The following is a 288,358-nucleotide window of genomic DNA, read 5'->3' as shown; positions in this document are numbered from 1 at the left end:
ATTAATTGAGATATCTTTGAGTAATCCCTGCACCATTGGTTCAGCATACAGAGCTGAAGAGGTCGCATGTGAAAACGAGCAAAGGAGATTGCATCTGATGCGGCAGTCCTAAGACCTAAAATTTCCATGCATAAGGCTACCAAAGGGAATGATTGTGACTGAAGGTTTTGACAAGCTGATATCAATGTTAAACTTCTCTTGTCTGACAAGGACAGTCATAGACACTGAATCTATCTAGAAACCTAAAAAGGTTACCCTTGTCTGAGGAATCAATGAACTGATTGGTAAATTGAACCTCCAACCATGAACTTGAAGAAACAACACAAGTCGATTCGTATGAGATTCTTCGAAAATGAGAAGACTGAGCAAATACCAAGATATCGTCCAAATAAGGAAATACCAAAACCCTGTTCTCTGATTACAGAAAGAAGGGCACCGAGAACCTTTGAAAAAAATTCTTGGAACTGAGGCTAGGCCAAACGGTAGAGCCAAAAAAACTGGTAATGCTTGTCTAAAAAGAGAATCTCAGACACTAAAAGTGATCTGGATGAATCGGAATATGCAGATACACATCCTGTAAATCTATTGTAGACATAATAATGCCCTTGCTAAACAAAAAGCAGGATAGTCCTACAGTAACCATCTTGAATGTTGGTATCCTTACATAACGATTCAATATTAATAGATCCGGAACTGGTCTGAAGGAATTGACCTTCTTTGGTACAATGAAGAGATAAAATAAAACCCCAGCCCCTGTTCCAGAACTGGAACTGGCATAATTACTCCAACCAACTCTAGATCTGAAACACATTTCAGAAATGCTGAGCCTTTGCTGTGTTAACTGGGACACGGGAAAGAAAAAAATCTCTTAGCAGGAGGCCTTAACTGAAGCCAATTCTGTACCTTTCTGAAACAATGTTCTGAAACCAGAGATTGAGAACGGAATTGATCCAAATTTCTTTGAAGAAAACGTAATCTGCCCCATACCAGCTGAGCTGGAATAAGGGCCGCACCTTCATGGGTACTTAGGAGCTGGCTATAGATTTCTATAAGGCTTGGATATATTCCAAACTGGAAATAGTTTCCAAACTGATACCGCTCCTGAGGATAAAGGATCAGGCTTTTGTTCCTTGTTGAGAGGAAAGGAACGAAAAAGATTCTTAGACCTAAATTTACCTTAGATTTTTTTATCCTTTGGTAAAAAAGTTCCCTTCCTTCCAGAAACAATTGAGATAATAATTTAATACCCTGGAAAGAAAGGGAAAGCAAAGTTGACTTAGAAGACATATCAGCATTCCAAGTTTAATCCATAAAGCTTTTCTAGCTAAAATAGCTAGAGACATATACCTGACATCAACTCTAATGATATCAAAAGATGGTATCACCAATAAAATTATTAGCATGTTATAGAATAATAATAATGCTATAAAATTATGATCTGTTACTTGTTGCGCTAAAGCTTCTAACCAAAAAGTTGAAGCTGCAGCAACATCCGCTAAAAATATAGCAGGTCTAAGAAGATTACCTGAACATAAGTAAGCTTTTCTTAGAAAGAATTCAATTTTCCTTAAATAAAGTACTATCTGCCGTAGGAATAGTAGTACATTAAGCAGGAGTAGAGACAGCCCCATAACCTTAGGGATTTTGTCCCAAAAAAACTCTAATCTGTCAGATGGCACAGGATATAATTGCTTAAACGTTTAGAAGGAGTAAAAGAATTACCCAAATTATTCCATTCCCTGGAAATTACTTCAGAAATAGCATCAGGGAGATTAAACACTTCTGGAATAACTACAGGAGATTTAAAAACCTTATTTAAACGTTTAGATTTAGTATCAAGAGGACCAGAATCCTCTATTTCTAATGCAATTAATACTTCTTTAAATAAAGAACGAATAAATTCCATCTTGAACAAATACAAAGATTTATCAGTATCAGAATGATGATGTTCATTTAAAAATTCATCTGAAAAAAGAGAAGTTTTAAAAGACTTTTATGTAAACTAGAAGGAGAAATAACAGACATAGCCTTCTTAATGGATTTAAAAAAATAAAATCTCTTATGTTTATCAGGAACACTCTGAAAATTAGATGTTGACGGAACAGCAACAGGTAATGTAACAGTACTAAAGGAAATTTTATCTGCATTAATAAGTTTGTCATGACATGCAATACAAACAACAGCTGGAGAAACAGATACCAAAAATTATAGCAGATACACTTAGCTTGGTAGCTCCAGCACTAGACAGCGATTTTCCTGTAGTATCTTCTGACTCAGATGCAACGTGAGACATCTTGCAATATGTAAGACAAAAAAACAACATATAAAGCAAAATTGATCAAATTCCTTAAATGACAGTTTCAGGAATGGGAAAAAAATGCCAAAGAACAAGCTTCTAGCAACCAGAAGCAATGAAAAAATAAGACTAAAATAATGTGGAGACAAAAGCGACGCCCATATTTTTGTAGCTCCAAATCAGACGCCCACATTATTTGGCGCCTAAAATGCTTTTGGAGCCAAAAATGACGCCACATCCGGAACGCCAACATTTTTGGCGCAAAATAACGTCAAAAAATGACGCAACTTCCGGTGACACGCATGCACATTCACTTTAAAACAAACACACCAAAAAGAATGGGATCAGGCACTAAAAGAGACTTCACTAAAACTGATTGAAATTATAAAAAAAATCACGTAATGAAACTTTAGAGGAAATTAACACTAAAATTACAGATCTCAAAAACCAATTAGAAAATAAGAGAGAACATCCTAACTTTAAAGAAAGGCAGAATATTCTAGTAAATAAATTGATAGAACTAAAACATGGCCTACTAGACACTAAATGGAAGAAATTAGAAAGAGATAGGAATGATTTATTGGAACAAACTAAAGAATTAAAAGACAGAATTGAGAATGCTAATAAAGTAAATACAGAATCAGATGATTGGGATAAACATAAACATATTAACAGACAACACTCTAGAGGCCACATACCACCTAATATACCTAGAAATAAACATTTTGAGATATATGGGAATAGAAACACACAAAGTGGCCAGCTTGAGAATGTATATGACACACAATATCCTGAACAATATCAATCCAATACCAACTGGAGGGACCGTTCTAATTATGGGACACATAGAGATAAGGTTCCTTTCCAACAATATCGCCACAACCCTAATTATCCCAATAGAACATACCATGAAAATTCTGCAAATTATTATGGCAATAGAATACCACAAAACTTTAGGGATACATATAGGAATGGGTACAGATCCCAATATTATGAGAATAGAAATCACAATAACCATAATTTTTGGCAAAACACAAGACAACAAAGAAATTCATACTATGACTCAAATGATGAATATTATGACAATAGGAGAAATAGATCGAGGATGGATAGTTGGCATTTAGAAACCAGCAATAGATTTGCAACCTTAGACAATGAATGTGAGATCGGGATAATCAATAATGAGAAAGATTTTTTAGGCAACAGCCCTCCGAGGGAGGGCACCTCAAAGAACCTTGCAGCTCTAGAAAAAAGAGAGAAACTTTACACCCCATCAAATTTTAAAAAAAGGCAATTAGAGGACAAAGAGGAGGAAAGAATAGAAGGAGAGGCAAAGAGAGTGAGATAAATACTGGTAACACAGGTATTTTTAACCTGAGTAATAAAGAATTGAATAATGATGAAAAAAGGATATTATCATTAGGTTTATCATTTGCTCCAACCACTACTCTGAACAAATTTAATACCCATATTCATGTAAAACAATTTATCAGAAAGTTAACACTAAAACGTTATTTTATGAAAAATCCTATAGAAAGACAGGTAAATCCATCCAAATTCCCCAAAATTGTAACAGATAATGATGATAAAAGAACTCATACCAACCTTAGACCCATATCCAAATTCTATCCTTCATACGCTAAAGGATCTAACATAGAAACCTTTGAAAAGATGGTCTTAAAAGATTTAAAAGAATTTAACCCGAAAAAATCGAGGCCCAATTTTAATTTATCAAAAAAAGATAAAGAAATTATAGATAAACTACAGAAAGATAAAGACGTAATTATAAAGCCAGCTGATAAGGGTGGGGGAGTTGTTATTATGAACAAAACTAATTATATAACAGAAGCAAACAGAATTTTGAGTGACCCCAAAACATGCAAAATATTAGAACTGAACCCGATCAATAAGATTAAGAAAAATTTACTTTGCATTCTGGAGGAGGGAAAGGATGGGGGTACCATTAATTATAATGAATTCAATTACTTGTATCCTGAATTCCCAAGAACCCCCATCTTTTACTTCCTCCCGAAAATACAGGACCTTACAAATCCTCCGGGGAGACCCATCATATCTGGAATAGGCTCTATAACATCTAACCTTTCCAGATATGTGGATATATTTCTTCAGAAATACGTTAAAAATCTCAATACCTATTTAAAAGATTCCACCCAAGTACTACAACTAGTTGAAAAAATTAAATGGGAAGAGAACTACTTCCTTGCAACCAGTGACGTTACATCCCTTTACACGATCATTGATCATGAACAGGGCCTAAGGGCCATCGAAAACACTCTGGAATTAGATAAAGATATGGATAATCATCTTAGAAAGTTCATTCTAAAAGGAATAAAATTTATATTAGAAAACAATTATTTCGAATTCAATGGTAGATATTATCTTCAATTAGAGGGTACCGCGATGGGCACGAGGTTCGCGCCAAGTTACGCTAACATATTCATGGGAGACTGGGAGAATCAATTCCTTATGTCACATGAATTTGGCGCGGACCTCGTGCTCTTCAAGAGGTATATAGACGATATACTAATAATATGGAAAGGCTCGGAAGAAAACTTGAAATTGTTCTTTCAAGCGATGAATACCAATGATAAGGGTCTTCATTTCACCTACCAATACAGTAAAACTTCCATTTCTTTTTTAGATTTAGAATTATTCGTTGATGATGGTAGTCTAGCTTCTAAAACATTCTTCAAACAAGTAGACTGTAATGGGTATGTACATAAGAAGAGTTGCCACCATGAAAGATGGAAAGGCAATATACCCATAGGTCAATACCTTAGAATTTAGAAAAATTGCTCTAGGTATACAGACTTTGAGACCCAGGTGAATGTCCTCCAACAGAGATTCTACGAAAGAGGGTACAGTGAGCAAGAACTAGAAGGAGCCATGATTAGAGCTAAAACAACGGAGAGAAGTTCTCTCTTACAATATAAAGAGAAAAACACATCAGCCATCAGGGATAAAAATGAGTATGATGTAGCATTAATAACTAATTATAATGACGATCATTAAACATTACTTAAAATAATTACAAAACACTGGCACATAGTTAAAAAAGATCCCTTGATAGGAGATCTTCTAGCATACAAACCTAAAATTATTTTTAGAAAAGGCATAAACCTAAAGCAAATTCTAGCTCCCAGTGTCCTAAAGAAAGACATTGTCTCTATGGTAGATCCAGATCTCAGAGGGAATAATCTAAAGGGTTTCTTTCCCTGCATTTCATGTAGGGCTTGTAGGTATATTAGCAAAATTAGCTCCATTCAGATAACAGGGACAAATATAGATTTTAAAATCAAAGATACCATAAGATGTTCTCACAAAGGCATTATATACCTTTTAAAATGTTCGTGTGATTTATTTTATATTGGAGAGACCACCAGATTTTTACGTGACAGGATCAGGGAACATCTCTGTAATATTGAAAAAGGGAATCTAGACACCCACTTATATAAACATTTTAGAGAGATCCACAAAAATAATTTACAACATCTAAAATATTGGGGAATATGTAAGGTCAGAGGAGATTGGAGAGGAGGGGACTTCGAAAACAAATTACTTAAAAAAGAAGCCGAACTAATCTATAAATTTGATACCCTTTTCCCCCGAGGTCTCAATTCAGAGATAGACCTATCCCCTTTTTTAGGAATTAAGATATAATATATTTACAAAGAAAATATCCTAAATCCTATATGAAGAACCGGCTCTATAATGAATTTTTTTAAAAATGTATAAAAGATAAATAATTCTTTAGAATTTTAGAATTTTAAAAAAAAGAAGAATTTTATAACAGTTAGTAATTAACAAAAGGTTTCATAGTTTGATGAATTTATTACAAGGCTGTATACAATAAAAATCATTCTTTATTCTCTAGTACCATTTAATGCCCAACGATGATAAGCTGATGTCTAAAGAATTTTAATAGATCATTTCTATGACCATTTCTATTCTTTATGTACTAGATGATCAAACTGTCCATTCCAATAAATATGAAACTCACTAATTTTTTATAAAATACCACCTTTGGATTTACCACCTTAATCGAATTTTACCACCTTAACTGAACATTCAAACATTTGTTATGATATCTTCAAGTTTGAGCACGATAAATTTCTATAAATATTATGTGTATCAGCTTTTATTGAATGAACGGATGACCTAATTTAAACGAAGATAATATACCACCTTAAGTATAAATAAGCTTGGTCATAATTCCACCTTTAATTGGAAAAACTCACAACCAATGAACACAATCCAATGATTATTTAAACCTTGCCCCGGGAACTAACCAGTATCTTGAAAAAGCCCTATCGGGTGAAACGCATAGACTTACTTGTGTTGTTCCCAACAAAAGACTTTACTCTATTTTCAAATCTAGGTACCTAGTTTTACTCTGGAGCCCGCGCGTGATTCACGCTAAGTGCGGGTCTGTGGACTGTCATTATCCTCCTGGAATCCTGAAATATTGGACACCTAGAGGTCTGAAAAAACAAGCTGTCTCCAATCACGCTGACCGGGTTCAGCCGATCCAAACATAGGAATTTTGGAGCAAAGAAAGCAGTTTCCAATCACGCTGACCTGGCTCAGCCGACTCAAGCAAGTAAGAAAAGTTACTAACACTTTGGAGATACTGTTCATTTCTGATAATCTCCAAAAGTGTAAACTATCAAGCCGTTATTAGAGTCATTTGGAAGAGTGTGAGTATAACCTGATAATAAGGTGTTCAACATGATCGCTTAACTCTGATGAAAAATCCTATTATATTAACTCCACGCTGACATTATTTGCTGAACTGTAACATTTTTTTCGATCAGTTAACACAAGAAACTATGTTACAAATACTGTGAAGATCTTACTCTAGAACGATATTAACATTGTAACAATCCTGCTGCATCTTTCAAACGCTCAAACATTTTAACGTTAAATAATCCTCTTTCCACATTTTTTACATTTTTTAAGGTGGTAATCCAATTTTATAAGGGAGACGTCCCTTCTATCTTATTATTCAATTTTTATGTGTAATGTTGTAATTGTATTTACTGTGAGTAAAGGTAATCATTTTCAATTTTTATTCGCATTCCTTGTTATTTGACTAAGTGTGGTGAGAACTTAGCTTTTAGCGCCCTCTTTTTTCTCCTAAATTTTGTCAGATGCAACGTGAGACATCTTGCAATATGTAAGACAAAAAAACAACATATAAAGCAAAATTGATCAAATTCCTTAAATGACAGTTTCAGGAATGGGAAAAAAATGCCAAAGAACAAGCTTCTAGCAACCAGAAGCAATGAAAAAATAAGACTAAAATAATGTGGAGACAAAAGCGACGCCCATATTTTTTTAGCGCCAAATCAGACGCCCACATTATTTGGCGCCTAAAATGCTTTTGGCGCCAAAAATGACGCCACATCCGGAACGCCGACATTTTTGGCGCAAAATAATGTCAAAAAATGACGCAACTTCCGGCGACACGTATGACGCCGGAAACGGAAAAGAATTTTTGCGCCAAAAAAGTCCGCGCCAAGAATGACGCAATAAAATGAAGCATTTTCAGCCCCCGCGAGCCTAACAGCCCACAGGGAAAAAAGAGTCAAATTTTTGAAGGTAAGAAAAAAATGATTAATTCAAATGCATTATCCAAAATATGAAACTGACTGTCTGAAAAATAAGGAAAGTTGAACATTCTGAGTCAAGGCAAATAAATGTTTGAATACATATATTTAGAACTTTATAAACAAAGTGCCCAACCATAGCTTAGAGTGTCACAGAAAATAAGATTTACTTACCCCAGGACACTCATCTACATGTTTGTAGAAAGCCAAACCAGTACTGAAACGAGAATCAGCAGAGGTAATGGTATATATAAGAGTATATCGTCGATCTGAAAAGGGAGGTAAGAGATGAATCTCTACGACCGATAACAGAGAACCTATGAAATAGACCCCGTAGAAGGAGATCACTGCATTCAAATAGGCAATACTCTCCTCACATCCCTCTGACATTCACTGCACGCTGAGAGGAAAACCGGGCTCGAACTTGCTGCGGAGCGCATATCAACGTAGAATCTAGCACAAACTTACTTCACCACCTCCATCGGAGGCAAAGTTTGTAAAACTGAATTGTGGGTGTGGTGAGGGGTGTATTTATAGGCATTTTAAGGTTTGGGAAACTTTGCCCCTCCTGGTAGGAATGTATATCCCATACGTCACTAGCTCATGGACTCTTGCTAATTACATGAAAGAAATTCATCTGTATAAAGAGAAGTTTTAAAAGATTTTTTATGTTTACTAGAAGGAGGAATAACAGACATAGCCTTCTTGATGGATTCAGAAACAAAATCTCTTATGTTATCAGGAATATTCTGAACATTAGATGTTGATGGAACTGCAACAGGTAATGGTACATTACTAAAGGAAATATTATCTGCATTAACAAGTTTGTCATGACAATTAATACAAACAACAGCTGGAGGAACAGCTACCAAAAGTTTACAGCAGATACACTTAGCTTTGGTAGTTCCAGCACCAGACAGCGATTTTCCTGAAGTATCTTCTGACTCAGATGCAACGTGAGACATCTTGCAATATGTAAGAGAAAAAACAACATATAAAGCAAAATTGATCAAATTCCTTAAATGACAGTTTCAGGAATGGGAAAAAAATGCCAAGGAACAAGCTTCTAGCAACCAGAAAAATGAGACTTAAATAATGTGGAGACAAAAGCGACGCCCATATTTTTTTAGCGCCAAATAAGACGCCCACATTATTTGGCGCCTAAATGCTTTTGGCGCCAAAAATGACGCCACGTCCGGAACGCCGACATTTTTGGCGCAAAAGAACGTCAAAAATGACGCAACTTCCGGCGACACGTATGACGCCGTAAACAGAAAAGATTTTTTGAGCCAAAAAAGTCCGCGCCAAGAATGACGCAATAAAATGAAGCATTTTCAGCCCCCGCGAGCCTAACAGCCCACAGGGAAAAAAGTCAAATTTTTAAGGTAAGAAAAATAATTGATTCAAGTGCATTATCCCAAATATGAAACTGACTGTCTGAAAATAAGGAATGTTGAACATCCTGAGTCAAGGCAAATAAATGTTTGAATACATATATTTAGAACTTTATTAAAAAAGTGCCCAACCATAGCTTAGAGTGTCACAGAAAATAAGACTTACTTACCCCAGGACACTCATCTACATGTTTGTAGAAAGCCAAACCAGTACTGAAACGAAAATCAGCAGAGGTAATGGTATATATATAAGAGTATATCGTCGATCTGAAAAGGGAGGTAAGAGATGAATCTCTACGACCGATAACAGAGAACCTATGAAATAGACCCCGTAGAAGGAAATCACTGCATTCAAAATAGGCAATACTCTCCTCACATCCCTCTGACATTCACTGCACGCTGAGAGGAAAACCGGGCTCCAACCTGCTGCGGAGCGCATATCAACGTAGAATCTAGCACAAACTTACTTCACCACCTCCATAGGAGGCAAAGTTTGTAAAAACTGATTTGTGGGTGTGGTGAGGGGTGTATTTGTAGGCATTTTGAGGTTTGTGAAACTTTGCCCCTCCTGGTAGGAATGTATATCCCATACGTCACTAGCTCATGGACTCTTGCTAATTACATGAAATAAATCCAAAATTTCCTCAGCAGAACCACAAAATGACCTGTAATACAACAAGCAGATTTAATGACAGAAATCCTGATCGGGGACTAAGCAACTATTCGAAGTAAACAAAAAATTGTACATAAAAATAAACACCAGTGTAAAAAGAACAATAGTGTAAAAAGAAGTATCTCAATGGCCTAATAAGTAAAGCTTGGATACAGGCTGAAGGGCCAACATTTTTAAACAGGCCTGGCTAGTGGCCTCAATCAATCAAGACCTAATGACAGACCGTAAGCACACAAGGACTAATGCAGGTTGCAACACGTAAGGCCTAAATGTAGTCCGCAAACAACCATTAGGCCCAATTATAGTCCATCAACTTGCAGGAGCCAAAATAGGCCTGTCAATCGGCCTCACATATACAAGGCCCAGACACCCAGCCCGTACAAGCACACCACCTAAAGCTACTGTCACACCACCGCTTGATGCTGAGCAGAGATGCGGCACGAGAGGGCAAACAGAGCTACATCACTGGACAGGTGGTGTCTGAATGGAGATCTCTGTTCAGTATTGGCCTACCTCGTAGAAACGGCATGCGGAGAGGATTAGAGAGGCCGCAGCAGAAAGAATACATTTAATTAGAAAAACAAAGATGACTGTAGGCTTAGATGGGAAAAATATCCCTACGAAAGAGATATGATAAGGAAAAGCACAAAAGCAATAAAGGAAGACTACTAGAAAAATATAAGATAATATGGTATACATGACTTGATGTCTTGAAGGCAGTAAGGAAAAGAGGTAATCTTAGAGGAAGTTTATTGTGCTGCTGCTTTCTGATTGGTTCATACTTGTAACAAAGTTATTTTTTTTTCTCTGTATGTTTTTCTTTGCTGCTGTTTGGAATCAGTAAAGAATTGATGCAAAATATGAAGCCTCCTGTCTTGTAGTACAATCTATAGCATATTACCCCATTACAAAAAACTAATTATCCAACTAACTTCACACCACTACCAAAATTAAAATAAAGTTATGATGGACCAACACTGAAAAAAAAAATGCTTTTGGCAACATTGCAATAACCTACACTTTAAACCTTTATGTTTTTGAATATGAGATCTCTTTGCTCTAAATAAACGTAAAAACTCTACCTAGTTAGATCTATCTCAAAGTCAAATGCCATAAAAATTGTTGCAGTATTTTTGGAAGTACACTTGGCCAAAAATGATCATATTGCTCTAAGGGATGCATAATTTATTCACATACCAATAACTCCTAAGATACTGAATACATTTGATTAAATTCCCCAAGCCATATGCATTTAGACTTCACCATGTCACAAAATACAGAATTTTAAGAGGAGTGCAATCATAATAATGTTGCAGGATATTTAAAATGTACTGAATTATTTACTCAGATTTGGGGAATTAAAAAAAAATGACCATAATAAATAAATCCTCAACAACACAAGTGATATTCTGAAATATGGGAGACCATCAGTTGAACTCTTCTTAACTGTAATACATTTTCTAAAGGCATCTCCAGCTCAAGTGCCAGATTAACATAGGGGCTGAGGGAGCTGCAGCTCCAGGCCCATGCCTCTAAGTAGGAACAGGGAGCTGCCGGTGTTAATATTGTTGCATGAACGGAAATGGACACAGGCTCACGCAGTTAAACGATCATTGCGCCCCTCTATGGGAACTACATTATAAAATACTGGCCAGATGGCACCTAGTACGCACCACTCTGAACAAGATTTTCGGCACTCAGTCCCCCGTGTGCAGGAGAGAGTGTGAACATCTGGGCATGGCTCTGCATATATGTGGTCCTGCCCCAAAATACAACCGATCTGAAGAAAGGTACACAGCATAATTTCCGGACTACACATTACTCCTCTATTCTCCCCAGAGGTTAGTCTACTACATATGCAAATCACAAACTTAAGCCCGGCCAACGCAGCGCAGATGACATACCACTTTATGGCCACTAAACTAGCAATAGCACAACCCTGGAAACTCAAGGATCCCCCTTCCTTCACACACATCACATCCATCATATGATATATTAGACTGATGGAGCTCTACTCTTACAGAGTCCTAGACAAAGTAGGTTTCAACCTAGAGATCGGGTCACCCTGGTTAGCTAAATATCTGGACTAAGAACATCTGCATTTGCTTTGTGATCTAGTCCTTGGGTGGAGCTGGATAGGGTTATTTTTTTTTCCAACCCCAATCTCCCCCCCCCCCCATCCCCTTATACACGCTCTCCCTACCCTTGACCTTCCTGAAGTGATATTTCCATACTCAACTACTAACTTGAAACACAGAATCTTATATAGTAACTATCCTCTACTACATTCCTAAGTAAACAATAAAAATAAAAATGAGGTCCAACTTGATATATTCACAAGGTTGTCACCTCAAGACTCTATCTGTTCACACAGTACACATTGCACTAGCCTGGTACTAGTTCTTTATTGTAGGACATTTGTTTCCTTCTTTTGTTCTTTTTTTGTTTTTGTTCTAAAAACCCCCCCAAAAAACTGTACCTAAATATGTTCTGTCCACGAATTTATGGTTAAGTGTCACGTGACAATGTGAATGTAAACATTACTATCTCTTTGTTTGATACCTCAATAAAAAAATTTATAAAAAAAATATATATATATTGTTGCCTGATGCATGGCCAGCCCTGCCTCACACTGCTGAGTGGGTGACATCAGTGTTGTGTGTAGGAGATGTTGAAAACTAGGATACAGACCCAGAGGCCAGTTCCGATCTCAGGGTACATCTCACACAGACCTCCCAACTGTCCCTATTTGAGCTTGAAAGTCCCTAATTCTGAGCTCTGTCCCCCTGAAACAGACATATGTCCCTATTTGCAGAATTTCCTTTAGCCCCACCCACAGACCATCCAGGCAAGGCCACCAACCGCTCAGACACGACCATGAACCCACCCACATGGCCCAACCCTCAAAATGGCAATGCCCCTCTCCTCAACCCCTTTAGTCCCTATTACCTAGTCACAAATGTTGGGAGATATGCTCACATCACAGGTACTATAAGACTGTGGGAGGAGAATCTGTCATGACAACTCAGCTCCCAGGTAACAGGGGTAATTGAAAGCTTTAAGGGAGGCATGGAGGGGTAGGCCAGTGCAGCATTCTAAATGTAAAGTTGTATATGTTTAGTTTTAGATTCTTACTCTGAAGAATAAAATCAAGTACACTCTGTTGTATCACAGACAGCCAAATCAGAGTTTTTGTAATGTGTCAATGTGTGTGTTTCTCTGTGTGTTTCATGCAATTTTGAAAATAGGCCCACCAAAATCTTTAGCTACAGGCCCATAATGCGGCACTGTTCAGCCCTTTACTACCGAAATATTTTTTAGAGATGTCTAATGTCCATAGTAGATAAATTGTATCAGAATAAATATTTTATATGTATTAAATGGATAGTAAACTCCTTGAGATTGTAATATAAAATGTGTAATAATGCAGTAAACCAACAAAGCAATAGACGTTCATTATTCATGTTGCCCCTTTTCATGTCATTTAACAGTTTTCCAGTTCTCAGGACTGGAAGTGCACAATGGATACTTCAGAAGGCTAACTCTTCTCCATATTTATCCTCAGAAAATGATGCAAAGCAATGTAGGTTTTTCTAACATAATTACAGTGGCTAGCCTTGTCTACTCCAGATTGGCTTCTCCAAATAAGGGAAATGGTGGGTGGACCTTGGCTATTGAAAAACAATTGCAGCAAACATGATGTTAACTAGTTTTGAGAATATTTACATTTATAACTAAAAGTTGTTTTGTGCCCCTTTAAGAAGTTTGCTTTTAGCAGATCACTGTGTTAGCCAGTAGTATATAAATAGTTTTACATACTTGTTTGTTTGACATTTTGGGTTGTAAATTTAGATTAGATCTTTTTGTCCAATTTTTAGTAATTTCCGAATAACATTTTTAACCCAGTTTAAGTTGTCCAGGTGCTATTTCTTCCTTTAATTGTGTCTGTTATGATTGACAGACACATAAAATAACTGGCATCAAAGCAATGCAGTTTTTCATAAATAGAAGCCGGAAAGCTTAGAGAGGTAGGAAAGAAAACCGACACTTAATTATGCTAAAAATGTAAATGATAACACTGGAATGACATATTAAAGAACATTAATGTTTATGTAGGTTGTTAAACAAACAAAAATACATAAACTGCTTGCATACTGTAAAATAGTTGGGTTTTACAAACTTTATGTATAGGTATACTATTTTTAATTATATTGATGTAGATTCAAGTTTTCTAAATATTGATTGCAGTTAACCATAGTAGTAACCCCAAAGCTTGGAAAGTCCCCAGAACAAGTATCTAATGATAGGCCAATCATTACTCAACAGGGATATAAAAATGGTCTCTTAAGATCTTGGCCAATAGAATTAGTTCTAATCTTTCCACTCTGATTCATATGGATCAAAATTGTACAGATTTTACACCTAGTTCAATATACTCTTGACAAAAATACACAAATGGTTGTGGTTTCAATGGTAATGCAATTGGATCCCATATTTGGGGGTTTATTAAGGGGATATGAAACCCAAAAAACATAATTTATGTAAGAACTTACCTGATAAATTCATTTCTTTCATATTAGCAAGAGTCCATGAGCTAGTGACGTATGGGATATACATTCCTACCAGGAGGGGCAAAGTTTCCCAAACCTTAAAATGCCTATAAATACACCCCTCACCACACCCACAATTCAGTTTAACGAATAGCCAAGAAGTGGGGTGATAAGAAAAAAGTGCGAAAGCATATAAAATAAGGAATTGGAATAATTGTGCTTTATACAAAAAAATCAAAACCACCACAAAAAAGGGCGGGCCTCATGGACTCTTGCTAATATGAAAGAAATGAATTTATCAGGTAAGTTCTTACATAAATTATGTTTTCTTTCATGTAATTAGCAAGAGTCCATGAGCTAGTGACGTATGGGATAATGATTACCCAAGATGTGGATCTTTCCACGCAAGAGTCACTAGAGAGGGAGGGATAAAATAAAGACAGCCAATTCCTGCTGAAAATAATCCACACCCAGAATAAAATTTTAATGAAAAAACATAAGCAGAAGATTCAAACTGAAACCACTGCCTGAAGTACGTTTCTACCAAAAACTGCTTCAGAAGAAGAAAACACATCAAAATGGTAGAATTTAGTAAAAGCATGCAAAGAGGACCAAGTTGCTGCTTTGCAAGTTACCCGACTCAACATAGGCATGATGAAATAAAGATTTCAACCAAGATGCCAAAGAAATGGCAGAAGCTTTCTGGCCTTTTCTAGAACCGGAAAAGATGACAAATAGACTAGAAGTCTTTCGGAAAGACTTAGTAGCTTCAACATAATATTACAAAGCTCTAACAGCATCCAAAGAATGCAATGATTTCTCCTTAGAATTCATAGGATTAGGACATAATGAAGGAACCACAATTTCTCTACTAATGTTGTTAGAATTCACAACCTTAGGTAAAAAATTCAAAAGAAGTTTGCAGCACCGCCTTATCCTGATGCAAAATCAGAAAAGGAGACTCACAAAAAAGAGTAGATAATTCGGAGACTCTTCTGGCAGAAGAGATGACCAAAAGAAACAAAACTTTCCAAGAAAGTAATATAACGACCAAAGAATGCATGGGTTCAAAAGGAGGAGCTTGAAGAGCCCCCAGAACCAAATTCATTGACTTAATGACAGGTTTTATACGAACCACAGGTTGTACAAAACAATGAATATCAGGAAGATTAGCAATCCTTCTGTGAAAAAGAACAGAAAGAGCAGAGATTTGTCTTTCAAGGAACTTGCGGACAAACCTTTATCTAAACCATCCTGAAGAAACTGTAAAATTCTCGGTATTCAAAAAGAATGCCAAGAAAAAAGATGAGAAAGACACTAAGAAATATAAGTCTTCCAGACTCTATAATATATCTCTCTAGATAAAGATTTACGAGCCTGTCACATAGTATCAATCATAGAGTCAGAGAAACCTCTTTGACCAAGAATCAAGCGTTCAAACTCCATACCTTAAAATTAAGGTTTTGAGATCCTGATGGAAAAAAGAACCTTGAGACAGAAAGACTGGTCTTAACGGAAGAGTCCACAGCTGGCAAGAGGCCATCCGGACAAGATCCGCATACCAAAACCTGTGAGGCCATGCTGGAGCTACCAGCAGGACAAACGAGCATTCCTTTAGAATATTGGAGAATACCCTTGGAAGAAGAACTAGAGGCGGAAAGATATAGGCAGGATGACACTTGTAAGGAAGAGATAATGCATCCACTGCCTCCGCCCGAGGATCCCGGGATCCGGACAGATACCAGGGAAGTTTCTTGTTTAGATGAGAAGCCATCAGATCTATTTCTGGGAGTTCCCACATTTGAACAATCTGAGGAAATACCTCTGGGTGAAGAGACCATTCGCCCAGGTGCAACGTTTAGCGACTGAGATAATCCGCTTTCCAATTGTCCATACCTGGGATATGGACCGCAGAGATTAGACAGGAGCTGGATTCCGCCCAAACCAAAATTGATTGATGTATGCCACAGTTGTGACATTGTCTATCTGAAAACAAATGAACAACTCTCTCTTCAGAAGAGGCCAAGACTGAAGAGCTCTGAAAATTGCACGGAGTTCCAAAATATTGATCGGAAATCTCACCTCCTGAGATTCCCAAACCCCTTGTGCCGTCAGATACCCCCACACAGCTCCCCAACCTGTAAGACTTGCATCTGTTGAGATTATAGTCCAGGTCGGAAGAACAAAGAAGCCCCCTGAACTAAACGATGGTGATCTGTCCACCATGTCAGAGAGTGTTGTATAATCGGTTTAAAGATATTAATTGAGATATCTTTGAGTAATCCCTGCACCATTGGTTCAGCATACAGAGCTGAAGAGGTCGCATGTGAAAACGAGCAAAGGAGATCGCATCTGATGCGGCAGTCCTAAGACCTAAAATTTCCATGCATAAGGCTACCAAAGGGAATGATTGTGACTGAAGGTTTTGACAAGCTGATCAATGTTAAACTTCTCTTGTCTGACAAGGACAGAGTCATAGACACTGAATCTATCTAGAAACCTAAAAAGGTTACCCTTGTCTGAGGAATCAATGAACTGATTGGTAAATTGATCCTCCAACCATGAACTTGAAGAAACAACACAAGTCGATTCGTATGAGATTCTTCGAAAATGAGAAGACTGAGCAAGTACCAAGATATTGTCCAAATAAGGAAATACCAAAACCCTGTTCTCTGATTACAGAAAGAAGGGCACCGAGAACCTTTGAAAAAAATTCTTGGAACTGAGGCTAGGCCAAACGGTAGAGCCACAAAACTGGTAATGCTTGTCTAAAAAGAGAATCTCAGACACTAAAAGTGATCTGTATGAATTGGAATATGCAGATACACATCCTGTAAATCTATTGTAGACCTATAATGCCCTTGCTAAACAAAAGGCAGGATAGTCCTACAGTTACCATCTTGAATGTTGGTATCCTTACATAACGATTCAATATTGATAGATCCGAAACTGGTCTGAAGGAATTGACCTTCTTTGGTACAATGAAGAGATAAAATAAAACCCCAGCCCCTGTTCCAGAACTGGAACTGGCATAATTACTCCAGCCAACTCTAGATCTGAAACACATTTCAGAAATGCTGAGCCTTTGCTGTGTTAACTGGGACACGGGAAAGAAAAAAATCTCTTAGCAGGAGGCCTTAACTTGAAGCCAATTCTGTACCTTTCTGAAACAATGTTCTGAAACCAGAGATTGAGAACGGAATTGATCCAAATTTCTTTGAAGAAAACATAATCTGCCCCATACCAGCTGAGCTGGAATAAGGGCCGCACCTTCATGGGTACTTAGGAGCTGGCTATAGGTTTCTATAAGGCTTGGATATATTCCAAACTGGAAATAGTTTCCAAACTGATACCGCTCCTGAGGATGAAGGATCAGGCTTTTGTTCCTTGTTGTGAGGAAAGGAACGAAAAAGATTATTAGACCTAAATTTACCTTAGATTTTTTATCCTTTGGTAAAAAAGTTCCCTTTCTTCCAGAAACAGTTGAGATAATAATTTATTACCCTGGAAAGAAAGGGAAAGCAAAGTTGACTTAGAAGACATATCAGCATTCCAAGTTTAATCCATAAAGCTTTTCTAGCTAAAATAGCTAGAGACATATACCTGACATCAACTCTAATGATATCAAAAGATGGTATCACCAATAAAATTATTAGCATGTTATAGAATAATAATAATGCTATAAAATTATGATCTGTTACTTGTTGCGCTAAAGCTTCTAACCAAAAAGTTGAAGCTGCAGCAACATCCGCTAAAAATATAGCAGTCTAAGAAGATTACCTGAACATAAGTAAGCTTTTCTTAGAAAGGATTCAATTTTCCTATCTAAAGGATCCTTAAATGAAGTACTATCTGCCGTAGGAATAGTAGTACATTTAGCAGGAGTAGAGACAGCCCCATAACCTTAGGGATTTTGTCCCAAAAAACTCTAATCTGTCAGATGGCACAGGATATAATTGCTTAAACGTTTAGAAGGAGTAAAAAAATTACCCAAATTATTCCATTCCCTGGAAATTACTTCAGAAATAGCATCAGGGAGATTAAACACTTCTGGAATAACTACAGGAGATTTAAAAACCTTATTTAAACGTTTAGATTTAGTATCAAGAGGACCAGAATCCTCTATTTCTAATGCAATTAATACTTCTTTAAATAAAGAACGAATAAATTCCATCTTGAACAAATACAAAGATTTATCAGCATCAACCTCTGAGACAGAAACTTCTGAACCAGAAGAACCATTTATCAGTATCAGAATGGTGATGTTCATTTAAAAATTCATCTGAAAAAAGAGAAGTTTTAAAAGACTTTTATGTAAACTAGAAGGAGAAATAACAGACATAGCCTTCTTAATGGATTTAAAAAAAAAAATCTCTTATGTTATCAGGAACACTCTGAAAATTAGATGTTGACGGAACAGCAACAGGTAATGTAACAGTACTAAAGGAAATTTTATCTGCATTAATAAGTTTGTCATGACATGCAATACAAACAACAGCTGGAGAAACAGATACCAAAAGTTTATAGCAGATACACTTAGCTTGGTAGCACCAGCACCGGGCAGTGATTTTCCTGAAGTATCTTCTGACTCAGTTGCAACGTGGAACATCTTGCAATATGTAATAGAAAAAACAACATATAAAGCAAAATTGATCAAATTCCTTAAATGACAGTTTCAGGAATGGGAAAAAAATGCCAGTGAACAAGCTTCTAGCAACCAGAAGCAATAAATAATGAGACTTAAATAATGTGGAGACAAAAGCGACGCCCATATTTTTTTTAGCGCCAAATAAGACGCCCACATTATTTGGCGCCTAAATACTTTTGGCGCCAAAAATGACGCCACATCCGGAACGCCGACATTTTTGGCGCAAAAGAACGTCAAAAAAATGACACAACTTCCGGCGACACGTATGACGCCGGAAACAGAAAAGATTTTTTGCGCCAAAAAAGTCAGCGCCAAGAATGACGCAATAAAATGAAGCATTTTCAGCCCCCGCGAGCCTAACAGCCCACAGGGAAAAAGTCAAATTTTTTAAGGTAAGAAAAAATGATTGATTCAAATGCATTATCCCAAATATGAAACTGACTGTCTGAAAATAAGGAATGTTGAACATCCTGAGTCAAGGCAAATAAATGTTTGAATACATATATTTAGAACTTTATAAAAAAGTGCCCAACCATAGCTTTAGAGTGTCACAGAAAATAAGACTTACTTACCCCAGGACACTCATCTACATGTTTGTAGAAAGCCAAACCAGTACTGAAACGAAAATCAGCAGAGGTAATGGTATATATATAAGAGTATATCGTCGATCTGAAAAGGGAGGTAAGAGATGAATCTCTACGACCGATAACAGAGAACCTATGAAATAGACCCCGTAGAAGGAGATCATTGAATTCAAATAGGCAATACTCTCCTCACATCCCTCTGACATTCACTGCACGCTGAGAGGAAAACCGGGCCCCAACTTGCTGCGGAGCGCATATCAACGTAGAATCTAGCACAAACTTACTTCACCACCTCCATAGGAGGCAAAGTTTGTAAAACTGATTTGTGGGTGTGGTGAGGGGTGTATTTATAGGCATTTTAAGGTTTGGGAAACTTTGCCCCTCCTGGTAGGAATGTATATCCCATACGTCACTAGCTCATGGACTCTTGCTAATTACATGAAAGAAAAATTATTTTGTGACTCGGAGAAGCATCCAGTTTTTAAAAAGTTTCCAATTTACTTCTATTATCCAAATTGCTATGTTCTTACAGTAATCGTTTTTTGAAGAGATACTTTATCTAGGTAGGTGTCTGGATCACTACATGGCAGGAAACAGTGCTGCCATCTAGTGCTCTTGCAAATGGATAACATACTTGCAAATTTGCTGCCATAAAGTGCTCCAGAGAAGTGCATGCTCCTGAGCTTATGTCTCTGCTTTTCAACAAAAGATACAAAGAGTACAAAGAAAATTTGATAATAGAAGTAAATAAGAGTTATTTAAAACTGAATGCTTAATCTGAATCTTAAAAGAGAAAATTTGGGTTTAATTTCCTTTAAAAGGGACATGAAACCCCAATTTTTTTCTTTCATGATTCAGACAGAGAATACAATTTTAAACAACTTTCCAGTTTACTTATATTATTTAATGTGCTTCCTTCTCTTGTAATCCTTTGCTGAAAGCTTTATCTAGGAAAGCTCAGGAGCAGTGGAGAATCTAGGTTGATTGGTAGCTGCATATATATATCGATTGTGATTGGCTCACCCATGAGTTCAGTTAGAAACCAGTAGTGCACTGCTGCTACTTCAACAAATGATACCAAGTGAATGAAACAAATTAGATAATAGAAGTAAATTAGAAAGTTGTTTAAAATTGTATTCTCTATCTGAATCACAAAAGAAAAAAATTGGGTTTCATGTCCCTTTATGCAAACCCCATGATTCTTCTTCCTAAATTAAAATATGGTAATGTTAAAGGAAACATATTAGTGGATTCATTATTGTTGAAATCTAAAAAAAAAGTTGTGGGTGGATAAAATTAATAATAAAAAAAATGTGGTGCATTCAATAATACTATTTTAACTATAGACTTCCCCTGTCCTGTTTTCTAGACTAAATCTTAAATTACTTCAAATATGATCACTGAATTTATTTTGCATACCCTAGAATTAAAGGGACAATCAACACCAGATTTTTTGTTGTTTAAAAAGATAGATAATCCCTTTACTACCCATTCCCCAGTTTTGCATAACCAACACAGTTATATTAATTAACACTTTTTACCTCTGTGATTATCTTATATCTAAGCCTCTGCAGACTATCCCCTTATTTCAGTGCTTTTGACAGACTTGCTTTTAGCCAATCAGTGCTGACTCCAGGGTAAATTCACATGCATGAGCTCAATGTTATCTATATGAAACACAGGAACTAATGCCCTCTAGTGGTTAAAATGCATTCAGATTAGAGGCAGTCTTCAAGGTCTAAGAAATTAGCATATGAACCTCCTAGAATTAGCTTTCAACTAAGAATACCAAGAGAACAAAGTAAAATTGGTGATAAAAGTAGATATATAAATTATGAACTTTTTTTTGTACTTGACTGTCCCTTTAATAACAAAAAAGTTATTTATCTTCACAAACCACACAGGGTTACAAGGTCTGGAGAAATGCTATATTTTAGAGAGGATAATGGACTGATGTAGCATTAATCTCAAGGTGTAAAATAAGAAGATATTTTATTCCAGGGAAATCTATTTTAAAGGACTAGTCAGCACAGTAGATTTGCATAATCAACAAATGCAAGATAACAAGATAATGTAATAGCACTTAGTCTGAACTTGAAATGAGTAGTAGATTTTTTTTCTGACAGTTTTAAAACTTATGTCTATTTCCACTCCCCCTGTACCATGTGACAGCCATCAGCCAGTCACAAATTCATACACGTACCATGTGATAGCCATCAGCCAATAACAAATGCATACACACTTATTCTTGCACATGCTCAGTAGGAGCTGTTGACTAAAAAAGTTTAAATATAAAAAGACTGTGCACATTTTGTTAATGGAAGCAAATTGGAAAGTTGTTTAAAACTGCATGCTCTATCTGAATAATGAAAGTATAATTTTGACTTGAGTGTCCCTTTAAGAGTCCATTGCTGATCTTTACAGTGCTGTAACAGTTTTCTCAGTTAATTGTGAGTTAATCTATGATCGCAACAGGAACTTTTTTAAATAGAGGGCTGAATTTGAAAAATGTTTTATCTGCTTGCAACTAAAGACTTATACCTGTATTTGAAAGCATTATGAATAAAGAGGAACCCCCTGTACTTGGGCTTCTCCTGATTTTTGAGAGCAATATCTTTTTATTTCAATTGTGTGAGTACCGCAACTACACAGATACATATTGAAACAGTATTGCACTGTGTTACGATTTCTCATTTTCTTTTGAGGTTACCAACTTATATGAAGATTGAAAATTTTATATGTAAGTTTCTACATTTCTTAAAGCGAACAGTCATATACTTTAGTTTTTTCTCTTTGTAAGCATCACTGAGGTTTAAATAGGAGAAATAATTGTCTGTCATTTACCAGGTGTTCCTTATTCTTGGTGGTTATAAGCCTAGACCAGTGTTTCTTAACTACGGTCCTCAGGTTTTAATTATAGCTGAACTAGAGCACAGGTGAAATAATCAAATGATGGGTGAGAGCAGATGTTACTATGGTTACTGATCAGCCGATTATTTCACCTGTCTTCTAGTTCAGCTATAAAGAAAACCTGGCCTGTTGGGGGTACTTGAGGACTGCGGTTGAGAAACACTGCCCTAGACAACCTAAAAGACATAGCTGGACGATTTATTAACCCTTTGAGTGCTAAGTATTTTTCCACCTGGGTGCTAAGCTGGATTTTAGTTTTTTTTATTTTTTAAATATTTTTTTTAATCTTTTTTTTTTCTTTCAGATCCCCAAGACTTGTACCGTTGGAAAGCTTAGGCAGTGGGTCTTGGGAGTCTGTAGCTGCTTAGATGCCTGAGATACAGGCATCTAAGCAGCATGCCCCATTTCCCTATACTGTCTATTGTGAATTTTAAATAGAGTTGTGCAGTGACGTCATCATGCGTGACGTCACCGCGCAAAACGTGAAGCCCCGGGGTAGGAGTGGGTGGGAGCCCCCAGATCGCCCTCAAGGTGGGAGAGTGCAAGTGACGGCTCTGTGCCGTCGTTAGCTCCTGACTGAGACAATTTGTGACGGCTCAGAGCCATCGTTAGCGCTAAAGAGGTTAAGCTGCGAATGCAGCTGTTTCCACGTGAGCCTTCGGTCTAAGACCGCTGCTCCTTAACTCATCCACCACCTCTGAGGTGGCGGACAGCAATCATCCGTATCAGATACGATCGGGATGATTGACACCCCCTGCTTTTGGCCGATTGGCTGCAAATGTGCAGGGGGTGGCATTGCACAAGCATTTCACTAGAAATGTTTGTGCAATGTTAAATGCCGACAGCGTATGCTGTTGGCATTTAGCGAAGTCGGGCGGACATGATCCGCTACAGCGGATCATGTCCGTTCGACATTTAATAAATCTAGCCCATAGGGTATTGTACAATGTTCTTCCCTTTAATGTATTTCCAATTATTCATTTTACCTACTGGAGTGAATTAAATGATTTACATTTAACTCTTTTACCATTATTTTGTCATTTAAAATAGCTGTTTTTCCTATTGAAACTTCCACCTGTATTGACAATTTTAACACGTCATTAAAGGGACATTCCAGCAAAAATGGGAAACCACATAAATTAATTTCTGTTTTGAATAGAAGCATTTTTGTAATATACACGTATTAGCAAAAATGCTTCTAATAAAAGCTATAGCTGTTTTAAAAGAGTATTTAAGTATGCACCGTGCCCCAGCATTTTAAACACAGCACTTGCTCAGAGAGCCTAAGGTGCTTGAACCATCTGGTAATGACTCAATTTGTTAATTGCTGACATGATACAAACCCCACTAGTGCTATGAGCAGCTGCAGTATTTCAAATGCTGGTGCACTGAGAATATCTAGCTATGCTTCAAGTGCAGAGAAAAATGTTATCATTAAAACAGTAATAACTTTTATTAGAACCTTTTTTGCAAATACATATATACTGTATTGCAAATATGTTTTTATTTAACCCCTTAAGGACCGACGACGTATGCCCTAACAAAAATACACTTAACGACCGATGACGTATGGCGTGGGTCTTGGAAAGTTGTGGAAGAGATCCTGATCGCTTCCAGCCTCTTTCCGATTATTGCAGTGATGCCTCAATGTCGAGGCATCCTGCAATAACATTTTTTACCCCTCTGATGCAGAGAGAGCCACTCTGTGGCCCTCTTTGCACCGGACATCGATGGCGCAATCGTTGGTGGGCGGGAGCCGATGTGGGAGGCAGGTAGGTGGGCGGCCATCGATGGCTTCTTTCAGTGAGAGGGGGCGGGATCGGAGGCGGGGGCGCCGGGGGGGGCGCACGGATGCGCGCGTGCATAGAGGGCGGCGAGTGGGCGCGTGCACGGGGAGGGAGCGGGTGGGAACCTCTACACTACAGAAAAAAATGATGTTAATAAGTGGGAGAAAAGGGGGATGGAATGAATAAAAAAAGGATCTAAGGGATCTGGAGGGGGTTGGTCTTTGGGGGGGAAGCTACACTACAGAAAAAAATAAAATAAATGTATTTTATCCTAAACTGGGTACTGGCAGACAGCTGCCAGTACCCAAGATGGCTCCCAATAAGGTAGAGAGGGAGGGTTAGAGAGCTGTTGGGGGGGGGTCAGGGAGGTTGGGGGCTAAGGGGGGTCCTACACAGCAGCATATGTAAATATGCTTTTTTTTTAAAAAAAGATACCTTTTATTTTACAGTACATAAGATGGCGGGGACAATTGTGGGGGAGGGAAGCGAGCTGTTTGAGAGGGATCAGGGGGTGGGATGTGTCAGGTGGGAGGTTGATCTCTACACTAAAGCTAAAATTAACCCTACAAGCTACCTAGTTAACCCCTTAACTGCTAGCCATAATACACGTGTGATGCGCAGCGGCATTTAGCGGCCTTCTAATTACCAAAAAGCAACGCCAAAGCCATAAATGTCTGCTATTTCTGAACAAAGGGGATCCCAGAGAAGCATTTACAACCATTTGTGCCATAATTGCACAAGCTGTTTGTAAATAATTTCAGTGAGAAACCTAAAGTTTGTGAAAAAAGGGAACAATTTTTTTTTTATTTGATCGCATTTGGCGGTGAAATGGTGGCATGAAATATACCAAAATGGGCCTAGATCAATACTTTGGGTTGTCTACTACACTACACTAAAGCTAAAATTAACCCTACAAGCTCCCCAATTAACCCCTTCACTGCTGGGCATAATACATGTGTGGTGCGCAGTGTCATTTAGCGACCAAAAAAACAACGTCAAAGCCATATATGTCTGCTATTTCTAAACAAAGGGGATCCCAGAGAAGCATTTACAACCATTTATGCCATAATTGCACAAGCTGTTGGTAAATAATTTCAGTGAGAAACCTAAAGTTTATGAAAAAATTTGTGAAAAAGTGAACAATTTTTTTTATTTGATTGTATTTGACGGTGAAATGGTGGCATGAAATATACCAAAATTGGCCTTGATCAATACTTTGTGATGTCTTCGAAAAAAAAATATATACATGTCAAGGGATATTCAGGGATTCCTGAAAGATATCAGTGTTCCAATGTAACTAGCGCTAATTTTGAAAAAAAATGGTTTGGAAATAGCAAAGTGCTACTTGTATTTATTGCCCTATAACTTGCAAAAAAAAAAAGCAAAGAACATGTAAACATTGGGTATTTCTAAACTCAGGACAAAATTTAGAAACTATTTAGCATGGGTGTTTTTTGGTGGTTGTAGATGTGTAACAGATTTTTATTACGCAGAACTTGAGCATACATAGTATCACATTCAGAGTAATAAACATATTAACATTTTTCAATTTTCCCCCTCTCCCCCTCCCCCATACATTTTAACACGTCTGTGTTCCTATGATACAGTTTCTTTAACATTGTTCAGGAGAAAAAAAAAAAAAAAGAAACACGAAAAAGAAAACAGACAAAAAGAGGAGGGTGGAGAGCAAGCATAAGAGTCCTCTCTTCGCCCGCGCCGCTCACCAATCTATGTAGAGGCTACCATCTTATGTTTTAAACTTTATACACTGAGGACCATTCACCTCTCAGCTGAGCATTTATTATATATTCTGTTTATAGAAAGGGGAATAATATCTGTTTTTGTTTTGGCATGTCTAGAGTTTTTATGTAACATTCCCATTTTTTAAAAAAACATCGACAAGCGTTGTGTTGTGTCGAATTGTGTATCATGTTTTTTCCTCATATTTTATAAAAAGTTTTATAATAAATTATAAGATATGATGAAAATAATGGTATCTTTAGAAAGTCCATTTAATGGCGAGAAAAACGGTATATAATATGTGTGGGTACAGTAAATGAGTAAGAGGAAAATTACAGCTAAACACAAACACTGCAAAAATGTAAAAATAGACTTGGTCCCAAACGGACAGAAAATGGAAAAGTGTTGTGGTCATTAAGGGGTTAAAGATGTGATTTATTTATGTGCATTTAAATTTTGACCGGAATGTTCCTTTAATGAATACAGAAAAGCTATTTAAACAAAAGGCATCAGAAGAAACTAAGCTCCTAATAGGGGTTGAGACCAGATATTTTTAAAGGATGTTTGTTCCTGAATCAACCTTAATTACAATGTACTTGTATCTTCTTCTTGCCTGAGTACACTGTCCTTTTAAAGGGAAATGCAAGTCAAAATCAAACTTTTATATTTCAAATATAGCACACAATGTTAAGAAATTTGACATAATTATCTTACTATCCTTTGTTAATGAGCATATCTAGATAAGGAGTGTGTACAATTCTTGAATACTATATGGCAGCTGTATTCATAACAATATATAAAACATTACACTTTACAACTTTATCACACCTCAGTTGTTTGTTTAGTTGTTGGGAGCATAACAGAAGCCTTGGTCTCTAAAAGAGCTAGTGCAAATAAACAATTGTAAAAGGACAGCTACTCATTCTTGGAAGAGTGTGCACACTTGTTGAGGCACCAGTAACTACTGTGAATGTGCAAGAATTACAGTATATGTATAGGAGTATGTGATAGGCTGATGGCTGTCATGTGATACATGGAAATGAGAACAAAACTATTGCTTGTTTGAAATTTTAAAGTAAGATATTACATTGCCTTTTTATTATGTATTTGTTGAATGTGCAATTCTACTGTATGTAATGGTCCTTTAATTCAATACAGAGGGGACTAGAATAAAGTTCATCCAAAATAAATAAGATTAGAGATTTGGGGTAACAATGGAAACAGTACGTTCAAACATAGGAGAATAATGAGTAGAGATTACCAGGATATTTAACAAACTTTCTGATTGATCAATTTTGCTTCTTTCTATTTGTATCATTTGCTGAAAAGTAAGCTTAGGTGAGCTCATAGGAGTTCTGGAGAGTGGACATCTGAAAATGTTTCTAGCAATACCACAGAGTGCAACAAAAAAAATAATGTGCACACTCCTGACCTCCTATGAGTCTACCTAGCTTTACTCTTCAACCAAGGATACCAAGACAATAAAGCAAAATTGATCATAGAAATAAATTGGGAAGTACTAACATTAAATATTCTATTTAAATCATGAAGATTTTATTCTGACTTTAGTGTCCCTGTAAACTCTAGTTTTAAAACATATTTTTGTCCCACAAAGTTTTTTTCTGTATCAAATCCCCTCAAATATCTTTTAAAAATGTGGCAAACTTCAAAGTAAATTTGCTTAGCAAAAAGGGTTATACCCTGAGGAAACACTGACATTTAAAATTACATTGATAAATGTTGTCTTGAGCAACTAGTGTTTCTAATTCTGCTAACATTATGATGTAAAAAATGTAATTTAAACAATGACAGCCACAAATGAATGCATAGTAAAACACATTTATTTCTGTGAGCATAACATCCATGGCTTGACATAGAAACACTAATTACAAAAAAATAAAATGAGAAGAACAAGTGGAAATGAATACCTTGAGTCTAACTTACTTAGCTTACACAATCCCTAATACTTTCCAGTTATTTCTGTCAGTCAGGCCTATTGTCCATGTTTTATGACTTAAAGGGACAGTGAAAACCTTGCAATTCACTATAGTGCTTGAGTTGTAAATGTTTTGAAAGCAATAAGATTGTATTTGCTACAAATGTTTTTTTAATACCCAATCTACAACCACCACAAGCGTTATTTGGAGGAGCCAATCCAAACTTTTTACTGTAGTACACAAGGCTACCCACAATCATTATGTTAGCACAATAACCAATATTTTTCCATTTCTTACATGATAATCTCTGCTGAAACAAATTAGATACACATATGTGGCATGGTTAGGCTTGCATAGTCTGCCATGTGCCCTTCCATAATTTGACTTTGAACATTTTTAGTTTTCTCAATTCAACTGACTTTCTAAGTAATGGCACCACCACCAATATGGAACCTACGTTTTCTTAAAGGGATAGTAAAGTCCAAATTAAACTTTCAGGATTCAGATAGGGCATGTCATTTTAAACAACTTTCTAATTTACTTTTATCATCAAATGCGCTTTTTTCTTTTATTATTCTTAGTTGAAGGCTAATACAAGGTAGACTCATATGCTAATTTTAATGCATTTGACAGTTTTTCCACAGCTAGAGGGCATTAGTTCATGTGTTTCATATAGATAACACTGTGCTCACACACGTGAAGTTATTTAAGAGTCAGCACTAATTGCCTGAAATGCAAGTCTGTCAAAAGATCTGTGATAAGGAGGCAGTCAGCAGAAGCTTAGATACAAGGTAATTACAGCGGTAAAAAGTTTATCAATGATTTTAGTAGGACTGTATTATGGTAGACCACTTACCTTAGCTAATATTTATGCCCCAATACGTCCCCCGCCTTCATTTTTCCGTAAAGTTAGTAATCACATCATAGATATCTCTAAAGGACCCATAATACTAGGAGGGGACTTCAATTTTCCTATTAACCCAACTATAGATACATCTTCAGGCAAATCATACCTCCGAAATACCCTTATCAAAGCCAATTGGCAGGCATTACGAACCATTCCCTTCTTCGACACATGGAGAGTTAGACATCCAACACTTAGAGACTTTACTTTTTTTTCGAACCCCCAGCGCTCCTACACACGCCTGGACTATATCCTATGTGATCAAAACATGTTGACAGTTCTTTCTGACTCCCGTCTACATCACACCCCCTGGTCAGACCATAGCATGGTCCTCTCCACTTTCAAATGGTCAGCTAGGCCTCAACAGCAGCAACACTGGAGACTTAACGACCAGATATTAACAGATCCCCTGATAACTACTGATATAATAGAGAAAACTACTGAATTCTTTAATTTCAACAATCCAGCTGAGACCTCAATAACTAATAATTGGGAGGCATACAAATGCTACATCAGAGGCGTTATATTAACCCATACACACAAATTGCGTAAACAAAGAGCAACACTCTACACAGCACTAACCTCTGATTTTCAGGAAAAAGAACGTAGGCTAAAACAAAACCCCAAATCCCCACAGCTTTTATTACAGTCACAACAGGCTAGGGAAGCACTTACCCAATATCTGATTAAAAATGCCCACCTCAGGGCACTTACGACCAAGTCCAAATTCTTTATTGAAAGTAATAAAGCAGGACGCCTTTTAGCCAGATCCCTTAAGAAGAAAAACTATAAATCTTTTATTCCCAAAATAGTGGATGCCTCTGGTTCCTCTCACACTTCTAACCCCGATATAGTTAACCAATTTGCAAAGTACTACACTTCCCTATATAACCTCCCATCCTTAGATACCCCATCTAAAAACAGACTCATTGATAATTTTCTAGCTCAGGCGCAACTACCCACTCTAACTAAAGAGCAATGTGAGTCTTTGGACTCACAATTCACTTTACAGGAACTCCTCATGGCAGTTAAGAATCTCCCCCAAGGAAAAGCCCCAGGCCCAGACGGCTTTACCCCTAAATTTTACCATCATCTTAAGTCTCAATTATGCCCTCACCTCCTTCAACTATACAATTCCATCGACAATACAAACCCCTTACCACAGTCTTTATTGGGAGCTACAATTACTGTCATACCTAAACCCGGCAAACCCACAGACCGAGTTACCAATTACCGCCCTATTTCCCTAATAAACATAGACATGAAGCTATATGCCAAGTTATTAGCAACGAGAATAAATAAAATCCTCCCTCTACTTATACACACTGACCAAGTGGGATTTATCCCAGGTAGGGAGGCTAAGGATAACTCAATTCGGGTCCTACAAACCCTGACTACATCTATTTCCTCCAAATCCCCCTTGGTTTTATTGTCCACGGATGCGGAGAAGGCCTTTGACAGGGTGGACTGGGATTTCCTCTGGGCCACTCTGTCAAAGTTTGGTTTTTCGGAAGCGTTAGTATCACGAATAAAGGCACTATATCATAACCCCTCAGCCAGAATCTCTGCTAACAACACACTATCCACTCAAATCCCCATAAAAAATGGCACACGTCAGGGATGCCCCTTATCCCCTCTGCTGTTCGCCTTAGTGGTGGAAACAGCAGCGTCCAGGATTAGAACCAACACCAACATACAGGGGGTCTCTTTTGAGGGTAGTCAGCAAAAGTGCCTTCTTTACGCAGACGACATTATCTTTACGATTCGCTCCCCACTCTCCTCTATACCATCCCTTCTCAACGAACTGGAGGAGTTCAAACAAGTCTCCAATTTTTCCATTAACATGGGAAAATCAATGTTGATGCCCCTACACATATCTGAGGAAGAACACGCCTTTCTCACTAACCAAACTAACTTTCAGATTACAAATAAAATACGCTATTTGGGAATTGATGTATCCGCCAATCCGACGGATCTTTATGACCTTAACTATTCTCCCTTACAAAAAGAGACCTTGACTTCCCTTAACGCCTGGCACAAACAGGGCCACCTCTCTTGGATGGGCCGCATCAATGCTATAAAAATGAACCTTCTCCCCAAATTCCTATATTTGTTTCAAGTTCTCCCACTGGACCTCCCCACACATTATCTAATTCAACAGCAGAGATGGTTTGAACAATTTATCTGGGCACACAAAAGACCAAGAGTGGCTAGGAATACATTATACCTTAGTAGGGAAGATGGGGGCCTGGGGGTTCCAAACCTCATAGACTATTATAAAGCAGCCCACTTAGCACGAATTACTGCCTGGAAACACTCACTTCCGAACAAACCCTGGGTCCAGCTTGAGTGCAGTCTAATAGGAGGTCACCCTTTAGGTGAAGTATGCTGGATCCCCCCTAAGGAGAGGCCCTTGGGGGTCAGAACAAATTACTTCGTAGCAGCCTCCTTAAGAGTCTGGAATAAAATTTTGTCCCAAGACGCTAAACTCTCAAGCCATATGTCCCCCTTAACCCCCATCCTGAACAATTCGAGTATGCTTGACTCCACTGCTATACAGACTCCATGTGTTGATGGCGTGCCCACAAACATTCCGGTTCATACAGTGTTAGATAAGGGTACTTTACGTCCACAGTCCGAGCTTTCTCAAATATTGGGACCCCCTTTTCACCTCTGGTTCCCGTACTTTCAGATCAGACACGCTATACTAACTAGCCCCCACAAACCAGACCTTGTTAGACCCCTTACCACCTTTGAAACATTATGCACTACCCCCTCGATCACCAGGTCACATATTTCCATCATCTACAAAATACTACGAGGCTCCTTTCCCAGTAAAAAACCTTCTTATATCTCTAAATGGGAGGTAGAACTACACGAAACCTTGACAGAACCTAAATGGAGCCATGTATTTAGAGAGACCAAAAAATCGTCTATTTCTATAATTATAGCTGAAATGAATTACAAATTGCTCTCTAGGTGGTATCTGACCCCACACCGTCTTCATAGTATCTACCCAAGTTCCTCCCCTCTGTGTTGGAGGCACTGTGGTGGGATGGGCACCCTGTCCCACATCTGGTGGTCCTGTCCACTGCTAAGTGCATTCTGGTCAGGTGTATCAGACAACATTAATACCAAACTAGGGACCTCCATAAAACTTAAACCCAACATCATTTTATTGAATGATACTCCAAAAATCCCCTGTCAATATAGGAAGCGATTATTCCAATGCATGATTAATTGTGCAAAACGTCTGATTCCTCGGTTTTGGAAGAAATGTGCGCTTCCAACCGTCACTATGTGGTCACATGAGGTAGATCATGTCCTAGAGTTAGAGAAGATACATTATGTGTTCAATGGCAAACAGGATTTTATTGCTGATGTTATTTTTTTGTGGGAGCAATGAGATCCGTGATCATTTCATAAAGTGAGCTAATAATTCTGTAATATTGTATGCCCTATTCCTGTATTTTATGTTTATAATTTCTCAAGTGGTGATGTCTCATTAAGCAATGTGATGGGTTGATATCCCTAAGTGGAGTGTACAGATTATCCTGTGTATACTTTTCTCTGCTTTTCATTGTACCTCCGTTGATGCTTATATACTCTATGTTAGAGCACAAGTGTTTACATGTGATGTTATTTGGTTTGAAAATCAATAAAACATTTAATTGAAAAAAAAAAGTTTATCAATATAACAGTGTTGGTTATACAAACCTGTGGAATGGTAAATAAAGGGATTATCTATCTTTTTTAAACAATAACATTTTTGGTGTTTACTATCCCTTTAATTTCTCATTTTTCTGCTGTGGACAATTAGAAACAAATATAAAGCAGGGAATAAAAAAGTGTGCAAACAAGGGCATGTGAACAGCCTTGTTTAAACATTCTCTTTTTATTATCTGCTTTATATTTGTCCCTAAGTGTCTTCCACAGAGATAGAGAAGGAAAAACCTAGGTTTCAGCACGGCAGTGCAAATTACTTTATACAAACAAAAGCACATTATGGAAACTAAACATTTACACTTATATCTTCAATATTTAAACTGTTATCTACATATTACTTCCCAGGCTAATCTTTTTAAATATATTATATATATAATTTATTTACTTTAAAGGGACAGGCAACACTAGAAATATACTTATATAATTGTAATCCTTGCTCGGTTCTTATAGAGACTAACAGTGTCCCCATGAGGTTTTTTTCTCCTTGCAGGCAAAAACTATATTGTTTTGAAATACTGGCCTTTTTGTAATGGCCGCCTAATCCCTCCTACCGGTGACGTCACTATTTCCCTGGAGTTGTGGATATGGTTCTGGCTCGTGAACGGCATTTTGTGCATGCGCAGTGTGCGAATTGAGGGCTCATTTCTAACTCCGGTGTTGTGACAGAGCACATTGCAGATTGCCTGGCACTGTTTGTCCGAGATCTCCCCAAACATGTTGCCTAAAAGTAAGAAATGCTAACTTTGGTTGTCACCAGCAGTGGCGTAGCGTGGGGGGGGGGCCACAGGGGCGGTTGCCCCGGGCGCAAAATTATGGGGGGCGCAAAAGCCTCCACCAGACAGTAGACTGTTGTGACAGTCCCAGACTCCAGCGGCGATTTTAGCAACCCTGCTGTTCTGTCTTGAGTCACTCTCAGTCTCAATCAATGCAAGTGTGAACTTCCATTGTTTGTCACTTTGTCAGTGTCATCTGAGTCGTCACGGTCTGTGAGTCTCAGTCTGTGCCGCCGGCGCCTCCTGTAAGTGTGTGTAAATGTAATCTACTGTTTATCCGACTCTACAGTTTACACCACTAGCACGGCGCAGGCGGGTCCTAACTTCTCCCACTCCCAGCGCGCAGGTCAGGAGGGACTGAGGGAGCAATAAGTGGGGGAAGAGCCTGAGCCTGAGGACTGTCTCTAGCGCGTCGTGCCTGGTGCCTGCCCTGCCCGTGACTGTATATTGAAGCCTGGACCGGTAAGTAATTTGGGGAGGAGAGGAAAGGGATGTCGGTTGTGGCAGTGGCTTAGCCTTAGTGGCTATATATTTCTTGACTACAAATTGTCAGGACTCAGAGGACTGAGAGGAATGTTAACTGTTGGGAGGCTGGGGTGTAAAGGTGAGCTCAGTGTTCTCTTGGGCCTGGGTAGGAATAATCTGTCTGTAATCCTGTGCTGCTGAGCTCTGCTCCTGCTCCTCTCATCAGTCTGGATGCAGTTTGGCTGCAGTTACGTCTCAGGCTGGCCGCTGTGAGTTTCCATAAAAGTCCTGCTCTCAGGTCATCTACCGCCTGCTACCCCCTGCATGAGAAACCACTTCATTCCTGGGCTCTAGATTGTGTGTGAGAAGGGGGTGGTACACTTGTGCATTTGCATTAGAGAGGAAATACAGATACATGGCTTACAGCAATGTCTATCTGCAGCAATATATCAATAAGTTAGAAATACTCAGCAGTGAAAGATAAAGGAGCCAATGACTTAACAAAAGGTAACATTTTCTGAACTTTTGGGATTTTTTCAAAAACAGACAGCATCTTGCTTCAAATAGGATGTACATAATGCCAGCAAAGTTAGTTGTACATCATCAAATGTCATTTACAACTGTATTTTATACCAAGGTAGCAATAAAAGGGGTATGGAACCATTAATGTTTTTTGCATATAAAATATTTTTACAAATAATTGCAGTTTAAAAAAAAAAAAGTTAGCTTAAAGGGACATAACAGTGCTATATCATTTCATTACACTATTTCATGTTTCTGTGTTTAAGCCCTACAAAGGGGTTAAACACATGGTTAACTATGAGCTCAACCCCTGTATGAACAATAATAGTTATATGGAATGTGCACAAAAAATATCCTTTACCATCTATAAAGTTTTACTTTTGTATGAAAAATCTTAGCACTGTATCTTTACTACTCTTCTTTGATATTGACCTTTAAATTTCCTGCAGATCAGTTGGAACCCTCAGGAAAAAAAAAAGTTTAATGAATATTGGAAATTGTAACAAGTTTAATTTGTTTTATATGTAATTAAAACAAAAAACTGTCTCCTAAGTTGTTGAGCTGGCTCCTAGATTCAAAGCAAATTCGCCAATCCCTACTGTACTGGTGCTAATGGGTTAGGGGGCGCAATTCTTACCTTGCCCTGGGCGCTGACAACCCACGCTGCGCCACTGGTCACCAGTTCTGTTCTCTTTCCGTGTGATAGTGCAATCTTCCTCAGTCTGCCCCTAGTGCATACACCTGTACGTATGGATTACTTGGTACTAACACTATTCTGATACTATGCTGATAGTGAACAGAACTGGTGACAGAAGCCGAAGTTAGCATTTCTTATTTTAGGCAACATGTTTGAGGAGATCTTAGATAGACATTGCCAGGCAATCTGCCCTGCAATGTCATCTGTCACAACACTGGAGTTTGAAATGAGCCCTCAACTCACTGCACAAGCACAAAATGACACACACGACACTGAATCTAGAATCATATCCACAACGCCAGGGAAATAGTGATGTCACAAGTAGGAGGGATAAGGCGGCCATTTCAAAACAGCAAATGCTTCAAAACAATATTGTTATTGCCTGCATGGATTGAAAAAAAAACTCCTGGGGATACTGCAAGTCTGTTTAATAACTGAACAAGGATTTTAATTATATAAGTTTGTAGTGTTGGCTGTCCCTTTAAAGTGAATGTAAATTTTGATGCTAAAGTGCCCAATTTTTAAAATTTTTTATTAAAAACACGGCCACTTTAATTCATCAAAATTTACATTTCACTCGTGAAAAAATACTTACCTTTTTAATCTTGACAGCCGCTCCAGTTTCCCCCGGTCGTCGCAAAGCAATTTCTGACGTCAGAAATGATGGCTCAGTCATCCTCCAATCACGGCTTCCCCCCCCCCCGGGGGAATCTGTGTCTTATTTGAAGCCGTGATTGGAGGAAGCCGGATTCCTCATTTTAGACCCGGGAAGAGACTTTGCGACAGGTGTAGGAAGCTGGAGTGGATGTCAAGATTAAAAGGTAAGTATTTTTTCACAACACGAGTGAAATGTAAATTTTGATGAATTAAACTGCCCCTGTTTTTAATCGAATTTTTAAAGACCGGGCACTTTAGCATCAAAATTTACATTCACTTTAAGAAGAAACACTATTAAAGTAGGTAGAACATGAGAACAGTTTGTCAGTCTATAAAACAAATCCACACAACTGAAAATCTATCATATATCCCAGTGAGGATTTTTTTTTCATAATGTTAAAAACAAAAAAAGTAACATCTTCCATTTTAAAACACACTGGTTAAAAAAGGTAACAGGTTTAAAAGGAAATAAAAAAACTGTAAGAACTTACCTGATAAATTCATTTTTTTCATATTAGCAAGAGTCCATGAGCTAGTGACGTATGGGATATACATTCCTACCAGGAGGGGCAAAGTTTCCCAATCCTTAAAATGCCTATAAATACACCCCTCACCACACCCACAATTCAGTTTAACGAATAGCCAAGTAGTGGGGTGATAAGAAAGGAGCGAAAGCATCAAAAATAAGGAATTGGAATAATTGTGCTTTATACAAAAAAATCATAACCACCACAAAAAAGGGTGGGCCTCATGGACTCTTGCCAATATGAAAGAAATGAATTTATCAGGTAAGTTCTTACATAAATTATGTTTTCTTTCATGTAATTAGCAAGAGTCCATGAGCTAGTGACGTATGGGATAGCAGATACCCAAGATGTGGAACTTCCACGCAAGAGTCACTAGAGAGGGAGGGATAAAATAAAGACAGCCAATTCCGCTGAAAAATTAATCCACTACCCAAATCAAAAGTTTACATTTTTATAATGAAAAAAACTGAAGTTATAAGCAGAAGAATCAAACTGAAACAGCTGCCTGAAGTACTATTCTACCAAAAACTGCTTCTGAAGAAGAGAAAACATCAAAATGGTAGAATTTAGTAAAAGTATGCAAAGAAGACCAAGTCGTTGCTTTGCAAAACTGATCAACAGAAGCTTCATTCTTAAAAGTCCAGGAAGTAGAAACTGACCTAGTAGAATGAGACATAATCCTCTGAGGCAGGGATTAACCCGACTCCAAATAAGCAAGATGAATTAAAAAAGCTTTAACCAAGATGCCAAAGAAATGGCAGAAGCCTTCTGACCTTTCCTAAAACCAGAAAAGATAACAAATAGACTAGAAGTCTTTCCGAAATCTGAAATTACCACATCCAAAGAATGTAAGAATCTCTCCAAAGAATTCTTAGTATTAGGACACAAGGAAGGGACAATAATTCCTCAACTAATGTTGTTAAAATTCACAACTTTAGGTAAAAATTGAAAAGAAGACAGCAAAACCACCTTATCCTGATGAAAAATCAGAAAAAGGAGACTCACAAGAAAGAGCAGATAATTCAAAAACTGTTCTAGCTGAAGAGATGTCTAAAGGAACAATACTTTCCATGAAAGTAATTTAAATGTCCAAAGAAAGCATATGCTCAAATGGAAGAGCCTGTAAAGCCCTCAGAACAAAATTAAGACTCCAAGGAGGAGAAATTGGCTTAAATGACAGACTTGATACGAACCAAAGTCTGAACAAAACAATGAATAACAGAAAGATTAGCAAATTTTTCTATGAAAACAGCACAGAAAAAGCAGAGATTTGTCCTTGCAAGGTACTTGCAGACAAAAAACCCTTATCTAAACCATCCTGAAGAAAACTATAAAATCCTAGGAATTCTAAAAGAATGCCAAGAGAATTTATGAAAAGAGCATCAAGAGATGTAAATCTTTCAAACTCGATAATTAATCTTACTAGACACAGATTTACGAGCCTGCAACATAGTATTAATCACTTAGTCAAAGAACTTCTATGACTAAGTACTAAGCGTTAAAACTCCATACCATCAAATTAATCATTTGAGTTCCTGATGGAAAAAATGAATGTTAAGATATAAGGTCTGGCCTTAATGGAAGTGACCAAGATTGGCAACTGGACATCCGAACAAGAACCATATACCAAAACCTGTGCGGCCATGCTGGAGCCACCAGCAACACAAAAGATTGCTCCCTGATGATTCTGAAAATCACTCTAAAAAGAAGAACCAGAGGCGAAAAAATATAGGCAGATTGATAACTCCAAGGAAGTGTCAATGCATACACTGCTTCCGCCAGAGGATCCCCGGACCTGAATAGGCCCCTGGGAAGTTCCTTGTTTAGATGAGATGCCATCAGATCTGTTTCTGGAAGCCCACACAATTGTCTATACCTGGGAAATGGACCGCAGAAATTAGACAGGAGCTGGATTTAGTCCAAGCAAGTATCCGAGATACTTCTTTCACAGCCTAAGGACTGAGAGTCCCACCCTGATGATTGACATACGCCACAGTTGTGACATTGTCTGTCTGAAAAACAATAAACGTCTCTTTCTTCAAAAAGAAGCCAAAACTGAAGAACTCTGAAAAATGCACAGAGTTCCAAAATATCGATTGGTAATCTCGCCTCCTGAGATTTCCAAACCCCTTGTGCTGACCGAGATCCCCAGACAGCCTTCCAACCTAAAAGACTTGCATCTGTAGTGATCATGGTCCAGGTTGAATGAACCGAAGAGACCCATAGAACTATATGATGGTGATCTAACCATCAAATCAAAGATAGTTGAACATTGGGATTCAAAGATATAAAAAGTGATATCCTAGAATCCCTGCACCATTAATTCAGTATAAAAAACTGGAAAGGTTTCTTATGAAAATGAGCAAAGGGAATCGAATCCAATGCTGCAGCCATAATACCAAAAACTTCCATGCATATTGCAACTGAAGGAAATAATAGACACTGAAGGTTCCGACAAATGGAACCCAATAAAATTGTCACTTGTCTGCTAGAGACAAAGACATTGACACAATCTATCTGGAAACCTAAAAAAGGTGACCCTTGTCTGAGGAATCAAAGAGCTTTTGATAAAAAGATCCTCTAACCATGTCTTGAAGAAACAACAAAAGTTGAATCGTATGAGATTCCGCAGAACGAAAAGACTGAGCCAGTACCACGAGACCGTCCAAATAAGGAAACACTGAGAACCTTGAAAAGATTCTTAGAGCTGTCGCTAGACCAGAAGGAAAAGCAACAAATTGGTAATGCTTGTCAAAAAAAGAGAATCTCAGAAAATGAAAATAATCTGAATGAAAACAGAAAATGAAGATATGCATCTATTGTATCTATTGTGAACAAATAATGCCATTACTGACCAAAAAGGCAGAATAGACCATATAAACTCCATTCTAAAAGATGGTATACTTATATGACAATTCAAAAAGTTTTTCTATCTTTGAAATAATGAATAGTTTTGAATAAAACCCCCAAATCCTGTTCCTAAAAAGGAACTGGTATAAATACCCCAGAAAACTCCAGGTCTGAGCAGCACCTTGAGCCCCAACGGGTGACCAGCCGCACTTCACAAGTACCCAATACATATAGGACTGAAACACACTTCAGGAAAGTGTGAGCCTTAATGGAATATGTTAGAGAGAGAAAAAATACTTCTCACAGACGGTTTTACTCTGAATCCTATTCTGTATCCAAATCTAAGAAGTTTAGACCGAATTGAACCAAACAAATTTATTAAGAAAGTCTTAACCTGCCCCTTACCAGCTAAGCTGGAATAAGAACTGCACCTAAATGCAAATTTGGGGAGCTGACTTTGATTTTAAAAATGGCTTAAATTGAATGAAGAAAACTTTCAATTATAAACATGTTACTTGGGGAAGAATTTAGAATTCCGTTCCTTAGTAAGAAAAAAAGCTTAATATTTAGCCTTAGAACTCAATCTTGCAGCCCAGAGTAACAGTTGAAGAATTGAATCCAATTGTGAACCAAATAATTGATTACCTTGGAAAAAAAGAAATATAGAATTTAGAAATCAAATTAGCATTCCAAGATTGAAGTCACAAAGTTCTTCTAGCTAAAATAGCTAAAGACATAGATTAAAGCTCATTTGCGAAAATATAAAAAAAATGACGACACAAATGAAATTATTAGCATGTTGATCAACTTAACAATGCTAAACAAATCATAATCCGATACTTGTTGCACTAAAGTATCCAACCAGAAAACTGAAGCAGTTGCAACATCAGCCAAATAAATTACAGGTCTAAGAAAAGTACCTGAAAAAAATAATAATTTTCCTTAAATAAGATACAAGTTTCCCAAGGAAAAAAATATATACTGTCTGCTATAGGAATAGTAGTATGTTAGCAAGAGTAGAGATAGTCCCATTAACTTAGGGGATCTTCCTCAAAACTTAAAACTAACTGCCGGCAAAGGATACAATTAAAAAAAAAATTCCCGGCCTATTCCATTCCCTAGTATCAGGAACTGGAAAAAAAAACCTCTGAAGAAACCACAGAAGGTTAATAAGCAGAATTTAAATGTTAGCTAGCCTTAATCAAAAGAACTAATTACTTCAATATCCAAAATAATCAACACCTTTTCAACAAAAAACAAATGTACTCTATTTAAAAATAAAAAAGTAGATTTGTTAGTGTCAAAATCTGATGAAGAATATTCTGAATGAGAAAATACACCATCAGAGAAGGACAATTCAGTATGTTGTTGATCATTTGAAAATTCATCAACTAAATGAGAATGAGTTTAAAAAAGACCTAAAAATTTTATTAAAAGGCGGGATAGCAGACAAAGCCTTTATACTAGAATCAGAAAAATATTCTTATAAATTCCTAAATATATCTTGTACATAAGATGTAAAAAGAATAGCAATAGATAATGCATAAATACTAATGGACTCTGCATGTAAAAGTTTATCATAAAAACTTATTATAAACCATAGCTAAATATAAACATTCATAACATTAAAATAAATGAACTTAGCTTTGGTAGGACTGATATCAGTCATCAGGAATCCCTCAGTATTTTCTGATACAGGAACAGCTTTTGAAATATCTTGCAATATGTAATAGAAAAAAACAACATATAAAGCAAAATTATCAAATTCCTTAAATGACAGTTTCAGGAATGGGAAAAAATGTAAAACAAACAAGCCTCTAGCAACCAGAAGCAACAAAAAAGTGAGACTAAAATAATGTGAAAAAAATGGCGCCAAGTATGACGCCCATGTGTCAAAAAAATGACTCAACCATGTGTAAACTTCCGGCGTCAACTATGGCGCCGGAAATGACGAAATTATGCGCCAAAAAAAGTTCGCGCCAAGAATGACGCAATAAATTGAAGCATTTTCTGCCCCCGCGAGCCTAAGAGCCCGCAAGGAAAAACATAATTTATGCTTACCTGATAAATTCCTTTCTCCTGTAGTGTGGTCAGTCCACGGGTCATCATTACTTCTGGGATATTAACTCCTCCCCAACAGGAAGTGCAAGAGGATCACCCAAGCAGAGCTGCTATATAGCTCCTCCCCTCTACGTCACACCCAGTCATTCGACGAGAACCAACGAGAAAGGAGAAACTAAAGGGTGCAGTGGTGACTGGAGTATAATTTAAAAATTTAGACCTGCCATAAAAAACAGGGCGGGCCGTGGACTGACCACACTACAGGAGAAAGGAATTTATCAGGTAAGCATAAATTATGTTTTCTCCTGTTAAGTGTGGTCAGTCCACGGGTCATCATTACTTCTGGGATACCAATACCAAAGCTAAAGTACACGGATGACGGGAGGGACAGGCAGGATCTTTATACGGAAGGAACCACTGCCTGAAGAACCTTTCTCCCAAAAACAGCCTCCGAAGAAGCAAAAGTGTCAAATTTGTAAAATTTGGAAAAAGTATGAAGAGAAGACCAAGTTGCAGCCTTGCAAATCTGTTCAACAGAGGCCTCATTCTTAAAGGCCCAAGTGGAAGCCACAGCTCTAGTAGAATGAGCTGTAATTCTTTCAGGAGGCTGCAGTCCAGCAGTCTCATAAGCTAAACGTATTATGCTACGAAGCCAAAAAGAGAGAGAGGTAGCAGAAGCTTTTTGACCTCTCCTCTGTCCAGAATAAACGACAAACAGGGAAGAAGTTTGTCGAAAATCTTTAGTTGCCTGTAAATAAAATTTCAAGGCACGGACTACATCTAGATTGTGTAGAAGTCGTTCCTTCTTTGAAGAAGGATTAGGACACAATGATGGAACAACAATCTCTTGATTGATATTCCTATTAGTAACCACCTTAGGTAAGAACCCAGGTTTAGTACGCAGAACTACCTTGTCTGAATGAAAAATCAGATAAGGAGAATCACAATGTAAGGCCGATAACTCAGAGACTCTTCGAGCCGAGGAAATAGCCATTAAAAACAGAACTTTCCAAGACAACATTTTGATATCAATGGAATGAAGGGGTTCAAACGGAACACCCTGTAAAACGTTAAGAACTAAATTTAAACTCCATGGTGGAGCAACAGATTTAAACACAGGCTTAATCCTGGCCAAAGCCTGACAAAAAGCCTGAACGTCTGGGACTTCTGACAGACGTTTGTGTAAAAGAATGGACAGAGCTGAGATCTGTCCCTTTAAGGAACTAGCAGATAAACCCTTTTCTAAACCTTCTTGTAGAAAAGACAATATCCTAGGAATCCTAACCTTACTCCATGAGTAACTCTTGGATTCGCACCAATGCAAGTATTTACGCCATATTTTATGGTAAATCTTTCTGTTAACAGGTTTCCTAGCCTGTATCAAGGTATCAATTACTGACTCCGAAAATCCACGCTTTGATAAAATCAAGCGTTCAATTTCCAAGCAGTCAGCTTCAGAGAAATTAGATTTTGATGTTTGAAAGGACCCTGAATCAGAAGGTCCTGTCTCAGCGGCAGAGACCAAGGTGGACAGGATGACATGCCCACTAGATCTGCATACCAGGTCCTGCGTGGCCACGCAGGCGCTATTAGAATCACCAATGCTCTCTCCTGTTTGATCCTGGCAATCAATCGAGGAAGCATCGGGAAGGGTGGAAACACATAAGCCATCCCGAAGTTCCAAGGTGCTGTCAAAGCATCTACCAGAACCGCTCCCGGGTCCCTGGACCTGGACCCGTAACAAGGAAGCTTGGCGTTCTTGCGAGACGCCATGAGATCTATCTCTGGTTTGCCCCAACGTCAAAGTATTTGGGCAAAGACCTCCGGATGAAGTTCCCACTCCCCTGGATGAAAAGTCTGACGACTTAGGAAATCCGCCTCCCAGTTCTCCACGCCCGGAATGTGGATCGCTGACAGGTGGCAAGAGTGAGACTCTGCCCAGCGAATTATCTTTGATACTTCCATCATCGCTAGGGAGCTTCTTGTCCCTCCTTGATGGTTGATGTAAGCTACAGTCGTGATGTTGTCCGACTGAAACCTGATGAACCTCTGAGTTGTTAACTGAGGCCAAGCCAGAAGGGCATTGAGAACTGCTCTCAATTCCAGAATGTTTATTGGAAGGAGACTCTCCTCCTGAGTCCATGATCCCTGAGCCTTCAGGGAATTCCAGACAGCGCCCCAACCTAGAAGGCTGGCGTCTGTTGTTACAATTGTCCAGTCTGGCCTGCTGAAGGGCATCCCCCTGGACAGATGTGGCCGAGAAAGCCACCATAGAAGAGAATTTCTGGTCTCTCGATCCAGATTCAGAGTAGGGGACAAATCTGAGTAATCCCCATTCCACTGACTTAGCATGCACAATTGCAGCGGTCTGAGATGCAGGCGTGCAAAGGGTACTATGTCCATTGCCGCTACCATTAAGCCGATTACCTCCATGCATTGAGCCACTGATGGGTGTTGAATGGAATGAAGGACACGGCAAGCATTTTGAATCTTTGTTAACCTGTCTTCTGTCAGGTAAATCTTCATTTCTACAGAATCTATAAGAGTCCCCAAGAAGGGAACTCTTGTGAGTGGAAAGAGAGAACTCTTCTTTTCGTTCACCTTCCACCCATGCGACCTTAGAAATGCCAGTACTAACTCTGTATGAGACTTGGCAGTTTGAAAGCTTGACGCTTGTATCAGAATGTCGTCTAGGTACGGAGCCACCGGATTTCCTCGTGGTCTTAGTACCGCTAGAAGAGAGCCCAGAACCTTTGTGAAGATTCTTGGAGCCGTAGCCAATCCGAATGGAAGAGCTACAAACTGGTAATGCCTGTCTAGGAAGGCAAACCTTAGATACCGGTAATGATCTTTGTGAATCGGTATGTGAAGGTAGGCATCCTTTAAATCCACTGTGGTCATGTACTGACCCTTTTGGATCATGGGTAAGATTGTCCGAATAGTTTCCATTTTGAACGATGCAACTCTTAGGAATTTGTTTAGGATCTTTAAATCCAAGATTGATCTGAAGGTTCCTTCTTTCTTGGGAACCACAAACAGATTTGAGTAAAACCCCAGTCAGTGCTCCGACCGCGGAACCGGATGGATCACTCCCATTAGTAAAAGATCTTGTACACAGCGTAGAAACGCCTCTTTCTTTATTTGGTTTGTTGACAACCTTGAAAGATGAAATCTCCCTTTTGGGGGAGAGGATTTGAAGTCCAGAAGATATCCCTGAGATATGATCTCTAACGCCCAGGGATCCTGGACATCTCTTGCCCAAGCCTGGGCGAAGAGAGAAAGTCTGCCCCCCACTAGACCCGTTCCCGGATCGGGGGCCCTCAATTCATGCTGTCTTAGGGGCAGCAGCAGGTTTTCTGGCCTGCTTGCCCTTATTCCAGGACTGGTTAGGCTTCCAGCCTTGTCTGTAGCGAGCAACAGCTCCTTCTTGTTTTGGTGCAGAGGAGGTTGATGCTGCTCCTGTCTTGAAGTTACGAAAGGTACGAAAATTAGACTGTTTAGCCCTAGGTTTGGCTCTGTCTTGAGGCAGGGCATGACCTTTACCTCCTGTAATGTCAGCGATAATTTCTTTCAAACCGGGCCCGAATAAGGTCTGCCCCTTGAAAGGTATGTTAAGTAATTTAGATTTAGAAGTAACATCAGCTGACCAGGATTTTAGCCACAGTGCTCTACGTGCCTGAATGGCGAATCCGGAATTCTTAGCCGTAAGTTTAGTTAAATGTACTACGGCATCTGAAATAAATGAATTAGCTAGCTTAATGGTTTTAAGCTTATTTGAAATCTCATCTATAGTTACTGAGTCGAGAGTCTCTTCCAGAGACTCGGACCAAAATGCGGCCGCAGCCGTGACAGACGCAATACATGCAAGGGGTTGCAATATAAAACCTTGTTGAACAAACATTTTCTTAAGGTAACCCTCTAATTTTTTATCCATTGGATCTGAAAAGGCACAGCTATCCTCCACCGGGATAGTGGTACGCTTAGCCAGAGTAGAAACCGCTCCCTCCACCTTAGGGACCGTCTGCCATAAGTCCCGTGTGGTGGCGTCTATTGGAAACATTTTTCTAAATACAGGAGGGGGGGAAAAGGGTACACCGGGCCTATCCCACTCCTTAGTAATTATCTCTGTAAGCCTCTTAGGTATAGGAAATACGTCAGTACTCGCCGGTACCGCATAGTATCTATCCAGCCTACATAATTTCTCTGGGATTGCAACGGTGTTACAATCATTCAGAGCCGCTAATACCTCCCCTAGCAGTACCCGGAGGTTTTCTAGTTTAAACTTAAAATTTGAAATATCTGAATCCACTCTATTTGGATCAGAACCGTCACCTGCATAATGAAGCTCTCCGTCCTCATGTTCTGCAAGTTGTGACGCAGTATCTGACATGGCCCTATTATTATCAGCGCACTCTGTTCTCACCCCAGAGTGATCTCGCTTACCTCTAAGTTCTGGTAATTTAGACAAAACTTCAGTCATAACATTAGCCATGTCCTGTAATGTGATTTGTAATGGCCGCCCTGAAGTACTCGGCGTTACAATATCACGCACCTCCCGAGCGGGAGATGCAGGTACTGACACGTGAGGCAAGTTAGTCGGCATAACTTTCCCCTCGCTGTTTGGTGAATGATGTTCAATTTGTACAGATTGACTTCTATTTAAAGTAGCATCAATGCAATTAGTACATAAATTTCTATTGGGCTCCACCTTGGCTTTAGCACATATAGCACAGAGATATTCCTCTGAGTCAGACATGTTTAACACACTAGCAATTAAACTAGCAAACTTGGAAATACTTTTCAACTCAATTTACAAGTAATAGAAAAAACGTACTGTGCCTTTAAGAAGCACAGAAAAAAATTATGACAGTTGAGTAACAATGAACCGGAAAAACTATAAAATCAAATTTTTCCCGGTAAAAAACACAATTTAGCAAAGGATTGCCCCCATTAGCAATGGATAACTAACCCTTAAACAGCAGAAAAAATGTACAGTAAAATAAACGTTTTTTATCACAGTCAAAGCACAATCTCACAGGTCTGCTGTGAGTGATTACCTCCCTCAAAATAATTTTGAAGACCCTTGAGCTCTGTAGAGACGATCCGGATCATGCAGGGAAGAAAACAGACTTGTGACTGAATTTCTGATGCGTAGTAAAAGCGCCAAAATAGGCCCCTCCCCCTCACACACAACAGTGAGGGAAGATCAGTAAACTGACTAAACTTAAAATAAACGACAGCCAAGTGGAAAAACAGTGCCCAAAAACAATTTTTCACCCAGTACCTCAGATAAATAAACGATTTAACATGCCAGCAAAAACGTTTAACATCAAATAAAATGAAGTGTCATTAGAAAGCCTGCTGCTAGTCGTTCCCACTGCAAGTTAGGCTAAAAGTTTCATGCATACAGTATAATCCCAGTGAAGTGCCATTCCCCAGAATACTGAAGTGTAAATATACATACATGACAGCCTGATACCAGTTGCTACTACTGCATTTAAGGCTGAACTTACATTATATCGGTATTGGCAGTATTTTCTCAGTCAATTCCATTCCTCAGAAAATAATATACTGCTACATACCTCTTTGCAGGTTAACCTGCCCGCTGTCCCCTGATCTGAAGTTTACCTCACTCCTCAGAATGGCCGAGAACAGCAAAATGATTTTAACTACGCCGGCTAAAATCATACAAAAACTTAGGTAGATTCTTCTTCAAATTCTACCTGAGAAGGAACAACACACTCCGGTGCTGTTTTAAAATAACAAACTTTTGATTGAAGATATAAAAAACTAAGTATAATCACCACAGTCCTCTCACACATCCTATCTATTAGTTGGGTGCAAGAGAATGACTGGGTGTGACGTAGAGGGGAGGAGCTATATAGCAGCTCTGCTTGGGTGATCCTCTTGCACTTCCTGTTGGGGAGGAGTTAATATCCCAGAAGTAATGATGACCCGTGGACTGACCACACTTAACAGGAGAAAAAGTCAATTTGAAAATTTTTGAGGGTAAGAAAAAATATTTATTCATATGCATTTCCCAAAATAATGAAACTGACAGTCTGAAAGAAGGAATACTGATTAATCTGAATCATGGCAAATTTAAGTTTAAAACATATATTTAGAACTTTACATATAAAGTGCCCAACCATAGCTTTGAGTGTCATAAATAGAAATAAGATTTACTTACCCCAAGACACTCAACTACATATAGTAGATAGCCAAACCAGTACTGAAACGAGAATCAGTAGAGGTAATGGTACATAAGAGTATATCGTCGATCTGAAAAGGGAGGTAAGAGAAGAAATCTCTACGACCGATAACAGAGAACCTATGAAATAGATCCCCTAGAGGAAGACCATGGTATTCAAATAGGCAATACTCTCTTCACATCCCTCTGACATTCACTGCACTCTGAGAGGAAAACCGGGCTTCAGCCTGCTGCAAAGCGCATATCAACGTAGAATCTAGCACAAACTTACTTCACCACCTCCATGGGAGGCAAAGTTTGTAAAACTGAATTGTGGGTGTGGTGAGGGGTGCATTTATAGGCATTTTAAGGTTTGGGAAACTTTGCCCCTCCTGGTAGGAATGTATATCCCATAACTAGCTCATGGACTCTTGCTAATTACATGAAAGAAAAGGATTTAAAAGTGGAAGTATTTTTTCTCTAATAAAAAAACTATATATTTCTCGTCTACAAATATTTCACGCAAAAAAAGTTCCCAATTCTTTCAAATTTAGGACAGGGCTTTAACATTAAGATACATACATATGAATGTCTAAAGATTGATAGGTATGTATATACAGTATATATATGTCTACATATATGTTAATGTAGTAATATGTGCATATTAGGGTTGTACGATTAATCGCGGATGCGATTTTAAACAGTGATTAATCGCCGCTGTGTTAAAACCGCGAGAGTATGCAATTTTTAGCCCGGCCCCATTTGATGTCACCTATGACATACAGGAGGGCCGCTGACTTGCCGTGCCGCCTTGCGACATTGAGACGACTTACCGTGGAGCGCTGTGGCTGATGCTGGTTACAGGGAGGTGTGTGCGCTGTGGCTGATGCGGGTTACAGGGAGGGGGGCCGACGTACAGGAGTGCGCTGTGGCTGATGTGGTTACAGGGAGGGGAGTGCACTGTGGCTGATGCGGGTTACAGGGAGGGGGGCCGACTTGCAGGGGTTTGCTGTGGCTGATGCAGGTTACAGGGAGGGGGGCCGACTTACCGGGGAGCGCTGTGGCTGATGCGGGTTACAGGGAGGGGGGCTGGCTTACCGGGGTGTGCTGTGGCTGATGCGAGTTACAGGGAGGGGGGCCGACTTCACGGGGAGCGCTGTGGCTGATACGAATTACAGGTAGGGGGTGCGCTGGGGCTGATGGTGGTTACAGGCGGTGCTTATGATGTTAAAGGGGGTGCTGACGTTAAAATCGCGATTAAATCACAATCGCAATTTTTTTTCTTCCCCATATCGCCCAGCCCTACTGTATATATGTATTTCAGACATATATACACATATAAACACAAATATATATAAATATATATACGTGCATTAGAGCATTTTGCCATAAAGTAGATTAAAACATGTAAACGCATATTTATGCAATATTCATATTTAATAAATTTCACATTTCAATGTTCTGTACATAGGGAAATATGTTTCATGTATGTCTAAATATATATATCTATATATATATATACACTCAACCGCCACCTTATTAAGTACACCTTGCTAGTACCAGGTTGAACCCCCTTTTGCCTTAATTCTTCATGGCATAGATTCAGTAAGGTGTTGGAAACATTCCTGACATTTTGGTCCATATTGACATGATAGCATCATGCAGTTGCTGCAAATTTGTCAGCTGCACATCCATAATGCAAAGCTCCCATTCCACCACATCCCAAAGGTGCTCTATTGGATTGAGATCTGGTGACTGTGGAGGCCGTTGGAGTACAGTGAACTCATTGTCATGTTCAAGAAACCAGTTTGAGATGATTTGAGCTTTGTGACATGGTGCATTATCCTGCTGGAAGTAGCCATCAGAATATGGGTTCACTGGACCTGGTCATCAACCATACACAGGTAGGCAGTGGCATTTAAACAATGCTCAATTGGTACTAAGGGGCCCAAAGTGTGCCAAGACAATATTCCCCACACCATTACGCCAGCACCAGCCTGAAACATTGATACAAGGCAGGATAGATTAATGCTTTTATGTTGTTTACGCCAAATTCTGACCCTACCATCTAAATGTCACAGTCTCATCAGGCCAGGCAACATTTCCAATCTTCTATTGTCCAAGTTTGGTGAGCCTGTGCGGAATGTAGCCTTAGTTTCCTGTTCTTTGCGAACAGAAGTGGCACCCGGTGTGGTCTTCTGCTGCTATAGCCCATCTGCTTCAAGGTTAGACATGTTTATGTGTTCAGAGATGGTATTCTGCATATCTTGGTTGCAACAAGTGGTTATTTGAGTTACTGTTACCTTTCTATCATCTCGAACCAATCTGCCCATTCTCCTCTGAGATCAACCAGGCATTTTCGTCCACACAACTGCCGCTCACTGGATATTTTCTCTTTTTCTGACCATTCTCTGTAAACCCTAGAGTTTAGTTATGCGTGAAAATCCCAGTAGATCAATAGTTTTTGAAATACTCAGATCAGCCCGTCTGGCACCAACAACCATGCCACGTTCAAAGTCACAAAAATCCCCTTTCTTCCCGATTCTGATGCTCAGTTTAAGCTTCAGCAAGACGTCTTCACCACGTCTAGATGCCTAAATGCATTGAGTTGCTGCCATATGATTGGCTGATTAGCAATTTGTGTTACCAAGCAATTGAACAGGTGTACCTATTAAAGTGGCCGGTGAGATTATTTTTCTATATATAATTATGTATATACAGGCGTACCTGAGAAATATTGTGGGCTTGGTTCCAGACCCCTGCAATAAAGTGAATATAGCAATAAAGTGAGTCATACTAATATTTTTTTGTTTCCCAGTGCATATAAAATTTATATTTACACTATATTGTAGTCTATTATAGTGTGCAAAAGCATTATGTCTTAAAAAAAAAATGTACATAGCGTAATTAAAAAAATACGTTATTGCTAAAAAAAAAAAAAAAAAAAAATGCTAACCATAATCTAAGCCTTCAGTGAGTCAATCTTTTTGCTGGTGGTGTGTATATAAAGGCAGTATATATGTGTTTATATGTGTATATATTGGATAAATTGCGCCAATAGACTTACTGGACACAGGGTTTCACAAACCTTACATTTTTTTAAAAAGAGCAATATCTGCGAAGCGCAATAAAACAAGGTATGCCTGTATATAGGTATAAAAATATATTAGTTTAAAAAAAACATCAGATATATGTAGAAATATTTATTTATGGTGTTTGCGCGAGAGTGGGGTGTTTTAACAACTTTTTTCTCCATTGACTTCTATAGGGGAATGCGTGAACGCGATTGCGATTTTGCAACTTTTTGCGCCAGTCGGGTTACCACTGGAGAAAAAAAAAAGGTTTACTTTCAATTTGTAATACCAGCACAACCCGAATAGCCCAAAAACAGAATTTATGTTTACCTGATAAATTACTTTCTCCAACGGTGTGTCCGGTCCACGGCGTCATCCTTACTTGTGGGAACCAATACCAAAGCTTTAGGACACGGATGAAGGGAGGGAGCAAATCAGGTCACCTAAATGGAAGGCACCACGGCTTGCAAAACCTTTCTCCCAAAAATAGCCTCAGAAGAAGCAAAAGTATCAAACTTGTAAAATTTGGTAAAAGTGTGCAGTGAAGACCAAGTCGCTGCCCTACATATCTGATCAACAGAAGCCTCGTTCTTGAAGGCCCATGTGGAAGCCACAGCCCTAGTGGAATGAGCTGTGATTCTTTCAGGAGGCTGCCGTCCGGCAGTCTCGTAAGCCAATCTGATGATGCTTTTAATCCAAAAAGAGAGAGAGGTAGAAGTTGCTTTTTGACCTCTCCTGTTACCAGAATAAACAACAAACAAGGAAGATGTTTGTCTAAAATCCTTTGTAGCATCTAAATAGAATTTTAGAGCGTGAACAACATCCAAATTGTGCAACAAACGTTCCTTCTTCGAAACTGGTTTCGGACACAAAGAAGACACGACTATCTCCTGGTTAATGTTTTTGTTAGAAACAACTTTTGGAAGAAAACCAGGTTTAGTACGTAAAAACCACCTTATCTGCATGGAACACCAGATAAGGAGGAGAACACTGCAGAGCAGATAATTCTGAAACTCTTCTAGCGGAAGAAATTGCAGCCAAAAACAAAACTTTCCAAGATAATAACTTAATATCAACGGAATGTAAGGGTTCAAACGGAACCCCCTGAAGAACTGAAAGAACTAAGTTGAGACTCCAAGGAGGAGTCAAAGGTTTGTAAACAGGCTTGATTCTAACCAGAGCCTGAACAAAGGCTTGAACATCTGGCACAGCTGCCAGCTCTTTGTGAAGTAACACAGACAAGGCAGAAATCTGTCCCTTCAAGGAACTTGCAGATAATCCTTTCTCCAATCCTTCTTGAAGAAAGGATAGAATCCTAGGAATCTTTACCTTGTCCCAAGGGAATCCTTTAGATTCACACCAACAGATATATTTTTTCCATATTTTGTGGTAAATTTTTCTAGTTACAGGCTTTCTGGCCTGAACAAGAGTATCAATAACAGAATCTGAGAACCCTCGCTTTGATAAGATCAAGCGTTCAATCTCCAAGCAGTCAGCTGGAGTAGGACCAGATTCGGATGTTCGAACGGACCTTGAACAAGAAGGTCTCGTCTCAAAGGTAGCTTCCATGGTGGAGCCGATGACATATTCACCAGATCTGCCTACCAAGTCCTGCGTGGTTACGCAGGAGCTATCAAGATCACCTACACCCTCTCCTGATTGATCCTGGCTACCAGCCTGGGGATGAGAGGAAACGGCGGGAATACATAAGCTAGGTTGAAGGTCCAAGGTGCTACTAGTGCATCTACTAGAGTCGCCTTGGGATCCCTGGATCTGGACCCGTAGCAAGGAACCTTGAAGTTCTGACGAGAGGCCATCAGATCCATGTCTGGAATGCCCCACAGTTGAGTGATTTGGGCAAAGATTTCCGGATGGAGTTCCCACACCCCCGGATGCAATGTCTGACGAATCAGAAAATCCGCTTCCCAAGTTTCCACTCCTGGGATGTGGATTGCAGACAGGTGGCAGGAGCGAGTCTCCGCCCATTGAATGATTTTGGTCACTTCTTCCATCGCCAGGGAACTCCTTGTTCCCCCCTGATGGTTGATGTACGCAACAGTCGTCATGTTGTCTGATTGAAACCGTATGAACTTGGCCCTCGCTAGCTGAGGCCAAGCCTTGAGAGCATTGAATATCGCTCTCAGTTCCAGAATATTTATCGGTAGAAGAGATTCTTCCCGAGACCAAAGACCCTGAGCTTTCAGGGATCCCCAGACCGCGCCCCAGCCCATCAGACTGGCGTCGGTCGTGACAATGACCCACTCTGGTCTGCGGGAGGTCACCCCTTGCGACAGGTTGTCCAGGGACAGCCACCAACGGAGTGAGTCTCTGGTCCTCTGATTTACTTGTATCTTCGGAGACAAGTCTGTATAGTCCCCATTCCACTGACTGAGCATACACAATTGAAATGGTCTTAGATGAATGCGCGCAAAAGGAACTATGTCCATTGCCGCTACCATCAAACCTATCACTTCCATGCACTGCGCTATGGAAGGAAGAGGAACGGAAGGAAGTATCCGACAAGAGTTTAGAAGTTTTGTTTTTCTGGTCTCTGTCAGAAAAATCCTCATTTCTAAGGAGTCTATTATTGTTCCCAAGAAGGGAACTCTTGTCAACGGAGATAGAGAACTCTTTTCCACGTTCACTTACCATCCGTGAGATCCGAGAAAGGCCAGGACTATGTCCGTGTGAGCCTTTGCTTGAGGAAGGGACGACGCTTGAATCAGAATGTCATCCAAGTAAGGTACTACAGCAATGCCCCTTGGTCTTAGCACCGCCAGAAGGGACCCTAGTACCTTTGTGAAAATCCTTGGAACAGTGGCTAATCCGAAAGGAAGCGCCACGAACTGGTAATGCTTGTCCAGGAATGCGAACCTTAGGAACCGATGATGTTCCTTGTGGACAGGAATATGTAGATACGCATCCTTTAAATCCACCGTGGTCAAGAATTGACCTTCCTGGATGGAAGGATTGTTCGAATGGTTTCCATTTTGGACGATGGAACCTTGAGAAACTTGTTTAGGATCTTGAGATCTAAGATTGGTCTGAACGTTCCCTCTTTTTTGGGAACTACGAACAGATTGGAGTAGAACCCCATCCCTCGTTCTTTTAATGGAACAGGATGAATCACTTCCAGAAGATAACCTTGGAAGACTATTTCTAGCGCCCAAGGATCCAGAACATCTCTTGCCCAAGCCTGAGTGAAGAGAGAGAGTCTGCCCCCCACCAAATCCGGTCCCGGATCGGGGGCCCGCATCTCATGCTGTCTTGGGAGCAGTGGCAGGTTTCTTGGCCTGCTTTCCTTTGTTCCAGCCTTGCCTTGGTCTCCAGGCTGGATTGGCTTGAGAAGTATTACCCTCCTGCTTAGAGGACGTAGCACTTGGGGCTGGTCCGTTTCTGCGAAAGGGACGAAAATTAGGTTTATTTTTGGCCTTGAAAGACCTATTCTGAGGAAGGGCGTGGCCCTTGCCCCCAGTGATATCAGAGATAAACTCTTTCAAGTCAGGGCCAAACAGTGTTTTCCCCTTGAAAGGAATGTCAAACAATTTGTTCTTGGAAGACGCATCCGCTGACCAAGATTTTAACCAAAGCGCTCTGCGCGCCACAATAGCAAACCCAGAATTTTTCGCCGCTAACCTAGCCAATTGCAAGGTGGCGTCTAGGGTGAAAGAATTAGCCAATTTAAGAGCACGAATTCTGTCCATAATCTCCTCATAAGAAGAAGAATTACTAAAAATCGCCTTTTCTAGCTCATCGCACCAGAAACACGCGGCTGTAGTGACAGGGACAATGCATGCAATTGGTTGTAGAAGGTAACCTTGCTGAACAAACATCTTTTTTAGCAAACCTTCGATTTTTTATCCATAGGATCTTGGAAAGCACAACTATCTTCTATGGGTATAGTGGTGCGCTTGTTTAGAGTAGAAACCGCCCCCTCGACCTTGGGGACTGTCTGCCATAAGTCCTTTCTGGGGTCGACTATAGGAAACAATTTTTTAAATATGGGGGGAGGTACGAAAGGTACACCGGGCCTGTCCCATTCTTTATTAACAATGTACGCCACCCGCTTGAGTATAGGAAAAGCTTCGGGGGGCCCCGGGGCCTCTAGGAACTTGTCCATTTTACATAGTGTTTCTGGAATGACCAGATAATCACAATCATCCAAATTGGATAACACCTCCGTAAGCAGAGCGCGGAGATGTTCCAACTTAAATTTAAAAGTAATCACATCAGGTTCAGCTTGTTGAGAAATTTTTCCTGAATCTGAAATTTCTCCCTCAGACAAAACCTCCCTGGCCCCCTCAGACTGGTGTAGGGGCCCTTCAGAAACAATATCATCAGCGTCCTCATGCTCTTCAGTATTTTCTAAAACAGAGCAGTCGCGCTTTCGCTGATAAGTGGGCATATTGGCTAAAATGTTTTGATAGAATTATCCATTACAGCCGTTAATTGTTGCATAGTAAGGAGTATTGGCGCGCTAGATGTACTAGGGGCCTCCTGTATGGGCAAAACTGGTGTAGACGAAGGAGGGGATGATGCAGTACCATGCTTACTCCCCTCACTTGAGGAATCATCTTGGGCATCATTTTTACTAAATTTTTTATGACATAAATCACATCTATTTAAATGAGAAGGAACCTTGGCTTCCCCACAGTCAGAACACAATCTATCTGGTAGTTCAGACATGTTAAACAGGCATAAACTTGATAACAAAGCACAAAAAACGTTTTAAATTTTAAACTGAACACACTTTATTACTGCAATTGCGAAAAAGTATGAAGGAATTGTTCAAAATTCACCAAAATTTCACCACAGTGTCTTAAAGCCTTAAAAGTATTGCACACCAAATTTGGAAGCTTTAACCCTTAAAATAACGGAACCGGAGCCGTTTTTATATTTAACCCCTTTACAGTCCCTGGAATCTGCTTTGCTGAGACCCAACCAAGCCCAAAGGGGAATACGATACCCAATAATGCCTTCAGAAAGACTTTTCTATGTATCAGAGCTCCACACACATGCAGCTGCATGTCATGCTGTTCTCAAAAACAAGTGCGCCATACCGGCGCGAAAATGAGGCTCTGACTATGATTAGGGAAAGCCCCAATAGAATAAAGTGTCTAAAACAGTGCCTGCCGATATTATTTTACAAAAAATACCCAGATTAAATGATTCCTCAAGGCTAAATATGTGTAAATATGATCGATTTAGCCCAGAAAATGTCTACAGTCTTAATAAGCCCTTGTGAAGCCCTTATTTACTGTGTGAATAAAATGGCTTACCGGATCCCATAGGGAAAATGACAGCTTCCAGCATTACATCGTCTTGTTAGAATATGTCATACCTCAAGCAGCAAAAGACTGCTCACTGTTCCCCCAACTGAAGTTAATTCCTCTCAACAGTCCTGTGTGGAACAGCCATGGATTTTAGTAACGGTTGCTAAAATCATTTTCCTCATACAAACAGAAATCTTCATCTCTTTTCTGTTTCAGAGTAAATAGTACATACCAGCACTATTTTAAAATAACAAACTCTTGATTGAATAATAAAAACTACAGTTAAACACTAAAAAACTCTAAGCCATCTCCGTGGAGATGTTGCCTGTACAACGGCAAAGAGAATGACTGGGGTAGGCGGAGCCTAGGAGGGATCATGTGACCAGCTTTGCTGGGCTCTTTGCCATTTCCTGTTGGGGAAGAGAATATCCCACAAGTAAGGATGACGCCGTGGACCGGACACACCTATGTTGGAGAAAATTAAAATCCTAGTGGAGTTTTCGCTACAGCGAAAACGCAAAATACGACTCCACTTGTAATCTAGCTCTAAATACATTTTTTAAACATATCGCATTGAGGTTATTCTATTCCTCACTCTAGTCATTGGTGCAGCCAAGTTGAAATCTGTCTTTCACTACATTCCAGCACTAACCTGTTTGCCCATGTACTGATACCTGCAGTGTAACCTAGGTTCCATAATGGCAGCACCCATGATTAAAGACAGGTGCACAAAATGTATTTAGTGTCCCTTAAACATGTAAATACCAACATTTATTACTTGAAATAGAGCTGCAGGGGCACAGCAACTAATAGATCTTTCTCATTAAGGCCCTGATATTCAAAGAATTCTCCATCTTGGAAATAAATTGCAGTTCAGATTTTACAGGGGCTGAACTCACTAAATTATTCAAAAGAAAAAGTCCGGAATTCTTCAGCACTGCGAGAGATCTCTAATTTCTGTATGTGAAGAAGAAACAAGCCCAGTGAAATATAGAACTGCATGATATGAGAGTTTTGTTATACTTACACTTTGTATTTTATATTACTATAAATTTCAGATTGGGTCCTTTCAGTATTATTGAATTTAAGCTATCCACTGTTTCATTTATATTTTAATACATTTAGATCTAGCGGTGATTTTACAAATTCTGATTATGTTTTGAAAGTTTACTTTAACAAATTAACTTTGTATATATCTGTTTAGCTTTTACAAAATCGCATTGCACCTTGTATTTGCTGCACTGCAAACTACAACTGACAGTTTCAGAAAGTAGGAGGGACAGGGCATGTCTGAGGCTCTCTCACCAGTCTTATGAAATTTTGTATACAGTTAACACAAGTTTGTCTCACTGATTTATCTTGTCAGCTGTATGCAGATAAAGCTTGCTCATATTTCACAATATACCTATTTTAACTAACAGAAAAGTAATATATACTAAAATATAGACTAACGCAAGTTAAATTGTAGTGAAAACATTTCAGTTTAATTTGTAATTCATGCAAACTGTGTCTTTAAATCCACCCCAGGAGATCTCCAGTTACCGTCTCTCTCCCATGTAAAATTTGGTATCCCAGAGAGCTTCAATACTTTCTATGGAAGGCATCTCTCTCGGACTTTCAGATTCCTCCCCTTTTCAGTGAGTTCAGCCCCTGTGAAGTCAGCACTATAATCTCTCTTTAAACTAGAGAATGTTTCATTATCTGTCCCATAGAAAGTAATGAAGCTCTCTGGGAAACTGAATCTGACAGTTTTTCAGTTTCAATTTAAATAGAAGAAATGCAAAGTTCAATATAATTTGTAAAAGTTACACATAAATATACACAGTATGATAAACTGTGAAAGCATAATCGGAATTTATAAAATCACAATCCTAAATACATTGATGTATACAGAATAAAATACAGAATAAAATACAAAAGTTTAAATGTAATAAAAGTTAATTTGATGTGTTAAGTGATATCAAATACAAAGCACAAAGTGTAAATGCAGCAGAAACCCCATATCATGCAATGCTATAATGCACTGGGTTTGTCTCTCCTTTACATATAGATATGCAGACAATGCCCCTTGTAGAAGTATAGCAAGATCTGCCTTTTGAAATTTCATTAGTAATCTTGCGGTGCTGGAGGATCATTTTAGAATATCTCACATGAGCGGCGAAGTGTAGAATATCAGTCAGAAAAATAGTAAAATAATGCATATTCAAATGCAAATTCTATTGACTACAACTGTAGTTATCACAGACTTATAAATACATGAAATGCAAATAAAAGAACAGGAAAACTTAATACATTTTTACATAGATTAATGCAAAATTTACTAAAATTATAAGAGTTTATCAACCTTAACATTTCCATACTTAAGTAACTAAATTATGTGCAACAGTTGAGCACTAAAATACAAAAATATGCACTTTATGACAGGCTCTATTTATTACACCATAACAAAAGACACAACCACACAGAATCTCTCATTAAATTCTTCTTAATTTGGAGAAAATGACTGCCCCAGAAACAAGCTTATCCAGTTGTACGGGGCTGCTCACAAAGTCTCACTTGTAGCAAAATTTTCAATAAAATTGCCCCAGTACTTTTAAATCATCACTCATTGCGTATATAAATATATAACATTTTTCTGAAGATATTGCATTGAATGAAGACATATCATACTTCGGAATCATGGATATAAAAAGCACATAGAGCAAGCTAAAGTGAACATTTTCTTTAATGATTAAACATCTCCTCTCTCTGATTCTTCATCACTGCTTCCAAGGCTGCTGTCTGTTGACTGACCATCGTCTTTAATTTGTTCTACATGATGAACGTTATTGTCTTTGTCATTTTCTGATATAGCACTATCATTTTTTTCCTCAGAAGGCTGTCCATTATTCGGAGTGGTTGAACTCTCTTTCTGAGTGCCTTCTGAGCTTTTTGTCTCACCTGCCACCAAAAAGGTCTCCCACCCTTTAAGTCGCTCTTCTCTTTCACGGTCTGTTTCTTCAATCTGCAGTTAGTTAAAAGTCAAACAAAATATATATTAAACATTTACAAAAGGTGGTTTAACATGGGATATCAGTTATTACATTTACTAATTAAAACATTATATATGCACTACCAGTGGTGTATTAAGGTTTTGTGCTGCCCTAAGTTTTAGCCATAATATTTTTTATTTTTTTTTGGCTGTAACATGACTTTTTTTTTTAATTTTTCATGGTATCTCCAAAGTAAATTTTCAGCAGGGCTTGCAAAAACACTCAAATACATTCTAGCTTTAATAACAAAAAGGTAAATAAATAATATGCTCACTTTTGGTACAAATGTTTGAACATTCTTGATGAATTTAATCAACAATTGTGTAAGCAGTTGTTCTTACTCCACCTCGTGTATGTTTAAATCCAAAAGGGTTTTTCAATTGTATTATATAAATTTATTTTTTATTTTATTTTTTTTATTCCCACCCCTCAATATATCATATAGATAGTGGGCAACAAAGAACAGAAGAAGAAGAAGAAGAAAAAAAACCAACATCTTTACATCTACAGCAATTCAGCTATAAATGCCAGAAATGCAAAATGTAATCTACAACCTCCAAATCTGCAGTAATTCAACTCTGGCCAATGATTAAAACTATTCAGCACACTAACATTTACCAGTTATAACTAATGCTACAATAATGGAATGGTAACCAGTAAACACCAGCTTTACGGCAATGTGATTATAGCCAGTAACCCCAAAACCCACAGCACTGCAAATGACCAGTAACCACAAACACTTATATAGATTGCAATTGTGATCAGTAACTCAAATCTCCTATAGTTTGCAGTTGTGACTGGTAACCATTAATATCAGCACCACTAGAAACGTAACCTGTTTATCATTGATAATGTATCCCACAAATGACACTTCTGTCCTTATAAGTCTGTCCCAAAAGACAAGAGAAGCCACAATAGTTGCATACAAAAAGAAAAAAACTCCTTTATAGTTATTCTTTCTATTGTAAGAGCGGTTGTATTTGTATTTATTTAGAAGTTATCCCCCACAGTCGGTGAGTACAAAAGGTGCAACAGTAAGCATTGGCTTATACAATAACTGGTGTAAAGCTCATAGCAAGTGTGAAACAAAGTGGTACTGAGAAGCAAATCCAATTACTGGTTTCCATGCACAAGGGGTTCCTAGAGGTCACAAATCAGATCTACCCAGCTCGTTGGCTTGTATATTCAGTAAGAGTTCCCTGTACTATACCTGGGTGTCCTGTTTGCCTCATGCAGCTTCTTGCCACACTCAGATGGTTCTAACTCCACCTCGGTAGACATTCAGCCCATGCATCCACCGAACGCTACCTACACAGTTCACAGGTAGACTCTGAGTCAGTGTACTGATCTTCCTCCATCACCCGGAGCTCCCTGCACAGGTATGGGAGGGGGCTCTAGGTCACCTTACACATCCGCCCTGTCTGCTCTGTAAAAACCTGCGTACTGTAGCACTCAATGTACTGCGCACAGGCTTTTAAAGTGGAGGATAGGGCGGATGTGCCAGCGTTAATAGCAGTGTTGGAAATGTAAAATAAATAAAATATTGTACACTACTGTTAAGCCTACTGCAGCGCCAGTCACTCACTGCGCCTGGGTTGAGAGCACCCACAGCACACGCCGCCTTAGCGCGGCCCTGGGGTTCAGGGTATGTAAAAAGTGCAGCCCCCACATCTTCCCCAAATCTGCCGCCCAAGGCACATGCATTGTTGGCCTAGGTTATAATACACTCCTGTGCACTAGCAGTCTGAGAAATAGTCATTTAAAATACACCATATTCTTTGTTTTTGTCCATACCTGATAATCTGTTACTCCATCCCAAGTTTCCACAACGAGCTGCCGACCACCAAACCACCTTCTGTTTAAGGCTTGTATACAGGCATCCCCCTCATCAGCCTCTTTAAACGCAACAGAGGCTACTCCATCTGGGTGTCGCTAATACAGGAAAAAATAAAAGTGAAGTTATTTGAAGAGTTAGTTTTTACATATTACATTACCACATTTACAGAAAACACAATACAATTTAAATAGAATAAAGCCGATTAATAAAGTATGACAACAAATGTATTTTTATCTCCAATCTATTCATTTTTGTATCTAGGTTTAGAGCACCACTACACAAGTAATATGACCTAAAGTCTAAGACTTTATAATTCAAATCTTCCTATGTATTTACAGTGTACTCCTCTCTCTAGACCACAACAATATAGGCAGTATGGAGATCAAGAAAGTGATTTGATTAAAATGGGGATTGGGTGAACCTTAACGTGTCATAACTCTAAATATGAAATTTAATAGCAGGAAAATGTTTGCTTCCTCTCAAGCTCTAGTGCAAAACCAGCTATTTCCTTTGTACTGAGTAAGTAGAAAAGTTCAACCCCATGAAGAAATCATTGCCTGGTAAATCACTGAGGAAGACATTTGTACCACATTCCTACCCAAAATCTGGTTTGCAAAACATAAAAAGGGAATAGTTTGGCACAGTATGCAAGGAATATAATGTGGTTGATCTGCAAAAGCTTAATTCTTCTTGGATGAAGATAAAGCCTTTTTAAGCGTCACGCTTATCAAAGTATGACCACTTGCCACCAACAGAGCTGGTTAAATGTATCAGTCAGCTATCAATACCTAGATAACAGTTATACATAAACATATTTCTTGCATGTTTCAAGCTAATTTTAAAAAATGGGTTTACTTTATTTTTTTATGCAAAAGTACATTTTAAAATTGAATTACAAATGTTACAAACAATAAAGATCTACCTACAATTCAACTTTGAAACGAATTCCAAAGCCCACAATTAATACAAATGAAACTAGATTCTATGACATTAACAGTATTAAACCATCAAAGTCAATATGCTTAGAATATAGATCACAGCAGAAAAAAGGTTGTTACAGTATTGGTCCGACAGAGAATGTTACTTTAATAGATTGTGATACCTTTTAATGGACCAAGAAAATCAATAAGATTTCAAGACCTCACAGATCTCTTTTTATGAAGAAGAGAACCATGAGGTCTTGAAAGCTTATGGAATAAAAAAAAAAATCTTTTTTTTTTGGTCCATTAAAAAAATGTATAACAGTTATTATGAGATTCATCTCCCTTTAGTAGACTGAGTTAATATTTGAAGTAGTAACCATCTTTGTCAACAGAGACAGTGATTCTCAAATATATAAGCAACAGTCCATTCTATCAATAACACCTTCTTGGAAGTAATACCTTTAGAGACTTATCTGTCATTTAAAAAAATTACATGGTCCAAACGTGGTATGGGATTCTTACATTTTTAAATCTTGGAACAAAAAAAAACAACATCTGGATAAAGAGAGATTTTCCTCTGCATTCAAGACTGAAAAAGCAGAAACGTAATTTATCAGAACTAGGTATAAGCTGAGAATTAGGTACTACCCCTTTACCCAAACCATTTCATACAGAAGAGTTATCAAACCACAATTAGAACCCAATTTTCTAAAGCCTGCAACAGGGCTCAATAAATACAGGTTTCCTGGCTTGCAACAAAGTAGCATCATAATTCCTGTTTCATTTGCTAAACGGGTTTCAGTAATCAAGTTATCAGTGATAAACTTTCAGATTATGCTCATAAAATATATTTCTGGTTGTTACCTCAGATTCACAATCTTTTCTCTCAGCATTTGAAATAACTTGTTGTGGGCTACATTAAAAGTGGAGCGCCAATTTATTGCACGCCCTGCAAATTGGAAAATTCGAGCTTGCGGTAGCAATTAGCGCACATAAAATTATTCAGAGATCAGATTTCTGGTTAATTTTATAAATGTCCCCAATTGGCCCCAAAAAACATAATTTATGCTTACCTGATAAATTTATTTCTCTTGTCGTGTATCCAGTCCACGGATCATCCATTACTTGTGGGATATTCTCCTTCCCAACAGGAAGTTGCAAGAGGATCACCCACAGCAGAGCTGCTATATAGCTCCTCCCCTAACTGTCATATCCAGTCATTCGACCGAAAACAAACAGAGAAAGGACAAACCATAGGGTGCAGTGGTGACTGAAGTTTAATTAAAATTTAGACCTGTCTTAAAAGGACAGGGCGGGCCGTGGACTGGATACACTACAAGAGAAATAAATTTATCAAGTAAGCATAAATTATGTTTTCTCTTGTTAAGTGTATCCAGTCCACGGATCATCCATTACTTGCTTGTGGGATACCAATACCAAAGCTAAAGTACACGGATGATGGGAGGGACAAGGCAGGATTAAGCGAAAGGAACCACTGCCCGAAGAACCTTTCTCCCAAAAACAGCCTCCGAAGAAGCAAAAGTATAAAATCTGTAAAATTTTGAAAAAGTGTGAAGCGAAGACCAAGTCGCAGCCTTGCAAATCTGTTCAACAGAGGCCTCATTTTTGAAGGCCCAGGTGGAAGCCACAGCTCTAGTAGAATGAGCTGTAATCCTTTCAGGGAGCTGCTGTCCAGCAGTCTCATAGGCTAGGCGTATTACGCTCCGAAGCCAAAAGGACAGAGAGGTTGCCGAAGCTTTTTGACCTCTCCTCTGTCCAGAGTAAACAACAAACAGGGAAGATGTTTGGCGAAAATCCTTAGTAGCTTGTAAGTAAAACTTCAAGGCATGGACTACGTCCAGATTATGTAAAAGACGTTCCTTCTCTGAAGAAGGATTAGGACACAATGATGGAACAACAATCTCTTGATTGATATTCTTGTTAGAAAACACCTTAGGTAAAAACCCAGGTTTGGTACGCAGAACTACCTTATCTGCATGAAAAATCAGATAAGGAGAATCACATTGTAAGGCAGATAGCTCAGAGACTCTCCGAGCCGAGGAAATAGCCATCAAAAACAGAACTTTCCAAGATAAAAGTTTAATATCAATGGAATGAAGGGGTTCAAACGGAACTCCTTGAAGAACTTTAAGAACCAAGTTTAAGCTCTACGGAGGAGCAACAGGTTTAAACACAGGCTTAATTCTAACCAAAGCCTGAACGTCTGGAACCTCTGCCAGACGCTTGTGCAAAAGAATAGACAGAGCAGAAATCTGTCCCTTTAAGGAACTAGCTGATAATCCTTTGTCCAAGCCCTCTTGGAGAAAAGACAATATTCTAGGAATCCTAACCTTACTCCATGAGTAATTCTTGGATTCACACCAATAAGGATATTTACTCCATATCTTGTGGTATATTTTCCTGGTAACAGGCTTTCGTGCCTGTATTAAGGTATCAATCACTGACTCGGAGAAGCCACGCTTTGATAGAATCAAGCGTTCAATCTCCATGCAGTCAGTCTCAGAGAAATTAGATTTGGATGATTGAAAAGACCTTGTATCAGAAGGTCCTGTCTAAGAGGCAGAGTCCATGGTGGAAAGGATTACATGTCCACTAGGTCTGCATACCAAGTCCTGCGTGGCCACGCAGGTGCTATCAGAATCACTGATGCTCTCTCCTGTTTGATTTTGGCAATCAGTCGAGGGAGCAGAGGAAACGGTGGAAACACATAAGCCAGGTTGAAGAACCAAGGCGCTGCTAGAGCATCTATCAGCGTCGCTTCTGGGTCCCTGGACCTGGATCCGTAACAAGGGAGCTTGGCGTTCTGGCGAGACGCCATGAGATCCAACTCTGGTTTGCCCCAACGATGAATCAATTGAGCAAACACCTCCGGATGGAGTTCCCACTCCCCCGGATGGAAAGTCTGACGACTTAGAAAATCCGCCTCCCAGTTCTCCACGCCTGGGATATGGATTGCTGACAGGTGGCAAGAGTGGCACTCTGCCCAGCGAATTATTTTTGAGACTTCTAACATCGCTAGAGAACTCCTGGTTCCCCCTTGATGGTTGATGTAAGCCACAGTCGTGATGTTGTCCGACTGAAATCTGATGAACCTCAGTGTTGCTAACTGAGGCCAAGCCAGAAGAGCATTGAATATCGCTCTTAACTCCAGAATATTTATTGGAAGGAATTTCTCCTCCTGAGTCCACGATCCCTGTGCCTTCAGGGAGTTCCAGACTGCACCCCAACCTAGAAGGCTGGCATCTGTTGTTACAATTGTCCAATCTGGCCTGCGAAAGGTCATACCCTTGGACAGGTGGACCCGAGACAACCACCAGAGAAGAGAATCTGGTCTCTTGATCCAGATTTAGCAGAGGGGACAAATCTGTGTAATCCCCATTCCACTGACTCAGCATGCATAATTGCAGCGGTCTGAGATGTAGGCGCGCAAATGGCACTATGTCCATTGCCGCTACCATTAAGCCGATTACCTCCATACACTGAGCCACCGAAGGGCGCGGAATGGAGTTAAGAACACGGCAAGCATTTAGAAGTTTTGATAACTTGGACTCCGTCAGGTAAATTTTCATTTCTACAGAATCTATAAGAGTCCCTAATAAGGAGACTCTTGTGAGTGGGGATAGAGAACTCTTTTCCTCGTTCACTTTCCACCCGTGCGACCTCAGAAATGCCAGAACTATCTCTGTATGAGACTTGGCAACTTGAAAGTTTGACGCCTGTATCAGGATGTCGTCTAGATACGGAGCTACCGCTATGCCTCACGGTCTTAGAACCGCCAGAAGTGAGCCCAGAACCTTTGTAAAGATTCTCGGGGCTGTAGCCAACCCGAAGGTGCCTGTCTAGAAAGGCAAACCTTAGAAACCGATGATAGTATTTGTGAATCGGTATGTGAAGGTAGGCATCCTTTAGGTCCACTGTGGTCATGTACTGACCCTCTTGGATCATGGGTAGGATGGTCCGAATAGTTTCCATTTTGAAAGATGGAACTCTGAGGAATTTGTTTAAGATCTTTAGATCCAAAATTGGTCTGAAGGTTCCCTCTTTTTTTGGGAACCACAAGCAGATTTGAATAAAAACCTGCGGAACTGGATGGATCACTCCCATAATTAGGAGGTCTTGCACACAGCGTAGGAATGCCTCTTTCTTTATCTGATTTGCAGATAGCCTTGAAAGATGAAATCTCCCTTGTGGAGGGGAAGCTTTGAAGTCCAGAAGATATCCCTGAGATATGATCTTGAACATCTCTTGCCCATGCCTGGGCGAAGAGAGAAAGTCTGCCCCCTACTAGATCCGTCGCCGGATAGGGGGCCGTTCCTTCATGCTATCTTAGAGGCAGCAGCAGGCTTTCTGGCCTGCTTGCCTTTGTTCCAGGACTGGTTAGGTTTCCAGGCCTGCTTAGAATGAGCAAAAGTTCCCTCTTGCTTTGAAGCGGAGGAAGTTGATGCTGCACCTGCCTTGAAATTTCGAAAGGCACGAAAATTAGACTGTTTGGCCTTTGCTTTGGCCCTGTCCTGAGGAAGGGTATGACCCTTACCTCCAGTAATGTCAGCAATAATTTCCTTCAAACCAGGCCCGAATAAGGTCTGCCCCTTGAAAGGAATGTTGAGTAATTTAGACTTCGAAGTCACGTCAGCTGACCAGGATTTAAGCCATAGCGCCCTACGCGCCTGGATGGCGAATCCGGAATTCTTAGCCGTTAGTTTAGTCAAATGAACAATGGCATCAGAAACAAATGAGTTAGCTAGCTTAAGTGTTCTAAGCTTGTCAATAATTTCAGTCAATGGAGCTGTATGGATGGCCTCTTCCAGGGCCTCAAACCAGAATGCCGCCGCGGCCGTGACAGGCGCTATGCATGCAAGGGGCTGTAAAATAAAACCTTGTTGAATAAACAATTTCTTAAGGTAACCCTCCAATTTTTTATCCATTGGATCTGAAAAAGCACAACTGTCCTCAACCGGGATAGTGGTACGCTTTGCTAAAGTAGAAACTGCTCCCTCCACCTTAGGGACCGTCTGCCATAAGTCCCGTGTAGTGGCGTCTATTGGAAACATTTTTCTAAATATAGGAGGTGGGGAAAAAGGCACACCCGGTCTATCCCACTACTTGCTAATAATTTCTGTAAGCCTTTTAGGTATAGGAAAAACATCAGTACACACCGGCACCGCATAGTATTTATCCAGCCTACACAATTTCTCTGGTACTGCAACTGTGTTACAGTCATTCAGAGCAGCTAATACCTCCCCAAGCAATACACGGAGGTTCTCAAGCTTAAATTTAAAATTAGAAATCTCTGAATCAGGTTTCCCCGAATCAGAGACGTCACCCACAGACTGAAGCTCTCCGTCCTCATGATCTGCATATTGTGACGCAGTATCAGACATGGCCCTTACAGCATCTGCGCGCTCTGTATTTCCCCTAACCCCAGAGCAATCGCGCTTGCCTCTTAATTCAGGCAACCTGGATAATACCTCTGACAGGGTATTATTCATGATTGCAGCCATGTCCTGCAAAATAATCGCTATGGGCGTCCCTGATGCAATTGGCGCCATATTAGCGTGCATCCCCTGAGCGGGAGGCGAAGGGTCTGACACGTGGGGAGAGTTAGTCGGCATAACTTCCCCCTCGTCAGAATCTTCTGGTGATATTTCTTTTATAGTTAAAGACTGATCTTTACTGTTTAAGGTGAAATCAATACATTTAGTACACATTCTCCTATGGGGCTCCACCATGGCTTTCAAACATAATGAACAAGTTGTTTCCTCTGTGTCAGACATGTTTAAACAGACTAGCAATGAGACTAGCAAGCTTGGAAAACACTTTAAACAAGTTTACAAGCAATTTAAAAAACGTTACTGCACCTTTAAGAAACACAAATTTTTGCCAAAATTTGAAATAACAGTGAAAAAAGGCAGTTACACTAACAAAATTTTTACAGTGTATGTAACAAGTTAGCAGAGCATTGCACCCACTTGCAAATGGATGATTAACCCCTTAATACCAAACACAGAATAATAACTGACAAAAGCATTTTTTTGTTTGTTTTGTTTGTTTTAAATAGTCACAACAACTGCCACAGCTCTACTGTGGCTTGTTACCTCCCTCAAAAACGACTTTGAAGCCTTTTGAGCCCTCCAGAGATATCCTGGATCATGCAGGAAGAAGCTGGATGTCTGTGTCTGTAATTTTTGCTGCACAAAAAAACCCCTCCCACTCATATTACAACAGTGGAAAGTCAGGAAACTGTTACTAGGCAAAATTCAAGCCAGCCATCTGGAAAAAAACTAGGCCCCAATAAGTTTTATCACCATACATATATAAAAACGATTAAACATGCCAGCAAACGTTTTATATTACATTTTTATAAGAGTATGTATCTCTATTAATAAGCCTGATACCAGTAGCTCTCACTGCATTTAAGGCTTTACTTACATTAGTTCAGTATCAGCAGCATTTTCTACCAAATTCCATCCCTAGAAATATATTAACTGCACATACCTTATTGCAGGATAACCTGCACGCCATTCCCTCTCTGAAGTTACCTCACTCCTCAGAATATGTGAGAACAGCCATGGATCTTAGTTACTTCTGCTAAGATAATAGAAAAAGCAGGCAGATTCTTCTTCTAAATACTGCCTGAGATAAACAGTACACTCCGGTACCATTTAAAAATAACAAACTTTTGATTGAAGAATAAACTAAGTATAAAACACCACACTCCTCTTACGACCTCCATCTTGGTTGAGGCTTGCAAGAGAATGACTGGATATGACAGTTAGGGGAGGAGCTATATAGCAGCTCTGCTGTGGGTGATCCTCTTGCAACTTCCTGTTGGGAAGGAGAATATCCCACAAGTAATGGATGATCCGTGGACTGGATACACTTAACAAGAGAAATTAAGTATAGTGATGTTTATGAAAAGGAGTATCTTTAATTTTAATAATAAAAACTGCACAAAGCAGTTTTACGGGGTTTAAGTTGGGGTGTTAGAAAAAAAAATGTCACTGAAAAGTGCCTTTACATAGCGGTGTAACGGAACTGTGTGTTCCCAGTAAATTTATATGTTTATATACATATATATTTATGTGTGAATGTGTGTATATACACATAAATATATATGAATATATTCATATATATTTATATTTGCTGCGCTAGATCTCATGCTGTGTAGCCTATGGATGCATGCTCTTGTAAGTGCAATGCTTCCATGCAATGCAAACGCAAGGTCGTGTTCGCACTGCACCTCACTTGGAATACCAGCGCATATTTGCTGAAGCGATATTTTGCGCTCAACTTGCAATCTGGCCCTTTGAGAGCAATGTTAGGTAGGATATTAAAGCAATGATAAATCTTAGCGTTTCTGAAACGCTAAGATTTACCATTGGAACAAATAAAGGGGACTTTCAGTCATGAAGTATAAAATGCATCATGCTGAAAGCTCCTTTATTTGTTTGCAGCGTTCGCCGCACTGAGCTGCTAAGGCATCCCACGGCAGAACGCTATTTGGCTGAGAGGTGACATTTCCACCTTTTAGCCAATAGCCGTGCGGGAAATCAGTCTTGGCGCTGACTGGCAACGGATTTTCCGAACGGCTATTGGCTAAGAGGTGGAAATGTCACCTCTCAGCCAAATAGCGTTTCGCCGTGGGCTGCCTTAGCAGATCAGTGTGGCGCACACTGCAAACAAATAAAGGGACTTTTAGCAAGAAGTATTTTGTACTTCATGACTGAAAGTCCCCTTTATTTGTTCCAATTGTAAATCCTAGCGTTTCAGACTAACAGTGACTTCTATTGGTCCCTTAATTTTTTTTAACTTCTGGAAGCACCAGAAGTAGAAGAAAAACATAGTAAAAGAAAAACATACTTGACAGACTTCCATATATTCACAGTCCTGCATCTAAGCTTGTGGATCTTTACCCTTGGCACAATATCATAAAGGTAAGGCATAATTTAAATACTCACTGTCATTATTGACAGAACGCCTAACACCTTGGTGAACTTTTATTTATTTTTTTACTGTAGTTTACCTGAAGGGAAAAAAAAAACTAAAAAAAACTAAAAGCTTTTCTTTCATACAGCAAACCTGACCCCTGAAATGCTTATATATACACACACACACTTTAGATCAATGCTGTCCAACTCCAATCCTTGAGAGTTGTAAACAAACTAGAATTTAAAAATACAGTACATGCTTGCACAAATTAAATGAACCTTTAACTCACACAGCAGAATCCAAAGAAGTGGCATATTTGCAGCTCTGGACAACCCTGCTTAGTTATAAATTGTATGGTATTTCTTAATAAAATAATTATGTTGAAATGTTGTTTTGGAACCAAACAAGAATAGACCTTCCTTATCCTTAGGGACAAAGAGGGTCATTTATAAAGCTACAATCGCGTTCACTTGCAGTACTGGAGCAGTTATAAGATTGCTGCCTCCTAAAACTCACTGAAACCTCAGAGGTGGTGACATTTTCAGAATCACTGGTGGTAACTGGTAGCAGACAGGTTCCCTGTATGGGAACATGTCCATCCATAACTTCTTAAACATACCTCAATTAATAGCCATGATTGTATCCCTGCCCTTGCTCTGAGATAGTGGCAAAGCCAGAAAATCATACTTCAGGCTAGACATGAAAAAGGTATCTAATTTAAGTCTCTTTTCTTTCTTTATTTTTTTTTCTTTGAGGATGATGAAAAAAGTTTATGTGGTATCTCTGGGACAGGATAGGAATTATAGCCATTTTCCTTGAATGATATACCAAACAGGAAAAATACTTTCCAAATGCTAGACTACCAGAGATTTTTTAATTTTATTTTTTAAGTGCAATCTTAGATTATGCTTAAAGAAACAGTCTACTCCAGAATTTGTATTGTTTTAAAAGATAGATAATTCCTTTAGTACTCATTCTTCTTACTCTCCACTGTACTTTTTAACACATACCCCCCCCCCCCCCCCCCAGTTCTTCCCTCACATTCTCTTCCTTGGAAGCCCACATAATTTGTTTATTTTCACCCCTATCAGAGTTGCTGTCATTTGTTGCTGCCAGGGTTACTCACCCTTTTCCTTGACCACTTTGTCTCATGGCTACCTTACTTCCTCTCCTGCCCTCATTCTTGGGGACCTCAATGTTCCCATTGATAACCCTAGCGCTCCGGGAGTTCACTTCATATTTTGGCCTCTCATAGTGGGAAAATTCCCCCACTCACAAATATGGCCATTCAATTGACCTAATCTTCAGTCACCATTGTTCTGTTTCTAATTTTACTAACTACCCATTCCCAATCTCTGACCGCCATCTCTTAAAATGCAGCTTCATAAACCCACTTCTCCCTGGAATCTCCTCCATTTCCTGTCCTGAAGGTATCTATCTCTCAGTATAATTCCATGCTGATCTCTGCCCCTTCCTCCATAGCTTGCACTCGATGCAAGCACCCCCTATCATGACACACACATCTGACATACTTGCAAAAATGCACCAGCACTGCATTATCGCATTAGAGGAAATCTTGCTCCTTTGCCAACTTCTTGCATTACAAAATGTGTGCTGCGCTCCTACTCCAGTGCCCTCAACCTCTCCAAGCAAAAATACTTTGCAACTAGGGCTGCAACAACTAACAGCTGTCCTGGGATGGTTTGAATCACTGTACTAACCCTAGCTAAGCTTAAAAGCTGTGTATACAGCGATGCTATGGCGTAAAGGGAGTCTGCGTAAAAGCAGACTAAAGTAAAAAAAGAGAGTAATTGTGAACCTCATTTGCATATCTTACCCAGAATCCTTTGCTGCATTGGAAACCGTGTATACAGAGGAGAAGCAAGTCTCCTGACTTATTTAGATTTGTTAAATGAACTACACAAGTTATTTTCTTTACATTTTGTGCTTAGTGGAGGATTTTAAAAACTCACTTTTCACCTCCCCATAGATTAAAAAGTAATTTTATTTTAAATATATAAACTCTTTTTAAAAAATGTTTTTATACGATTAGTAGAAAATATAAATCGCCTGATTAATCGATTATGAAATTTTTTTTTGTTGCAGCCCTTTTTGCAACTATCATTTCATCTCTGTCTTAGAATCCTAAGTGTCTTTTCTCCACTTTTGATACCCTCCTGTGACTTCCCTCTCATCCAATTACCACTTCTCTCACAGCACATGACTTTTCAATACATTTCAAAACTAAAATTGACTATCTTTCCTGAAATAACTTTCTACCACAACAATATTCAGTCCTCAAAATTCACTGCAAACTTTCAAACTCAGCCTACAAAAAAACAGAGGAAGAGATTTCTGCTCTCATCTTGTCTTCTTACTACCTGTCCCCTTGATCCTATTACCTCAAAACTGCTTCCTTCCATTCCCCTTCTTACACCCATCCTCACACACATATATAGCCGGACAGATAGCTGAGCATGCTAAGGCACTGTGACTGAGCGCTGTAGCAACCCAAGGGTTGAAGGGTCGATCCCCGGCTAGGCCCACTCAGCCTTTCATCCTTCCGAGTAAATGAGCAGTGCCTTGAGACCCTTACGGGTGATTAGCCGGCGCTTTACAAGTACCCAATACATAGATACATATTCGACCTCTCCCTCAAATTTGGTACTTTTCCATCATCCCCTAAACATGTTCTAATTACACCTATTCTTAAAAAAAAGTCACTTGATCCAGCTACCCTTGCAACTATCACCCAATCTTTCTATTTCACCTCTAAACATTTTGAGCGGATTGTTTAAACACTTATCACACTTTCTCTCATCTAACCATCTTCTTGACCCTTTGCAATCGGGCTTTCGCCTGCAACACTCAGGTGACAAATGCTTACTGACAAGTCTAAAGGTCACTACTGCATCATGCTAATCCTTTTAGACCTCTCTGCAGCCATTGACACTGTTGAACCTCCACTGCTGCTCTGGACCCATCAATTGTTGGATATTTGTGACAACATTGCTGTGGCTCTCTTCCTACCTTTCTAACCGTACCTTCACTGTATGCTTCTTTGGCTCTTCCTCCTCCCCTCCACCCCTCTCTGTTGGGGTACCTCAAGGATCAGTTTCAGGTCCCCTTTCTGTTCTCTGTCTACACATCCGCTCTAGGCTCTTTAATCAAGTCCTGTGGGTTTCAATATCATCTGATGCGGATGACACTCAAATCTACCTTTCAGCACCAGACATTTCCTCTTCTCTGCTGACTTGTGTCACCAACTGCCTAGCTAATATCTCTTCCTGGATGGCTTCTCACTACCTAAAGCTGAACCTCTCTAAAACTGAACTCATATTACCTCCCACTACCAATCTCCCAATTCCCAAAATCTCACCTACTGTGGAAAACTGTCATCACATCTACTCCTCAGGCCCGCTACCTTGGGGTCACACACGACTTAGAAATTTATTTTGCTCCCCACATTAAGTCATTAGCTAATTCCTGCAACTTCCACCTTAAAAATATCTCTAAAATGTGTCACTTCCTCGCTCAAGACACGATTCTTATTCATTCCCTTATTTCCCGCCTTGATTACTGCAATTCTGTGTTCTTTGGTCTCCCAAGCTACCATCTGTCCCCACTGCAACCCATTATGAATGCAATCTGCTGCAACTCTTTGCCAACAACTCCACTGGCTTCCCTTAGGGTCAAGATTTTGAATTGTATTCTTGAAGCTAACACACAAAGCTCTCACCAACACTGTACCCTCCTTTATTTCAGCCCTTGTCTGCAAATACTACCCAACCTGTCCCATCCGCTCTGCCCAAGACCTACTTCTCTACCTATCTCTTTAAAGGACCAGTCAACACAGTAGATTTGCATAATCAACAAATGCAAGTTAACAAGACAATGCAATAGCACTTAGGCCTCTAGTTATCAACGCGTCTACTTACCTGCCTTAGCCGGCCCCAATACGCCCGCCTAAGCTCACCTATCATCGCCGTCGCGGACCTGAATAATCTCGCCAAAGTTATCAATAAAGCTGTCAAAAAGCCGCGCACCAAGTACGGGGCGATGAGCAGCGGACTGTGATAGTTATCACTCATCCGATCTCGCTGCTCTTCGGCTTTTTTACAGCTTTATTGACAAGCTGTCACTAAGCACCCACACTAACTATACTGTTCTACCCCCTATACCGGCGCCCCCCGCAACTAAATAAAGTTATTAACCCCTAAACCGCCGCTCCTAGACCCCGCCGCAACTCTTATAAATGTATTAACCCCTAAACCGCCGCTCCCGGACACCGCCGCCACCTACATTATACCTAGTAACCCCTATCCTGCCTCCCCTATACTGCCGCCACCTATAATAAAGTTATTAACCCCTCTCCTGCGGATCCCGGACCTCGCCGCAACTAAATAGTTTAACCCCTAAACCGCCGCTCCCAGACCCCGCCGCAACCTATATTAAACTTATTAACCCCTAATCTGCCCCCCTACACCGTCGCCACCTATAATAAATTTATTAACCCCTATCCTGCCCCCCCTTACACAGCCGCCACTGTAATAAAATTATTAACCCCTAAACCTAAGTCTAACACTAACCCTAACACCCCCTAACTTAAATTTTAATTAAATAAATCTAAATAATATTTCTCTTATTAACTAAATTAATCCTATTTAAAACTAAATACTTACCTTTAAAATAAACCCTAATATAGCTACAATATAAATAATAATTAGATTGTAGCTATTTTAGGATTTATTTTTATTTTACAGGCAACTTTCAATTTATTTTAACTAGGTACAATAGCTATTAAATAGTTATTAACTATTTAATAGCTACCTAGTTAAAATAAAGAGAAATTTACCTGTAAAATAAAAACCTAAGTTACAATTACACCCAACACTACACTTTAATATTTTAAAACTAAATACTATTTAAAACTAAATACTATTTAAAACTAAATACTTACCTGTAAAATAAACCCTAAGATAGCTACAATGTAATTAATAATTACATTGTAGCTATTTTAGGATTTATATTTATTTTACAGGTAACTTTGTATTTATTTTAGCTAGTTAGAATAGTTATTAAATAGTTATTAACTATTTAATAACTACCTAGCTAAAAGAAATTCAAAATTACCTGTAAAATAAATCCTAACCTAAGTTAAAATTAAACCTAACACTACACTATCATTAAATTAATTAAATAAATTAGCTACAAATAACTACAATTAAATTCAATTAAATAAACTAACTAAAGTACAAAAAATAAAAAAAAGCTAAGTTACAAAAAATAAAAAATATAAGTTACAAACATTTCAAAAATATTACAACAATTTTAAGCTATTTACTCCTAATCTAAGCCCCCTAATAAAATAACAAAGCCCCCCAAAATAAAAAAATTCCCTACCCTATTCTACATTAAAAAGTTACCAGCTCTATTACCTTACCAGCCCTTAAAAGGGCCTTTTGCGGGGCATGCCCCAAAGAAAACAGCTCTTTTGCCTGTAAAATAAAAATACAACCCCCCCCAACATTAAAACCCACCACCCACATACCCCTACTCTAACCCAAACCCCCCTTAAATAAACCTAACACTACCCCCCTGAAGATCATCCTACCTTTAGCCGTCTTCAGCCAGCCGACCACCGATGGAACTGAAGAAGAGATCCGGAGCGGCAGAAGTCATCATCCAAGGGGCTCTGAAGAGGTCTTCCATCCGATTGAAGTCTTCATCCAAGCGGCGTCTTCAATCTTCATCCATCCGGAGCGGAGCCGAGCCATCTTCAGACGAGTCGACGCAGAGCCACCCTCTTCTTCCCGACGACTAACGACGAATGACGGTACCTTTAAGTGACGTCATCCAAGATGGCGTCCCTTCAATTCCGATTGGCTGATAGGATTCTATCAGCCAATCGAAATTAAGGTAGGATTTAATCAGCCAATCAGATTGAAGTTCAATCTGATTAGGGTTAGTGTTAGACTTAGGTTTAGGGGTTAATAATTTTATTACAGTAGCGGCGGTGTAGGGGGGCAGATTAGGGGTTAATAAGTTTAATATAGGTGGGGACCGGGATCGGCAGGATAGGGGTTAAGAACTTTATTATAGGTGGCGACAGTGTAGGGGGGAGGGGCAGGATAGGGGTTAATAGGTATTATGTAGGTGGCGGCGGGGTCCGGGAGCGGCGGTTTAGGGGTTAATACATATAATATAGTTGCGGCGGGGACCGGGAGCGGCGGTTTAGGGGTTAACATTTATTATAGTGGCGGTGGGCTCCGGGAGCGGCGGTTTAGGGGGTAATACATTTATTTAGTTGCGGCGGTGTAGGGGGGACAGATTAGGGGTGTTTAGACTCGGGGTACGGGTGTTAGGTGTAGACATCTCCCATAGAAATCAATGGGATGTCTGGCAGCAGCGAACATGAACTTTCGCTATGGTCAGACTCCCATTAATTCCTATGGGAACCGCCGCATCCAGGGCGGCGGATTGAAAACCAGGTACGCTGGGCCGGAAAAGTGCCGAGCGTACCTGCTAGTTTTTTGATAACTAGCAAAAGTAGTCAGATTGTGCCGAACTTGTGTGCGAAACATCTGGAGTGACGTAAGAATCGATCTGTATCGGACTGAGTCTGGCGGATCGAAGCTTACGTCACTATATTATACTTTTGCCGGTGTCTAGGGCTTGATAACTAAGGCGAATCAGCCTCGCCACAAATACACTGTGGAATTCCAGCGTATTTGAGGTTGACGGCTTGATAACTAGGGGCCTTAGTCTGAACTTCAAATGAGTAGTAGATTTTTTTTTTTCTGACAATTTTAAAAGTTATGTCTTTTTCCACTCCCCCTGTACCATGTGACAACCATCAGCCAATCACAAATGTACACACGTACCATGTGACAGCCATCAGCAATTCAAAAATGCATACACACTTATTCTTGCACATGCTCAGTAGGAGCTGGTCACTCAAAAAGTTTAAATATAAAAAGACTGTGCACATTTAGTTAATGGAAGTAAATTGGAAAGTTGTTTAAAATGGCATGCTCTTTCTGAATAATGTAAGTTTAATTTTGATTGAGTGTCCCTTTAATCACCTCCTCACACTCTCGTCACATTTGCTTTGTTCTTATGGTATTCTTTGTTGAAGAGGCCTGGAGCACATTGCAGGAAATAATGCTGCCATTTAGTACTCTTGCAAATGGATAACATTCTTGCAAAACTGATATATAGTTCTCTAGGTCATGTGCATGCTCCTGCATGCTTCCTGCCTTTCAACAAGAGACCAAGAGAATGAAGAAAATTTGATAAGAGAAGTAAATAAGTTTAAAATTGCATTATCTATCTGATTTATGAAAGGAAAATGTTGTGTTTCATGTCCCTTTAAGGTTTAGACATTAAAGGATGTAACATAACAAGTGATACACACATACTAACATTCTGTGCAAAACAAAATGTCTATCTGGGGAGCAAAGACATTTTGAATTTAATGCTTATGGGAAGTAGAACCTTGCCGGCATCATCTGAATTACAAGTTGGCTGATATTGAGCAAAAAAAAAAAAAAAAAACAGACTGAAAGTGAAGCCACAGTAGTCTCAAACACATAAAGCAATGAAACCTTATGCGAAGGCCCATCATACATATCAGCCTGCACCATGATATTAAAGTATTAGAGAGATTGGTCACTATAAAGGAATTTAAGCTTCTATCTTTTTACAATACATACATTATTACATTATTTTGGATGAAAAAAGCACTATATGGCAGCAGTTTTGCAAGAATGTTATCCATTTGCTAGAGCATTAGATGTCGGCACTATTTCCTGTCATGTAGTGCTCCAGATGCCTACCTAGGTATTTCTTCAACACAGAATAGCATGGGAATTAAGCAAATTTGATAATAGAAGTAAATTATAAACTTTTTTAAAAATTGTATTCTCTAACTATAAAAACCCAAAGTTTTCTTTTTTGATTCCTTTGCTGCAAGGTAATTTAAACATTTTTTGTAATGTTTTTCTTAATTTCTAAATTATGCTATACATATATAAATAAACATTTTACTTTAGTACCCTTTTAAATTGTAATGAAACCAAGAATTTCCTTGGTTTTAAGTCAGAACGAGTTGAGCTTTTAAAGGTGCATAATGGTCCAAATTAAAATGTACGAGTGCATTTCAATTTTGTTCAGAAGCATTTTGTAGTATATTTCTATTAGCAAAATGATTATTGTAAAAGCAGCAAACACGCGTATGCTGCAAGTACCCCGTGAACCAGCATTTAAACACCACACCTGCTTAGAGAACCAGTGATAGTCTGTATGATACAAATTAAGTAATCATTGTTGGATCTCTGAGCAGGTGCAGTGCTTCAAAGTGGGTGCACATGCATGTACAAGAAACATGTGCATATGCCTCTGAAACCGTAATAAAAAAAACTTGTTAAAAGTGTAAAAATGGCTGCTACAAGTATATTGCAAAAATGCTTCTATTCAAATATGAAAAGCACTTATGCAAACATGAAATTTGACCATTCGGTCTCCTTAAACAAAAACTTTTCATGTGGTGAAATGTTTTGCAAGCTCAAAAATTGTTCAAGCGAAATGTGTTATCTTCAAAACATCAAAAAAAATGACTTACGTCAAATATGAGAACTTTCTTCACTTGTCCAAACTTCTCACATTCAGAACGAAGGTCTTCTCTGATTTCATTTAAAACTAATGGATCTTCCTGACAAAGAAAAATGCAGGGTGACAAATATGAAGTAGCATAAATGATGTGTTTGCATGCTTATTCGAAAACCATGTCAATATTTATTGCATCCACAGGCAAAACTGTTTTTATTAAAAAAAAAATTTACAGAACAAAACCAATGACTTTTACAAGTAGCTTTAGCTACAGATGAGAAAGAGAAAAGTAAAAATTTAATTTTCTACAGATATTTGCAAAATCAGTGTATAATTGCCTAGCGTAAAAAAAAAAGAAAAAAGAAATCTATGTAAACAAATCCTACATAACGTATAAATAAATGTTTAGCTGGCTTGCTTTAATTGTTTCACTTTGCAGCTAAATTTAATAAAAACCCATTGTGCCTGCTATTTAAATATATAGATTAACCTATGAAAAAAGTGTATGGTTGTTTCACTACCATGCATTAAATGCCAAGCCTTGTAAGTATTAACGTTTTACCATAAACTAAACAATATATAGTTTGATTAGTTTATTTGCAGTTTAGTGGATGCTTGGCAATGCTGCCTTAGTGAACAGACCTCCACACAAAAAAATCCCCTAAACAATTTGCAGTGAAGATACAGCAAATTAACCCAATAGATTAGTAGAAAAGGATTCTTGAAATGTGCTGACTGTCATCTAATAAACAATGTAAAAAAATAATCTAATCTAATATTCTTGATAATTCATCTGGACAACTTGGGCCAAAAGGGCAAACAATTTTGCAAAAAAATTAAATTACCATTTATATTTTAGAAAGAAATAAAAATAAATAAACTATAATTCATGCTGCCATTTAGGGAGACAATTAAAAAGGTTAAACTTCTACTGAAAAAGGGACAAGGTAGTTGAAGGAAAGTTAACTATTTATGTGTGTGTCAGCTACAATATTTTAAGTATTTAATAAAACCAATGTGGATTTGAAAGATTGACGTCAGAGCTGAATTATATAGGACATGCAAGTCAGATGTCCCTTACGGGATTTCAAGTCATCAAAATTTTACAATTTATTGTTACTACGTAATTATTTGAAATAACTAGCTGCTGAAGTCTGTAAACTGGAAGTTAAACATGCGGCCCTACCCACATTCCTTAGAGTTGTTAAAATATAAAAACAATCTGGTTTGACTGGTACTTGAATATCCAGAAATTCCAAGTAACTGCCATCAACCAGTGATTTTGTTTAATAAAAAAGGTACGCGTGTCCACCATAAATGCTATGATAAACTACTGAAAGAAATGGCTAAGGATGTTATTAGTTTGTATATTACATAAAATATATGTTATTGTATTGCCCTGAAGTTACATTAGTTTTAAAGAAATAGAAAAGTCAAAAATAAAATGTGCTCGGGTGCATTTCAATTTGAAATATAAGCATTTTTGTAATATACTTCCATTAGCAAAAATGCTTCTAGCAAAAACAGAATTTATGTTTACCTGATAAATTACTTTCTCCAACGGTGTGTCCGGTCCACGGCGTCATCCTTACTTGTGGGATATTCTCTTCCCCAACAGGAAATGGCAAAGAGCCCAGCAAAGCTGGTCACATGATCCCTCCTAGGCTCCGCCTACCCCAGTCATTCGACCGACGTTAAGGAGGAATATTTGCATAGGAGAAACCATATGAAACCGTGGTGACTGTAGTCAAAGAAAATAAATTATCAGACCTGATTAAAAAACCAGGGCGGGCCGTGGACCGGACACACCGTTGGAGAAAGTAATTTATCAGGTAAACATAAATTCTGTTTTCTCCAACATAGGTGTGTCCGGTCCACGGCGTCATCCTTACTTGTGGGAACCAATACCAAAGCTTTAGGACACGGATGATGGGAGGGAGCAAATCAGGTCACCTAGATGGAAGGCACCACGGCTTGCAAAACCTTTCTCCCAAAAATAGCCTCAGAAGAAGCAAAAGTATCAAACTTGTAAAATTTGGTAAAAGTGTGCAGTGAAGACCAAGTCGCTGCCCTACATATCTGATCAACAGAAGCCTCGTTCTTGAAGGCCCATGTGGAAGCCACAGCCCTAGTGGAATGAGCTGTGATTCTTTCGGGAGGCTGCCGTCCGGCAGTCTCGTAAGCCAATCTGATGATGCTTTTAATCCAAAAAGAGAGAGAGGTAGAAGTTGCTTTTTGACCTCTCCTTTTACCGGAATAAACAACAAACAAGGAAGATGTTTGTCTAAAATCCTTTGTAGCATCTAAATAGAATTTTAGAGCGCGAACAACATCCAAATTGTGCAACAAACGTTCCTTCTTCGAAACTGGTTTCGGACACAGAGAAGGTACGATAATCTCCTGGTTAATGTTTTTGTTAGAAACAACTTTTGGAAGAAAACCAGGTTTAGTACGTAAAACCACCTTATCTGCATGGAACACCAGATAAGGAGGAGAACACTGCAGAGCAGATAATTCTGAAACTCTTCTAGCAGAAGAAATTGCAACCAAAAACAAAACTTTCCAAGATAATAACTTAATATCAACGGAATGTAAGGGTTCAAACGGAACCCCCTGAAGAACTGAAAGAACTAAGTTGAGACTCCAAGGAGGAGTCAAAGGTTTGTAAACAGGCTTGATTCTAACCAGAGCCTGAACAAAGGCTTGAACATCTGGCACAGCTGCCAGCTTTTTGTGAAGTAACACAGACAAGGCAGAAATCTGTCCCTTCAGGGAACTTGCAGATAATCCTTTTTCTAATCCTTCTTGAAGGAAGGATAGAATCTTAGGAATCTTAACCTTGTCCCAAGGGAATCCTTTAGATTCACACCAACAGATATATTTTTTCCAAATTTTGTGGTAAATCTTTCTAGTTACAGGCTTTCTGGCCTGAACAAGAGTATCGATAACAGAATCTGAGAACCCTCGCTTCGATAAGATCAAGCGTTCAATCTCCAAGCAGTCAGCTGGAGTGAGACCAGATTCGGATGTGCGAACGGACCTTGAACAAGAAGGTCTCGTCTCAAAGGTAGCTTCCATGGTGGAGCCGATGACATATTCACCAGATCTGCATACCAAGTCCTGCGTGGCCACGCAGGAGCTATCAAGATCACCGACGCCCTTTCCTGATTGATCCTGGCTACCAGCCTGGGGATGAGAGGAAACGGCGGGAATACATAAGCTAGTTTGAAGGTCCAAGGTGCTACTAGTGCATCCACTAGAGCCGCCTTGGGATCCCTGGATCTGGACCCGTAGCAAGGAACTTTGAAGTTCTGACGAGAGGCCATCAGATCCATGTCTGGAATGCCCCACAGTTGAGTGACTTGGGCAAAGATTTCCGGATGGAGTTCCCACTCCCCCGGATGCAATGTCTGACGACTCAGAAAATCCGCTTCCCAATTTTCCACTCCTGGGATGTGGATAGCAGACAGGTGGCAGGAGTGAGACTCCGCCCATAGAATGATTTTGGTCACTTCTTCCATCGCCAGGGAACTCCTTGTTCCCCCCTGATGGTTGATGTACGCAACAGTTGTCATGTTGTCTGATTGAAACCGTATGAACTTGGCCCTCGCTAGCTGAGGCCAAGCCTTGAGAGCATTGAATATCGCTCTCAGTTCCAGAATATTTATCGGTAGAAGAGATTCTTCCCGAGACCAAAGACCCTGAGCTTTCAGGGATCCCCAGACCGCGCCCCAGCCCATCAGACTGGCGTCGGTCGTGACAATGACCCACTCTGGTCTGCGGAAGGTCATCCCTTGTGACAGGTTGTCCAGGGACAGCCACCAACGGAGTGAGTCTCTGGTCCTCTGATTTACTTGTATCCTCGGAGACAAGTTTGTATAGTCCCCATTCCACTGACTGAGCATGCACAGTTGTAATGGTCTTAGATGAATGCGCGCAAAAGGAACTATGTCCATTGCCGCTACCATCAAACCTATCACTTCCATGCACTGCGCTATGGAAGGAAGAGGAACGGAATGAAGTATCCGACAAGAGTCTAGAAGTTTTGTTTTTCTGGCCTCTGTCAGAAAAATCCTCATTTCTAAGGAGTCTATTATTGTCCCCAAGAAGGGAACCCTTGTTGACGGAGATAGAGAACTCTTTTCCACGTTCACTTTCCATCCGTGAGATCTGAGAAAGGCCAGGACAATGTCCGTGTGAGCCTTTGCTTGAGGAAGGGACGACGCTTGAATCAGAATGTCGTCCAAGTAAGGTACTACAGCAATGCCCCTTGGTCTTAGCACAGCTAGAAGGGACCCTAGTACCTTTGTGAAAATCCTTGGAGCAGTGGCTAATCCGAAAGGAAGCGCCACGAACTAGTAATGCTTGTCCAGGAATGCGAACCTTAGGAACCGATGATGTTCCTTGTGGATAGGAATATGTAGATACGCATCCGTTAAATCCACCGTGGTCATGAATTGACCTTCCTGGATGGAAGGAAGAATTGTTCGAATGGTTTCCATTTTGAACGATGGAACCTTGAGAAACTTGTTTAAGATCTTGAGATCTAAGATTGGTCTGAACGTTCCCTCTTTTTTGGGAACTATGAACAGATTGGAGTAGAACCCCATCCCTTGTTCTCCTAATGGAACAGGATGAATCACTCCCATTTTTAACAGGTCTTCTACACAACGTAAGAATGCCTGTCTTTTTATGTGGTCTGAAGACAACTGAGACCTGTGGAACCTCCCCCTTGGGGGAAGCCCCTTGAATTCCAGAAGATAACCTTGGGAGACTATTTCTAGCGCCCAAGGATCCAGAACATCTCTTGCCCAAGCCCGAGCGAAGAGAGAGAGTCTGCCCCCCACCAGATCCGGTCCCGGATCGGGGGCCAACATTTCATGCTGTCTTGGTAGCAGTGGCAGGTTTCTTGGCCTGCTTTCCCTTGTTCCAGCCATGCATTGGTCTCCAAGCTGGCTTGGCTTGAGAAGTATTACCCTCTTGCTTAGAGGACGTAGCACTTTGGGCTGGTCCGTTTCTACGAAAGGGACGAAAATTAGGTTTATTTTTGGCCTTGAAAGGCCGATCCTGAGGAAGGGCATGGCCCTTACCCCCAGTGATATCAGAGATAATCTCTTTCAAGTCAGGGCCAAACAGCGTTTTCCCCTTGAAAGGAATGTTAAGTAGCTTGTTCTTGGAAGACGCATCAGCTGACCAAGATTTCAACCAAAGCGCTCTGCGCGCCACAATAGCAAACCCAGAATTCTTACTAAAAAACTCGAAGCCATCTCCGTGGAGATGTTGCCTGTACAACGGCAAAGAGAATGACTGGGGTAGGCGGAGCCTAGGAGGGATCATGTGACCAGCTTTGCTGGGCTCTTTGCCATTTCCTGTTGGGGAAGAGAATATCCCACAAGTAAGGATGACGCCGTGGACCGGACACACCTATGTTGGAGAAAGTTAATACTGTTTTTCTGCAGCAAACGCACATATCTTTTGAGGGCCTGTGCACCAGAATTCAAAAAGCACACCCTCTGAGAGAGTCGATGGTGACTTGTGTGACACACATTACGTCTTCTGAAGAAATACACACCATGTTCAGCTTTCTGATGCCCTCACAAGATATGTGCGTATGCCACAGAAAAACAGTGATAACTTTTACTAGAAGCACTTTAGCTAATGGAAGGATATTGCAAAACTGCTTATATCTCAAATTGAAATGCACCCATGCACAATTCAAGTTGACCTCTCTATCCCTTTAAATGAACTATAATACCACAAATCAAACTATATATATATATATACACACACACACACATTTCCTAATCTAGAAAAGAGAGAACTCGCACAAAGATACAGTTTTAATAAAACATGGCAATTGAAATAGATTTTCATATTATAAAATGTGAGTTTATTGCCAAATGTGTTATACGAATTGGACATGAATGCACTGTTTTTGTATGCATGGGATTAATTTACACAAGCGGTTAACTATCCGAAAATCTACTTTAAAAGAAAAAATATTTTATATTAATTACTATCTTGAGTGTAAGGAAAAAAATTAGAAAAAAAGTTATTGTTTAGAAAAGCCCCATCAATAAACCAACTTATTAAAAGGGACATGAAAGCGCAAAAAGAAAATAATTTAATGGGTTTGAGCATAATATTGTTGTACTGTTGATTGCATATAATTAAGTGTTTATAACCTCTGCAAAGGGGTTAACCACAATGTTGAAGGGACATGAAGCCCAAACTTTTTCTTTCATGATTCAGATAGAGCAGTTAATTGTAAACAAATTTAAATTATTTACTTTATTTAATTTACTTCCATTATCCAATATACTTTGTACTCTTGGTATCTTTTGTTGAAAAGCAGGGACGTAAGCTCAGGAGCACCAAGTAGTTTTGCAAGAATGTTATCCATTTGAAAGGGTACTAGATGGCAGCACTATTTAATGCCATGTAGTGCTCCAGACACCCACCTAGGTGTCTCTTCAACAAAGAATTCCACAGGAATTAAGCAAATTTAAAGTGACAGTCAAGTCAAAATTAAACTTTCATGATTCAGATAAAGCACACAAATTTAGACAACTTTCCAATTCATTTCTATTAACTAAATGTGCTCAATCTTTTTATACACACTTTCTAAAGGCACCGGCTCCTACTGAGCATGTGCAAGATTCACAGGATATACATATGCGTTTTGTGATTGGCTGAAGGCTGTCACATGATGCATAGGAAGGGAAACTAACTTTACATTGCCATTTTAGTACGCATGTATTGGTTACGCTATTCTACTGTGTTTAGTGGTCATTTAATAATAGATATAAATTGGAAAATGTAAAACAATTCTATGGATGTGTCTGAATCACAAAAGAAAATGTTTGGGTTTCATATCCCTTTAAAGTCATTTTTTCCCTCACTGGATAATTTGAATTTATAAAAGGCACTGTGATTAGCACACTATTTTTTTAATCTCACTCTTAGTTATTTAAGCAAAATCTAAAAACGTATGACTTGTTTTTATTTATATCTTGATTGTAATGATTAATACATCGATTATAACTTATCAATCCACTTGAATAATATATCTCAAGAATTTCTCAAAAATGCTGGATTAATAAAATAAAAAAAAATAAAAAACACAATAAAGCTGACATTTTATTTATTTTGTGTCTTTCTTTTGGGTGCTCTTCCTTTACTTTTCTATACTGTTTGGAACTGCACATCAGGATTATTATTTTTTTTATGAATAAACAGTAGAATACAATTTAAAAAAAACAAAAACATTTTCATAGGAGATAAAGGTTTACAGTAAAATGTGCCATTGTCCTACTTTATTGGTTTTTAAACTAGTCATTTTTTCACAGTAATTATTTTAGAAACATAAAAAGAACCATTCAGGTCAATTAACAAAAAAGGTGCTTTTGATATGTTCAGCTGAATGTTTTTATCACTCCTAAAAAACATAATTTATGCTTACCTGATAAATTTATTTCTCTTGTAGTGTATCCAGTCCACGGATCATCCATTACTTGTGGGATATTCTCCTTCCCAACAGGAAGTTGCAAGAGGATCACCCACAGCAGAGCTGCTATATAGCTCCTCCCCTCACTGCCATATCCAGTCATTCGACCGAAACAAGCCGAGAAAGGAGAAACCATAGGGTGCAGTGGTGACTGTAGTTTAATTAAAATTTAGACCTGCCTGAAAAGGACAGGGCGGGCCGTGGACTGGATACACTACAAGAGAAATAAATTTATCAGGTAAGCATAAAACAGAATTTATGTTTACCTGATAAATTACTTTCTCCAACGGTGTGTCCGGTCCACGACGTCATCCTTACTTGTGGGATATTCTCTTCCCCAACAGGAAATGGCAAAGAGCCCAGCAAAGCTGGTCACATGATCCCTCCTAGGCTCCGCCTTCCCCAGTCATTCGACCGACGTAAAGGAGGAATATTTGCATAGGAGAAATCATATGGTACCGTGGTGACTGTAGTTAAAGAAAATAAATTATCAGACCTGATTAAAAAACCAGGGCGGGCCGTGGACCGGACACACCGTTGGAGAAAGTAATTTATCAGGTAAACATAAATTCTGTTTTCTCCAACATAGGTGTGTCCGGTCCACGGCGTCATCCTTACTTGTGGGAACCAATACCAAAGCTTTAGGACACGGATGAAGGGAGGGAGCAAATCAGGTCACCTAAATGGAAGGCACCACGGCTTGCAAAACCTTTCTCCCAAAAATAGCCTCAGAAGAAGCAAAAGTATCAAACTTGTAAAATTTGGTAAAAGTGTGCAGTGAAGACCAAGTCGCTGCCTTACATATCTGATCAACAGAAGCCTCGTTCTTGAAGGCCCATGTGGAAGCCACAGCCCTAGTGGAATGAGCTGTGATTCTTTCAGGAGGCTGCCGTCCGGCAGTCTCATAAGCCAATCAGATGATGCTTTTAATCCAAAAAGAGAGAGAGGTAGAAGTTGCTTTTTGACCTCTCCTTTTACCAGAATAAACAACAAACAAGGAAGATGTTTGTCTAAAATCCTTTGTAGCATCTAAATAGAATTTTAGAGCGCGAACAACATCCAAATTGTGCAACAAACGTTCCTTCTTTGAAACTGGATTCGGACACAAAGAAGGCACGACTATCTCCTGGTTAATGTTTTTGTTAGAAACAACTTTCGGAAGAAAACCAGGTTTAGTACGTAAAACCACCTTATCTGCATGGAACACCAGATAAGGAGGAGAACACTGCAGAGCAGATAATTCTGAAACTCTTCTAGCAGAAGAAATTGCAACCAAAAACAAAACTTTCCAAGATAATAACTTAATATCAACGGAATGTAAGGGTTCAAACGGAACCCCCTGAAGAACTGAAAGAACTAAATTGAGACTCCAAGGAGGAGTCAAAGGTTTGTAAACAGGCTTGATTCTAACCAGAGCCTGAACAAAGGCTTGAACATCTGGCACAGCTGCCAGCTTTTTGTGAAGTAACACAGACAAGGCAGAAATCTGTCCCTTCAAGGAACTTGCAGATAATCCTTTCTCCAATCCTTCTTGAAGAAAGGATAGAATCTTAGGAATTTTTACCTTGTCCCAAGGGAATCCTTTAGATTCACACCAACAGATATATTTTTTCCATATTTTGTGGTAAATTTTTCTAGTTACAGGCTTTCTGGCCTGAACAAGAGTATCAATAACAGAATCTGAGAACCCTCGCTTTGATAAGATCAAGCGTTCAATCTCCAAGCAGTCAGTTGGAGTGAAACCAGATTCGGATGTTCGAACGGACCCTGAACAAGAAGGTCTCGTCTCAAAGGTAGCTTCCATGGTGGAGCCGATGACATATTCACCAGGTCTGCATACCAAGTCCTGCGTGGCCACGCAGAAGCTATCAAGATCACCGATGCCCTCTCCTGATTGATCCTGGCTACCAGCCTGGGGATGAGAGGAAACGGCGGGAATACATAAGCTAGTTTGAAGGTCCAAGGTGCTACTAGTGCATCTACTAGAGTCGCCTTGGGATCCCTGGATCTGGACCCGTAGCAAGGAACCTTGAAGTTCTGACGAGAGGCCATCAGATCCATGTCTGGAATGCCCCACAGTTGAGTAATGTGGGCAAAGATTTCCGGATGGAGTTCCCACTCCCCCGGATGTAATGTCTGACGACTCAGAAAATCCGCTTCCCAATTTTCCACTCCTGGGATGTGGATTGCAGACAAGTGGCAGGAGTGAGTCTCCGCCCATTGAATGATTTTGGTCACTTCTTCCATCGCCAGGGAACTCCTTGTTCCCCCCTGATGGTTGATGTATGCAACAGTCGTCATGTTGTCTGATTGAAACCGTATGAACTTGGCCTTTGCTAGCTGAGGCCAAGCCTTGAGAGCATTGAGTATCGCTCTCAGTTCCAGAATATTTATCGGTAGAAGAGATTCTTCCCGAGACCAAAGACCCTGAGCTTTCAGGGGTCCCCAGACCGCGCCCCAGCCCATCAGACTGGCGTCGGTCGTGACAATGACCCACTCTGGTCTGCGGAAGCTCATCCCCTGTGACAGGTTGTCCAGGGACAGCCACCAACGGAGTGAATCTCTGGTCCTCTGATTTACTTGTATCGTCGGAGGCAAGTCTGTATAGTCCCCATTCCACTGACTGAGCATGCACAGTTGTAATGGTCTTAGATGAATGCGCGCAAAAGGAACTATGTCCATTGCCGCTACCATCAAACCTATTACTTCCATGCACTGCGCTATGGAAGGAAGAGGAACGGAATGAAGTATTTGACAAGAGTTTAGAAGTTTTGTTTTTCTGGCCTCTGTCAGAAAAATCCTCATTTCTAAGGAGTCTATTATTGTTCCCAAGAAGGGAACCCTCGTTGACGGAGATAGAGAACTCTTTTCTACGTTCACTTTCCATCCGTGAGATCTGAGAAAGGCCAGGACAATGTCCGTGTGAGCCTTTGCTAGAGGAAGGGACGACGCTTGAATCAGAATGTCGTCCAAGTAAGGTACTACTGCAATGCCCCTTGGTCTTAGCACCGCTAGAAGGGACCCTAGTACCTTTGTGAAAATCCTTGGAGCAGTGGCTAATCCGAACGGAAGTGCCACGAACTGGTAATGCTTGTCCAGGAATGCGAACCTTAGGAACCGATGATGTTCCCTGTGGATAGGAATATGTAGATACGCATCCTTTAAATCCACCGTGGTCATGAATTGACCTTCCTGGATGGAAGGAAGAATTGTTTGAATGGTTTCCATTTTGAACGATGGAACCTTGAGAAACTTGTTTAGGATCTTGAGATCTAAGATTGGTCTGCACGTTCCCTCTTTTTTGGGAACTATGAACAGATTGGAGTAGAACCCCATCCCTTGTTCTCCTAATGGAACAGGATGAATCACTCCCATTTTTAACAGGTCTTCTACACAATGTAAGAATGCCTGTTTTTTTATGTGGTCTGAAGACAATTGAGACCTGTGGAACCTCCCCCTTGGGGGAAGCCCTTTGAATTCCAGAAGATAACCTTGGAAGACTATTTCTAGCGCCCAAGGATCCAGAACATCTCTTGCCCAAGCCTGAGCGAAGAGAGAGAGTCTGCCCCCCACCAGATCCGGTCCCGGATCGGGGGCCAACATCTCATGCTGTCTTGGTAGCAGTGGCAGGTTTCTTGGCCTGCTTTCCCTTGTTCCAGCCTTGCATTGGTCTCCAGGCTGGCTTGGCTTGAGAAGTATTACCCTCTTGCTTAGAGGACGTAGCACTTGGGGCTGGTCCGTTTCTACGAAAGGGACGAAAATTAGGTTTATTTTTGGCCTTGAAAGACCTATCCTGAGGAAGGGCGTGGCCCTTGCCCCCAGTGATATCAGAGATAATCTCTTTCAAGTCAGGGCCAAACAGCGTTTTCCCCTTGAAAGGAATGTTAAGCAATTTGTTCTTGGAAGACGCATCCGCTGACCAAGATTTTAACCAAAGCGCTCTGCGCGCCACAATAGCAAACCCAGAATTTTTCGCTGCTAACCTAGCCAATTGCAAAGTGGCGTCTAGGGTGAAAGAATTAGCCAATTTGAGAGCACGGAATCTGTCCATAATCTCCTCATAAGAAGGAGAATTACTAGTGATCGCCTTTTCTAGCTCATCGAACCAGAAACACGCGGCTGTAGTGACAGGGACAATGCATGAAATTGGTTGTAGAAGGTAACCTTGCTGAACAAACATCTTTTTAAGCAAACCTTCTAATTTTTTATCCATAGGATCTTTGAAAGCACAACTATCTTCTATGGGTATAGTGGTGCGTTTGTTTAGAGTAGAAACCGCCCCCTTGACCTTGGGGACTGTCTGCCATAAGTCCTTTCTGGGGTCGACCATAGGAAACAATTTTTTAAATATGGGGGGAGGGACGAAAGGTATACCGGGCCTTTCCCATTCTTTATTTACAATGTCCGCCACCCGCTTGGGTATAGGAAAAGCTTCGGGGGGCCCCGGGACCTCTAGGAACTTGTCCATTTTACATAGTTTCTCTGGGATGACCAAATTCTCACAATCATCCAGAGTGGATAACACCTCCTTAAGCAGAGCGCGGAGATGTTCCAACTTAAAATTTAAATGTAATCACATCCGGTTCAGCTTGTTGAGAAATTTTCCCTGAATCTGAAATTTCTCCCTCAGACAAAACCTCCCTGGCCCCCTCAGACTGGTGTAGGGGCCCTTCAGAAACAATATCATCAGCGTCCTCATGCTCTTCAGTATTTTCTAAAACAGAGCAGTCGCGCTTTCGCTGATAAGTGGGCATTTTGGCTAAAATGTTTTTGATAGAATTATCCATTACAGCCGTTAATTGTTGCATAGTAAGGAGTATTGGCGCGCTAGATGTACTAGGGGCCTCTTGTGTGGGCAAGACTGGTGTAGACGAAGGAGGGGATGATGCAGTACCATGCTTACTCCCCTCACTTGAGGAATCATCTTGGGCATCATTTTCTCTAAATTTTGTGTCACATAAATCACATCTATTTAAATGAGAAGGGACCTTGGCTTCCCCACATTCAGAACACAGTCTATCTGGCAGTTCAGACATGTTAAACAGGCATAAACTTGATAACAAAGTACAAAAAACGTTTTAAAATAAAACCGTTACTGTCACTTTAAATTTTAAACTGAACACACTTTATTACTGCAATTGCGAAAAAGTATGAAGGAATTGTTCAAAATTCACCAAAATTTCACCACAGTGTCTTAAAGCCTTAAAAGTATTGCACACCAAATTTGGAAGCTTTAACCCTTAAAATAACAGAACCGGAGCCGTTTTTATATTTAACCCCTTTACAGTCCCTGGTATCTGCTTTGCTGAGACCCAACCAAGCCCAAAGGGGAATACGATACCAAATGACGCCTTCAGAAAGTCTTTTCTATGTATCAGAGCTCCTCACACATGCATCTGCATGTCATGCTTCTCAAAAACAAGTGCGCAATACAGGCGCGAAAATGAGACTCTGCCTATGATTAGGGAAAGCCCCTAGAGAATAAGGTGTCCAATACAGTGCCTGCCGGTTATTTTACAAAATTCCCAAGATTAAAATAATTCCTCAAGGCTATGGAGTATAAAATATGTTTATATATAAATCGATTTAGCCCAGAAAATGTCTACAGTCTTAAAAAGCCCTTGTGAAGCCCTTATTTACTGTCTGTAATAAAATGGCTTACCGGATCCCCTAAGGGAAAATGACAGCTTCCAGCATTACATCGTCTTGTTAGAATGTGTCATACCTCAAGCAGCAAAAGTCTGCTCACTGTTCCCCCAACTGAAGTTAATTCCTCTCAACAGTCCTGTGTGGAACAGCCATCGATTTTAGTAACGGTTGCTAAAATCATTTTCCTCTTACAAACAGAAATCTTCATCTCTTTTCTGTTTCAGAGTAAATAGTACATACCAGCACTATTTTAAAATAACAAACTCTTGATTGAATAATAAAAACTACAGTTAAACACTAAAAAACTCTAAGCCATCTCCGTGGAGATGTTGCCTGTACAACGGCAAAGAGAATGACTGGGGAAGGCGGAGCCTAGGAGGGATCATGTGACCAGCTTTGCTGGGCTCTTTGCCATTTCCTGTTGGGGAAGAGAATATCCCACAAGTAAGGATGACGCCGTGGACCGGACACACCTATGTTGGAGAAATTATGTTTTCTCTTGTTAAGTGTATCCAGTCCACGGATCATCCATTACTTGTGGGATACCAATACCAAAGCTAAAGTACACGGATGATGGGAGGGACAAGACAGGAACTTAAACGGAAGGAACCACTGCCTGTAGAACCTTTCTCCCAAAAACAGCCTCAAAAGAAGCAAAAGTATCAAATTTGGAAAATTTGGAAAAAGTATGAAGGGAAGACCAAGTTGCAGCCTTGCAAATCTGTTCAACAGAGGTCTCATTTTTAAAGGCCCAGGTGGAAGCCACAGCTCTAGTAGAATGAGCTGTAATCCTTTCAGGAGGCTGCTGTCCAGCAGTCTCATAGGCTAAACGGATTATACTCCGAAGCCAAAAAGAAAGAGAGGTTGCCGAGGCCTTCTGACCTCTCCTCTGTCCAGAGTAAACAACAAACAGGTTAGATGTTTGGCGAAAATCTTTAGTAGCCTGTAAGTAAAACTTCAAGGCACGGACTACGTCTAGATTATGCAAAAGACGTTCCTTCTTTGAAGAAGGATTAGGACATAATGATGGAACAACAATGTCTTGATTGATATTCTTGTTAGAAACCACCTTAGGTAAAAACCGAGGTTTTGTACGCAGAACAAATTTATCTGAATGAAAGATCAGATAAGGAGAATCACAATGTAAGGCAGATAACTTCCGAGACTCTTCGAGCCGAGGAAATAGCCATCAGAAAAAGAACTTTCCATGAAAGAAGTTTGATATCAATAGAATGAAGGGGTTCAAACGGAACCCCTTGAAGAACTTTAAGAACAAAGTTTAAGCTCCATGGAGGAGCAACAGGTTTAAACACAGGCTTAATTCTAACTAAAGCCTGACAAAATGCCTGAACATCTGGAACTTCTGCCAGACGCTTGTGTAAAAGAATAGACAGAGCAGAAATCTGTCCCTTTAAAGAACTAGCTGATAATCCTTTGTCCAAACCCTCTTGGAGGAAGGACAATATCCTAGGAATCCTAACCCTACTCCATGAGTAATTCTTGGATTCACACCAATGAAGATATTTACGCCATATCTTGTGGTAAATTTTCCTGGTGACAGGCTTTCGTGCCTGTATTAAGGTATCAATTACTGACTCGGAGAAGCCACGCTTTGATAGGATCAAGCGTTCAATCTCCATGCAGTCAGCCTCAGAGAAAGTAGATTCGGATGATTGAAAGGACCTTGTATTAGAAGGTCTTGTCTCAGAGGCAGAGTCCATGGTGGAAAGGATGACATGTCCATTAGGTCTGCATACCAGGTCCTGCGTGGCCACGCAGGCGCTATCAATATCACCGATGCTCTGTCCTGTTTGATTTTGGCAATCAGACGAGGGAGCAGAGGAAACGGTGGAAACACATAAGCCAGGTTGAAGAACCAAGGCGCTGCTAGAGCATCTATCAGTGCCGCTTCTGGGTCCCTGGACCTGGATCCGTAACAAGGAAGCTTGGCGTTCTGGCGAGACGCCATGAGATCCAGTTCTGGTTTGCCCCAACGGAGAACCAATTGAGCAAACACCTCCGGATGGAGTTCCCATTCCCCCGGATGAAAAGTCTGACGACTTAGAAAATCCGCCTCCCAGTTCTCTACACCTGGGATATGGATCGCTGACAGGTGGCAAGAGTGAGTCTCTGCCCAGCGAATTATCTTGGAGACTTCTGACATCGCTAGGGAACTCCTGGTTCCCCCTTGATGGTTGATGTAAGCCACAGTCGTGATGTTGTCCGACTGAAATCTGATGAACCTCAGTGTTGCTAGCTGAGGCCAAGCCAGAAGAGCATTGAATATTACTCTTAACTCCAGAATATTTATTGGGAGGAGTTTCTCCTCCTGAGTCCATGAACCCTGAGCCTTCAGGGAGTTCCAGACTGCACCCCAACCTAGAAGGCTGGCATCTGTTGTTACAATTGTCCAATCTGGTCTGCGAAAGGTCATACCCTTGGACAGATGGGCCAGAGATAACCACCAGAGAAGAGAATCTCTGGTTTCCTGATCCAGATTTAGTAGAGGGGACAAATCTGTGTAATCCCCATTCCACTGACTGAGCATGCATAATTGCAGCGGTCTGAGATGCAGGCACACAAATGGCACTATGTCCATCGCCGCTACCATTAAGCCGATTACTTCCATGCACTGAGCCACCGTGGGGCGCGGAATGGAGTGAAGAACACGGCAAGCATTTAGAAGTTTTGATAACCTGGACTCCGTCAGGTAAATTTTCATTTCTACAGAATCTATTAGAGTCCCTAGGAAGGAAACCCTCGTGAGAGGAGATAGAGAACTCTTTTCTTCGTTCACTTTCCACCCATGCGACCTCAGGAATGCCAGAACTATCTCTGTATGAGATTTGGCAATTTGAAAGCTTGACGCCTGTATCAGGATATCGTACAGGTAAGGAGCCGCCGCTATGCCTCGCGGTCTTAGGACCGCCAGAAGTGAGCCCAGAACCTTTGTAAAAATTCTTGGGGCTGTAGCCAACCCGAATGGAAGAGCTACAAATTGGTAATGCCTGTCTAGAAAGGCAAACCTCAGGAACCGATGATGATTCTTGTGAATCGGAATGTGAAGGTAGGCATCCTTTAAGTCCACTGTGGTCATGTACTGACCCTCTTGGATCATGGGTAAAATGGTTTGAATAGTTTCCATCTTGAATGACGGAACTCTGAGGAATTTGTTTAGGATCTTTAAATCCAAAATTGGTCTGAAGGTTCCCTCTTTTTTGGGAACCACAAACAGATTTGAATAAAACCCCTGTATTTGTTCCGTCCGCGGAACTGGATGGATCACTCCTATTACAAGGAGATCTTGTACGCAGCTTAGGAATGCCTCTTTCTTTATCTGGTTTGCAGATAATCTTGAAAGGTGAAATCTCCCTTGTGGAGGAGAAGCTTTGAAGTCCAGAAGATATCCCTGAGATATGATCTCCAATGCCCAGGGATCCTGAACATCTCTTGCCCACGCCTGGGCGAAGAGAGAGAGTCTGCCCCTTACTAGATCAGTTGTCGGATAGAGGGCCGCTCCTTCATGCTGTCTTGGAGGCAGCAGCAGGCTTTCTGGCCTGCTTGCCCTTGTTCCAGGACTGGTTAGGTTTCCAGGCCTGCTTGGATTGAGCAAAAGTTCCCTCTTGTTTTGAAGCAGAGGAAGTTGATGTTGCACCTGCCTTGAAATTTCGAAAAGGCACGAAAATTAGACTGTTTGGCCTTTGATTTGACCCTGTCCTGAGGAAGGGTATGACCCTTACCTCCAGTAATGTCAGCAATAATTTCTTTCAAACCAGGCCCGAATAAGGTCTGCCCCTTGAAAGGAATGTTGAGTAATTTAGACTTTGAAGTCACGTCAGCTGACCAGGATTTAAGCCATAGCGCCCTACGCGCCTGGATGGCGAATCCGGAATTCTTAGCCGTTAGCTTAGTCAAATGAACAATGGCATCAGAAACAAATGAGTTAGCTAGCTTAAGAGTTCTAAGCTTGTCAAAAATTTCAGTCAATGGAGCTGTATGGATGGCCTCTTCCAGGGCCTCAAACCAGAATGCCGCCGCAGCAGTGACAGGCGCAATGCATGCAAGGGGCTGTAAAATAAAACCTTGTTGAATAAACATTTTCTTAAGGTAACCCTCTAATTTTTTTATCCATTGGATCTGAAAAAGCACAACTGTCCTCAACCGGGATAGTGGTACGCTTTGCTAAAGTAGAAACTGCTCCCTCCACCTTAGGGACCGTCTGCCATAATTCCCGTGTAGTGGCATCTATTGGAAACATTTTTCTAAATATAGGAAGTGGGGAAAAGGGCACACCGGGCCTATCCCACTCCTTACTAATAATTTCTGCAAGCCTTTTAGGTATTGTAAAAAACAGAATTTATGTTTACCTGATAAATTTCTTTCTCCTACGGTGTATCCGGTCCACGGCTTCATCCATACTTGTGGGATATTCTCTTCCCCTACAGGAAGTGGCAAAGAGAGCACACAGCAGAGCTGTCCATAAAGCTCCCCTCAGGCTCCGCCCCCCAGTCATTCGACCGACGGTTAGGAGAAAAAGGAGAACCATAAGGTGCAGTGGTGACTGTAGTTTACAAAAAATAAATTTAAACCTGACCAAAATGCCAGGGCGGGCCGTGGACCGGATACACCGTAGGAGAAAGAAATTTATCAGGTAAACATAAATTCTGTTTTCTGCTACATTGGTGTATCCGGTCCACGGCTTCATCCATACTTGTGGGAACCAATACCAAAGCTTTAGGACACGGATGAAGGGAGGGAACAAGTCAGGTAACCTAAACGGAAGGCACCACTGCTTGCAAAACCTTTCTCCCAAAAATAGCCTCCGAAGAAGCAAAAGTAATGAATTTGTAAAATTTGGCAAACGTATGCAGTGAAGACCAAGTCGCTGCCTTACAAATCTGTTCAACAGAAGCCTCATTCTTGGAAGCCCATGTGGAAGCCACAGCTCTAGTAGAGTGAGCTGTAATTCGTTCAGGAGGCTGCCTTCCAGCAGTCTCATAAGCCAACCGGATGATGCTTTTCAGCCAGAAAGACAGAGAGGTCGCAGTCGCCTTTTGACTTCTCTTGCCAGAATAGACGACAAACAAGGACGATGTTTGTCTGAAGTCTTTAGTTGCTTTTAGATAAAACTTTAAAGCACGAACCCCATCAAGATGGTGTAACAGACGTTCCTTGTTAGAAACTGGATTAGGACACAGAGAAGGAACAACTATTTCCTGGTTGATATTCTTATTGGAAACCACTTTTGGAAGAAAACTAGGTTTGGTACGTAAAACGACCTTATCTGTATGAAACACCAGATAGGGTGAATTACACTGCAAAGCAGACAATTCAGAAACTCTTCTCGCAGAAGAAATAGCTACAAAAAAACAAAACTTTCCAAGATAGTAACTTAATATCTATGGAATGTAGAGGTTCAAACGGAACCCCTTGAAGAACTGAAATAACTAAATTTAGACTCCATCAGGCTTGATTCTGACTAAAGCCTGTACAAACCCTAAATATCTGGCATGGCTGCCAGACGCTTGTGTAACCAAACAGACAGAGCAGATATCTGTCCCTTAAAAGAACTAGCTGACAGACCTTTCTCCAATCCTTCTTGGAGAAAAGATAGTATCCTTGGAATCCTAATCTTACTCCATGAGTAACCCTTGGATTCGCACCAGCAAAGATATTTCCGCCATATCTTATGGTAAATTTTCCTGGTGACATATTCACCAGGTCTGCATACCAAGTCCTGCGTGTCCACGCAGGAGCTATTAGAATTACCGAAGCCTTCTCCTGCTTGATCCTGGCTACTAGCCGGGGGAGAAGGGGAAATGGTGGAAAGACATAAGCTAGATTGAACGACCAAGGCGCTACTAAGGTATCTACCAATGTCGCCTTGGGATCCCTGGACCTGGACCCGTAACGTGTAGCTTTGAAGTTATGACGTGACGCCATCAGATCCAGATCTGTAATGCCCCATAGCTGGGTCAGCTGAGCAAAAAACCTCCGGGTGGAGTTCCCACTCCCTCGGATGGAAAGTCTGAAGACTCAGATAATCCGCTTCCCAGTTGTGAATTGCTGATAGATGGCAGGAGTGATCCTCTGCCCATTTGATGATCATGGATACCTCCCTCATCGCCAGGAAACTCCTTGTTCCCCCCTGATGATTGATGTACGCAACAGTCGTCAAGTTGTCCGACTGAAAACTGATGAATTTGGCCTCCGCTAGTTGAGGCCATGCCTGGAGCGCATTGAATATCGCTCTCAATTCCAAAATGTTTATCTGAAATAATTTCTTTCAACTCTGGCCCGAATAGGGTCTTACCTTGAAAGGAATATTAAACAATTTTGTTTTGGACGACACATCCGCCGACCACGATTTTAGTCAAAGCGCTCTACGCGCCACTATTGCGAAACCAGAATTTTTCGCCGCTAATTTAGCTAACTGAAAAGCGGCATCTGTAATGAAAGAATTAGCCAACTTCAGGGCGTGAATTCTATCCATGACTTCATCCTAAGAAGTCTCCTTCTGGAGCGAGTTTTCTAATTCCTCAAACCAAAAAGCAGCTGCAGTGGTTACAGGAATAATGCAAGAAATTGGTTGAAGAAGAAAACCTTGTTGAACAAAAATTTTCTTAAATAAACCTTCTAATTTTTTATCCATAGGATCTTTGAAAGCGCAACTGTCTTCTATTGGTATAGTTGTGCGCTTAGCTAACTTTGAAACTGCCCCCTCTACCTTAGGGACCGTCTGCCACGCGTCCCTTCTGGGGTCAACAATGGGGAACATTTTCTTAAATATAGGAGGGGGAACAAAAGGTACACCTGGTTTCTCCCACTCCTTATTCACTATATTCGCCACCCTCTTAGGTATCGGAAACGCATCAGTGTGTACTGGGACCTCTAAGAATTTATCCATTTTACACAATTTTTCTGGGACCACCAAAGGGTCACAATCATCAAGAGTAGCCAGGACCTCCTTAAGTAGAGCGCGGAGGTGTTCTAGCTTAAATTTAAATGCTATGGTATCAGGCTCTGCCTGCTGAGAAACTTTTCCTGTGTCAGAAATTTCTCCCTCAGACAAGCCCTCCCTCACTGCCAAGTCAGATTGATGTGAGGGCACTACAGATAAATTATCCTCTGCGTCTACTTGCTCATTTTCTGTATTTAAAACTGAGCAATCACGCTTCCTAGGAAAGCTGGCAGTTTGGATAAAAATGCTGCGATAGAATTATCCATTACTGCTGCTAACTGTTGCATAGTAATCGCAATTGGTGCGCTAGATGTACTGGGCATCGCCTGCGTGGGCATAGCTGGTGTTGACACAGAAGGAGAGGAAAGCAAGCTATTTTCACTACCTTCAGCTAAAGAATCATCTTGGGCTATATTTTTAAGTGTGATTGTACTGTCCTTAAGCTGTTTGGACGCTATGGCACACTTCACACATAAATTTAATGGGGGAACCACCTTGGCCTTTGGACATACAGAACATAGGCTATCTGAAGACTCAGACATGTTTAACAGACTTAAACAGAACTATAATGGAATAAAAATTATTTTTGACAAAAACGTTACTGTCTCTTTAAATAATAAAAAAGAACACTTTTTTACTGAAATATCAAAAAACCATGAAATAAACATCCGATTTTAATGAAATTTTCACCACAGAGTCTTAATGCTTTGAAAAGATTGCACACAAATTTTCAGATCAATTAACCCCTTAATACACACTTTTTTACTGAAACATAAAAAAAAAAACATGAAATAAACATCCGATTTTAATGAAATTTTCACCACAGAGTCTTAATGCTTTGAAAAGATTGCACACAAATTTTCAGATCAATTAACCCCTTAATGCCCAAACCGGAGTTAATAACAGTTATTAACCAGTTAACACACTACAGTACTAGCCACAGATTTCACTGTAGCCTTTTACCTTCATTAGGGATTATTTTAGCAGGAAATAAGCCTCCCTGGAGTCTTTTATGATGCCTCTTGACTCCCCACATGAAGCTGCATGGATTGCCTAGGCAAAAACAACTGCACAATTTAGGCCTAAAAATTAGGCCTCCTCCCTCTTCATTCTAGAGTGGAGGGGCCTTTCTGACTAGATTTAGGTGTCCAAATAAGTGCCAGGCCGAAATTAAACCCCAAAAGTGTTTTAAAGTCTGAAAAAACACCTTATTTATAGTGAAAAACATGCTAAAAAGCAATCGATTTTAAAGCCCACAATAGTGTCAACCAGCATAGAGCCCTAAATATAAGCCATCATTTTATACAGAGTCTATTAGAAAGAAAAAAAAATGGCTTAGCAATCCCAGAGGGAATTTCTGACAGTCTTCTAGCATTACATGGTCTTGTTAGAAACATGACTGATCATACCTGAAGCAGATAAGCCTGCAAACTGTTCCCCCCAACTGATGTTCTCTGGTTAACAATCCTGCGTGGGAACAGCAATGGATTTTAGTTACTGGTGCTAAAATCATACTCCTCTCAACAGAAATCTTCATCACTTTCTGCTGTAGAGTAAATAGTACAAACCGGCACTATTTTAAAATAACAAACTCTTGATAGAAGAAATAAAAAACTACAACTAACACCACATACTCCTTACCACCCCCGTTGAGATGCTACTTGTTCAGAGCGGCAAAGAGAATGACTGGGGGGGCGGAGCCTGAGGGGAGCTTTATGGACAGCTCTGCTGTGTGCTCTCTTTGCCACTTCCTGTAGGGGAAGAGAATATCCCACAAGTATGGATGAAGCCGTGGACCGGATACACCAATGTAGGAGAAACATCAGTACTCACCGGCACTGCATAGTATTTATCCAGCCTACACAATTTCTCTGGCACTGCAATTGTGTCACAGTCATTCAGAGCAGCTAATACCTCCCCAAGCAATACACGGAGGTTTTCAAGCTTAAATTTAAAATTAGAAATCTCTGAATCAGGTCTCCACGATTCAGAGACGTCACCCACAGACTGAAGCTCTCCGTCATCAGGTTCTGCATATTGTGACGCAGTATCAGACATGGCTCTTACAGCATCTATGCGCTCTGTATCTCGTCTAACCCCAGAGCTATCGCGCTTGCCTCTCAATTCAGGCAATCTGGATAATACCTCTGACAGGGTATTATTCATGATTGCAGCCATGTCCTGCAAAGTAATCGCTATGGGCGTCCCTGATGTACTTGGCGCCATATTAGCGTGCGTCCCTTGAGCGGGAGGCGAAGGGTCCGACACGTGGGGAGAGTTAGTCGGCATAACTTCCCCCTCGACAGACCCCTCTGGTGACAATTCTTTTATAGATAAAGACTGATCTTTACTGTTTAAGGTGAAATCAATACATTTAGTACACATTCTCCTATGGGGCTCCACCATGGCTTTTAAACATAATGAACAAGTATCCTCTGTTTCAGACATGTTTGTACAGACTAGCAAGCTTGGAAAACACTTTAAAGCAAGTTAACAAGCAATATAAAAAACATTACTGTGCCTTTAAAAGAAACACATTTTGACAACATTTGAAATAACAGTGAAAAAAGGCAGTTACACTAACAAATTTTTTACAGTGTATGTAACAAGTCAGCAGAGCATTGCACCCACTTGCAAATGGATGATTAACCCCTTAATAACAAAAACAGAATAATAAATGACAAAAACGTTTTTTAAACACAGTCACAACTGCCACAGTCTACTGTGATTGTTACCCTCCTCAAACACGACTTTGAAGCCTTTTGAGCCCTTCAGAGATGTCCTGGATCATGCAGGAAGAAGCTGAATGTCTCTGTCAGTATTTTATTCTGCACAGAAAAGCACTAAAATAGGCCCTTCCCACTCATATTGCAACAGTGGAAAGCCTCAGAAACTGTTTCTAGGCAAAAATCAAACCAGCCATGTGGAAAAAAACTAGGCCCCAATAAGTTTTGTCACCAAAAATATATAAAAACGATTAAACATGCCAGCAAACGTTTTATATTACACTTTTATAAGAGTATGTATCTCTATTAATAAGCCTGATACCAGTCGCTATTACTGCATTTAAGGCTTTACTTACATTAATCCGGTATCGGCAGCATTTTCTAGCAAATTCCATCCCTAGAAAAATATTAACTGCACATACCTTATTGCAGGAAAACCTGCACGCCATTCCCTCTCTGAAGTTACCTCACTCCTCAGAATATGTGAGAACAGCAATGGATCTTAGTTACTTCTGCTAAGATCATAGAAAACACAAGCAGATTCTTCTTCTAATGCTGCCTGAAATGAAACGGTACACTCCGGCACCATTTAAAAATAACAAACTTTTGATTGAAGTTAAAAAACTAACTATAATACACCACTCTCCTCTTACTACGTCCATCTTTGTTAAGAGTTGCAAGAGAATGACTGGATATGGCAGTGAGGGGAGGAGCTATATAGCAGCTCTGCTGTGGGTGATCTTCTTGCAACTTCCTGTTGGGAAGGAGAATATCCCACAAGTAATGGATGATCCGTGGACTGGATACACTTAACAAGAGAAATGTATTAATATTTAATGGACTAATCTTACTAAAAAGAAGCAACTGAAATAAAATTTCATTTGCACTTTGACTACGTAAAAAAATAAAGTGATATACAGGAATATTTATCTTAAGAACCTAATGTGAAATTGATGTAAAAAGTGCTAAAAATCAACACTTTTACAGTTATTGAATAATATAAAAACTATGGATAAGAGGTTGAATTAGAAGTGCAAGAAGAAGAAAAAAAATATCTCACCTCAAAATCTGATGGATGAAACATGTTCCTAATTATTATAACCCTTTCAAATCGCTTTCGAACATCACTAGCTTTTTTCTCTGGCCTCCAGTCTAATAGTCTAAAAAAAGAAGGAAAATAAGAAAAGCATCCAACTAAAACTAAACAAATGCAACATATGAATGTGTATTATTTAGCATGGTTATACAGGAGCTACAGATATGTTAAAAAAAAAAAAAAACTATTTTATACATTTAAAAGAAACAAGACTTTGACAATAAGTTATAGTATATGCTAAAAAAATGGTAAACACACTGCTACGTTTGATACATTACTCACACAGACACATATACATACACACACACACACACACAAATATAAATAATACAAACAAAAGGATGTAAAGATTACTATGTTTGCAAAATAAATATTAGTAAAACAGCAGGCTGGTATAATCATGAAGGAAGACTTGAATGAAGGTTGAATAGATATTCTGGAAGTTATATATTTACAAATACAGCAAAGCAAAGTTTTGAAAGGGTTAATAAGAGCAATACAAATGAAATAGATCATAGTTACATACTTTTGTTGTAAAGATAACTTTTTCTTGTAGTCTTTGCATTTCTTCTTCTTTCTGGTAGCATCATACTGCCCCTTCAGTTGAAACGTTGCACTTTCAACATGAAGCTTGTATCCTCTGATCTCATACTCATCAATGAGTTTCAAAGCTAATTCTACAGATTCTCTCTTTAAAATTGAAAGCAAAGGAACATGAGGAACAGGATATTAGTGTAAAAAAACAAAACACACAATACAAAAGCTTGCCAACCAACAAGGTCTACTATTTTGTCTAATATTTTAAAGCATTCCTTATAGGTGACATATTTAAAAGGTAACATTCAGATCAATCAGGAGGTTGTATGTGCCAGTGCAATCCACATCTAAATAAACAAAGAAGCGCTAAAAGCAATCAAAATACCACCCTATGAGTAAAAAAACAAAAAAAAACACCAATAAATTCTTAAATTCTGTATAGAAGAAATAAAGTTAATAAAAAAAAATATTAAAAGCTGTGTGTGTGTGTGTGTGTATATATATATATATATATATATATATATATATATATATATATATATATATATATATATATATATATATATATACAAATATCCAGACAGGTGCACTCACTGTGACATAAGACATCCGCCGGGGTGCTGCGTTGAAAACATATAGCAATATCCGTTCAACCCCTCAAGGTAGAAAAACGCTTCACTCTCCGGTCTCTTTCAAAATCCTTTATTGAGTATCCAGCATCAAATGACAAAATTCCCATCCTGGGAATTTTGTCATTTGATGCTGGATACTCAATAAAGGATTTTGAAAGAGACCGGAGAGTGAAGCGTTTTTCTACCTTGAGGGGTTGAACGGATATTGCTATATATATATATATATATATACATACACATTTGTAATGTCTGTCGTCAGTTGCGCATGCATCCTCAAAGGAATGTGGATTCTTTCACCACCCTGCCATTTTCGGAATTCACCGGGATGCAGCGAAGGTAAACGGAGAATTGCAAAAAAAATAAAAAATGCCCGCAATAAGTATGAAAAAAACACCTAACCGCCCACAATAAGTATTAAAAAAAACCCTAAGCGCCCGCAAAAAGTATTAAGAGAAAAAAACAACTACCTAATAAAATTATTAACCCCTAAATCCGCAAACCACCCAATACATCTTATCCAAAATAAAAAAAAATAAACCTAATCCCTATGAAAATAAAAAAGCCCCACCCCCCCAAAAAACACACACTCCCTAATCTAATGCTAAACTACCAATAGCCCTTTAAAGGGCTTTTTGTAGGGCATTGCCCTAAGTTAAAGGGATATGAAACCCATTTTTTTTCTTTCATGATTCAGATAGAGCATGCAATTTTAAAGCAACTTTCTAATGGACTCCTATTAACTATTTTTCTTTGTTCTCTTGGTATGCTTTGTTGAATGAGCAGCAATGCACTACTGGTTGCTGACTGAACAGATGTGTGAGCCAATGACAATCAGTATATATATGCATCCACCAATCAGAGGCTAGAACCTAGGATCTTTGCTGCTCCTGAGCTTTCATAGATAAACCTTTCAGCAAAGAAAAACAAGAGAAGGAAGCAAATTAAATAATAGAAGTAAATTGGAAAGTTGTTTAAAATTGCATTCTCTATCCAAATCATGAAAGAAAATGTTTGGATTTCATGGCCCTTTAAACAGCTCTTTAACATAAAAAATAAAGTCCCCCCTAACAGTAAAACCGCCCACCCAGCAAACCCCCCCCCAAAAAAAAAAAACAACTAACACTAATAAACCTAATCTACCCATTGCCCTGAAAAGGGCATTTGTATGGGCATTGCCCTTATAAGGGCACATAGCTCTTTTTCACTGCCCTGATAAAGGGCATTCAGCTCTTTTTCCAAGTGCCCCCCAAAAAAACTAAGAAACCTAACACTAAAGCCCCAAATAGGTACTCACGGTTTCAGAAGTCCGGCGGAGAAGGTCTTCTTCCAGGCAGCTCCATCATCTTCATACGCAAAGGCGGCGCAGAGGTCCTGAGCGGTCTTCCCAGAAGTGGCGATCCTCGGTGAAGGCGTGGAGGTTCCTCTTCATGCGATTGTCCACCGCACACTGAAGAAAGAATTCAAGGTACCCCATATTAATAGGCGTACCTTGAATTCCTATCGGCTGAAATTTTCAAAATCAGCCAATAGGATGAGAGTTACTAAAATCTTATTGGCTGTTCAAATCAGCCAATAGGATTTCAGTAGCTCTCATTCTATTGGCTGTTTTGAAAAATTCAGCAGCCAATAGAATGAGAGCTACTGAAATCTTATTGGCTGATTTGAACAGCCAATAGGATATTAGTAGCTCTAATCCTATTGGCTGTTTTGACAAATTCAGTCAATAGGAATGCAATGTACCCCAAATTGATTGCGTTACCTTGAATTCTCTCTTTAGTTTGCGGCGAACGATCGCATGAAGAGGAACCTCCATGTCGTCGCCGAGGAGCGCCACATCTTGGAAGACCGCTCCGAACCTCCGCGCCGCCTTCACTGTGGATGAAGATGATTAACCCGCCTGGAAAAAGACCTTCGCCGGTCTTCAGGAACCGCGAGTACCTATTTGGGGCTTTAGTGTTAGGATTTTTTTTTTCCTTAATTTTTTAACTTAGGGGGTTTTTTTGGGCACTTGGAAAAAGAAAATTTATGCTTACCTGATAAATGTATTTCTTTTTTGACACAATGAGTCCACGGATCATCTTAATTACTAATGGGATATTCACCTCCTGGTCAGTAGGAGGAGGCAAAGAGCACCACAGCAGAGCGGTTAAATAGCTCCTTCCCTCCATCCCACTCCAGTCATTCGACCGAAGTTAGGAAGAGAAAGGAAAAGCCAAGGTGCAGAGGTGTCTGAAGTTTATAATAACCAACAACCTGTCTTACAAGAACAGGGCAGGCTGTGGACTCATCATGTCAAAAAATAAATACATTTATCAGGTAAGCATAAATTTCCACGGATCATCTTAATTACTAATGGGATTCAATACCCAAGCTAGAGTACACAGATGATACGGGAGGGACAAGACAGGGAACCTAAACGAAAGGCACCACTGCTTGAAGAACCTTTCTCCCAAAAGCGGCCTCAGTCTAGGCAAAAGTGTCAAATTTGTAAAACTTTGAAAAAGTGTGAAGAGAAGACCAAGTTGCAGCCTTGCAAATCTGTTCCACAGAAGCTTCATTTTTGAATGCCCATGAGGAAGCAACAGCCCTCGTGGAATGAGCCGTAACCCTCTAGGGAGGCTGCTGTCCAGCAGTCTAATATACAAAACGTATGATGCTCTTCAGCCAAAAAGAAAGAGAAGTAGCCATGGCTTTCTGTCCCTTACGTTTTCCTGAGAAAATCACAAACAAAGAAGAAGACTGACGAAAGTCCTTAGTCGCCTGTAAGTAAAACTTTAAAGCACGGACCACGTCTAAAGTCGTTCTTTCTGAGAAGAAGGATTAGGACACAAAGAAGAAACAAAAATCTCGTGATTAATGTTCTGATCAGAAACAATCCAAATTTAGTACGTAAAACTACCTTATCTGAATGGAAAATTAGGAAAGGAGAATCGTACTGCAATACCAAGAGCTCTGACACTCTACGAGCCGAAGAAATAGCTAAAAGAAATAAAACCTTCCAACATAACTTAAAGGGACAGTCAAGTGCAAAAAAAAACTTTCATGTTTTAAATAGGGCATGCAATTTTAAACAACTTCCCAATTTACTTTTATCACCAATTTTGCCTTGTTCTCTTGGTATTCTTAGTTGAAAGCTAAAACTAGGAGGTTCATATGCTAATTTCTTAGACCTTGAAGACTGCCTCTAATGTGAATACATTTTGACCACTAGAGGGCATTAGTTCACATGTTTCATATAGATAACATTGAGCTCATGCACGTAAAGTGACCTAGGACTGAGCACTGATTGGCTAAACTGCATGTCTGTCAAAAGAACTGAAATAAGGGGTCAGTCAGCAGAAGCTTAGATACAAGATAATTACAGAGGTAAAACGTGTATTATTATAACTGTGTTGGTTATGCAAAACTGGGGAATGGGTAATAAAGGGATTATCTTTCTTTTTAAACAACAAAAATTCTGGTGTTGACTGTCCCTTTAATAAAAGGAGTGCATAGGCTCAAACGGAGCCCCTTGAAGAACTTTGAGAACTAAATTAAGACTCCATGGAGGAGTAACTGGTTTGAACACAGGCCTGATCCTGACCAAGGCCTGACAGAAAGATTGTACATCTGGAACATCCACCAGAAGTTTGTGTAACAAAATAGATAAGGCCGATATTTGACCCTTTAGGGAGCTTGCCGATAAACCCTTCTCCAAACCTTCTTGGAAAAGAGACAAAATTCTAGGAATCCTAACTCTACTCCATGAGTAGCCCTTGGATTCACACCAAGAGATATTTACGCCGAATCTTATGGTAAATCCTTCTAGTTATAGGCTTACAAGCCAGAATATTGGTCTCTATGACCGAATTAGAAAATCCCTACTTGGATAAAAGTAAGCGTTCAATCTCCAAGCAGTCAGCTTCAGAGAAACTAGATTTGGATGAAGGAAGGGTCCCTGAATCAGAAGGTCCTTCCTCAACGGGAGTCTCCAAGGTGGCAGAGATGCCATCTCCACCAGATCCGCATACCAAATCCTGCGAGAACAAGGCCGGTGCTATGAGGATCACCGCAGCCCTCTCGTGATTGATTCGAGCAATTACCCGAGGAAGAAAGGCAAACGGAGGAAAAAGGAAATTTATTCTTGCCTGATAAATTTGTTTCTTTTACGATACGATGAGTCCACGGATTTCATCCTTACTTATGGGATATCGCCTCCTGGTCAGCAGGAGGAGGCAAAGAGCACCACAGCAGAGCTGTATATATAGTTAGGAAGAGAAAGGAAAAGCCAAGGTGCAGAGGTGACTGAAGTTTAACAAAATTAAAGACCTGTCTTAGAAAAAACAGGGCGGGCCGTGGACTCTTCGCATCGTAAAAGAAACAAATTTATCAGGTAAGAATAAATTTCCTTTCCTTTTACAAGATACGATGAGTCCACGGATTTTATCCTTACTTATGGGATACAATACCAAAGCTATAGTAAACGGATGAAAAGGGAGGGACAAGACAGGGAACCTAAACGGAAGGCACCACTTCTTGAAGAACCTTCCTCCCAAAAACCGCCTCAGACGAGGCAAAAGTATCAAATTTGTAAATTTTGGAAAAAGTGTGAAGAGACGACCAAGTTGCAGCTTTGCAAATCTGTTCAACAGAAGCATCATTTTTGAATGCCCATGAGGAAGCCACAGCCCTAGTGGAATGAGCCGTAATTCGTTCAGGAGGCTACTGTCTCATATGCAAAACGGATGATACTCTTCAGCCAAAAAGATAGAGGGATAGCCGTAGTCTTCTGACCCCTACACTTCCCGGAAAACACAACAAACAGGGAAGATGATTGACGAAAATCCTTAGTGGCCTGCAAGTAAAACTTCAAGGCAAATTATGTAACAGTCGCTCCATCTTAGAAGAAGGATTAGGAGACAAAGAAGGAACAACAATTTCCTGATTAATATTTTTATTTGAAACAACTTTAGGAAGAAAACAAGGTTTGGTACGTAACTCCACCTTATCCGAATGAAAAATAAGATAAGGAGAATCACATTGTAATGCCGAAAACTCAGATACTCTGCGAGCAGAAGAAATAGCAACCAAAAATAAAAATTTCCAAGATAATAACTTAATATCTATGGTATGCATAGGTTAAAACAGAACCCCTTGAATAACTTTAAGAACTAAATTCAAACTCCAAGGAGGAGCCATTGGTCTAAACACAGGCCTGATTCTAGTCAGAGCCTGACAAAAAGATTGAACATCTGGAACATCTGCTAGACGCTTGTGTAGCAAAATAGACAAAGCAGAAATCTGTCCCTTTAAGGAACTTGCTGACAACCCTTTCTCCAATCCGTCTTGGAGAAAAGACAAAATCCTGGGAATCCTAACCCTACTCCATGAGAAGCCCTTGGATTCGCACCAATAAAGATATTTACGCCATATCTTATGGTAAACTTTTCTAGTAACAGGCTTACATGCCTGAATCAAGGTACCTATGACCGAATCAGAAAACCCTTGCATAGATAAATTCAAGCGTTCAATCTCCAAGCAGTTAGCTGCAGAGAAACTAGATTCGGATGATGGAAGGGCACCTGAATGAGAAGGTCTTTCCTCAATGGAAGCTTCCACGGTGGCTGAGATGACATGTCCACCAGATCGGCATACCAAGTCCTGCGAGGCCACGCAGGAGCAATGAGGATCACTGAAGCCCTCTCCTGTTTGACTCGAGCAATCACCCGGGGAAGGAGAGCAAATGGAGGGAACACATAAGCTAGGCTGAAAGACCAAGGTACTGCCAAGGCATCTATCAGCTCGGCCTGGGGATCCCTGGACCCGTATCTCGGAAGCTTGGCATTCTGACGAGACGCCATAAGATCCAACTCCTGCCTGCCTCATCTGAGAATCAGGTCAGCAAATACCTCCGGATGGAGCTCCCATTCTCCCAGATGAAATGTCTGTCTGCTCAGAAAATCCGCTTCCCAGTTTTCCACACCTGGGATGTGGATCGCCGACAGATAAGAGTGAGACTCCGCCCACTGTATGATCTTGGCTACTTCTGTCATTGCTAAGGAACTCCTTGTTCCTCCCTGATGATTGATGTAAGCCACAGTCGTAATGTTGTCCGACTGGAATTTGGTCGAAGCCAACGGAGGCCACGCCTGAAGCGCATTAAATATCGCTCTCAACTCTAGGATATTGATGGGAAGTAGCGACTCCGTTCGAGTCCATACACCCTGGGCCCTCAGGGAGTTCCAGACTGCTCCCCATCCTAACAGGCTGGCATCTGTTGTCACTATCACCCATGAGGGTCTGTGAAAGCATGTCCCCTGGGATAGATGATCCAGCAACAACCACCATAGAAGAGAGTCCCTTGTCTCCTGATCTAGATTTATTGGAGGAGACAGATTTGTATCATCTCCATTCCACTGTTTGAGCATGTTCAGTTGCAGAGGTCTGAGATGAAACTGAGCAAACGGAATGATGTCCATTGCCGCTACCATCAATCCAATTACCTCCATGCACTGAGCCACTGATGGCCGAGGATTGGACTGAAGTGCTTGGAATGTGTTCAGAATTTTTAATTTCCTGACCTCCGTCAAAAAGATTTTCATGGACAGAGAGTCGATTAGAGTTCCCAAGAAGGGAATTCTTGTCTGTGGAACGAGCAAACTTTTCCAGATTCAACTTCCACCCATGAGTCCTCAGGACGGATAGAACAATGTCGGTATAAGACTTTGCCAGCTGATAAGACAATGCCTGGATCAGAATATCGTCCAGATAAGGCGCCACTGCAATGCCCCGCGGTCTTAGAACCACCAGCAGAGACCCCAGAACCTTTGTGAAAATTCTGGGTGCCGTGGCCAGACCGAAAGGCAGAGCCACAAGCTGAAAATGTTTGTCCAGAAAGGCAAACCTCAGGAACTTGTAATGATCTCTGGATAGGAACATGAAGATATGCATCCTTTAAATCCACGGTAGTCATAAATCGACCCTCCTGGATCAATAGAAGAATGGTACGAATAGTTTCCATCTTGAAAGATGGAACTCTGAGAAACTTTTTTAGACTCTTGAGATCCAAGATAGATCTGAAAGTTCCCTCTTTTTTGGGAACGACGAACAGATTTGAATAAAACCCCTGTCCCTGAATCGGAACGGGACAAATTACTCCCATGGAGGAGAGGTCTCTTACACAGCGTAAGAACGCCTCTCTCTTTATCTGGTCTACAGACAATCGTGAAAGAAGAAATCTTCCTCTGGGGGAAGAATTTCTGAATTCCAGTTTGTATCCTTGAGACACTATTTCCAATGCCCAGGAATCCTGAACATCTCTTAACCAAACCTGGATAAAGAGAGACAGTTTGCCCCCGACTAGATCCGGTCCCGGATCGGGGACCAACCCTTCATGCGAACTTGGGAACAGCAGCAGGTTTTTTGTTTACCCTTGTTCCAAGACTGATTAGGTCTCCAGGTAGATTTGGCTTGCAAATAGTTACCTTCCTGTTTAGAAGAAGAGGAAGGGGGGGTTCCCTTAAAGTTTCGAAAGGCACGAAAATTACTCTGTCTTCCCCTCCGTTTGGACTTCTTATCCTGAGAAAGGGAATGACCCTTACCTCCCGTGATGTCAGAAATAATCTCCTTCAAATCAGGCCCGAACAGGGTCTTCACCTTGTAAGGAATAGACAAAAGCTTAGACTTAGATGACACATCCACAGACCAAGATTTTAACCATAAAGCTCTGCATGCTAAGAAGGAAAATCCTGAACTCTTAGCCGCCAATTTGGTAATCTGGAAAGAAGCATCTGTAATAAAAGAATTAGCTAACTTAAGAGCTTTAATTCCATCTTGTATTTCTTCCAAAGAAGTCTCAGTTTTAAGAGACTCTTCTAAAGCATCAAACCAATAAGCAGCCGCAGTCGTAACTAACAATGCAGGCCGCCGGTTGCAATAGCAACCCGATGAACATATATTTTTTTTAAGCAAATCCTCCAATTTCTTATACATAGGGTCCTTAAAAGCACAACTATCCTCTACAGGGATAGTAGTTGATTTAGCCATGGTTGAAATAGTTCCCTCCACCCTAGGGACCGTCTGCCAAGAGTCTCTAATGACATCAGTGATAGGGTACATCATCTTGAAAACGGGAGAAGGGGAAAAAGGAATATCCGGTCTCTCCCATTCCTTAGCAATAATTTCTGAAGTTCTCTTTGGAACAGAAAATACATCCGAATAAGAAGGAACCTCTAAGTATCTGTCTAACTTACTCAATTTCTCTGGAGGAACCACAATTGACTCACAGTCGTCCAGAGTCACCAAAACCTCCCTCAATAACAGGCGGCGGTGTTCAAGTTTAAACCTGAAGTAAACAGTATCTGGATCCGTCAGAGGTAAGCCACTTCCTGAGTCAGAAAGTTCCCCCTCGGATAGAACCTCCATACCCTCCAATTCAGAGCCCTGGGAGGGTACATCTGAGATCGCCATCAGAGCATAAGAAGCTGTATTGACCGTGAGGTTATCCTTCCTACTGCGTTAGCCTTGGAGTACCGGAAAGGCAGATAACGCCTCAGAAAGGGTAGATGACATGACCGCAGCAATATCCTGCAGAGTGATTGCAGCAGAAGCTGGAGAAGAAACTGGCACCGGTTGGGGGGGCGTTAAGTGCTGTGACGCTTGGGGAGAAAGTTGAGGCATACACGGAGTCTTATCTGCCGAACCCAGTGAAACATCCGCCTTAGATATACTTTTATTAAAGAAAATCTGCTCTCTAAACTGTAATGCCCTTTCAGTGCATGAGGGACAAAAAATAACAGGGGGTTCCACATTAGCATTCAAACACATAGAACATGTACTGCTTTGAATGTTTTCCATAACAACAAATAAGCAAATGCAATATTGGTTGTGACACTGATAATTACTTAAAACATAAATAATATGCAATCAGCTTAACATAAATGATAACAAAAACTTTTGAAATCCGAGTGAACTGTGCCTTTAAAAAATAAAATTGTTTCAAATATTACAGCACAACACTCAATAATAGAAAAAAGAAAAGAAACTGCGTTTTTACTTTTCCTTTTGAACTTGAGCAATTGCGTTTCTACTTTTTTGGAAAACAAATAAACACTTGCACCAACCTCGCCATAGCTCTGCTGCGGCGCCTACCTGTCCCCACAAGACAATGACTATCTGCTCATTTGCAGCGTGCCTGAGACTGCCTGTGATATTACTTCTTGCGGTCTTAGGAACACCGGAGCCGTAAGACACACTGCTGATCGGGTCACTTCCTGAAATAATAACAACTGTGCGGCTAAGCGCGCGAATGATAAGCCCCACCCTTCGTGGGCGGTAAACCAACCAAAGTAACCTGGGAAAAAACTGTATAGCAAACAACTAGTCTTCACTCCATTTCTCCCTAAAGACCTTCGAATGCCCGTAAAGCCATTCAATGTGTCCTCTCAAGCACACTATCCTTTATATCAATACCAAAATAGAATGCGCTGGAGTATATAACTCCATTGAGCAATTCCTTTCCCCAGCGTCAAGCACACATTCTATAACCCCAGATGAACATATTCAGCCAGGCTAGTAATCTTGCAGAGTGACTGCCTCTGGTCTGCCTTTAGTCATAAAGAGCCCACAGTAATAAAGGCTATCACAGAGCAATGAGGGGAATACACACATGCATTAGGATTTGAGCAAGTTGATTATCCCTTTTAAATAGAAAAACATAATTTATGCTTACCTGATAAATTTATTTCTCTTGTAGTGTATCCAGTCCATGGATCATCCATTACTTATGGAATATATTCTCCTTCCCAACAGGAAGTTGCAAGAGTCCACCCACAGCAAAGCTGCTATATAGCTCCTCCCCTAACTGCCATATTCAGTCATTCGACCGAAAACATGCAGAGAAAGGAAAAACCATAGGGTGCAGTGGTGACTGTAGTTCAAATGAAAAAATTACCTGCCTTAAAGTGACAGGGCGGGCCGTGGACTGGATACACTACAAGAGAAATAAATTTATCAGGTAAGCATAAATTATGTTTTCTCTTGTTAAGTGTATCCAGTCCACGGATCATCCATTACTTATGGAATACCAATACCAAAGCTAAAGTACACGGATGATGGGAGGGACAAGGCAGGTACTTAAACGGAAGTTACCACTGCCTGTAAAAAACCCTTTCTCCCAAAAATAGCCTCCGAAGAAGCAAGGTATCAAATTTGTTAAATTTGAAAAAGTATGAAGCGCAGACCAAGACTCCGTCTTGTAAATCTGTTCAACAGAAGCCACATTTAAAAAAAAAAAAAAAAAAAAAAGGCCCAAGTGAAAACCACAGCTCTAGTAGAATGAGCTGTAATCCCTTCAGGAGGCTGCTGTCCAGCAGTCTCATAAGCTAAATGAATTATGCTTTTTAACCAAAAAGACAGAGAGGCTGCTGAAGTCTTTTGACCTCTCCTCAGTCCAGAATAGACAACAAACAAGGTGAACGTTTGATGAAAACTGTAGTAGCTTGTAAGTAAAACTTTAAAGCACAAACCACGTCCAATATTGTGTAATAGACGTTCCTTCTTTGAGGAAGGATTAGGATACAAGCATGGAACAACTATCTCTTGAGTGATGTTCTTGTTAGATACCACCTTAGGAAAAAACCCAGGTTGGTACGCAGGACTACCTTATCCGTACGAAGGACCAGATAAGGAGAATCACATTGTAACACAGATAACTTGGAGACTCTACGAGTCGAGGAAATAGCTTCCAAAAAGGAACTTTCCAAGATAAAGATTGATATCTACGGAACAAAAAAGGTTCAAACGGAACTTCTTGAAGAACCTTAAGAACCAGGTTTAAGCTCCATGGCGGAGCAACAGTTTTAAACACAGGCTTGGATCTAACCAAAGCCTGACCAAATGCCTGAACGTCTAGAATACCTGCCAGACGCTTGTGCAAAAAAATAGACAGTAAAAATCTGTCCCTTTTAAGGAATTAGCTGACAACCCTTTTCTCAAAAACATCTTGGAGAAAAGATAATATCCTTTACTTTACTCCATGAGTAACCCTTGGATTCATAACAATCAGATATTTACACCATATCTATGTTCAATTTTCCTAGAGACAGGCTTTCATGTCTGTATTAAGGTATCAATGACTGACTCGGAGAAGCCATGCTTTGATAACATCAAGCGTTCAGTCTCCAGGCAGTCCATCTCAGATTGATTCTATTTAAATGGTTGAAAGGACCCTGAGGTAGAGGGACCTGTCTCAGAAGCAGAGACTGTGATGGAAAGGATGACATGTCCACCAGATCTGCATACCAGGTCCTGCGTGGCTACGCAGGCGCTGTCAAAAACACCAAAGCCCTCTCCTGCTTGGTCTTGACCTCCGGAGGAAATCCCACTCCCCCGGAAGAAAAGTCTGACGACTTAGAAAATCCACCTCCCAGTTCTCAACACCTGGGATATGGATAGTTGATAGACAAGAGTGAGTCTCTGTCTAGTGAATTATTGTAAGACTTCTAACATCGCTAGGGAACTTCTGTTCCCCCTTGATGGCTGATGTAAGCCACAGTCGTGTATATTGTCCGACTGAATATGATGTACCTCAGAGTTGCTAACTGAGGCCAAATCTGAAGAGCATGGAATATCACTCCCAGTTCCAGAATATTTATTAGAAGGAGGGTCTCCTCCTAAGTCCACTATCCCTGAGCCTTCAGGGAGTTCCAGACTGCATCCCAACCTAAAAGGCTGGCATCTATTGTAACAATTGTCCCATCTGACCTGCGGAAGGTCATACCCTTGGACAGATGGACCCGATATAGTCACCAGAGAAGAGAATCTCTGGTCTCTTGGTCCAGGTTTAACAGGGGGACAAATCTGTGTAATCCCCGTTCCTCTGACTGAGCATGCATAGTTGCAGCGGTCTGAAATGTAGACGTGCAAACGGTACTATGTCCCTTGCCACTACCATTAAGCCGATTTCATTCATGTACTGAGCCACCGAAGGGCGCGGATGGAATGAAAAACACGGCAGAAATTTAGAAACTTTGACAACCTGGACTCCGTCAGGTAAATTTTCATTTCTACAGAATCTATCAGAGTCCCTAGGAGGGAAACCCTTGAGATTGGGGATAGAGAACTCTTTCCTTGTTCACTTTCCACCATGTGATCTCAGAAATGCCAGTACTACGTCCGTATGAGACTTGGCAATTTGGATGTTTGACGCCTGTATCAGGATGTCGTCTAAATAAGGGGCCACTTCTATGCCCCGCGGCCTAAGGACCGCCAAAGCGACCCCAGAACCTCCATAAAGATTCTTGGGGCTGTAGATATCCCAAAGGAAAGAGCTACAAACTGGTAATGCCTGTCTAGAAAGGCAAACCTGAAAAACGATGGTGATCTTTATGCATCACAATGTGAGGATAAGCATCCTTCAAATCCATTGTAGTCCTCTATTGACTCTCCTGGATCATAGTTAAGATGGTACGAATAGTTTCCATCTTAAATGACGGAATTCTGAGGAATTTGTTTAAGATCTTTAGATCCAAAATAGGTCTGAAGGTTCCCTCTCCTTGGGAACCACAAACAGATTTGAGTAAAAACTCTGTCCCTGTTCCTCTCTTGGAACTGGATGGATCTCGTACACAATGTAAGAATGCCTCCTTCTTTATCTGGTTTGCAGATAATTGTGAAAGGCGAAATCTCCCCTTTTTTTGGGGGGGAATCTTTGAAATCCAGAAGATATCTCTGGGATATAAATTCCAATGCCTAGGGATCCTGGGCATCTCTTGCCCACGCCTGGGCGAAGAATGAAAGTCTGCCCCCTATAGGATCCGTTACCGGATAGGGGTCCGTTCCTTCATGCTGCCTTAGAGGCAGCAGCAGGCTCCTTGGCCTGCTTATCTTTGTTCCAGGTTCGATTGTCTCCAGACCGCCTTGGACTGAGCAAAAATTCTCTCTTGTTTTGCCTTAGAGGAAGTGGATGCCACACCTGCCCTGAAGTTTTAAAAGGCACGAAAATTAGACCTTTTTTGGCCCTTGACCTTTTCCTCCAGTGATATAAGCAATAATCTCCTTCAAACCAGGCCCGAATAGGGTCTGCCCCTTGAAGGGAAGTTAAGTAGCTTATTTATTAAAGTCACGACAGCTGACCATGATATAAGCCATAGCGCTCTGCGCGCCAGTATAGTAAAAAAACAGAATTCTTAGCCGTTAGTCTAGTCAAATGAACAAAGGCATCAGAAAACAAAGGAATTGGCTAGCATAAGCTTGTCAAATATATTCATCCAATGGAGTCGCTAACTGTAAAGCCTCATCAAGAGACTCAACCCAGAACGCCGCAGCAGCAGTGACAGAAGCAATGTATGCAAGGGGCTGCAGGATAAAACCCTGTTGAATAAACATTTTTTATCCATTGGATCTAAAAAGCACAACTGTCCTCGCCAGAGGTAGTGGTATGCTTAGCTAGAGTAGAAACTCTTCTCTCCACCTTAGGAACTGTCTGCCAGAAGTCCCGTGTGGTGGTAACTATTAGAAAACATTCTTCTAAAAAATAGGAGGGGAAGAGAACGGCACACCTGGTCTATCCCATTCCTTATTAAAAAAAATTTAGTAAACCTCTTTAGGTATTGGAAAAACATCAGTACACACCGGCACTGCATATTATTTATCCAGTCTACACAATTTCTCTGGCCCTGCGATTGTACACATTCATTCAGAGCAGCCAAAGCCTCCCTGAGCAACAAGGAGGTTCTCAAGCATAAATTTTAAATGTAGAAATATCAGAATCAGGTTAAATCATCTTCCCTGAGTCAAACAAATCACCCACAGACTAAGCATATTGTGAGGTAGTATCATACATGGTTCTTAAAGCGTCTGTATGCTCTGTATCTACCCCCAGAGCTAACTGCTTTCCTTTAATTTCAGGTAGTCTGACTAATACTGCTGCCAGAGTATTATTCACCACCTTTACCATGTCTTGTAAAATAAACGCTATGGGCGCCCTTGATGTACTTGGCGCCATTTGAGCGCGAGTCCCTGAAGCGGGAGTCGAAGGGTCTGACACGTGGGGAGAGTTAGTCGGCATAACTTTCCCCTCGACAGAATCCCCTGGTAAAATAAACGCTATGGGTGCCCTTGATGTACTTGGCGCCATTTGAGCGTGAGTCCCTAAAGCGGGAGTCAAAAGGTCTGACACGTGGGGAGAGTTAGTCGGCATAACTACCCCCACGACAGAATCCTCTGGTGATAATGTTTTTAAAGACAAAAAATGATCTTTATTGTTTAACATGAAATCAGTACATCTGGTACACATTCTAAGATGGGGTTCCACCATGGCTTTAAAACATAATGAACACAGAGCTTCCTCTATGTCAGACATGTTAGAACAGACTAATAATGAGACTAGTAAGCTTGGAAAACACTTTAAATCAAGTTAACAAGCAAATATATAAAACGTTACTGTGCCTTTAAGAGAAACAAATTTTGTCAAAATTTGAAAAACAGTGAAAAAAGGCAGTAAAACAAACAAAATTTTGACAGTACATGTAATAAGGTAACAGAGCATTGCACCCACTTGCAAATGGATGATTAACCCCTTAGTGCAAAAAAACAGATAAAAAAAAAAAACGACAGACGTTTTTAAAAACAGACACAACAAAACTGCCACAGCAGAGCTGTGGATTACCTTCCCTATAAACGATTTTGGAAGTCTTTTTAGCCCTTTAGAAATGTCCTGTAGTATTCATGGGACTGCTGAGGGAATCTGGATGATTCATTTTGTAATTTTAACTGCGCAAAAAAGCGCTAAATTAGGCCCCTCCCACTCATATTACAACAGTGGGAAGCTTCAGTTAACTGTTTCTATGCAAAATTTAAGCCAGCCATGTGGAAAAAACTTAGGCCCCAATAAGTTTTATCACCAAACATATGTTAAAAAACGATTAAACATGCCAGCAAACGTTTTAAAACACATTTTTACAAGAGTATGTATCTCTATTAATAAGCCTGATACCAGTCGCTTTTACTGCATTTAAGGCTATACCAACATTACAGTGTTATCACCAATGTACGTTAAAAAACGATTAAACATGCCAGCAAACGTTTTAAAACACATTTTTATAAGAGTATGTATCTCTATTATTAAGCCTGATACCAGTCGCTATCGCTGCATTTAAGGCTTTACTTACATTACTTCGGTATCAGCAGTATTTTCTTAGTCAATTCCATTGCTAGAAAAATATTTTACTGCACATACCTTATCTGCAGGAAAACCTGCACGCCATTCCCCCTCTGAAGTACCTCACTCCTCAGAATGTGTGAGAACAGCAAATGGATCTTAGTTACGTCTGCTAAGATCATAGAAAAACGCAGGCAGATTCTTCTTCCAAATACTGCCTGAGATAAACAGCACACTCCGGTGCCATTTAAAAATAACAAACTTTTGATTGAAGAATAAACTAAGTATAAAACACCACAGACTCTCACGACCTATGTTGAGGCTTGCAAGAGAATGACTGAATATGGCAGTTAGGGGAGGAGCTATATAGCAGCTTTGCTGTGGGTGGACTCTTGCAACTTCCTGTTGGGAAGGAGAATATATTCCATAAGTAATGGATGATCCGTGGACTGGATACACTTAACAAGAGAAATACAGGATAGTCTGTTCTGAGGTACTTTGTGTCCCAGAAAAGAAACGACTGCACATACCTCAATGCTGAGCGACAGCATGATCTGTCCCACACGTTGAAGAGGCTCTTCTCATCCCCTCCTGTAGATCTGTGGGAACAAACAGGGTCTTAGATAATATCTGCTAAGACCATCATCAGCAGGGCAGCACATAGTATGGGAGGCGCAGAGAGAATGAAAATCTCCCCAGTTCCCATTGCTTAAAAGTCACCTGTAGCTCTACTCTAGAGGCTGACAAGGAATACAGCTACACCCTGAATAAAATAGCACTCACTGGTACCATTTTAAAAATAATAAACTCTTGATTGAAGAATCTAAACTAACACCTCACTTTGCCTCTTCCTATCACTAACACAGGCAAAGAGAATGACTGGGGTGTGAGGGAAGGGAGGAGCTATATATACAGCTCTGCTGTGGTGCTCTTTGCCTCCTCCTGCTGACCAGGAGGCGATATCCCATAAGTAAGGATGAAATCCGTGGACACATCGTATCTTGGAAAAGAAAGGGTATGCTAGACTGAAGGTCCAAGGGACCGCCAGAGCATCTATCAGTTCCGCCTGGGGGTCTCTGGACCTCGACCCGCATCTCGGGAGCTTGGCATTCTGTCTGGATGCCATGAGATCCAATTCCGGTTGACCCCACTTGAGAATCAGGTTGGAGAACACTTCTGGATGGAGTTCCCACTCCCCGGATGAAAGGTCTGCCTGCTCAGGAAATCCGCCTCCTTATTTTGGCTACCTCTATCATCGCTAAGGAACTCCTCGTTCCTCCCTAATGATTAATGTAAGCCACTGAAGTTATGTTGTCCGACTGGAACCTGATAAACCGGAGTGAGGCTAACTGGGGCCAGGCCAGAAGGGCATTGAAGATTGCCCTCAGCTATAGAATGTTTATAGGAAGAACAGACTCTGAGTCCAAACTTCCTGAGCCTTGAGAGAGCCCCAGACTGTTCCCCACCCCAGAAGGCTGGCGTCTGTTGTCACGATCACCCAAGATGGTCTGCGAAAGCAGGTTCCCTGGGAGAGATGATCCAGAGACAACCACCACTGAAGAGAGTCCCTTGTCTCCTGCTCCAGAGTTATTCGGGGAGACAAGTCTGCATAATCTCCGTTCCATTGCCTGAGCATGTTTTACTGCAGAGGTGTGAGATGGAAACGAGCAAACAGGATGATGTCCATTGCCGCCACCATCAGCCCGATTAACTCCATGCACTGAGCCACTGACGGCCGAGGAGTGTACTGAAGGACAAGACAAGTATCGATAATCTTTGATTTCCCGACTTCTGTCAGAAAAATCTTCATAGACAAGGAGTCTATTATGGTTGCCAAGAAGGTGACTCTTGTGTCTGGAACTAGGGAACTCTTTTACAAATTTACCTTCCACCCGTGAGCTCTCAGGAAAGATAACACTATGTCGGTGTGGGATCTTGCTTGTTGAAAAAATGGCGCCTGGACTAGAATGTCGTCCAGATAAGGCCCCATCCCAATGCCCCGTGACCGAAGTACCGCCAACAGAGACCCCAGAACCTTTGTGAAAATTCTGGGAGCAGTGGCCAGGCCGAAAGGAAGAGCTACAAACTGGAAGTGTTTGTCCTGGAAAGCAAACTTTGGGAACCTGTGATGATCCCTGTGAATAGGGACACGTAGGTACGCATCCTTTAAATCCACTGTTGTCATAAATTGACCCTCCTGGATTAAGGGAAGAATGGAACGAATAGTTTCCATCTTGAAGGACGGAACCCTGAGAAATTTGTTTAGACTCTTGAGGTCTAAAATTGGTCTGAAGGTTCCCTTCTTTTTGTGAACCACGAACAGATTGGAATAAAAACCCTGACCCTGTTCCTCTACTGGAATGGGAACAATCACTCCCAGGGCGGAGAGGTCTCCTACACAATGTAAGAACGGCTCTCTTTTTGTCTGGTCTGCAGATAATCTTGAAAGTAGAAACCTGCCTCTGGGAGGAAAAAACTTTTTAACTCCAATTTGTATCCCTGAGACACTATTTCTATTGCCCAGGGATCCTGAATGTCTCGAATCCAAGACTGAACGAAAAAGGAAAGTCTGCCCCCTACCAGATCCGGTCCCGGATCGGGGGCATGCCCTTCATGCTGTTTTGGATTCAATAGCAGGCTTCTTGGATTGTTTACCCTTATTCCAAGAATGGCTGGGTCTCCATGTAGGCTTAGATTGTTCCTGCTTAGAGGAGGAAGAGGAAGAATTTCCCTTGAAATTTCGAAAGGAACGAAAATTACTCTGCTATTCTTTTTGTTTGTTTCTCTTATCCTGATGGAGGAGATAACCCTTACCTCCCGTGATATCAGAGATAATTTCCGTGAGGCCAGGTCCAAACAAGGTCTTCCCCTTGTAAGGAATCGCTAGAAGCTTAGACTTAGACACATCCGCAGACCAAGGTTTTAACCATAAGGCTCTTTGTGCTAGAATAGAGAAACCCGAAATCTTAGCTCCCAGTTTAATAATTTGAAGGGAAGCGTCTGTAATAAAAGCATTAGCTAGTTTCAGAGCTTTTATCCTGTCTTGGCTCTCCTCCAAGCAAGTCTCAGTCTTGAGAGACTCAGATAGTGCATCAAACCAATATGCTGCCGCACTAGTGACGGTAGCAATGCACGCAGCTTGTAAACCCTTGAGAACATAAATCTTTTTAAGTAAACCTAACTTTTTGTCCATAGGATCTTTGAAAGCACAACTATCCTCTATGGGAATAGTAGTTCTCTTGGCTAAGGTGTAAACAGCCCCTTCCACCTTAGGAACTGTTTGCCAAGCCTCCTTGAATGAGTCAGCTATGGGAAACATCTTCTTAAAAATAGGAGAGGGAGAAATGGTTATGCCTGGCCTTTACCACTCCTTAGTAATGATCTCTAAAGCTCGCTTTCGAACAGGAAATACGTCCGAGTAAAAAGGAACTTGGAAATATCTGTCCAATTTACTAGACTTCGTAGGGGCAACCACTACCGTGGAGTCACAGTCGTCCAAAGTAACTAAAACCTCCCTGAGCAACAGGCGGAGGTGTTCTAGTTTAAACCTAAAAGTTAAAAACCTCCGAGTCCGTCAGAGGCAATGAACTTACTGAATCTGAGATTTCACCCACAGATGCTACAGCGGTACCCTCCTCTTCTTGACCTTGGGAGGGTACCTCCGAAATTGCAACAATTGCATGAGAACTTACTGAATGTCTGGTTTTCCTCTTACGTTTGCCCTGCAACATTGGGAAAGCAGACTGCATCAGAAATTGTAGAAGACATCAGAGAAGCTATGTCTTTTAAAGTAACTCCAGCGGGCGCTAGAGCAGAAGTGCAGGGCACTGCTTGCGCGGGCGGTAAAATTTGGGATGCTTGGGGAGAAAGCTGCGGCATACTTTGACCCTCGTCATTAGACTCTTGGACAGCATCCGCTTTTGAAAAGTTTTGCTCAGAAAAAATCTTTTCCCTATAATTTAAAGTCCTCTCAATACATGAGGGACAGAAAGGGATTGGTGCTTCAAAACACAAGGAGCAAGCAACATTTTGTAAGGCCCCTTGGTCCATACTTGTTCACAATTGACTCAATAAAAAAAAAATTCATCTGATAAAAATTTTAAAATCAAAAGACGTTACCGTCTCTTTAAATTCAAAGTGACAACTTTATTACCTTAAGAATTGCAATGTCAAACTACCAATCTAAAGCCGAAAAAAAACACCTCTGCACCACAGCTACCGTGCTGAGATGCTTCTACCTGACAGGCAAATGGATGGTTGTGTCTCCGCTCAGCACTTCAATAGAAAATTTGCAATCCGGTGCGCTGCAGTAGCAATTTTCAATCTGGAGCGCTGCAGTAGAAATCTTCCAACCGATGCTAGAAACGCATGCTCTGCACGGACCATGCGTTTCTAGACAAGACTTAAGAAAATGTGTCGCAAATGTCTTCCTGAAGTGAATTGGCGCGAACTCGGAAGACGTACTACATCACTTGCAATAAGCTCCATTCAATATAACTGCTTATTTCAATATGTACTGTCTATTTATTCTGAGCAAACGATTCTGCTTAAAGTGAAGGTAAAGTTAGAGCAGTCTTTGTGAAGTATTGTACTTTTAAACATATGAAATACAGAATCGCTAAGTTATTTTTTTTAAAATATTACTTATTATTATAATATTTGGCTTTGATTTTTCCCTACCGTTCCGTTAAACTCCTCCTACGAGCCATTTCCTGACTTTTCATATTGTGACGTATAGAGCAGTCCCACCCGCTCTATACGTGTCTACAAGGCTCGTGCACGGCGAGTATACGATTTGCGCATGCGCATTAACTTGTTGACGTCAACAATGCGCATGCGGGAATCCCGTCCTGTGTGTATTACAGCGCATGCGTCATTCGTCTTTGCAACATAGTATTGAATGAATAGCAATATTCATTCATTACTATATTGTACGATAGAGATAGCAGCTGCTTTTCCTTCCCTTCGTTACGAGTTACAGAAAGTAATTGATAGTGTTCTATCAGTCTGTAATCTGTAGCATGGTGATTGCTAATATAGTGGAACAGATATTGGTGTCATAGGAGGTCAGGCTGACTACCGCTAAAAGAGGGGTTATGCACCGGGTCACTGGTTGTGCTCTATGTTCTTCATAACTACAGTAATAGAATTTGTTAATAAATAATGTGATTGCACTGCTTCTCTAACAAATAGAAAACTATTTAATTGTTGGCCTTTATTGGCACCTCCTTTTTAGTGGTCAAAGCGGTTACTTTAAAAAATGTGGTGGTAATATGTTGGGAAACTTGTGTGCATAGTTGGTGTCGGCTTTGACTCTTACTGTTTAAAAACCAGATCGCCGCCATAATGCTAATCTAACTCAGCACAATAGACTGAGTAACGGTGTATATTGGCAGTGATGCGATCTTCTATACTACATATCTAGTAACCGCTAATGTGCATAAACTATTGCTTTTTTTTGGGTGTTATATTACGATCGTAAAATATAAAATGAACTATAGTGGAATTCTATCCCAAATCATATGATTTATTAACAAATCCTATTACTGTAGTTATGAAGAACATAGAGCACAACCAGTGACCCTGTGCATAACCACTCTTTTAGCGGTAGTCAGCCTGACCTCCTATGACACTAATATCGGTTCCACTCTATTAGCAATCAACATGCTACAGATTACAGACTGATAGAACACTTGATAATAGCATGTGTGCTTAAAATCTGATTCTAACTAGTGACAGGTATCCCTGATTCATATGATCTAACTAGTTTATGCGTTTAATATATGCGCATGCGCGATTCGGGAACGCGCGTCCAACATAACGCTGGCTTAAAAATATTTGCCGCATGCGCAATTCCATACATTGTAGGATGATGTCACTTCACGGCCGCCGATCGGCCAGAAATTCAATTGGTAGATAGGAAAATGTGATCAGGAAGTAAAAAGACATTGAAAAAACAGGTTGAATTGTAAGTAAGAAAAAACATAGTTTAATTGCGGCGAAATATGTATTTACATACAACTGTTAAAAAAAAGATGAATGAAAGTCCTATTTAATTTAAATGAACTATGTAACTGAGGATAGCGGAGAGGGTAGCTTTACCTTCACTTTAAATAAAGTGTGAACCACCAGAGCAGAGATCCATAGATCCCCAGCCCCTGCACATAAATGCTGTCCCAATACCTCTTCAGACTAGAAGAGTTTTTAGTGTCCCAACATAAGTGCCTCTTCTATCCCTGTGCACTTAGTAGCGATAATGGTGTGCTTACTCCTTTCTGGGTCCCCCCAGAAAATATATAAAGTAGCACTTACCTTTACTTCTGCCTGACAGCTAGGCAGCTCACAGGCTTAAGAGGTCCTCTCCCTCCCATTGACCTGAGGAGGAAAAAAGCATGCTGAGTAATCTTTACCTCAGACTAAGGCATACAGGGCAGCAAGAATACATGGGAGGCGCAGTGAGAATTATGTCCCACAAGTTGCCATTGCTCTAAAGCCACCAAAGCTGTACTGAAGAGACGGATATGGACTACGGCTACACCCTAGGACAAACCAGCACAATCTTGCACTACTTTAAAAATAATAAACTCTTGATTGAAGAATCTATTCTAACACCTCACTTTACCACTTCCTATCACTAACATAGGCAAAGAGAATGAATGGGGTGGGAGGGAAGGGAGGAGCTATTTAACAGCTCTGCTGTGGTGCTCTTTGCCTCCTCCTGCTGACCACTGACCAGGAGGTGAATATCCCATTAGTAATTAAAATGATCCGTGGACTCATCGTGTCATAAAAAAGAAATCTATATTTTTAGTAACTCTCTCAAAGCCCTCACTGAAAGCAATGTTTTATGTAAACCTTCTTGTCTATGTTTTTTTTTTTTGTAACCAGAACTTAGCCCTGCAAGCTAAAAAAAGGATCAAATAAATAAGTATATTAGAGTTATTTCAGGAGTTATTCAGATTGTAAAGAAAATCTTTTAATTTTTTTTTCTAAAAAGTGCTGTAAAGTTTGAAATGTCTCAGATAAAGTGTAATGGGAGCTTTTTTATCATGCCACATTTTGGAGATTTGGGGGCTCTCCTGTCTGCAAGCAGTTTTCTCTTTTAAAAGCACAAGAACCCCACATTTTTTTCATGATTTAGATAGACCAAGCAATTTTAAATAACTTTCAAATGTACTAGTATATAATTTACTTCATTCTCTTCGTATCCTTTGTTGGAAAGCATATCTACATATTCTCAGTAGCTGCTGATTGGTGGCTGCAAATAAATGCCTTGAGTGATTGGCTCGCTACTGTGCATTGCTATTTCTTAAACAAAGGATATCTAAAGAATGAAGCAAATTAGATAATAGAAGTAAATTGAAATGTTAAAAATTGTATTCTCTATCTGAATCATAAAATATATATTATGGGTTTCATGTCCCTTTAAGAGAATAAATAGCTAACCTTAAAAGGGACATGTAACCCAATTTTTTTCTTTCACGATTTAGAAAGAGCGTGCAAAACTTTCTAATTAACTTCTATTATCTAATTTGCTTTGTTCTCTTGATATCCTTGCTGAAAAGCATATCTAGATAGGCTCAGTAGCTGCTGATTGGTGGCTGCACATGGTTGCCTCACACATGTGCATTCCTATTCCTTCAACAAAGGATATCTAAAGATAGAAGCAAATTAGATAATAGAAGTAAATTGGAATATTGTATAAAAACATAATTTATGCTTACCTGATAAATTCCTTTCTCCTGTAGTGTGATCAGTCCACGGGTCATCATTACTTCTGGGATATTGCTCCTCCCCAACAGGAAGTGCAAGAGGATTCACCCAGCAGAGCTGCCATATAGCTCCTCCCCTCTACGTCACCTCCAGTCATTCGACCAAGGACCAACGAGAAAGGAGAAGCCAAAGGGTGTAGTGGTGACTGGAGTATAATTTAAAAAATATTTACCTGCCGTAAAAAACAGGGCGGGCCGTGGACTGATCACACTACAGGAGAAAGGAATTTATCAGGTAAGCATAAATTATGTTTTCTCCTGTTAAGTGTGATCAGTCCACGGGTCATCATTACTTCTGGGATACCAATACCAAAGCAAAAGTACACGGATGACGGGAGGGACAGGCAGGCTCTTTATACAGAAGGAACCACTGCCTGAAGAACCTTTCTCCCAAAAATAGCCTCCGAAGAAGCAAAAGTGTCAAATTTGTAAAATTTGGAAAAAGTATGAAGCGAAGACCAAGTTGCAGCCTTGCAAATCTGTTCAACAGAGGCCTCATTCTTAAAGGCCCAAGTGGAAGCCACAGCTCTAGTGGAATGAGCTGTAATTCTTTCAGGAGGCTGCTGTCCAGCAGTCTCATAAGCTAAACGTATTATGCTACGAAGCCAAAAAGAGAGAGAGGTAGCAGAAGCTTTTTGACCTCTCCTCTGACCAGAGTAAACGACAAACAGGGAAGACGTTTGTCGAAAATCTTTAGTTGCCTGTAAATAAAATTTTAGGGCACAAACTACATCCAGATTGTGCAGAAGTCGTTCCTTCCTTGAAGAAGGATTTGGACACAAGGATGGAACAACAATCTCTTGATTGATATTTCTGTTAGTGACTACCTTAGGTAAGAACCCAGGTTTAGTACGCAGAACTACCTTATCCGAGTGAAAAATCAAATAAGGAGAATCACAATGTAAGGCTGATAACGCAGAGAATCTTCGAGCCGAGGAAATAGCCATTAAAAATAGAACTTTCCAAGATAACAACTTTATATCAATGGAATGAAGGGGTTCAAACGGAACGCCCTGTAAAACGTTAAGAACAAGGTTTAAACTCCATGGCGGAGCAACAGTTTTAAACACAGGCTTAATCCTGGCCAAAGCCTGACAAAAAGCCTGAACGTCTGGAACTTCTGACAGACGTTTGTGCAACAGAATGGACAGAGCTGAGATCTGTCCTTTTAAGGAACTAGCGGATAAACCCTTTTCTAAACCTTCTTGTAGAAAAGACAATATCCTAGGAATCCTAACCTTACTCCAAGAGAAACCTTTGGATTCGCACCAATATAGGTATTTACGCCATATTTTATGGTAAATCTTTCTGGTAACAGGCTTCCTAGCCTGTATTAAGGTATCAATAACTGACTCAGAAAAACCACGTTTTGATAAAATCAAGCGTTCAATTTCCAAGCAGTCAGCTTCAGAGAAGTTAGATTTTGATGTTTGAAAGGACCCTGTATCAGAAGGTCCTGTTTCAGAGGTAGAGACCAAGGTGGACAGGATGACATGTCCACCAGATCTGCATACCAAGTCCTGCGTGGCCATGCAGGCGCTATTAGAATCACTGATGCTCTCTCCTGTTTGATTCTGGCAATCAATCGAGGAAGCATCGGGAAGGGTGGAAACACATAAGCCATCCTGAAGGTCCAAGGTGCTGTCAAGGCATCTATCAGGACCGCTCCCGGATCCCTGGATCTGGACCCGTAACGAGGAAGCTTGGCGTTCTGTCGAGACGCCATGAGATCTATCTCTGGTTTGCCCCAATGTCGAAGTATTTGGGCAAAGACCTCCGGATGAAGTTCCCACTCCCCCGGATGAAAAGTCTGACGACTTAAAAAATCCGCCTCCCAGTTCTCCACTCCCGGGATGTGGATTGCTGACAGGTGGCAAGAGTGAGACTCTGCCCAGCGAATTATCTTTGATACTTCCATCATTGCTAGGGAGCTTCTTGTCCCTCCCTGATGGTTGATGTAGGCTACAGTCGTGATGTTGTCCGACTGAAACCTGATGAACCCCCGAGTTGTCAACTGGGGCCAAGCCAGAAGGGCATTGAGAACTGCTCTCAATTCCAGAATGTTTATTGGTAGGAGACTCTCCTCCTGATTCCATTGTCCCTGAGCCTTCAGAGAATTCCAGACGGCGCCCCAACCTAGTAGGCTGGCGTCTGTAGTTACAATTGTCCAGTCTGGCCTGCTGAATGGCATCCCCCTGGACAGATGTGGCCGAGAAAGCCACCATAGAAGAGAATTTCTGGTCTCTTGATCCAGATTCAGAGAAGGGGACAAGTCTGAGTAATCCCCATTCCACTGACTTAGCATGCACAATTGCAGCGGTCTGAGGTGTAGGCGTGCAAAGGGTACTATGTCCATTGCCGCTACCATTAAGCCACTGACGGGTGTTGAATGGAATGAAGGACACGGCATGCACTTTGAAGTTTTGTTAACCTGTCTTCTGTCAGGTAAATCTTCATTTCTACAGAATCTATAAGAGTCCCCAGGAAGGGAACTCTTGTGAGTGGAAAGAGAGAACTCTTCTTTTCGTTCACCTTCCATCCATGCGACCTTAGAAATGCCAGTACTAACTCTGTATGAGACTTGGCAGTTTGAAAGCTTGAAGCTTGTATCAGAATGTCGTCTAGGTACGGAGCTACCGAAATTCCTCGCGGTCTTAGTACCGCCAGAAGAGCACCCAGAACCTTTGTGAAGATTCTTGGAGCCGTAGCCAATCCGAATGGAAGAGCTACAAACTGGTAATGCCTGTCTAGAAAGGCAAACCTTAGATACCGGTAATGATCTTTGTGGATCGGTATGTGAAGGTAAGCATCTTTTAAATCCACTGTGGTCATGTACTGACCCTTTTGGATCATGGGTAAGATTGTCCGAATAGTCTCCATTTTGAACGATGGGACTCTTAGGAATTTGTTTAGGATCTTTAAATCCAGGATTGGCCTGAAAGTTCCCTCTTTTTTGGGAACCACAAACAGATTTGAGTAAAACCCTTGTCCCTGTTCCAACCGTGGAACTGGATGGATTACTCCCATTAATAAAAGCTCTTGTACGCAGCGTAGAAACGCCTCTTTCTTTATTAGGTTTGTTGACAACCTTGACAGATGAAATCTCTCTCTTGGGGGAGAGTATTTGAAGTCCAGAAGGTATCCCTGAGATATTATCTCTAGCGCCCAGGGATCCTGGACATCTCTTGCCCAAGCCTGGGCGAAGAGAGAAAGTCTGCCCCCCACTAGATCCGTTCCCGGATCGGGGGCCCTCAATTCATGCTGTTTTAGGGGCAGCAGCAGGTTTCCTGGCCTGCTTGCCCTTGTTCCAGGACTGGTTAGGTCTCCAGGCTTGTCTGTAGCGAGCAACAGATCCTTCTTGTTTTGGAGCAGAGGAAGTTGATGCTGCTCCTGCTTTGAAATTCCGAAAGGAACGAAAATTAGACTGTCTAGCCTTAGGTTTGGCTCTGTCTTGAGGCAGGGCATGGCCTTTACCTCCTGTAATGTCAGCGATAATTTCTTTCAATCCGGGCCCGAATAAGGTCTGCCCTTTGAAAGGTATATTAAGTAATTTAGACTTAGAAGTAACGTCAGCTGACCAGGATTTTAGCCACAGTGCTCTGCGCGCCTGAATGGCGAATCCGGAATTCTTAGCCGTAAGTTTAGTTAAATGTACTACGGCATCTGAAATAAATGAGTTAGCTAACTTAAGAGCTTTAAGCTTGTGTGTAATCTCATCTAATGGAGCTGATTCAAGTGTCTCTTCCAGAGACTCAAACCAAAATGCTGCTGCAGCCGTGACAGGCGCAATGCATGCAAGGGGTTGCAATATAAAACCTTGTTGAACAAACATTTTCTTAAGGTAACCCTCTAACTTTTTATCCATTGGATCTGAAAAGGCACAGCTATCCTCCACCGGGATAGTGGTACGCTTAGCTAAAGTAGAAACTGCTCCCTCCACCTTAGGGACCGTTTGCCATAAGTCCCGAGTGGTGGTGTCTATTGGAAACATCTTTCTAAATATCGGAGGGGGTGAGAACGGCACACCGGGTCTATCCCACTCCTTAGTAACAATTTCAGTAAGTCTCTTAGGTATAGGAAAAACGTCAGTACTCGACGGTACCGCAAAATATTTATCCAACCTACACATTTTCTCTGGTATTGCAACTGTGTTACAATCATTCAGAGCCGCTAACACCTCCCCTAGTAATACACGGAGGTTTTCCAGCTTAAATTTAAAATTTGAAATATCTGAATCCAATCTGTTTGGTTCAGAACCGTCAGCCGCAGAATGAAGCTCTCCGTCCTCATGTTCTACAAGTTGTGACGCAGTATCTGACATGGCCCTAACATTATCAGCGCACTCTGTTCTCATCCCAGAGTGATCACGCTTACCTCTTAGTTCTGGTAATTTAGCCAAAACTTCAGTCATAACAGTAGCCATATCCTGTAATGTGATTTGTAATGGCCGCCCAGATGTACTTGGCGCCACAATATCACGCACCTCCCGAGCGGGAGATGCAGGTACTGACACGTGAGGCGAGTTAGTCGGCATAACTCTCCCCTCGTTGTTTGGTGAAATATGTTCAATTTGTACAGATTGACTCTTATTTAAAGTAGCATCAATGCAGTTAGTACATAAATTTCTATTGGGCTCCACTTTGGCATTAGCACATATAGCACAGATGTCTTCCTCTGAATCAGACATGTTTAACACACTAGCAAATAAACTAGCAACTTGGAAATACTTTTGAAGTAATTTACTATAATAAGAAAACGTACTGTGCCTATAAGAAGCACAGAAAGAGTTATGACAGTTGAAAGTTAATAAACTGAAAGGTTATAGCATCAAATCTTTGTAAAAAACACAATTTTAGCAAAGGCTTGTTCCCATTAGCAAAGGATAACTAACCCTGATAGCAGAAAAAAAAGTTACAGAAATAAACGTTTTTTATCACAGTCAACTACAATCTCACAGCTCTGCTGTGAGTGATTACCTCCCTCAAAACAAGTTTTGAAGACCCCTGAGTTCTGTAGAGATGAACCGGATCATGCAGGAAGTACAGTGAGCTTCTGACTGAATTTTTTGATGCGTAGCAAAAGCGCCAAAAACGGCCCCTCCCCCTCACACACAACAGTGAGAGAGATCAGTAAACTGTCATAAATTAAATAAAACAACTGCCAAGTGGAAAAAAATAGTGCCCAAAATATTTTATTCACCCAGTACCTCAGAAAATGAAACGATTTTACATGCCAGCAAAAAACGTTTAACATAAATTAAGTGTTATTAAAAAGCCTGTTGCTAGTCCCTGCAAATTAGGCTAAAGTCTTATGCACACAGTATAATTCCAGTGAAGTGCCATTCCCCAGAATACTGAAGTGTAAAATATACATACATGACAGCCTGATACCAGTTGCTGCTACTGCATTTAAGGCTGAGTTTACATTATATCGGTATGGCAGAATTTTCTCATCAATTCCATTGTCAGAAAATAATAAGCTGCTACATACCTCTTTGCAGATTAATCTGCCCGCTGTCCCCTGATCTGAAGTTTACCTCTCCTCAGATGGCCGAGAAACAGCAATATGATCTTAACTACGCCGGCTAAAATCATAGTAAAAACTCAGGTACTTCAAATTCTACCAGAGAAGGAATAACACACTCCGGTGCTATTATAAAATAACAAACTTTTGATTGAAGGTATAAAACTAAGTATAATCACCATAGTCCTCTCACACATCCTATCTAGTCGTTGGGTGCAAGAGAATGACTGGAGGTGACGTAGAGGGGAGGAGCTATATGGCAGCTCTGCTGGGTGAATCCTCTTGCACTTCCTGTTGGGGAGGAGCAATATCCCAGAAGTAATGATGACCCGTGGACTGATCACACTTAACAGGAGAAATTGTATTCTCTGACTCATGATAGAAAATGTTTGGGTTTAGTGTCCCTTTAAAGCTAAGGTAAGTTACATGTCTGTTACCTCTAAAAGGCTTCCTCAGGAAGAAGCACCTCTACTCCAGAGATCATCATGGAGAGGCAGATGGATTACTGTAGGCTCTGGAAGAGTTAAAGCAGTAGACCAGAAGCACTGCCCTCAACCTCTGCCATTGCAAAATGCCTATGTTGCTCTTGCTGAACACACATGTGGTGATATGGAGACACCTGTTATAGCTGCAGAAGGCTCAAAAACAACAAAGCTCACATGGATAATAATCATATTTTGAAAATTAAGGCAGAATGAAAGGAAAGTGAGTTAGATGTGATTGTTCATTAAGGAACAAATGATCTGGCTTGTAATGAAGTTGCTGCTGTTCACAAAGAGTTGTGACCTAGGCAATTATTAAGAGCATGTGGCATCAACTGTATAATTTTCTGCTATTTTATAACTGTGTATGGCCAGAAAGCAGGGAAGATGGAGCAGATAATAAAATGTAATTCTTGGTTAAATAAGTGGTTCAGGGAGAGGGGATTTGGTTTTATTGGCCATTATAGCTCGATTTGGCAGGATACTAGGTTTTTGAAGATAGATAGCTTGCATTTGGATGCTAAAAGATCAGAGTATAGAGGAGTTTAAATGCTTTACTAGAATTAATTTAAACTAGTAAATGGGGAAGCATTAATATATCCATCTGCCCCCCCCCCTGCATGCCAAATCTGTTAGTCCATGTTACAGTTCTAGGATTTCTAGTATAAAGGTTCTTGGTGCAATGAGCACAAAAGCTTACAGCTTAGGAAATAACTAACCTGAACTCACTTCAATAATAACTAGAAACATAAAAAATAGATATGTTTAGAATAGGGGGTATTGTATATAGATCTCTATTACAGGATGAAATATTGGACAATCTGTTAATAGAATAACCAAAAACAGAATTTATGTTTACCTGATAAATTACTTTCTCCAACGGTGTGTCCGGTCCACGGCGTCATCCTTACTTGTGGGATATTCTCTTCCCCAACAGGAAATGGCAAAGAGCCCAGCAAAGCTGGTCACATGATCCCTCCTAGGCTCCGCCTACCCCAGTCATTCGACCGACGTTAAGGAGGAATATTTGCATAGGAGAAACCATATGTTACCGTGGTGACTGTAGTTAAAGAAAATAAATTATCAGACCTGATTAAAAAAACCAGGGCGGGCCGTGGACCGGACACACCGTTGGAGAAAGTAATTTATCAGGTAAACATAAATTCTGTTTTCTCCAACATAGGTGTGTCCGGTCCACGGCGTCATCCTTACTTGTGGGAACCAATACCAAAGCTTTAGGACACGGATGAAGGGAGGGAGCAAATCAGGTCACCTAAATGGAAGGCACCACGGCTTGCAAAACCTTTCTCCCAAAAATAGCCTCAGAAGAAGCAAAAGTATCAAATTTGTAAAATTTAGAAAAAGCGTGCAGTGAAGACCAAGTCGCTGCCTTACATATCTGATCAACAGAAGCCTCGTTCTTGAAGGCCCATGTGGAAGCCACAGCCCTAGTGGAGTGAGCTGTGATTCTTTCAGGAGGCTGCCGTCCGGCAGTCTCATAAGTCAATCGGATAATGCTTTTAATCCAGAAGGAGAGAGAGGTAGAAGTTGCTTTTTGACCTCTCCGTTTACCAGAATAAACAACAAACAAAGACAAAGTTTGTCTGAAATCCTTAGTAGCTGCTAAGTAAAATTTGAGAGCACGAACTACATCCAAGTTGTGCAACAAACGTTCCTTCTTTGAAACTGGATTAGGACACAAAGAAGGCACAACTATCTCCTGGTTAATGTTTTTGTTAGAAACAACTTTTGGAAGAAAACCAGGTTTAGTACGCAAAACCACCTTATCTGCATGGAACACCAGATAAGGAGAAGAACACTGCAGAGCAGATAATTCTGAAACTCTTCTAGCAGAAGAAATTGCAACCAAAAACAAAACTTTCCAAGATAATAACTTAATATCAACGGAATGTAAGGGTTCAAACGGAACCCCCTGAAGAACTGAAAGAACTAGGTTGAGACTCCAAGGAGGAGTCAAAATTTTGTAAACAGGCTTGATTCTAACCAGAGCCTGAACAAAGGCTAGAACATCTGGCACAGCTGCCAGCTTTTTGTGAAGAAACACAGACAAGGCAGAAATCTGTCCCATCAAGGAACTTGCAGATAATCCTTTTTCCAATCCTTCTCGAAGGAAGGATAGACTCTTAGGAATCTTAACCTTGTCCCAAGGGAATCCTGCAGATTCACACCAACAGATATACCAAATTATGTGGTAATTTTTCTGGTTACAGGCTTTCAGGCCTGAACAAGAGTATTAATAACAGAATCTGAGAACCCTCGCTTTGATAAGATCAAGCGTTCAATCTCCAAGCAGTCAGCTGGAGTGGGTCGAACGGACCTAGAACAAGAAGGTCTCTCAAAGGTAGCTTCCATGGTGGAGCCGATGACATATTCAACAGATCTGCATACCAAGTCCTGCGTGGCCACGCAGGAGCTATCAAAATCACCGACGCCCTCTCCTGATTAATCCTGGCTACCAGCCTGGGGATGAGAGGAAACGGCGGGAACACATAAGCTAGTTTGAAGGTCCAAGGTGCTACTAGTGCATCCACTAGAGCCGCCTTGGGATCCCTGGATCTGTACCCGTAGTAAGGAACTCTGAAGTTCTGACGAGAGGCCATCAGATCCATGTCTGGAATGCCCCACGGTTGAGTGACTTGGGCAAAGATTTCCGGATGGAGTTCCCACTCCCCCGGATGCAATGTCTGACGACTCAGAAAATCCGCTTCCCAATTTTCCACTCCTGGGATGTGGATAGCAGACAGGTGGCAGGAGTGAGACTCCGCCCATAGAATGATTTTGGTCACTTCTTCCATCGCTAGGGAACTCCTTGTTCCCCCCTGATGGTTGATGTATGAACTTGGCCCTCGCTAGCTGAGGCCAAGCTTTGAGAGCATTGAATATCGCTCTCAGTTCCAGAATATTTATCGGTAGAAGAGATTCTACCCGAGACCAAAGACCCCGAGCTTTCAGGGATCCCCAGACCGCGCCCCAGCCCATCAGACTGGCGTCGGTCGTGACAATGACCCACTCTGGTCTGCGGAAGGTCATCCCTTGTGACAGGTTGTCCAGGGACAGCCACCAACGGAATGAGTCTCTGGTCCTCTGATTTACTTGTATCTTCGGAGACAAGTCTGAATAGTCCCCATTCCACTGACTGAGCATGAACAGTCGTAATGGTCTTAGATGAATGCGCACAAAAGGAACTATGTCCATTGCCGCTACCATCAAACCTATCACTTCCATGCACTGCGCTATGGAAGGAAGAGGAACGGAATGAAGTATCCGACAAGAGTCTAGAAGTTTTGTTTTTCTGGCTTCTGTCAGAAAAATCCTCATTTCTAAGGAGTCTATTATAGTTCCCAAGAAGGGAACCCTCGTTGACGGAGATAGAGAACTCTTTTCCACGTTCACTTTCCATCCGTGAGATCTGAGAAAGGCCAGGACAATGTCCGTGTGAGCCTTTACTTGAGGAAGGGACGACGCTCGAATCAGAATGTCGTCCAAGTAAGGTACTACAGCAATGCCCCTTGGTCTTAGCACCGCCAGAAGGGACCCTAGTACCTATGAGAAAATCCTAGGAGCAGTGGCTAATCCGAAAGAAAATGCCACGAACTGGAAATGCTTGTCCAGGAATGCAAACCTTAGGAACCGATGATGTTCCTTGTGGATAGGAATATGTAGATACGCATCCTTGAAATCCACCTTGGTCATGAATTGACCTTCCTGGATGGAAGGAAGAAGTGTTCGAATGGTTTCCATCTTGAACGATGGAACCTTGAGAAACTTGTTCAAGATCTTGAGATCTAAGATTGGTCTGAACGTTCCCTCTTTTTTGGGAACTATGAACAGATTGGAGTAGAACCCCATCCCTTGTTCTCCTAATGGAACAGGATGAATCACTCCCATTTTTAGCAGGTCTTCTACCCAATGTAAGAATGCCTGTCTTCTTATGTGGTCTGAAGACAACTGAGACCTGTGGAACCTCCCCCTTGGAGGAAGCCCCTTGAACTCCAGAGAATAACCTTGGGAGACTATTTCTAGCGCCCAAGGATCCAGAACATCTCTTGCCCAAGCCTGAGCGAAGAGAGAGAGTCTGCCCCCCACCAGATCCGGTCCCGGATCGGGGGCCCGCATTTCATGCTGTCTTGGTAGCAGTGGCAGGTTTCCTGGCCTGCTTTCCTTTGCTCCAGCCTTGCATAGGTCTCCAGGCTGGATTGGCTTGAGAAGTATTACCTTCCTGCTTAGAGGACGTAGCCCTTGGGGCTGATCCGTTTCTGCGAAAGGGACGAAACTTAGGTTTATTTTTGGTCTTGAAAAGACCTATCCTGAGGAAGGGCGTGGCCCTTGCCCCCAGTGATATCAGAGATAATCTCTTTCAAGTCAGGGCCAAAGAGTGTTTTCCCCTTGAAAGGAATGTCAAGCAATCTGTTCTTGGAAGACGCATCCGCTGCCCAAGATTTTAACCAAAGCGCTCTGCGCCACAATAGCAAACCCAGAATTTTTTCGCCGCTAACCTAGCCAATTGCAAGGTGGCGTCTAGGGTGAAAGAATTAGCCAATTTAAGAGCACGAATTCTGTCCATAATCTCCTCATAAGAAGAAGAATTACTAATAATCGCCTTTCCTAGCTCATCAAACTAGAAACACGCGGCTGCAGTGACAGGGACAATGCATGCAATTGGTTGTAGAAGGGAACCTTGCTGAACAAACATCTTTAGCAGACCTTCTAATTTTTTATCCATAGGATCTTGGAAAGCACAACTATCTTCTATGGGTATAGTGGCGCGCTTGTGTAGAGTAGAAACCGCCCCCTCGACCTTGGGGACTGTCTGCCATCAGTCCTTTCTGGGGTCGACTATAGGAAAACAATTTTATAAATATGGGGGGAGGTACTAAAGGTATACCGGGCCTGTCCCATTCTTTACTAACAATGTACGCCACCCGCTTGGATATAGGAAAAGCTTCGGGGGGTCCCGGGGCCTCTAAGAACTTTTCCATTTTACATAGTGGTTCTGGAATGACCAGATAATCACAATCATCCAAATTGGATAACACCTCCTTAAGCAGAGCGCGGAGATGTTCCAACTTAAATTTAAAAGTAATCACATCAGGTTCAGCTTGTTGAGAAATGTTTCCTGAATCTGAAATTTCTCCCTCAGACAAAACCTCCCTGGCCCCCTCAGACTGGTGTAGGGGCCCTTCAGAAACCATATCATCAGCGTTCTCATGCTCTACAGAATTTTCTAAAACAGAGCAGTCGCGCTTTCGCTGATAAGTGGGCATATTGGCTAAAATGTTTTTGATAGAATTATCCATTACAGCCGTTAAATGTTGCATAGTAAGGAGTATTGGCGCACTAGATGTACTAGGGGCCTCCTGTATGGGCAAGACTGGTGTAGACGAAGGAGGGGATGATGCAGTACCATGCTTACTCCCCTCACTTGAGGAATCATCTTGGGCATCATTTTTACTAAAATTTTTTATGACATAAAATACATATAGTTAAATGAGAAGGAACCTTGGTTTCCCCACAGTCAGAACACAATCTATCTGGTAGTTCAGACATGTTAAACAGGCATAAACTTGATAACAAAGCACAAAAAACGTTTTAAAATAAAACCGTTACTGTCACTTTAAATTTTAAACTAAACACACTTTATTACTGCAATTGCGAAAAAGTATGAAGGAATTGTTCAAAATTCACCAAAATTTCACCACAGTGTCTTAAAGCCTTAAAAGTATTGCACACCAAATTTGGAAGCTTTAACCCTTAAAATAACGGAACCGGAGCCGTTTTTATATTTAACCCCTTTACAGTCCCTGGAATCTGCTTTGCTGAGACCCAACCAAGCCCAAAGGGGAATACGATACCAAATGATGCCTTCAGAAAGACTTTTCTATGTATCAGAGCTCCACACACATGCAGCTGCATGCCATGCTGTCCTCAAAAACAAGTGCGCCATACCGGCGCGAAAATGAGGCTCTGACTATGATTAGGGAAAGCCCCTAAAGAATAAGGTGTCTAAAACAGTGCCTGCCGATATAATCATATCAAAATACCCAGAATAAATGATTCCTCAAGGCTAAATATGTGTTAATAATGAATCGATTTAGCCCAGAAAAAGTCTACAGTCCTAATAAGCCCTTGTGAAGCCCTTATTTACTATCTTAATAAACATGGCTTACCGGATCCCATAGGGAAAATGACAGCTTCCAGCATTACATCGTCTTGTTAGAATGTGTCATACCTCAAGCAGTAAGAGACTGCACACTGTTCCCCCAACTGAAGTTAATTGCTCTCAACAGTCCTGTGTGGAACAGCCATGGATTTTAGTTACGGTGCTAAAATCATTTTCCTCATACAAACAGAAATCTTCATCTCTTTTCTGTTTCTGAGTAAATAGTACATACCAGCACTATTTTAAAATAACAAACTCTTGATTGAATAATAAAAACTACAGTTAAACACTAAAAAACTCTAAGCCATCTCCGTGGAGATGTTGCCTGTACAACGGCAAAGAGAATGACTGGGGTAGGCGGAGCCTAGGAGGGATCATGTGACCAGCTTTGCTGGGCTCTTTGCCATTTCCTGTTGGGGAAGAGAATATCCCACAAGTAAGGATGACGCCGTGGACCGGACACACCTATGTTGGAGAAATGACCATGAAGGGTAAGGTTAAAGTAATGAGGGACTTTAACCCCTTAACGACCAAGGACGTGTCAAGCACGTCCTACAAAAAAATACCCTTAATGACGTGCCTGACACGTCCTCTGGGGTTTAAAGCTCTGGAAGCGATCGTGATCCAGAGTATTGCAGTGATGCCTCAATATTGAGGCATCACTGCAATACCTTTTATAAGCATCCGATGCAGAGAGAGCCACTCTGTGGCCCTCTCTGCATCAGCCAGCGATGGTGCTGATCGTTGGTGGGTGTGAGCCATTGCAGGGAGGTGGGTGGGCGGCCATCGCTGGAGGAAACTCATCAGAGTGGGGCAGGATCACGTGCAGGGGCGCCCACGGGACCAGAGGCGCGCACGCACAGGGGCGGTGGGAATGCTGCACTATGGGACAATTTCTTAAGGGAAGGATGGAGAGAGGAGGCTGGTAAAATTATATCTAAGGGATCTGGGAGGTGGGTTATCGAGGGGTTTTTTTTTTGTTATATTAACAAAAAAGCTAATTTTATGGCAAAATGGGTACTGGCAGACAGCTGCCAGTATCCAAGATGGCAGAAAATAGGGTAGAGGGGGGAGGGATCCTACACGGCAGAATATATATTTAACCCCTTAATGACCGGACCATTTTTCAATTTTCTTACCCTTAATGACAATGGCTATTTTTACATTTCTGCAGTGTTTGTGTTTAGCTGTAATTTCCCTCTTACTCATTTACTGTACCCACACATATTATATACCGTTTTTCTCGCCATTAAATGGACTTTCTAAAGATACCATTATTTTCATCATATCTTATAATTTACTAAAAAAAAAAAAAAAAAAAATATGAGGAAAAAATGGAAAAAAAAATACACTTTTTCTAACTTTGACCCCCAAAATCTGTTACACATCTCCAATCACCAAAAAACACCCATGCTAAATAGTTCCTAAATTTTGTCCTGAGTTTAGAAATACCCAATGTTAACATGTTCTTTGCTTTTTTTGCAAGTTATAGGGCAATAAATACAAGTAGCACTTCGCTATTTCCAAACCACTTTTTTTCAAAATTAGCGCTAGTTACATTGGAACCCTGATATCTGTCAGGAATACCTGAATATCCCTTGATATGTATATATTTTTTTTTAGAAGACAACCCAAAGTATTGATCTAGGCCCATTTTGGTATATTTCATGCCACCATTTCACCGCCAAATGCGATCAAAAAAAGAAAAAGTTCACTTTTTCACAAAATTTGTAACAAACTTTAGGTTTCCCACTGAAATTATTTTCAAACAGCTTCTGCAATTATGGCACAAATGGTTGTAAATGCTTCTCTGGGATCCCCTTTTTTCAGAAATAGCAGACTTATATGGCTTTGGGGTTGCTTTTTGGTAATTAGAAGGCCGCTAAATGCCGCTGCGCACCACACGTGTTTTATGCCCAGCAGTGAAGGGGTTAATTAGGGAGCTTGTAGGGTTAATTTTAGCTTTAGTGTAGTGTAGTACACAACCCCAAGTATTGATCTAGGCCCATTTTGGTATATTTTATGTCACCATTTCACCGCCAAATGCGAGCAAATAAGAAAAAAAACTTTACATTTTTCACAATTTTAGGTTTCTCACTGAAATTATTTACAAACAGCTTGTGCTATTATGGCAGAAATTGTTGTAAAAGCTTCTCTGGGATCCCCTTTGTTCAGAAATAGCAGACTTATATGGCTTTGGCGTTGCTTTTTGGTAATTAGAAGGCCGCTAAATGCTGCTGCGCACCACACGTTAATTATGCCCAGCAGTGAAGGGGTTAAATTAGGTAGCTTGTAGGGAGCTTGCAGGGTTAATTTTAGAGATCAGCCTACCACCTGACACATCCCACCCCCTGATCCCTCCCAAACAGCTCTCTTCCCTCCCCCACCCCACAATTGTTCCCGCCATCTTAAGTACTGGCAGAAAGTCTGCCAGTACTAAATAAGAGTTTTTTTTTTTTTTTTTTAAATAAAAATGATAAAATATTTTAGCTGTGATGGACCCCTGCCTTAGCCCCAACCTCCCTGATCCCCCCTCCAGCTCTCTAACCCTCTCCCCTACCTAATTACCGCCATCGTCGGTACTGGCAGCTGTCTGCCAGTACCCAGTTTGGCCCCAAAAAAAACCCAAAAAGTATTTTTATTTTATTTTTTACTTAAAAACTATTTCTGTAGTGTAGCAGCCCCCCCACAATACCCCCACCTCCTCCCCCTCCCAGATCCTTTTATATTTTTTAAAAGAAAATTCCCTTTTTTTCCCTTTCTGCCCTCATTCATTGGTGTCAGTGTGGCTAATGGGTGCACGTGCACCCGTGCACGCGCACATGCACGCTCACCCTCACCCCTCGTGCACGCACCCTCACACCCGGCGGACACTGGCACCATCGCTACCGGTGCAGAGAGGGCCACAGAGTGGCTCTCTCTGCATCTGAGGCTTGTAAAGTGGTATTGCAGGATGCCTCCATATCGAGGCATCACTGCAATACCCTCAGAGCTGCTGGAAGCATTTGTGATCGCTTCCAGCACTCTGTTAGACAACTGACGTACCAGGTACGTCCATTGTCATTAACTGTTAGTTTTTGAATGACGTACCTGGTACGTCAGTTGTCATTAAGGGGTTAAAAAAAAAAAAAAAAAACTTTAATTTTAGTACTGGCAGACATTTAGGGGCCTTCTAATTACCTACAGATATCAGTGTTCCAATCTAACTATAGCTAATTTTGAGGGGGGAAAAATGGTTTGGAAATAGCAAAGTGCTACTTGTATTTATTGCCCTATAACTTGCAAAAAAAAGCACAAAGAACATGTAAACATTGGGTATTTCTAAACTAAAGACAAAATTTAGAAACTATTTAGCATGTGTGTTTTTTGGTGGTTGTACATGTGTAACAGATTTTGGGAATCAAAGTTAGAAAAAGTGTGTTTTTTTTTCCATTTTTTCATCATATTTTATAATTTTTTTATAGTAAATTATAAGATATGATGAAAATAATGGCATCTTTAGAAAGTCCATTTAACGGTTGTGGGTACAGTAAATGAGTAAGAGGAAAATTACAGCTAAACACAAACACAGCAGAAATGTAAAAATAGCCCTGGCCCCAAATGGTCAACAAATGGAAAAGTGGTCTGGTCATGAAAGAGTTAATTTGCCAGATATAGACTGGAAGATTCCTTGTGCTAGATCAGCAAGAAGCAGGTATATTATTGAATCCTTGCAAGGGGAATCAGTTGAGCAATTGGTTAAAGAACCAACTCAAAAGTAAGCTATATTAGATTTAATACTTACAAACAGTGATACAGATTTCAATGGCTTAGAAATTAACATATGATCCTACCTAGGTTTAGCTTTCCACAAAGAATACCAAGAGAACAAACCGAATTTGATAATTAGTAAATTCCAAAGTTGTTTAATATTACATGACCTATCTGAATCATGAACGTTTAATTTTGAATAGACTGTCCCTTTAAGTTCAGAAATGGTCACTATAGGTGGGGTTACAATAGGTAAACAAAGCCATTTTAAACGAAAAAAAGATTTTGTTTCTGTTTTAATCTGTTTTCAAATGCTTAGAATTTGCTTCATGCCACTTTGGTCATGGCATGAAATATTTAGTCAACTCCATACCCTTTTAACATATTAAAAAGGATGATGAATCCTTTACTAACCTTAAGATAGCAACACAAGCCATCACCCTTCAGGTTGCCTTCTTTGTCTTTGTATAACTTTACTTTATATTCCTCTGTTTGTAAATCCCGCATGATTATCCCACATTTAGACATAAGTTCGACAAATTCATCATTTGTAATGTCTGGAGGAAGTCCTATAGAAAAAGGAAAAAAAACTGCTATAATGTTCTACATAAAAACAGCAACAAAACTAAAATGTAGCCTCTGTCTTGTAAATTGGAAGAAGCCGCAGAAAACAAATACAGATGATTACAGTGTAAAGTATGAACTTGACCAACCTGTTACATACACATTTGTGTTTCTCTGATCATCTACATGAAACCAACCTGCAATGAAAAAAACACAACAATTAATGGGAACATGTTAAATAATACAGGGGTTGGCTTATGTATTTGAAACATAGGATGCATAAAAAAAAAAAAAAAAGACAAAAAAAAAAAAGACAGGAAGTGTTTTATAGGAATGCATTTAGAAATACCCAAAAAAACATAATTTATGCTTACCTGATAAATTCCTTTCTTCTGTAGTGTGATCAGTCCACGGGTCATCATTACTTCTGGGATATTACTCCTCCCCAACAGGAAGTGCAAGAGGATTCACCCAGCAGAGCTGCATATAGCTCCTCCCCCCTACGTCACCCCCAGTCATTCGACCAAGGACCAACGAGAAAGGAGAAACCAAGGGTGTAGTGGTGACTGGAGTATAATTTAAAAAATATTTACCTGCCTTAAAAAACAGGGCGGGCCGTGGACTGATCACACTACAGAAGAAAGGAATTTATCAGGTAAGCATAAATTATGTTTTCTTCTGTTAAGTGTGATCAGTCCACGGGTCATCATTACTTCTGGGATACCAATACCAAAGCAAAAGTACACGGATGACGGGAGGGATAGGCAGGCTCTTTATACAGAAGGAACCACTGCCTGAAGAACCTTTCTCCCAAAAATAGCCTCCGAGAAAGCAAAAGTGTCAAATTTGTAAAATTTGGAAAAAGTATGAAGCGAAGACCAAGTTGCAGCCTTGCAAATCTGTTCAACAGAGGCCTCATTCTTAAAGGCCCAAGTGGAAGCCACAGCTCTAGTAGAATGAGCTGTAATTCTTTCAGGAGGCTGCTGTCCAGCAGTCTCATAAGCTAAACGTATTATGCTACGTAGCCAAAAGGAAAGAGAGGTAGCAGAAGCCTTTTGACCTCTCCTCTGACCAGAGTACACGACAAACAGAGAAGACGTTTGTCGAAATTCCTTAGTTGCCTGTAAGTAAAATTTTAGGGCACGAACTACGTCCAGATTGTGCAGTAGACGTTCCTTCTTTGAAGAAGGATTTGGACACAAAGAAGGAACAACAATCTCTTGATTGATATTCCTGTTAGTGACTACCTTAGGTAAGAACCCAGGTTTAGTACGCAGAACTACCTTATCCGAATGAAAAATCAAATAAGGAGAATCACAATGTAAGGCTGATAACTCAGAGACTCTTCGAGCCGAGGAAATAGCCATTAAAAATAGAACTTTCCAAGATAACAACTTTATATCAATGGAATGGAGGGGTTCAAACGGAACGCCCTGTAAAACGTTAAGAACAAGGTTTAAACTCCATGGCAGAGTAACAGTTTTAAACACAGGCTTAATCCTCGCCAAAGCCTGACAAAAAGCCTGAACGTCTGGCACTTCTGACAGACGTTTGTGTAACAGAATGGACAGAGCTGAGATCTGTCCCTTTAATGAACTAGCGGATAAACCCTTTTCTAAACCTTCTTGTAGAAAAGACAATATCCTAGGAATCCTAACCTTACTCCAAGAGTAACCTTTGGATTCACACCAATATAGGTATTTACGCCATATCTTATAGTAAATCTTTCTGGTAACAGGCTTCCTAGCCTGTATTAAGGTGTCAATAACTGACTCAGAAAACCCACGTCTTGATAAAATCAAACGTTCAATTTCCAAGCAGTCAGCTTCAGAGAAGTTAGATTTTGATGTTTGAAAGGGCCCTGTATCAGGAGGTCCTGTTTCAGAGGTAGAGACCAAGGTGGACAGGATGACATGTCCACCAGGTCTGCATACCAAGTCCTGCGTGGCCACGCAGGCGCTATTAGAATCACTGATGCTCTCTCCTGTTTGATTCTGGCAATCAATCGAGGAAGCATCGGGAAGGGTGGAAACACATAAGCCATCCTGAAGTCCCAAGGTGCTGTCAGGGCATCTATTAGGACTGCTCCTGGATCCCTGGATCTGGACCCGTAACGAGGAAGCTTGGCGTTCTGTCGAGACGCCATGAGATCTATCTCTGGTTTGCCCCAACGTCGAAGTATTTGGGCAAAGACCTCCGGATGAAGTTCCCACTCCCCCGGATGAAAAGTCTGACGACTTAAGAAATCCGCCTCCCAGTTCTCCACTCCCGGGATGTGGATTGCTGACAGGTGGCAAGAGTGAGACTCTGCCCAGCGAATTATCTTTGATACTTCCATCATTGCTAGGGAGCTTCTTGTCCCTCCCTGATGGTTGATGTAAGCTACAGTCGTGATGTTGTCCGACTGAAACCTGATGAACCCCCGAGTTGTCAACTGGGGCCAAGCCAGGAGGGCATTGAGAACTGCTCTCAATTCCAGAATGTTTATTGGCAGGAGACTCTCCTCCTGACTCCATTGTCCCTGAGCCTTCAGAGAATTCCAGACGGCGCCCCAACCTAGAAGGCTGGCGTCTGTTGTTACAATTGTCCAGTCTGGTCTGCTGAATGGCATCCCCCTGGACAGATGTGGCCGAGAAAGCCACCATAGAAGAGAATTTCTGGTCTCTTGATCCAGATTCAGAGAAGGGGACAAGTCTGAGTAATCCCCATTCCACTGACTTAGCATGCATAGTTGCAGTGGTCTGAGGTGTAAGCGAGCAAATGGTACTATGTCCATTGCCGCTACCATTAAGCCGATTACCTCCATGCATTGAGCCACTGACGGGTGTTGAATGGAATGAAGGGTGCGGCAAGCACTTTGAAGTCTTGTTAACCTGTCCTCTGTCAGGTAAATCTTCATTTCTACAGAATCTATAAGAGTCCCCAGGAAGGGAACTCTTGTGAGTGGAACGAGTGAACTTTTCTTTTCGTTCACCTTCCATCCATGTGACCTTAGAAAAGCCAGTACTAACTCTGTATGAGACTTGGCAGTTTGAAAGCTTGAAGCTTGTATCAGAATGTCGTCTAGGTACGGAGCTACCGAAATTCCCCGCGGTCTTAGTACCGCCAGAAGAGCACCTAGAACCTTTGTGAAGATTCTTGGAGCTGTAGCCAATCCGAATGGAAGAGCTACAAACTGGTAATGCCTGTCTAGAAAGGCAAACCTTAGATACCGGTAATGATCTTTGTGGATCGGTATGTGAAGGTAAGCATCCTTTAAATCCACTGTGGTCATGTACTGACCTTCTTGGATCATGGGTAAAATTGTCCGAATAGTCTCCATTTTGAACGATGGAACTCTTAGGAATTTGTTTAGGATCTTTAAATCCAGGATTGGTCTGAAAGTTCCCTCTTTTTTGGGAACCACAAACAGATTTGAGTAAAACCCTTGTCCCTGTTCCGATCGTGGAACTGGATGGATTACTCCCATTAACAAAAGTTCTTGTACGCAGCGTAGAAACGCTTCTTTCTTTGTTTGGTTTGTTGACAACCTTGACAGATGAAATCTCTCTCTTGGAGGAGAGTATTTGAAGTCCAGAAGGTATCCCTGAGATATTATCTCTAGCGCCCAGGGATCCTGGACATCTCTTGCCCAAGCCTGGGCGAAGAGAGAAAGTCTGCCCCCCACTAGATCCGATCCCGGATCGGGGGCCCTCAATTCATGCCGTTTTAGTGGCAGCAGCAGGTTTCCTGGCCTGCTTGCCCTTGTTCCAGGACTGGTTAGGTCTCCAGCCTTGTCTGAAGCGAGCACCAGATCCTTCTTGTTTTGGAGCAGTGGAAGTTGATGCTGCTCCTGCTTTGAAATTCCGAAAGGAACGAAAATTAGACTGTCTAGCCTTAGGTCTGGCTTTGTCTTAGGAGGCTTAGGGCCTCCTGTAATGTCAGCGATAATCTCTTTCAAACCGGGCCCAAATAAGGTCTGCCCTTTGAAAGGTATATTAAGTAATTTGGACTTAGAAGTTACATCAGCTGACCAGGATTTTAGCTACAGTGCTCTGCGCGCCTGAATGGCGAATCCGGAATTCTTAGCGGTAAGTTTAGTTAAATGTACTACGGCTTCCGAAATGAATGAATTAGCTAGCTTAAGTATTCTAAGCCTGTCCGAAATGTCGTCCAGCTGAACTAAGGTTCTCTTCCAGAGACTCAATCCAGAATGCCGCTGCAGCCGAGACCGGCGCAATGCATGCAAGGGGTTGCAATATAAAACCTTGTTGAACAAACATTTTCTTAAGGTAACCCTCTAACTTTTTATCCATTGGATCTGAAAAGGCACAGCTATCCTCTACCGGGATAGTGGTATGCTTAGCTAAAGTAGAAACTGCTCCCTCCACCTTAGGGACCGTTTGCCATAAGTCCCGTGTGGTGGTGTCTATTGGAAACATCTTTCTAAATATCGGAGGGGGTGAGAACGGCACACCGGGTCTATCCCACTCCTTAGTAATAATTTCAGTTAGTCTCTTAGGTATAGGAAAAACGTCAGTACTTGTTGGTACAGCAAAATATTTATCCAACCTACACATTTTCTCTGGTATTGCAACTGTGTTACAATCATTCAGAGCCGCTAACACCTCCCCTAGTAATACACAGAGGTTTTCCAGCTTAAATTTAAAATTTGAAATATCTGAATCCAATCTGTTTGGATCAGAACCGTCAGCCGCAGAATGAAGCTCTCCGTCCTCATGCTCTGCAAGTTGTGACGCAGTATCTGACATGGCCCTAGCATTATCAGCGCACTCTGTTCTCACCCCAGAGTGATCACGCTTGCCTCTTAGTTCTGGTAATTTAGCCAAAACTTCCGTCATAACAGTAGCCATATCTTGTAATGTTATTTGTAATGGCCGCCCAGATGTACTGGGTGCCACCATATCGCGCACCTCCCGAGCGGGAGATGCAGGTACTGTCACGTGAGGCAAGTTAGTCGGCATAACTCTCCCCTCGTTGTTTGGTGAAATTTTTTCAATTTGTACAGATTGACTTTTATTTAAAGTAGCATCAATACAGTTAGTACATAAATTTCTATTGGGCTCCACTTTGGCGTTATTACAAATAGTACAGGTCTCATCCTCTGAATCAGACATGTTTAACACACTAGCAATTAAACTTGCAACTTGGAAATATTATTCAAGTAAAATACAATGAAAAAACGTACTGTGCCTAAGAAGCACAGAAAGATATATAACAGTTGAAATCAATAAACTTTGCAAAACAAAACACAATTTTAGCAAAGGCTTGTTCCCATTAGCAAAGAATAACTAACCCTGATGGCATAAAAAAGTTAAAGAATAAACGTTTCCTTATCACAGTCAACTACAATCTCACAGCTCTGTTAGATTACTTCCCTCAAACAAGCTTTGAAGACCCCTGAGTTCTGTAGAGATAAACCGGAACATGCAGGAAAAAACAATGAGCTTCTGACTGAAATTTTTGATGCGTAGCAAAAGCGCCAAAAAAAGGTCCCTCCCCCTCACACACAACAGTGAGAGAGATCAGTGAACTGTCATAATTAGATAAAGCAACAGTCAAGTGGAAAAATAGTGACCAAACGTTTTATTCAACCAGTACCTCAGAAAATGAAAACGATTTTACATTCCAGCAAAAACGTTTAACGTAAATTAGTAAAAAACCAAATAGGCTAAAGATTATATACACAGTGTAATTCCAGTGAAGTACCATTCCCCAGAATACTCAAATGTAAAAAATACATACATGATATTATGTTGGTATGGCAGGATTTTCTCATCAATTCCATTGTCAGAAAATAAAAACTGCTACATACCTCTTTGCAGATTAAACTGCCCGCTGTCCCCTGATCTGAAGTTTACCTCTCCTCAGATGGCCGAGAAACAGCAATATGATCTTAACTACTCCGGCTAAAATCATAGTAAAAACTCTGGTAGATTCTTCTTCAAATTCTACCAGAGAAGGAACAACACACTCCGGAGCTCTTAAAAAATAAACTTTTGATTGAAGAAATAAAACTAAATAAAATCACCATAGTCCTCTCACACATCCTATCTAGTCGTTGGGTGCAAGAGAATGACTGGGGGTGACGTAGGGGGGAGGAGCTATATGCAGCTCTGCTGGGTGAATCCTCTTGCACTTCCTGTTGGGGAGGAGTAATATCCCAGAAGTAATGATGACCCGTGGACTGATCACACTTAACAGAAGAAAGGTATGCAACATAATTTGTGATGCTCTGGCATAATATTGTGTTAATTGTTTATATGAATCTAGAATTAGCTACATATTTTTCCCATTTGTATGCATTTTTTTCACAAATACTTTAAATAATCAGTGCAGGTGACATTTTGTATTTTTGTTTCTCTAATATAGCCAGGCCCTCTTCTTAGCTGTAGGCAGATACAAGAGATAGACACAGCATAAGACATGGGAGCCCAAACTTTAGAAAGACAAGTCTAACGTTAGAGAAGTCTGTCACTGATCTACTTAAGCATGTGTAAAGCGTGCACAGCTGATTTTCATTTAAATTGACAAACGAACTATTATTCTTGTGCTGAATTGCTCTTTTTGTAATTAATTATTACTGAGAAGAGGGATAGAGAAAGTGAGGCATATAGGGCACACTTGGCGGGGCAAAAACCAATGCTATATTGATTGTGTGGTGTGTCGTTTGTTTATTAAAACTTAACTTTTATATCAATAACCATTTAAAAAAAGAGAGTGGAAAATTCCACTGATGAATATAAGAACAGACAAACAATCTTAAAATTGTGTCCGAGTGGTACTCGGTACACAAAAGGCTCCTCTCAAATGTGATACAGTGATCAGTTTGTATCACACAGTCCTATTGAAATAAAGTGAATACAATATCTTTAGCTATATGTTAATACTTGAAAGTATGAGTACCATTTCCATCAGTTATATTTGTGATGATGTGCCATGTAAGTGTTTTGCATTTAACTTGGCCCGTTGCAAATATTATCATACAAAATAAATTCTCCGACCTCTAGTGGGGTTATGTGGACGTTTGAGTGTTTACCACATTGAAAAAATGTCTTTATTAATGATGGCACACAGATTGATTATATTCTGATATGTATAGAGAGAATTTATAATAAACAGCTATGCGTCAGGATATTTATGCTATTAACATCAGTTCAATAGTCTGTACAGTTTTTGCTGCCAAATTTTACAGTTAAGCGATGTCTGGCGTATATTGTTTAATATTGATTTACCCCAGTTATTCATGCATTAGATTTGTGCTGTTTGCATTGCTTTAACATGGTGAATACAAATACTCCAGGTGAGCGTAGGATTCTGAGATAGTCCAGAGTCTCATAACACTGTGCAGGCTCATATAGCGTAATAACCCATTAAAAAGTAAACATTATATTGTACGGCTTTTGATGGCCTATTTCAATTAAACTAGGGCTATACTGTTGCTACAGTAAGCAGGCACTGGTAATATTAACTATGAAGATTATTGTCAGAAAATAATTGTACTCAGAAAATCGTCTGTCTATAGCGACGGCTTGTACTTGAGCATATTGCTCCAACAATTAAGGCATAATCCGATACCATTAAAGCCTATATTCGCTAAGTCAGACTAAGTTTTTAACTATGAAAAGTTTAAGCTAAAGGTGCCTAAAAGAGGCCAACAATTAATCTAATTTCAACGGACTGTATGAGAGGAGCAGTGCAAATGCCTGACGCGCGTTTCGCAACTGCTTTTTCAGAGGCGTCCGGTCCGACCGCCACACACTACTTTTAAAGGACCATCAGCCAATCATGTGGCTGATTACTTTTTTTGCAAATTCTAACAGCCTATCGGCTAATTCCTATCATCTTACGTCGTTATGTTGACACGGTAGCGTCATCGTCAGCTGTAACCTATCAGATTCAGGGGTGTGTTTGCTGACGTTTATCCAATAGATTGCTCATATAGTGTTTACATTTATGTGTCCAACTAGTCTCTCGTGTATATTGGGTGATCAACGATAGTTACTATTACCACATATGTGTACTAAATGTTACAAAGCAGATATTTGAGCATATATTTATCGATCTTTAAATGATATTTGTTTATTGTGTTCCAAACAATTCTGTCATATGCATTAAAAGGTCATGCGTTATTTCTGAAGTATGCTATCTATTCTATATCTATGTATACTATCTATTCATAGCGATAACTTGAGCAGTTGTTTCTAGACACTGGTAATGTGTATTACTTAATTGCTGAAAAAAGTGAACCCCTGTATTGTTGCACTTTTTTATTTATGCAGCACTTATTTCAAACCGTTTGACTAGATTTCTATTGTACCATGTGTATAAGATGTAAAGCATTGGTAGCAATTTACTTATACATGTTTATGATATTCAATGCATAGCGATGTCATACTATGTTTACATTGTTATGTCATTTTTGCCTTTGGACTATATGAGACATAAAAATTTAATAATTTAGTCCGATATTTATGTCGTAGTATAGTTTCATGTATGGTGCTATTATAGCACAGTCTCACTACCAGTGATGTGTATTATTGCATGAATGCCATGGTTGAGCATTATATTTATATTCATTGTCTTGGGGATTTCCTTATCATAATCGGTGGTTATATTTCCAAGATTAAATATAATCAAACATAATGTTTAAAACTGTGCAAATTAAATACATTGCATGTTTTAATGCCTCAATAGACAGTGTATATTGCAGAATGTCTATTGGTAATTTGAAGTTCTGCATGAATGCCATGGTTGAGCATTATATTTATATTCATTGTCTTGGGGATTTCCTTATCATAATTGGTGGTTATATTTCCAAGATTAAATATAATCAAGCATAATGTTGAAAACTGTGCAAATTAAATACATTGCATGTTTTAATGCCTCAATAGACAGTGTATATTGCAGAATGTCTATTGGTAATTTGAAGTTCACCATATATTGAATATATCATTTCAGGTATGGGCCAGACAGATATATGGCCATGATTAGATTCATAAACACTTATGCTTTTGTTTTTATTTATGTATATATTTATCACTAGTCTGCCAACTATAATCTCAACACAAAGTTGTTACACTCTGTCTATTCCATCAGTTTGTGTAAGTTTATTGTAAAAAGGCACTGTATTGTATCATTTCATTTAGCCCATTTGGTCTCATGCTCTGTAGCCAAAAGATCCATTTGGATTCGGCCTTTAAGAGGGTATTCTCCATATTCCCTCCTCTGATGCCCAGAGTCAGTTTTTGTAGGACCCAACATTTCAATTCTGGTTTGCTGTCATGACAGTCCAAAAAGTGTCTTGCAACTGATGTAAGTTTTTTATCTTTCTCAAGATCTTTTTTAGCGTTTTTTATGTTTCCTAGATGTTCACCTAGTCTTCTCCTGAGTTCTCTAGTGGACATTCCGACATATTTTTTGTTACAGCTGCATTCCAAGCAGTATATTACATTATGTGTTCTGCAGTTAAACAGGCCATTGATTTTTTTCATACCATCTGGAAAGATGGACATCTCTTTAACATTTTTCATATAGATACAGAATTTGCATGCGCCGCATGGATATGTGCCTGTTAATCTGTCCTTTCTCATGCTAGGTTTTTTTGCAAAGTGACTCCTCATGACTTTGTCTCTGATCGTTGGTGCCCTTTTCCAACTGATGGCAATCTTATTTCCCACATTTTTAGCTAGGTCTCCATCAGTTTGCAAAATGTGGGCATGCTTATTCAGTATCGTAGTTATTTCTTTGTGGGCTGTGTTGTATGTGCCTACAAAACGAATTCTTGTGTCTTTATTTTGTTTTTGTTTAGGGACTAGTAACTCGTTCCTGTCCAGGTGGAGTGCTTTATGATATGCCCTTTTGAGAATGCTGTTCGGATATCCTCTGCTTTTTAATCTTATTTTTAGTTCTTTAGATTCTTTTTTGAAAGTGTCAATTTCTGAACAATTCCTCCGTATTCTTAAAAATTCACCATATGGAATTGCTTTTTTGGTAGCAGGATGATGTGCACTGTCAAAAGATAGTATAGAGTTTGTAGCCGTTTCTTTTCTGTGTATACCTGATTGCACACATCCAAACATATCCCTCGAAATTGTTAAATCCAGAAAAGTTACTGCTGTATTGCTAATTTCAAATGTTAGTTTTAGATTTAGATCATTACAGTTGAGTTCATGAATGAATTGTTTAAATCTCAATTCCTCCCCTTTCCATATAATGAATACATCGTCTATGTACCTGAGCCACATCAGTATGTTATCTGTGTATTGTTCCATCTTTTCTCCAAATACATGTTCCCGCTCCCACCATCCAAGATATATGTTAGCATATGTTGGGGCGCATGCTGTACCCATGGCAGTACCACGTATCTGGAGAAAGAATTTGTCGTTAAACACGAAATAATTGTGGCTCAGGACAAATTTTAGGAGTCTCAGTATGAATTCGTTTTTGGGAGCATTAACACTCGGTTCCATTTCTAGGAAGTATCCTACTGCATGACACCCCCATCTATGCTCAATCGATGTATATAGGGACTCGACATCGCATGTGGCAAGCCAAGTATCAGAATCGAGGGTCATGCCTTCTATTTTGTTCAGGATGTCCATAGTATCCCTTGTATATGAGGGGAGGGAGAGTACTATATTTCTTAATCTCAAGTCAATGTATCGTGATGCCTGTTCACACAGGCTTCCAATACCTGACACAATTGGTCTACCAGGGGGTATTTTCTGATTTTTGTGCACTTTCGGCAACAAATATAATGTTGCCACTTTCGGGTTGTTGACGTTTAAGAATTTGTATTCTCTTGTATCTATTAGTTCGTCTTTTTTTGCTGTCTCAATTAGCATATTATATTTTGTTAAGAATTCCTGTGTGGGATTTCCCAGAAGTGGTTTGTAGCAGTTCTTATCTCCTAGCTGTTTTTTTGCTTCTATTAGATATAGTTCAGTGGGCCAGATCACAACATTTCCTCCCTTATCTGAAGATTTAATCACCACATCTTCCCACTTCTCGATTTCTTTCAGTGCTTTAGATTCTTTTTCATTGATGTTTCTTGTATTCACATCACGGAGTTTTAGAATATCTCTAATCACTACTTTCTGATATGTGTCTATTTCCGGAAATTGACAGATTTGAGGCATATATGTCGATTTTTTTACCAATTCTTTCCTCCAGTCATTACTGTCAGTACTGTCATTTTCATTGTCTTCCAATAAGGATATCAGATCCATGATGGCTTGTGTGTCACAGTCAGTATCCTCATGTTTAGCAAACATTTTATTCAGAGCCATTTTTCTAGTAAAGAGATGTACGTCTTTTATTATTTCAAAATAGTCTATGTTGTTAGTAGGGGAGAAGGAAAGTCCTTTTTTCAAAATATTGATGTGATCTTGGGATAGTATTTTATTAGATAAATTTATGATTTGTAAATCTGTGGTCCTCACCACCTCGGTCTCTTCGACCAGTCCTCCTTGTTCCGATCGTTCCCATATCCCCATCTTGATCTGTTCCTGAGATTGCGCTCTGTTTTTCCCTCCCCTCCTTTTTCCTTTGTTTTTGGTTTTGTACTTCTTTCGTTTTTTGACTCTGTCTGTGATAATATAGCGAGTCTTTCGTTAGCGCTGGGTACCAGTAACCTTCTGTTAGAGGTGCCTTCTTCCACATCCTCGGCTGCTGATGATTCGTATTCAGATGTAGAAATCTCATCTTTATCTCCTTTGGGTGGTAGGAAATTTCTCCTCCGTCTTGGGTTCTGTTCATCCCATGTAAAGACTCTTCCTTTTTCGAAGTCTTTTATATCTCTACTTAGTTTATCACATTTTGTTTTGATAATTTCTCTTTCTTTTGAGTCTAATTCTTCCCTCAGATTTTTATATGCAGTTTTGAAGTTATCCAAAGATTCAAATTTGGCTAGTTTTGTTGTTATTTCAGATATCTCTGTGCCTAGTTCTTCAACAATTTCGGTTTCATAATCCGATAATATGGCGACAAGTACTTCTGAACAGGAGATTAGGGCTTGTTCCCATCTTCCCCTATAGCTTTCTATGTGGAAGCTGAAAGAGGGGAACAGTCTTACTCTTAGTCCTCTCGGAATTATGTGCTTGGCTAGGTACTTATCGTAAGCACTTTTATTCCACACAGAACGTGTGTGTTTTCTGAGTAGTTCCCCTAGTTCTTTTAGACCAGATTCCCAGTCATCAATTTCTGTCGGTTTATAACCTTCAGATGATAGGTTGGCAAATGTTTTATCTATATTTACTTTACGGTCCTTTTCTCTCTTTAGAAAATCTTCCATTAGATTAATGGAAGCCATAATACCCCCAAGAAATGACTACTGAATAGTCTGAAATCAACTGGTTATAGATTCCCTATGACCTCTAGGGAGAGAGGGGGGGACTAGGGGTTTGAGCCCTTAGACCTATAGAAACCAAACCTGGGTGTTTCCAATAGGTAGTGCCTTATGCCAAATAATATATAATTATTACTGAGAAGAGGGATAGAGAAAGTGAGGCATATAGGGCACACTTGGCGGGGCAAAAACCAATGCTATATTGATTGTGTGGTGTGTCGTTTGTTTATTAAAACTTAACTTTTATATCAATAACCATTTAAAAAAAGAGAGTGGAAAATTCCACTGATGAATATAAGAACAGACAAACAATCTTAAAATTGTGTCCGAGTGGTACTCGGTACACAAAAGGCTCCTCTCAAATGTGATACAGTGATCAGTTTGTATCACACTGTCCTATTGAAATAAAGTGAATACAATATCTTTAGCTATATGTTAATACTTGAAAGTATGAGTACCATTTCCATCAGTTATATTTGTGATGATAAGATTGCCAACAGTTGGAAAAGGGCACCAACGATCAGAGACAAAGTCATGAGGAGTCACTTTGCAAAAAAACCTAGCATGAGAAAGGACAGATTAACAGGCACATATCCATGCGGCGCATGCAAATTCTGTATCTATATGAAAAATGTTAAAGAGATGTCCATCTTTCCAGATGGTATGAAAAAAATCAATGGCCTGTTTAACTGCAGAACACATAATGTAATATACTGCTTGGAATGCAGCTGTAACAAAAAATATGTCGGAATGTCCACTAGAGAACTCAGGAGAAGACTAGGTGAACATCTAGGAAACATAAAAAACGCTAAAAAAGATCTTGAGAAAGATAAAAAACTTACATCAGTTGCAAGACACTTTTTGGACTGTCATGACAGCAAACCAGAATTGAAATGTTGGGTCCTACAAAAACTGACTCTGGGCATCAGAGGAGGGAATATGGAGAATACCCTCTTAAAGGCCGAATCCAAATGGATCTTTTGGCTACAGAGCATGAGACCAAATGGGCTAAATGAAATGATACAATACAGTGCCTTTTTACAATAAACTTACACAAACTGATGGAATAGACAGAGTGTAACAACTTTGTGTTGAGATTATAGTTGGCAGACTAGTGATAAATATATACATAAATAAAAACAAAAGCATAAGTGTTTATGAATCTAATCATGGCCATATATCTGTCTGGCCCATACCTGAAATGATATATTCAATATATGGTGAACTTCAAATTACAAATAGACATTCTGCAATATACACTGTCTATTGAGGCATTAAAACATGCAATGTATTTAATTTGCACAGTTTTCAACATTATGCTTGATTATATTTAATCTTGGAAATATAACCACCAATTATGATAAGGAAATCCCCAAGACAATGAATATAAATATAATGCTCAACCATGGCATTCATGCAGAACTTCAAATTACCAATAGACATTCTGCAATATACACTGTCTATTGAGGCATTAAAACATGCAATGTATTTAATTTGCACAGTTTTAAAAATTATGTTTGATTATATTTAATCTTGGAAATATAACCACCGATTATGATAAGGAAATCCCCAAGACAATGAATATAAATATAATGCTCAACCATGGCATTCATGCAATAATACACATCACTGGTAGTGAGACTGTGCTATAATAGCACCATACATGAAACTATACTACGACATAAATATCGGACTAAATTATTAAATTTTTATGTCTCATATAGTCCAAAGGCAAAAATGACATAACAATGTAAACATAGTATGACATCGCTATGCATTGAATATCATAAACATGTATAAGTAAATTGCTACCAATGCTTTACATCTTATACACATGGTACAATAGAAATCTAGTCAAACGGTTTGAAATAAGTGCTGCATAAATAAAAAAGTGCAACAATACAGGGGTTCACTTTTTTCAGCAATTAAGTAATACACATTACCAGTGTCTAGAAACAACTGCTCAAGTTATCGCTATGAATAGATAGTATACATAGATATAGAATAGATAGCATACTTCAGAAATAACGCATGACCTTTTAATGCATATGACAGAATTGTTTGGAACACAATAAACAAATATCATTTAAAGATCGATAAATATATGCTCAAATATCTGCTTTGTAACATTTAGTACACATATGTGGTAATAGTAACTATCGTTGATCACCCAATATACACGAGAGACTAGTTGGACACATAAATGTAAACACTATATGAGCAATCTATTGGATAAACGTCAGCAAACACACCCCTGAATCTGATAGGTTACAGCTGACGATGACGCTACCGTGTCAACATAACGACGTAAGATGATAGGAATTAGCCGATAGGCTGTTAGAATTTGCAAAAAAAGTAATCAGCCACATGATTGGCTGATGGTCCTTTAAAAGTAGTGTGTGGCGGTCGGACCGGACGCCTCTGAAAAAGCAGTTGCGAAACGCGCGTCAGGCGTTTGCACTGCTCCTCTCATACAGTCCGTTGAAATTAGATTAATTGTTGGCCTCTTTTAGGCACCTTTAGCTTAAACTTTTCATAGTTAAAAACTTAGTCTGACTTAGCGAATATAGGCTTTAATGGTATCGGATTATGCCTTAATTGTTGGAGCAATATGCTCAAGTACAAGCCGTCGCTATAGACAGACGATTTTCTGAGTACAATTATTTTCTGACAATAATCTTCATAGTTAATATTACCAGTGCCTGCTTACTGTAGCAACAGTATAGCCCTAGTTTAATTGAAATAGGCCATCAAAAGCCGTACAATATAATGTTTACTTTTTAATGGGTTATTACGCTATATGAGCCTGCACAGTGTTATGAGACTCTGGACTATCTCAGAATCCTACGCTCACCTGGAGTATTTGTATTCACCATGTTAAAGCAATGCAAACAGCACAAATCTAATGCATTAATAACTGGGGTAAATCAATATTAAACAATATACGCCAGACATCGCTTAACTGTCAAATTTGGCAGCAAAAACTGTACAGACTATTGAACTGATGTTAATAGCATAAATATCCTGACGCATAGCTGTTTATTATAAATTCTCTCTATACATATCAGAATATAATCAATCTGTGTGCCATCATTAATAAAGACATTTTTTCAATGTGGTAAACACTCAAACGTCCACATAACCCCACTAGAGGTCGGAGAATTTATTTTGTATGATAATATTTGCAACGGGCCAAGTTAAATGCAAAACACTTACATGGCACATCATCACAAATATAACTGATGGAAATGGTACTCATACTTTCAAGTATTAACATATAGCTAAAGATATTGTATTCACTTTATTTCAATAGGACTGTGTGATACAAACTGATCACTGTATCACATTTGAGAGGAGCCTTTTGTGTACCGAGTACCACTCGGACACAATTTTAAGATTGTTTGTCTGTTCTTATATTCATCAGTGGAATTTTCCACTCTCTTTTTTTAAATGGTTATTGATATAAAAGTTAAGTTTTAATAAACAAACGACACACCACACAATCAATATAGCATTGGTTTTTGCCCCGCCAAGTGTGCCCTATATGCCTCACTTTCTCTATCCCTCTTCTCAGTAATAATTATATATTATTTGGCATAAGGCACTACCTATTGGAAACACCCAGGTTTGGTTTCTATAGGTCTAAGGGCTCAAACCCCTAGTCCCCCCCTCTCTCCCTAGAGGTCATAGGGAATCTATAACCTTTTTGTAATTAAGTCACAATTAATCTTTAAAAATTACAGATATTTGTGGGTGCCAAAATCTAAAGTCTGGCAAGTTCTAATATTAACAAATCAGTTTTGGAACTTAAAATGTTAAATATTTATTACACAATATAATGCACATTAACAAACGTCAGCTGTGCTTGAAGTCTAATATGCAGGAAGACCGCAAAAAGGTATATAAAGTCTGATTATAATCCTTAAATATTATGTGGATAAACCGCATCAAAGTATACCAAGTCCAATTATAATTCTTTAATAAAAAACAGGGATGTCCCTATAAATAGTACATTAGAAATATACTGTATACTTCAAACCAGAACTCACAAAGTGGTTATATTTTATGTTTAAATATTTTTTTATTAAGTTTTACACATTTTATAGTTGCTCTTACATCAAGGTGGGTATATCACATTTTTAAACAAATAAAAAAGTGGAAAAGATTTCCAAAGAAAACATTTCTCGAGCCTATGGAGCTCAAGAGTTCATAAACTTAACATTAGTTCTCTGCACCTATGATGTAATACGGTGTAAAAACTCTCACAGGCCTTTCAAAACATTGTAAGGAAGAGGAAAGGAGATAATATATCCTCTCCCTAGTGTAAGACACTTGAAGCCAGTGATTCCAGGCGTATGTTTGTGGGGGTGGAGGGGGGGGAGGGGAGAAAGTAATAACAGGGGTGAGAGTGACAACATAATAAATACAGAAAGTTAGCTCTTTAGTAAAACAATTTGCAATGTATGTCTAAACCGTTAAAGCGCCCTAAAGGAGTAATCCTTGGGTTGATTCTCCTTGAGCTATCCAATAGAACCAGATCTGATTGACTGTTTCTCTATTATTTAATATACCAAAAGCTACCTCCTGCATCCTGTAAGTGTGTTGCACTTTATGATATATTTCGGTCCATGTAGGGGTACCTGTCTTCGAGTGTTTAGCAATACAAGTTCTTGTGACTGTGCATAGAATGTTGAGAAAGGTGTTAAAGTGTTTGTTATATGTAGTATTGTGGTCATGAAGAAGAGCTTGTTGTATATTGAATGTTATCTCCGTACCCACAAGTTGACTAATAAAGTAGGCAAGTCGCTTCCATATTGGGTTGACCTCAGTGCAATCCCACCACATGTGTCGGTATGAGCCCACCTCTCCGCATCCCCTATAACACAATCTGCTACCCTGTGGATACATATGCGCAGTTTTCACCGGCATCAAGCACCATCTGAAAAGTCTTTTCATGACATTCTCCTTCATGTCTGCACTCAGAAGTCCTCTGTCAGCAGTCTGGAATACTTGTTCCCAGTCCCCAAGATCTTTAGTTACGTGTAAGTCTTTTTCCCAAGATAACATTAGCGAAGACTTTGTCTTGTGTGGGCGGGATTGGATGGCTACGTACAGTCTAGAAATGGAGTGTTTAGAACGTTGGGGATTATTACAGAAGTGGTTATATTTTAAAGAAAACTTTGTTCTTTCACACCCTATGCTCAAGTGCCACAGATTAATCCTTACAACTGTTGGTAGTTTCCGGAGCTCCGGGTTGCTAGCTTCTGTAAGTGTACAAGTGTCTCCCAAAGCAGCAATTACCAGCGGCAACACGTTTCAGCTCTGCTGAGCCTTCCTCAAGCCGTAACTGATCCCTTATAGGACACCATACCCCCCGGTGCTCAGGTCTTATCTTACATGGAACCACATGGAACCACAAAACTGCAGGAGGAGAGCTTGGTGGCTTACTCCCTTGTGGCGTGAGTGGACCCTACTCGGGAGACACTTGTACTCTAACAGAAGATAGCAACCTCAGAAACAACAACAACAACAAGCACAGGGTGTAAAAAAATAAATATAAAAAATATATATACTTTCCTTTAGAATTATAACCACTTTGACTAAGTGTTCTGGATTGGAGTATACATTTCTTAAGAACTATTTATAGGGACATCTTCACCGTTTTTATTGAAGGATTATAATCTGACTTGGTATAATTTGCTGTGATTCATCCACATATGTTTTATTAGAGTTATATTGAAGGATTATAACCAAACTTGGAATAATTTGTTGCAGTTCTCCAGAATATAAAACAAAGTTCATTTTTTTATATCATGCATGATTAACACAAGTTTGAATAAGATTTCAATCACAGCTGATGCTTTTTAATGTGGATTATACAGATTAATAAATATTTATCATTTTAAGTTTAAAAAAAAAACGGTTTGTTTATATTAGAACTTGCCAGACTTTAGAGTTTGGAGCCCACAAACATCTGTAGTTTTCGGATTTACCATATAACAAGTTTTTTGCAGAGCATTTGTTTCTATTGCAAGGTTTCCAGTAAAACATATTTTTAACACACACACTTCTCAGGAGGAATATTATTATGTAATGCTTTTATAAAATTCTATTTGTTTTTGCCTAAATTTGCAAGGGTTGCTTCACTAAACTAACATAATTGATGATTACAATAGCCTGTTTGCCTAGCTGTTTGATGGCTTTTACATGCTTTTTAATAGCCACTGATGGCCTATACAGCATCGTAGAATGAATCCCTCACAAATATACTAGCATAGCTGAAAATCTGTTTTAAGACATATTTTAAAGAACCATGTTGTAGTCCAAAGCTGTTCCCCTTAATGTAATTTTTCTTATTTGCTCTGTTATTATTTGCTTCATTCTGAACGAAAAATGGACACACAACTCAAAATTAACCTTTCATGGCTCAGATAGAGCTTGAAATATTAAGAGACTATTCTATTTACTTCTATAGTTTTTTCTCTTTGCATCCTTGAGGAAAGAGCTTATCTAGATAGGCTCAAGAGCAATCTACTACTAAGAGCTATCTGGTGATTGGTTGGTACACACATATGTCTCTTGTCACCGGCTTACCAGATGTGTTTAGTAAGGTCCCAGCAGTGAATTGCTTATCTGGAGCAGGTATTAAACACATAGTTATATGCAAGCAACAGTGAGCTAACGGGAGACAGGTGAACATATCGGGTGAGCCAATAACAAGAGGCATATATGCACAGCCACCAATCAGCAGCTAACTCACAGTAGTGGCATGCTGCTCCTGAGTCTAGCTAGATATGCTTTTCAACCAAGAGAATTAAGCAAATAAGACAATAGAAGTAAATTGTACAATAGAAGTAAATTGGAAAGCCGTTTAAAATTGCAAGTTCTATCTGAATAATGGAAGTTTACTTTCGATTTTACTGTCCCTTTAAGCTATTCGGCAGAATCCCTAAAAAGGGATTGTCAAATTACAGCTCCTAAAATTTTAAATTCCAGCTCATTAGGTTCCATGTACATAGCAGCAAAAGGTGCTCCGGAGCCCTTGCGGGGCAGGTGTGCATGAGAGCCTGCTTCCCGCAATGTAAGAAGCAGCGGTCATTACACTCTACGTCACCTCTGAGGTGGTGAGGAGAAATCAGAGAGCTCGCTCTCTGATTGACAGTCCCTTCTCTCACGTTCAATGGTCGTGCAAGAGAAGGGGCAGGCTTTACGCGCTCACTTGAGTGTGTAATGATACATATGGGAAGCGGATCCTGTTCGTCCACTGCCCGTATGCAGCAAAGGCAAGCGGAAAACTTCTCGAGTTAAGAAGCTTGTCCGCTCTCCTTTTAGAACATGGGGTCCATTGTCTCCAAATTCCATACACTCATGATGGGTCTTCCCTTTCTGTCCGATACGGTTTTCCCTATACGCCAATGCCTAAAATTCACCTCCTGCTTCTGATATATATGCTCACACCATTTAATATTAGAGAGTCTCTCTAGCTTCTACAGTATATCTTGACATAGAAGTGAAAAAGGAAAAAGCCTGTTAGAGAATTTAATTATTGCACTAACTTCCATATAACTGTGTCTAATCCCTGTAAATGGGGTTAATAACATACCAAAATGCACTAATGGGAGCTAGCTGAACACATCTGGAGAGCCAATGACAAGAGACATATGTGCATAAGTACCAATCACCAGAATTTGCACTTCCTCTGACACACGTTTTCTAAACAATTCTATACATGCCATCCTCACATGAAAATCACAATATTGCTCCACACTAGGGGAGTACACTGGACTAAACCAAATGGGCCTGTGCCTAGGGCAGCATGATTTCAGGGGAGGCAAATGCCGAGGGGTAGATTCCTCACTTCTACATCTCCAAATGTTTTAGTTATTAATTTTAATACAAAACATTAATCCCTGTGTTTTTTTTTTTTTTGTAGAGGTGCATTTACATTAAAAAAAAAAAAAAAAAAAAAAAAAAGGCAAATATGAACTAAAATGATTTGGAGTGGGGGAAGCAGCAGATTTCCAAGTGCCTCAGGCATCACAAAAAAAACAGAATTTATGTTTACCTGATAAATTTCTTTCTCCAACGGTGTGTCCGGTCCACGGCGTCATCCTTACTTGTGGGATATTCTCTTCCCCAACAGGAAATGGCAAAGAGCCCAGCAAAGCTGGTCACATGATCCCTCCTAGGCTCCGCCTACCCCAGTCATTCGACCGACGTTAAGGAGGAATATTTGCATAGGAGAAACCATATGGTACCGTGGTGACTGTAGTTAAAGAAAAATAAAATATCAGACCTGATTAAAAAAACCAGGGCGGGCCGTGGACCGGACACACCGTTGGAGAAAGAAATTTATCAGGTAAACATAAATTCTGTTTTCTCCAACATAGGTGTGTCCGGTCCACGGCGTCATCCTTACTTGTGGGAACCAATACCAAAGCTTTAGGACACGGATGAAGGGAGGGAGCAAATCAGGTCACCTAAATGGAAGGCACCACGGCTTGCAAAACCTTTCTCCCAAAAATAGCCTCAGAAGAAGCAAAAGTATCAAACTTGTAAAATTTGGTAAAAGTGTGCAGTGAAGACCAAGTCGCTGCCCTACATATCTGATCAACAGAAGCCTCGTTCTTGAAGGCCCATGTGGAAGCCACAGCCCTAGTGGAATGAGCTGTGATTCTTTCGGGAGGCTGCCGTCCGGCAGTCTCGTAAGCCAATCTGATGATGCTTTTAATCCAAAAAGAGAGAGAGGTAGAAGTTGCTTTTTGACCTCTCCTTTTACCTGAATAAACAACAAACAAGGAAGATGTTTGTCTAAAATCCTTTGTAGCATCTAAATAGAATTTTAGAGCGCGAACAACATCCAAATTGTGCAACAAACGTTCCTTCTTTGAAACTGGTTTTGGACACAGAGAAGGTACGATAATCTCCTGGTTAATGTTTTTGTTAGAAACAACTTTTGGAAGAAAACCAGGTTTAGTACGTAAAACCACCTTATCTGCATGGAACACCAGATAAGGAGGAGAACACTGCAGAGCAGATAATTCTGAGACTCTTCTAGCAGAAGAAATCGCAACTAAAAACAAAACTTTCCAAGATAATAACTTAATATCAACGGAATGTAAGGGTTCAAACGGAACCCCCTGAAGAACTGAAAGAACTAAATTGAGACTCCAAGGAGGAGTCAAAGGTTTGTAAACAGGCTTGATTCTAACCAGAGCCTGAACAAAGGCTTGAACATCTGGCACAGCTGCCAGCTTTTTGTGAAGTAATACCGACAAGGCAGAAATCTGTCCCTTCAGGGAACTTGCAGATAATCCTTTTTCCAATCCTTCTTGGAGGAAGGATAGAATCCTAGGAATCTTAACCTTGTCCCAAGGGAATCCTTTAGATTCACACCAACAGATATATTTTTTCCAAATTTTGTGGTAAATCTTTCTAGTCACAGGCTTTCTGGCCTGAACAAGAGTATCGATCACAGAATCTGAGAATCCTCGCTTCGATAAAATCAAGCGTTCAATCTCCAAGCAGTCAGCTGGAGTGAAACCAGATTCGGATGTTCGAACGGACCCTGAACAAGAAGGTCTCGTCTCAAAGGTAGCTTCCAAGGTGGAGCCGATGACATATTCACCAGATCTGCATACCAAGTCCTGCGTGGCCACGCAGGAGCTATCAAGATCACCGACGCCCTCTCCTGCTTGATCCTGGCTATCAGCCTGGGGATGAGAGGAAATGGCGGGAACACATAAGCTAGTTTGAAGGTCCAAGGTGCTACTAGTGCATCCACTAGAGCCGCCTTGGGATCCCTGGATCTGGCCCCGTAGCAAGGAACTTTGAAGTTCTGACGAGAGGCCATCAGATCCATGTCTGGAATGCCCCACAGGTGAGTGACTTGGGCAAAGATTTCCGGATGGAGTTCCCACTCCCCCGGATGCAATGTCTGACGACTCAGAAAATCCGCTTCCCAATTTTCCACTCCTGGGATGTGGATAGCAGACAGGTGGCAGGAGTGAGACTCCGCCCAAAGAATAATTTTGGTTACTTCTTCCATCGCTAGGGAACTCCTTGTTCCCCCCTGATGGTTGATGTACGCAACAGTCGTCATGTTGTCTGATTGAAACCGTATGAACCTGGTCCTCGCAAGCTGGGGCCAGGCCTGGAGCGCATTGAATATCGCTCTCAGTTCCAGAATATTTATCGGTAGAAGAGATTCTTCCCGAGACCAAAGACCCTGAGCTTTCAGGGATCCCCAGACCGCGCCCCAGCCTATCAGACTGGCGTCGGTCGTGACAATGACCCACTCTGGTCTGTGGAACATCATCCCTTGAGACAGATTGTCCAGGGACAGCCACCAACGGAGTGAGTCTCTGGTCCTCTGATTTACTTGTATCTTCGGAGACAAGTCTGTATAGTCCCCATTCCACTGACTGAGCATGCACAGTTGTAATGGTCTTAGATGAATGCGCGCAAAAGGAACTATGTCCATCGCCGCCACCATCAACCCGATCACTTCCATGCACTGAGCTATGGAAGGAAGAGGAACGGAATGAAGTATCCGACAAGAGTCCAGAAGCTTTGTTTTTCTGGCCTCTGTTAGAAAGATCCTCATTTCTAAGGAGTCTATAATTGTTCCCAAGAAGGGAACCCTTGTTGACGGGGATAGAGAACTCTTTTCCACGTTCACTTTCCAGCCGTGAGATCTGAGAAAGGCCAGGACAATGTCCGTGTGAGCCTTTGCTTGAGGAAGGGACGACGCTTGAATCAGAATGTCGTCCAGGTAAGGTACTACTGCAATGCCCCTTGGTCTTAGCACCGCTAGAAGGGACCCTAGTACCTTTGTGAAAATCCTTGGAGCAGTGGCTAATCCGAAAGGAAGCGCCACGAACTGGTAATGTTTGTCCAGGAATGCAAACCTTAGGAACCGATGATGTTCCTTGTGGATAGGAATATGTAGATACGCATCCTTTAAATCCACCGTGGTCATAAATTGACCTTCCTGGATGGAAGGAAGGATAGTTCGAATGGTTTCCATCTTGAACGATGGGACCTTGAGAAATTTGTTTAAGATCTTGAGATCTAGGATTGGTCTGAACGTTCCCTCTTTTTTGGGAACTATGAACAGATTGGAGTAGAACCCCATCCCTTGTTCTCTTAATGGAACAGGATGAATCACTCCCATTTTTAACAGGTCTTCTACACAATGTAAGAACGCCTGTCTTTTTATGTGGTCTGAAGACAACTGCGACTTGTGGAACCTCCCCCTTGGGGGAAGTCCCTTGAATTCCAGAAGATAACCCTGGGAGACTATTTCTAGCGCCCAAGGATCCAGAACATCTCTTGCCCAAGCCTGAGCGAAGAGAGAGAGTCTGCCCCCCACCAGATCCGGTCCCGGATCGGGGGCCAATATTTCATGCTGTCTTGGTAGCAGTGGCAGGTTTCTTGGCCTGCTTTCCCTTGTTCCAGCCTTGCATTGGTCTCCAAGCTGGCTTGGCCTGAGAAGTATTACCCTCTTGCTTAGAGGACGTAGCACCTTGGGCTGGTCCGTTTTTACGAAAGGGACGAAAATTAGGTCTATTTTTTGCCTTGAAGGGCCGATCCTGAGGAAGGGCGTGGCCCTTACCCCCAGTGATATCAGAGATAATCTCTTTCAAGTCAGGACCAAACAGCGTTTTCCCCTTGAAAGGAATGTTTAGTAGCTTGTTCTTGGAAGACGCATCAGCCGACCAAGATTTCAACCAAAGCGCTCTGCGCGCCACAATAGCAAACCCAGAGTTCTTAGCCGCTAACTTAGCCAATTGCAAAGAGGCGTCTAGAGTGAAAGAATTAGCCAATTTGAGAGCATTGATTCTGTCCATAATCTCCTCATAAGGAGGAGAGTCACTATCGAGCACCTTAAGCAGTTCATCAAACCAGAAATATGCGGCTGTAGTGACAGGGACAATGCATGAAATGGGTTGTAGAAGGTAACCCTGCTGAACAAACATCTTTTTAAGCAAACCTTCTAATTTTTTATCCATAGGATCTTTGAAAGCACAACTATCCTCTATGGGAATAGTGGTGCGTTTGTTTAAAGTAGAAACCGCTCCCTCGACCTTGGGGACTGACTGCCATAAGTCCTTTCTGGGGTCGACCATAGGAAACAATTTTTTAAATATGGGGGGAGGGACGAAAGGAATACCGGGCCTTTCCCATTCTTTATTAACAATGTCCGCCACCCGCTTGGGTATAGGAAAAGCTTCTGGGAGCCCCGGCACCTCTAGGAACTTGTCCATTTTACATAGTTTCTCTGGGATGACTAAATTTTCACAATCATCCAGAGTGGATAATACCTCCTTAAGCAAAATGCGGAGATGTTCCAATTTAAATTTAAATGTAATCACATCAGATTCAGCCTGCTGAGAAATGTTCCCTAAATCAGTAATTTCTCCCTCAGACAAAACCTCCCTGGCCCCCTCAGATTGGGTTAGGGGCCCTTCAGAGATATTAATATCAGCGTCGTCATGCTCTTCAGTAACTAAAACAGAGCAGCCACGCTTACGCTGACAAGGGTTCATTTTGGCTAAAATGTTTTTGACAGAATTATCCATTACAGCCGTTAATTGTTGCATAGTAAGGAGTATTGGCGCGCTAGATGTACTAGGGGCCTCCTGAGTGGGCAAGACTCGTGTAGACGAAGGAGGGAATGATGCAGTACCATGCTTACTCCCCTCACTTGAGGAATCATCTTGGGCATCATTGTCATTATCACATAAATCACATTTATTTAAATGAATAGGAATTCTGGCTTCCCCACATTCAGAACACAGTCTATCTGGTAGTTCAGACATGTTAAACAGGCATAAACTTGATCAGAAAGTACAAAAAACGTTTTAAAATAAAACCGTTACTGTCACTTTAAATTTTAAACTGAACACACTTTATTACTGCAATTGCGAAAAAACATGAAGGAATTGTTCAAAATTCACCAAATTTTCACCACAGCGTCTTAAAGCCTTGAAAATATTGCACACCAATTTTGGAAGCTTTAACCCTTAAAATAACGGAACCGGAGCCGTTTTAAGCTTTAAACCCCTTTACAGTCCCTGGTATCTGCTTTGCTGAGACCCAACCAAACCCAAAGGGGAATACGATACCAAATGACGCCTTCAGAAGTCTTTTATAAGTATCAGAGCTCCTCTCACATGCGACTGCATGCCATGCCTCTCAAAAACAAGTGCGCAACACCGGCGCGAAAATGAGACTCTGCCTATGCTTTGGGAAAGCCCCTAAAGAATAAGGAGTCTAAAACAGTGCCTGCCGATATTATTAAATCAAAATACCCAGAATAAATGATTCCTCAAGGCTAAATAAGTGTTAATATCAATCGATTTAGCCCAAAAAAAGTCTACAGTTTAAATAAGCCCTTGTGAAGCCCTTATTTACAATCGTAATAAACATGGCTTACCGGATCCCATAGGGAAAATGACAGCTTCCAGCATTACATCGTCTTGTTAGAATGTGTCATACCTCAAGCAGCAAGAGACTGCAAACTGTTCCCCCAACTGAAGTTAATTGCTCTCAACAGTCCTGTGTGGAACAGCCATGGATTTTAGTTACGGTTGCTAAAATCATTTTCCTCATACAAACAGAATTCTTCATCTCTTTTCTGTTTCTGAGTAAATAGTACGTACCAGCACTATTTGAAAATAACAAACTCTTGATTGAATAATGAAAAACTACAGTTAAACACTAAAAAACTCTAAGCCATCTCCGTGGAGATGTTGCCTGTACAACGGCAAAGAGAATGACTGGGGTAGGCGGAGCCTAGGAGGGATCATGTGACCAGCTTTGCTGGGCTCTTTGCCATTTCCTGTTGGGGAAGAGAATATCCCACAAGTAAGGATGACGCCGTGGACCGGACACACCTATGTTGGAGAAACAATATTTTTCCACACACATTACTTTCCTCTCCCTAAAACTCAATAGCACCTCTTCTGCATCAACCCCCAAGTGTAGCAATATATTTTCCCATTCCATTTGCAAACACTTACTTCACCAATTGCTTATATCTCTGCACTCAATGCTCTTACAAAGCATCCCTCCTGCACCAGCAACAATCTATACCACCTTACTCTCTCACAAAGCCTAACAAGCTACACTGCCTTACTCTCTCACAAAGCATCTCTTTTGCACCTGTAACAAGCTACACCATACTCTCTCACAAAGCATCTCTTGTGCACCTGTAACAAGCTACACCATACTCTCTCACAAAGCATCTCTTGTGCACCTGTAACAAGCTACGCCATACTCTCTCACAAAGCATCTCTTGTGCACCTGTAACAAGCTACGCCATACTCTCTCACAAAGCATCTCTTGTGCACCTGTAACAAGCTATACCATACTCTCTCACAAAGCATCTCTTGTGCACCTGTAACAAGCTATACCATACTCTCTCACAAAGCATCTCTTGTGCACCTGTAACAAGCTACACCATACTCTCTCACAAAGCATCTCTTGTGCACCTGTAACAAGCTACACCATACTCTCTCACAAAGCATCTCTTGTGCACCTGTAACAAGCTACGCCATACTCTCTCACAAAGCATCTCTTCTGCACCTGTAACAAGCTACATTATACTCTCTCACAAAGCATCTCTTGTGCACCTGTAACAAGCTACGCCATACTCTCTCACAAAGCATCTCTTGTGCACCTGTAACAAGCTACATTATACTCTCTCACAAAGCATCTCTTGTGCACCTGTAACAAGCTACATTATACTCTCTCACAAAGCATCTCTTGTGCACCTGTCACAAGCTACGCCATACTCTCTCACAAAGCATCTCTTGTGCACCTGTAACAAGCTACATTATACTCTCTCACAAAGCATCTCTTGTGCACCTGTCACAAGCTACACCATACTCTCTCACAAAGCATCTCTTGTGCACCTGTAACAAGCTACACCATACTCTCTCACAAAGCATCTCTTGTGCACCTGTAACAAGCTACGCCATACTCTCTCACAAAGCATCTCTTGTGCACCTGTAACAAGCTATATTATACTCTCTCACAAAGCATCTCTTGTGCACCTGTAACAAGCTACATTATACTCTCTCACAAAGCATCTCTTGTGCACCTGTCACAAGCTACACCATACTCTCTCACAAAGCATCTCTTGTGCACCTGTAACAAGCTACACCATACTCTCTCACAAAGCATCTCTTGTGCACCTGTAACAAGCTACACCATACTCTCTCACAAAGCATCTCTTGTGCACCTGTAACAAGCTACATTATACTCTCTCACAAAGCATCTCTTGTGCACCTGTCACAAGCTACGCAGTACTCTCTCACAAAGCATCTCTTGTGCACCTGTCACAAGCTACGCCATACTCTCTCACAAAGCATCTCTTGTGCACCTGTAACAAGCTACACCATACTCTCTCACAAAGCATCTCTTGTGCACCTGTAACAAGCTACACCATACTCTCTCACAAAGCATCTCTTGTGCACCTGTAACAAGCTACACCATACTCTCTCACAAAGCATCTCTTGTGCACCTGTAACAAGCTACGCCATACTCTCTCACAAAGCATCTCTTGTGCACCTGTAACAAGCTATGCCATACTCTCTCACAAAGCATCTATTTTGCACCTGTAACAAGCTACGCCATACTCTCTCACAAAGCATCTCTTGTGCACCTGTCACAAGCTACGCCGTACTCTCTCACAAAGCATCTCTTGTGCACCTGTAACAAGCTACGCCATACTCTCTCACAAAGCATCTCTTGTGCACCTGTCACAAGCTACGCCATACTCCCTCACAAAGCATCTCTTGTGCACCTGTCACAAGCTACGCCATACTCCCTCACAAAGCATCTCTTGTGCACCTGTCACAAGCTACGCCATACTCCCTCACAAAGCATCTCTTGTGCACCTGTCACAAGCTACGCCATACTCTCTCACAAAGCATCTCTTTTGCACCTGTAACAAGCTACGCCATACTCTCTCACAAAGCATCTCTTTTGCACCTGTAACAAGCTACGCCATACTCTCTCACAAAGCATCTCTTGTGCACCTGTCACAAGCTACGCCATACTCTCTCACAAAGCATCTCTTGTGCACCTGTAACAAGCTACACCATACTCTCTCACAAAGCATCTCTTGTGCACCTGTAACAAGCTACACCATACTCTCTCACAAAGCATCTCTTGTGCACCTGTCACAAGCTACGCCATACTCTCTCACAAAGCATCTCTTGTGCACCTGTCACAAGCTACACCATACTCTCTCACAAAGCATCTCTTGTGCACCTGTAACAAGCTACGCCATACTCTCTCACAAAGCATCTCTTGTGCACCTGTCACAAGCTACGCCATACTCTCTCACAAAGCATCTCTTGTGCACCTGTAACAAGCTACGCCATACTCTCTCACAAAGCATCTCTTGTGCACCTGTAACAAGCTACATTATACTCTCTCACAAAGCATCTCTTGTGCACCTGTAACAAGCTACACCATACTCTCTCACAAAGCATCTCTTGTGCACCTGTCACAAGCTACGCCATACTCTCTCACAAAGCATCTCTTGTGCACCTGTAACAAGCTACACCATACTCTCTCACAAAGCATCTCTTGTGCACCTGTAACAAGCTACACCATACTCTCTCACAAAGCATCTCTTGTGCACCTGTCACAAGCTACACCATACTCTCTCACAAAGGATCTCTTGTGCACCTGTAACAAGCTACACCATACTCTCTCACAAAGCATCTCTTGTGCACCTGTAACAAGCTACGCCATACTCTCTCACAAAGCATCTCTTGTGCACCTGTCACAAGCTACGCCATACTCTCTCACAAAGCATTTCTGTTGGTCTCATGCCCTTAAAAGCCCATGTCTATTTATGAGCCTTTTGCTGCTCCTTTATCATTCCCTTCCAATAATCTCTCACTGCTCTCCGTCTGAAAAAAATTGAAGAATCAAGTGGCTTGGCTTCTGACATTTTCCATTACAGTGTATTTATATTTTTTTTTGGATACATATTAAGAGGACATTATACACTAGATTTTTCTGTGCATAAATGTTTTGTAGATGATCCATTTATATACCCCATAGAGGTTTTTTTTTTAATAAAAATGTATAGTTTTGCCTATTTTTTAAATAACATTATGCTGATTTTCAGACTCCTAACCAAGCCCCAAAGTTTTAGGAGAATACTGATGTATACAGACTTCAGCTTGCTCCTGTTTGTGTAAACAGTCTTTTCTTATGCGGAGGAAGGGGGGAGAGGGGGAGTGTCTGCTTTCACTGGGTGTTCCAATCAACCTAATCAAAAGTGCTAAACAGGGAGTTTCTAAGTAAGTTTTTAAAAGGTTTGATACTGGATTATTATATCAGTATCTGTGCATATTATTCTTAATAGTAGTGTCTATTACATGCAGTTATATGAAAATTGGTGTATACTGTCCCTTTAAGTTACAGAAAAGGGGGCAAAATAAATAATGAAAGTACATTAAGCTATTTTTTAAAACATATATACATATATATATATATATATATATATATATATATATATATATATATATATATATATATATATATAGATAGATAGATAGAATTCAGTTTTGAGTTTTATCCTGAAATCCTTACCTGGGTCTGCTTTTCTCTTCTCCCCCTTTGCTTTAGACTCAGCTGGTTCAGATGTGGCTTTACTTTTTGTATTAAGCTGCTCTTCATCTTTGGACTTAGAGTTTGGGGGATGGCTTGTTTCAGGAGAATTGCTTTCTTTAGAATCATCTTTATTTTCTGTGTCTACGCCATAGTTTGCATGATACATTGCCAGAAAATCATCTGTGATCTATTAAATGAGAGGTGTAAACAAGCATTTATACTTTTTGCAACACAAAACAGATAATAAAAAGTAATAATGAATATATAAAATGTGAATTAGAAAGTTGTTTAAAATCGCATGCTCTATCTGAATCATGAAAGCTTAATTTTGACTTAAGTGCCCCTTTAACCATAATTATACTGACAGTAATAGATATTATACTAATATAGTCTGCTTATTGTCTTGTAGAGAAGTGCTCTTTTTTTTGTTTTTAAGCGGAATACGCACATTTGCTGTGAGTGCCCTATGTACCACTATTCAAACACCACACTGTCTCAGAGAGTCAGCAGTGTCTTGCATGAAAAATTAAAGGGACACTCAATTCAAAATTAAAACTTTCATGATTCAGATACAGCGGGCAACTTTCCAATTTGCTTCCATTAACAAAATGTGCACAGTTTTTTATATTTACACTTATTGAGTCAGCTGTTCCTACTGAGCATGTGCAAGAATTCACAGACAATACATATATGCACTTGTGATTGGCTGATGGCTGTCACATGATACAGGAGACGTGGAAATAGACATAACTGACATTTGTCAGAAAAAAATAAAAACAGAATTTATGCTTACCTGATAAATTACTTTCTCCAACGGTGTGTCCGGTCCACGGCGTCATCCTTACTTGTGGGATATTCTCTTCCCCAACAGGAAATGGCAAAGAGCCCAGCAAAGCTGGTCACATGATCCCTCCTAGGCTCCGCCTTCCCCAGTCATTCGACCGACGTAAAGGAGGAATATGCATAGGAGAAATCATATGATACCGTGGTGACTGTAGTTAGAGAAAATAATTCATCAGACCTGATTAAAAAACCAGGGCGGGCCGTGGACCGGACACACCGTTGGAGAAAGTAATTTATCAGGTAAGCATAAATTCTGTTTTCTCCAACATAGGTGTGTCCGGTCCACGGCGTCATCCTTACTTGTGGGAACCAATACCAAAGCTTTAGGACACGGATGATGGGAGGGAGCAAATCAGGTCACCTAGATGGAAGGCACCACGGCTTGCAAAACCTTTCTCCCAAAAATAGCCTCCGAAGAAGCAAAAGTATCAAATTTGTAAAATTTGGTAAAAGTGTGCAGTGAAGACCAAGTCGCTGCCTTACACATCTGATCAACAGAAGCCTCGTTCTTGAAGGCCCATGTGGAAGCCACAGCCCTAGTGGAGTGAGCTGTGATTCTTTCAGGAGGCTGCCGTCCGGCAGTCTCATAAGCCAATCGGATGATGCTTTTAAGCCAAAAAGAGAGAGAGGTAGAAGTTGCTTTTTGACCTCTCCTTTTACCAGAATAAACAACAAACAAGGAAGATGTTTGTCTGAAATCCTTTGTAGCCTCTAAATAGAATTTTAGAGCACGAACTACATCCAAATTGTGCAACAAACGTTCCTTCTTTGAAACTGGATTCGGACACAAAGAAGGCACAACTATCTCCTGGTTAATATTTTTGTTAGAAACAACTTTCGGAAGAAAACCAGGTTTAGTACGCAAAACCACCTTATCTGCATGGAACACCAGATAAGGAGGAGAACACTGCAGAGCAGATAACTCTGAAACTCTTCTTGCAGAAGAAATTGCAACCAAAAACAAAACTTTCCAAGATAATAACTTGATATCTATGGAATGTAAGGGTTCAAACGGAACCCCCTGAAGAACTGAAAGAACTAAATTGAGACTCCAAGGAGGAGTCAAAGGTTTGTAAACAGGCTTGATTCTAACCAGAGCCTGAACAAAAGCTTGAACATCTGGCACAGCCGCCAGCTTTTTGTGAAGTAAAACAGATAAAGCAGAAATCTGTCCCTTCAAAGAACTTGCAGATAATCCTTTCTCCAAACCCTCTTGTAGAAAGGATAGAATCTTAGGAATTTTTATCTTGTTCCATAGGAATCCTTTAGATTCGCACCAACAGATATATTTTTTCCATATTTTATGGTAGATTTTTCTAGTTACAGGCTTTCTAGCCTGAATAAGAGTATCAATGACAGAATCTGAGAACCCACGCTTTGATAAAATCAAGCGTTCAATCTCCAAGCAGTCAGTTGGAGTGAGGCCAGATTCGGATGTTCGAACGGACCTTGAACAAGAAGGTCCTGTCTCAAAGGTAGCCTCCATGGTGGAGCCGATGACATATTCACCAGGTCTGCATACCAAGTCCTGCGTGGCCACGCAGGAGCTATCAAGATCACCGATACCCTCTCCTGTTTGATCCTGGCTACCAGCCTGGGAATGAGAGGAAACGGTGGGAACACATAAGCTAGGTTGAAGGTCCAAGGCGCTACTAGTGCATCCACTAGAGTCGCCTTGGGATCCCTGGATCTGGACCCGTAGCAAGGAACCTTGAAGTTCTGACGAGACGCCATCAGATCCACGTCTGGAATGCCCCATAACTGAGTTATTTGGGCAAAGATTTCCGGATGGAGTTCCCACTCCCCCGGATGAAATGTCTGACGACTCAGAAAATCCGCTTCCCAATTTTCCACTCCTGGGATGTGGATTGCAGACAAGTGGCAGGAGTGATTCTCCGCCCATTGAATTATTTTGGTCACTTCTTCCATCGCAAGGGAACTCCTTGTTCCCCCCTGATGGTTGATATATGCAACAGTCGTCATGTTGTCTGATTGAAACCTTATGAATTTGGCCTTTGCTAGCTGAGGCCAAGCCTTGAGAGCATTGAATATCGCTCTCAGTTCCAGAATGTTTATCGGGAGAAGAGATTCTTCCCGAGACCAAAGACCCTGAGCTTTCAGGGGTTCCCAGACCGCGCCCCAGCCCACCAGACTGGCGTCGGTCGTGACAATGACCCACTCTGGTCTGCGGAAGCTCATCCCTTGTGACAGGTTGTCCAGGGTCAGCCACCAACGGAGTGAATCTCTGGTCCTCTGATCTACTTGTATTGTCGGAGACAAGTCTGTATAATCCCCATTCCACTGACTGAGCATGCACAGTTGTAATGGTCTTAGATGAATTCGCGCAAAAGGAACTATGTCCATTGCCGCAACCATCAAACCTATTACTTCCATGCACTGCGCTATGGAAGGAAGAAGAACAGAATGTAGTACTTGACAAGAGCTTAGAAGTTTTGATTTTCTGGCTTCTGTCAGAAAAATCTTCATTTCTAAGGAGTCTATTATTGTTCCCAAGAAGGGAACTCTTGTTGACGGGGATAGAGAACTTTTTTCTACGTTCACTTTCCACCCGTGAGATCTGAGAAAGGCTAGGACAATGTCCGTATGAGCCTTTGCTTGTGGCAGAGACGACGCTTGAATCAGTATGTCGTCCAAGTAAGGTACTACTGCAATGCCCCTTGGTCTTAGCACCGCTAGAAGGGACTCTAGTACCTTTGTGAAAATTCTTGGAGCAGTGGCTAATCCGAATGGAAGTGCCACGAACTGGTAATGCTTGTCCAGAAAGGCGAACCTTAGGAACCGATGATGTTCCTTGTGGATAGGAATATGTAGATACGCATCCTTTAAATCCACCGTGGTCATGAATTGACCTTCCTGGATGGTAGGAAGAATTGTCCGAATGGTTTCCATTTTGAACGATGGAACCCTGAGAAATTTGTTTAGGATCTTGAGATCTAAGATTGGTCTGAATGTTCCCTCTTTTTTGGGAACTATGAACAGATTGGAGTAGAATCCCATCCCTTGTTCTCCTAATGGAACAGGATGAATCACTCCCATTTTTAACAGGTCTTCTACACAATGTAAGAATGCCTGTCTTTTTATGTGGTCTGAAGACAATTGAGACCTGTGGAACCTTCCCCTTGGGGGTAGCTCCTTGAATTCCAGAAGATAACCTTGGGAGACTATTTCTAGCGCCCAAGGATCCAGAACATCTCTTGCCCAAGCCTGAGCGAAGAGAGAAAGTCTGCCCCCCACCAGATCCGGTCCCGGATCGGGGGCCAACATCTCATGCTGTCTTGGTAGCAGTGGCAGGTTTCTTGGCCTGCTTACCTTTGTTCCAGCCTTGCATTGGCCTCCAGGCTGGCTTGGTTTGAGAAGTATTACCCTCTTGCTTAGAGGATGTAGAACTTGAGGCTGGTCCGTTTCTGCGAAAGGGACGAAAATTTGGTTTATTTTTAGCCTTAAAAGACCTATCCTGAGGAAGGGCGTGGCCCTTTCCCCCAGTGATATCTGAAATAATCTCTTTCAAGTCAGGGCCAAACAGCGTTTTCCCCTTGAAAGGAATGTTAAGCAATTTGTTCTTGGAGGACGCATCCGCTGACCAAGACTTTAGCCAAAGCGCTCTGCGCGCCACAATAGCAAACCCTGAATTTTTCGCCGCTAATCTAGCTAATTGCAAAGTGGCGTCTAAAGTAAAAGAGTTAGCCAATTTAAGAGCGTGAACTCTGTCCATAACCTCCTCATAAGAAGATTCTTTATCGAGCGACTTTTCTAGTTCATCGAACCAGAAACACGCTGCTGTAGTGACAGGAACAATGCATGAAATTGGTTGTAGAAGGTAACCTTGCTGAACAAACATCTTTTTAAGCAAACCCTCTAATTTTTTATCCATAGGATCTTTGAAAGCACAACTATCTTCTATAGGGATAGTAGTGCGTTTGTTTAGAGTAGAAACCGCCCCCTCGACCTTGGGGTCTGTCTGCCATAAGTCCTTTCTGGGGTCGACCATAGGAAACAATTTCTTAAATATAGGGGGAGGGACAAAAAGGTATGCCGGGCCTTTCCCATTCTTTGTTTACAATGTCCGCCACCCGCTTGGGTATAGGAAAAGCTTTGGGGGGCACCGGGACCTCTAGGAACTTGTCCATCTTACATAATTTCTCTGGAATGACCAAATTGTCACAATCATCCAGAGTAGATAACACCTCCTTAAGCAGAGCGCGGAGATGTTCCAATTTAAATTTGAATGTAATAACATCAGGTTCAGCTTGTTGAGAAATTTTCCCTGAATCTGAAATTTCTCCCTCAGACAAAACCTCCCTGGCTCCTTCAGACTGGTGTAAGGGCATGTCAGAACCATTATCATCAGCGTCCTCATGCTCTTCAGTATTTTCTAAAACAGAGCAGTCGCGCTTTCGCTGATAAGTGGGCATTTTGGCTAAAATGTTTTTAATAGAATTATCCATTACAGCCGTTAATTGTTGCATAGTAAGAAGTATTGGCGCACTAGATGTACTAGGGGCCTCCTGTGTGGGCAAGACTGGCGTAGACACAGGGGGGGATGATGCAGTACCATGCTTACTCCCCTCACTTGAGGAATCATCTTGGGCATCATTTTCTCTAAATTGTTTGTCACATACATCACATCTATTTAAATGAGAAGGAACCTTGGCTTCCTCACATACAGAACATAGTCTATCTGATAGTTCAGACATGTTAAACAGGCATAAACTTGATAACAAAGTACAAAAAACGTTTTAAAATAAAACCGTTACTGTCACTTTAAATTTTAAGCTGAACACACTTTATTACTGAATATGTGAAAAAGTATGAAGGAATTGTTCAAAATTCACCAAAATTTCACCACAGTGTCTTAAAGCCTTAAAAGTATTGCACACCAAATTTGAACTTTAACTCTTAAAATAACGGAACCGGAGCCGTTTTTATATTTAACCCCTATACAGTCCCTGGTATCTGCTTTGCTGAGACCCAACCAAGCCCAGAGGGGAATACGATACCAAATGACGCCTTCAGTAAGCTTTTTCTGTGTATCTGAGCTCCTCACACATGCATCTGCATGCCTTGCTTCCCAAAAACAACTGCGCATTAGTGGCGCGAAAATGAGGCTCTGCCTATGATTAGAGAAGGCCCCCAGTGAAAAAGGTGTCCAATACAGTGCCTGCCGTTTTTTTAACATAATTCCCAAGAATAAAATAACTCCTCAAAGCTATAAACTATTAAAAATGCTTATAAATTAATCGTTTTAGCCCAGAAAAATGTCTACCAGTCTTTAAAGCCCTTGTGAAGCCCTTTAATCTTATTAATAAAATGGCTTACCGGATCCCATAGGGAAAATGACAGCTTCCAGCATTACCAAGTCTTGTTAGAAATGTGTCATACTTCAAGCAGCAAAGTCTGCACACTGTTTCCCCCAACTGAAGTTACTTCATCTCAACAGTCCTGTGTGGAAACAGCCATCGATTTTAGTAACGGTTGCTAAAATCATCTTCCTCTTACAAACAGAAATCTTCATCTATTTTCTGTTTCAGAGTAAATAGTACATACCAGCACTATTTTAAAATAACAAACTCTTGATTGAAGAATAAAACTACATTTAAACACCAAAAAACTCTTAACCATCTCCGTGGAGATGTTGCCTGTGCAACGGCAAAGAGAATGACTGGGGAAGGCGGAGCCTAGGAGGGATCATGTGACCAGCTTTGCTGGGCTCTTTGCCATTTCCTGTTGGGGAAGAGAATATCCCACAAGTAAGGATAACGCCGTGGACCGGACACACCTATGTTGGAGAAATCCACTACTCATTTAAAGTGCTATTGCATTGTGTTTTTATCATGCATTTGTTTATTATGCAAATCTACTGTATTTACCGGTCCTTTTAATTCTTCCCTGACACAATACACACCATCAGCAGCTCTAAATGTTTGAATCCTGATCTTCTAGTCACATGTAGTTGCTAAAACAGTAATAAGTTTTCTGCATTTCTTACATTTTCTATTCATTTCAATGTCCCTTTAATGTGATTATGTAATCTATAAGCAAAGGTAAAAACAATAAAAAAATTAAAATTGGAGAGTCAAACATCAAAAAAGTACCAGGATAAACTCATTAACAATTTAAACTTACTGCTATATTAGTCCAAAATAAGGTATTATATTTTTCATACAAAACTCAAATTAAGAGTTAAAGGGACAGTCAAGTATAAATTAAACTTTCATTATTCAGATAGGACTTTTAATTTTAATCAACTTTCCAATTTACTTTTATCATCAAATTTGCTTTTTTCTCTTGGTATTCTTAGTTTAAACTAAACATAGGTAGGCTCATATGCTAATTTCTAAGCCTTTGAGGGCTGCCTCTTATCACATGCTTTTTAAATCTCTTTTCAACACAAAGAGACAGAAAGTACACGTGGGCGATATAGATAACACTGTGTTCAGGCACAGAAAGTTATTTAAGATCTAGCACAATACAATGCTAAATTTAAGACAATAGATAATAAACAGTCACAGTCATGTGATCAGGGGGCTGGAAGAAGGTTCCTAGATACAAGGTAATCACAAAGGTAAAAAGTACATTAATATAACTGTGTTGGTTATGCAAAACTGGGGAATGAGTAATAAAGGGATTATCTATCTTTTAAAACAATAACAATTCGATGGTTGACTGTCCCTTTAAAACATAATAGTTACATAAAAGCAGAAACCTTTTCTAATCAGCTATCAATTCAAGTAATTAAAGGGACATAGTGCAAAAATAACATGCTTTGTTTCGTTACAGCATATAATTTCAGCCCTACCGACCATGTAAGTCTATGGGTTTAACACCTGCAGATAACTACTTGGGAGCCACAGAGAACTGCTAGTCCCAAGAAGACATGGTTGATTAGTAAATCAGCAGCAGCAGTCTCACTGCATCTTAAAAGTGGTACTTTATGTGTTTATTTAATCTCTCTCTTTTTTTTTTTTAATATATATTTATTTGTGGCTGCCAGGAAAAAGAAAAGCCATTAAATTTAGACATGAAACTGGATCAAAACACCACGCAGGGTGAAAACATACATGTATCTTAGAAGAAAAAATATAATTAGGTTATACAATTTGCAAAGTACAAAAATAACATGCAATATAACTAAAATGTGACTATCCTGTCCATTTTGGCGTGGAAATATCACAAAAGAAAAAAAAAAAAAAGAAAGAAAGTAAAAATCTTTTTGACCCTGGCAGCTCATTTTATACACGAACTTGGAGACAAAACTCAACCACACGAAACAAAAATAAAACAAAACCACACAAAAGGAAAAAAAAAAAAAAATTATATTGACTCTCTTGGATCTCACACTACCACTCTCCATCCCACCGGCGGTCCCCTACCACCCCGTTTTGTCTACCGTAACTGCTTCCTTACCGGGCTTCTCCAACTATTCTATTATTCTATCTATAACTCGAGACCCAATCTGCCGGAAAATCTCCTGATAACACCAAATCAAAAAAACATTCAGTACTTAAAAATGGGTATAATATTGTCTTTTGTACATCTTCTGAATATGTCTTGATTATAGGTAACCATCCCAATAAGAATTTTCTAATTTCTTTTTCATTTGCCTCCCAGAGATGGAAAGATTCAAATATGATTTGCGTCTGGATTTCTTTAATAAAAAATGAGAAACCAGGCATCTTTTTAGCTTTCCAATTTTTTAATATTAATTGTCTGACAAGTAAGATGATTGTATTTAGAATCTTACTTGGTGGTACTGCCCCTTGACCGGAGCGGTCCAAAAAAAAAAAAAAGATATCCTCCACATTAACATGGATATTTGTTAGATACAATCTATTAATCCAGAAAACCACTTTCTTCCAGAATTGTCCAATCCTGGGACATTGCCAGAGCATATGTAAGATGTCTGCATTCATATAGACACATCGCGGACAAAATAAATCCTGATCAGTATACATTTTAGCCATTTTCAAGGGTGTACAATAATAATTATTGATCAATTTCATATGGCCTTCTTTCCAGCTGATTGGAATACGACATTTATTTAATGTTTTACAGCTGTCTTTTAATATATCATGATCTATATTGGGGATCATAGATCTCGATTTTGCACTCAGTTTTTCCATTAAGGAATCACTTTGTTTAGCGAGCATGATGCTATATAATAGCGAGATTGAGGGAGCCTTGACACAAGAAATGACCATAATGGTTTTTAACTCCGACCATGCGACCGTCTCACTGCCATTCCATCCCCTAGATGTTATAAAATGGTGCACTTGCAAATAGGGATATAGGTTATTACTTGATAGATCAAATTGGGATTTTAAATTATCATAAGAGATTATTTGTTGCTCCTCCGTAAAGAATTGAGACACTAGCTTAAGGTCTTTATTATACCATTCTCTGAATACCAGCTGATTGTTCTCCAGGGGGAATTCAGGGTTGCCTATTAAAGTCAAGCACTCCGAAAAGGAATAATCTAAACCCAAAAGGGTACATAGTTTTTGCCAGACGAGAACTACATTATTAACCGATATTAAACTCTTTATATTATAAGGTATTTCTTTAGATTGAGTATGCAATAGGGCTTTGAGTAAAAAGGGAGAGACTAAAGTATTCTCCATTTCTATAGTTGAGAACCAACTTGTTTCTATGAGCCAGTCAAGCGCAATTTTACCCAAAGCTGCAGAATTATAAAACCCTATGTTGGGTAGAGCTAGCCCGGCAGCTTCACCAGGTTGCATCAGTTTTTCTAATGCAATTCGTGATTTTTTCTTATTATGCCAGATAAATTGTGAGAAACTAGAGTTTAATTTCCGTATATCCAGTTTGTTTAAAATCAGCGGTAGATTCTGTAATGGAAAAAGGAGCCGAGGAAAGATTATTGTCTTGATAAGATTCACTCTAGCAGTCATTGATAACAGAAAAGCAGCCCAGAGTTTCAAATCAGCCTATATTTTCTGAAATAACGGATGAAAATTAAGCCCATACCATCTTGCAGGATTTCTATGAAGATATATTCCCAGATATCTAAGAGAATCTACCTCTTTAAATTCCAAATTGGCTGCAGCATGGCTTGTTTTGTTTATCCACATCATCTCACTTTTATTATAGTTCACTTTGTAGCCAGAGAATGAACTAAAAAAATTAAAACAATCTATCACGATAGGAATAGCCCTGGATGTATTGTACAAGAAGATTAGTATATCCTCTGCATATAATAAAGTTTTAAGGACAGTCTTACCGATGGAAATCCCTTCTAAAATATTCCTTAGCCTTATAGCAAGAGGTTCTAATGCTAAATTAAAAAGAAGGGGGGACAGGGGGCATCCTTGTCTTGTACCTTTTTTAAATCTTATCCCTGGGGTTAAATTATTATTGATTAACAAATAGGATATTGGACACTGGTAGATGTTAAGGACAAACTGAACAAAATGATCTTTAAACCCAAACTTTTCAAGAGTCTGAAATAAATATTCCCATTCTATGGAATCAAATGCTTTAACAGCGTCAAGGGTTAAAAGTGCGCGATCATGTTTAAAGTGTCTACCTGGATTTTGACGTATATTCCATATGTAGTCTAGTAGGGTTATCACTTTCCGCATATTTTTAGAAGCATTTCTTGAAGCCATAAACCCTGTTTGATCTGGGTGTATAACTTCGTCAAGACACAACATTAATCTAGATGCTAAGATAGAAGATAATATTTTATAGTCCACGTTAAGTACGGAAATTGGTCTATATGACCCTGGATCCTCTGCATCTTTATCCTTTTAAGGATCAAATGTTAGCAGCCACAAAGTATTCTGAGGGTAAATTACTATTCCTATAATAACTATTAAACAATTTTTCTAAGGTAGGTTTAATTTCTTCTGCAAGTATTTTATAATACTCTACAGGCAAGCAATCCGTCCCAGCAGCTTTATTTAACTTAACTTTTTCAATCGCTTCCCCTATCTCCTTCACCGAAATAGGGGCATTAAGTCTCTCCAAGAGGTCCTGTGAGACTCTAGGAATTTTTATTTGTGACCAGAATTTTTCTTGGTTCTGTGCGTGATTGGTACTCTTTGTGTATAGTTTTTGATAATACAAATATAATGTTTTACTAATATCTGACACTCCCGTATATCTTTTGTCTTGATCTCTGATTGCTAATATGTAAAAATTTTTCTTTCTACCCTTGACTAATTTGGCAAGAAATTTGGCTGAATAACCGTAATGTCCCTTGAAACAAAGATTTAATTTTATCTCTTCTCCCAAAGATTTTTGTTTAACCCCTTAATGAGCGAGGACGTGCAGGGTACGTCCTCAGAAAAAAGGCAGTTAACGCCCGAGGACGTACCCTGCACGTCCTCGGTGTGGAAAGCAGCTGGAAGCGATCCTGCTCGCTTCCAGCTGCTTTCCGGTTATTGCAGTGATGCCTCGATATGGAGGCATCCTGCAATAACCTTCTACGGCCATCCGATGCAGAGAGAGCCACTCTGTGGCCCTCTCTGCACCGGACATCGATGGCCGGAATCGTTGGTGGGTGGGAGCCGGTGTGGGAGGTGGGTTGGTGGCGGCCATTGACGTGCACAAGGGGGCGGGCGCGCGCACGGGGAGGGAGTGGGTGGGAACCGCTACACTACAGAAAAATGTGTCCCAAAACAAAATAAAAGTGGGACCTAGAATGTAAAAAAAAAAACTTAGGTGTCATTTAGGTGGTGGGGGGGGGGAAGCTACACTACAGAAAAAAATAAAAAAATAAACATTTGTTTGTGTGCAAACTGGGTACTGGCAGACAGCTGCCAGTACCCAAGATGGCCCCCAATAAGGCAGAGGGGGAGGCTTAGAGAGCTGTTTTGGGGGGGGATCAGGGAGGTTGGGGGCTAAGGGGGGATCATAAACACAGCATATGTAAATATGCTTTTTTTTATTTTTCTTTTAAAAAAAAACAACTTATTTTAGTACTGGCAGACTTTCTGCCAGTACTTAAGATGGCGGGGACAATTGTGGGGTGGGGGAGGGAAGGGAGCTGTTTGGGAGGGATCAGGGGGTGGGATGTGTCAGGTGGGAGGCTGATATCTACACTAAAGCTAAAATTAACCCTGCAAGCTCCCTACAAACTACCTAATTAACCCCTTCACTGCTAGCCATAATACACGTGTGATGCGCAGCAGCATTTAGCGACTTTCTAATTACCAAAAAGCAACGCCAAAGTCATATATGTCTGCTATTTCTGAACAAAGGACATCCCAGAGAAGCATTTACAACCATTTGTGCCATAATTGCACAAGCTGTTTGTAAATAATTTCAGTGAGAAACCTAAAATTGTGAAAAAATTAACGTTTTTTTTTATTTGATCGCATTTGGCGGTGAAATGGTGGCATGAAATATACCAAAATGGGCCTAGATCAATACTTGGGGTTGTCTACTACACTACACTAAAGCTAAAATTAACCCTAGAAGCTCCCTACATGCTCCCTAATTAAAACCTTCACTGCTGGGCATAATACACGTATTGTGCACAGGGGCATTTAGCAGCCTTCTAATTACCAAAAAGCAAAGCCAAAGCCATATATGTCTGCTATTTCTGAACAAAGGGGATCCCAGAGAAGCATTTACAACCATTTATGCTATAATTGCATAAGTTGTTTGTAAATAATTTCAGTGAGAAACCTAAAGTTTGTGAAAAAATTTGTGAAAAAGTTAACAATTTTTTTTATTTGATCGGATTTGGCGGTGAAATGGTGGCATGAAATATACCAAAATGGGCCTAGATCAATACTTTGGGATGTCTTCAAAAAAAATATATACATGTCAATGGATATTCAGGGATTCCTGAAAGGTATTAGTGTTCCAATGTAACTAGCGCTAATTTTGAAAAAAAGTGGTTTTGAAATAGCAAAGTGCTACTTGTATTTATGGCCCTATAACTTGCAAAAAAAGCAAAGAACATGTAAACATTGGGTATGTCTAAACTCAGGACAAAATTTAGAAACTATTTAGCATGGGTGTTTTTTGGTGGTTGTAGATGTGTAACAGATTTTGGGGGTCAAAGTTAGAAAAAGTGTGTTTTTTTCCATTTTTTCCTCATATTTTATAATGTTTTTTATAGTAAATTATAAGATATGATGAAAATAATGGTATCTTTAGAAAGTCCATTTAATGGTGAGAAAAACGGTATATAATATGTGTGGGTACAGTAAATGAGTAAGAGGAAAATTACAACTAAACACAAACACCGCAAAAATGTAAAAATAGCCTTGGTCCCAAACGGACAGAAAATGGAAAAGTGCTGCGGTCATTAAGGGGTTAAAGAAAACGTCCCTTTCCTGTCTAGCGCTGGAATACCTCTCCCAGTGAATACGAGTTGCATCCCCAACATATTTCTTATAGCTATTCTTAACCTGTTTAGCCAACTGGATTTCTCTCACATTATCTTTGCGCTTTTTTTTTTTTTTTTTTTTTTTACACATGTAAGCCTTTATTTCTCCCCTTAAATATGCCTTGGAAGCTTCCCAGAAAGTTTAAATTTTCTGAAAATGTGATATATTAAAAGTGCAATAATCTTTCCATTTCTGTTTTAGCCATAAAGTGAATCTAATGTTCTTATACATATACTGCGGGAATACAATGGTAAAATTTCTACTTGCCTGATTCGCTAAAGATTGAAATGACAGTGAGACAATTGCATGGTCGGATATCGCTATGTCGCCTATTGTGGCCTCAATTTTCTGCAAGGAGAGAGATTCTGCAACTAATAAAAAATCTATTCTTGAAAATGTCCTGTGTTTTTTAGATTCGTAAGTAAATATACACTGGTCTGGATTCTGAAGTCTCCACACATCAGTTAGTTTTAGCTGATACATTTTTTTCATATATTTAGCTTGTTTATTATATACAGCAAGGTTTTTTTTTGAGAATCTGTCTAACTCCGGAAAAAACGAGAGATTAAAATCACCACCTATCACTAAATTGTCTGATACGAAGGGTAACAATTTACTCTTCAGCTTTTCCCAAAAAGCTTTGGAAAAAACATTTGGCGCATATATATTACAAAAGACAAATTTTATCCCCTTTATTAGTACTTGTAATATGATATACCTTGCCTCCTGATCTACTTCAGCCTGTATTATTTGATATGGTAGATTTTTATTTAGAAGAATTGCGACCCCCAATCTCCTACCACTGCATGGTGTGGCGATTACTTCGCCTATCCATCTAGATCTCAATTTGGGGATTTCAATATCCTTTAAATAGGTTTCCTGTATAAATGCTACACTAGGTTCCTGCAAACCTAATTTTTTAATTATCAACTTACGCTTCATTGGGTTAGTAATGCCCCCCACGTTCCAAGATAAGATCGTGAAATTTCCTATTGAATCAAACGTATTAAAACATGATACAAAGTTTTAAAAAAGATCTTAAACCAATTACAGACTAAAGTATCTCTATTCTTCCTTTTAAATCAATTGTATAATCCTATTTCTAAATATCCAATCTATCACAAAGTAAAAAAAATGCTGCCATTACCCCCATTCTACACATGAAACCATACATACATCATTATATATGGAGAGAATCTAGATGGGCATCCATCACAACATAAAAAGTCGCTATCAGTGAACAATTTGTTCCAACTTATTTATATTCCTACCAGAGACGTGCGGTTGAAGTGGAACCAAGAGAGGTCGGAGGGGAAAAAAAAAAAAAAAAGGGTTAAAATATAAATGTACTCATTCACACATATCACAAACATTCCAGTATCTATGTAATTATACACTGTAGTATGAGAGTTGCTATCTCCCTTGGTTAACATCTAGAATCGCTATATTCTCTTGCTTTAGAGGGCTCAGTGAACATAAGCTTATTACCATTGTCATCCACTATGATCTTAGCGGGGTACATCATACGTGCTTTAATACCCTTATTTATCATAATCGTACATATGGGCGATATAGCTTTTCTTTTTTGAACTGCCTCGTTGGAAAAATCTTGAAATAACATAACTCTTTTATCATTAATGGTAAAAATATCAAATTTCCTGTATAGTCTCAGCATTTCCACTTTATTCTGAAACTTGAGTAATTTAAATATACATGTCGTATTTCTAACTGTGCCACTTTCGGAATTTTTTTTGGTCCTAACCTATGTGCCCTTTCAATAGATAAAGGTAAGGCTTGCGGGGGAAACCCTAAAGCCTGGGGCAACGTTAGGGAAGTAAATTCAATCAAATTATCATAATCTGCAGATTTGGGAATACCTAGGATTCTAATATTGTTGTGTCTGGAGCGATCCTCTTGATCCTCCAGACAGGCTTCCATACTTTGGATTATGGACTGTTGTTTTGATAGCATATTTTCTTGTTGATTAACCATATCCTCTAAGGTAGATATCCTATCCTCTGCTTCCGCCATCCTAGTGGCGAATTGCTTAACTCCCTGATTAAGAATGTTAAGTTCACTAGATATACCACTTAACTCCTTTTTAATTATATCAAACTGCAGTGAAAAAAAGATTTCTAATCTGTACCAATAATGTCTGGTTGTTTGATATAGACAATGTTTCACAGGAGTCAGAACTTATATCAGCCCCCTTATTGTTTTGTTTTTCCTTGGATTTGGCAGGCATTTTAGAAGGGTGTTGTGTGAAATATTTTCCATGACACAAAGAAATCAGAAAATGTGCAAGAAAAAAATAAAATAGGAGAAAAATTAGCATAAAAATGAATGTGTGTTGTGATCCGTATCGATCACTTCTATTAACTTGTGAACAAACTAAAATACTCAATGTGGGGTGCAGGTATATCCTATAGTGAAAGTGTGATCACACTATTTAAGTGTTCAAATAAAGACTATAGCTGTCTAGAGTGCTTTTAGGATAAATCCCCAAATTAGTGCCTTGGGAAATTTATGTTAAAAGAATTAGTGACATGTCTGAATCAGACCTAGGTAGTGTTGAAGAGGCCTGCACAGCAAAGGATACTAATGGGGTTAGTCAGCTTATGATAGTGAACATAAATCTAAATATTACAGAAGTTAACAGAAGGACCATAGGCATAGCATTATATAAGGATGCATATTGGCTTATCAGCCAGTTAACTTTTTGTCCCTTTTTTTAGTGGGATCAGAACCTTATGGATATAAGTAAAATAGAATAATATTATGGGAAGTCCTGCTACTAGACCAGACTATAGTCCAGTTGTATATTCCAATCCCCAACTTCCCTTAATATCCAGAAGATCTTTCACAGTCAGTACAAGGGCAGAATAGTATAAGTTCCAGAGAGTGTATGTTCCAATTGTCTCTTTAAATGATAGAGTCTTAGCTTTTTCCTCTTTTCCTTTTCCCTTTCTGGGGAAGGGACACCAAAAAAGGAAAATAGAAAATCCCTTTAACAGAGTTGCTTTCTATATTACAGACAAGGTATCTAGTACCTTTCTTTTCCTTTTATCTCTTTCTCTTTAAATTCCTTTATTTTCCCTTATCCTTAAAAGGAGTACAAACCATGGGCAGACTAAATAAGAAAACCAAGGGGCTGTCTCTCAGTTATCTCCAAATGATATAGTCCCAACACATAAAATTAAAGCATACCAGTGTAGTGGGAGGGTCGCCTGTGCCGGGTGCAGTAGAAATTTTCATATGATACCTCAACCCAGTTCCAATGTGGTATCTGCTACAGCAATTCCCTTTCATTTGTTTTGGGCCTCTGGATCCTTGAAGCCTTTGGAACGGTATGTCACACGGAAGATAGCATTACTGCAGCTCCAGTATGACCCCGGAAGCCAACTAGCGTGGGAGAAGTGGCACCCGCGGATGCCACCGCGACCGGGCCTCACCAAACTGCCAGCCACCTCTCCAGTCCCGGTATCACCGGCCTGTCACGCCCTACCAGGAGGGACAGGTCTCCTTTTCCTTCCAGTATCGCCGCGATCCCCAGGAGGCAAGTGCGGGTGAGGGGAGGTATCGCAGAAGCACCCCTGGCTATCTAGCAGGCTAGCGTAGCTCTCTCTGGAAAGGCAGTCCCCAGATCTGTTACCATACACGGGCAGTAGCGTTTCCGCTTTGGGCTTCGGCTGAGGTCTGTGGCAGTCTCCACAGAAAAGTGCCTACAGGGCTGCTGGGTTGCAGGCAAAAGGCGGTCTCATTCAGGGGCAAAGTTCTTCCTTAGGCCCTCAGTGAACGCTGGAGTTGGAGCAGCGTGCAGTGAGAGCTGCACTTCCACCGGAAGCCAAGCAAATTTGATAACAGAAGAAAATCTTTTTTGTTTCCCTTCATAGATCACTCTATTTTAATGCTGCAGGTTTTTTCCTTCATTTAATCTCTTTAACCCCTTAATGACAAAACGTACGCCACACGTCCTCAAAAAAAATACAGTTAATGACCGAGGACATGTGGCGTACGTCCTTGGTCTGGAAAGCAGCTGGAAGCGATCCTGCTCGCTTCCAGCTGCTTTCCGGTTATTGCAGTGATGCCTCGATATCGAGGCATCCTGCAATAACCCCCCTTGGCCATCCGATGCAGAGAGCCACTCTGTGGCCCTCTCTGCACCGGACATCGGTGGCCGGTATCGTTGGTGGGTGGGAGCAAGTCTGGAAGGCGGGTGGGCGGCCATCGATGCGCCGATTGGAGTGGAGGGGGGCGGGATCGCGCATGGGAGCGCGCGCGTGCACGGGGGGCGGCGGGCGGGCGCGTGCACGGGGCGGGAGCGGGAGGGAACCGCTACACTACAGAAAAATAATTGTAAAAAAAGTAAAAAATAAAAAGTTTTATAAGCTGTAAATAAACAGCTAAGGGATCTGGAAGGGGTGGGGGGGGGAAGCTACACTACAGAAAAGGGCATTTTTTTTTTTAAAAAAAGGCACATTTTTTTACTGAACTGGGTACTGGCAGACAGCTGCCAGTACCCAAGATGGCGCCCATTAAGGCAGAGGGGGAGGGTTAGAGAGCTGTTTGGTGGGGGATCAGTGAGGCTGGGAGCTAAGGGGGGATCCTACACAGCAGCATATGTAAATATGCTAAAAAAAAAAAAACACACAAGAAAAGCCCAAATATAGCTTTTATTTTAGTACTGGCAGAGTTTCTGCCAGTACTTAAGATGGCGGGGACAATTGTGGGGTGGGGGAGGGAAGAGAGCTGTTTGGGAGGGATCAGGGGGTCTCATGTTTCAGGTGGGAGGCTGAGCTCTACACTAAAGCTAAAATTAACCCTGCAAGCTCCCTAGAAGCTACATAATTAACCCCTTCACTGCTAGCCATAATACACGTGTGAAATGCAGCGGCATTTGGCGGCCTTCTAATTACCAAAAAGCAACGCCAAAGCCATATATGTCTGCTATTTATGAACAAAGGGGATCCCAGAGAAGCATTTACAACCATTTGTGCCATAATTGCACAAGCTGTTTGTAAATGATTTCAGTGAGAAACCTAAAATTGTGTAAAATTTAACGTTTTTTTAATTTGATCGCATTTGGCAGTGAAATGGTGGCGTGAAATATACCAAAATTGGCCTAGATCAATACTTGGGGTTGTCTACTACACTACACTAAAGCTAAAATTATTCCTAAAAGCTCCCTACATGCTCCATAATTAACCCCTTCACTGCTGGGCATAATACACGTGTAGTGCGCAGTGGCATTTAGCAGCCTTCTAATTACTAAAAAGCAACGCCAAAGCCATATATGTCTGCTATTTCTGAACAAAGGGGATCCCAGAGAAGAATTTACAACCATTTAAGCCATAATTGCACAAGCTGTTTGTAAATAACTTCAGTGAGAAACCAAAAGTTTGTGAAAAAATTAGTAAAAAAGTGAACGATTTTTTGTATTTAATCGCATTTGGCGGTGAAATGGTGGCATGAAATATACCAAAATGGGCCTAGATGAATACTTTGGGATGTCTACTAAAAAAAAAATATATACATGTCAATGGATATTCAGAGATTCCTGAAAGATATTGGTGTTCTAATGTAACTAGCGCTAATTTTGAAAAATAATGGTTTGGAAATAGCAAAGTGCTACTTGTATTTATGGCCCTATAACTTACAAAAAAAGCAAAGAACATGTAAACATTGGGTATTTCTAAACTCAGGACAAAATTTAGAAACTATTTAGCACAGGTGTTTTTTGGTGGTTGTAGATGTGTAACAGATTTTGGGGGTCATAGTTAGAAAAAGTGTGTTTTTTTCCATTTTTTCCTCATATTTTATAATTTTTTTTATAGTACATTATAAGATATGATGAAAATAATGGTATCTTTAGAAAGTCAATTTAATGGCGAGAAAAACGGTATATAATATGTGTGGGTACAGTAAATGAGTAAGAGGAAAATTACAGCTAAACACAAACACCGCAGAAATGTAAAAATAGCCTTGGTCCCAAACGGACAGAAAATGGAAAAGTGCTGTGGTCATTAAGGGGTTAACAAACATGTAGACTTCCATATTAAAGGGATATGAAACTCATTTTTTTCCCTTTCATGATCTAGATCACTGGTTTTCAAACCTGTCCTCAGGCCTCCCCAACAGTCCAGGTTTTCAGAATTACCTTGGGTGAGAGCAGGTAAAATAGCCACGTTTACTAATCAGCTGAGAATGTGGCCTATTAGGGAGGCCTAAGAACAGGTTTGAAAACCAGTGATCTAGATAGAGCATGCAATTGTAAACAACTTTACAATTCACTTATATTATCAAATTTGTTTTGTTTTCATTATATCCTTTGTTGAAAAGCATACTTAGGTAGGCCCAATAGCTGCTGATTGGTGGATGCACATATATGCCTCATGTTATTGGCTGACCAATGTACATGGCAATTTCTTAAAGGGATACTAAACCCACATGTTTTCTTTCATGATTCAGATAGAGCATGACATTTTAGGCAACTTTCTAATTTACTCCTATTATCAATTTTTCTTCGTTCTCTTGCTAGCTTTATTTAAAAAGCATCTTAGCAGCCAGCCCATTTTAGGTTCAGCACCACGGATATCGCTTGCTTATTGGTGGCTGATATTTAACCACCAATAAGCAAGCATAACCCAGGTTCTCAACCAAAAATGGTCCGGCTCCTATAAATCACATTCTTGCTTTTTAAATAAAGATAGCAAGAGAACGAGAAAAAAATGATAATAGGAGTAAATTAGAAAGTTGCTTAAAATTGCATGTTCTGCCTGAACCATGAAAGAAAAAGTGATCCATTACTCCCTTAACAACCAAGGACGTCCTCAGGGTTTTCAAGCGCTGGAAGTGATTGTGATCGAGTGCGCACTACATTAAGTGCACTGCTAATGTTATGTATGGGAAGGAGGGAGAGGGGAATAAAAACTAAAAACAAATTATGCTTACCAGATCATTTAATTTCCTTCTGTATAAGGAGAGTCCAAGGCTTCATTCCTTACTGTTGGGAAATACTGAACTTGGCCACCAGGAGGAGGCAAAGACACCCCAGCCAAAGGCTTAAATACTTCTCCCACTCCCCCCCCATCCCCCAGTCAATCTGCCGATGGAACAAGGAACAGAAGGAGAAATATCAGGGTTTAAAAAGGTGCCAGAAGAAAATACAATTTAGTGGGCCGTCCATTGGACAAAAAGGGAAATTAAATTATCTGGTAATCATATTTTTATGTTTTTCTTCTTAATATAAGGAGAGTCCACGGCTTCATTCCTTACTGTTGGGAAACTTATACCCAAGCTCTAGATGACACTGAATGAGAAACGGGAGGGACAAAAAGAGAGGCGGACCCTAATCTGAGGGCACCACAGCCTGCAAAACACTTTTTCCTGAAGGCTGCTTTAGCAGAAGCAAAAACATCAAACTTGTAAAATTTTGAAAAAGTGTATAAGGAGGACCAGGTAGACCCTTTACAAATGTGATCCACAGAGGCCTCGTTTTTAAAGGCCCGAGAGGCAGCCATAGCTCTAGTAGAATGAGCCGTAATTCCCTGAGGAGGCTTATGTCCCGCTGTCTCATAAGCTAATCGAATAACACTCCTTAACCAAAAGGACAAGGAAGTCACAGAGACCCTCTGCCCCTTACGCTTCCCAGAATAGAAGGAAGGAGTTTGTATAAAATCTTTAGTAGCCTGAAGATAGAACTTCAAGGCTTGAACCATGTCCAAATTATGAAGCAAACGTTCCTTCAAAGAAGAAGGATTAAGACACCAGGAAGGAACTGCAACCTCTTGATTGATGTTGCGGCCTGACACAACCCCAGAAGCAGAACTTTTTTTTCACTTTCTGCAATGACATTTTTTTAGTCAAAAATCTTCTGCAAGTTATTTTGAAATTAAGTACAATTTTAAGTTAGGCAGTTATACTAAAGTACCAGTTCAATTGCAATATACTGATTAACTGGAGAATAAGGCAAGCTTTATATATTATATTGCAGCAGTTAAAGAGGCAGTCTTCAATCAATGCACTGCTGCTTTGCAGTGCTACCCTGTATTTGACTGTTCTCTTTAAACGGTGCTTCACTGTGGCTGCACTGTGTTAAGAAAATTGTACACAATGTAGCCAGAGCAAAGTGCTGTTTAAATAGAACAGCCTGTTTTGGAGCAGCGCTGCAAAGCGAAAGTGCTAACTGTTCACTCATGTGTCTCATTCTTTCTGCAGACATGCTGCATTTTCTGCGATGGCATCTCAGATCACAGCATGTTCTGCCTTGGGGGACACGACCTTAGGGAGAAACTCTAATTTAGTACGTAGGACAGCCTTATCAAAATGGAACACCAGATAAGGAGGCTCACATTGCAAGGCGGCAATCTCAGATACTCTGCGCGCAGAAGCAATAGCCAGTAGAAAAAGAACCTTCCAGGATAACAACTTAATGTCAATTTCATGCATTCGCTCAAACGGAGCCCTCTGCAAACCTTCAGACTCCAGGGAGGAGCCTTAGATCTGAACACGGGCCTGATCCAAATTAGAGCCTTAACAAAAGACTGTACATCTGGAAGCTCCGAGAGTCTTTTGTGCAGTAAAACAGACAGGGCCGAAATCTGCCCCCTCAGGGAACTGGCAGAAAGAGCCTTCTCCAGTCCATACTGGAGAAACGATAGGATCCTTGCAACCTTAACTTTATGCCAAGGGAATCCACTCTCTTCACACCAGAATAAATAGGTTCTCCACACCTTATGATAGATGCAATGAAAAACCGGCTTACGAGCTTGAATGAGAGTATGAATAACTCTCTCAGAAAAACCTCTCTTGGCTAGGACTAAGCATTCAATCTCCACGCAGTCAGCCTCAGAGAATCTAGATTTTGATGAACAAAGGGACCTTGTTCCAGCAGATCCCTGTAAAAATGACTAATATTATTAAGAACGAGTGGGATAGAACTTGGAGAAGACATCCCCACCAGATCCACAAACCACGTCCTTCACGTCAACGATTGAGCAATCAGTATCACTGATGACTGTTCCTGCTTGATGCAGACCACTAAACGAGGAAGGAGCGGTGACGGCGGAAAAAGGTAGATAAGATTGAACCTCCAAGGCACTGCTAATGCATCTTAGCTCCGCCTGAGGATCCCTGGACCTCGACCCATATCTGGGTAGCTAAGTATTGAGACAAGACACCATGAGGTCTATCTCCGGCGTCCCCCACCTGTAGCATATCTCCGCAAACACTTTGGGATGGAGAGACCATTCCCCAGGATAAAAGGATTGTCTGCTGAGAAAGTCCGCTTCCCAGTTGTCCACACCCGGAATGTGGATCGCTGACACCGAACAGCTGTGGGCTTCCGCCCACTCCAGAATCCGAGATACTTCCCTCATTACTAGGAGGCTTCTCGTTCCCCCCTGATAGTTGATGTAAGCCACGAGGTTATATTGTCTGATTGAAATCTGATAAACCGGGACGAAACCAGAAGATGCCAAGCCTTCAGGAGCATTGAAGATTGCTCAAAGTTCCAGAATGTTGATCGGGGGCGTTCCCCTGTGGCATCCTGGCACCCCAAACAGCTCCCCATCCTGATAGACTCACTTCTGTAGTCACAATTTCCCAGGATGGTCTTAGAAAGGATGTCCCTCGGGACAGATGATCTGGACAGAGCCACCAAGAGAGTGATTCTCTCGACAAGTTGTCCAGGGAAATCTGTTGAGACAGATCCGAATGATCGCTGTTCCACTGCCTCAGCATGCACAGTTGTAACGGTCTGAGACGGAACCTGGCAAAGGGAATTATGTCCATGCTGGACACCATGAGACCAATTACCTCCATACACTGAGCCACAGATGGCCTTAAGGAGGTCGGGAGGGCAAGACATGCCAAAGCTAGCTTGCAACGCTTCTGGTCTGTTAGAAATATCCTCATAGATATGGAGTCTATTATAGTACCCAGGAATTCTACCCTGATGCTTGGAATCAGCGAATTATTTTCTAAGTTTAAAGAGAAGATATATTGAATGGTTCTTCGCCAGACGAAAAGATGGCGCTTATACCAGAATATCGTCCAAGTAGGGAGCTACTGCTATACCTTGGGTTCTGGCAACAGCCAGAAGAGCCCCTAGAACCTTCGTAAAGATTCTTGGAGCAGTAGCTAGAGCAAAAAACAGAAGTGCAATAAACTGGAAGTGTTGGTCCAGGAACGCAAACCTTAGGAACTGGAAGTGATCCTTGTGGATTGGCACATGAAGGTAAGCGTCCTTCAGATTTATAGTGGTCATGAACTGTCCTTCCTGAACTAGAGGAAGGATGGACCTTATTGTCTATCTTGAACGAGGGGACATTTAGAAACTTGTTTAAGCATTTCAGGTCCAGAATCGGGCGAAAGTTCCCTCCTTCTTTGGGACCACAAACAGGTTTGAATAGTATCCCAAAACTCTTTCTTCGATAGGAACCGGGACAATGACCCCTAGGGAGGACAGATCCCGTACTCACCCCAGAAAGGCTTCCCTCTTTTCTGGCTTTGAAGACAGGCTTGAAAGGAGAAATCTGCCCTTGGGTGGATGAGATTTGAAACCTATCTTGTATCCCTGAGATATGACCTCCAGGACCCATGGATCCTGCATGTTCCTGAACACAGCGACAGTCTCTACCCCCTACACTATACAGCGACGGATCGGGGGCTACCCCTTCATGCCAACTTGCTCTCTGCAGGCTTCTTGCTCTGCTTGGATTTATTCCAGGATTGAGCGGGCTTCCAAGTACTCTTGGCTTGCTCGGGCTAGGAGGACTGTTGTTGGGATTTTTCAGAACAAAAGGAACGAAAATTAGAGCCTTGTCCCTTAGACTTGTACTTTTTATCCTGCGGTAGGAAGGCACTCTTAACCCTGCAACCGTTGAAGATAATGGAGTCCAGGCATGGACTAAATAATAAAAAAAATCCCTTAAAAGGAAGGGAAAGGAGTCTAGACTTAGAAGTCATATCCGCAGACCAGGATTTCAGCCAGAGCGCCCAATTGGGTCTGCACTGAAAAACCAGAAATCTTAGCATTTAGGCGAATGATCTGCATATCTGCATTACAGATAAAACAATTAGCAATTCTTAAGGCCTTAATTCTTTCTTGGATAACGTTGAGGGGACCTTCCGATAAGGAGTCGCACCAGTAGGCCGCAACTCCAGCAACAGCTGCTGCCGGTTGAAACAAGCATCCCGTATGCTGAAACATTTTTCGGAGAAAAGTTTCCATCTTCTTATCCATCAGCTCTTTGAACGACGAACTATACTCAAGTGGGATAGTAGTACGCTTAGCCAGTGTAAAGATAGCACCATCCATCTTAGGGACGGAAACCCCCAACTCCAATTGAGTGTCCGGGACAAGGAATAATTTTTTAAAGGAAGACGAAGGGGAAAAAGGAAGATCCAATTCTATCCCACTCGTTCTTAATAATATTAGTCATTTTTACAGGTACAGGAAAAGTTAACGGCACTACCCTGTCTTCGTACACTCTGTCTGATTTATGGATCAAAGGTTCATCAGGCAACTTGGCCTCCGGAACCTCCAATGTAGACAGAACCTCCTTTAGAAGGAAACTTAAGTGTTCAATCTTAAATCTAAAGGCTGGTTCCTCTGCAGCAGGTGGCCTCGAGGTAGCAGACTCCGATCCAGAAAGTTCACCCTCAGAAGACTCAGAGTGTGATCCATCCTTGGATAATTGAAAAACAGATAAATCCAATAAATCACTTGATGACCCCTGGACAGGAGAGTTATGTTTAACCTTTCGCTTGCGCTTGGCAGGGAGAGGTAAAGCACTAAGAGCCTCAGACACCGCCGTTTTTAACTGCACAGTAAAATCTTATGGTAGGTAAACTGCTCCGTCCAGATGGATCAGGCATGCTATGGGAAGCTGCATGTGATGAGGGAGATGACTGATGGGTATGTACCTCACGGACGGCGAGTCCTCAGAGGTAGACGGATCAGTGGTACTAAAGGGGTTAACCTTCTTAGACATAATAACTTTGTTAATGCATCATGTGAAACAAAGTTTAGAGGGCGGGCATATCAAGGCCTCCTCACAATATAAACAGGTATTAACTATTTGGAATAAAGGGAGTAACCTCAAGAATATCAGAATCCTCCATAGCTTGCGCTAATGAAAGTAGGACACAGAATAAAAACAATCTTTTTATTTCTCACAAACACGGCACCTTTATACTCCCAACGGCTGGGGCACTAACCACCTCCTAGACTCAGGCAAACAGAGAAAAAAAAAAGTCTTCTCCGACAGCTAGCTCGGTCAGGAAAGAGGAAATTAAAGTGTGACTACTACTGGTCACGTGGTGCGCAAGGCAGGACCGCCCCTGCTATAAGAAAAAGCGTGCCAATCTACAAGCTGCGCAGCGTTCAAAGTGAAAGTAAAAACCTGTGTGTAACAACCACATAAACAGTCTATGAGCCCAATGAAATCTCACACATAAAGCAGCTTAAAAGCAAAAGCATCACATTTGATTAATCCCCACTGTTAAATAACCTCCCTCAGGAGATATTAACCCATGATTCTATTAAGATAAAAGAAGCCACACTGTGACCCTGTCTTCTAGCTTTTTCAACATATGTAAAAATTGAAACGATCTTACCAGAATCCATACTGTGGAACAGAAACACAGCCTCTCAAGTGTGACAGTCTTGTAGCATCGCTCCTGACATGGACTTGAGTGAAGAAAAAGCAGGCAGTGAAACTCATCAACACTGATTGCGTAAGGAGCTGTTAGCAGGTTGTCTGGATAGGTATGCAGAAAGACTCTCCCTGCACCTCCAGCCTCTAATTTTCGTCAATGCCCTCACTGAGAGGCTGACAAGACTACTTAAAACTCCAGTCACATATCGAAGGGCAGATACCCCTCCTTAGGAACAACTCCAAAATCTTCTGACACTTTTCTGCCATCCTCCTGTGACAAAAGGCAAAAAATGATTGGGGGATGGGAGAAGTGGGAGAGATATTAAAGCCTTTGGCTGGGGTGTCTTTGCCTCCTCCTGGTGGCCAGGTTCAGTATTTCCCAACAGTAAGGAATGAAGCTGTGGACTCTCCTTATATTAAGAAGGAAAAATGTTTATAATATTTTTTTTTATTAAAAGAGGCATTTTTTTTAGCAAACTGGATACTGGCAGACAGCTGCCAGTACCCAAGATGGCGGCTAATAGGTAGAGGGGGATCCAACACTGCAGAATAATATGTATATAAAAAAAATAATATATATATATATATATATATATATATATATATATATATACATATATACATACATATATACATATATACATACATATATATATATACATACATACATAAGTAGGGTTTTGCCAATTTCGCCAAAGTGGGATATTTATCTGTGTTAGCTCTTCACCAATGCAAAGTGTTTTCCACCTTGGCAAGGGGCCTCTCAAAGTAAGCCTGGACTTCATTCTAACATAATAAATATCTTGAATATCTATATGCAATGGTAAATAACCAGCTATAAAGGTTAGGTGAAAATATCAAGTCCGCTCTAAAAATAACAGATATATACTTATAAAGGTTAAATCTAGTACATATCACAATTTATTTAAAAAAAAAAAAAAAAAAATCGTTAAGGACTATACATCAATAACAGGACAAAGCCTTTCACATTTATTTATACAGCAATAGCAAGCAATCGGCTAATAATTGTGCAAATAGATAATAGTGCACATCAATTAAAATAACTCCCATCAATCTAGGAGCTAGGTGTAAATAGCAAGCTCAGCAATATATCATGCAAAGCATAGTCCCAAATCACCGGATTTAATATAAACAATCCAAATAATGGACTATTATATCTGGGTTGCACATAAGCGAAGAGTAGTTGTACACTTATACTATCCTGAAAAAGTGAAAAGTAAACGTCTGTAGACATCCTTTAGGCTAAGGGTATAATCATAAAACACAATACCATGTGCAGGAGCTCATCAGAGTGAAGCAGCTGGTGTTGTGCACAGACCAACTAATTGCAAACCAACTAATCGATTATGAGATTCGTTGACAACTATTTTCATAATCGATTATGACGATTAGTTGTTGCAGCTCTAAAAATTATAGTAAATTATAAGATATGAAAAATGTAAAAATGGTCTGGTCACTAAGGGGTTAAACAAAGGATTCCAAGAATATAAAGCAAATTAGACAATAGATGTAAATTGGAAAGTTGTTTAAAATTGTATTCTCTATCTGAATCGTGAAAGAACATTTTTGGGTTTCATGTCCCTTTAACCCCTTAATGACCACAGCACTTTTCCATTTTCTGTCCGTTTGGGACCAAGGCTATTTTTACATTTTTGCGGTGTTTGTGTTTAGCTGTAATTTTCCTCTTACTCATTTACTGTACCGACACATATTATATACCATTTTTCTCGCCATTAAATTGACTTTCTAAAGATACCATTATTTTCATCATATCTTATAATTTACTATAAAAAAATTATAAAATTGAAAAAAAACACACTTTTTCTAACTTTGACCCCCAAAATCTGTTACACATCTACAACCACAAAAAAACACCCATGCTAAATAGTTTCTAAATTTTGTCCTGAGTTTAGAAATACCCAATGTTTCCATGTTCTTTGCTTTTTTTGCAAGTTATAGGGCAATAAATACAAGTAACACTTTGCTATTTCCAAACTATTTTTTTTTTCAAAATTAGCGCTAGTTACATTAGAACACTGATATCTTTCAGGAATCTCTAAATATCCATTGACATGTATATTTTTTTTTTAGTAGACAACCCAAAGTATTGATCTAGGCCCATTTTGGTATATTTCATGCCACCATTTCACCGCCAAATGCGATCAAATAAAAAAAATTGTTCATTTTTTCACAATTTTTTTCACAAACTTTAGGTTTCTCACTGAAACAGCTTGTGAAATTATGGCACAAATGGTTGTAAATTCTTCTCTGGGATCCCCTTTGTTCATAAATAGCAGACTTATATGGCTTTGGTGTTGCTTTTTGGTAATTAGAAGGCCACTAAATGCCACTGCGCACCACACGTGTATTATGCCCAGCAGTGAAGGGGTTAATTAGGGAGCATGTAGGGAGCTTTTTGGGGTAATTTTAGCTTTAGTGTAGTGTAGTAGACAACCCCAAGTATTGATCTAGGCCCATTTTGGTATATTTCATGCCACCATTTCACCGCCAAATGCGATCAAATAAAAAAAAAAACGTTAAATTTTTCACAATTTTAGGTTTCTCACTGAAATCATTTACAAACAGCTTGTGCAGTTATGGCACAAATGGTTGTAAATGCTTCTCTGGGATCCCCTTTGTTCAGAAATAGCAGACATATATGGCTTTGGCGTTGCTTTTTGGTATTTAGAAGGCCGCTAAATGCCGCTGCGCATCACACGTGTATTATGGCTAGCAGTGAAGGGGTTAATTAGGTAGCTTGTAGGGAGCTTGCAGGGTTAATATCACATTTAGTGTAGAGCTCAGCCTCCCACCTGAAACATCAGACCCCCTGATCCCTCCCAAACAGCTCTCTTCCCTCCCCCACCCCAGAATTGTCCCCGCCATCTTAAGTACTGGCAGAAAGTCTGCCAGTACTAAAATAAAAGCTATATTTGTTGTTTTTTGTGTGTTTTTTTAAAGCATATTTACATATGCTGCTGTGTACTATCCCCCCTTAGCCCCCAACCTCACTGATCCCCCCCAAACAGCACTATAACCCTCCCACTCTAACTTAATCTGTGCCATCTTGGGTACTGGCAGCTGTCTGCCAGTACCCATTTTAGAAGAAAACATGTTTTTTTTTTAAATTTTTATTAAAATTTTCTGTAGTGTAGCTTCCCCCCATACAAAACCAACCCCCCACCCCTCCGCGATCTCTTTTTGTGCTTTTGCACAAACAAGATTTGGGAATTTATTCATTTTTTTCTTTACACTATTTTCCGTAGTGTAGTGGTTCCCACCCGCTCCCGCCCCGTGCACGCACCCGCCCGCCAACCTCCGTGCACGCGCGTGCGCCCCCTAACATCCCGCCTCCGATCCCGCCCCCTTGATCTCACAGGACACACCGATGGCCGCCCACCCGCCTCCCAAGTCTGCTCCCACCCACCAACGATACCGGCCATCGATGTCCGGTGCAGAGAGGGCCACAGAGTGGCTCTCTCTGCATCGGATGGCCATGTAAGGTTATTGCAGGATGCCTCCATATCGAGGCATCACTGCAATAACCGGAAAGCAGCTGGAAGCGAGCAGGATCGCTTCCAGCTGCTTTCCACACCGAGGACGTGCAGGGTACGTCCTCAGGCGTTAACTGCCTTTTTTTTGAGGACGTACCCTGCACTTCCTCGGTCATTAAGGGGTTAAAGGGCCACTAAACCCAAAAAAATTCTTTCATGATTCAGATAGAACATACAAATTTAAACAACATTACAATTTACTTCTATTATTTATTTTGCTTCATTTTTTTAGATATCCTTATTTGAAGAAAAAGCAATGCACATGGGTGAGCCAATCACATGAGGCTTCTATGTGCAGCAACCAATCAGCAGCTACTGAGCATATCTAGATATGCTTTTCAGCAAATAATATCAAGAGAATAAAACAAATTAGATAATAGAAGTAAATTAGAAAGATGTTTAAAAATGCATTCTCTTTCTAAATCATGAAAAAAAAAATGTGGGTTTCATGTCCCTTTAATGCCCAAGGTTTTAGAATGGGATGTCCAACCAACTCATATAGGTGCGATAGTCAGGTGTCCACATACTGTATGTAGCAGAATTAGCCTTGAGAAGTTAGCAGGGTGTATTTCCAGCAGGGGTCAAGTCCTACTAAAAAAAGTGTGGAAACAAGACACACCCCAAAACAATATTGTTTTATTTACACACACACTGTATTTATATGTATACAATATATGCACTTTGGTTACTGAAAGGAAATTAAATCCAATGAAGGTTTGAGTGGTTGCTTTTAGGCCTAAGACGACTCCTCTGTCACAGAGTCTCACCCACTTAAGGTGCAATAGTCCTATATCTGCTGAGGGGAGCAAAATAACCCCAGAGCAAGCCAAACAGAAATGTAAGCAACATGTGTTCCACACAGTGCGGGGTGATCACACAGCAGGACCACTGACAGGCTTGCATTTAGTGTATTGTAGGAAATGTTACTGCCCATTACTAGAGAATTTTACTATCCCTCTAACCAGACTAGCTCCAGCTCCTCCCACCAGCAGCAGTGTTTACTGAAGCATTTCTGTTCTCTGTCCAGTGCAAAAATAGTGCAGGAACTCCGTTCCTGCTCTACTTGACCCCCGATTTCCAGCTTTGAGATAAAAAAAAAATAATACAATTTTGATTGCAAAATACATAATGAAAGTATACTGCAAAGTTGTTTTAGAATGCATTACTAAGCATTTTATTTTAAAATATCAAGGGTGTTTACTGTCCCTTTAAGCACAAAATCTTTAGTATAGATCAGTCTTGCTGTTTTATATACAGTACATCTGATCATCCTATATATAAGGGATACACATTTGAATTTTGTTTCTGAAAAGTACATAAAAGAGAACCTTTCTTTGGAATACCTATCATACCCTACAAGCAAGGAAGACAACTGTATTTCTGTAAAAATACAAAATTTGGTTTAGCACACCTTACAAAAAGTTTATATACGCATCTTTGGGAGTGCTGCCAATATGACCCAATAATTATTAATTGTCTGCAAACAACATCAAGGCAAGGGACAAATATTATTTTTAAATAAAATTGGGATCTTAGTCATAATATGGCCATATTTTGTTTAGCCAGCACCACTTACAAGGTGCCCAATATAGACTGGCCCTAACACTACAGTCCTTTAAAGGCAAAGGGCTGTAGTGTTCGGACCAGTCTATATTGGACACCTTGTAAGTTGGTGACTGGCTAAGCAGAATATGGCCATATTGTGTGACTAAGAGCCCAATTTCTCTCATTCCCCCACACATATAGGATCTGCAAGTGTTGCAAGCATAGACTATGTAACCAGTAGAGAAACAGGGCCATAATAAAATAGAGTGAACAGCTGCTACAGAGTAAAGGGACAGACTTGGAGTATAATAGGTGGTATTATGGCTGACAGAGTGCCTGCAAGGCCAGGGGTTCTAGTCTGATGTGACTGATGGGTCATGTGGTTCAACCTTATGAGGACATGCTGCTGACAGAAGGGTTGATGGTCATGACGGATGATCAGATGTCTTATCTTGACAATGGCTAAGTTAGAGGCTAATCCGAAGTGTTATTGTGGGTTTTCTATGAGCAACTGCAAAAACAGGTGTCTGATCTGAGGTGTTATTAGGGTGACGGCAGATTCAGGGTCTGATATGGCTATGAACAGCTTCTGATCCAGGGTCTGATCTGAGGTGTTATTTGGGTGTTCTATGAGCAGCTGCAGAGTCAGGGTCTGATCTGAAGTGTAATTGGGGTGTGCTATGGGCAGCTGCAGAGTCAAGGTCTGATCTGGAGTGTAATTAGGGTGTTCTATAAGCAGCTGCAGAGTCATGTGTTTGATCTGAAGTGTAATTGGGGTGTTCTATAAGCAGCTGCAGAGTCATGGGTTTGATCTGAGGTGTTATTGGGGTATTCTAATAAGAGCAGCTGTAGAGTCAGAACTGAGGTTTATTGGGGGTGTGGCTATAAAAGAGGATGCAGAGCCAAGTACAGTATCACCACTGGTCGCCGGGGTTCGCTCGTTTACAAAGTTCGCTCCCTTCACAGAACACAGGCAACATGGCCTTTATATTATAATGGCTACCTCACTACGGCCAAACGATATGGAAACAAGGATGATACCTTTTTGCCACCCAATCCCTGACTATAAATAAACCATTCCTTGAAAAAATGACAAAGTAGCTTGGGCCATTCATTACATATCACATATGTCTACGGCAGTAAAGTACCACACTATTCCTCACTTTTGGAAACCAAGCTTTCTTCTCCACGTCCCACTCGTACTCTGTGCCATCAGTAGGGTCTCGGCAAATGTAAGGATCTTGGCCATCATCCTTATCGCGCTCCCCGTATAATTGCTGTAACCGCAGCTGCTCGTAGAAGGCCGCGTTATCATCCTGATCATGAGCCATCCCTGATTTTAACTGAACCGAAGGCCACCTCCAGCGAAAAAAAACCCGTACCACAACAAAACTGATCAGAAAAGAGAGAGGATTACTTCCCAGGTGGAAAAACTGCGCAAGCGCTAAGCGAAAGCGTAGAAAGGACAACGCATGCGCAATACCAGTTTGACCTCAGATACTCATGCCGCTCATGCGCAAACAAATATCCGGCTAAACTTCGCATTTGAGAAGGGTCCAACTGCAGAGTGGAGCTCCACTCTAGACAGGAAGCATGTGACCTCCACTCAAAGCTTTTTTTTTTTTTTTTTAATCAACTTTAATGTAACAAACAAACTATAGATTGTGACAATGATTATGAAAACGAAACATTTTGTAGCTTTCTTGTTCTTCTTGTTGTTCATTCACAGTGTTTTATGCAGATTGTGATTTATAAGGTAACCACTGTGAATGAACATTAACCCCTTAGTGACCAGACCATTGTTACATTTTCTTACCCTTAAAGGGACACTAAACCCAACAATTTTATTTCAGGATTCAAGTAGATAATACAATTTTAAACAACACTCCTATTTACTTTTATTATCTAATTTGCTTCATTCTTCAGATATCCTTTGTTGAAGAAATAGCAATGCACATGGGTGAGCCAATAACAGGAGGCATCAATGTGCAGCAACCAATCAGCAGCTACTGAGCCTATCTAGATATGCTTTTCAGCAAAGTATACCAAGAAAGTGAAGCAAATTAGATAATACAAGTAAATTAGAAAGTTGTTTAAAATTGCATGCTCTTTCTAAATCATAAAATAACAAATTTGGGTTTCATGTCCCTTTAAGGACCAGGGCTATATTTTCCTCTTACTCATTTACTGTACCCACACATATTATATACCATTTTTCTCACCACTAAATGGACTTTCTAAAGATACCATTATTTTCATCATATCTTATAATTTACTATAAATTTTTTAATAAAATATGAGGAAAAAATGAAAAAAACACACTTTTTCTTACTTTGACCCCAAAAATCTGTTACTCACCTACAACCACCAAAAAACACCCATGCTAAATAGTTTCTAAATTTTGTCCTGAGTTCTTTGCTTTTTTTGCAAGTTATAGGGAAATAAATACAAGTAGCACTTTGCTATTTCCAAACCACTTTTTTTTTTTAAATTAACGCTAGTTACATTGGGACACTGATATCTGTCAGGAATACCTGAATATCCCTTCACATGTATATTTTTTTGTTTGAAGACACCCCAAAGTATTGATCTAGGCCCATTTTGGTATATTTCATGCCACCATTTCACCGCCAAATGCGATCAAATAAAAAAAAATTGTTCACTTTTTCACAAACTTTAGGTTTCTCACAGAAATTATTTACAAACAACTTATGCAATTATGGCATAAATGGTTGTAAATGCTTCTCTGGGATCCCCTTTGTTCAGAAATAGCAGACTTATATGGCTTTGGCGTTGCTTTTTGGTAATTAGAAGGCTGCTAAATGCCACTGCGCACCACATGTGTTTTATGCCCAGCAGTGAAGGGGTTAATTAGGGAGCATGTAGGGAGCTTTTAGAGTTAATTTTAGCTTAAGTGTAGTGTAGTAGACAACAAACAGCTTATGCAATTATGGCACAAATGGTTGTAAATGCTTCTCTGGGATCCCCTTTGTTCAGAAATAGCAGACATTTATGGCTTTGGGATTGCTTTTTGGTAATTAGAAGGCCGCTAAATGCTGCTGCGCACCACACTTGTATTATGCCCAGCAGTTAAGGTGTTAATTCATTAGCTTGTAGGGAGCTTGTACGTTTAATTTTCACTTTAGTGTAGTAGACAACCCAAAGTATTGATCTAGGCCCATTTTGCTATATTTCATGCTACCATTTCACCGCCAAATGCGATCAAATAAAAAACATGTTTTACTTTTTCACAAACTTTGGGTTTATCACTGAACAAACAGCTTGTGCAATTATAGCACAAATGGTTGTAAATGGTTCTCTGGGATCTCCTTTGTTCAGACCCCCCCCCCCCTTCTACCTTTTAGCGTACATGTTATGTACTTTCAGCTGTCTGCCAGTAGCTAATATTTATTTGCTTTTATTTTTTATATACAGTGGATATATAAAATAAAATCTGTAGTGTATTTGCCCACCCTCATTCCCCTACCACTCTACCCTCTCCCAGTTTATTTTACTAATCTATTATCCCCCTCTCCCTCCTTCCAGCTTCCAACTTTTTCCGTAGTATAAGCGTTCCCACCCGCTCCTGCCCCTCTCACACACCCTACTGCCTTCTTCCTCCTACCGCCAGCGATGGGCCACCCACCTGCCTCCCTCCTATCCTTCGCATGCCACCAACGATCGGCACCATCACTGGCCCTCTCTGCAACGGTTGCTTAGAAAATGGTAATGCACTATGCCTCAATATTGAGGCATTTCTGCAATCTGTGTCCCTTTCTGTATTGTGCAGCGGTGGTGCCAAACGGTGGCGTGAGAGGGTAAGGAGGGAGGCAGGTGGGAGCCCCATCGCTGGAGGGGCTGGAGAGGCTGGGACCACTGTGCTGCATAAAAAAAATATGTTAAGATAGGGATAGAAGGATAGTGATAGATGGATAGAGATAAATGGATATAGGTATAGGGAGATAGGGATAGAGATAGAGGAATAGAGATAGAGGGATAGATGGATAGGGATAGATGGACACAGCAATAGAGGGATAGCGGGATATATGGATAGTGATAGAGATAGAGGGATTGGTGATAGATATAGACAGGAGCGGGTGGTACCTCTGCACTGCAGAAAATTAGATGTTGAAAGTGGCAGGGAGGGTGAAGGAGGGAGGGGGGATAAGAGAGAGGAGATCTGAGTGGATGGGGGGGGTCAGATGGTAGGCAAAGGTTCTTGGAGGGAGAGGTGGGTAAATAAGGGAGTGGTTAGTAAGTTGGACACATTTTTGACCGTCTACACGGACTTTAACACTAGTATTGCAATAAACAGATAGCAAATGTGGAACAAATTTGGTTATGTTTTCAAAAAGTAACTGTTATTTTAAAAAGAGTTAAAATCCTTTGAGCCACTTATTTATTTGTGGATATATACACGGCATGAACCCCATCATATGACAGACATGTTATCAGACTTGCCCAACGCTCTTTATGGAAAACATTGGTGACAACCTTGCTACTTCATATATTTTACCTTTTATGAATAATAAACAGTTATTTTAAAAGGGTTAAAATCCTTTTGGGTCACTCATTTCTGTGATGATAAATACTCGGCATGAACTTCATCATAGAATAGACAAATATTTTCTGCATGGCCCAATGCAAACAATCTGGTGCCAACTTTGCAACTTCATATATTTTATCTTATCAAGTAAAGGTATTTAAAAAGGGTTAAAATCATTTGGCCCACTAATTTATGTGTGGATATATACAGGGCATGAACCCCATTATAGAATAGACATGTTATCAACCTGGCCCAACGCTTTTTAGAGCAAAAAAATTGCAGGCAACCTTGCCATTTCATATATTTTACCTTTTCTAAATAAGTAATTGGTATTTAATAACTTTTAAAATCCTTTGGAACGCTCATTAATGTGTGCTTATATACATGGCATAAGCCTCTCTATAGGACATACATGTTTTCAGCCTGTCACAATGCTTTTTATATCAAACAATCTGGTGCCAACCTTGCCACTTCATATATTTTACCTTTTCTGAATAAGTAACTGGTATTTTAAGTGTTAAAATCCTTTTGGTCACTTATTTCTGTGATGATATATACGCGGCATGAACATCTTCATAGAATATACATATTTTCAGCCGTGCCCAATGCTTTTTATAGCAATTTTTTTGTGCCAACCTGGCCACTTCATATATTTTACCTTTTCTGAATAAGTAACTGGTATTTAAACTGGTATTTAAAAAGGGTTGAAATCCGATGAGTCACTCATTTCTGTGTGCATATATACAGGGCATGAACCACTTCATATTTTTAAGTTCTAAGCCTGACCCAATGCTTTATATGGCAAACAAACTTGTGCCAACCTTGCCACTGAATATATTTTACCTTTTTTAAAAGTAACTTGTATTTAAAAAGGTTTAAAATTATTTGCGACACTCATTTCTGTGTGGATATATGTTCTAAGCCTGAACCAACGCTTTATATGGCAAACAAACTTGTGCCAAACTGGAGCTCCACTCAAGATAGGAAACATTTGACCTCCACTCAATATTTTTTTTTTTTTTTTTTTTTAAATGGACTTTAACGTAACAATCAATAGACACAATAATTCAGAAAACTAAATATTTTGCTTTCCTGTTCTTAATGTTCATTGACAGTGGTTTATGCTGATTGTTATTAATAAGGTTAAATAAGCACATTCTTTACATTAACTTATGTTCTGTTAGGGCAAAAGTATAAGCAAAAGTAATGATAATTGTAAGTTATAAATACATCATCTCCGTAAATCACACCTGGGTGCCATCAGGGGGTTACAGGGGTGACTCCTGTCAGGGGCCAAATGGGCCAGGGTTCCCCATGAGGCAAGAACAACTATTATTTTCTTTAAACAATTTTGGCAGCCACCAGAGGGTATTACAGCAGAGTGCTACTGAGTGTGGTCAATTTTATTAAAATGAGTAAAGCATTAGCATTTGAGAGGATTTTTGAGTGTGCACTAAACCACTATGCGTAGTGAGACAGACTTGGCACTTAAAAGGATACTAAACACAATTTTTTTTCATTCTAGATTCAGATAGAGCATGCAATTTTAAGCAGCTTTTTAATTTACTTCTATTATCAAATTTTCTTCGTTCTCTTCCTATATTTATCTGAAAAAGAAGAAATAAAAGCGTTTGAGCCGGCCCATGTTAGTTTGAGAACCTGGGTTACGCTTGCTTATTGGATGGCTAAATGCAGGCACCTATTAGCAAACTCTATCCAGGGTACTGAACAAAAAATAGTCATGCTCCAAAGCTTCCATTCCTAACTTTTCAAATAAAGATAGCAAGAGAACAAATAAAAAATTATAATAGGAATAAATGATAAAGCTGCTTAAAATTGCATGCTCTATCTGAATCATGAAAGAAAAAATGTGGGTCCAGTAGCCCTTTAAGTTTGTACAGTGTGTGTCTGAGTCAGATGGCAGAGCACTTTCATTTGCAGAGGAGGTAGGACTTACATAGTAATTTTTTTTATTTCTTTGTGCAATTTTGGATTGTAACTTCAGTGTGGTAGTTGTATGGTGGGGCCAGGGGTCCATAAAAAACATTTATTTTTTTTAGCAATCTGCAGCAGTGTATTTATGATTATTTGACAATGCTGTAGAAATTCTATATTTAAAGCCATGCATAAAGGTTTCCTCCTTAATACACAAATGGTAGTTGCCCTTTTGAAAGATATTTTTTTTGTAATATATACATTTTAACTACATTTCAGTTTACTGCCCCTTTATGCAAGGACTTTACAGATGCAAGGAGGCATTTTATCTATGATTTTTACATATGCATAAAAAGTTATACTTTCAAACTAAGATTTCTCAGTGTTTCAAATGATACAGGTTAACTTAACACTGTTCAGTTTACAATACAGCTGACTTAATTTTGAAATACATACAAACGAGCCTAAATCATGCATTTAACCATATCTAATGGTATGAGACCTAGTGCCACGGCTTATGGTTCCACCAAGACCATATAGAGTACAGCATTTTCAAAATCCATAAGTACAGCTGACAGATGGGAACATGTTTACACCATAATTGAAGTGTTGATCTTGTTTGGGGGAAAAAACACAAACATATGTCAACCTTTTAAAAGTACTTTTCTTCATCTAAACATCTACTGATAACATTAATCTACAATTTTGAATTCATAGAGTTTAATTTTTGTTTGCACATTTGCAAATCTGATTGTTTAAAAAGTGATCTCTTAATTTCTGCAATTTTTTTTATCATGCATGTCACACACTGTTTTGTTGTTGTTGTTGGTCTCTCTGTGAGAGTGGGTGTATATGTCTTTGTGCATTATCGATGTATGTCTGTGAGGGTGTGTGAGTATGTCTTTGTGCTTTTTCTATTTGTGTCCCTGTGAGGGTGTGTGTATGTATGTCTTTGTGTATTTCCTCTTGATGCCTCTGTGAGGGTGGATGCGTATGACTTTTTTTTTAAATGTGGATGTCTCTTTGAGGGTGGGTGAGTATGTCTGTGTGTTTTCTTTGGTTGTCTCTGTGAGGGTGTGTGTATGTATATGCAGTTTCTGTGGGTGTCTCTCTGAGAGTGTATGTCTCTCTGTTTTCTCTGGATGTCTCAGTGAGGGTGTGTGTGTGTCTCTATGTCTTTGTGTGTTTTATGTGTCTGTGTGTTGATGGGTATATTATGTTAGTGGGTGACTTGTAACCGACACATGAGGGCATTTTGAAACTCATATGATTGTCTGTAATACAGCAAACAACACCCACAACTTCCTTTAACATGTTTCTTAGATAGACATATATGGACATTTTATTTTACTCCTCTAACTGCATTTCCTGTAGCCTCATGATGCGAGACTGCTATATAACTGCTGTGTATACTTACAGTAAACGGAACTAGTGAGAAACACTCTCTGTTCTTGTGTGCTTTCTTGCTGTTCCCCGGAGCTCTGGAGAATCGTGTTCAATCAAGGTCAGAAACCATTTGAACTTATAACCCTAACCTTATACTATGAAAGCAGAAGCAACAATAGGCTACTGCTATATATATATATATATATATATATATATATATATATATATATATATATATACTGTTACCTATAATTATCTTGTACCTTCATACTTGTGGTAGTGTGTTATTAAAGCACTGACTCAGAAATGGTGTTAATTATCTTATTTTTTTATTATTATCAATAATTTAAACAGAAACACACCACCACCCCTTGTCCATCAGTCATTTGTTGAACATGGCATTAACTTGGAGGCCCTGTTGGTCAAGACATGCCTGCAAAAACAACTCCATATCTTCTCTGTGCTGAAATACAAAGAGGAATGGCTCCCTTGCTTCTGGTTCTTCTCTTTGCATCACGTTATCTATGGGCTTCTGGCGGTCATCTTCATTCATTGACACATAACTTGGCATGGTTATGCGCCCACAGAACAGTGCCTCATTCTTGACAACCCATTGTATAGCAATGTGTAGATCTTTAATGATTGCTGGCTCCTGTGTCAAGCACATGGGAGGAAACTTAGTCATAGTCAGAATCAAAATTGTTATTTTCATAATAAAAAAATAATAATTTAAGGGACACTCAAGTCAAAAACAGACTTTTATAAATCAGAAAGAACATGCAGTTTCCAATTTACTTCCATTATAAAATCTGCTTCGTTCTCTTGTTATCCTTTGCTGAAGGAACAACATTGCACTACTGGCAGCAAGATGAACACATATAGGTCGCGTTCGGGCAGCGCTCAGGAGCTAGTGGAGGCGCTTCACTTCCAGCGATGACGTGGCGCTAGGTGACGTCACAAGCAAGGGAGCTAGCTTAGAGAAAACGATTGCATGCGCAAAGGGATCTGCTGCACAATAATGAACGTTTTTAAATAAGCTCCCTTGTAGCTGACTGTAAAAATGTTTAAATTGTGTCTCTCTTTATTAGTGGAGGATTATTTTTATTTAAGCTGTTTACACAACACCGTTGTTCGAGAATGGTTTCCCCTGCCTCTCGGCAAACATTGGAACTCTGACCCACCTTCATTCAGCTGTTCTCAGCTCAGCCCCTGTAGCTTATCCTGCCCCATTCAGCTAATAATACTACAGGTGCTGAGCTGAGAGCAGCTGAATGGAGGTGGGTCAGAGTTCCGATGTTTGCCGAGAGGCAGGGGAAACCAGAGACACTGGGGAAACAATTCTCAGCATAACACCGGATAAGCATGACAGCAGCATTTAGTACAGGGCAAATTGGAGATAGGTTACTTAGCCTATCTCCAATTTGCCCTGTACTAAATGCTGCTGTCAGACTTATCCGCCTCACCTGTCCCTCCTCTGCTGCTTATAAAAACATGGCAGCCTCCACAGCAAAACGTGTGTGGAGGCTGCCATGTTGCCAAGCGTCTGAGCTTGCTCTCAAAAGTGACAGCTTTTCCAGTACGATGGAAGCGCTGGGACTTATATTATCAGAGCACTCAAAAACGCCAGGCATCTCACTTGCAAATGTGAGGAAAACGCTACAAGCGAGTCCCAGTTTGCTTGGAGCGCTGCCCGAACGGAGCCATAGTCATCCAATCGCAAAAGACAAATGAGTGCAGGCAAAAATCAGCAGCTAGCTCCCACTAGTGTTGAATATGTGTGTATTCTCTTTCAGCAAGGGATAACAAGAGAACAAAGCACATTTAAAAATAGATGTGAATTTATAAGTGTCTTAAAATGACATGTTCTATCTGAATCATGCAAGTTAAATTTTGAATTTACTATCCCTTTATCTCCTTAAGGACCGCAGTTGTAACAGATGAAAAAAAATTAAATAGTAAAAATAATAAAAATAAATAGTTATGTAGGGTTAGGGTTAGATCTAGGCTTAGTGGTAGATCTAGGGGAAGGGTTAGATCTAGAGGTAGGGTTAGATCTAGGCTTAGTGGTAGATCTAGGGGAAGGGTTAGATCTAGGGGGAGGGTTAGATCTAGGGGGAGGGTTAGATCTAGGGTGAGGGTTAGATCTAGGGGGAGGGTTGGGGTTAAAAGGTCACTGAAGGAGAAAAAGGTTAATCGTAAAAATTGAAAATTGGGTATTTCAAAACTCAGGACAAAATGAAGAAACTGTTTAGCCATCTTGTTTTCTTGCGGGTTGTAGATGCGTAACAGATTTTGGGGGTAAAAGTAAAAAAAAAGTGTGGTTTTTAATATTTTTTAATCATAATTTATAAAAATATTTATTAAAAATTATAAGATATGATGAAAATAATGGTATCTGTAGAAAGTCAATCTTATGGCGAGAAAAACGGTATATAATATGTGTGGGTACAGTAATGAGTATATAATATGTGTGGGTACAGTAATGAGTATATAATATGTGTGAGTACAGTAAAGGAGTAAGAGGAAAATTACAGCTAAACGCAAACACCGCAGCAATGTAAAAACAGCCTTGGTCGCTAACGCTAAAAAATTGGTACAACAGTCAGGTCACTAAGGGGTTAAACATGGTAAAAAAAAAAAAAGAAAGCAGCAAACCTTCTTCTTGTTTAAAGAGAACTGGAGGTTGTGGATGTCACATTTTTGTTGTGTAGAGTGGAGCTTTAAATAGTTCAGTATTGTTCATAAAACAGCAGATAATACATAAAAAAACTAAAGAATTACTCCTGTGATTTCCTGAGATGATCTATTTATAACTTAGAATAATCATTACATTTGCTTATACTTTGCCTTAACCTTATAAATGACACTCACCATAAACCAAAATAATGCAATTTTGTTTTCAGAATTGTGCCTATTGGTTGTTTGATACATTAAAGTTTATTTAAAAAAAAAAACGTTTTCTGAATGATTGTGCATATTGGTTGTTTGATACATTAAAGTTTTATTGAAATAGAAAAAAAAATTGCAGTGGAGGTCACATGTTTCCTGTCTAGAGTGGAGCTCCACTCTGCAGATAGACTACTTTGTCGCATTTTCGCAGATCCGACATGGATTGGATACTTTCTTTGTCATTCATTGGCTATAACGCTAGGCGAAGGCGTTGCTGACTCATGCATTTACACGCTAGGTGGAAGCGTTTCTTTTTTCCAGAAAAAAAACAAGCCTTCAATTTTGCTTGAAGCCATTGTGTATACTTCCTCAATCTTCGTATAATTTACACTAGGTTATGATAATTAAAATCAAGAGGATACCTCAACTATATAATTTATCTATATGTTTTCTCACTGGCAATGAAAGAAAGTTATACGAAGACTGAGAAAGTATATACAATGGTTTCAAGCAAGATTAAAGGACCACTAAGCTAATTATAATAGCATAATCATTAAATCCATAATACAAATACAATTTTCAGATGAATAGTAGATTTCTTTCGGACAAATTCAGTTAGTTCTATTTTCCCTCCCACTGCATCATGTGAAGGCCATTAGCCAATCACATAATGCATATACAATGAATCTTGCAGTAGGTGCTGGTGTCTCAGAAAGTGTGCATCTAAAAAGATTGTGCACAAAATTGGTATAGGAAGAATAACTTTACAGCAAGTACCTAAATAATCAAGCAAGGGTTACATTTATTAACCCTTCAGCATTTGTATAGCAGGACACCTCAAAGCACACTAGTTTATATAAATGTTACACAGCCTGAAATAAGACAGTAATATTACCTCAATATGAATAACCTGCTGCCTACTGTGTTAGGGCTGTTGGAATAAAAAAAAACCCAATATATGTAGATGTACTTAGGATTTGTTTTTTATGTTTTACTTTTGCTAAAACACTATTGAAAGTTTACAAGTAGGCAGCATTCTATGAGGTACTGTAAATACTAATTTGTGATCTTTGCTGCAGCAGTGGCTGTGGGCAGTAGGTTCATAGATCCAGAAATGCCCCAGTAGATCTCAATATATATTTTTTTTATGTTCTCTGAATTCCAGTCCCATAACATGAAGAGCCCGATAGCTTAAGCCCCTGCTAAGCAAAGCCTCAGTAGGGAAACTGTGCAAGACTGTTGAGATGCCTTGCTTCATCACCCCTTGTCTTCTACCCTCCATGGTTTTATATATCACATGGCTTCCCCTTACCTGACACCTGTCTACACACTTCAAGATAACAGAAGATCACAGATTAGGTTTCAGAAAAAAAATTACATACAGTAAGCCATGATTAAAATCTCAAGGCACAACAACCTCTTGTTGGGAGTACTGCACTGACTGTACACAAAATGATTAAACTAAATACATGCTGAACTGAGCATGGGATAGACTTAATAGACAGGATACAAAAAAAACGGGACTGTCCGAGTAATTACGGGACAGTTGACAACTAGCATGGAGCATTTAGAGCAGATACATAGTGTAAATTAATTCAAACATGCTGTCTACTTAGAGAGCCTGGTGTGGTGTGTATTATGTTATCTTGGTTGCATTGACTTGACTGCTTTCTGAGCACAGCTCATCTGTTCAACAGAGCTTCGGTCTATCCTCTCCCCTCATTTGAAAGAATATAAGCCATACTAGGGTACAAGTGATCACTGTGAGAGACTGATCACTTGTTCCACTGGACACTGAGGTAGATTACGTTTGCTGTGCAGAGGGCTATTACTGAGACCCTACCCCTCCCCACTAGCTAAAGATATGGAAATGAGAAGAACACACATGAAAGAGGATAATTTATTCTCTAAAGGGACAGTAAAGTCAAAATTAAACTTTCATAATTCAGATAGAGCATGTCATTTTAAACAACTTTCCTATTATACTATCTAATTTGCTTTGTTTACTTGGTATTCTTTGTTGAAACACATACCTAGGTATGTTTATGAGCAGCAACACACTACTGAAGCTGATTGGTGGCTGAATATATATGCCTCTTGTCATTGGCTCACCCATTGTATCCAGCTATCTTACTTTAGTGCATTGCTGCTCCTTCAACAAAGGATACCAGGACAAGGAAGCAAAACTGCTAATAAAAGTAATCTGGAAAGTTGTTTAAAACTGAATGCTCTATTATTATTATTATCATTTATTTGTATAGCGCCGCCAAATTCCGAAGCGCTCTATCTGAATCACAAAAGAAAAATGTAGGTTTCATCTTCCTTTAATGAAGGGTCATATGTCTTTAGAATTTGTGAACGTTTTTTTAATAACAATTACATGGCAGCAACCACTAACCTATATTTTGTTTTGCTGTTTGTGTCAGGGCTTAAAGATCTTTGTATCTCTGAGCAAACAATGGTAAATTAAACCTACACTGTAATCCTATTTATAATCTCTATATTTTTTTATACCTTTATTCATTTTTTATTCTCAGACACACTAAAGCAATACTTTTGCTCAGTTATTATTATATCTCTATATCCCCCTTCGGCCGCTGACAGCAACCAATAGACAATCTAGCCATATTGCACTTCTTTAAAAAAAAGAAGAAAAAAAAAAGTGCAGTATGGCTAGATTGCTTATAAAAATATCAGTTTAGGTATAAATTATCATCACTTTATTTATACTGCAAGTTTAATGTTGTTGTGGTTCTTCATGTCATTCATTAAATACAAAGGCCAAAAAAAAAATATATAAAAGGAAGAATGCCACTTTGCTTACAACATAATGTCTTATAATATAACTAGTCTTAAAGCCTGTTACACGGGCCAAAATCCCCTCTCCCTCATCCACCCACCCTTCCCCCCCCTCCCAACTTTTTTTTTTGCAGCGTAGCGGTCCCACCCACTCCTGCCCCCCTCCAGCTATGATCCACCCACCCCAACCTCCTAACCCTCCCACACCACCAACTTAGCCGTGTAGTGGTCCCACCTGCTCCCTCCAGCGATGATCCGCACACCGCCTCCCTCCTAACCCTTTCACGTAAGGCCTTGTTGTGGCCTTTCTCGCGCAGGCATGTAACACTACTGAGCCTCACAGAATGCGCGCAGTCTCCTACTACCCATCTCCGGACCCTGCTTCTTACGGCCAGGTATCTTTGTCCTTGCGCAGTCTCTACTGCGCATGACTGCATCGGTCAAACATACCTGGCCTTTTATAATATAGGATAATACAGTTTTATATAGTTATATGTTAACTAAAGTATCCATGGTAATATCCTATGTGCTTGCAGTCCTGGGGGTAGAGAGTCAGTTTCTTATTATAAAGGTAGAAAATGCTTTAATGGGTTAAGAAACCAGAGTCCACATTTAGTCCAGAATATAGCAAGTTGAAGTGCATTATCATTTTCATTTCAAAGGTTTTTCTTTCCATTGTGTTTTTGAAGTTGCCTCTGAGAATCTTGATTTTGAGGTTTTGGATGGAATGGTCAGGTTGGGTGAAATGGTGACCAACAGGGGTACAGCATTTTGTTTCACACTGGTTTTTGATTGAGTGTCTGTGTAAGTTCATCTGAAGGTGCAGTTTTTGGCTTGATTCTCCAATATAACATCCCACTTCACATGCAGTGCAATGTATCATGTATACCACATTTGCAGATATACATGAATATGCCCCTTTAATGTTATAGGATTTGCTCTTGTGATTAACTGTGCTGCTTTCACAAATGTGTCGACATAGTTTGCAAAGAGCTTTGTTGCATTCTGGGTGTTCTTTTTATCAAAGGGCAGCTTTCTGTGGACCAGTTTCTGTTTTGTCTGAGTGCCAGGATTGGGGGTTTTGGGGAAAAAAAATTGAGCGTGGGATCCTCTAAGAGTAGTGGCTGTAAGTCTTTTATGATTTTTCGTATTCCTTCTACAGCAGGGTTATATTTGACAACTAGTGGGATACGCAATATATTTTTCTTCTCCCTGTATTGTAGCAAGTGTTCACGTGGGGTATTAAGGGCAGAGTTCATTTGTTTGTTCATAACCCTTGTTTTGTAACCTTTTTCTCTGAATGATTGGGACAGTGTGATGAGGTGTTTGTCATGGTCCTTGGTGTTTGAGCAAATTCTGTGATATATGGTGGCCTGACTGTAGATTATGGATTTTTTAATGTGATTGGGGTGGGAGCTGGAGCTGTGGAGGTAGCTGCATCTATCTGTTGTTTTCCTGTATACAGATGAGTGAGATGATTTATTTATATAAAGTATATAAAAATATGATATAACTGGAAACGGTTAAGCAGATTTGATCTATTCAGGGATATACCAACCAAAAGGCCAGATCATATGGGGCAATACTGAGAATTACAGGGGATCATATAAAAGAGTGTTTGAAGATGGCATTTTATTACAACCTCTGGCTCTTTTCCCAGTATAACAATATTTCCTGACACTCTATTATTTTTATTTTACGGGTTGGCTGGATGGAACCCCTACAGTTTTCTGACATATCTATATTTTTTTAGGATATTACCAAATCAAATGTACGCACTTGTAGCTGTCTCCTGAAATGAGCCTTCATGCAGTCATTCTGTGTTTTGGCATCGGCAGTCCGCTGCGTGGCCACCGCACCAACACCTGCCTCAGTCTCTCTGCAGCTCTCAGCAGGATGCAACGTCACGACTCCCCCCCTCCCACTGTCATCACCATCCTCCGTCTCTCCTCCAGATTCCACCTATCCGGGCTAAGCGCTCCTCTGGCCAGCTAATTTTTTTGTAAAGTCTGTGCACTGCTCACTGCTGCGCCAGGGGAGCGCTTAACCCGGGGCATTTCAGGGTAGTTCCGGGACACGGGACACAGAGCCTCAGACCGGGACTGTCCCGGTTAAACTGGGGCGGGTGGCAACCCTACCCTGATACCCAGCTACAAATGTTGAGAGGTATGCAGTGCCCTCAGAAAGATAGTATATAGACAATTATTTGCATTTTACAAAACAAAAAAACAAATCAAAGTTTAGATTTCAGAATAAGTTTGGAATTTGGAATTCTGGATTTGGGGATTTGTAACTACTGTATAATAATACGGTTTTGGAGGTGTCAGCTAATGGTAATATCCCTTGTACACTAGCCTTATCATATCTCCCTTCATTCAAGCTAGCCTAGTAACCTACCAGGAGGCTGAGAGTGGGCTGGGTTATTGTCAGACTTTTTCTGGGTGGGTTATTGCCAGGATCGGTATGTTGTGAATGGAGAATAGTTGGTTCAGGGGCATTTCTGTGAAAGGAAAGTATTGGGAAAAGAGAGCAGTTGGAAATGTAGCAGCACAGAGCTCACATATAAGGACCACCCTACAAACTGATGGTAAACTCTGTTATTGGTAATTGACATATTTCAAATATTCAATACTATATATATTAAACCGCATACTAATTTTAACTTTTTATATGTACTTTTACAATAAATGAGACATATTTACCGACCCTTTTATCGCCGCATCGCTCCGCCCCTCGTATTTTCTTGCATCTCTAAACTGGACGCTTCTCTTGCCTAAACCCTCTCTGCACAAAATACAATTTGCGCGCTCCCAACAGTGTTATTTTTAACGCATGCGCATATTGGATAGCGACGTATACCAAGTAAACATTGAGTCACGAGATTCAATGTTTACTTGGTTCAGTGTGAATAAAAAAATTGACGTGTTCGAGTGTGCGAGACATCTCTCCCCTATAAAACAAGCAAACGTTTATAATAAAAAAATATAAGTAAGTCAAAAATTATTATTTAGTTTTAAAAACATAGAATTTTTATTTCATCAAAACAACAAGTTCAGCAGCGTACTTACTGTCACTCTTTCAAGTAAATAATGAATCGTTTGACAATACTACACAATTCACTTTTTACTTCTGCATGCCGTGTTGAAAATTAGAATAAGCGCATGCGTTCACAGCACATGAACGCGCAAATTAGTCATCAGATTTAAACAATCCTGATTGGATGGTCAAATTTCAATGCTAAAGAAATATTGCGCATGCCTAAAACGGATTGCATTGAAGTAAGCCTGTCTGGCGACAGGCTTACTGATTAGTTTAAATATTTAAACAACCATTTTGACATCACAGGGGGCTGGAATTGAAATGGAGATGAATGACTTACAATACATCGATTTGTGAGTAATATCTAATATATTGTATTAGACAAAATTAGGTGTCCATAATTATTGTGATAGAACAAGAATAGTCATATAAACGAGTAACATAGAGTTTACCACCCCTTTAAAGGGACACTGAACCCAAATTTATTCTTTTGTGATTCAGATAGAGCATGCCATTTTAAGCAGCTTTTTAATTTACTCCTATTATCAAATTTTCTTTATTCTCTTGGTATGTTTATTTGAAAAGCAAGAATGTAAATTTAGATGCCGGACCATTTTTGGTGAAGAACCTGGACAGCACCAATAAACAAGTGCTGTCCATGGGCTGAACCAAAAATGTGATGGCTCCTTAGCTTAGATGCCTTCTTTTTCAAATAAAGATAGCAAAAGAACGAAGAAAAAGTGATAATAGAAGTAAATTAGAAAGTTGCTTAAAATTGCATGCTCTATCTGAATCATGAAAGAAAAAATGTGGGTTCAGTGTCCCTTTAACTGTTGACAACACAGATCCAATGCAGTATGTGAAGCAGCCAGATAGGTCACTTAATTTTTTTTTAATTTTTTTTAAATATAAACATTTAAATTATGATTTTTCTAAAAGTGTCCTGGAAAAAACTGGTGACTTATATGACCCCAATTTTAATCAGAGAATGTTCAGATGAATGGAAGAAAGTAGTCAATGAATCCCGAAGACTAGTTTTAAATATTGTTTTTATGCTTTTGATGCCCAACAAACCACATCTATAAGAACAGACACATAGACAAATAAAATGAAGCATAATCTTTTGTCCTTTTGCTAAATGGCCATACGATATAGAATGAAAAACATCAGATATTTTGAACGAAATGTTAGTCATTGTTAATTTTAATCTGTGAACTTTTTTTTAAAGGGACATTACATTTGCATCTTTAACCTTTGTTTTTCATTGGTACAGATTCCATCGGTTTAAAAAAAATCTCTGATAAAAAAATATAGATTTGTTTATTTTGGGGTTTTTTGCTTGAGGGGCACGTCACTATCCACCAATAGAGTTATGGAAGCTGCCATTGTTAGTCGGAGGGCATCCGGACCCCAATGTGTTTTTTTTTGCACACACACATATTAATAGTGTTGGTTCAATCAATTTAATAATGTTTAAATAGTGCCTTATCATATTAATTATACAGTTTTTTTCAATTTGGTGCAGTTATAAGTATATTTATTTAGTTTGTACTGAATTTCCCTAATTACAAGCATTATAATAACGATCGTAGTGTATTTAGGAACCTAATATCACATCATCTTGTTCCCAGTCGGAGGTATTTTCATGATTCACCAGTGTAGCACCGGATGCAAGATTTTGTTGAGAGATTCTGTTTTATGATTGGTTAAATTATGAGACAGCTGACTACTGATTGGCTGAATCGGACCGTGAGGATTTCAGTGTTGAGCCCCGACTGGTTCATTGAGGATGGCGGCTCGGCATCATGTGGTAGCCTGGCTAAACAAGGCAGAATGGGATCAGGTCCTGGAGTATCTGTACAGCAGGGACTGTAAATTACAGCGTGATGCGCTGCATCGCATTTCTGCTTGGAAGAGCAGGTAAGGGGCAAAGTGCTACAGGAATGGTCAGTTGGTATTGGCAGCTGTGTAAGTAGCTGCATTTGTTGTGCAACTGAAACATTATTTAGACATCTCACCATTATTATACTATAATTTGCTTTTGTGCATATGCAGTACTGTGTAAAGTATGTAGTTACACTCATATTCAAGTTCCTGAATATCAAGCCTAAGGTAGTTATGCTTAGGAAATAAACATTAAACACAATTTTTACACCATTTGAGGTGTATGCATACATAATGAGATGTTAGATGCAATCATGTCATGTAGCTTATGACTGTATGGAGTGATTGTTATTAATTACTGATAATTTGTTTTCATGGGGGTGTTAATGGGATACATACAGAAAGGGAAGCAAACTGCCAGGACCAGACACCAACTCAGTGGTTTGTTCTATTTCCATTATCACCTAAGAGTAGCTTCTTGTAGCCCATTTGTGCTTTTCTTGAAGTATATAAGTCTGATCCCATCTAACATGGTCAATCTGGTGTTCTAAACTTCTCCTGGATGGTGGACCTCTTAAGAATGCAGGACCCGCGTCACTTCCGGTGACACAGCTCAGCTGTTTGAGCGCAAATGCCATGACTATGCATGTGCAGGCCCACGTCACCACATTCTAATTGCCGCGATCCTGCATTCCTATACAAATCAGAGCAACAATGCAACCACTGCACATGTGCTTCACCACAAAACCTAATTTCAAGCAAACATAAATACAATGCGCTGTAATGTCCCCATCTTCACTATCTTTTTGCCTCTGCCTAGGGCTTCAAGGTGGCACTCCGCTGATCCTCTGGCATCCACCCCAAGTGAACCTTGGGGAATGAGGTTTACATGGGGGGCTTTGCCCCTTTGAACGCCCCAGGCAGAGGCAAAAAGATACCGAAGATGGAGACAGTGCATCGTATCTATGTTTGAAGCGGTGAAACAGTTGAGCGGTGTCCCTGAAAAGTGACGTGGGTCCTGCATTCCTATGGGTCCAGGAAAATCATACAACCCCGGTTCCCAGGCAACTCTCTCCTTTGTACAAGAGAAATGTCAACCCCAGACAATCACTCCTGGTTCCCCCATCACCCTTAGGGAGACACTTTATGTATGAATTTGGTGTTACTGGGATACAAGAGCCAGTATGACCAATGTTTGCATTAACGTGTTAATAAAAAAAAAGTTAAAAGAAAAGGTTTTCTTTTAATTTACAGTGCACTCAACCATTGCCCAAATACAGAATTAATGTTCATGCATATCGTAAAGTATTTGCAGAATTTCATTGACATAAATTAGCAAGTCACCATTTGGGAAGCAAAGAGGTTTAGCCCTCTGCACATGGTGAGCATGTTCATGTTGCCTAATACCATATCAGGAGCTAGTTTATTGAACAGTACTATTTACATAAGGGGTGTGGAGCAGTGATGTGAGGTCAGTAGCTGGTGAGGCACTGGCTAGTATCAGAGCCTGATAAACACATATATGAACCTGATAGAGGTTCAATTGTTGGATACTTAGAAGTCTGCTGAAGCACTCAGGCACACACAAACATTCAAAGGCAGACAAACAAACACACACTCACTCATAGACACACACAAGCATTCAAAGGCACACTCACAGATGCACATAAATACTCACACACAGAAACTTGTACTCACTAACAGACACTACAGAAATACACACACTCAAAAAAAACTCAGATACAGAGAAACACTCCTGACACACACACACGCGCACCCACATACATACATTCAAAGTCACACAAAAAAAGACACTTGCATAGAAAGACTCAGATACACAGACTGATAAAAACAAAAAATAGCGATACTGTGTATATATAGATGCACAATAATATGCACTCATTGGATTTATAGCCAAAAAATTGAATCCAATTTTTTTTTGTTCTACAAACCAGGAAGTGCCTATCATGCCTTTCTTTTCTTTTCTTTTCTTTTCTCAAATCACTCGGGTCATACAAGACCCCAATTCCAAAACAGTACATACGGTATAAATCCAATTAGCAAGAATGATTTTTTTTTTTAAACACATAACATTCTAGCTCTTTTATACCTGTGCATAGAAATAATAATATATTGGCATTCAAGTATTAAACAGAAAATTGACAGAACAGAAAAATAACTAATCGGTTGATAATCAACAGATCAATTTTAGAAAAGTCTAAACAATTTGGGCCATATTGGATCCGCAACCTGTAACACTAAAATTATAATAATTGTTGACACGGTCATAGGGCCCAAAAAAAAAAAAGTTGTTCCACTGAGTGGTCCGCTGGTGTCTACAATCCCTAAACTACTCAAAACCCGTCAGATGTAATCCTAATGTATTTCTCTGTAATTCGAAATCCATGTCTGTGGAAAAAGGTCCAGTAAAACCAATTCCGCAAAAACTAATAGAAGATAAAAATGGGAATAGAATCTGTTTTTGTAAAGGAAATGGATAGGACTTGATAATTGGTGCCCGTCTCACCAGGAAATGTTTTTTTCTTTTCTTGGTCGCTAGATACTGATGGAATGATTCATAAACGATTTGTGTTTGAATTCCCTTCGATATTTGAGCAAAGCTTGGTGGACGATTAGCTTTCCAATTTTTTACTATATAATATCTATCAATATAATGGTATTTTAAATAATTGTCTGAAAATTGACGCTAGAACTATGTACTAGAAATAAGATATCTTCCAGTGACAGAACAATAGTCATATTGTGTAATTTATTAAACCAGACTTGAACTTTTTGCCAAAGTTGCTTAATTTTAGGACAAAACCAGAACATATGAGCTAGGTCAGTTTTAGCATTAGTACAACGGGGACAAATGGAAAGTTTTGTCTTATCAAATTTAGATATTTTAAGAGGAGATAAATAAAAATCATTGCGTTTCATATGAGATTCCTTCCAGTTCACAGAAATTTGGCTATGGAGGCAACACTTTGTTTGATTTTATCAGAATCTATTGTAGGTATAATGGGTAAACAAAAGTTACACAATTTATCCAGAAATAGTAAACTTTGTTTCGTAAGCATAATATCATGTTAGCGAGATCAAAGCCTTACGGATATACATTTCTGAATACAGATCTTGATATCGGACCACACTACCACAGAAGAGAGAGACAATTTTTGAGAAAAAATGTCGTAATTGAAAATATGCGAAACGGTTTGTTGAAAGATGAGCTCAGGGGGCAGTATCTGATTATTCTCATCCATCAATTGTCGAATATCTTTGAGACCTTTCTCAGACTAGAATTTAAATACCTTTTGATTCATACCTGGAGTAAATTGCGGGTTATTAATTATGGGTAAAAATTCTTTAAAGGTATAATCAATCTTCAGCAGAGAGCAAAACTTATGCCAAACCAAAATTATATTTTTGATTAAGGGAAGAGCTGCAACATTCAAAGGTAAACTCTGAGATTAACAATTTAATATAGCCTTAAGAGACCATGGAGCTATAAAGTATGATTCCATATCAATAGAAGAGACTATATAAGTCTTAGCAATCCAGTCTATGGCAGTTTTGAGCATAGTAGCCCAGTTATAAAATCTAAGATTAGGAAGAGCTAAACCAGCAGATGTACATTTTTGCGAGAGTCTATTAAGAGATATGCGTGATTTCTTACCATTCCATATAAATTTGGAAAACCAAGAGGAAAGCTTACATAGGTCTTTATTCAATATAAAGAGAGGTAGATTTTGAAAAGGATACAAAATACGAAGAAAAATAATTGTTTTAATTAAATTTACCCGAGCCGTGATAGAAAGTAGGAAAGCTGTCCATAACTCAATGTCGTCTTTAATCTTTTGAAAATGTACTGTAAAGTTTGACCAATGCTTAGTTAGGATCTTTGTTTATTTCTAGACCTAGATATTTATTGCATTCACTACTCTAAACGGGAGATTAGGGAAGTTTATGCTATGTTTCCCAATCCACATAATTTTTTTTCCAAATTGATTCTATATCCAGAAAACGAGCTAAACTCATCAAGACACTGCAACGTGGATGGTATTGATTGTGACGTGTTTTCCAAAAATATTAATAGATCGTCCGCATACAATAACGTTTTTTTCAAGCTTTAAAGGGACACTGTACCCAAATTTTTTCTTTCGTGATTCAGATATAGCATGACATTTTAAGCAACTTTCTAATTTACTCCTATTATCAAATTTTCTTCATTCTCTTGGTATCTTTATTTGAAATGCAAGAAAGTAAGTTTAGATGCCGGCCCATTTTTGTTGATCAACCTGGGTTGTTCTTGCTGATTGGTGGATAAACTCATCCACCAATAAAAAAGTGCTGTCCAGAGTTCTGAATAAAAAAAAAAGCTTAGATGTCTTTTTTTTAAAATAAAGATAGCAAGAGAACAAAGAAAAATTGATAATAGGAATAAATTAGAAAGTGGCTTAAAATTGCATGTTCTATCTGAATCATGAAAGAAAAATTTTGGGTTCAGTGTCCTTTTAAGTACCGACAGGGATCCCTGTTAAGACATCTCCTTAATCGAACCGCTAATGGTTCTAAGGCAATGTTGAAAAGAAGGGGTGACAGAGGGCACCCCTGTCTAGTAACCCTCTGCAGCATTATTTTTGGGAATAAAATACCATTAATAAGTAGAAAAGATATTGGATGTTGGTAAAGTTTATGAATTGAACAAAATTTATTCTTAAAACAAAAATGAACTAGAGCTTTAAAGAGGTGTCCTCAAGAAATACAGTCAAATGCTTTAACAGCATCTAAAGTTAAAATAGCTAGATCCTTATACAAAGTCTTCTTTTTAAATTGATCTAGATTTCATGCATAGTCCATAAAAGTAATTCATTTGCTTAAAATTTTAGCAGGATTTCTGGATGACATGAAGCCGGACTGGTCAGGAAGGATAAATACTTTTTTCTAGACAGGAAGCAAGTCTGAAAGAGATAATATAAGATAGAATTTTGTAATCTGTATTGAGCACAGAAATGGGTCTATAAGATGCTGGATCCCCTGAGTTTTTACCTTTCTTCAGAACCAACAAAATATTTGCTGCAGATAAAAGAACCGAAATAGGATTATCTGAAATGAAATAACTATTAAAAAGTTTCTCTAGAGTAGGGATTTGCTCTTCAGCTAAACTCTTATAATATTCTGCTGGAAGACAATCTGGACCAGCAGCTTTATTTAATTTGGCATTATCTATTGCTTTACCAATCTCCTCCTTAGTAATAGGTGCATCAAGAGCATCTAAATCCTCATTCTGTAACTTAGGTAATATAGTCTGTGACCAAAAAACATATTGGTTATGAATATTTATATCTACCTCAGCATAGAGTTGTTGATAGTAATTAAAAAAGATATTGCTGATTTCTTTATTGTCAGTAAACCGCTTTTGCCATTTTTAATAGCAGATATGAAATTTTTCTTTTTGTTTTTTTGACAAGTCTAGCAAGATTCTTCGCTGAGCAACCATGAAAACTCCTAAAATGGAGATTCATTTTGGCGTCTTCTTATTGTGCTTTTCGCAATAAAAACGTATCCCTCTCTCTTCTCATATCTAAATATTTATTCCAGTTTATAATAGATTGATCCTAATAATATTTTTTGTAAGCATTCCTAACTTGGTTAACTAATTGAAGTTCATAAGCCCTATTCTTTTTGTTCCAAATATTAAGATACGCCTTAATTTCGCCCCGTAAAGCAGCTTTAGAAGCTTCCCAAAAGATTTCTATTTTATTAAAATATGAAATATTGTGAGTACAATAATCTTTCCATTTTTGTTTTAACCATAAAACAAACCTAGGATTATTGTAAAGATAACAAGGGTAAAATAACGTTGACGTTTTAACTTGAATTTTACTAGAGAAGTGAAAAACTAAAGAGATAATCGCGTGGTCCGATATCAAGATCTTACCTATTCCAGCTTCAACTTTAAGAATGAATAGAGGCTCAGAGATTTAAAAACAAATCAATCAGAGAAAAGGTTCTGTGAGCTTTTGATTCACAGGAAAAGAGCTGAACATCTGGATTTATAATTCGTCAAATATCAATTAATTTTAGTTTATAGCAGAACTTCTTGAAATATTTATAGTATTTTGCTTGGATAATCTGTCTAGTTCTGGGCATAGAGTCAAATTAAACTCTATACCCATTTGTCCCATATATATATATATATATATATATATATATATATATATATATATATATATATATATATATATATATATATATATATATATATATATATATATATATATATATATATATATATATATATATATATATATATATATATATATATATATATATATATATATATATAGCAAAAGGTAAATTTTGTTATTTAATAGAATTTGCAATATGATAAATCTAGAAGCGGGATCTTACTCAACATGTATAATATTATAATCAAGTACCTTATTAATTAAAATAGCTACCCCACATTTTCTATTTACTGATGAAGTAGTAATCACCTCTCCTACCCATTTTATCTTAAGTTTAGCGGCCTCTAGAGCATTAAGATGCATCTCCTGAAGGAAGATAATATCAGGATTAAGTTTTGCTAAAGATTTAATAATCAAATTACGCTTCATGGGGGAGGATATACCTCCTACATTCCAGGATAAGATTTTAAGATCAGCCATTAGACCAGTACAAAATGATTCCTTCTACCAGCGGAACCACACAGAGGGAAAAGAGAGAGGAGAAAAAAAAAAACAACAAAAAACACAACACACAAAATCAGGAGCACAACGAGGGACTAACCCTAGATAAGCATAGACACATCTTGCATCCATGACTTATATTTCACCTCTCCAATTGTAAAATGACTGGCTTAAAATAACAAGCCAGTTACATAGGAAAGCAAGAAACATACTGAACACATTAATTAACGAGATATATACAAAATTAGAGTGACATATTATTTGGATGCAATATATTCTTTGACTTCTGAGACATCATTGAAAACCAGCCTAGACCGATTGTCCTCAACAATAATTTTATCAGGGTAAATCATACAGGCTTTCAACCCTTTATTTGAGTGCAATATGGGGCCATTGGCTTTCTTTTCATAGATGTTTCACTGGAGAAATCCTGAAGCAGTAATATTTTATTATTCCAAACATAGGAGGATCTTTTTTTTTTTTTTTTTAAATAACTTTTTAGAATTTCTAATTTATCTTGGAATTTTAATACTTTGAAAATACACATCCTACTTCTGGAGGACCCATCTGAATGGGATTTCCTAGGGCCTATTCTGTGAGCCCTTTCTATATATAATGGTAACTGTTGTGTTGGAATACCTAGGGCTTGGGCTAATACAACAAATGTAAATTTTGTGAGGTCATCAAATTCAGGAACTTAACTATTCTAATAATATTGCGCCTTGAGCGGTCCTCCAGATCCTCAAGGTGCAGCTACATACTATTAATTTGGGAATCTTGTTTAGCAATTATATTATCTTGAATATTGACCTTATCCTCTAAATCGGATATCCTTTTCTCTGCCTCCAGTATTCTTGTTGAGAATTGTCTAATCTCTGAGGAAAGTGAACTTATTTCTGAGGAAATTGAGCCAAGCTCTTTTTTTAATTTAAAGGGACAGTAAATCTCAAAAATAATGTTATATAATTCTGCACATAGTGCAGAATTATATAACATTATATTATCCTTATCTGTATAAAACGTAATATTCCCTTTTTAATAAAAAAAAAAAATGGCTGTTTTACAGACCCACTCTCTGCTGAGCGGGTCTGTTTTATTCACACAGCGAGCTGACAGCAGGAGCGAGCTGCACTGTGTATAATGGCGCGGTCGGTCCGGGCTGTGACTATACAGCTGGCCCGATGCGCTGTGTGAATAAAACAGACCCGCTCAGCAGAGAGCGGGTCTGTAAAACAGCCGGGTTTTTTTAAAATTAAAAGGGAATATTACGTTTTATACAGATAAGGATAATATAATGTTATATAATTCTGCACTATGTGCAGAATTATATAACATTATTTTTAAGGTTTAATGACACTTTGGAAGTCAAAATGGGGAGCAAACAGTTTGGTTAGTTGAACTATCAATGTTTGTGTATATAATACAGTAGGGGTTGTATCAGAAGTAATATCTAAGCTAGCATCGGCCATCTTGAATTTCTTGTTTTTAGTTTTTGCAGGCAATCTGGGTGAACTAGATTTTACCTGTGTGACAATTTTTTTTCCATTAAGTGAAGTACATATTAAAAAATTAGAAAACAGAACAATACCACTGCAAACTGTTACACATAAATATGTGAAGTGAACGTAGTACTTAGTTCCAAAATGTTTATCGGGAGAAGCGACTCTTCCCGCGACCATAGGCCCTGAGCTTTCAGAGAGTCCCAGACCGCGCCCCACCCCAAGAGGCTGGCGTCGGTCGTAACGATGACCCACTCCGGTCTGCGGAAACTCATTCCCTGAGACAGGTGATCCTGGGTCAACCACCAGGGAAGTGAGTCCCTGGTTACCTGGTCTACTTGAATTTGGGGAGACAAGTCTGTATAGTCCCCATTCCACTGATTGAGCATGCACAGCTGTAATGGTCTTAGATGAATTCGAGCAAAAGGAACCACATCCATTGCTGCGACCATTTATTCCTCAACCCTCCATAGCTCAATGCATGGAAGTAATAGGACTGAGTGAAGAACTCGACAAGCTTTTAGAAGCTTTGTCTTTCTGACGTCTGTGAGAAAGATCTTCATTTCCACAGAATCTATTATTCCCAGAAAAGGAACCCTTGTGGACGGTGACAGTGAACTTTTTTCTATGTTCACTTTCCACCCGTGAGATCTGAGAAAATCCAACACAATGTCTGTATGAGCCCTCGCTTTGGAAAGAGACGACGCTTGGATTAGGATGTCGTCTAGATAAGGTGCTACAGCGATGCCCCTCGGTCTTAGGACCGCTAGAAGGGACCCTAGCACCTTTGTGAAAATTCTGGGAGCGGTGGCTAAACCGAATGGAAGAGCCACAAACTGATAATGTTTGTCCAGAAAGGCGAACCTCAGGAACTGATGATGAGATTTGTGGATTGGGATATGCAGATACGCATCCTTCAGATCCACGGTAGTCAAAAATTGACCCTGCTGGATTGTTGGTAAGATTGTCCGAATGGTTTCCATCTTGAAGGATGGAACTCTGAGGAACTTGTTTAATATAGAGAAAAGGAGTGGACACAGCGCCAGACAGAGGCCTAGGGGTCGATACACACACTAGAGATATGAATGAAGTCTAATAAATTTATTAGCCAGATACAATAAAAAATTAGATGCAATAAAAAATTAAAACATTAAAACAGGTTAAAAAAACCCTTGTTCCTTGCAAGGAAACAAGAAGGTGGGGTAGTAGAAGATAAAAAACGGAGAACAAGATCAAAGTGATATATCAACTAGCAAATGTAGATTAGAACAACTGGCATATAAAGAGGAAAAAATAACTTTTGTTTTAATGTTTTAATTTTTTTTATTGTATCTAATTTTTTATTGTATCTGGCTAATAAATTTATTAGACTTCATTCATATCTCTAGTGTGTATATCGACCCCTAGGCCTCTGTCTGGCGCTGTGTCCACTCCTTTTCTCTATTTTTAACTTTGTTTGGGGGCTGGTTAGACCCTCTCTGTGCACTGCAGCGTAGGGGTCATCTTAGCGCTGGATTACCATACAAACAATCTGTTTACTTGATCTATCTAACCGGTATCCTAGCAGCTCTGATTATACTCACATCTACCAGTATGGACACTTTAACCTGTATTAGGCAGGAGATTGATTTTGATACATTTTTTCTAGACAAAGAAGGAGATGATTGTTTGGATGTCCAGACCATTTTTAAGAATCTAGAGAAATCACTAGTATCAGAGGTCAAGTACAAGGCTGACATTTCATTTCTTAGAAAATGTATCGAACTCAACATTATACCTAAAGGTCTAATGGTCACTAAAGACTGCGCTTTCCCAATATCTAAACCCAAATATTCTAAAAGATGGACAGAAGCTTTATCCACTGCCTCTGTCACCCTGATGAATATTATTATTGATTATAGGGATGAATTACTACATGAAACTGACACTGAAATTAAAGAGGATGAGCAGATATTGATGAACCTAGAAAGTTCTGGTATTGATATTTCTGAAAAGAATTCAAATCTAGTCAAAAAAGTTACAAAAATTAGAGAAGATGTGATCACAAAGAAGACTAAAAAATTAAAGAGAGAACTAGACGAAAAAAGAACTTATGATAATGAAACCATTGAAACTGCAGATTCCACACCAATTAATGAAAATGTGGGGGGGAATACATTAGAACAACCTAATGGCAATAGGACACATGAAGGCCAATTAGAAGTGAAGAATCAAAATACACAACAACTAAGACAAAGCAGACCTCACCCACAGAAATCACATATGAATAGATTGCAAAGGGATAGGATATATTCAGACTATAGCCCTAATAGACTTGAATGGGATAGAGATAACAACTATAGAGGTAACTACAACTACAGAAGGGAAGACGAAAATTATCGAGGGTCACAATATTACAGACCAGAAATTTAAAAACTTCAATAACAAGTGAAGAAGAAAAGAGGGCATTGGATGATAAAGATCCTATACAGATGGCAACAACATCTTGCACTACCATTAACAAAAAAACCATCGGTGATGGTATCTTTAATCTCAGTACATATGAAATTAAAAAAGAAGAGAGAGAGGTTTTGAAATATGGTCTCATTTGCCCCGGCAAGAAGTATGGATAAATTCCAAACATTTATGAACACCAAGGATTTTATAAGGAAACTAACCCTAAAAAGGTACTTCCTAAAAACTCCACTGGACTCAATAACACCTAGGAGCTACACCGCAGCAAATGCTGAGGACCCTTACATACATACAGGGCTAAAACCAAAGTCGATGTTTTACCCCACCTATGCGAAAGGAAATGCCATTGAGGCGTTTGAAATTATGGTTACTAAAGATATTAGAGATGTCAAGCAAAAAAGCCTGAAAAGAATCAAACAGAACCTATCCAAAAAACATCTAGAGACGATCAGGAAACTTGAGGACAACAACCAATTGACGATCAAACCAGCTGATAAAGGTGGAGGGATCGTTATCCTAGATAGAGAGAAATATACCGCAGAGAATCTACGCCTACTCAACGATCAGACGACATACCTAAAGCTTAGGAATAACCCCGTGAACAGATTTCAGGAAGAACTAAAGGAACTTTTAGAAAAAGCAAAAACATCTTGTATATTGGACGAGAAAGAATATAGATATTTAGACATCAAATATCCGATAACACCTATAATATACCACCTGCCAAAGATACACAAAAATCTCAAAGACCCTCCTGGTCGCCCAATAATTTCCGGAATTGGATCACTCACTAGCAATCTGTCAGAATACGTCGATCGACATCTCCAGAAGTATGTAAAAGCTCTTCCGTCATATTTAAGAGATTCCACCCAAGTTCTAAACATCTTGGAAGACATCCCGTGGGAAGAAGGCTACATTATGGTGACTTGTGATGTCGCCGCTTTATATACCAGCATACCTCACAAAGAAGGACTTGAGGCAATAAAATGGTTTTTGGAAAAAGATCCAGATATGTTAGATGATCAGGCTAAATTTATAGTGGATAGCATTCAGTACATTCTACAGCATAACTACTTTTGCCATGAGGGGGTCTATTACCAACAAATCTGCGGTACAGCCATGGGGACCAGGTTCGCGCCCAGCTATGCCAATTTGTATATGGGAAAATGGGAGAGTATCTTCTGGGACTCCTGTCCAGCGAGCGCGGACCTGGTCCTCTACCGCAGATATATTGATGATGTTTTAATCATCTGCAAAGGTTCAATACAAGACCTCTTATACACAATTGAGGTCATGAATGAAAATATCTTGAACCTTAAATTTACCCACACTTGGAGCCTAAAGGAAATCGTCGTCTTAGATTTACAAATAGAAGTGAAAAATGACAAATGGGAAACTTCCACATACTTCAAAACAGTTGATAGCAACAACTATGTACATTATGAGAGTTGCCATCACGAAAAGTGGAAAGATAATATCCCCAAAAGCCAACTCCTAAGGGTTCGAAAAAACTGTTCTAACATCAAAACATGGGAACAACAAGCAATACGTCTAAAAGAAAAATTTATCGAAAGGGGTTATAAGGAGGAAGAACTGGACCTCAAGATAGAGGAAGTAAGAAAGGTAGAAAGAAAGGAATTAACAAAATACAAAGAGAGGAAGAAATTTGGGATAGGAGCAGTACTCAACGTACCAATGATCACGGAGTACAGCAGTAACAGGCACGTTATGGAAAAAATCTTCAGGAAACATTGGCATTTGTTGAAGAATGATGATATTATTGGAGATAAACTCCCAGATCAACCAAATTTTGTTTACAAGAAAACAGGGAATCTTAAAAACAAACTGGCTCCAAGTCCACCACGAAAGAAAAAACTTAACACGCAAAGTGTACAGGGGAAACCAATTAAAGGTTTTTTCCCCTGTCCGAGCTGCAAAGCTTGCAGAAGAGGAGTCAAGACAAATACATTCAAATCTACTCAGACTGGAGAAGAATTCAACATTAAGGACCTTATCAGATGCCAGGATACAGGGATCATTTACCTCATGGAGTGTTCCTGTGGCCTTCAGTATATTGGCCAGACCTCAAGAAGCCTCAGAGATAGGATGAGAGAGCATATACTGTTGATTGAAAAACAGAACAAAGATACAACACTTTACAAACATTTTGCCAATAAACACAATGGCAAAATACAAGAGATGAAGTTTATGGGCATACAAAAAGTGATAAAAAACTGGAGAGGAGGGGACTTTGAAAAAACCCTTCTCAAAGTTGAATCCAAATGGATCTTTTTATTAGATTGTTTACATCCGAAAGGTTTAAATAATAGAGAAGACCTTACCCACCTCTTCAATTAATACCCATTTATGATTCTATATTCACCAAATATACTTCCTCTTATATAAAGATCATAATTGGAGACCTCTCTTTCTATAGTAATATCATTCCTAGTGACCTCACCTATATCCCGAAACCCTGTAGACTGATAGTGAAATATGACCCCTCTGCTTTATACATTATACTATTCCACATTTGAACAGCAAAATATCCTTGTTGTATGGCATCTTTTTTGCAGATTTTCTACGACCCACTTCTGGGCTTTTTAAATACTGTTTTTAAAAACCTTTTTTTTTCTAGTAGTTCAATCTCTGCGCATAGATAATGAATGCAGTCATCTGCATTATCTTAAGAGACTCATCTCCAACTCAAGGAGATAGGGGATGACTCTCGAAAAAGGTTTATGTCCACATTCTCTTAATATCTGGAATTATCCCTACTTGTGACCCAATCATGATAAAACACATTGGATCTCCCCTCCTATCACCACTCTCTTTTTCAAGAGAGCAGGGTATTCCAACAGGAGGACTCAAAATAGGTTTCTGTTTACATTACCTTCAACCACGATATGTGTTAATATACATAGAACCCCATTTTCTACTAGGTACACAATATGTAGTTTACTATCGTGTTTTGTACTAAGCTTATTCGTATAGACAAATCTTAAATATGGGATATCTATATACCAGACAATAGTGACATAAAGGTCTTCATTATGTCAGGAGCAGTAGTTATGTTAATCTCTTAGTCTGATAACATAGATACGTGTGTTTTTTCTTCTTCTTTTCAACGCAACAGTTGACTGCTTGTATTTATTCTTTGGCATCTCTTTTTCTAATCCGTATGTATGGTATGATTAGAGCACAGCTCCAGTGTGTCTATTCTGTTCTTTAATCTTTTATTTTGATTGTTTATGACTTCATCCTGTTTTAACATTGCTACACATACCACAAGACATTTTTATTTACAAGACACACATGAGGATGTTCCAAAAAGTTTGAACCAATCAGGATAGGTGTCCTTTACACACCCCTGTGAGTAACCAATAGAACGTAGGAATCGTGATGTCATGACATAATGAACAATTCTGTATCTGTTCAACATTATACAAGTGAACAAAATGATTTGAGGTGATTGTTGCATTATAGGATTTGTTTTTAGAAAGCACAAAGAGATAAGGCTTTTTCGGCTTCTAACGCCACATCCGTGAACCGGAAGTGACGGCTGAGCCCTTGTTCCGCCAATATACCTGAGATCAGCGATGTAAACATGCGTTTCAAAATCGCAAAGGTAACACTAGATGGCCTTGTGACACGACCACTTGATTGATTGGCTATATATGATCGAGTTAGACTCGATCTAATACCTAAGTGTGAAACTAACAACCGGAAGTGACGCCAGGTCTGTTTACATTAACGGACCTGGGATTTTCTACCGGATGTGTCATTACGCACTCGAGATTCATAATAAAAAAAAAACCATACATAAGCCATTTATATGTAGAACACTAAGGAATTAAGTGTAAAGCACAAGATTATCCTGATAAATAATATATTGGTATTAAAATGAGCCACGAAACCGGAAGCAGAATCAGTTCAAGCCACTTCCGGTCACAGAATTAGGATCTCTATATAAAGGTGCTTAGCTTACCAATGTACCAGTCTTGATAAAGGTCCATTGAGGACTAAAACGCGTAGACCCATTGGTAAGCATCTTTTCAATATTTCTGATTATATGAAAATTGTGCCACGCTATGCTTTATTTTTTATTTTAGGAATCGACCAGTACATTACAGGAGCAGCTGATTTCGACCAAGGACTCATTGGGATCCAAGGTCCTCTTCTTTTATCCCACTTTTCCAATTTGGAGCACTTCTACATTTGAACACTTTTGTATTTGGATACAACGTGATTGTTGGTTTTTCATTTCTTCACTGACTTTATTTGGACACTCATTTTTTTGAACTTTTTTTGAACTTATTTGACATTTATTTTTCCACACTTTTTTCCACATTTTTTCACTTGTGTATATATATTTATTATATATATATATATTTTTTCCCAAATTCTTTGTTGAACAACATTATTTGGATCTTCATCTGTATTTTCAGTTTTTTCTCTCATTTATTGTACATTTGTTTGTTTTTATTAATTGTTCATCACCATTTGATATTATCACACACCATTGCTCACACTGTGCGACGGCACTGTGTATTTGTTATTTGTTATCTATTGGGAGCGGACCCTTTATTACTACCATCTTTCACTATAGCTAACCGCAGATATCCCTCAGATATGGATCCATAACTGCAGGCTGTATTTTATCGTGCTGCTAATTGCACTGCATTAACCAGCTATTACCTCCAGCCTTTTACTGGGACATCGTCACCAGTAATTAGCTGCATCTAATTTGTTAGGTTGTAATTTATGTTAGGTTAAATTTATGTTAGGTTGTATTTTACCTCCACTATTTGTCTAACTTTTTAAAGAGAACTTGCATTCAGCCTTCACTGGGACATCGTCACCAGTTATTTTTTCCTCTTTATATGCCAGTTGTTCTAATCTACATTTGCTAGTTGATATATCACTTTGAACTTGTTCTCTGTTTTTTATCTTCTACTACCCCACCTTCTTGTTTCCTTGCAAGGAACAAGGGTTTTTTGAACCTGTTTTAATGTTTAAATTTTTTATTGTATCTAATTTTTTATTGTATCTGGCTAATAAATTTATTAGACTTCATTCATATCTCTAGTGTGTATATCGACCCCTAGGCCTCTGGCGCTGTGTCCACTCCTTTTCTCTATTTTTAACTTTGTTTGGGGGCTGGTTAGACCCTCTCTGTGCACTGCAGCGTAGGGGTCATCTTAGCGCTGGATTACCATACAAACAATCTGTGAACTTGTTTAATATCTTTAAATCCAGAATTGGCCTGAAAGTTCCCTCTTTTTTTGGGAACCACAAACAGGTTTGAGTAAAACCCTAGACCTTGTTCCCCGGAGGGAACTGGGTTTATCACTCCCATCTTTGATAGATCTCTTACACAATGTAAGAATGTCTGTTTCTTTATCTGGTCTGAAGATAAGCGAGACAGGTGGAACCTTCCCTTTGGAGGAAGTCCCTTGAATTCTAACAGGTATCCCTTGGAAACTATCTCTAGTGCCCAGGGATCCAGAACATCTCTTGCCCATCCTGAGTCTGAAATTTCACCCTCAGACAGCCCTTCCCTCACAGCCAATTTGATAGAAGAATAAAAAACTACAACTAACACCACAAACTCCTCGCCATCCCTGTGGTAGATGCTACTTGTTCAGAGCGGCAAGGAGAATGACTGGGGGGCGGAGCCAGAGGGGGAGCTATATGGACAGCTCTTGCTGTGTGCTCTCCTTGCCTTTCCCTGTGGGGGAAAACATTTCCCACAAGTAATGGATGACGCCGTGGACCGGACACACCAATGTTGGAGAAATCATACCATTCTTTTTCCGAAAGTGTATAAGGGAGTTCTCTATGCCAAGATATTATAGTTGAAGAGTGCATAAACTCAGAGGGAGTGATTAGTAATTGGTACAGGACAGAGATAGCATGTGTTGGGGGTATGTCAAGAGTACAAAGTCTTTCCAATGGGGTACGGTCCCTCACCATTAGGTGTTTTAACTTATGGGTATGTATAAAGTGCTTCAGTTGTAAGTACGTGAACCAGTTGGTAAATTGTGTGAGTCCCAGTTCCGCCAATTGCTGTACAGTTATCAGCTTGTCTGACTCAAGTAATGTGTACAGTGGAAGGAGTCTATCCAGGCTGCATTGTGTTTTAGGTGTAACCAACATCCCACTTATAAAGTTGGAATTGGATAAGGCCGTAGTCAGGGGGGAGGGAACTGTTGAGAGATGTGGATAATTAAGTAGCAACCGGAACCACATATTAAACGTTTCTTTTATTATAGGGTAAGTTTTTGTTAAGGCTGGTTGGTTTCCGCTAGTTTGCCAGCAGCATACACTTAACTGGGGAGAGTTAGTCAGGTCGTGTTCTAGTGTCATCCAGGTTTTACCATGGTTTACGGGAAATGTACACCAATCCACTATTCTTCTCAAAAAGACTGCGGTACGATATCTACATAGATCTGGGACACCCAACCCTCCATATTTTTTCGACAAAAACAAAGTGGATCTGGCTACTCTGGGAGGCCTTTTCCTCCAGATATAGGAGTTCATTACTGATTGTAATCTACATAGGTAGGTGTCTGAGAGCGGTATAGGGAGTGTTTGGAATAGATAAAGAATCTTAGGGAGAATGGTCATTTTGGCTACTCCTGTCCTGCCTAACCAGGATATATTTTTATTTAGCCATAGTGATGTATCCTTAGAGATAGTCGTCAAAAGGATGCTCTGTGCCGCAGAGAGAGATGTAGTCGGGTGAGTTAATGTCAGTAGTAGGTCGTCTGCATAGAGTGCTAATTTATGGTGGGTGGTGTTTATGGAAAGTCCAGTTATGTCAGAGTTATCACGTGGTTTAGCGGCAAGGGTCTCCATTGAAAGCACAAATAACAGGGGTGATAGAGGGCAGCCTTGTCTAGTACCGTTCCGGATACAAAAAGGATTAGACAATGCACCGTTAACTTTAATTTTGGCAGTCGGATTAGAGTAGAGGGCTAAAATTTTATGAATAAAACTGTCAGGGAAGCCAAATTTCTGTAGGGTAAGTTTTAGAAGGGAAAAACTATTTTACAGTATACTGTCCCTTTAAGCACTTGTTATCTGTCCTGTGTTATTTGAAGGACAAGTAAATACAGTAGATTTGCATAATCAATAAATAAAGACAATCAATAAATAAAGACAATACGATATCACTTAGGCCCTGATATTCAAAGATTCTCCAAAATCTCCCAGAAATATATGATGAAATGATAAAAAATTAGATAGTTTATTAACACAATAAAAAACAATCAGTTAAAACGGCTAATTCCTATCTCAAGTATACTTCTATATTAAGACACCGGTGTCTGACTTACTAACGATTGATATATATCCTAAATTCATTCTAATTCATAAAAGGCCAAACATGGTTTATAAACAATAAATTTCTAGACAATAAACTTCTAAAAGATAATAAATACAAATGTATTGTGACTTCGATTCAATTGTATCTAAAAAATGGCTTATTGGTGGCGCTATATATAACAGCAGGTGTGCTCTGATTGGTGTTGCCACAGGCTAGCTATATACTGATAGATAATTCTTAAGATTATTCATCCAAGTTCTTTGTAAACACTGTAGAGTTCAGTCAGGTGTATTTAAAAACACTTCGTTGTTCAATAATCTCATCAGTTAGTGCTTTCAAGAAATGTAGGTAAACACAATATTGAGTGCAATATTTAGGTTCTTTGTTAAGGCAATCAATCACACAATGCTGGGTATGAAGTAATGAAATACAGTCTTTTTTTTAACACTCGTCAGTGTCGGTAATTATATTGGTTTGTTGAACCATGTGTGTGTGGTCTCACACTTACCCGGTATTCCAGCAGCGGTGGCGGTTTCTATGTTATCCGCTTACCTACTTCTATCAGGCTGTGCCTTATCTGTGTGGTCCCGGATTAGATCACGTCCTTCTTTGTTGTCCAATCTTAGTGCGCGCACTTTGGGTGTAAAATCCTCTCTTCTTAGTTGTATGTGCTCCTACCGTCCTCTTAGCTTGCCTCTTCAAAGAGCTCAGATTACAAGCTAATGTGGCGGTAATGGGAGTCAGTTGCAGTCACCTGTCTGTTCTCTCAAAGCTGGATACTGGTTTTCTACGCGTTTCAGCTGAATATCCATTGTAAACTGACAGTTTCAGAAAGTGGGAGGGAGAGGGCAGTTCCCAGGGTAAGTCTTAAGCTCTCTTACAAGTATTGTGCTTATTTTTGTCTAAGCAATTTAAACAAGCTGGTCTCACTGATTTTGCCTCGCCAGTTGTATGCAGGTGAAGTTTGCTCAATATTTACAATACACATTTTTTTTTTTTATCTTATCGTTTTTTATTAGAGAAATAAGGCAATACAACAATATTAATATGCAAGTAGCCATCACAAAGCTAACTTTGACAATATACTTATTTTAACTAACAGAAAAGTAATGTAAACTAAAAGTTAAATTTGAGTGAAAACATTTGTTTAATTGGGAATTTATGCAAATTGAGCCATTATATCAGCCCCAGGGGTTCTCCAGTTACCTTTTCTCTCCCATGTGAAATTTTCTATCCTAGAGAGCTTCATTGCTTTCTATGGAAGGCATCTCTCATATCTCTGATATTTCTAGGTTCCTCCTTTTCTTAGAAAATTCAGGGAGTTCTGCCCCTCTGAAGTCGGCACTAAATTCTCTCTCCAAACTAGGGAATGTTTGATTATCTGGAACATAGAAAGTAATGACGATCTCTGGGAAACTGAAGGTGACAGTTTTTTTTTTAATTTAAATAAGACATGCAATCTAATTTATATTTACAAAGTATGATCCTAATTTGTTTAAGTTACACAGAAACTGTGAATGCATAACAAGAATTAGAAAAATCACAATCCTAAATACACTACTGTATACAAATAAAAATACAAAATAGAAAGTGCAAAGTTTATATGTATTTTTATTTTATTTTTTATAAAATAGAACGCACAAAGTATAAATGCAGCAGAACTGTCATGCAGTGCTATGTTGCACTGGGCTTGTCTCTCCTTAACATACAGAAATGCAGGGAACACCCCTTGGAGAAGCAAAGAAAAATCTGCCTTTTGAATATTTCACTAGGGATCTTGCAGTGCTGGAGGTTTTATTTTAGAATATCTTACCTGAGCGGAGAGGTTTTAAATATCGGGGCCTTAGTCTGAACTTTTTAATAGATTTTTTTTAATGACAAATTTCAAAGTTATCTTTATTTCCACTCCCCCTGTATCATGTGACAGCCATCAGCCAATCATAAATGCATATACGTATATTCTGTGAATTCTTGTACTTCCTCAGTAGGAGCTGGTGACTCATAAATCGTATATTAAGAATTAAACTTTCATGACTCAGATTGACTTGTGTCCCTTCAAACTTGTAAATTACTATACAATCGGTGTTCTCCCCAGGACCTTTTTAGTGGGTGTACCATCTGGCTGATTTTACTGAACATCCGATTAACATTTTAGCCAATATTAAGCTAACATTAGCTAATATTAAAAATACTCATTTTTTATTGTTCGAATTATCATTGGATACATTTGTTAAATTATGCAATTAATTAGTGATTCAGATAGCAGAAAATGATATAATATTAGAAAAATATTACACTGCTCCAACCCAGCTACTTCATAATGCCACCTAACTGAAAACATTTTCTGTGGAGAACACTGAATACGGTGGCAACTCAGGCGTGCTGAAGTTTCAGGCCCCTGTAACAAAATTTCAAAGATTTTGAACATATTTGTTGAGTTCTGCCCTAGACAACAATTGCAGAATCATCTGTAAGGAAAGGTTACAGGCCAGCAGCCTAAAATAGAGACAACACTTCCGTTCAGTTGTGCAGCATTTTATGTGGCAAATAGTGATGCACCAAAATTCAAATTCTGGACCAAAGCCGAAAATTCAGGATGCACTTTGCCAAAAACCATTGTGTTTTTTTTTCCCTTCAAATTAGTGTTTTTTTTGTATAATTGTATTACTATTAGACTTTTTTTTATTAATTTCATGAATTTAAAAGAATCTAAATTGAAAAACTACAAGCCAATAAAATAACCACACTTTTATTGAAAGTAACATCTGACAGAATCAATTTTGTTTTTTTAACAATTATCCAGTATAACCCTAGAAAACTTTTATGTGCAACACAGTAAGTCAAGTGATGAACTCAAAACAGCAGCTGCTAGCATCAAATTTGAAATATGCTACAAAATAATTTTACTGAAAATAACATGCAAGAAACAGAAATAACCGATAATGCCATTTTTAGCCGAAGCATTTCAGTGTATCCTTTGTTGAAAAGCATACCTAGGTAGGCTCAGGAGTTAGCTGGTGATAAATGGGTGTGTCATTAGCTCACCTGATATGTCCTGCTAGCTTTCAGAAGCGCATTCTTGCTTCTAAACCTACCTAGGTTTGCTCTTCACCAAGAGATCAAAGTAATCTGGAAAGTTTTTTTTAAATTTCGTGCTTTATCGGAATAATGAAAGTTTAATTTTGACTTGCTGCCCTTTTAAGAATATGCCAAATTAAAGTAGTAGTTATTGCTCATTGAACATGGCTTTAGCATCTAAGTCATATTGAGGTAGGCATGCTTTAGAGCTTTGTGGGCAAACAGTATTGTTCAAAAGATGTCATCTGCCATACCAAGACTCAAAAAAGGCCAGACATATCCTGGGTCGACAGTGAAACTGTTTACACTCACTTTTTGGGGGAAGAGAGTTAACTATGACAAATAAAATGGAAATGGAGCATAGGGTTTGGGTATTATAGAGAAGCTGTTTGCTGTATATACAGTCAGAATATGTATCTCTACCTATACAATTAAGGTTGAGGGTTGTATTGGAAACCTCCAGTGGACACTAGTTGCACACTGTTGTGATTAAAGTAGAGAAAATGTATGCGTTTTTCAAAACATGTGTTTTCTACAAGAAGGTTTTACATACATTTTTTAAAGTTTGATTGTTCTCCCATATCCTTCTCCTTCTCCCCCCCCCATTTTTATGAACAATCTGTAGATTGTTTTGTAAGGCTAGGGGGAAACTGCACATACACCTCTTGGTGTTCAGCAAGAAGCAGACCTATGTGCCTCAGTCCTTATATATACACATCTTTTTGTAGGTATGGAAATAAAATGCCTCTCGCTGTCGAATGTACTGCGGACTTGGTGCGGTGCAAAATCCTGGACACAAGTGGTGGGATGGGTGATGAAGAGCTTGTTTTGCTCTATGGATTAGCTCTTGTCAGGTAAGATTATTAATCTGGCCAGTGGGCACAACTTTGTATGTTAAAGGGACATTCAAAACTCTTTGAGATGGTAATGTAAAATAATCAAACGTGTATATATAAAAAATTCTGCAATATAATTTCATTATTTATTTTGTCCCCATTTCTTGTAATTGAATTCTGAAATTGTGAGCTTTTCAGTTCCTGTTAAAAATGGAAGTGCAGAACACTGTTGTATACTCTGCTGTGGCCAATTAGGAACAGTTACAACATGGCAGCTCTCATTGTTTTATAGACACTAAAATGGTACACTTATTTAGTCAATATTTAAACAACTAATGAAACTTTAAAAAATACATCTACAGGTTATTCTCAAATTGATCTTTGAATGCATAATTCTATGTAGCATTTTAGTGTTTAATATCCTTTTTAAGGTCATGAAAACTGACAATAACTGTTTTTTTATTTGGGGTCTCCATGAAGTAGTTAAAAAAAAAAAAAAAAAAAAAAAAAGTGTCACAGACAATAAGTTATGTTCGATAAAACAGAATGGAGGGGCGCCTCATGTGTGGTATCATCTATTAATTAACGAGTCACAGAACTATTGCCAAATGGGTACTCACAAATTTGGAGAGCACACTTATGTGCTGGTAGGGGCGGGCTGCAGAATTAGAAAGGTGTGACAGCTCACCCACTTGAAGGCGCTCTTGGCGTAAGATGGTGGTGCTATAAGGGAGACAAGAAATACGGGCACCACATGTGCAGACTATTAATGGTACAACCACAACAGATTCCTTAATGTGGAGGGTACTCACATATTCCCAGAGCACACCAATGTGCTTGTAGAAGCAGGCTGCAGATTGGTAGAGGTGTGGCAGCTCACCCAAACTCTAGGTATCTTGATATTTGTATGATAATGTGTTCCCTCAGGTGCTGGGCTGGTCTCTCATAGGTGAACAATGGCAGATGGTGGGTAGAAATGAATCCACTCAAAGGATAAAAGATATATCCAAATTTATTTTAAAAAGCATAAAAGTTTAAAAACAACAGCACAATGATTGCTGATGAGAGTGGATAACAGGGTGTCCAATAATCACCCAATCATGCAGCGCGTTTCACGGTTCACAGACCGTTTCATCAGGCATAAAATGTTTGATTTTTTTATGCCTGATGAAACGGTCTGTGAACCGTGAAACGCGTTGCATGATTGGGTGATTATTGGACACCCTGTTATCCACTCTCATCAGCAATCATTGTGCTGTTGTTTTTAAACTTTTATGCTTTTTAAAATAAATTTGGATATATCTTTTATCCTTTGAGTGGATTCATTTCTACCCACCATCTGCCATTGTTCACCTATGAGAGACCAGCCCAGCACCTGAGGGAACACATTATCATACAAATATCAAGATACCTAGAGTTTGGGTGAGCTGCCACACCTCTACCAATCTGCAGCCTGCTTCTACAAGCACATTGGTGTGCTCTGGGAATATGTGAGTACCCTCCACATTAAGGAATCTGTTGTGGTTGTACCATAAATAGTCTGCACATGTGGTGCCCGTATTTCTTGTCTCCCTTATAGCACCACCATCTTACGCCAAGAGCGCCTTCAAGTGGGTGTGCTGTCACACCTTTCTAATTCTGCAGCCCGCCCCTACCAGCACATAAGTGTGCTCTCCAAATTTGTGAGTACCCATTTGGCAATAGTTCTGTGACTCGTTAATTAATAGATGATACCACACATGAGGCGCCCCTCCATTCTGTTTTATCTTATATAGTACCACCTGGACCATCCAGTGAGGAGGAGGCAGCCGCTACAGCAATCGTTATCCTTTGAAGAACATATAAAGGACTGTCTAATTTTTCACAATTGCAAGTGTATTTTCACTACAGTATCTAATAATTTATTGTTTTCTGCCTTTATTGTGTATATACTCATCTATGATAGCTTAACATTGCCCCATCATATATACTTTTGTTCTAGATTAATGATTATACTGCATCTTGAGCGCCCCCTTCAGTGATTAGGTTTTTACAGTATAATAAGTTATGTTCTACTGTTTTAATTAGTAAGCACCAACAATAAAATAGTATCACAATTTAACTTTTCTCCTAGGCAATTAAGCAGCATTTGAAATTAGAATGTCATGGAAATCGAATGTTTTCTGATTTGGATTTGAAAGACCAGTATGCTTTACCTGCCAGCATTGAGAAATATTTTATATTGTTGTATGACATTTTCATAATACCCTGGGAATCTTATAGTTTAGTTTTTGCCATTTGTTTAGACTATTTAACTAATAACAGAATCAGATTTTAAATGAAGTCTAGTCAATATTAAACTTTCATGATTCAGATAGAGCATGCAATTTTAAGCAGCTTTCTAATTTACTCCTATTATTAATTTTCTTCGTTCTCTTGGTATCTTTATTTGAAAAAGCAGGAATGTAAGCATAGGAGCCGACCCATTTTTGGTTTAGCACCTGGGTAGCACTTGCTGATTGCTGTCTAAATGTAGCCACCAATCAGCAATCGCTACCCAGGTTCTGAACCAAAAATGGTCCGGCTCCTAACCTTACATTCAAATAAAGATACCAAGAGAATGAAGAAAAATTGATAAGAGGAGTAAATTAGAAAGCTGCTTAAAATTGCATGCTCTATCTGAATCACGAACGTTTAATTTTGACTAGACTATCCCTTTATTGTCTGCTTTTCAAATCAAATCAGAGCCGGACTGGGACCAAAAATAGGCCCAGGCATTATAGGGACAGAGCAGCCCACCAAAGAGGTTATTTGACCATACACCCAATATGACACGTATAATATCCTAGTTTCAAAGTGTAATCTACATATAGTTCACCATCATTAGAGAATATTTTTTTTTATTTTCCATGTGTGAAATGCAGTATTTTTACACATAATAGCATATTAATAGTCTACCATTCTAAAGTAAAAATGAAAAAGTAAAAAAAATTACACAAATGCGCGCACACACACATGCATTTATATAACCATATATATTCTATGTATGTGTGTGTGTAATACTGTGGGGACACAGCCCCCGAAAGTGCGGGGCCTGGTGCTGGTGCCTTGCTCATCCTGTCCAAAGGTATTTTTTCAGATTTCGTCCAAATTTATTTTTTCAGATTTCACTTGCATGAAAACAAAGTTGTTTTACTATCCATAACTAAACAGTTTATAATAAAATCTCAAGGTGTTTACTGTCCTTTTTAACTTTGTCTAGTGTACAATTTTTTTATTTCAACAGCTTATGCCTCCATTAGGCTTGGCTGCTGTCAAATGTATTTGAACTGCAATCTAAAGGGACATTGTTCTGTAAAATTTTCTTCCCTTTCACTTCCCTTTGCTACCAGGTATCTCAGAGAAAAACTTGCCCAAAGTACCAGAGAATTTTTAGCATTTTTTCTATCACTAAGTTTAAACAGAAATAGAACCTTTTTTTTAATTTAGCTATAAAAACTATATATACTATTAAAGTAGACAACCAAAGGTATTGATCTAGGCCTATCTTAGTATATTCGTTGCCGCTATTTGAACGCCAAATAATATCTCAAGCAAATTAACTTTTTTGCAAACTTTGGGTTTCTCACTGAAAGTATTTACACACAACTACTGCAACCATCAGACAAATTGTTATAAAAGCTTCTCTGGGATCCACTTTGTTCAGAAATAGCATGGAAACTCTTCTCAGTTCAGGAGAATTATTTGTCTCTTTTTTTCAACAAACATCTTTATTTTCAAATGTGTTTTTATTGTGCAGATTTGTCAATTTAATCACAGAGAGAAAACAGAAAACAGTGTCCATTCCCTTGAGACGCCTGGCTAATGAGGTATGAGTCCATCACTCAGATTTATTTATGGTGTTTGAGAATCAGAAATGTATTGAAAAAATAGTTTTAAAAAAATCAGTCTAGATGTGAAGAGACAACAAGGTGAAACTGAGTCATTATTTGGTGAATTATAATCAATATGACCTTGACTTAGGAGGAAGATGGCTTTATATTCTAGAATTCTCTGAAAATGATTGTTTGTAAAGTTCTGTAATGGTCTAAATAGGGGTGTGATGTTAGTTATGAAAGAATAAAGCAAAATAAGTAGATATCTAAGCTGTAAAGTTATATTAAAAGATGTGAGAATATTGAGCTGATTTATATCTATTACAGATTTTTAATCTTAAACACGGTCTTTGTGTTTTGGATCGTTTTCTTAACTCACTTGTTCCTTTCACTGAGAATAAATTGAATGTTGAGTTAAAAGCATAATCTAACATTTCAATTCTAACTGTTAATAGGTAACGGAGCACTATAGTGTAAGCAATAAGTATAAACACAGATATATTGAGGTAGGTGGCCTCAAAGGGCAAACCACCATTCTGCTCTTTATTCCTGCAAGGCAGATAACCTGGCCTGAAAAATTACTAATCTATAGCGCAGAAAACAGACAGGAGTGCAGAAGACTTCTAAGTATAGTAAGAAACTTCCAATCTTTAATACAATAAAATATGAATCGCACAATCTTGCACCTCTTCAGATTATTGGGTATATTAAAAGCATCTAACAGAAATCGGTCACGGAAGAGGTACGGTAGGTAAGTGTCCACCATCCACATACAAGGTCCCACAGATGGAAGACTCCCTTCCAGGTCTTCTGGTGCAGGATCCATTGTCCTCTGCTGGATAGGATAATTGCTAATCAACGTTCAAGTCTGTTTGACCACTGCCAGTAAGTGAAAGTATCTTCGTCCTTTCAGCAAGCTATGGGAACACTGTTTGATACTTTTTCACTTTTTAGATTAATAAGATACTGCAGAGTGACTAGTAATTCCTCATATTGGAAGTTTCTTCCTACACTTGGAAGCCAGCAAGAGGTTATTGTACAGGGGCAGAGACTAGGAGTACATGTGTATTTCTGAAACTTGCGAACATCTATTAACTCAAGATATTGAAACCTATCATTTATATAAATATGTACATTTCTCTTGTAAGATGTCCACGGATTCATCCTTACTTGTGGGATATTCTCCTCCCCTACAGGAAGTGGCAGAGAGAGCACCCACAGCAGAGCTGCCTATATAGCTCCCCCCTTAGCTCCACCCCCCAGTCATTCTCTCTGCCTGCTTAACTGCTAGGAAGGGCAAAGAGGAGTGTGGTGACAAAAATGTTAGGTTTTTATTTTCTCAAGCAAAAGTTTGTTATTTTTAAATGGTACCGGTGTGTACTATTTACTCTCTGCAGCAAAGGGATGAAGATTTCTGCAAGGAGGATGATGATCTTAGCATTTTGTAACTAAGATCCACTGCTGTTCTCACAAGGGATGAAGAGTACAGGAAAACTTCAGTTGGGGGAACAGTTTGCAGGCTAAACTGCATTAAGGTATGTTCAGTCTATTTTTTTCTAGACAGACTGTGTGTTTCTAGAAAAGGCTGGCAATATCCCCATGAGGGAAGGGTAAGCTGTATTCAGACACTTGGATAGGAATTTCAGCTTGCATGAAGGGCTCATTAGTTACTGGTGACACTGTTAGTTAAAAACGTTTTTGTTTATTCAGTGAATGATGCAATTATAATGTTTTTTTGAAGGGACTAAAGGGGTCATTGTGGCTTGTTTTTGAGTTTTCTAACCCACATTGTTAATTTAGAGACACTCTAGTGTTTGTCCGTTAGGCCTCAAAACTCGAGTGAGGTGGGAGGGGCCTATTTTCGGGCCTCAGTTGTGCAGTTTCTTTTCCTCTGAGACTTCTAACTGCTTCTCCAGAGGTTCCTGCTGTGTTTTGAAGGCTGTAAAAGAAGTTTTTTCCCCCACAAATTGTTCTGAAGGGCAGGTAGGAGCCACAGCAGAGCTGTGGCAAAGTGCTGAAAGTCTTTTCTCCAAGATTGGTGTGTCCGGTCCACGGCGTCATCCATAACTTGCGGGAATATCTCTTCCCCAACAGGAAATGGCAAAGAGTACAGCAAAAGCTGTCCATATAGTCCCTCCTAGGCTCCGCCCACCCCGTCATTCTCTTTGCCGTTGCACAGGCAACTTCTCCACGGAGATGGTTAAGAGTATGTGGTGTATTAGTTGTAGTTTTTATTCTACTATCAATAGTTTGTTATTTTAAAATAGTGCTGGTATGTACTATTTACTCTGAAACAGAAAAAGATGAAGAATTCTGTTTGTGAGAGGAAGATGATTTTAGCAGCAGTAACTAAAATCGTTTGCTGTTTCCACATGGGACTGTTGAGATGAAATAACTTCAGTTGGGGGAAACAGTTAGCAGACTTTTCTGCTTAAGGTATGACTAGCCATATTTCTAACAAGACTGTGTAATGCTGGAAGGCTGTCATTTCCCCTCATGGGGACCGGTAAGCCATTTTCTTAGTCTCAAACAGAATAAAGGGCTTAATATGGGCTATAAAACTGGTAGACATTTTTATGGGCAAGATCGATTGCTTTATTTGGGCATTTTATACAGATTGAGATTGAATTTCACACTTATAAACTTTGGGGAACGTTTTTTAACGTCAGGCATTGGTTTAGACACCTTTTCAGTCAGGAAGGGCCTTCACTGTAGTAGGCTGAGCCTCATTTTCGCGCTATTATTGAGCAGTTACTTTTGAGAGCAAGACATGCAGCTGCATGTGTGTGGGTCTGAAAGTAGTTGAAAAGGTTCCTAGAATTGGTAAAGTCGCAGCAAAGGCTGTAGCTGGGACTGTAGAGGGGTTAAATCTGTAACCGGCTCCGGTTTCTTCATTTTAAGGGTTAAAGCTCTGAAAATTTGGGTGCAATGCTTTGAATGCTTTAAGACACTGTGGTGAAAATTTGGTAAAATTTGAACAATTCCTTCATTGTTTGTCACATATTCAGTAATAAAGTGTGCCCTGTTTAAAATTTAAAGAGACAGTAACGGTTTTAAAGTGCATGTAAACTCACCGATACTCGACATTCACAAACGTTTCATCATAAAAAAAATAGCATAACTTTAATTCATGAATTTACTGCAAACGTCATATAATACCTATTTATATACCTATATAACTCAGTCTTGATTTCTCCCTCCGCCCGCCATTTTGTTCCGCTTTCTTAACATTGATTGACATTTCCCTAAACTAATAATGTGGCGTCCAGCGTCCTTTTCATTACGTCATTTTAAATCTCTGCGCATGCGTCTTTTATATGCGCATGCGTATAACCACTTGAGCTGTATTTCTAAGCGATGCGCGCACACGCTCTAAGCATGCGCATATAAAGCCCGCATTCACAACCTCAGTGTATTTCACAGGACCTGCAAGTAAGTATCAATGCTGCGCCGCAAACTCTTTGAAATGGTAACGATCGAATATAATTGAAATAGCGCTTTTCAACTCACCGACAGATTTCAACTGTATAATACCACACAAATAAGTACTGATAAAGTTTTTATTTTTAGTATCTTTTGCCAACTTTATATTCTCAATTATTTTAATTTTTTTTTTTTCTTCAGTCATGTAGAAAGTAATTTAATAATAATCACATATCTATTTTTAACCCTTTCGTGACAGGGTTAAAGTGCCTACATCGGAACAACTGTTCCGATGTAGACAAATTGAAACTACGCAATCGTGCATACGATCGCGAGATTTCAATTATTGGATCGCATCTGGGGGGCGTCCCTACAATCCTAGGAACGCCCTCCAGACCGCGATTAAATCCCTGAAGCACAGAAGGCTTCAGGACAGCCGTTAGTTATGACGTTCCATTCCGTCATAACGGCTTTAAAGCCCAGTCTAATTATGACGGAATGGAACGGCATAACGGCTTTAAAAGGTTAACCAACGTTTGTGATTATAATTATTTATAAACAAGTTTTGAGTATATGAATCTAATTTATTGAGTAAGCGTTGTTTAAAATATGTATTCCTATCTATTTCTATTAGTCTACCAATTGTTGTCTATTACTAATTGATATAATTAATTTACTTTGGCTACAATTGTTTGTAAAAGAAAGTCAGCACTTCGCTTTTTTGCTTGTAACTATTCACACCTTACGTGGGTTTGTGTCTGCAAACAAATATAAATTTTTTTTTTTAAATCAAGAACTTATAATCAATTATTGAAAATAATACATTATTACATTTCTAATAACATTTTTCAGATGGACCACTATAGTTGATAATCTTTTGCATATAATATCATTAATTTACACTTTTAAATGTTAGTATATAATAATTGGTAGACAATGTTTATGAATTTTGAAAACTTTGCATTTTATTTAGGTGTATTATAATTTTACTCTACATCTATTTTCTCTAGAGAGATGAAGTACACTAGTGTGAGCTAGCTCATGACAAGAGTGATGCACACACATCACTCTTATCAATTGGATGTGATTTTATTTTGAGTCTATTGACTGCTATATATGAATTTTAAAAAATAATTTTCAATTTTTTTTTGTTTAGCTAATTTATTACTCCTCTATTTTAATTATTATTCTAATTAAAATAGTTTGCAATAGCTTTTCTAAATGTGTTGTACACACATGCTGCTTATCATATGCTCAAAAGTAAGGTTATTGTTGAATTAACCCCTTAATGACCGGACCATTTTTCAATTTTCTTACCCTTAATGACAATGGCTATTTTTACATTTCTGCAGTGTTTGCGTTTAGCTGTAATTTTCCTCTTACTCGTTTACTGTACCCACACATATTATATACCGTTTTTCTCGTCATTAAATGGACTTTCTAAAGATACCATTATTTTCATCATATCTTATAATTTACTAAAAAAAAATGATAAAATATGAGGAAAAAATGGAAAAAAACACACTTTCTCCAACATTGGTGTGTCCGGTCCACGGCGTCATCCTTACTTGTGGGATATTCTCTTCCCCAACAGGAAATGGCAAAGAGTCCCAGCAAAGCTGGTCACATAATCCCTCCTAGGCTCCGCCCACCCCAGTCATTCTCTTTGCCGTTGTACAGGCAACATCTCCAAGGAGATGGTTAAGAGTTTTTTTGGTGTTTAAATGTAGTTTTATTCTTCTATCAAGTGTTTGTTATTTTAAAATAGTGCTGGTATGTACTATTTACTCTGAAACAGAAAAGGATGAAGATTTCTGTTTGTAAGAGGAAGATGATTTTAGCAGTCAGTTACTAAAATCGATTGCTGTTTCCACACAGGACTGTTGAGATGAAGTAACTTCAGTTGGGGAAACAGTTAGCAGACTTTTCTGCTTAAGGTATGACTGGCCATATTTCTAACAAGACCATGTAATGCTGGAAGGCTGTCATTTCCCCTCATGGGGACCGGTAAGCCATTTTCTTAGTTTAACATAAAAGAATAAAGGGCTTCAAAAAGGGCTTAAAAACTGGTAGACATTTTTCTGGGCTAAAACGATTGCTTTATTAGGCATATTATACAGATTCTAACTAATTATTGGTGTTATAATCTTGGGGAAACGTTTAGGAAAACGGCAGGCATTGTGTTGGACACCTTTTTCAGATGGGGGCCTTTCTAGTTATAGACAGAGCCTCATTTTCGCGCCAATAATGCGCAGTTGTTTTTGGAGAGCAAGGCATGCAGATGCATGTGTCAGGAGCTAAGAATCACTGAAAAAGCTTATAGAAGGCGTCTTGTGGTATCGTATTCCCCTCTGGGCTTGGTTGGGTCTCAGCAAAGCATTTAGCTGGGACTGTATAGGGGTTAAATGTAAAACGGCTCCGGTTCCGTTAATTTAAGGGTTAAAGCTCTGAAATTTGGTGTACAATACTTTTAATGCTTTAAGACACTGTGGTGAAACAATTCCTTCATACTTTTTCACATATTCAGTAATAAAGTGTTTTCAGTTTGAAATTTTTAAAGTGACAGTAACGGTTTTATTTTAAAACGTTTTTTGTGCTTTGTTGACAAGTTTAAGCCTGTTTAACATGTCTGTACCATCAGATAAGCATATGTTCCATATGTATGAAAGCCAATGTGTCTCCCCATTTAAATTTATGTGATATTTGTGCCATAGTGTCCAAACAAAGTAAGGACAGTAATGCCACAGATAATGATATTGACCAAGATGATTCCTCAAGTGAAGGGAGTAAACATGATACTACATCCCCTACTGTGTCTACACCAGTTATGCCCACACAGGAGGCCCCTAGTACATCTAGTGCGCCAATACTTATTACCATGCAACAATTAACGGCTGTAATGGATAACTCCATAGCAAATCTTTTATCCAAAATGCCTACTTATCAGAGAAAGCGCGATTGCTCTGTTTTAAACACTGAAGAGCAAGAGGACGCTGATGATAACTGTTCTGACATACCCTCACACCAATCTCAAGGGGCCATGAGGGAGTTTTTGTCTTCTGGAGAAATTTCAGATTCAGGAAAAATTTCTCATCAAGCTGAACCTGATGTTGTGACATTTAAATTTAAATTAGAACATCTCCGCACACTGCTTAAGGGGGTGTTATCTACTCTGGATGATTGTGACAATTTGGTCATTCCAGAGAAATTATGTAAGATGGACAAGTTCCTAGAGGTTCCGGTGCCCCCCGACGCTTTTCCTATACCCAAGCGGGTGGCGGACATAGTAAATAAAGAGTGGGAAAGGCCCGGCATACCTTTTGTCCCCCCCCCCTATATTTAAGAAATTATTTCCTATAGTCGACCCCAGAAAGGACTTATGGCAGACAGTCCCCAAGGTCGAGGGGGCGGTTTCTACTCTAAACAAACGCACTACTATTCCTATCGAAGATAGTTGTGCTTTCAAAGATCCTATGGATAAGAAATTAGAGGGTTTGCTTAAAAAGATTTTTGTACAGCAAGGTTACCTTCTACAACCAATTTCATGCATTGTTCCTGTCACTACGGCAGCGTGTTTCTGGTTCGAGGAACTAGAAAAATCGCTCAATAAAGAATCTTCGTATGAGGAGGTTATGGACAGAGTTCAAGCACTTAAATTGGCTAACTCTTTTGTTTTAGATGCCGCTTTGCAATTAGCTAGATTAGCGGCAAAAAATTCAGGGTTTGCTATTGTGGCGCGCAGAGCGCTTTGGCTAAAGTCTTGGTCAGCGGATGTGTCTTCCAAGACAAAATTGCTTAACATTCCTTTCAAAGGTAAAACATTATTTGGACCTGATTTGAAAGAGATTATTTCAGACATCACTGGGGGAAAGGGCCACGCCCTCCCACAGGATAGATCTTTTAAGGCTAAAAATAGGCCTAATTTTCGTCCCTTTCGCAGAAATGGACCAGTCTCTAATTCTACATCCTCTAAGCAAGAGGGTAATACTTCACAACCCAAACCAGCCTGGAAACCAATGCAAGGCTGGAACAAGGGTAAGCAGGCCAAGAAGCCTACCACTGCTACCAAAACAGCATGAAGGGATAGCCCCCGATCAGGGACCGGATCTGGTGGGGGGCAGACTTTCTCTCTTTGCTCAGGCTTGGGCAAGAGATGTTCAGGATCCTTGGGCGCTAGAAATAGTTTCTCAAGGTTATCTCCTGGAATTCAAGGAACTACCCCCAAGGGGAAGGTTCCACAGGTCTCAATTATCTTCAAACCAAATAAAAAGACAGGCATTCTTACATTGTGTAGAAGACCTGTTAAAGATGGGAGTGATTCATCCAGTTCCAATAAGAGAACAAGGGATGGGTTTTTATTCCAACCTGTTCATAGTTCCCAAAAAAGAGGTAACATTCAGACCAATTTTGGATCTCAAGATCCTAAACAAATTTCTCAGGGTACCATCGTTCAAAATGGAAACTATTCGAACGATCCTACCTACTATCCAGGAAAATCAATTTATGACTACCGTGGATTTAAAGGATGCGTACCTACATATTCCTATCCACAAGGAACATCATCAGTTCCTAAGGTTCGCTTTTCTGGACAAGCATTACCAGTTTGTGGCACTTCGATTCGGATTAGCCACTGCTCCAAGGATTTTCACAAAGGTACTAGGGTCCCTTCTAGCGGTTCTAAGACCGAGGGGCATTGCAGTAGTACCTTACTTGGACGACATCCTGATTCAAGCGTCGTCTCTGTCAAAAGCAAAGGCTCATACGGACATCGTCCTAGCCTTTCTCAGATCTAACGGATGGAAGGTGAACAAAGAAAAAAGTTCTCTGTCCCCGTCTACAAGAGTTCCCTTCTTGGGAACAATAATAGATTCCTTAGAAATGAGGATTTTTCTGACAGAGGTCAGAAAATCGAAAATTCTAAGCTCTTGTCAAGTACTTCATTCTGTTCTTCGTCCTTCCATAGCGCAGTGCATGGAAGTAATAGGATTGATGGTTGCAACAATGGACATAGTTCCTTTTGCACGAATTCATCTAAGACCATTACAACTGTGCATGCTCAGACAGTGGAATGGGGATTATACAGACTTGTCTCCGACGATTCAAGTAGATCAAAAGACCAGAGATTCACTCCGTTGGTGGCTGACCCTGGACAATCTGTCACAGGGAATGAGCTTCCGCAGACCAGAGTGGGTCATTGTCACGACCGACGCCAGCCTGGTGGGCTGGGGCGCGGTCTGGGAACCCCTGAAAGCTCAGGGTCTATGGTCTCGGGAAGAATCTCTTCTCCCGATAAACATTCTGGAACTGAGAGCGATATTCAATGCTCTCAAAGCTTGGCCTCAACTAGCAAAGGCCAAATTCATAAGGTTTCAATCAGACAACATGACGACTGTTGCATATATCAATCATCAGGGGGGAACAAGGAGTTCCCTGGCGATGGAAGAAGTGACCAAAATAATTCAATGGGCGGAGGATCACTCCTGCCACTTGTCTGCGATCCACATCCCAGGAATGGAAAATTGGGAAGCGGATTTTCTGAGTCGTCAGACATTCCATCCGTGGGAGTGGGAACTCCATCCGGAAATCTTTGCCCAAATAACTCAATTATGGGGCATTCCAGACATGGATCTGATGGCGTCTCGTCAGAACTTCAAGGTTCCTTGCTACGGGTCCAGATCCAGGGATCCCAAGGCGACTCTAGTAGATGCACTAGTAGCCCCTTGGACCTTCAACCTAGCTTATGTATTCCCACCGTTTCCTCTCATTCCCAGGCTGGTAGCCAGGATCAATCAGGAGAGGGCTTCGGTGATCTTGATAGCTCCTGCGTGGCCACGCAGGACTTGGTATGCAGACCTGGTGAATATGTCATCGGCTCCACCATGGAAGCTACCTTTGAGACAGGACCTTCTTGTTCAAGGTCCATTCGAACATCCGAATCTGGTTTCCCTCCAGCTGACGGCTTGGAGATTGAACGCTTGATTTTATCAAAGCGTGGGTTTTCAGATTCTGTAATAGATACTCTAATTCAGGCTAGAAAGCCTGTAACTAGAAAAATTTACCATAAAATATGGAAAAAATATATCTGTTGGTGTGAATCCAAAGGATTGCCATGGGACAAGATAAAGATTTCTAAGATTCTATCCTTTCTACAAGAAGGTTTGGAGAAAGGATTATCTGCAAGTTCTCTAAAGGGACAGATTTCTGCTTTATCTGTCTTACTACACAAACGACTGGCAGCTATGCCAGATGTTCAAGCATTTGTTCAGGCTCTGGTTAGGATCAAGCCTGTTTACAGACCTTTGACTCCTCCCTGGAGTTTAAATCTAGTTCTTTCGGTTCTTCAAGGGGTTCCGTTTGAACCCTTACATTCCGTAGATATTAAGTTACTATCTTGGAAGGTTTTGTTTTTGGTTGCAATCTCTTCTGCTAGAAGAGTTTCAGAGTTATCTGCTCTGCAGTGTTCTCCTCCTTATCTGGTGTTCCATGCAGATAAGGTGGTTTTGCGTACTAAGCCTGGTTTTCTTCCTAAAGTTGTTTCTAACAAAAATATTAACCAGGAGATAGTTGTACCTTCTTTGTGTCTGAATCCAGTTTCAAAGAAGGAACGTTTGTTACACAATTTGGATGTAGTCCGTGCTCTAAAATTCTATTTAGAGGCTACTAAAGATTTCAGACAAACATCTTCCTTGTTTGTTGTTTATTCTGGTAAAAGGAGAGGTCAAAAAGCGACTTCTACCTCTCTTTCCTTTTGGCTTAAAAGCATTATCCGATTGGCTTATGAGACTGCCGGACGGCAGCCTCCTGAAAGAATCACAGCTCACTCCACTAGGGCTGTGGCTTCCACATGGGCATTCAAGAACGAGGCTTCTGTTGACCAGATATGTAAGGCAGCGACTTGGTCTTCACTGCACACTTTTGCCAAATTTTACAAATTTGATACTTTTGCTTCTTCGGAGGCTATTTTTGGGAGAAAGGTTTTGCAAGCTGTGGTGCCTTCCGTTTAGGTGACCTGATTTGCTCCCTCCCTTCATCCGTGTCCTAAAGCTTTGGTATTGGTTCCCACAAGTAAGGATGACGCCGTGGACCGGACACACCGTTGGAGAAAGTAATTTATCAGGTAAGCATAAATTCTGTTTTTTCTAACTTTTACCCCCAAAATCTGTTACACATCTACAACCACCAAAAAACACCCATGCTAAATAGTTTCTAAATTTTGTCCCAAGTTTAGAAATACCCAATGTTTACATGTTCTTTGCTTTTTTTGCAAGTTATAGGGCCATAAATACAAGTAGCACTTTGCTATTTCCAAACCACTTTTTTTCAAAATTAGCGCTAGTTACATTGGAACACTGATATCTTTCAGGAATCCCTGAATATCCCTTGACATGTATATATTTATATTTAGAAGACATCCCAAAGCATTGATCTAGACCCATTTTGGTATATTTCATGCCACCATTTCACCGCCAATTGCGATCAAATAAAAAAAATTGACTTTTTCACAATTTTTTTCACTAACTTTAGGTTTCTCGCTGAATTTATTTACAAACAACTTGTGCAATTATGGCATAAATGGTTGTAAATACTTCTCTGGGGTCCCCTTTGTTCAGAAATAGCAGACCTATATGGATTTGGCGTTGCTTTTTGGTAATTAGAAGGCCGCTAAATGCCGCTGCACACCACACGTGTATTATGCCCAGCCGTGAAGGGGTTAATTAGGGAGCTTGTAGGGAGCTTTTAGGTTTAATTTTAGCTTTAGTGTAGTGTAGTAGACAACCCAAATTATTGATATAGGCCCATTTTGGTATATTTCATGCCACCATTTCACCGCCAAATACGATCAAATAAAAAAAAAAAATTAAATTTTTCACAATTTTAGGTTTCTCACTGAAATTATTTACAAACAGCTTGTGCAATTATGGCACAAATGGTTGTAAATGCTTCTCTGGGATCCCCTTTGTTCAGAAATAGCAGACATATATGGCTTTGGTGTTGCTTTTTGGTAATAATAAGGCCGTTAAATACTGCTGCGCACCACACTTGTAATATGCCCAGCAGTTAAGGGGTTAATTAGGTAGCTTGTGGGGTTAATTTTTAGCTTTAGTGTAGAGATCAGCCTCCCACCTGACACATCCCACCCCCTGATCCCCCCCCTGACCCCCCTCAAACAGCTCTCTTCCCTCCCCACCTCACAATTGTCACCGCCATCTTAAGTACTGGCAGAAAGTCTGCCAGTACTGAAATAAAAATATTTTTTTTATTTTTTGGCATAAAGTCTGCAGTGATAGATCCCCCCCTTACCCCACAACCTCCCTGATCCCCCCTTACATCTTTCTAACCCTCCCCCTCTGTCTATATGCCGCCATCTTGGGTACTGGCAGCTGTCTGCCAGTACCCAATTTGCCCCCCAAAATAGTTTTTTTTTTAAGTTTTTTAATATAAAATATATGTTTGCTGTAGTGTAGCTGGCCCCCCTAAATAATATTCAACCCTCCCCCTCCCAGATCCCTTATTAAAGAACAAAGATGCCACTGCATCTAGATCGATCTTTTTATTTTTATTTTAGTGGGCTGTAAATTTTGCGTGCACGCGCACACACCCGCAACCACCGTCCCACCCAGCCGCAACCACCGGACCGGCAGAAGATAGAAATAGATAGAGATCGGGTATTACTTTAAATAATAATGTGAAATATTACATAAATGCAGCACCCAACAAGGCAACTAATGGTATAACATACATAGCCGATGCAGATGGGGCCACAGGGTGGCCCTTTCTGCATCGGTATGTAAAATGGGGGATTGTAGTGATGCCTCAATATTGAGGCATCACTACAATACCTTGTAAGCAGCTGGAAGCGATCTAGATCGCTTCCAGCACTTTAAACAACAGAGGACGTACCAGGTACGTCAACTGTCATTAAAGGAAGTTTTTTCAATGACGTACCTGGTACGTCCTATCTTTAAGGGGTTAAAAAAGGGTATTCTTCTTGTAATGACTCTTTGTTTATAAAATTTTATACAGTTAGAATACTTTATTGCTGTGGGGCATACGTTCACTATTGTGAGCTCTCTCTTCAAAATCTGATGCGCACCCATATGCCTCTTATAATAGGCTCATATTTTGTGTTATTAGAACCTTGAAATCAATTTTATAAACGAAGATTATCAAATAATCATGAACCACTAATGTGAGCCAATGATAAGAGACATATGTGTTTGACTCAAATTATAAAGATCTATCTGAGACACATAAAATGAGATGTTTATTAAATTTATAAACAAAATGAACTGAGAACTATTTCTCTAAATATATACTTTATATAGTTATTATAAGTTTAATTTTATAAAGAGTATAATTGAGCAGCTGTGTGCTATTTATTGTGTGTGTGTATATATATATATATATATATATATATATATATATATATATATATATATACGTGTGTGTAATTATAATTAAAATATAATTGGTTCAAGAGCGATAGATACAGGTTCTATAGAATGCACATTTAAGATAAAAATTTAATTATATTAAACTATCTTTGTAAAGCAGAGATACAAATATGGTTAATAAGCAATGCAATTAAAAATAGCACTATCAGAAGTTATAAAATGAAGAATAATGCCTATCTTGCTAACCTTATCTCTATAACACACACTATTATCTCATTTACTATTGAAAATTAAATTCATTTGCTTTCTTGCAAACATATCTTATGTTCAATAGCTACATATCCGTGGTCTCTAAAATCAACAATTACTCTTTCAATTGAAATTTGATAACACTGTTTTTGTAACCCAGACAAAGTGATATGGTCACTAAGCAATGCAATAAAAAAAAAATCTAAACACGAATATAGCAGGAAGAATGCTTCCTCTATTGTTAACCTTATCTCTCTGTTTAAAAGAGAGACCATAATCTCATTTAGAAAAGTAAAACTAAATGCATTTGAGACACAATGCATTCATAAGCAAATAAAGTGACAATAAAATATATAACAATGTATATTACATTATTTGTCGATACATAGGTTTGGATTTAAAAAAAAAGATGTTATGTATAGTATATAAATGACATTTATAATAATTTAAAAAAAAATATATATACACAATAAAAATCAATATGTTTATCCATTTTTAAATATAAATTCAGTATGTTTGCTTCATAAACGAATTTGAAGAATATAAAATCAAAACTTTGAAATTAAAAGTTCACAAATAATAAATTTTTAGAGTATGTAATCTAATGATTACATCGATTGATAGAATAGAATAACATCTGATATATTAATTGATATGAAATTAAAGTATAAATACTCCAGTATAATAAAGATTGAATTTTCTAAACAAGTTTTGATAACATATAAAATTATTATTGGATACAACATGAATATTATTAAAAGGATGAATAGGTTTTGTAATAGACCAAATAGTAATGCATTTCTTATATAATTTTTAAATTATGTATAAATATTAACCCTCATTTGCTAAAACATAAATTAATTCTATAAAGTTGTTTACTAATGAATGACATTGAGTATGCATTGAGCAGAATTATAATAAGCGAATAGACTAGCTATTATCAATTATTAAAAAATGTTATATATTCTCCGCTTTTATAAGTGGAATTATTGCCGGATTTAATCAATTTTTCAAAATATTATAATACCTAAATGAAATAAAAGTTAAAAATATAAACTGTTATGTCCCAAACAAATTATACTGACTTATATGACTTACCGCTATCACTTTTGATACAGGAACGATGTAGATAATATAAACTGAAAAAAAGGATGTCGCTTGATGCAAAAGTATTCAATGAATGGATACATTCATTGAATACTATGTTGCATATATAACATACCACGCTAGAAACGCAAGCGCACAACGATTTCAATTCAAGATCGCGAGTTTAGAAACGCAGGCGCGATACAGAAAATCAATAACAAACGCATGCGCATATTCGGCACTCAATTACAAACGCATGCGCACAAACTGTAGCCGTCGTGAACGCGCAAGAGTGATACGTCATAGAGCGGGCGGGACCGCTCTAGTCGTTATACGCTGAAAATAAAGGAAGTTATGGATGGGAGGAGCAGAGCATGAAAACGGAGCAAAGTTAGTAACGTAATTATTAATTTATATGTTGTGTAAATATAAAACAAAATATGCGGTATTGATAATGGAGTCCATAAAAACTGATTTTGAGGGTCAATATGTAAAAAAATTTACATCCACTTTAATTTAAAATGTTTTTTGTGCCTTATTGACAAGTTTAAGCCTGTTTAACATGTCTGTACCTTCAGATAAGCTATGTTCTGTATGTATGGAAGCCAATGTGTCTCCCCCTTCCAAATTGTGTGATAATTGTGCCATAGCGTCCAAACAAAGTAAGGACAGTACTGCCACAGATAGTAAAGTTGCCCAAGATGATTCATCAGATGAAGAGAGTAAAGATAGTTCTACTTCATCTCGCTCTGTGTCTACACCAGTTTTGCCCGCGCAGGAAACTCCTAGTACTTCTAGCGCACCAATGCTTGTTACTATGCAACAATTGGCGACAGTAATGGATAACTCCATAGCTAATTTTTTATCCAAAATGCCTGCATTTCAGAGAGAGCGCGATTGCTCTTTTTTAAACACTGTAGAGCAGGAAGGCGCTGATGATAATTGTTCTGTCATACCCTCACACCAATCTGAAGGGGCTATGAGGGAGGTTTTGTCAGATGGGGAAATTTCAGATTCAGGTAGAATTTCTCAACAGGCAGAACCTGATGTTGTGACATTTAAATTTAAGTTAGAACGTCTCCGCGCACTGCTTAAGGAGGTTTTATCTACACTGGATGATTGTGACAACCTGGTCATTCCAGAAAATTTGTGTAAGATGGACAAGTTCCTAGAGGTCCCGGTGCACCCCGACGCTTTTCCTATACCCAAGCGGGTGGCGGACATAGTGAACAAGGAGTGGGAGAAGCCCGGCATACCCTTTATTCCCCCTCCTATATTTAAGAAATTATTTCCTATGGTCGACCCCAGAAAGGACTTATGGCAGACAGTCCCTAAGGTCGAGGGGGCAGTTTCTACACTAAACAAGCGCACTACTATTCCTATCGAGGATAATTGTGCTTTCAAAGATCCTATGGATAAAAAATTGGAGGGTTTGCTTAAAAAGATTTTTGTTCAGCAAGGTTACCTCCTGCAACCTATTTCGTGCATTGTTCCTGTCACTACAGCAGCGTGGTTCTGGTTAGAGGAACTAGAAAAGTCGCTCAATAGAGAGACTGTGTATGAGGAGATTATGGACAGAATACACGCACTCAAGTTAGCTAATTCCTTTATTTTAGATGCCGCTTTGCAGTTAGCTAGATTAGCGGCGAAAAATTCCGGGTTTGCAATTGTGGCGCGCAGAGCGCTCTGGCTAAAGTGTTGGTCAGCGGATGTATCTTCAAAGACAAAATTGCTTAATATCCCTTTCAAGGGTAAAACCCTGTTTGGACCAGAGTTGAAAGAGATTATCTCAGACATCACAGGGGGTAAGGGCCATGCCCTCCCACAGGATAGACCTTTCAAGGCCAAGAATAAGTCTAATTTTCGTTCCTTTCGCAATTTCAGGAACGGACCGGCCTCCAACTCTGCAGCCTCTAGACAAGAGGGTAATGCTTCACAGACCAAACCAGCTTGGAAACCGATGCAAGGCTGGAACAAGGGTAAGCAGGCCAAGAAGCCTGCTGCTGCTACCAAAACAGCATGAAGGAGCAGCCCCCGATCCGGGACCGGATCTAGTTGGGGGCAGACTCTCTCTCTTCGCTCAGGCTTGGGCAAGAGATGTTCAGGATCCCTGGGCACTAGAAATAGTTTCTCAGGGTTATCTTCTGGAATTCAAGGAACTACCCCCAAGGGGAAGATTCCACATGTCTCGCTTATCTTCAAACCAAAAGACAGGCATTCTTACATTGTGTAGAAGACCTGTTAAAAATGGGAGTGATACACCCAGTTCCAACGGTGGAACAAGGACTGGGTTTTTACTCAAACCTGTTTGTAGTTCCCAAAAAAGAGGGGACCTTTCTCAAAGTACCATCGTTCAAAATGGAAACTATCCGAACGATTTTACCCTCAATTGAGGAGGGTCAATTTATGACTACCATGGATTTAAAGGATGCGTATCTACATATTCCTATCCACAAAGATCATCACCAGTTCCTAAGGTTCGCTTTTCTGGACAAACATTACCAGTTTGTGGCTCTCCCATTCGGGCTAGCCACTGCTCCAAGGGTTTTCACAAAGGTACTCGGGGCCCTTCTAGCGGTTCTAAGACCAAGGGGCATTGCAGTGGCACCTTACTTGGACGACATTCTGATACAAGCGTCGTCTCTTTCAAAGGCAAAGGCTCACACAGACATTGTTCTGGCCTTTCTCAGATCTCACGGCTGGAAGGTGAACATAGAAAAAAGTTCCCTGTCTCCGTCGACAAGAGTCCCCTTCTTGGGGACAATAATAGATTCGTTAGAAATGAAGATTTTCCTGACAGATGTCAGAAAGTCAAAGCTTCTAAACGCTTGTCAAGTTCTTCACTCTGTTCCACGACCTTCCATAGCTCAGTGCATGGAAGTAGTAGGATTGATGGTTGCAGCAATGGACATAGTTCCTTTTGCGCGAATTCATCTAAGACCATTACAACTGTGCATGCTCAAACAGTGGAATGGGGATTATACAGACTTGTCTCCAGTGATCCAAGTAGATCAGAAGACCAGAGAATCACTATGTTGGTGGCTAACCCAGGATCATCTGTCCCAGGGAATGAGCTTCCGCAGACCAGAGTGGGTCATCGTCACGACCGACGCCAGTCTACTGTGCTGGGGCGCGGTCTGGGACTCCCTGAAGGCTCAGGGTCTATGGTCTCGGGAGGAATCTCTTCTCCCGATAAACATTCTGGAACTGAGAGCGATATTCAATACTCTCAAAGCTTGGCCTCAGCTAGCAAAGGCCAGATTCATAAGATTTCAATCAGACAACATGACGACAGTTGCTTACATCAACCATCAGGGGGGAACAAGGAGTTCCCTGGCGATGAGAGAAGTGACCAAGATCATAAAATGGGCGGAGGATCACTCCTGCCACCTATCTGCGATCCACATCCCAGGAGTGGAAAACTGGGAGGCGGATTATCTGAGTCGTCAGACATTCCATCCGGGGGAGTGGGAACTCCACCCGGAGATATTTGCCCAGTTGACTCAATTATGGGGCATTCCAGACATGGATCTGATGGCGTCTCGTCAGAACTTCAAGGTTCCTTGCTACGGGTCCAGATCCAGGGATCCCAAGGCGACTCTAGTGGATGCATTAGTAGCGCCTTGGACCTTCAACCTAGCTTATGTGTTTCCACCGTTTCCTCTCATTCCCAGGCTGGTAGCCAGGATCAAACAGGAGAGGGCCTCAGTGATTTTGATAGCTCCTGCATGGCCACGCAGGACTTGGTATGCAGACCTGGTGGATATGTCATCGGCTCCACCATGGAAACTACCTTTGAGACAGGATCTTCTAGTACAGGGTCCATTCGAACATCCAAATCTAGTCTCTCTCCAGCTGACGGCTTGGAAATTGAACGCTTGATTTTATCTAAGCGTGGATTTTCGGATTCTGTGATAGATACTCTGGTACAAGCCAGAAAACCTGTAACTAGAAAAATTTACCATAAAATATGGAAAAGATATATCTGTTGGTGTGAATCCAAGGGATTCTCATGGAGTAAGATCAAAATTCCTAGGATCCTTTCCTTCCTACAAGAGGGTTTGGATAAGGGATTATCAGCGAGTTCTCTAAAGGGACAGATCTCTGCTTTATCTGTCTTACTACACAAACGACTGGCAGCTGTGCCAGATGTTCAAGCTTTTGTTCAGGCTTTGGTCAGGATTAAGCCTGTTTACAGACCCATGACTCCTCCCTGGAGTCTAAATTTAGCTCTTTCAGTTCTCCAAGGGGTTCCGTTTGAACCTTTACATTCCATAGATATTAAGTTGTTATCTTAGAAAGTTTTTTGTTTTTAGTTGCTATTTCTTCTGCTAGAAGAGTTTCTGAGTTATCTGCTCTGCAGTGTACTCCGCCCTATCTGGTGGTCCATTCAGATAAGGTTGTTTTGCGTACTAAACCTGGTTTTCTTCCAAAAGTTGTTTCCAACAAGAATATTAACCAGGAAATAGTTGTGCCTTCTTTGTGTCCGAATCCAGTTTCAAAGAAGGAACGTTTGTTACACAATTTAGATGTAGTCCGTGCTTTAAAGTTCTATCTAGAAGCAACAAAGGATTTCAGACAAACATCTTCTCTGTTTGTCGTCTATTCTGGTAAAAGGAGAGGTCAAAAAGCTACTGCTACCTCTCTTTCCTTTTGGCTGAAAAGCATCATCCGATTGGCTTACGAGACTGCCGGTCGGCAGCCTCCTGAAAGAATCACAGCTCACTCTACTAGGGCTGTGGCTTCCACATGGGTCTTCAAGAACGAGGCTTCTGTTGATCAGATATGTAAGGCAGCAACTTGGTCTTCCCTGCACACTTTTGCCAAATTCTACAAATTTGATACTTTTGCTTCTTCGGAGGCTATTTTTGGGAGAAAGGTTTTGCAAGCCGTGGTGCCTTCTGTTTAGGTAACCTGATTGGCTCCCTCCCTTCATCCATGTCCTAAAGCTTTGGTATTGGTTCCCACAAGTTATGGATGACGCCGTGGACCGGACACACCAATGTTGGAGAAAACAGAATTTATGCTTACCTGATAAATTACTTTCTCCAACGGTGTGTCCGGTCCACGGCCCGCCCTGGTTTTTTAATCAGGTTTGATGAATTTATTTCTTTAACTACAGTCACCACGGCATCCTATGGTTTCTCCTGTTTTTCTCCTGTCCGTCGGTCGAATGACTGGGGTGGGCGGAGCCTAGGAGGGACTATATGGACAGCTTTTGCTGTACTCTTTGCCATTTCCTGTTGGGGAAGAGATATTCCCGCAAGTTATGGATGACGCCGTGGACCGGACACACCGTTGGAGAAAGTAATTTATCAGGTAAGCATAAATTCTGTTTTTTACTGGTTTTGATGTTTTTTTCAATCCGGTTTTGCCATTAAGGGGTTAATTGTTTATTTGCATAGTTGTGCAAAGTTACTAAGGCTATATGATACTACTGTAAAAATTTCGTTATGTTTACTGCTTTTTTACACTGTTTTGCAGAATTTGTGCAGCTTTTTTCTCTTAAAGGCACAGTACCGTTTTATTTCTAAGTGTTATTTACTTTGATTACAGTGTTTTCCAAGCTTGCTTGTTACATTACTAGCCTGTTTAACATGTCTGACACCAAGGAAAATCCTTGTTCAATATGTTTGGAAGCCATTGTGATACCCCCTCTTAGAATGTGTCTCAATTGTACTGATATGTCTATAAACTATAAAGAACATATATTAGCACTTAAATATAGAGCAATAGATCAGTGATTTTCAACCAGTGTGCCGTGGCACACTAGTGTGCCGTGAGAGATCCTCAGGTATGCCGCGACAGACTGACAACAGTGTGACATATTTTTTAAATTTTGTTTGTTTCTTATTCTCCTCCTCCAGAACAGTTCCAGCCAGCGGGGGTGTCCCTCTTTCAAATTTTAAAATATATGGAAGGTATGTGACAGGCTCATCAGGCATAATTTACAACCATGACATATTGATATTCATTCACAGACAATCATTATGATTGTTTGTGAATTAATGTCAATATGTCATGTATAGTAGGAGGCATGGCATGACAGCACTGTACAGTGTGTGTGTGTATATGTATGTATGTATGTATATATATATATATATATATACTGTCTTAGGCTACAATGTGTGATTTTGTAACATTTTGGGATGGTGGTGTGCCGCAGGATTTTTTAATGTAAAAAAGTGTGCCACGGCAAAAAAAAGATTGATAATCACTGCAATAGATGATTCTCAGTCAGAAGTAAATGAGGGTTCGCCATCTAGCTCTCCCCAAGTGTCACAACCAGTAACGCCCGCACAAGTGACGCCAAGTACCTCTAGTGCGTCAAATTCATTTATTTTACAAGACATGGCCACAGTTATGAATACAACCCTCACAGAGGTTTAATCCTGACTGCCTGGTTTACAAGGAAAGCGGGACAGCTCTGGGTTAAGGAAAAATGCTGAGCAGTCTGATGCTTTAGTAGCCGTATCTGATATGCCCTCACAATGCTCTGAGGTAGGGGTGAGGGATTTGTTATCTGAGGGAGAAATTTCTGATTCAGGAAAGACGTTTCCTCAGACAGATTCTGATATGACGGCCTTTAAATTTAAGCTTGAACACCTCCGCTTATTGCTCAGGGAGGTATTAGCGTCTCTAGATGATTGTGACCCTATAGTGGTCCCAGAGAAATTGTGTAAGATGGATAAATACTTAGAGGTTCCTGTTTACACTGATGTTTTTTTCCAGTCCCTAAGAGGATTGTGAATATTATTGCTAAGAAGTGGGATAGACCAGGTATTCCGTTCATTCCCCCTCCTGTTTTTAAGAAAATGTTTCCCATATCTGACACCATGCGGGACATTTTGGACAGAATTAAGGCCCTTAAATTGGCTAATTCTTTTATTACAGATGCCGCTTTTCAACTGGCTAAATTAGTGGCAAAGAATTCAGGTTTTGCCATTTTAGCACGCAGGGCGTTATGGCTTAATCCTGGTCTGCTGATGTGTCATCTAAAATTAAACTTTTGAACATCCCTTTCAAAGGAAAGACCCTATTCGGGCCTGAATTGAAAGAGATTATTTCAGACATCACTGGAGGGAAAGGTCATGCCCTCCCTCAGGATAGATCTAATAAGATGAGGACCAAACAAAATAATTTTCGTTCCTTTTGGAATTTCAAGAGTGGTCCCGCTTCAGTTTCCTCTGCTGCAAAGCAAGAGGGGAATTTTGCCCAATCCAAGTCAGTCTGGAGACCTAACCAGGCTTGGAACAAGGGTAAACAGGCCAAGAAGCCTGCAGCTGCCTCTAAGACAGCATGAACGGGTAGCCCCCGATCCAGGACCGGATCTAGTAGAGGGCAGACACTCTCTCTTCTCTCAGACTTGGGCAAGAGATGTTCACGATCCCTGGGTTTTAGAAATTGTGTCCCAGGGATATTTTCTGGAATTCAAAGGCTCTCTTCCAAGGGGGACTTTTCACATTTCTCGATTGTCTGTAAACAGTTAAAGAGAGAGGCGTTCTTACGCTGTGTAGAAGACCTACATACCATGGGGGTGATCCGCCCAGTCCCAAAAGAGGAACAGGGGCTAGGTTTTTACTCAAACCTGTTTGTGGTTTCCAAAAAAGAGGGAACTTTCAGATCAATCTTGGATCTCAAAATTCTAAAAAAGTTTCTCAAAGTCCCATCATTCATGATGGAGACTATTCGGTCTATTCTACCTCTGATCCAGGAGGGTCAATATATGACCACCGTGGACTTAAAGGATGCGTATCTACACATCCCTATTCACAGAATTTTCACAAGGGTGCTATAGGGTCCCTTCTGGCGGTTCTACGACCACGGGGCATAGCAGTGGCGCCTTATCTAGACTTCATCTTATTTCAGGCGTCAACTTTCCAGCTATCCAAATCTCACACGGACATTGTGTTGGCTTTTCTGAGATCTCACGGGTGGACGGTGAACATAAAAAAGAGTTCTCTCTTCCCTCTTATAAGAGTTTCCTTCCTAGGGACTCTGATAGACTCGGTAGAAATGAAAATATTTCTGACGGCGGTCAGAAAATCAAAGCTCTTAACCACTTGCCGAGCTCTTCATTCCATTCCTCGGCCATCAGTGGCTCAGTATATGGAGGTAATCGGAATCATGGTTGCAGCAATGGACATAGTTCCTTTTGCCCGCCTACACCTCAGACCACTACATCTATGCATGCTCAAACAGTGGAATGGGGATTATGCAGATTTGTCTCCTCAACTGCATCTGGACTAGGAGACCAGAGATTCTCTTCTTTGGTGGTTGTCTCAGGGAATGTGTTTCCGCAGGCCAGAGTGGCTCATTGTAACGACAGATACCAGCCTGCTAGGCTGGGATGCAGTCTGGAACTCCCTGAAAGCACAGGGCTTATGGTCTTGGGAGGAATCTCTTCTCCCGATAAATATTCTAGAACTGAGAGCGATATTCAATGCGCTTCAGGCGTGGCTTCAGCTTGCTGTGGCCAAATTCATCAGGTTTCAGTCGGACAACATCACGACTGTAGCTTATATCAATCATCAAGGAGGAACAAGGAGTTCTCTAGCGATGATGGAGGTAACCAAAATAATCCGATGGGCAGAGGATCGCTCTTGCCATCTCTCAGCAATCCACATCCCAGGTGTAGAGAACTGGGAGGCGGATTTCTTAAGTCGTTAGACTTTTCATCTGGGGGAGTGGGAACTCCATCCGGAGGTATTTGCCCAGCTGATTTAGCTATGGGGCACACCAGAATTGGATCTGATGGCGTCCCGTCAGAATGCCAAACTTTCTTGTTACGGGTCCAGGTCCCGGGATCCCAAGGCAGTACTGATAGATGCTCTAGCAGTGCCTTGGTCCTTCAATCTGGCCTATGTATTTCCTCTCCTTCTACGTCTGGTTGCCAGAATAAAGCAGGAGAGAGCTTCAGTGATTCTGATAGCACCTGCGTGGCCACGCAGGACTTGGTATGCAGACCTAGTGGACATGTCCTCGGTTCTACCATGGACTCTGCCAATGAGGCAGGACCTTCTAATCCAAGGTCTGTTCACGCATCCAAATCTAATTTCTCTGCGTCTGACTTCTTGGAGATTGAACGCCTGATTCTATCAAAGCGTGGAGTCGGTCATTGATACCCTGATTCAGGCTAGAAAGCCTGTCACCAGGAAGATCTATCATAAGATTTGGCTCAAATATCTTTATTGGTGTGAATCCAAAGGTTACTCGTGGAGTAAGATTAGGATTCCTAGAATATTGTCTTTTCTCCAAGAAGGTTTGGAGAAGGGATTATCAGCTAGTTCCTTATAAGGATAAATATCTGCTTTGTCTATTCTTTTACACAAACGTCTGGCAGATGTCCCAGACGTTCGAGCATTTAGTCAGGCTTTGGTCAGAATCAAGCCTGTATTTAAACCTGTTGCTCCGCCATGGAGCCTAAATTTAGTTCTTAAAGTTCTTCAAGGGGTTCCGTTTGAAGCTATGCATTCCATGGATATTAAGCTTCTATCTTGGAAAGTTTTGTTTTTAGTAGCTATCTCTTTGGCTCAAAGAGTTTCAGAGCTATATGCTTAACAGTGTGATTCCCCTTATCTTATTTTCCATGCAGATAAGGTGGTTTTGCGTACCAAACCTGGGTTTCTTCCTAAGGTTGTTTCTTATAAGAATATCAATCAAGAGATTGTTGTTCCTTCACTGTGTCCTAATCCTTCTTCAAAGAAGGATTGTCTGTTGCACAATCTTGATGTGGTTCGTGCTTTAAAGTTCTACTTACAAGCAACTAAAGATTTCCGTCAAACCTCTTCATTGTTTGTTGTTTATTCTGGTAAGCGGAGAGGTCAGAAGGCTACGGCTACCTCTCTTTCCTTTTGGCTGAAAAGCATCATCCGTTTGGCTTATGAGACTGCTGGCCAACAGTCTCCTGAAAGAATTACTGCTCATTCTACTAGAGCTGTGGCTTCCACATGGCTTTTAAAAATGAGGCTTCTGTTGAACAGATTTGTAATGTGGCGACTTGGTCTTCGTTTCATACTTTTTCCAAATTTGATACTTTTGCTTCTTCGGAGGCTATTTTTGGGAGACAGGTTCTACAAGCAGTGGTGCCTTCCATTTAAGGTCCCTGTCTTGTCCCTCCCTTCATCCGTGTCCTAAAGCTTTGGTATTGGTATCCCACAAGTAAGGATGAATCCGTGGACTCGATACATCTTACAAGAGAAAACATAATTTATGCTTACCTGATAAATTTATTTCTCTTGTGATGTATCGAGTCCACGGCCCGCCCTGTTTATTAAGACAGGCATATATATTTTTATTTTTAAACTTTCAGTAACCACTGCACCCTATAGTTTCTCCTTTATCTTCCTAGCCTTCGGCCGAATGACTGGGGGGTGGAGCTAAGGGGGGAGCTATATAGGCAGCTCTGCTGTGGGTGCTCTCTCTGCCACTTCCTGTAGGGGAGGAGAATATCCCACAAGTAAGGATGAATCCGTGGACTCAATACATCACAAGAGAAATAAATTTATCAGGTAAGCATAAATTATGTTTTTATTAATTGGGTCTGATGTATTATTATTTATTATTATTATTATTTTTTATTTATCATTTTTTTTTTCTTCATATAGAGTATTGCTACTTTAGGACAAACCTTTTAAGATTGGTCTACCTGTGTTTATTATTACAGTTAAATATCCCAGAATGGGTAGTGAACCTTCGACATGATGTCACTCATGGGAAATTGCCAAAATTAAGCATGTGTCGTAAAGGTGAGTGTATCTTCTCTTAGAGATTAGGCTGTGTGATGTAATTGTGTTTGACTGTAGGTTAAAGGGATATTATAGTCGGTTTTCATCTTACAACATTAAGACGCAAACAAACAGGTGGAAAAATAGCATATCTATTTATATCTATCTGTGTATCTATATAAACAAAGCAGGTGCTAGGGGCAAAAATTACATAGCTTTTCAGTCTAAGGTATTTTGCTAGCCACTAAGGGTGGACACAATACCTTTAGATGCATAGTATGTCCTGATCAGATGATATACTAGTGTATGCCACATATGTTCCGTTTCCTACTATAATGCAAAATATGTTGGGTATTAAAGGGCCATGATACCCACATTTTTTCTTTCATGATTTAGAAAGATAATGCATTTTTAAACATCTTTCTAATTTACTTCTATTATCTAATTTGTTTTATTCTCTTGATATTCTTTGCTGAAAAGCATATCTAGATATGCTCAGTAGCTGCTGATTGGTTGCTGCACATAGAAGCCTCATGTGATTGGCTCACCCATGTGCATTGCTTTTTCTTCAAATAAGGATATCTAAAAAATGAAGCAAAATAAATAATAGAAGTAAATTGTAATGTTGTTTAAATTTGTATGTTCTATCTGAATCATGAATGAAAGATTTTGGGTTTAGTGGCCCTTTAAATGTGCTTCATAGGATTTATCATTTTTTTTTAGTTTAATATTTAGCCACTAGGGGGAGCAGTTTCACACATTCATACTAATTAGGGGGAATATATATACTATATGGCATCTGTGTGTTTTTTAAAAAAAAAAATTTATTGAAGGAATATAAAGCTCCTGTGTTTAAAAACTAATAGAATATTTATATAATATATAGAATATAGACTCAACTTTTCTAAACAAACAACTAAGAACTACCTTTGTTACAAAATAAAGTCTGTTTATCTTCGCACAAAATTGCTTGAGAATAATAGCAGCTGCAGATTTAATCCCCCCCCCCCTTTGTGATATGTTACTAGAGATATGTTGATTTACATAACTAATGCAAGTCTGCGTGCAAGTTTAAAAGTCTCTATTGATTTTGATATTAGAGAAACATTAAACACAAAACTTAATTTCCCATAAAAAGGTTCATTCTGTAGTTTTGATTATTGTAGTTTTCAACTCTAATTCTGTGAAATTGAGAAAACACTAACCCCCCTTTCATGCTGCATAGTGTTTGATTTATGCAAGTGCCCTTTTAATACTCCTAACAGGTCATATCAAAAGTTATGAGAAACAACACTCAAGGAATTTCAAGGGGTGTACAAAAACCTGTAGTGTGATCTTTTACAATGCAGTGATTCATTTCCTACTTAACTGAGTTTTATTGATATTATTTCTAATATGAGAGGCAAAAGTAGATATTCACCCAGCCCAGGGAAAAGATCAGTGAGTGATGTTTGAGGGCATTAAATACAGACAACAAAACCCAATGTCTGAGATTGCGTCTCACATATTGTGAAATTTTGTATACGTTCAGCCAGGCACTAAAGTTAGACAAGGCCTATCTTGCAGTTTGCGTTCCAGTTCTCCCCAAAAGTATTCAGTGGGTTTGAAGTTAGGGCTCTGGGCAAGCCACTCTTGTTCCTCTACACCAAATTTGCAAAACAATGTCTTTATGGGCCTCCCTTTGTGCACAGGGGCACAGTCATGGTGGAACAGAAAAAAAACTAAACAGAAAAAGCATTACATTTTCTAAAATGTCTTTATCATGTAGCATTAACAGGAACTAAGCGTCACTGGAACTAAGTGGCTTAACCAAACCCTGAAAAACAACCGCAGACCATTATTCCATCTCCACCAAACTTTATAGTAGGTACTATGTGTTCTCTTGGCATGCCCCACACCCATCAGACTGCCAGCGAATGAAGCATGATTGATAACGCCAGAGAACACGTTTTCACTGCTCCTCAGTCCAGTGGCAGTGTGCTGTACACCGTTCCAACTAATGCTCTACATTGCGCTTGTTGATAAGAAACATAGAAAGGGTGCTAGGGGCGATAGGAGGGTTTTGTACAGCTCCTTGGTCATTGAAACCTATTTCATGAAACTCTTTAGGCACAGTTATTGTCAGGGTGATTTAAATCCATGATTTAAATTAAGATTTAAATCACTAGTCATTTCTACGTAATGTTTTCATTTTTAAAAATAATAAATTTTCAGATTATTTTTCCTGTTATATCAGAAAATTATTGATTAAGTTAAAGAACATTAGAAATACATGGAGAATTATGAAATTGGGAAATTAACTCTCTCCAGTTTAATAAGTTAATCATATTTGATCAACTTTTCAGCTGTACTTTGTTGGAACAAAAATAATCATTAACCATATACCAGATTAAGAAAGGGCTATTGATTTAATAATTTAACACCAAAGAATGACCATAGGTTGCACCAAAATGAGGATTTATTAATTAGTTATTGGTGTATTATATTGATAACAAAAATAATTGTAAATAAACACATGCACTGGCTGCAAATAATAATAATAATAATAATAAAAAAACGGAAAAAAAACCCCCGTAATGAGAACATTAGAGGCTAGAGAGAGTCCCATCAACATAATAGGGATTGTGCACATAAATGGTCCCATTTATATTGAGCTCATAGTGCAACTGCACGCTCCAAAATTATTGAAACATCCCGACTTGTGCAAAACAAACAGTCCTTATATTACTGGGCCCTTAGTACAAAAGAACGCTCTTGAATATAGGTACTTGGTGTTCAAATTCATGGGTCCATTCACAAGACGAGCAGGCCTGCTTATACTTGTCATACCAGTCCCTTCGTAAGTGCACCGATACAAAGATCCATACTCTGTGCATCCGGGCAGGTGCTTAATGGAACTCGAGGCAGTTTTGGTAGTACTCCAGCAAACTTTGAAAACACTGCTCCTTCTGCCTCTGTCTCATGGCAAATAATAGGACTTTTGAAATGCACTGCTGTTCCCACTTATGGCTTCTCCGTAACGCCAAGGATTTTCACAAGAACAGCTGAGCCGGTAAAAAGCCAAACCGCTATGCAGTCATACGCCAACACTGAAAAGTTAAACTGCTACTGGAGGATATGTTCTTGTGCTACATGATTAAAAACTATCCTTATTTCAGTGTGAATAATCTTTGGATTATAATATATTTTAAATAGATACTTATCTCTAGGTTTTTCAAGAAATATATATAAAAAATCCTGTTTCTTTCCTAAGATATGGAGAGTCCACGATGTCATTCAATTACTAGTGGGAATATCACTCCTTGCCAGCAGGAGGCAAAGAGCACCACAGCAAAACTGTTAAATGTCATTACCCTACCCATAATCCCCAGTCATTCTCTTTGCCTCTGTCAATGGAGGAGGTGAAGTTTGGTGTTTTTGAAGATTTTTTTTATTCTTTTTTTCGGTACTTTTCCCTGCAAGCAATGATTTGGGTTTTGCCGAGTTCACGTTACACTCTTCAGTAGAGTAGTGGTGGATTTTAAGCAGTTAGGAAGTTGTGAGGCAGTCCTTTGTTTCCTAACATATTGCTACCCTAGTTATAGAAAGCCAGAGTTGGCTACTCTGTTCTTTCTTTTTTCTACAGGTCTCTGTAAGGAGTATGTGTCCTATCACGCCTTGTAAGCTGTCTTCCTGCCGGACAGCTAGACTGCAGGTAAGTGCCTTGTAGTCTTCTAAGTACTGGAGACTTTGCACTTAGAAGATCTTTTTATTTCTGCAGTTAAAATAATTGGGACATAGTAATCCTTTAAGCAGGATTCATTAGGCAGTATGCAGGCACAATGTATGGGACTAGGGGTTAATTTTCCCTTATCTAAGACTGTCTTCTGTGCCTCTTATGTTGTTATCATTTTGTATGGCAAAAGATTTTATTGGGGCTCTTTGTGGTGACCGGGAACTGTTTACAGTATATTTGTCTACAGTTTATTATCAGACTTTTATTTTGACCGGGAACTACTTTCACTTTGTTTAGAGATGGCTTCTCTATTTTCTGCAGTTATATCGGAAAGCGCGCTTTTAGATATCTGCACAGTTCCGATTTTGCCTGTCATGTCAAGTATTTCCACCTATGGAGCGGAGAGGCGTCACTGTGGTCTTTGCAGTTTGAGATTGGCTCGTGTGCATTTGCTTGATATCAGTCTCTGAGCTGAATTTGAGTCTCCCAGAATTGCTCTAGGCACCTCAGTACTGCTGAGGTGTAGAGGTTCAAAATTTTAGTTTCATTTTATTTTGGGCAGTTTGTTGTTATAACGCTTGGGATATAAAACTACTTAAAGTGAAAGTAAATTTTAGCCCTTTACAACACATCCAAGTATTGTATACATTAAAAATATTAAGATCGCCATATTTTTTTTTTTTTTTTTAATTCTGTGAATTTTGACTTTTATTTTAAGTTTTATTTCTCCTACCGTTATCCTTCATGCTCCGCCCATCTTACACTTCCTATGTTTCTGTGTGTTGACATATAGAGTGCCCGCTCTATACGTAGGTCAAATGCGCGTTCACAAGCACAGAGTGCATTGCACATGCGTGAATCGTAGATCTTACCTTCAATGCGCATGCGATTCTGTGATGAGCCGGTGTAAAACGCCCATGCGTGAATCGTAGTGGAAACATAGTTGCCGAGACGTAGTCTAAACTGATGGCATCCTCTGCTGTTCTCAAACAAAAGGGGTGTGCATGCGTGAATCGTGAACGCGCGTCCTAAACAATGATCACAAAAAATATTTTCCGCATGCGCAATTCATCACATAGGCGGATGACGTTGGTGTTAAAACGTGATCAGGAAGTAAAATGAGAGAGAAAAAACAGGGTTGAATTGTAAGTCTGAAAATAGTTTATTTGCTGCGATCAAAATTAGTACAAAATCATGAATGAAACTCCTATTCATTTTAAATCAACTATGGAACTGAGGTGAGCGAAGTGCCTAACTTTACTTTCACTTTAAAGTGACAGTCATTTTTTTTTTTTTTTTAATTTTTTTTTTTCTTTCCAGAAAATATTTTTATTTCAAGTTATGGACATGGATGATCAAACTGTTAATTTTAATAAATGTTTATTATGTCTAGAGGCCCAAATTGTTTCACCTATGCAATTTTGTGCTAATTGTTTAGCTAGAACGCTAATAATAAATTATTGCCCTATGAGCCCAATGCCTCTCAGGAGGATGCTGTTCAGGCAATGCCACAGCTTGTTCCTCAAACGTCCCAAGCCTCTATGGCGTTGCATATAGTGCCCTGCAGTTCCTCTTTCTCCTGGAGGAGTTTATTTGCTTATCATCTGCAGCATTATTTGCTTTTCCTATGCTGTGATAACGCAAGAGGAAAATTAGACATTCAGATAGTAAGGTTTCTGTTCCACCTACTGCTACGCAGGTTGTCCTCCCTCATAAGTCTGATGAGGAGGATATGTCGGTAGCCTCTGAGGGTGAAATCTGTCATGTTCCGGTGTATGTGCGCTCAGGACACAGACCCTCGGGGCAGTGGTAGGGAATTGGAGACCCGGGGAAGAGTATCCTGGACGTGGATAGATGATATTCTGTGATTCATAGTTGCAAGAAGTTATTGTAGAATTCATGGAGAGTGGAACATATGTATACAATATATTCTGGCTTCAATGGAAACATAAATTGATACTGTGACTTATAGTTAATAGGAGTAGCTGCATGATTCTTGAGTGAAAAATATAACAATGTAAGATGTTCAGGCTTCAGAGTAAACTGGTAGAAGATTGACTCATAGATGCAAATTAAGGTTTATTGCAGGTTCACAGTACATAATATTATATAGAGCTGTATGTCAGTAATAAGCAGAGCATCACAGGTGATAGACAAATTGCAAGTTTAAGGCATTAAATACTGTTTGTGCATATATTGGAGAATAGATGCAGAGTTCTGAATATATTAACATATATTTGGAGGAGGATATTTCAGCTATGACAACTTGTAGCAGAGAATAGTTATAAAGTTCTGAGTAAGATGCTGTTGTAGTAATTAGAGAGTGTTTATAACCAAATGCATACTTGTAATTTAGAATAAGTTCAGAGTTTAAGTAGCAGGAAACAAAATGGATTTATATGGATACTTGCGATTAGATGATTTTAAGCATAGCTAAAAGGAAAGGCTGTAGTTTTGAATATGCTGGTAAAATCCATGCTGGAAGAGTCACAGACTTTAAAGCTAATGCAATGCACATTAGGCCTGAGATGGTTTAAAAAGAGGTTGAGGAAATCGGGTGCATAAATGATTAGGCAGTAGGATTGTCAGTAGCAGGGAAGGCAGTCTTTAAAGGGACAGTGATACCAGGCAGGAATATGTTACAAAATCTCAGATTCGGACAGTATAATTCCTTTTATCTGACATTGAAGAAGTAAACTTCAGATTTAAGCTGGAACACCTTTGTGTACTGTTAAAGGAGGTATTGGCTACTTTGGAAGACTCTGTCAACCCTAAGAAGTCTAGTAAACGTAATAAATACTTTGATATTCCTTCCTCTGTGGAAGCGTTTCCTGTTCCAGACCGTGTGACGGAGATTATTTCACAGGAATGGGAGAAGCCAGGGATACCTTTCTCCACGTTTTTAAAAAGATGTTTCCTGTTGCTAACTCCAGTAAAGATTCATGGCGCACGGTGCCTAAAGTAGAAGGGGCTATTTCTACTCTGGCTAAAAGAACTACGATCCCTATAGAGGATAGCTGTTCCTTTAAGGATCCCATGGACAAAGCTTGGAGGCTTATCTGAAGATGATGTATGTTCATCAAGATCTTCAATGGCAACCTGCAGTTTGTATTTTCACAGTAGCAAGTGCAGCATCTTATGGGTGCAACGCCTTGTTTGAATCACTTTTGGTAGAGACTCTGTTGGAGGAGATCCAAGATAGGATTAAGGCTATTAAATAAGCCAATTCCTTTATTTCTGATGCTAACATGCAAATTTATTAGACTGGGAGCCAAGATGTCTCTGGCTTCACTGTCCTAGCCCGCAGGACTTTCTGACTAAAATCTTGGTCGGCTGATGTTACTTCCAAGTCCAAGCTTCTGGCGCTTCCTTACAGGGATAAAACCTTGTTTGGGCCTAGACTGGCAGAAATTATTTCTGATATTACGAGTGGAAAAGGTTCTTTTCTACCACAAGACAAGAAGAACAGACCTAAAGGACGTCAAAGTAATTTTCGTTCCTTTCGTAACTTAAAAGGTCAAAAGTCTTCCTCTCCCTCTTCCAAGCAGGAACAGTCCAAGTCTTGGAAGCCCAATCAAACTTGGAATAAGGGGAAGCAATCAAAGAAACCCTCAGGTAAGTCTAAGTCAGCATGAAGGATCGGCTCCCTGTTTTGTCAAGCGTGGATACGAGATGTCCCAGATCCTTGGGCTATGGACATAGTATCTCATGGTTACAAAATAGAATTCAAAACTCTCCCTCCCAGGGGCAGATTCCATCTTTTAAGATAATCTGCAGACCAAGTAAAAAGAGGCATTGTGGAACTGCGTTCAGGATCTTTCCTCCCTGGGAGTGATTGTTCCAGTAAGGGAACAGGGTCTAGGATTCCATTCAAATCTGTTCGTGGTTTCCAAAAAAGAGGGAACCTTTCGACCCATTATAGACCTAAAGTGCCTCAGGGTACCGTCCTTCAAAATGTAAACCATTCGTTCCATTCTTCCTTTGGTCCAAGAGGGTCAGTTCATGATGACCATAGACCTGAAGGATGCGTATCTTCATGTTCCCATCCACAGGGATCATCACAAGTTCCTGAGATTCGCCTTTCTAGACAAGCACTTTCAGTTCGTGGCTATTCCATTTGGCCTTGCCACAGCTCCCAGAATTTTCTCAAAGGTTCTCGGGGCACTCTTGGCAGTGATCAGGTCTTGGGGAACTGCAGTGGCGCCCTACCTGGACGACATATTGGTTCAGGTGCCATCTTTTCAACAAGCAAACTCTCATACAGAGATCTTGTTGTCTTTTCTACATTCCCACGGATGGAAAGTGAATCTGTAGAAGAGTTCCTTTGTTGCAGCTACAAGAGTGGTTTTCTTATGAACCATAATAGATTCCCTATCTATATGACAAATTTTCTGACAGAGGTCAGAAAATCCAAGATTCTTTCCTCTTGCCTCTCTCTTCAGTCTACTGTTCGGCCATCAGTAGCTCAATGTATGGAGGTAATTGGTCTGATGGTCGCTTCCATGGACATCCTTCCCTTTGCTCGATTCCATTTGAGAGCTCTGCAGTTATCCATGCTCAGACAATGGAACGTAGACTATTCGGATCTGTCTCGGAAGATAGATCTAGACAAGTCGACAAGCGACTCTCTCTCCCGTGGTGGCTTTCTCAGGAGCATCTGTCTCAGGGCACATGCTTCCGGAGACTTTCCTGGATGATTGTGACCACGGACGCCAGCCTGCTGGGCTGGGGAGCAGTATGGGACTTGTTAAAGGTGCAGGGACTATGGACTCTGGAGTTGAGAGTGATTTACAATGCTCTGATGGCTTGGCTTCAGTTGTCCTTAGACGGTTTATCAGGTTCCAATCGGACTATCACCTTTGTGGCTTACATCAATCATCAGGAAGGAACTCTAAGTTTCTTAGCCATGGAGGAGGTGGCTCGGATTATCCTGTGGGCAAGTTCACAATTGTTGTCTATCTGCCATCCACATTACAGGAGTGGATAACTGGGAGGTGGATTTCCTGTGCAGACAGACATTTCATCCCGGGGAGTGGACTCTCCTTCTGGAGGTGTTCTCCAGGTTAACCCTCAAGTGGGGGCTGCCAGAGTTAGATCTGAGGGCATCTCGGCAGAATACCATGCTTCCAAGGTACAGCTCAACGTCAAGAGATCCTCCGGCCGCTCTGATAGATGCTCTGGTGGTTTCTTGGGATTTTGGTCTAGCATACCTGTTTCTTCAGTTTGCGCTCCTTCCACGAGTCATTGCTCGAATCAAACAGGAGAGAGCATCAGTAATTCTAATAGCTCATGCATGGCCTCGCAGAATCTGGTATGCAGACCTAGTGAAGATGTCATCTCTGCCACCTTGGAGGTTGCCTCTGAGGAAGGACCTTCTAACTCGGGGTCCATTCCTTCATCCAAATCTCGTTTCTCTGAAGCTGACTGCTTGGAGATTTAACGCTTAGTTCTGAATAAGCGTGGATTTTCTGAGTTGGTCATTGAGACCATAATCCAGGCTTGCAAGCCTGTTACTTGAAAAAGTTACTATAAGGTATGGCATAAATACCTTTTTATTGGTGTGAATCAAAATGCTACTCTTGGAGTAGGGTCAGGATTCCTCAGAATTTTGTGTTTTCTCCAGGAAGGTCTGGAAAAAGGGGTTGTCAGTCAGTTATCTGAAAGGTCAGATTTCTGCATTATCTATTCTTTTACATAAGCGTCTGGCGGATGTGCCAGATGTTCAATCTTTTTGTCAGGCCCTGGTCAGAATCAGGCCTGTGTTTAAACCTGTTGCTCTTCCTTGGAGCTTTAACCTTGTTCTTAATGTTTTGCAGCAGGCTCTGTTTGAGCCTATGCATTCCATAGATATTAAGTTATCTTGGAAGGTTTTGTTTCTTATTGCTCTCTCTTCTGCTCTGAGAGTTTCGGAACTCTCGGCTTTACAGTGTGATTCCTCCTACCTTATCTTTCATGCGGATAAGGCGGTTCTTCATACTGAATTGGGGTTTCTCCCTAAAGTGGTTTCGGATAGAAATATTAATCAGAAAATTGTTGTTCCTTCTCTCTGTCCTAATTCTCCTTCTCATAAGGAACGTCTGTTGCATAACTTGGATGTTGTGCGTGCTCTAAAATTCTACCTACAGGCGACTAAGGATTTTCGTCAGTCTTCTGCCCTGTTTGTTTCTCAGAAAAGCGTAAATAAAGGTCAGAAGGCTACTGCTACTTATTTCCCTTTGGTTGAGAAGTATAATTAATTTTGCTTATGAGACTGCTGCTCAGCAGCCTTCTGAGAGAGTTACAGCATTCCACGAGCGCGGTCTCCACTTCTTGGGCTTTCAAAAATGAAGCTTCTGTGGAACAGATTAGCAAGGCTGCAACTTTGTCCTCTCTGCACACTTTTTCCAAATTTTGATATTTTTTGCCTCGGCTGAGGCCTCTTTTGTGAGAGAGGTTCTTCAATCGGTGGTACCTTCTGTTTAGGTCTGCCTGTCTTGTTTTTCTTCCCTATTCATTCCGTGTCCTCCTAGCTTGGGTATTGATTCCCACTAGTAATTGAATGACGTTGTGAACTCTCCATATCTTAGGAAAGAAAACATAATTTATGCTTACCTGATATGTTTCTTTCTTTCCGGATATGGAGAGTCCACGACCCCACCCTTAATTAAGACGGTTATTTTTGACTAAACCTCAGGCACATCTACACCTTTTTGTGTTATTCCGTTTCCATTTCCCTTCGGTCGAATGACTGGGGATTATGGGTAGGGGAGTGACACTTAACAGCTTTGCTGTGGTGCTCTTTACCTCCTCCTGCTGGCCAGAAGTGATATTCCCACTAGTAATTGAATCAAGTTGTGGACTCTCCATATCCGAAAAGAAAGAAATGTATCAGGTAAGCATAAATTTTGTTTTTAAATCGGGGAAACAAAAAATAAATAAAAAAAAACAAGATTTTTAATAAAAAAATAAAGTTTTTTTGTGTGATTTATTTAAAAAAAGGCATTGATTTTTATCACCTGTTAGCAATGGGCATGGTTGAAACACTTGAACTCAATAATTTATTAGTGGTGTCCCCATACTCACACACACACACACCATATTTATTATGATTATTTATACTTTGATGATCTTTCCTTGGCCAGGCTGGGATTGCGTGATGGAATGGCTACGGCAGGAGTATTGGTCCCGTCAGCTGGGTAATACACCGGTTCCACAGTTGTCAGAAGATGAAGAGTCCGAGGAGTCGGATGAAGGTAGTCTTACACAGTCATCTAAGGAGCAATCTGTAGCAGGTAAATAAATTCATAGTTATATTTTTTTTATTTTTTATTTTATATTTGAGCAACCATTATCATTGTGAAAACTGTCATCATATTGGATTGTACCATAAATTCTCGCTCTGCCACCCATACTATTTAAAGGAAAAGGAAACACTATTATGATTGTGCTACCCACTTTACCTGTACAAGAAAATGTCTTCACATTAAAGGGACAAAAATTATTGAAATCATACAATAAGGGCCAGATTACCAGTGGAGTGTTAATTGATGCTCCTGCTTGCATGCTATCTCTGCTAGAAGTAAGCTTTTTACTTGCGTCGGGTAGCACTAGTATTACAAGTTGAAAGTATGTATGTGTGTATGTATGTGTATATATGTGTGTGTGTATGTGTATGTGTATATATATATATATATATATATATATATATATATATATATATATATATATATATATATATATATATATATATATATATATATATATATATATATATATATATATATATATAACACGGAAGGGAACTGCACTCTCATACCGGACCGGGTACACATCCCATGACCCTGCAACATGCTCAGCCCTGTGTGCCACTGGAAGCTTTGCTGTCCCCAGAGCCACAAGCAGTTAACCCCAGACAGGTCTGGGTGCAAGAACCATAGGGAAAATTACAAAACAAATTAATACAACACACAGAGAAAACCCAGCACAGCAGTTACCTGGTGCACTGCAGGAGAATGTAGCATATGAATGTAATCCAGAATACACACTCGGCCCAGTGTGTATATACAATATCCGGAAAAAAGCAGGCAACACAGGTTATTTGAATAACAAGCCTTTTAATCCAATGAAGGTGAAACAGCAGGGCCTTAACCCATAACGTTTCGGTCTACACTTAGACCTTTGTCAAATGGAGCCCATGTGAGAGCTAAACAACCCGTATAAGCAACCCAACTTATATACCCAATGTGATAAACAAAATATACATAAAACCCGCCAAACCGTGCAGTAGCCATCCGCCCGATGCAGTCAGTGTTCCATGCGCGTGTACGCCAACGTAATGACGTCACGCGCACCGGCAACCAACATGAGGCCGTATCCTGAAGTCATGGCAACGGTAAACAAAAGCTGTGTGTCATGTTGCACAACAAAGCGGTATGCTAGTGGATGTGCACACAAAAGCGTGTGCACATCGGAGAGGCAGGATAAACACAGAGTGAACCCAAACAAACATGTATAAATGGAAGAATGAAACTACGCTAAATGACAACAACGTAACAAAGAAGCAGCGATCCCCAGTAATAACACTGCATAAGTGATGCGGCAAGGGAAATGAAGTCAATTACACATTTAAAAACAGGACCAATCTATACTATGTTTAATTGAAATGCCTACATATCAGTAGATGAGAAAAAAACTATAATAATTAATATAATTATAGTGTCAAATACTCTGAGGATTATATTGCAAAAAAAGGTCCATATGGAGGGGGTTTCCATAGGTGGAAGATACGCATAGAATATTTATCTATAACAACATCCAAAGTCAATCGTTGAGTTTAGACCTTTGGGAGTCATGGTGTTTAAGTTGAAAATCCACCTGGCTTCTAGGCATAGTAGAGTCAACGCTCTATCTCCTCCACGTCATAATCGTGGTACATGGTCAATAAGAATAACGCTCAATGTGGACAATCAATGTCCTGCTTGTAAGAAATGTCTTGCAACTGGTTGATCAGATTCACCCGATTTGATGGCCTGACGTATGGCTGATTTGTGGTTGGCTAGTCTTTCTTTGAAAGTAGTGACTGTCTTTCCAATGTAGTACAGGGAACACGGACAAATGATGGCATAAATCACAAACTCTGATGTGCACGTCAATCTGTGCTGGATTTTGTACCTTTTGTTCGTGTGTGGGTGATGGAAGCTGTTACCGGTCACCATATGGTTGCAAGTGACACAGTTGCCACATCTGTATCATCCCAATTTGGCCTTTGGTAGCCAAGTCCGGCGTTCGTAACAGTGCACCGGGCCATTCAAGACTAGAAGGTCTCGCAAATTTTTGGACCTTTTATAAACCATCCGCGGTGGTGGATCATAAAAAGGTAGGCTTGTATCCTTTGCCACAATTTTCCAATTATCTTTGATGGTGTTGGATACCACTTCCGAGAGTGGAGTGTACGTGGTTACAAAGTTCAATCTTGGGTCTTCTTCTTTCTCCTTATTCCTCACCATAAGACCATCACGGGTTTGTTGCTCGGCAACCAGAAGTTGTTTTCCAATCAGTTGTGAGGGATAACCACGTTGGAGAAACTTCTGAGCCATGTCTTTTAATTGTACATTTTTGTGACAATCGTCAGTGTTATTCCGAACTACTCTCAGGAGCTGCGTGTGTGAGGATGAAAGCTGTTTGTAGTGCAGAATATAATTTTTGTCTGTGTCCTTATGATATAAGGTTGTATGCAAATCATCAGTACCAATAGAGTTAATTTTTTAAATCTCTAGGTCTAGAAAATGGATTTTTTCAGGATTCCATTCAATTTTAAACTTAATGGTAGAGTCTAATCCATTGAGAGCATTGAACCAATCAATAAGTGATGCAGAGGTGCCTCTCCAGATGAGGAACACGTCGTCTATTTAACGACGGTAGAATCTGATGGAGCTGTGCTTTGGATTGAATACATGATGCTTTTCAAATTTTGCCATATATAAATTGGCATACGCAGGGGCCATGTTTGACCCCATGGCCGTGCCTAGTATTTGCAGGAAAAATTCATTTTCAAATCGAAAAGTTTTTCTCCAAGCACAGCCCCATCAGATTCATTAAAAACTCAATGGATGGGCCTGTATACTGCTCACTGTTAATCAGACACTCTTGGATCATTTGTTTACCATGGTTGTGGGGGACCGGGGTGTAAAGACTAACAACGTCCATAGTCACCAGTAAGTCAAGACGATTATCAACTTCTAAAGTTTTTAGGAGGTTGATAAGCTCAAGAGAGTCTCTTAAATAAGAATCAGTAGCTTGAACTACAGGCTGAAGAAAAAAAAATATATATTCAGCCAGAGGCTGTAACAGAGAACCCCTGGCAGAGACGATAGGCCTGCCAGGGGGCTTATCCAGGGACTTCAAACAAGTTGCTTTGATAACGTGGCACAAATGAAAGACCTTTGTTGAGGACACTGTTTTCCTCAGCACTCAATGGAGTACTCAGATTAAATACTATTGTTTCAATTTTTTTTGTTGGTAACTTTTTTTCTTTTAACAAAAACAGGAGGGCTAATTTTACCACTGTTGACAGTAATGGAGGTGATTCCTCAGAAGGGGATACCACCACTCTTTCCACTAATCAACAAGCAGGTGTTGGCACTAGATCCTCCCAGAAGCCCCCTTTATCACAGGCCCCAGACACAGACACTTCAGGAGGGGGGGGGGAACAAGAAAAAAGTTACCAACAAAAAATCGAAACAATAGTATTTAATCTGAGTACTCGTCCATTGAGTGCTGAGGAAAACAGTGTCCTCAACAAAGGTCTTTCATTTGTGCCACGTTCTCAAAGCAACTTGTTTGATTTACATGTCGATTTTGGTAGATTCCAACGACAATTAAAACTTAAAGATTTTTTTAAAGACAAAGGTGATTTTACCAAGAAACAGTTTCGAGGACATAGCACTTTTGAACCACCTAATACTCATACCTCCATCAAAACCTTCCACCAAGCTTGCCTTTCCGGTATCACTGAATCCCAACCCCTTACAGACAGGACTAGGGATAACCTTACAAAACAAGAAAGAATGGCTATTAAAACACTTTCTAAAGACCCTAGTATAGTCATAAAGCCATCGGATAAGGGTGGGGCCATAGTCATTCTGGACTATGAGGCATATAGATCAGAAGCACGCAGACAACTCTATGATGGGGTGACATATACCAAACTCTCAGGTAATCCTACCACAGGTTTCAAGACGGAGGTTGATGATCTCTTATGTCTAGCACAGACTGCCAACATCATTGACGACGACACCTGGTTATTTTTGACTGTAGACAAACCTATCTGTCCGATTTTGTATCTGCTCCCGAAAATTCATAAGTCCCTGGATAACCCCCCTGGCAGGCCGATCGTCTCTGCCAGGGGTTCTCTGTTACAGCCTCTGGCTGAATATATAGATTTTTTCTTCAGCCTGTAGATCAAGCTACTGATTCTTATTTAAGAGACTCTTTTGAGCTTATCAACCTCCTAAAAAATTTAGAAGTTGATAATCATCTTGACTTACTGGTGACTATGGACGTTGTTAGTCTTTACACCGCGATCCCCCACAACCATGGTAAACAAATGATCCAAGAGTGTCTGATTAACAGTGAGCAATATACAGGCCCACCCATTGAGTTTTTAATGAATCTGATGGGGCTGTGCTTGGAGAAAAACTTTTTTCGATTTGAAAATGAATTTTTCCTGCAAATACTAGGCACGGCCATGGGGTCAAGCATGGCCCCTGCGTATGCCAATTTATATATGGCACAATTTGAAAAACATAGTGTATTCAATCCAAAG

The 288,358-nt window shown here is 39.8% G+C and overlaps 2 protein-coding genes across 2 annotated transcripts; both read right to left on the bottom strand.

Annotated features, from left to right (window-relative positions):
- Positions 1-58,157: 58,157 nt before the first annotated feature.
- HTATSF1 (HIV-1 Tat specific factor 1) lies at positions 58,158-205,186 on the bottom strand. Its single transcript, XM_053699225.1, has 9 exons — positions 204,903-205,186; positions 172,711-172,918; positions 142,889-142,936; positions 142,590-142,744; positions 102,686-102,849; positions 102,124-102,223; positions 78,234-78,323; positions 60,695-60,832; positions 58,158-58,872 (listed from the first exon to the last, which is right to left on the bottom strand). Exons 1-9 carry the CDS (start codon positions 205,068-205,070, stop codon positions 58,600-58,602), a joined length of 1,344 nt encoding a protein of 447 aa, XP_053555200.1. The 5' UTR covers positions 205,071-205,186; the 3' UTR covers positions 58,158-58,599.
- A 6,727-nt stretch (positions 205,187-211,913) lies between these two features.
- LOC128639553 (structural maintenance of chromosomes protein 5-like) lies at positions 211,914-214,528 on the bottom strand. Its single transcript, XM_053691692.1, has 2 exons — positions 214,478-214,528; positions 211,914-212,258 (listed from the first exon to the last, which is right to left on the bottom strand). The coding sequence occupies exons 1-2, from the start codon at positions 214,478-214,480 to the stop codon at positions 211,989-211,991; spliced, it is 273 nt and encodes a 90-aa protein (XP_053547667.1). The 5' UTR covers positions 214,481-214,528; the 3' UTR covers positions 211,914-211,988.
- Positions 214,529-288,358: the final 73,830 nt, after the last annotated feature.

Source organism: Bombina bombina, chromosome 1, assembly GCF_027579735.1.
Source record: "Bombina bombina isolate aBomBom1 chromosome 1, aBomBom1.pri, whole genome shotgun sequence".
NCBI lineage: Eukaryota > Metazoa > Chordata > Amphibia > Anura > Bombinatoridae > Bombina > Bombina bombina.
Note: the sequence above shows the minus strand (reverse complement) of the source record. Positions and strands in the feature narration are given on the sequence as shown.

Excerpts from the sequence above, each read along its gene's own strand:
- HTATSF1 (XM_053699225.1), bottom strand. The coding sequence starts at position 205,070 with ATGGCTCATGATCAGGATGATAACGCGGCCTTCTACGAGCAGCTGCGG. Across the intron at positions 142,745-142,888 it reads CACAAATGTGTATGTAACAG|GACTTCCTCCAGACATTACA; the intron begins GTTGGTCAAGTT and ends CTTTTTCTATAG. Across the intron at positions 78,324-102,123 it reads TTCATCCATCAGATTTTGAG|GAAGATCCATTAGTTTTAAA; the intron begins GTGAGATATTTT and ends TTTCTTTGTCAG.